The sequence below is a fragment of the Pseudophryne corroboree genome, chromosome 1 (genome assembly GCF_028390025.1).
Source record: "Pseudophryne corroboree isolate aPseCor3 chromosome 1, aPseCor3.hap2, whole genome shotgun sequence".
NCBI classification, from domain to species: Eukaryota; Metazoa; Chordata; class Amphibia; order Anura; family Myobatrachidae; genus Pseudophryne; species Pseudophryne corroboree.
In genome coordinates this window covers 460,864,784-461,153,141 of record NC_086444.1, presented here as the reverse complement: position 1 = coordinate 461,153,141, position 288,358 = coordinate 460,864,784, and the positions used below count along the sequence as shown (strand labels likewise).

Sequence of the window (288,358 nt, the reverse complement as noted above, 5' to 3'; positions counted from 1 at the left end):
AGTGTATCTAGAGGTATAGCTTTATGGTTTAAGATAATATCGACATTATCAGATGTTTCAGAGAAAGGCATTAAAAACTAAAAAAGTTAAATACAGTATATCTAAAGGGACTTGAGGTCAGTGCAAAAGTGTAATGCTGGGTTTGCTTGGAATGGTATATGTTATTAAGGAAGACTTTGATCATATGACCCAAATTCTGCATTAGAGAATTCTACTGTAGGTTGAGGACAAACAAATGCATGTTTTAAAACAGAAGTTTGTAAAAACAAATCAGTGAAAGAACAAATTGTTGAATCTTATAGAGTGAATAGACTTTTTTGAAAAAGTGACATGGAGAGGAGGAAAAAAATATGAGAGTTACAGAGTTAGATTTTATAAAGTATCTTGAAGAAAAGAGTGTACGATTGAGGCTTTTAAAATGCTAGAGACATCTGTCACTTCTTGGGAGGAGACAGACATATAACTATCAGTTATGGCTAAACACCTTGAGGAAAATTAACCACTGAAAGATACTGCACTGTAAGAGGATATTCTATGAAACTAACCTTTGAGGTAGTTCTGCAAGAAATTGCTTCTGTACATTAAGAGAAGTTATAGATGTGTCCTCATTCACGTAGCGTTTTTGCACCACATGGCATCAGACGATTGATGTGACTCACTTGACATTGATACTTTTTCCTATTTTTGCATTTTACTTTCATCTTAGCAACTGGCAGCGACGAATTTGCACAGATGCTACATGATAAAGCCTCTTCAGGAAGAGGCTAAACCAATCAAAAGAATTACCTGGGCACTTTTGATAACTGATTTTATGATCACGTATTGTTGCATTTGTTTGGGAGCCATTTACTGGATTAAGAATTGCTGTTGGAGAATTTGCACACTGTTCCCACAGCTGGGGTGTGCCGCTGTTTGTGATGTCTACTGGAGCTCTCTTCATCAGAGTGCCGCTGTTGGGGCTTGTTGTGGTGCAGGAACACCTAGTATGTGTGTGCTGTAGTCTTAGCAGCTTCTACATCTACTCAGTAGGGCTGTGTCACATGGCCACCACTATGTATGATGTATGTATCAGAATGGGGAGTGTCTCATTCAGCCGGAGGACATTCTGGTAACTAAACATCCACTCTAATTGTGTCCAGGAACAGACCGTTTTATTACTAATGACTGCAGTTGCTATTAGGAATGATTAGTTTCTTCTGCATACTTTTCCGTCTGTATACACAAATAATATATTATAGCTCAATTATTTGATTATAGTTTATCTGAGTTTGTTAAGGGCCGTACAGACTGGGAAATGTGGACGGAGATGTGTGCTGAGCGATCTAGCACAGACCGCTCAGCACACATCTCTCCCCCCGCTCAGCACAGCGCGATGCATGCAGGCCAATCTAGCACCAGCAATAGCGGCGTGCGGGACCGCGCATCGCTGTCGCCGGCATCCCTACACACGGAGCAATGTGTTTTTAATTTCTAAGAAATCTAGTCAGATTGCTTAGAAATGAGGTGAACATCACTCCGTGTGTACCCCCCTTTATAGTTACAAGTCTAATCATAAGATATTTTTTTATCTACAGCAGGTGTGTTTTACATATCATATAGATATATTGTTGAAGTTTGCATGCATTTGTATGATACATGTGCATTTCATAGTGAGGTTATTATTTGTATGTGAATTTCATTCATTTTTAAATACATATTTTTAAGCATTTGTTTTTATGTATTAAGCGTTTCCTGATATGATTATTATATCTACCATATCAGATGTGTTATTTTGATTTTTAAAGGTGCAGTTCCTCAACAGGTATGAAATGCTAGTGTCAGTATTTAGGGTACCCCTGCATTATACATGTGTCACATTATTGATGTGAATAAGATTCAGTGGCGCACCCAGGGGGGGTTTCCGAGTACCCAGAAACCCCCCTCCACTTAAAAAAAATATATATATTTTTTTATTTTTTTTTAGCTGCATGAGTATTATTAATGACTGTCTAGCGTCCTCTGCAGCCTGCTGTCTTCCTGGTGGCACTTGCAAGTGCAATAAAAGTTTACTTTATTTTAATTATAGTACATATATATCCATGTGCCTACATATATACACATGTATATACATACATACATATAAACACACACACACACACACACATATGATATATATATATATACATGTGTATATATATGTGTACTGTATGTGTGTGTGTGTATATATATATATATATATATATATATATGTATGCATGTTTAATATGCTATGTATATGTGTATATGGATTCACTACGATCTCCCGGCGGCCGGCCTCCCGGCGACCAGCATACCGGCGCCGGGAGGCCAGCCGCCGGCTTGCCAACAGTGTGGCGAGCGCAAATGAGCCCCTTGCGGGCTCGCTGCGCTCGCCACGCTACGCGCGCCACACTATTCTATTCTCCCTCCAGGGGGGTCGTGGACCCCCACGAGGTAGAATAAGTGTCGGTATGCCGGCGGTCAGGCTCCCGGTGCCGGTATGCTGGTCGCCGGGAGCCCGACCGCCGGCATACTGAAGACCACCCGTGTATATGTATGTGTGTGTATATATATATATATATATATATATATATGTGTGTGTGTGTAGATATATGTGTATATATATATATAGAAATAGTCTCCACGTGCGGCACTCCTGGGCACAAAGTATTCGACTCTTATGTAGGCATATAGGGTAACGTTTCAGTGCCCCCTTCTTTTATTATATCGGCACTTTCATCAGACAAACACATACATAATGAAAATCTTACCTAAATAAGTGCTCCCATCACCAGAACGCCAATCGCCGGACGCCAGGCTGTCCGGCGCACCCAGTCTCATCAACAATGACGTAATTTCCCAGACACGCCTCACACGGACGGGCCGGTCCAAAGGTCACCACCCAGTGCACTGATAAAAATAATATACAATACATAATACAGGTCTTGAGCTGCACACATGTTGCAGGTCTCCCGGTTTTGCAAGTTATAAAACGCTCTATTAGATTTAATAATAATGAAAAGTATACTTTTAAACTTTTAGACTGAAGACATAATGGCAGATTAACCATACATAAGGCTATAGGAGAAGCCAAAGATTGTAATACCATTAGACAAGCCCTTATCGGGTCACAAATATCTAATAAATGTAAAGCTTATAGAAACCAATTCAAGCCCAGATGTTCATTTAACAGGATGCGATGGATTGTCATGAGCATAACGGGGCATACTGTACAGTATTTATCACTAACTACATTTTTTATGTGGTTTGGACTCATTATGTGAGAGCTCATGGGCCATTAGCTGCCAGGATCAAGCTCCAGTAACTGCCTGAGAAGCTGGAGCAGTGAAAGCAAGTGAAAGTGAACTTAGGGGTCATTCCGACCTTATCGCACGCTAGCTATTTTTTGCAGCGCTGCGATCAGGTCAAAACTCAACAAAACTGCGCATGCGTATGCACCGCAATGCGCATGCGCGTCGTATGGGTACAAAGCGGATCGATGCTGGGTGATGGATTTAACGAAGAATCCATTTGCACAGCCGATCGCAAGAAGATTGACAGGAAGAAGGCGTTTATGGGTGTCAACTGATCGTTTTCAGGGAGTGGTTGGAAAAATGCAGGCGTGTCCAAGCGTTTGAAGGGTGAGTGTCTGGCGTCAATTCCGGGACCGGACAGGCTGAAGTGATCGCAGTGGCTGAGTAAGTTCTGAGCTACTCAGAAACTGCACAAAACTTTTTTGTAGTGCTCGGCTGCACATGTGATCGCACACTTGCAAAGCAAACATACAGTCCCCTATAGGCGGCTACTATCTGTTCGCAGCGCTGCAAAAAATAGCTAGCGAGCGATCAACTCGGAATGACCCCCTTAGTCACCAAGGCTCTTGAGAGGGAGTCAAACGCTTATTGGTTAACCCGTTAAAAACAAGATAGTGGCTCAAGGGTACCGATGCAGGTTTATTGTTCCCAATAAACTGCCAAAGAAATTTGTTTGTTTGACATATAAAATCTGGTGATTCATTTGTTAAAAGTAACAAAAAAGCTGTGTAGTAGGATATATGTATATGATGACGTACAGGGGGACAGTAATAAGACTGATACTATTATTGATGAATAGAATTTATTGATTAGAAACCATCACATACACAACTGCTCCATACCCTCCAACTGTACCTTTTTAGCAGGTACAGTACCTTTTTTTAATGGTCTATATAACGATTTTTGGCTCTCCAAACTTCCATTGAAAGTATAGGAAAAGGGGCGTGGCCATGCCCCCTTTACCCGTGACCACGCTCCCTTTTCTAATTTGTACCAATTTTTAGGTGTAAAATGTTGGACAGTATGCTGTTCCACTGATATACAGTGCACTGGAACTTTTTCATATGATGGATATCTACAGTTAATGAGGAAGCAAGAATGAAATCAAATGGGATTATTTTGGATCACCAAGGCCTGAGTATGAGAGATAATATGGATGAGGAAATTAAAACTACTACAAAAAGAATGATTTCAGATATAACAGTTACAGAAGGTCCACACAAAGCTACTGACAGTGGGGATATAGGCAAGCCATGTATGGCTGTGTTATACTAGCACAGCAAGCACCCTTAAGACATCATGTCATACAGTGAGTAGTGAATAGGAAAGTGACTCAGTGGCAACATATATTAGTGACAAACAATCTATCAATACCAACAGTAACCATAATGAGCAAAGGTGTGCCAAGTCAATGTAGATGAAGCAGGGTAGTGTGACGTAGAATTATTGACAGATGCCCACAAGTTGGTGCATAGTGTATGTGAGCAAGGAGGTTATTCCACAGATTGATTCCAAACCAGAGTAGGTTTTATTAAAGCTAAAAGGATATAGGTGATAGAAGGTAAACAGCAGTTTATCCTGTGCTATGTTTTATACAGTCGTGCAGCACTTTAACTCTCCAATAACACAGTGACAGGCTTTTGCATATATAGTCACATTTATAGAGCTAAGTAAACAACATGCACCTACAGTCTAATCAGTCTGACCTTTAAGTAAGGTGACTGAGACATGTGATGTTATTGTGGCTGATGAGTCATGCACAATAACACAGACATGTTATTGTGTTGAGTTATGCCCAATAATGTTCAGTTAAGAGACAGCATGTAGATTTTAACCATTTAGTTACTTGTCAACAGGAATCTGTTTAGTCACATGATTGCACAGAAACAAATGCTTTGAGCTGCACCAATACACGTGACGTGATTCTATATAAAGTGATCTAAATGGGACAACCTGTCAAAACAAAATTTTAAACAAGTTTGCTGAAAGTTTAATACTGATTTTGGTAATGCCAAGATCATGAAAGCAATGCACTGTTCTTATGGTAAGTCATGTCTGCAATTATTACATCAAAAACATAACTTTCAAAAAAGAAAGGTAAAGAGGCCAGGAAAATGCCATAATTTAAAGTTACTGTACATGATATTAGCCAAGATGGGAAGAGACACCCACCAATTGGATTGAATAAATTGCGTTCTAGTGCCAACTACTAAGCTGAATGGATAAGTTACAGACATATAAAGTTCCCAAGGTCTAAAGAAAACAGACACACAGGAACATGGAAGATGAGACCACCAGATGGGAGAAGAATTTGGAAGTTTTAAAGGTGTTAAAAGACCCTGATAATATTATAGAGTAGGAACTTTGAGTTGAATGGTTTTGTCTCAGAGTTGGTAAGTTGGGGAGAAGCATTGGTAATAATAGCAGGATAAGTGGCACTTGTTGCCATATGTTCACTCATGGGAAGGCAGGATCATCCACCACAAGATTAAAAAGGAGCCTGGGGCACCCGGATTGTGCCACACTCGTACCTGCTGGCCATGGCCTACGTTGCAATCCGGTACCCCTGCCGTGATTTCGGGGAGGAAAGTGATTCACCTCGTCGCTGACGCACTGCCGTTGGGTGCGCTCCATGATACATGCTGCTGCGTGGGTGGCTTGGGAGGCCTCCGGTGCCCTGAAAGTGTCACACCTGCCCCGGACGGCTGAGGCCTACACTCGACTTGGAGCTGCAGCTTGGAGTGTGGAGGCGGCCAGAGCCGCACATCACCGCTGCTGTGCTGTCACGGAGCGCACTTCCTGATCCCCACTGCTGTGTCCCCACATAAATAGCTTGCTAAGGAGGCTGCTGTTGATAGTGGGCAGCTGCAGTTACCTCACATAGGCAATGTATTCCAACGCCTGCTGCCAAGGCATCACCCCCAGAAGGGACATCTGGATCACAGACCCCATACAACACCATATCTGGGTGAGTGCCTGCAACTCCATCTTTTGCCTGCCACTTGCTTTTACTTTTAACAAATCGGGGTGCTATATGCAGGGGTGTATCAAGGGTTCCGAGTGCCCCTGGCAAAGTAAGGGTCTGGCGCCCCGCCATACAGACACACATTTGGAATAAGGTGTGAGTATTGGAAATGGGGCATGATCTTGTGGGGGAAGGGTGGGGACACAATAGTACTTCCAATTCAAATTATGCCACACAGTAGTGTCCCTCATTCACATTATACTGCACAGTAGTGTCTCATATTCACGTTACACCATCCCTCCCCCTAACCCACCTTTCCCACAGCCTGACCTTAACCCGCCCCCCCCAAAAAAAGGCTCTTCAGTGGTGCCTAACCCTAACCCACCCTTCCTATTCTCCCTCCCTGCAGCCTAACCCTAGCCCTCCCGCCCTCGCAGCCTAACCCTAACCCTCCCACGTGGCTTGCCAGTGGAGACTTTGGCACCAACTCGCTCCGGATTTTGGCATTCTGCATCGCTACCTATGTTGGGATGCCAGCATCAGCATTCCGAGCAGTTTCGGGATGCTGGCGTCAGCTTTCCGACCGCCGGGATGCCAAACGCCGGTATCTTGACTGCATCCTGAATGAAATGCTAATGAGCTGCTGTGAGATGAGCCTCAAATGGACTCAGCCATTAACCAAACACCATTAGTTGGATGGTAGAAGTGCTTCCTGATAGAAAAAACATCAGAGTGCCATCACTTCCTAGATAAAATGATCAATTAATCACAGTGCTTATAGTGGTCCTTGAGAGGTGGTGGAACTCACCCCCCCCCTCACCCCAGCGCCCATGCAATAAAAGTATTGCGCGCCCCCCAAAAAGGGGGCGTGGTCTCAAAATGAAAGGGGCATGGTCATACAATAGTAATAATGCCCACAGTAGCAGCCCCCCTAATACACATAATGCCCACCACAGTAGCGCCCCTTTTACAATGACCACAGTAGTAGTGCTTCTTATGCAATGTCCACTGTACTGGTAGTGCCCCTTATATAGAGCCCATAGTAGTGGTGCCCCTGATGCAATGCCCCAAGTAGTAGTGCCTCTTATGTCCCCAGGAGTGATGCCCCTTATGAAGTGCCCCCTTTACAATGCCCTCAGTAGTGCCCCCATTAGTAATGCCCTTAATGGTAATGCCCCTGTGTAGTATTGCCCCCAGTAATAATGTTGCCTGTAGTAATGCCACTAGTCATTTAGCCCCCTGTAGTTTAGCCCCAGTAGTAATGCCACTGTAGTTATGACCCCAGTAGTTTACCCCCACTTTAGTTATGCCTATCAGTAATAATGCCCCCAGTAGTTTAGCCCCTGTAGTTTAGTCCTCATGTAGTTTAGTCCCCAGTGGTAATGCCCCCTGTAGTTTAGCCCCTGCAGTTATGCCCCCAGTAGTTTAGCCCCCCAGTAGTAATGCCCCCAGTAGTTTAGCCCCATGTATTTTGCCCCAAGTCAGAATGCCCCCAGTAGTTTAGCCCCTGTAATTATGCCCCCCTGTAGTTTGCCCCCTTGTAGTTTAGCTCTATGTAGTTATGTCCCCAGTAGTAATGTGCCCCTGTAGTTATGCCTCCTGTAGTATTGCGCCCCTGTAATTTGCCCCCAGTAGTTTGCCCCCAGTAGTTAGCGCCATGTAGCTTGCCCGAAGTAGTTAGCCCCCTGTAGCTTGCCCCAAGTAGTAATGCCCCCAGTAGTAATGCCCCCTTGTAGTTTAGCCCCGCTGTAGTAATGCCCCTGTAGTTTGCCCCCAGTAGTAATGCCCCTGTAGGAATGCCCCCAGTAGTAATGCGCCCCTGTAGTTATGCCCCCAGTAGTAATGTGCCCCTGTAGTTATGCCCCCAGTAGTAATGCAACCCTGTAGTTTGCCCCCAGTAGTTAGCCCCATGTAGCTTGCCCCAAGTAGTAATGCCCCAGTAGTAATGCCCTCTGTAGTTTGTCCCCTTGTAGTTTAGCCCCCCTGTAGTAATGCCCCTTGTAGTTTAGCCCCCCTGTAGTTTAGCCTCCCTGTAGTTTAGCCCCCAAATAGTAATGCCCCCTGTAGTTTAGCCCCCCTGTAGTTTAGCCCCCCTGTAGTTTAGCCCCCCCTGTAGTTTAGTCCCCCAGTAGTTTAGCCCCTATAGTTATGCCCCCAGTAGTGTGCCCCAAGTAGTAATTCTCCCAGTAGTAATGCGCCCCTGTAGTTTGCCCCCAGTAGTTTACCCCTTGTAGCGTGCCCCCTGTAGCTTGCCCCCAGTAGCTTGCCCCCAGTAGACATGCCTTAAAAAAAAAAAAAAACACCATACTTACCAAGCCCCTCTCCTGCGTCCGACCGCTGTGTTCTTCTGGCGTCCGGCTCCCTGCTCTATGATAGAGACGCCATGACGCGTCTCTCTCATAGCGCACACTAGAGCCGGGAGCCGGAAGCAGGAGCTCAGTAGTGAGCTCCTGCCGCCGGGCTTCCACTGTGCGGGGAGAGCTGGGCGCCGCTGGTAGCAGCGGGCGCCCCGCATCTCCCTGCGGTGCCGACACACATCGAGTTAGGTGAGCCGGAGGAGGTGAAACTGCGTTCCGTCTCTAAGTGGAACTGACAGAACCCAGTTCCGCCCCATTCCGGCTCACTTTAACCCCTGATCTTACAATTAACTGATATACATTTCCTTGAACATGGCCTTGAAATAGGTAAGATATGTATTTTCTTTATTACACTCCACAAGATAAAGTTTTCGCTTATTTACTACTTACTTACATCTAACTTGCATGAGAATCGTGTAGTTTTCCAGGTACTACAGTCCCTTCTCCCAAACACTGCTACTTTTTTATTATCTTCAACAACAAATAGATCTATAGCACTGTGCTATATAACAATTGCTGTGTACCTAGTGAGAGTCTGTTACTGCCGGCGCGGTGCCGGTGTCCGTCAGCACCGAACGGCACTAGTGATCAGACTAGTGTCCGGCAGCACCGCACTTGTAATCAGACTCACAATAAACTACAGCTCCCAGCAACAAGGGCTGCTGGGAGCTGTAGTTTATTTTGAGTCTGATTACAAGTGCGGTGCTGCCGGACACCAGCGATGCTCCAGCAGTAACAGACTCTCACCAGGTACAGTCTGACAGTACTGCTTTTCTATCCTTTAGCTGCGGGTGGCACAGCCAGGCGGCGCCCCCTCCTTGCCTGGCGCCCCTGGCAAGTGCCATCCTGGCCAATAGGTAGATACACCCCTGGCTATATGGGAGAAGCCTTTGCAGAAGGACATTTACTATACAGGTTAAATTGAAGGTTAGTGTGTGCTGCTTACTGCTGCAGGACAGAGTGGCTGTGCACTTCTACTCTGTGTAATTACCACCTGTCATAACTCTTCTTGAAAATATATAAGTGGGACTTTCTATTTGTGATTCATTTTACAATTCTACTATATTCTTTAACATCATGGCTACAACTCAGAAAAACCAGAAAGAAGGCCAGCAAAGTAAGGGGCATGGGAAAAGCAATACGTCTAACTCCTCTCCCTCCTCTCCGGTCATGAGACCAGGAGAAGCCTCAGGTGACAAAGATATTGATCCGATCCCCTCTCCAGTTGCCAGCTCCATAGCCACACAAGAAAGACTGAATTGATTCACGCATCATGATCAGCGACCATCGGAGGCAGAACAAAAAATCTCAGATCTGGAAGATGAGGCTACAATTCTTGCGCAGGAAAAGATGGTTGCCCCCATCCATGACAAGTTAGAAGATTTGGAGAATCGTAACATACGGAACGTTCTCATCATCTACCTACCGGAATCGGTTGAAAATGCCGACCTTATATCATTAGTCTCGGAATGGCTGCCACGTGAATGCCTGCAACTGGCCCATTTTTGGTAGAGGTAGTTCACCGAGTTGGCCCGGATAGACAAACGTCACAAGACAGACCCAGACCAGTTATTCTAAGAATCCTCAATTACGCAGACAAAGTACGTCTTTTGGACGTGTACAGGAAAAGCTCTGCTCTTTATTAAGAGGGTAACAAGCTGTTGCTGTTTCAAGACTTTTCATTCTTAGTCGCCGCGAAAAGGAAAGAATTCGCCCCTGCTTGTAAGAAACTGTTTGAATTAGGCTGTAAATTTGCATTGCTTTATCCAGACAAATTGTGGGTCTATCATGAGGGGAGACCATATTTTCTGGACACTCCACAAGCTGCGAAGAACTTCATAGACTCTATTTCTGCTCCCACTGCTTCTCATATGTCAGATACTGACTAATAACATTTAGTTTCCATGGTTGCCAAATCCCTCAGTTCATTTATGTTCCAGCTATATGTATCTATAATGTTTCTGGTTATCGTACCATGGGGGTCATTCCGAGTTGTTCGCTCGGTAAATTTCTTCGCATCGCAGCGATTTTCCGCTTAATGCGCATGCGCAATGTTCGCACTGCGACTGCGCCAAGTAAAATTGCTATGCAGTCAGGAATTTTACTCACGTTTTTTTCTTCGTTCTGGTGATCGTAATGTGATTGACAGGAAGTGGGTGTTTCTGGGCGGAAACTGGCCGTTTTATGGGTGTGTGTGAAAAAACGCTACCGTTTCTAGGAAAAACGCGGGAGTGGCTGGAGAAACGGAGGAGTGTCTGGGCGAACGCTGGGTGTGTTTGTGACGTCAAACCAGGAACGACAAGCACTGAACTGATCGCAGATGCCGAGTAAGTCTGGAGCTACTCAGAAAATGCTAAGAGAGGTCTAATCGCAATATTGCGAATACGTCGTTCGCAATTTTAAGAAGCTAAGATTCACTCCCAGTAGGCGGCGACTTAGCGTGAGCAAATCTGCTAAAAGCAGCTTGCGAGCGAACAACTCGGAATGACCCCCCATATTGCTGTCTAAGAATCCCTTGGGTCATCATTATGGCCCGCAGTTGTGGAGGGTTGGTTTATGATTCAAGTTGTATGTTTTTTGATAATCTTTCTAATTTTAGGACTTCAACGCCAAGACTTTTGGCTCAATATACTGTCAGTAAGTCTTTCATAGTGACACATTCCATAGTTTTTTCACTCCCATTATAGATTTTCAAACTTCCCCCATGTGGCACAGAATATTTTTTTTGTTCAGAGGCAGTTTGTGGAATGTTTAAACTATTTTTTTATGTTATTCCTTCTATTGTTTTTAGGAAAACTGTTTTGCATACAGGCATTATACACTTTCTTAGGCTTCTACTATTGTTTCATAACCTACTCACTGGGACGGGTTGGAAATGGAAACCTTCAATATTAACTTTCTTAATTGTGTCCTGGCCTAGGAGAGGTATTGGTTAGATATGACTTTTACTGTTAATACTTCAACTAGGGTGCAATCCTCATTGAAATTCATCTCATGGAATGTTGAGGGACTGAACTCCCCGGTTAAGAGATGTAAGATCTTAAATCACCTTAAATCAGATATCTATTTTTACAGGAAACACATTGGGATATCAAAGATCCTAATATACTGAGAGACTCATGGATAGGAGAATTTAAGGCAGCTTCTTTTACTGCAAAACGTAGAGGTGTTCTGATTCTGTTCCGCAAGAATCTCCCATATATTATAAAAGATGTGTGGCGGGATCCTGAGGGCCATTTTATTTTTATAAAAATCTTAAGGTCCGGTTCTATATATGCTTTAGCCACGGTGTACGCCTCCACAGGTCAACACAAAAAGTTTTTTTACAACTATATATTTGAAACTATTATCTTGGGTGGAGGGTGAACTAATACTAGGTGGAGATTTTAACTGTGTTCAATCTAAAGGGTTAGATAGGCCTTCGCGGGGTGTTCAAAATAGTGAGGAAAGATTTACTTCCCCTGAGTCAATCCTAAATGACTGTCTGCAACTATGTGACCCCTGGAGGTGCCAACATCCGTTATCTTGCGAATATACTTTTTATTCACACCCCCTCACACTTCTTCAAGAATAGATTACTGGCTAATATCAAGGTCCATATATCATATGTTAGATTCAGTGTTATATTCAGGTATTAATATTATAGCCTTATCTGACCATGCACCGATATGGTTCACCTTTTCCTTAAAGGACCCAATACTGACATCTTATAATTGGAGATTCCCCTCTTATTTGGCTAAATCCACTGACTTTCATATGCATTTAGAGAGAGCAGTTCTTACATACAGTATATTGAGGATAATAAAGAACATGTTGAAGATATCAACTTGTTTAGGGAGGCAGCTAAGCCTGTGGTAAGAGGCCAAATAATGGAGTATGTGGCCAGGAAATGAAAGAAATTGAATGCTAGTATCTCAGACTATAGCACATGGTTGGCGGATGGTTATGATAATCTACTTTCTCTATCGTCCTAGTGGATGCTGGGGTTCCTGAAAGGACCATGGGGAATAGCGGCTCCGCAGGAGACAGGGCACAAAAAGTAAAGCTTTTCCAGATCAGGTGGTGTGCACTGGCTCCTCCCCCTATGACCCTCCTCCAGACTCCAGTTAGATTTTTGTGCCCGGCCGAGAAGGGTGCAATCTAGGTGGCTCTCCTAAAGAGCTGCTTAGAGAAAGTTTAGCTTAGGTTTTTTATTTTACAGTGAGTCCTGCTGGCAACAGGATCACTGCAACGAGGGACTGAGGGGAGAAGAAGTGAACTCACCTGCGTGCAGGATGGATTGGCTTCTTGGCTACTGGACATTAGCTCCAGAGGGACGATCACAGGTACAGCCTGGATGGTCACCGGAGCCGCGCCGCCGGCCCCCTTGCAGATGCTGAAGTTAGAAGAGGTCCAGAATCGGCGGCTGAAGACTCTGACAGTCTTCTAAAGGTAGCGCACAGCACTGCAGCTGTGCGCCATTTTCCTCTCAGCACACTTCACACGCTGTCACTGAGGGTGCAGGGCGCTGGGGGGGGGCGCCCTGGGAGGCAAATGTAAACCTATATACTGGCTAAAAATACCTCACATATAGCCCCCAGAGGCTATATGGAGATATTTAACCCCTGCCAAACTTCACTAAAGAGCGGGAGACGAGCCCGCCGTAAAAGGGGCGGGGCCTATCTCCTCAGCACACAGCGCCATTTTTTCTCTCACAGAAAGGCTGGAGAGAAGGCTCCCAGGCTCTCCCCTGCACTGCACTACAGAAACAGGGTTTAAACAGAGAGGGGGGGCACAAATTGGCGATATAAATATATATATAAAGATGCTATTAGGGAGAAACACTTATATAAGGTTGTCCCTATGTAATTATAGCGTTTTTTGGTGTGTGCTGGCAAACTCTCCCTCTGTCTCTCCAAAGGGCTAGTGGGGTCCTGTCCTCTGTCAGAGCATTCCAGGTGTGTGTGCTGTGTGTCGGTACGTGTGTGTCGACATGTATGAGGACGATGCTGGAGGAGGCGGAGAAATTGCCTGTAATGGTGATGTCACTCTCTAGGGAGTCGACACCGGAATGGATGGCTTATTTAGGGAATTACGTGAGAATGTCAACACGCTGCAAGGTCGGTTGACGACATGAGACGGCCGACAAACAATTAGTAACGGTCCAGGCGTCTCAGAAACACCGTCAGGGTTTTTTTTATAAAAAACGCCCATTTACCTCAGTCGGTCGACACAGACACAGACACGGACACTGAATCCAGTGTCGACGGTGAATAAACAAACGTATTCCTCATTAGGGCCACACGTTAAGGGCAATGAAGGAGCTGTTACATATTTCTGATACTACAAGTACCACAAAAAAGGGTATTATGTGGAAGTGAAAAAACTACCTGTAGTTTTTCCTGAATCAGATAAAATAAAATGAAGTGTGTGATGATGCGTGGGTTTACCCCGATAGCAAATATTGGCGTTATACCTTTTCCCGCCAGAAGTTAGGGCGCGTTGGGAAACACCCATTAGGGTGGATAAGGCGCTCACACGCTTATCAAGTGGCGTTACCGTCTCCAAATACGGCCGCCCTCAAGGAGCCAGCTGATAGGCAGCTGGAAAAATATCCTAAAAAGTATATACACACAGACGGTGGTTATACTGCGACCAGCGATCGCCATCAGCCTGGAGATGCAGTGCTGGGTTGGCTTGGTCGAATTCCCTGACTAAAAATATTTTATTGATATAGGGCATTTAATAGGATGCATTCTATATATATGTATGCGAGATGCACAGAGGGATATTTGCACTCTGGCATCAAGATAAGTGCGTTGTCCATATCTCCCAGAAGATGTCATGGACACGACAGTGGTCAGGTGATACAGATCCCATACGGCACATGGAAGTATTGCCGTATAAAGGGAAGGAGTTATTTGGGGTCGGTCCGTCGGACCTGGGGGCCACGGCCACAGCTGGGAAATCCAACCTTTTTACCCCAAGTTACATCTCAGCAGAAAAAGACACTGTCTTTTCAGCCTCAATCCTTCCGTTCCCATGTGGGCAAGCGGGCAAAAGGCCAGTCATATCTGCCCAGACATAGAGGAAAGGGAAGTAGACTGCAGCAGGCAGCCCCTTCCCAGGAAAAGAAGCCCTCCACCAGTGGGGGGGTAGTCTCAAGAGTCTCAGCGCGCAGTGGGATCACTCGCAAGTTGACCCCTAGATCATACAAGTATTATCCCAGGGGTACAGATTGGAGAGTCGAGACATTTTTTCCTCGCAGGTTCCTGAAGCCTGCTTTACCAACGGCTCCCTCCGACAAGGAGGCAGTATTGGGAAAAAATTCACAAGCTGTATTTCCAGCAGGTGATAATCAAAGTACCCCTCCTACAACAAGGAAAAGGGTATTAGTCCTCCACACTATATTGTGGTACTGAAGCCAGACGGCTTGGTGAGACATAGTCTAAATCTGAAATCTTTGAACACTTACATAAAAAGGTTCAAATCAAGATGGAGTCACTCAGAGCAGTGATAGAGAACCGGAAAAAAGGGGACTATATGGTGTCCCTGGACATCAAGGATTACCTCCATGTCCAAATTTGCCCTTCTCAACAAGGGTACCTCTGGTTCGTGATACAGAACTGTCAATATCAGTTTCAGACGCTGCCGTTGAATTATCCACGGCACCCCGGGCCTTTACCAAGGTAATGGCCGAAAAGATGATTCTTAAAAGAAGAAAGGCACCTAAATTATCCCTTACTTGGACGATATCCTGAAAGGGACAAGTTTCCAGAGAACAGTTGGAGGTCGGAAAAGAACTATCTAAAGTAGTTCTACGACAGCACGAGTGGATTCTAAATATTCCAAAAATCGCAGCTGTTTTCCGATGATACGTCTGCTGTTCCTAGGAATGATTCTGGGCATAGTCCAGAAAGAGGTATTTCTCCTGGAGGGGAAAGCCAGGGAGTTATCCGACCTAGTCAGAAACCTCCTAAATCCAGGCCAAGTATCAGTGCATCAATGCACAGGAGTCCTGGGAAAAATGGTGGCTTCTTACGAAGCGATTCCATTCGGCAGATCTCACGCAAAAACTTTTCAGGGGGATTTGCTGGACGAATGGTCCGGATCGCATCTTCAGATGCATCAGCGGATAACCCTGTCTCCAAGGACAAGGGTGTCTCTTCTGTGGGGGCTGCAGAGTGCTCATCTTCTAGAGGGCAGCACATTCAGCATTCAGGACTGTGTTCTGGTGACCACGGATGCCAGCCTGAGAGGCTGGGGAACAGTCACACAAGGAAGAAATTTCCAAGGAAGTGTGGTCAAGTCTGGAGATTTCTCTCCACATGAATATACTGGAGCTAAGGGCAATTTACGATGCTCTGAGCCTAGGAAGACCTCTGCTTCAAAGTCAACCGGTGCTGATCCAGTAGGACATCATCATGGCAGTCGCCCACGTAAACAGACGGGGCGGCACAAGAAGCAGGAGGGCAATGACAGCAAGGATTCTTCGCTGGGCGAAAGATCATGTGATAACACTGTCAGCAGTGTTCATTCCGGGAGTGGACAACTAGGAAGATTTCCTCAGCATAAATGAATTCCACCCGGAAAAGTGGGAACTTCATCTGGAAGTTTCCACATGTTTGTAAACCGTTGGGAAAGACCAAAGGTGGTTATGATGGCGTCCCACATGAAGCGCCAGGTCTAGAGACCCTCAGGCAATAGCTGGGACGCTCTGGTAACACCGTGGGTGTACCAGTCGGTGTATGTGTTCCCTCCTCTGCCTTTCATACCCAGTGTATGGAGAATGATAGGAAGGAGAGGAGTAAGAACTATACTCGTGGTTCCGGTTTGGGCCAAGAAGAACTTGGTACCCGGAACTTCGAGAGATACTAGAAAGGATCTTGATTCAGCAAGAATCATGTCTGTTCCATGACTTACCGCAGCTGCGTTGACGCCAGGGCGGGTGAACGCCGGATCCTAAGGGAAAAAGGCATTCCGGAAGAGGTCATCCCTACCCTGGTCAGAGCCAGGAAGGAGGTGACCGCACAACATTATCACCGCTTAGGTGAAAATATGTTCCATGGTGTGAGGCCAGGAAGGCTCCACGGAAGAATTTCAACTAGGTTAATTCCTACATTTCCTGCAAGCAGGAGTGTATATGGGTCTCAAATTGGGGTCCATTAAGGTTCAAATTTCGACCGGTCGATTTTCTTCCAGAAAGAAATTGGCTTCAGTTCCTGAAGTCCAGAAGTTGTTAAGGGAGTACTGCATATACAACCCCTTTTTGATGTCTCCAGTGGCACTGGGCGATCTCAACGTAGTTTGGGATTCCTAAAATCACATTGTTTTAAACAACTCAAATCTGTGGATTTGATATATCTCACATGGAAAGTGACCATGCTGTTGGTCCTGGCCTCGGCCAGGCGAGTGTCAGAATTGGCGGCTTTATCTCACAAAGCCATATCTGATTGTCCATTCGGACAGAGCAAAGCTGTGGACTCGTCCCCAGTTTCTCCCTAAGGTGGTGTCAGCGTTTCACCTGAACCAGCTTATTGTGGTGCCTGCGGCTACTAGGGACTTGGAGGACTCCAAGTTGCTGGATGTTGTCAGGGCCCTGAAAATATAGTTTCCAGGTCGGCTGGAGTCAGGAAATCTGACTTGCTGTTTATCCTGTATGCACCCAACAAGCTGGGTGCTCCTGCTTCTAAGCAGACTATTGCTCGTTGGATTTGTAGTACAATTCAGCTTGCACATTCTGTGGCAGGCTTGCCACAGCAAAAAATATGTAAATGCCCATTCCACAAGGAAGGTGGGCTCATCTTGGGCGGCTGCCCGAGGGGTCTCGGCATTACAACTCTGCCGAGCAGCTACGTGGTCGGGGGAGAACACGTTTGTAAAATTTTACAAATTTGATACCCTGGCAAAAGAGGACCTGGAGTTCTCTCATTCGGTGCTGCAGAGTCATCCGCACTCTCCCGCCCGTTTGGGAGCTTTGGTATAATCCCCATGGTCCTTTCAGGAACCCCAGCATCCACTAGGACGATAGAGAAAATAAGAATTTACTTACCGATAATTCTATTTCTCGGAGTCCGTAGTGGATGCTGGGCGCCCATCCCAAGTGCGGATTATTCTGCAATACTTGTACATAGTTATTGTTACAAAAATCGGGTTATTGTTGTAGGAAGCCGTCTTTCAGAGGCTCCTTTTGTTATCATACTGTTAACTGGGTTTAGATCACAAGTTGTACGGTGTGATTGGTGTGGCTGGTATGAGTCTTACCCGGGATTCAAAATCCTCCCTTATTGTGTACGCTCGTCCGGGCACAGTACCTAACTGGAGTCTGGAGGAGGGTCATAGGGGGAGGAGCCAGTGCACACCACCTGATCTGGAAAAGCTTTACTTTTTGTGCCCTGTCTCCTGCGGAGCCGCTATTCCCCATGGTCCTTTCAGGAACCCCAGCATCCACTACGGACTCCGAGAAATAGAATTATCGGTAAGTAAATTCTTATTTTTACATCAGTCTGCTGAAAATAGACAAACGTATTTGGCTGCTAAGTGACTATGGGGGTCATTCCGAGTTGATCGCTAGCTGCTGTTGTTTGCAGCGCAGCGGTCAGGCTAAAAAACGGCATTTCTGCGCATGCGTATGCCCCGCAATGCGCACGCGCGACGTATGGGTACAAAGCCCGTTGTGGTTGTGCACAGGTTCTAGCGAAGTTTTCAGTCACACTGCCGGCCGCAAGAAGATTGACAGAAAGGGGGCGTTTCTGGGTGTCAACTGACTGTTTTCAGGGAGGGTTTGCAAAAACGCAGGCGTAGCTGGGCGTTCGATGGGCGGGTGTATGACATCAAATCCGGACACGAATAGGCTGAAGTGACCTGAGTAGGTTCAGAGCTACACAGAAACTGCACAAACTGTTTTTGCAGAGCTCGGCAGCACATGCGTTCGCACTTCTGCTAAGCTAAAATACGCTCCCCAGTGGGCGGCGGCATAGCATTTGCATGGCTGCTAAAACTAGCCAGCGAGTGTTCAACTCGGAATGACCCCCTATATGACACCTTGTGCACGGAGAAAGCCCAATTCACCCATAATGTCCAATGCAATAAATATTTTTGTGGCTGCAATAAGTCTGGGAGGTTAATGGCAAACTTAATTCGATCTCACACAACCCCGTCTCGTATTCTACAACTTAATACTCCCTCGGGGTCCCCTGTCACTGATCCTGAGGAGACCTCGCAGATGTTCCAGAATTACTATGAACACCTTTATGCTGCTCCACCTGATTTTCCTTCTGAGGGCTTGCATTTCCTTCAGCAGGCAGACATGCCAATACTCACACCTGAGGAAGGGAATTCTTAACTGCTCCTGTCACTGAATTGGAATTGTCCCCTGTTATCAAATCTCTGGTTAAAGGTAAATCCCTGGGCCCAGATGGCTTTGGGGCCGAATATTATCAAATGGTTCATGACCAATTACTACCTTACCTTATATCTTTATTTAACTCCTTACTTTCTGGGAAGTCGCCACCCCCACGATTTACTGAAGCTAGGATTGTTTTTCCAAAACCTGGAAAAGATCCCACGAGAGTGCAATCATATAGACCGATATCTTTACTGAATCAGTATCTAAAGCTGTTCACTAAACTGATGGCCCAACGTCTGCAATCCATTCTTCCCAGAATATTAAACCCGGCACAAAATGGCTTTGTGAAGGGACGTAACTCCTTGCACAATATACAGGTTGAGTATCTCTTATCCAAAATGCTTGGGACCAGAAGTATTTTGGATATCAGATTTTTCCATATTTTGGAATAATCGCATACCATCAGGCCCGGCGCTACCCGCTCAGCAAAGGGATGCAGTGCAGGTAGGCGCCGGACCGGACAGGCGCTCTGCCTGCCCTGCATCCCTTTGCTGCACCGCCCTGTCTTTCCCTGCTGCTGCCGGCTGCTGTGCCTGACACACTGTACAGGCAGTGGCGCCGGCAGCTAGAAGCCTCCCCCTACTCCCCCTGCAGTGTCCGTAGCCTGGCTGAAAAGGGGGCGGAGCTAGATGGAACTGGGGACGGGGCTACACGTGACCAGGCTGCAGCCTGTTACACAGGATGATGAGCGGCTCCAGCAGCTCCACCAGCCAGACTTCTTTAGGTGAGTGAATGGAAAGAGAGTGAGCAAGAGAATGTGTGTGTGTGTGTGTGTGTGTGTGTGTCTGTGTATATATAAGTGTACTATATGTGGTGTTTGCATCTGTGTGTGTGTGACTGGGCAGTGTTTAAGCATCACTACTACAGGGGGCGTTGTATGCATAAGCATCAGTACTACAGGGGCGTTGTAGGCGTAATCATCACTACTACTAGGGGGCGTTGTATGTAAGCATCACTACTACAGGGGGCGTTGTGTGTAAGCGTCACTTCTACAGAGTCGTTGTGTGTTTAAGTGTCACTACTACAGGGGGCAATGTATGCATAAGCGTCACTACTACTAGGGGGTGTTGTGTGTTTAAGCATCACTACTACAGGGGCATTGTGTGTTTAAGCGTCACTACTACTAGGTGGTGTCCTGTGTAAGCGTCACTACTGCAGGGGGCGTGGTGTGTAAGCGTCACTACTAGAGGGGGTGTTGTGTGTAAGTGTAACTACTACAGGGGGCGTTGTGTGTTTAAGCATCACTACTACAGAGGGCATTGTGTGCGTAAGCGTAACTACTACAGGGAGCATTGTATGTAAGCATCACTGCTACAGGGGGCACTGTCCCTTTGTAAAGTATGGGAGGTGCAAATTTATAGTTTGCAGGGGGGCGCCAAACACCCTAGCACCGGCCCTGCATACCATAATGAGATTTCATGGCTATGCGACCTAAGTCTAAGCACAGACTGCATTTATGTTTCATATACGCCTTATAAACACAGCCTGACGGTCATTTAATACAATATTTTTTAATAACTTTGTGTATTAAACAAAGTTTGTGTACATTGAGCCATCAAAAAACAAAGGTTTCACTATCTCAGTCTCACTCAAAAAATTCCATATTTCGGAATATTCCGTATTTTGGAATATTTGGATATGGGATACTCAACCTGTATACGTATGTTGATAGCAGCCATACATCGTATTAACCAACTTAATAATAAAGACGCTATTATAGTTAGTTGTGATGCCGATAAGGCTTTTGATAGGGTTTCCTGGTCCCATATTCTTAGAGTACTTCAAATACAGCAATTTGGTAAAGGCTTTATAGATCTTTCTTCAAATGCTATATACCTGCCCTACTGCTCACTTGACGATCAATGGCTTAATCTCACCCTGTTTCCCGTTGTTTAGGGGTACACGCCAGGGATTCCCCCTCTTAACCCTTCTTTTCAATTTGGACTTAGACCCGTTAATTCGGACCTTCATTGCTGATGATAGATGGAAAAGGATACAGTTAGCAGATATGGAAATCAAGGTCTCAGCTTTTGCAGATGATTTACTATTATACATTAGTAATCAAAAATCAGCTATGTCTAGTCTGCAAAAGATCTTGACTGACTTTCAAATGATTTCCGTATTTTTTATACATATTGAGAAAACAGAAGCTTTAGCAATACATGCAAATGCTAAATTAGGATGGACCTCACCATTCCCCTTTCGTTGGACCCAAGAATATCTAATATATATAGGATTAAGATTTCCTGGTGTAGCCCCGAGGATATAATATTAGGGTACTAGAATAGATAATTAGTAACTGTTACATAGGTGTTATAAAATATGCTAGAATTTTAATGGTAATGTTACCCTGTTAAATGTATGTGTTAATAATTTAACATAAGTGTGGTCAGTGGAGCGTGCCTGGGTGACAGCTGGGGCACGTGATAGCGGCTAGGAAAGTTCCGGAGGCGGCACGAGGAAGGACCGTTGCGGGGAGAGCGAGGAACGAGCAACAGGAGAGGATAGAGAGAGGACGTGGAGAGAAGAAAAAAGGACAGGGGAGCACCAGGCGGGATTACCTGAAGGAGAGAGAGCCGGTCTGGGTGTCCACAGTCGGTGGTGGGCAGCCGGGAGCGTATCCGGACTGGAGAAGCTTGGCGCCCCCCCCAATAGGTGCTGGGTCTCCGGCTGTCTGAAGCGCCGCGCTGCCCCAGAGATGAGAGTGACCAGAGCCTGCTGCGGGAGGTAAGCCAGAGATAGCGCTCGCTGTTCCGTAGGCAGATAGGAGTGAGGACTGACGCCGCTGAGGGAGGGGCGGTGTTACGGAGGAAGCGCATAAGATTGGCAACCAAAGGGGGAGCGCCATAGCAACAGAAGATGCTGCCACAGAGCCCCCTGTGTCCATAAAAGCGGAGCTGCGCTGTGAGCCTCAGGGAGGCCCCATTGATTCCGGCCAGTCAGCCATCAAGTAAGGAACTGAGGGGACACTCCCATTGGGGGGGCTATACAGATGGGGGAGTAAGTCAAACCCAGATAAGAGGAGCTTGTGGTCTCAGAAGCACTTATCCCCCATAGACTCTCCAGTCTCTTAAGGCAAATACTTCCTTCGTTCTTTGTCAGACTTTGTATACTGCATGGGGTTGGGGATAGATAACTGTTTGAGTCACCACCCATAGTAAGTTAATGTACAAGGGCAACCTGTGCTCCCTACAGGAGAATAATCCATGTTTGTGGTGATGATGCTGCATATTTCCTCAGGAAGGAGGTCTGGCCAGGACACTTCAGCCTAGATCAGCAATCAGGCAGGACAGTCTAGACTGCAACACATACGGTAGCTATTGGAGTAGGAGATACTGTTGTAGGTGAAGGTGTTACCTCGGCCTAAAGACTAAATTATCCCAGTTCAGCAGAATAGCTCCGACTTCCACAGGTCGACTAAGTAGGTAAACATTGGACCGAGCAACCCGTACAGCAATTCTTCAGAAATCTGGACTTGAGTCTAGTCAGCTGCACTCATAGCCCAGTTAAATAAAGGCATAGATCCAGGACAATGGCCAGTGGCCATACTGGAATGGACCAGGCGACATTCCGTTTACCTTCAGTTTGCCAGGTTACACGAAGCAGCTATCCCTGCATGACTCAGGAACCGATAGAGCCCGCTTACCTTTATGTTCTGACTATCACATCATTCTAAGAGGCAAACACAAGCCGTAACAGGGCCCACTAAGGGGATTTTCATTAAATAGTCAGTAATACTGAAAATGAGGGTATTGGAATACCACTCTCACCACCACAGCACTATAGGGTCACAGACTCTCACAACATTACAGTACACATGGGGCCCATTATAAGTGCACTATAAGCTATTTCTGCACATGTTATATTTTTTAAAAGGAAATACCCGGGTCTATAGTCAATTAGACTATAGGAAAGGTACCTATGTTTTTTTGTAAATTGCATGCATTATCTTATTGTATCAAAATGTATAGTGATGATTTTCTAATACAGTTATCATAGTTAGGAGCCAGTATTTGATAGACCTACAGTGTAATAAAGATGATATTTTTTGTTTACTTACCTGATGTATTTATACTGGTGGATGTGAGTCGACCTGGAAAAGAGAGCAGAGAACAGGTACTGTTAGATATCTACAGGATCCCTCAGTATTAAGGGTATAAAGAGACAGTAGTTCTGTTAGCCAAATCCCAGGACACCACATCTCGGGGGTCACAATAAGGCATAGGACTTACCTAATTTGCACCCCAGGCTTACCCAGGTGAGCCACAGAACCATTTATAGCTTGGGTGGAGGTACAAATCTAGCCCCAGATTAGGGGATCGAAGGGAATCTCCTGATAACACACTTGGGGCTATTCGTAGCTAACCCTCAATTGGGTACTGGGTTACACTGGAAAATTATCTGATTTATATTCAGTAAATTACACTTATTTTATTACTCAAATGAAGAAGGACTTCGACAGATGGAAACACCTAATGCTGTCTTACATTGGTAGATGCCATTTATTTAAAATGGTCTCCTTCCCACGACTTCTCTACCCAGTCCAGATGCTGCCCTATCTTTTGACTAAACATGATATTACATCTATCAATAGAGCCATTACTAAGTTTATATGGATAGGGAAACGACCTAGGATTTCATTATTTAAACTACAACAGCCTTTGTTGTTGCGGTGCATTAATCTGCCAAATATTCAAGATTATGCTCTTGCTTCTAACCTAAAATATGCTCTGGACTGGGTGGGAGGTGTAGACAAATATGTACACCGGACCTTAGACCAGGCATTCCTCACAGAAACTTCACTATTAACATTTTTACATACTCCACTGTTCTCCCTTTCACAAGAGATACAGGGAAATCCCCTGCTACATGCCCCCTATATGGCTTGGCGCACTTCTTGAAAACAATTTAACCTAACGAATGCTCGCTCCCTTTTTTTTACTATTGACTAATAATCGAGATTTCCAAGGCGGCAACGCGGATGTTGTTTTTAAAACTTGGCACCTCCAGGGTTTACGTCTAGTACATCAGTTTTTGGATGAGAATTTTGCATCTGTGCTTGCTTTATCCCGACTCAAAGAACTGTTTACTAACCTACACTTTCCTATGTTTACTTATTTTCAAGCTCGTAGTTATATTATGAAGCTGTTGACTGAACTCACGCCAACTGAAAAGAATAACGTTAACTCTGTTAATAATTACTAGTAAGGGTAGGCCTCTTTCCACCTCTACGCTATATGATCATATTCGGAAAAAAATAGATTTATCGAAGGGTATTACAGGTTTGACAAGGTGGAAGGACTCTTTCCCTGACCTCACATCCCTAGATATAGTTAAATTGTCAGTCCAACTAAATAAACAATTGGTTTCGGCCTCATTTGCAGAAATGCAGTATAAAATATTGCATAGGGCCTATTATAGCCCGAAATTACGATATATAACTGGGGTGTCTAATAACTCTGTTTTAAATGTTCCTTACCTGAGGCCAATTTCACCCATTGTTTATGGGCGTGTACAATAATATAAAAGTTTTGGAATGACGTCCAAACCTACATTACAAATACTCCTCATTCCATTTACAGCCACTTTGCCATGGGCCATGTGGAAATATTACTCTCCATCCCTTACTTTTACACCAAAGGTGGGTGTCCGCCTCCTTTTGGCTAAGATAGCAGCCGCGGCTAAAAAAACCTTAACAGTATAAACAAACACCAATGGGAAGGAATCGCTGCTTACAGTACTTTTACACATGAGCTTGTGTATCTTCCATGAAGCGGTGTGTGCAAGCGGTGAAGTCTTCAGCCTCCCATGCTGAGAGTCCCAGGTTCAATTCCCAAAGTGCGAGTGTATTTTTTTTCTGACACTCGCTTTATTATTATTATTAATATTTATTTATTTTTTTAATCTATTGTAATATACCTTCACAATAGAAGTGTGCACACTTCTAGCCATTACAGCAGAGTACGTTACAAGCTGTTCGTGCTATTTAGTACTCAAATACAAAATACTGTACAGAGAAGCTAAGCACGGTAATTTGGCATCCAGTAACTTAGGGAAGATCTTTTATCTCTCCCCATTATACTTAGAAAGATAACACTTGCCGCTGTAGCCTTTAGAGAGCAGAGTACGTTACAAGCTGTTCGTGCTATTTAGTACTCAAATACATATACTGTACAGAGATGCTAAGCACAGTGATTTGGCATCCAGGAACTTAGGGAGGAGCTTTTATCTCCCCCCATTGTACTTAGAAAGATAACATTTGCCACTGTACGTTACAAACTCTTTGTTATTTAGTACTCAAATACAAAATACTGTACAGAGATGCTAAGCACGGTGATTTGGCATCCAGGAACTTTAGAGAGAAGCTTTTATCCCTCACCATTATACTTAGAAAGATAACACTTGCTGCTGTACGTTACAAGCTGTTCATGCTATTCAGTACTCAAATGCAAAATACTGTACAGAGACACTAAGCACAGTGATTTGGTATCCAGGAACTTATGGAGGAGCTTTTATCTCTCCCCAGTATACTTAGAAAGATAACACTTGCCACTGTACATTACAAGCTGTACGTGCTATTTAGTACTCAAATACAAAATACTGTACAGAGATGCTAAGCACTGTGATTTGGCATCCAGGAACTTAGGGAGGAGCTTTTATCTCTCCCCATTATACTTAGAAGGATAACACTTGCCGCTGTAGCCTTTACAGCAGAGTACTGTACATTACAAGCTGTTCATGCTAGTTAGTACTAACATACAAAATACTTTACAGAGATGCTAAGCATGGTGATTTGGCATCCAGGAACCTATGGAGGAGCTTTTATCTCTCCCCATTATACTTAATTACTACAGGATTTGGACGCTCACATATCCCTAACATCAATAGACCATGCTGTACCTGTAACACGCTCGTTTGCATCTGTATATGCTGTACTATTTGCATCTGTACTGTATATACTGTTATATACTGTATGACATACTGTAGCATAATTACATGCACCAGTAAAGTAGTTCTTACGCTGTAGTTCAGTATTGTATTTTAATGGAGGCCACACGCATGCGCAATGGTGATTTTAAAAAGCAACATCTGGTGGATGATCGCAGGTATTACACTCAAAGGTAACGCCAAATGCTCTGTGAGCCTCCCTACGAGTAGGTGTGCCTCCTTGAGCCCAGGCACGCTGCGTATGCCCGATCGCGACTAACGCCTCAGCCAGCCAAGATAACGGAGGCTCCATCTGTACCTCCCATAGCCATATCACTAGTTCAAGTATTAAACAAAATAGCAGCCTGTGGGGAAAAAACTATTCATACTGTATGTCTAGAAGTTTTAACATACTGCGATCTATAACGTCTGCCAGAGGGTAATAGTTTAAATAAATCATGTCCCAGGTGCGATCGATCTGCAATAATATTACCCACACACTTCTTAACTCTAGCCAAATACAATTCATAAATAGAGGGAAGGTCAGTATTGTAATTTTTACCTCAATCCTAAGAACCTATTGAAGTTTGTTCTTATCTTGTTTAGTTGCTGATCTAAACCACACAATGACCGACATACAAATAACAGACTGAATTATTTTAAAAAAGAATCAACAATAAGGAAAAGAGCAAAGGGGAGAGGACATATCCTTGGGGAGCCCTCGTATTAATTTTCCCGGACACTAGGCGTAAACCTTCCCAACCTAACCTGCTGCTTCCTATCCACCAGAAAATTTACAATCCAATAGCAAGCAGGTACTGGTATCCCAAGATTAATGAGTTTAGAATAAAGTATTTCTGGGACAATGGTGTTAAACATCGAACTGAAGTCCACAAACAGGACCCTTGCCCGGCAAGTCAAAATCTTGTAGGATATAATGCAGTCCTATATTGACTGCATCATCCACCGACCTAATTGCCCAATAAGAAAACTGCAAAGGGTCCAGCAAGGGACCTGCCGTGTCCTTCAGATGGGTCAACACCAATTGCTCAAAGGATTTCATGACAATAGAAGTCGAAGCAAGCGGTCTGTAGTCATTTCAACCCATTTCTTTGGTACCAGAAAGGAAGGAACCTTGCACAACTCCAAAGATCTATTAAAGATCTTAGTGAAAACTGTTAAAATAACCCAAAACAATAAACAGGAAGTCTGGCTGTTTTTGCTCCATAGTAGTTATATAAACAGCCAGATACTGTATTGCTCCATTATGCGGTTCGCTCTAAAAAGACAAAAACCTGGCAGGTACAATGAGTCATCAGAGACTTGCTGTCCAAGCCAGCTCTCCGTAAAGCAGAAAACGCGATCCAGAGATACCCACACTTGCCCTGCCAAGGAGCAGCAACAGCAGCTCATCCATCTTGTTGGCCAGGGAGCGGACATTTGCCAAATTCACAACTGGGAGCTCAGATTGGTCCCCCTCCGTCTCAGCCTGACCTGCGCTCCGGCTCATTTCTCCTGCTGGTGCCTCCTTCCAAGCCTGCAAAGTGCCGCTGCACCTCTAGGCCCTTCAGTCCCATAGAGAGCATAGATAGCAGCCACACCTCTGACCCAAGGCTCCAGAGGTTCCATCGGCTCCGACCACCTTTCCTGCCGCCATCTCCCGCCAGACCATGGAGAACCGCCACACTTCCAGCTCAACAGAGAGCCACCGCACCCCCATCCAACAGCTCCACAAACTCCACTCATATGAAGAACGGCAACAATGTAAATCCATTAATTCCTAGAAGCTCTTCCTTCCCTGCTGTACGTAATCAGTAACAGAAAGACTTGACAAACTAACAGGGAGGGTAGCGCTGAGGCAGCCATCCGCTGCGCCATTTCAGTTCATATTGTAGATGCTTGTTAATGACAGCAGCTCAGAGAAGAGCCAAGTGTAGTCATTGTTAGTTAGATAGGATGCCTGAGAAGAAACCTGAGAAAAACTAAGAGACATCACAGTGCTGCGTGAGGCAGTGGATTAGATGCACATGTGATAGAAAGGAGTGAGTGGTAATTGTTGGTGGCAATTATGGGGGTAATTCCAAGTTGATCGCAGCAGGATTTTTGATAGCAATTGGGCAAAACCATGTGCACTGCAGGGGAGGCAGATATAACATGTGCAGAGAGAGTTAGATTTGGGTGTGGTGTGTTCAATCTGCAATCTAATTTGCAGTGTAAAAATAAAGCAGCCAGTATTTACCCTGCACATAAATAAAATAACCCACCCAAATCTAACTCTTTCTGCACATGTTATATCTGCCCCCTAACCCCCCCCCCCCCCCCCCGCCCCCCCTGCAGTGCACATGGTTTTGTCCAATTGCTATCAAAAATCCTGCTGCGGTCAACTTGGAATTACCCCCTATAAACAGAAAACACTGCATGTAGTAATGACTCCATAACCATTTTGTTTTTTGGAAGGTTGTTGGGTTTTTAAGGCTGTTTGATGCTGATCTGACAAAGGGGTTGTATAATACTAAATCACTGAACCAAATATTTTACAAAGTTAACATACAGATTATGTTTTGGTTTTAAACATATATTTTTGTTTTTTAAATCCAAATTGTTAAGCTATTGCATATTATTATGTTCATATTGCAAGTTCTTATGTTTTTATGCTGGATTTATTATCTATTATCATCATCTTTAATAGATTTGTTCAATAAACACACCAGAAAAGGTGATACATACTTTAGATTATGCTCAATTTGTGCATTTTCAAATTACATCTATCAAAAATAATTCAAGGTTGCTAAATGAAGGACAGTACAAAGGCATAATCCTACATATGAAAAAAAAATCAGTTTTCTTATATGTGACCATCTGTCCAACCAGATGTGATAGTAAAGCTAAAGGTCCTCACTTGCTAGCATATTGCATACTATATAAACTGATATATTTATATTAGGGAGTTTACTTTAAAAGCATCTAGAGTGACATGCCATATCAATATAAAACATAACATATTTGTGCCATGAGCAGCCCTCCCGAGTCCCAACCCATGTGATCGCCAACTATGTATTCTGCTCTGATCTTACTCGGGGATGTAAATCTGAATTGAGTGCAATTTCAACCAAGTATGGCTGCCTACAGACTCCTAGAGCATTCACACATACTGTATGTGTTTTTTAAGCCTGTATTTTCAATCCTGGGTTTTACATGTGTGTTAGGAACCAGGTCTAACCCAAATTGCAGTACACATGAAACTAGGGATGTGCGCTGGGCCATTTTTGTTGTATTTGTATTTGGTTCTAATTCATCGTCCGGATTTGGATTTGCTAAACCGCCGTGACTGGCTTTGGATTTGGATTTTTTTCAAAAATGTACAAAAAAAAAGTAAAAATCACTTAATTAGGGCCTTTTATGTCACTAGGGTATAATTAACCTTAATAACATTACATTTCCAGTCACTTGTAGACAATTTTGACCACCTCACAGCTCACAATGGGGTCGATTCAATTCGGCAACAGATGAATAGTGCCGGGAATTAGCTCCCGACGCTATTCAATTCAGCGACTAGTTACCCGCAATTGTCGGGAATTCTTCTCTCACCCCCAGGGGGTGAGAGAAGAAAACCGACAAGAGAGCTGCCGCGCGGCCAGCGCGAGGCAGATTCTATCGGGAATCAGCATCGCTGCGGGTAGTTAAGTTGGAGACTTAACTTTAGCTGAATTGCATAGCGTCGGGAGCTAATTCCCGGGGCTATTCATCTGTTGCCGAATTGAATCGACCCCATTGTTTTCATCCACTTTTAATTAAATTCAGCGTCAGATAGTGATAGTGATAGTGAAGGGGTACTACAGTGAGTAGGGCTTGGTGTTAGGGAGTACTGTAAGTACTGGACAGTCCCATTTCAAGGCATTGTCTCAATTGGGTGGACAATTGAGCCCTCCATGATCTGTTGTCAAGTCTGCTTATCACACAGTACATACCATGTTGCCCTGGATGGTGCTACCAGAAGAGAGAGTACCACCTTGATGGTTGAAAAATAGGTACTCTCAATGTATTTACTTTAAGGATGGGCTGCTACTTGTGTGCCAGCACTTTGTACATGTCCCCTAGGCTAGAATTTGCAAGCCAACCCCTGGTGAAAGATATGGAGTAGCACATAAAGGTGACAGTGACTGGCAAGTGATGGAAAAAATTCTATGAATGATGGGAAGATCTTTGCTAAATGCAGGCAAGGAGCAGGAATGAGTCTCCAATTGTACCCATATGAAAAAAAAAGAGTCCCCCTCCCCCTTATAACAGCTACCTGTAAATAGATTTGTTTTTCATGGAATTAGGGGGGGGGGGATTCAGTTAGTCCCCAAAGGCAGCCTAAGTGCTACACTTAACAGGGATTTCTTTTTGAGTCTGAGAAGAACAGAAAATAAACTATATACACAATAATTAGCCTGTTTTTGAATGCAATCAGTGGGTTAACACATGGGTTTGGGAACTTTTCCCGGATTCTGTGTGTCAACACCCGATAATAGATAATTTATCAGGCAAGAAAAAGGGAATATAATTGAATTGCCCCGATAAATTATCATGACTAATTGAATTCCCCCCTAACAGGGCTGTTTCTAGCCAATTTGGCTACCAGTGCGAGATTTAAAAAATGCGCCTCTCCATTGGCATAAAAAAATGCACCCCCCCATCATAGACATAAAAAAGTCCCCAACACGGAGGCGTGGCCTTGCAAAAATGGGGGTGGTCTCTCCAAAATGGGTGTAGTCTCGCCTTAAAAGACTACCTTACACTCCAGTTTTTGACCCTGCACCAACAGATCACGGCCACCACAGGAAAGAAAGAAATAAAAAAATCCACCATATTAAGCCCCACACAGTAATGCCCCCTGCACTATATTATGCCACACACTGCAATGCCCTTGATACATTATGCCCTAAAGTAAAGCTTCAATTACTTTTAAATTTCCTGCTCGTTGCCAAGGGTTTGATGTGCTGGGTGTCATGCTGGTTGCCAGGAGTGTCATGCTCTGGGATCCATGCTGGTTGCCAGGGGTTTCTTGCTCAGGGATCCATGCTGGTTGCCAGGGGTTTCATGCTCTGGGACAGATCTCATGGTCATTGCCAGGGATGTGTAATGCTAGTTGCCAGGGCTGTGTAATGCCACTTGCCAGGGCTGTGTAGTGCTCTTTGTACAGTAAGGGGTGTTTTACAGTGCCTGCTCGGCTGCCTGCCAGCATCTCCCTCCTTCTCTACCTGCCTGCCCGCCCGTTACTTAGTCTGTCCTGAGTCCTGGTGCTCCCCCTTTTCCCCGTCATTAGTACTCCGCTCGGGGGCGGAGTTTCATGCAATGACGCGTTTGCATCGTGACGTCACAATGCAAACGCGTCATTACGTGAAACTCCACCCCCCCGAGTGGAGTAGTAATTACGAAGAGGAGTGGGAGCACCAGAAGCCACCAAAAGAGCAGCGGCGGGCACCCTGTGTGACGGTATGCCTCGCCCACTGCAAGAAATGGCTCTGCCCCTAAAAGATTGTAGATTTTCAATGGCCTAAAAGAACATGTTGGAAAAGAAATATGGTCCAACCTGAAATGGGCATGGTTTGGTCCCAAAATAATAGCAATCAGGACTTTATTTTTCTGTCATGCAAATTCCCATCTTACTCCATAAGTCTGCGGATGATTGTCCAGATCAGTTACACAGAGGTGTACACTTCTGTGGGCACACACTAATGTATGTGTAAGATAAACTAACAAGAAATAACAACAAATTAAATGTGCAGTACTTCTGCATATTTTATGCTTAGTAAATAACCTTTTATATAGAGATGTGCACCGGACATTTTTCGGGTTTTGTGTTTTGGTTTTGGATTAGGTTCCGCGGCCGCGTTTTGCAAAACCTCCCTGAAAATTTTTTGTCGGATTCGGGTGTGTTTTGGATTCGGGTGTTTTTTTACAAAACCCCCTCAAAAACAGCTTAAATCATAGAATTTGGGGATCATTTTGATCCCATAGTATTATTAACCTCAATAACCATAATTTCCACACATTTCCAGTTCTTTCTGAACACCTCACACCCACACATGATGCAAAGAAAAAAAGAGGCGCAATGAGGTAGCTGTGTGACTAAGCTAAGCGACCCAAGTGGCCGACACAAACACCTGGCCCATCTAGGAGTGGCACTGCAGTGTCAGACAGGATGGCACTTCAAAAAAATAGTCCCCAAACAGCACATGATGCAAAGAAAAAAAGAGGCGCAATGAGGTAGCTGTGTGACTAAGCTAAGCGACCCAAGTGGCCGACACAAACACCTGGCCCATCTAGGAGTGGCACTGCAGTGTCAGGCAGGATGGCACTTCAAAAAAATAGTCCCCAAACAGCACATGATGCAAAGAAAAAAAGAGGCGCAATGAGGTAGCTGTGTGACTAAGCTAAGCGACCCAAGTGGCCGACACAAACACCTGGCCCATCTAGGCGTGGCACTGCAGTGTCAGACAGGATGACACTTCAAAAAAATAGTCCCCAAACAGCACATGAAGCAAAGAAAAAAAGAGGCGCAATGAGGTAGCTGTATGACTAAGCTAAGCGACCCAAGTGGCAGACACAAACACCTGGCCCATCTAGGAGTGGCACTGCAGTTTTCTAGCGAGAGGATGAGTGCTTCCATCCTCATGTGAAGCTGAACCACTAGCCATGAACATAGGCCAGGGCTTCAGCCGTTCCTTGCCACTCCGTGTCGTAAATGGCATATTGGCAAGTTTACGCTTCTCCTCAGACGCAGGGCCGGTGCTAGGGTGTTCGGCGCCCCCCTGCAAACAATAAATTTGCGCCCTCCCTCCGATACATAATAAAGGGGACAGCGCATACCGGAGGCGCAGAAAAGGAGTGTGATTTCACAGGGAAGGGACATGGCCACGCATCAGTACCCCCAATTAATATTATACCACACAGTAACACAATCTTATTCACATTATACCACACATAGTGCCCCTAATTCATATTACACCACATAGTAAAGTCCCCTATTCATGTTACAACATACAGTTACGTTACGCTGCACAGCAATACCCCTTATACACTTGACGATACACAGTAGTGCCCCATATACACAATGACCACAGTAGAATCCTTATACACTTAATGTCCACAGTAGTAGTGCCTCTTACACATAATGCCCACAGTAATACTGCTATAAATAATACCCACAGTAGTAGTGCCCCTTACACAACTCCCACAGTAGTAGTGCCACACATACTGCCTACAGTAGTAGTGCCACACATAATGTCCATAGCAGTAGCGCCCCTTATGTGGGAGGGGAGAGAGGGGGGAATGCAGTACTTATGTTGGGCATACACGGGCAGATAAAATGTCTGTCAAACCGACAGGCATTTTATCTGACCCTGACGATATCCGGAACATACACTGTGAGATCTCACACAGTGTATGTCACATGATATCTGCACTCCGTCCCCGGGGAGGAGACTATCTCGATCCTTCCCATGTGAAGGAACAGGGAAAATGTAATTTGATCGGCCGATGTCAGAGGGACATGCTGGATAATCCAGCATGCTCAACCGATCAATATTTTTAGGTTGATCGGCCACATGTTGCAATGATCTAATAATTGTAGCATGTATGCCCTGCATTACACGGAAGAGCAGTGTCAGGTGGACTAGTGACCAAAGAGCCACTTCATGCTACTGGCGCCGCTGCCATCATACAGATGCAGAAGTTGGGAGGAAGGGGAGGAAAGAGAAGGAGATAGCTGATGCTGCAAGCTGCCAGCACGGCACCTATCATACAGATGCAGGTAGCGGGTAGAAGGGGGAGGAGAGAGGAGGGAGGGAGGAAGCTGATGCTGCAAGCTGCCAGCACAGCAACTATCATACAGGTGCAGGTAGAAGGGGGAGGAGAGGGGAGGGAGGGAGGACGGAAGCTGATGCTACACGTTGCCGGCACTGCTGCCATCATACCGATGCAGATGTGGGGAGGAGGCGGAGGAGAGGGGAGGGAGGTCGCTGATGCTACACGTTGCTGCGCCGCTGCCATCCTACAGGTGCAGAAGTTGGGAGGAGGGAGGTAGCTGATGCTACACGTTGCCGCGCCGCTGCCATCATTCATGTGCAGAAGTGGAGAAGAGGGGGCGGAGAGAGGAGGGAAGGAGGTAGCTGATACTACACGCTGCCGGCACCGCTGCCACCATACAGGTGCAGATGTGGGAATGAGGTGGAGGAGGGAGGGAGATAGCTGATGCTACAAGCTGCCAGCATGGCAGCTATCATACAGGTGCAGGTAGAAGGTGGGGGGGGGGAGAGGAGGGAGGTAGCTGACACTACACGTTGCCGCGCCGCTGCAATCATTCATGTGCAGAAGTGGAGAAGAGGGGGCGGAGAGAGGAGGGAAGGAGGTAGCTGATACTACACGCTGCCGGCACCGCTGCCACCATACAGGTGCAGATGTGGGAATGAGGTGGAGGAGGGAGGGAGATAGCTGATGCTACAAGCTGCCAGCATGGCAGCTATCATACAGGTGCAGGTAGAAGGGGGGGGGGGAGAGGAGGGAGGTAGCTGACACTACACGTTGCCGCGCCGCTGCAATCATTCATGTGCAGAAGTGGAGAAGAGGGGGCGGAGAGAGGAGGGAAGGAGGTAGCTGATACTACACGCTGCCGGCACCGCTGCCACCATACAGGTGCAGATGTGGGAATGAGGTGGAGGAGGGAGGGAGATAGCTGATGCTACAAGCTGCCAGCATGGCAGCTATCATACAGGTGCAGGTAGAAGGTGGGGGGGGGGGAGAGGAGGGAGGTAGCTGACACTACACGTTGCCGCGCCGCTGCAATCATTCATGTGCAGAAGTGGAGAAGAGGGGGCGGAGAGAGGAGGGAAGGAGGTAGCTGATACTACACGCTGCCGGCACCGCTGCCACCATACAGGTGCAGATGTGGGAATGAGGTGGAGGAGGGAGGGAGATAGCTGATGCTACAAGCTGCCAGCATGGCAGCTATCATACAGGTGCAGGTAGAAGGGGGGGGGGGAGAGGAGGGAGGTAGCTGACACTACACGTTGCCGCGCCGCTGCAATCATTCATGTGCAGAAGTGGAGAAGAGGGGGCGGAGAGAGGAGGGAAGGAGGTAGCTGATACTACACGCTGCCGGCACCGCTGCCACCATACAGGTGCAGATGTGGGAATGAGGTGGAGGAGGGAGGGAGATAGCTGATGCTACAAGCTGCCAGCATGGCAGCTATCATACAGGTGCAGGTAGAAGGGGGGGGGGGAGAGGAGGGAGGTAGCTGACACTACACGTTGCCGGCGCCGCTGCCATCATATAGGTACAGGCAGTGGGGAGGAGGGAGGAAATAGCTGACGCTACACGCTGGCAGTGCTGCTGCTCTCATACAGGTGCAGGCAGCAGGGAGGAGGGGGAGGAGAGAGGATGGAGGGTGTTAGCTGACGTTAGAAGAGCCGCTTCTCTCTGCCATCATGCAGTGCAGGTAGCAGGGTGGAGAGATGAGGGAGGGAGGGAGCTGACACTCGCTCATGCTGCCGGCGACGTTGCTGTCACATAGTTTGACAGGTGCAATGGCAGCCGGCAGCAACGACAGAAAACTGCAGCAGAGCAGGGAGATCGCATCTCCGGCTCAGCGCCTCCCCACTTTGTATACTCTGCTGAGTGGGTAGCACAGTTCTAACTACACCCTAAAACCTATAAATAGAAACGTTAATGTATACATTCGTGATAAATAATACTAAAATACCATCATAATACCCATACACCCCACAATCCAACTACAAGTTGCACTAATTGACACCCCCCGACCCCATATACTTACCTCAGCTGGGAGAAAGCTCTTTTGTTTGTGAGTGAGCTGAGAAGGATGGAAACAGCCTCTGGGCAGAGGTGAGGAGGAGGAAGGAACTTGGGGAAGACAGGGTCCGTGATCAGTGTGATATGGTAAAGGTGGGGAAGGGGGCGGGTCCTCTGGGTGAAGAGGCTAAAGCTAAACATAGGTTAGGTTAACATTTGAAAGGGGCGGAGCCTCGGGAAGGAATGGGCGGAGCCTCGTGGGGAGGGCGTGGCCATAGTAAGAACGGACTGGACAGTGTGACTGACATGGGGGGGTGGGGGGAATGGTACATCACACACAGAACACAACCTGTCAGCCCTATCATAACCTGCCTACAGCACGTTAATGATAGGGGTCTGTGAGAGCGGCGTCACTCTGGGCAGTGTGTCCCCTATGCTCAGTGCACAGTGTCTGTGGTCCTATAGCCGCTGTCCCCTGCTGTTGACTGCCGGAAACATCAGTGGGCGGGCCACCTCTGTCTATGCTGATGACCTCATGACCTGCGTTTTATGCTGATGGTGTCGCTGCGGCTCTGCCTCTAATGAAGAATGACAGGCGCAGCGGCAGCCAGAAAAAGCAATCATGTACAGCAGCAGGGTGGCACAGCAGGGAGAGCGCCTGTCCAAGATGGCGCCTCCCTGCGTTGCAGGAATTTGCTGAGCGGGTAGCGCCGGGCCTGCTCAGACGCTTTTAATTTTGATTTTTGGGTCATTTTACTGAACTTTTGTTTTTTGGATTTTACATGCTCTCTACTATGACATTGGGCATCGGCCTTGGCAGACGACGTTGATGGCATTTCATCATCTCGGCCATGACTAGTGGCAGCAGCTTCAGCACGAGGTGGAAGTGGATCTTGATCTTTCCCTATTTTACCCTCCACATTTTTGTTCTCCATTTTTTAATGTGTGGAATTATATGCCAGTATCAATAGCAATGGCCTACTACTATATATACTGCGCACAACTGAAATGCACCACAGGTATGGATGGATAGTATAGTTGACGACACAGAGGTAGGTAGAGCAGTGGCCTACTGTACCGTACTGCTATATAGTATATACTGGTGGTAAGCAAACTGTGCAAAACTGAAATGCACCACAGGTATGGATGGATAGTATACTTGACGACACAGAGTTAGGTAGAGCAGTGGCCTTCTGTACCGTACTGCTATATATTATATACTGGTGGTCAGCAAACTGTGCAAAACTGAAATGCACCACAGGTATGGATGGATAGTATACTTGACGACACAGAGGTATGTAGAGCAGTGGCCTACTGTACTGTACTGCTATATATTATATACTGGTGGTCAGCAAAATTATGCACTGTACTCCTACTATATACTACAATGCAGCACAGATATGGATCGTTTTTCTGGCAGAGAACGTATAATACTGGTGGTCACTGGTCAGCAAAACTCTGCACTGTACTCCCCCTATATAATACTGGTGGTCCCCTGTCCCCACAATAAAGCAGTGTGAGCACAGATATATGCAGCACACTGAGCACAGATATGGAGCGTTTTTCAGGCAGAGAACGTATAATACTGGTGGTCACTGGTCATCAAAACTCTGCACTGTACTCCTCCTATATAATACTGGTGGTCCCCAGTCCCCACAATAAAGCAGTGTGAGCACAGATATATGCAGCACACTGTCAAAGTCGAAAAATATCATGCTTCACATTGCCATATACTAACCCCATGCACATGCCCGCTGCGCGTGCACTCAGTCCGCCGTACGTGCACACATCCGCAAGATGCGTAATATCGCTCCAGCGATATTGCGCATAATGTGGGTATTTACGGCGGAGTTTGTGAGCCTGTAGCTGGCGACTCGTTTATAGCATAGTTAACCCATATAGCGTGTTTTGTAGATAGTATTCCCCTTAATAATATCTGCAAGTATGTTTAGTGTAAATGGTTCGGGGACTTGGGAATTCCTCTTTGCATGATATGAAGGGTCAGGCAAAGGCTGAACGGTGGTGTCTAGTATCTAACGGAAGAGTATTTTATTAGAAACATTCCGGTGTTGGTTAGGAAGAGATTAATCGCTCCTGCGTATAGTTATGTCTGTAAGAAGTTTATGGACATTTACTGTATTTGCAGTTCATTATCCATGCGGCGGGAATCCTGTGGATACCTCCCACCTGAGCAGTTTGAAATAGTCACAGCCCACCTGTTCAAATCCACCTATGACCTTTTGTTATAATGCAGAGAGACATTCCTGTGTCCAATGAAAAATGAGATTGTAGGGCCCATTGTAGTGTACTGTATGTTGTGTATATAAAGGCCACTGTCCCCTGACCGGCCAGTACGCTCTCTCATCAACATTTATCTGTCGGATAATTGGAGGACTGGATCCGGTTGCGCTAGCGAGTGTTCCCCCGTATGGTATGTTTCTCTGTGGCCACTTTGTTACCCGTTTAATGTAGAGATGAGCGGGTTCGGTTTCTCTGAATCCGAACCCGCCAGAACTTCATGTTTTTTTTCACGGGTCCGAGCGACTCGGATCTTCCCGCCTTGCTCGGTTAACCCGAGCGCGCCCGAACGTCATCATGACGCTGTCGGATTCTCGCGAGGCTCGGATTCTATCGCGAGACTCGGATTCTATATAAGGAGCCCGCGTCGCCGCCATTTTCACACGTGCATTGAGATTGATAGGGAGAGGACGTGGCTGGCGTCCTCTCCGTTTAGAATTAGAATAGATTAGAGAGACACTTGATTTACTAATTTTGGGGAGCATTAGGAGTACTCAGTAGTGTACAGTGCAGAGTTTTGCTGATAGTGACCAGTGACCACCACTTTTATTTATAATCCGTTCTCTGCCTGAAAAAAGCGATACACAGCACACAGTGACTCAGTCACATACCATATCTGTGTGCACTGCTCAGGCTCAGGCCAGTGTGCTGCATCATCTATTATCTATATATAATATTATATATATCTGTCTGACTGCTCAGCTCACACAGCTTATAATTGTGGGGGAGACTGGGGAGCACTACTGCAGTGCCAGTTATAGGTTATAGCAGGAGCCAGGAGTACATAATATATTATATAGTGAGTGACCACCAGACACACAGTGCAGTTTATTTAATATATCCGTTCTCTGCCTGAAAAAAGCGATACACACAGTGACTCAGTCAGTCACATACCATATCTGTGTGCACTGCTCAGGCTCAGGCCAGTGTGCTGCATCATCTATATATATATTATATATCTGTCTGACTGCTCAGCTCACACAGCTTATAATTGTGGGGGAGACTGGGGAGCACTACTGCAGTGCCAGTTATAGGTTATAGCAGGAGCCAGGAGTACATAATATTATATTAAAATTAAACAGTGCACACTTTTGCTGCAGGAGTGCCACTGCCAGTGTGACTAGTGACCAGTGACCTGACCACCAGTATATAATATTAGTAGTATACTATCTCTTTATCAACCAGTCTATATATTAGCAGCAGACACAGTACAGTGCGGTAGCTCACGGCTGTGGCTACCTCTGTGTCGGCACTCGGCAGCCCGTCCATAATTGTATATACCACCTAACCGTGGTTTTTTTTTCTTTCTTTATAGTCATACTAGTTACGAGTATACTATCTCTTTATCAACCAGTCTATATTAGCAGCAGACACAGTACAGTGCGGTAGTTCACGGCTGTGGCTACCTCTGTGTCGGCACTCGGCAGCCCGTCCATAATTGTATATACCACCTAACCGTGGTTTTTTTTTCTTTCTTTATACATACATACTAGTTACGAGTATACTATCTCTTTATCAACCAGTCTATATTAGCAGCAGACACAGTACAGTGCGGTAGTTCACGGCTGTGGCTACCTCTGTGTCGGCACTCGGCAGCCCGTCCATAATTGTATATACCACCTAACCGTGGTTTTTTTTTCTTTCTTTATACATACATACTAGTTACGAGTATACTATCTCTTTATCAACCAGTCTATATATTAGCAGCAGACACAGTACAGTGCGGTAGTTCACGGCTGTGGCTACCTCTGTGTCGGCACTCGGCAGCCCGTCCATAATTGTATATACCACCTAACCGTGGTTTTTTTTTCTTTCTTTATACATACATACTAGTTACGAGTATACTATCTCTTTATCAACCAGTCTATATTAGCAGCAGACACAGTACAGTGCGGTAGTTCACGGCTGTGGCTACCTCTGTGTCGGCACTCGGCAGCCCGTCCATAATTGTATATACCACCTAACCGTGGTTTTTTTTTCTTTCTTTATACATACATACTAGTTACGAGTATACTATCTCTTTATCAACCAGTCTATATATTAGCAGCAGACACAGTACAGTGCGGTAGTTCACGGCTGTGGCTACCTCTGTGTCGGCACTCGGCAGCCCGTCCATAATTGTATATACCACCTAACCGTGGTTTTTTTTTCTTTCTTTATACATACATACTAGTTACGAGTATACTATCTCTTTATCAACCAGTCTATATATTAGCAGCAGACACAGTACAGTGCGGTAGTTCACGGCTGTGGCTACCTCTGTGTCTGCACTCGGCAGGCAGTCCATAATTGTATACTAGTATCCATCTCCATTGTTTACCTGAGGTGCCTTTTAGTTGTGCCTATTAAAATATGGAGAACAAAAATGTTGAGGTTCCAAAATTAGGGAAAGATCAAGATCCACTTCCACCTCGTGCTGAAGCTGCTGCCACTAGTCATGGCCGAGACGATGAAATGCCAGCAACGTCGTCTGCCAAGGCCGATGCCCAATGTCATAGTACAGAGCATGTCAAATCCAAAACACCAAATATCAGAAAAAAAAGGACTCCAAAACCTAAAATAAAATTGTCGGAGGAGAAGCGTAAACTTGCCAATATGCCATTTACGACACGGAGTGGCAAGGAACGGCTGAGGCCCTGGCCTATGTTCATGGCTAGTGGTTCAGCTTCACATGAGGATGGAAGCACTCAGCCTCTCGCTAGAAAAATGAAAAGACTCAAGCTGGCAAAAGCAGCACAGCAAAGAACTGTGCATTCTTCGAAATCCCAAATCCACAAGGAGAGTCCAATTGTGTCGGTTGCGATGCCTGACCTTCCCAACACTGGACGTGAAGAGCATGCGCCTTCCACCATTTGCACGCCCCCTGCAAGTGCTGGAAGGAGCACCCGCAGTCCAGTTCCTGATAGTCAGATTGAAGATGTCAGTGTTGAAGTACACCAGGATGAGGAGGATATGGGTGTTGCTGGCGCTGGGGAGGAAATTGACCAGGAGGATTCTGATGGTGAGGTGGTTTGTTTAAGTCAGGCACCCGGGGAGACACCTGTTGTCCGTGGGAGGAATATGGCCGTTGACATGCCAGGTGAAAATACCAAAAAAATCAGCTCTTCGGTGTGGAGGTATTTCACCAGAAATGCGGACAACAGGTGTCAAGCCGTGTGTTCCCTTTGTCAAGCTGTAATAAGTAGGGGTAAGGACGTTAACCACCTCGGAACATCCTCCCTTATACGTCACCTGCAGCGCATTCATAATAAGTCAGTGACAAGTTCAAAAACTTTGGGTGACAGCGGAAGCAGTCCACTGACCAGTAAATCCCTTCCTCTTGTAACCAAGCTCACGCAAACCACCCCACCAACTCCCTCAGTGTCAATTTCCTCCTTCCCCAGGAATGCCAATAGTCCTGCAGGCCATGTCACTGGCAATTCTGACGATTCCTCTCCTGCCTGGGATTCCTCCGATGCATCCTTGCGTGTAACGCCTACTGCTGCTGGCGCTGCTGTTGTTGCTGCTGGGAGTCGATGGTCATCCCAGAGGGGAAGTCGTAAGCCCACTTGTACTACTTCCAGTAAGCAATTGACTGTTCAACAGTCCTTTGCGAGGAAGATGAAATATCACAGCAGTCATCCTGCTGCAAAGCGGATAACTGAGGCCTTGACAACTATGTTGGTGTTAGACGTGCGTCCGGTATCCGCCGTTAGTTCACAGGGAACTAGACAATTTATTGAGGCAGTGTGCCCCCGTTACCAAATACCATCTAGGTTCCACTTCTCTAGGCAGGCGATACCGAGAATGTACACGGACGTCAGAAAAAGACTCACCAGTGTCCTAAAAAATGCAGTTGTACCCAATGTCCACTTAACCACGGACATGTGGACAAGTGGAGCAGGGCAGGGTCAGGACTATATGACTGTGACAGCCCACTGGGTAGATGTATGGACTCCCGCCGCAAGAACAGCAGCGGCGGCACCAGTAGCAGCATCTCGCAAACGCCAACTCTTTCCTAGGCAGGCTACGCTTTGTATCACCGCTTTCCAGAATACGCACACAGCTGAAAACCTCTTACGGCAACTGAGGAAGATCATCGCGGAATGGCTTACCCCAATTGGACTCTCCTGTGGATTTGTGGCATCGGACAACGCCAGCAATATTGTGTGTGCATTAAATATGGGCAAATTCCAGCACGTCCCATGTTTTGCACATACCTTGAATTTGGTGGTGCAGAATTTTTTAAAAAACGACAGGGGCGTGCAAGAGATGCTGTCGGTGGCCAGAAGAATTGCGGGACACTTTCGGCGTACAGGCACCACGTACAGAAGACTGGAGCACCACCAAAAACTACTGAACCTGCCCTGCCATCATCTGAAGCAAGAAGTGGTAACGAGGTGGAATTCAACCCTCTATATGCTTCAGAGGTTGGAGGAGCAGCAAAAGGCCATTCAAGCCTATACAATTGAGCACGATATAGTAGGTGGAATGCACCTGTCTCAGGCGCAGTGGAGAATGATTTCAACGTTGTGCAAGGTTCTGATGCCCTTTGAACTTGCCACACGTGAAGTCAGTTCAGACACTGCCAGCCTGAGTCAGGTCATTCCCCTCATCAGGCTTTTGCAGAAGAAGCTGGAGACATTGAAGGAGGAGCTAACACGGAGCGATTCCGCTAGGCATGTGGGACTTGTGGATGGAGCCCTTAATTCGCTTAACAAGGATTCACGGGTGGTCAATCTGTTGAAATCAGAGCACTACATTTTGGCCACCGTGCTCGATCCTAGATTTAAAGCCTACCTTGGATCTCTCTTTCCGGCAGACACAAGTCTGCTGGGGTTGAAAGACCTGCTGGTGACAAAATTGTCAAGTCAAGCGGAACGCGACCTGTCAACATCTCCTCCTTCACATTCTCCCGCAACTGGGGGTGCGAGGAAAAGGCTCAGAATTCCGAGCCCACCCGCTGGCGGTGATGCAGGGCAGTCTGGAGCGACTGCTGATGCTGACATCTGGTCCGGACTGAAGGACCTGACAACGATTACGGACATGTCGTCTACTGTCACTGCATATGATTCTCTCAACATTGATAGAATGGTGGAGGATTATATGAGTGACCGCATCCAAGTAGGCACGTCACACAGTCCGTACTTATACTGGCAGGAAAAAGAGGCAATTTGGAGGCCCTTGCACAAACTGGCTTTATTCTACCTAAGTTGCCCTCCCACAAGTGTGTACTCCGAAAGAGTGTTTAGTGCCGCCGCTCACCTTGTCAGCAATCGGCGTACGAGGTTACATCCAGAAAATGTGGAGAAGATGATGTTCATTAAAATGAATTATAATCAATTCCTCCGCGGAGACATTGACCAGCAGCAATTGCCTCCACAAAGTACACAGGGAGCTGAGATGGTGGATTCCAGTGGGGACGAATTGATAATCTGTGAGGAGGGGGATGTACACGGTGATATATCGGAGGGTGATGATGAGGTGGACATCTTGCCTCTGTAGAGCCAGTTTGTGCAAGGAGAGATTAATTGCTTCTTTTTTGGGGGGGGTCCAAACCAACCCGTCATATCAGTCACAGTCGTGTGGCAGACCCTGTCACTGAAATGATGGGTTGGTTAAAGTGTGCATGTCCTGTTTTGTTTATACAACATAAGGGTGGGTGGGAGGGCCCAAGGACAATTCCATCTTGTACCTCTTTTTTCTTTTCTTTTTCTTTGCATCATGTGCTGATTGGGGAGGGTTTTTTGGAAGGGACATCCTGCGTGACACTGCAGTGCCACTCCTAAATGGGCCCGGTGTTTGTGTTGGCCACTAGGGTCGCTAATCTTACTCACACAGTCAGCTACCTCATTGCGCCTCTTTTTTTCTTTGCGTCATGTGCTGTTTGGGGAGGGTTTTTTGGAAGGGACATCCTGCGTGACACTGCAGTGCCACTCCTAGATGGGCCCGGTGTTTGTGTCGGCCACTAGGGTCGCTAATCTTACTCACACAGCTACCTCATTGCGCCTCTTTTTTTCTTTGCGTCATGTGCTGTTTGGGGAGGGTTTTTTGGAAGGGACATCCTGCGTGACACTGCAGTGCCACTCCTAGATGGGCCCGGTGTTTGTGTCGGCCACTAGGGTCGCTAATCTTACTCACACAGCTACCTCATTGCGCCTCTTTTTTTCTTTGCGTCATGTGCTGTTTGGGGAGGGTTTTTTGGAAGGGCCATCCTGCGTGACACTGCAGTGCCACTCCTAGATGGGCCCGGTGTTTGTGTCGGCCACTAGGGTCGCTAATCTTACTCACACAGCTACCTCATTGCGCCTCTTTTTTTCTTTGCGTCATGTGCTGTTTGGGGAGGGTTTTTTGGAAGGGACATCCTGCGTGACACTGCAGTGCCACTCCTAGATGGGCCCGGTGTTTGTGTCGGCCACTAGGGTCGCTTATCTTACTCACACAGCGACCTCGGTGCAAATTTTAGGACTAAAAATAATATTGTGAGGTGTGAGGTATTCAGAATAGACTGAAAATGAGTGTAAATTATGGTTTTTGAGGTTAATAATACTTTGGGATCAAAATGACCCCCAAATTCTATGATTTAAGCTGTTTTTTAGTGTTTTTTGAAAAAAACACCCGAATCCAAAACACACCCGAATCCGACAAAAAAAATTCGGTGAGGTTTTGCCAAAACGCGTTCGAACCCAAAACACGGCCGCGGAACCGAACCCAAAACCAAAACACAAAACCCGAAAAATTTCAGGCGCTCATCTCTACTTTATAATACTGCTGGTTCCCAGTCCCCACAATAAAGCAGTGTAAGCACAGATATATGCAGCACACTGAGCACAGATATGGAGTGTTTTTCAGGCAGAGAACGTATAATACTGGTGGTCACTGGTCATCAAAACTCTGCACTGTACTCCTCCTATATAATACTGCTGGTCCCCAGTCCCCACAATAAAGCAGTGTGAGCACAGATATATTCAGCACACTGAGCACAGATATGGAGTGTTTTTCAGGCAGAGAACGTATAATACTGGTGGTCACTGGTCAGCAAAACTCTGCACTGTACTCCTTCTATATAATACTGCTGGTCCCCAGTTCCCACAATAAAGCAGTGAGCACAGATATTTGCAGCCACCTGAATAAAACTGAGAGGACGCCAGCCACGTCCTCTCCCTATCATTTCCAATGCACGAGTGAAAAATGGCGGCTACGCGCGGCTCCTTATATAGAATCCGAATCTAGCGAGAATCCGACAGCGGAATGATGACGTTCGGGCATGCTCGGGTTAACCGAGCAAGGCGAGAAGATTCGAATCTGCCTCGGAACCGTGTAAAATGGGTGAAGTTCGGGGGGGTTCGGATTCCGATGAACCGAACCCGCTCATCACTACTTTTATATAATATTTTATTATGTGATACCTTTTCTATACTTATAATAAAACTATAAGGGTTGAGTCTGTGCATAGCATTTTTTTTTTTTTTAGACTAGATGGAGAATGAGGATGCTAAAGAGGGAGGAAGTAAAAACATAAAAGCTGGTGTTGAGGGAGGAGAGAGCAATATAGTCACATAGGGGTCTATTCACTAAGAAAACTAAAACAGAATTGCTACTTATCGCTTCGATGCGATGTATAGCTGTAATAAGCAGCAATTCATGTATACTCACCCTTTCGACGATGCGCTGTGGTGTCTGGGGCTCCTGTGGTGAGGTCATCTCCAGTGGTCCCTCCCTGCAATGCGTGGAGTCCGGCGGTGGGTCCCTTTGCGCATGCGCAGCCTGATGACCTCCCGGCAGGCCGCAGTGGCTGTTGGGAGGTTGGGGGCGGAGCCAGCATCGGGTGCCGAGCAGAGAGCAGGGAAGCATTGAGATTCCCTGCCATCTCCCCACCGCAGTTCAGGTTACGCCGTCCTGAGATGGCGAACCTGAAGCCCAGGGAGAAGCGGAAAGCAGAGTTTTCAGCACCTTCATGAATCGCACTCACCATATAAAGGTATGGTGATGCGATTCAGGCACAGAGTGGGGGTACCGCTGGAGAAGTCAGATACTTCTCCACGGTAACCCGCTCTGTGAATTGCACTAGGCAGAGAAAAGCCCTGTTTAACGCAAAACAGGGCTTTTCACTGCTACATGAATAGACGGGTGGTCTTCAGTATGCCGGCTGTCGGGATCCCGGCGCACAGTATACCGGCGCCGGAATCCCGACAGCCGGCATACTGACACTTATTCTCCCTTGTGGGGGTCCACGACCCCCCTGGAGGGAGAATAAAATAGTGTGGCGCGCGTAGCGTGCCACCATGCCCGCAGCGAGCCCGCAAGGGGCTCATTTGCGCTCGCCACACTGTCGGTATGCCGGCAGTCGGGCTCCCGGCGCCGGTATGCTGGTCGCCGGGAGCCCGACTGCCGGCATACCATACTACACCCGAATAGACCCCATAATGAGAGTAGTGAAGGAAATGAGATGGGTAGAGTAAAAAAGGTGGAGTAAAGTAAATCTGGAAAGTAAAGAACATACAGTAAAACACAGAGGACCCCCACATCATCTCCCTCTACTGGTGAGTGAGACAGGACAGACATCCAATATGAGAGGACAGGCGCACTGGCTACAATAGTTATGCGGGGAGAGATGGAGTAGGCTGCAGTTACTCTGCATGGGTTGGGTATGGGTGACCGGTGCTGACGTTTTTTTCATAAATTGAAACGTTGATCTCTATGGAGTAGTTTCTTTGTCTCTTCTATTGCTCTGAAGTTATCAGTCCTGCGAGTGCCGCCTATTGCCACAAATTGACTGCTGAGACCCGCAGAGGGTTTACTGGATGGCACCCAGGCAATTTTCTTGAATCAGCAGAGTGCCAGTGCGGACGGAAGGTGATTATACGTTGAGTTTGTTGCAGTGGGACAGTACCCATCCACTCTTGTCAACGTTACACAAGGCACCGCTTTTTGTTTCCAAACATTACTGCTGTCTGGATTCTCCCTGGCTACAAGAAGGTTATAGTGCATGGTCACTTAATCTTGGCTGTTTTGTTTTTATTTAACCTATGATGATAGCTAACACTGGCTACAGGAATGTTGTCTTACCCACGGGTGAAACGTGGAGTTATTCCGACGCCGATGCCAACACCATAAGGGTTAAAGACAAGTTGGAGTCAACAGGAGGCTTGGAAGCACCTGAACAGCTGTTTACGCAACTACTTAGACTTTTCAAGAAAGAGATTGATTTCTTCCTGCACGGGTGACCCTGTCGGACTATCACCGAAGGGGTCAGATACCCAGGGGGTTCCGTCCCCGCAACACTCCCACCATTGGTAAATATAATGCTGAGTTCTGCAGGAAATGGGCAGCCTAGATCTTATCCTACTTGTAATTGAGGAGTTGACCAGGGAACTGTCAAATATCCGCAGCAAAAAAGCAGCTTTTGAGGCGTTACACCTTGAAACCCTCAAATCAGATGACAAGGAAAACTGGCTTGAGAAATTGTCGACACAGGTTGAGAAGTACCGACGCGAGCTGGTTAAGTTCAAGAGGGACAAATTACAGCTAGTGCAAAAGGATTATGCTGAATGCAAGGTCTATTCCTGGGACATCATCCTGAAGGACAAAGACAATTCAGACCTCGGCAATACAGATTCAGACGCTTCCCTGGTGACACTGAGTCCTCCAGTGGGGGCAATTCCTCCCTAAGCGAGTCAGAGATACAGAAGAGGGGTGTAGCAAACAAACCCCCTTTAGGAGTGAGTACACGCGCTCAGCGCGATACAAAAGGAGACCGGTTACCCGACGAGGGCAGCAGTGGCAAAGGACGCTCAAAAGTAGCTGCCAAGAAGAAAAACAAATAATCTTTAATCTGTCAAGTCGGACTTTATCTGAAGCTGAACTATGGGTTCTGAATAAAGGACTTACGTTTGTGCCATCTAGTGGCTTTGATGATTTCCAGTGGAAACTGGATCATTACAAATTTGATCGATAGCTCCGACTGAAGGAACATTTTTCTAACATGACTATGTCTATTCCGACAGAGACCGGCACAGTAATTCGCAGTAAATCGAAGTTTGATCCACTCAGCATGAATGTGTCACTTAAGTGTTACAACAGGACTCTGGATCACCAGGTTAATAAGATCAGTAAACGGGATGAACATTCCAGGCCCAATCTGTCCAAAAGTGAGATGGAAGCGCTGAGGGTTCTCAGCAAGGATCAGTCCATCATCATCCGCACTGCCGACAAGGGGGGCGGAATTGTGATACAAGATCGGGATCAATATAGAAATGAAATCTATCGGCAGCTGGGGGATACAGCTGTCTATTACAAACTTAGTGCAGATCCAACGACGCCTTATAATCATGAATTGAGTAATATTCTGGAAGCAGCAGTCAGGGATGGAGTGATGACCAAAGGAATACAGATGGCTCTTTTTGAGGAACATCCAGTTGCACCAGTATTATATACTCTGCCCAAAATGCACAAGCACCCGACAGCGCCGCCTGGTCGACCCATCATCGCCGCCAGAGATTCCATCTACTACAAGGTCTCCAAGTTCTTGGATAACTTCTTCCAGCCCATGATCCAAGCTCAGCCCACTTACCTGAAGGACACAACATCATTGATTTTGAAGCTGCAGGCTATTAAAAAGGTACCAACGGGGAGCTTCCTGTGCACGATGGACATAGTAAGTCTGTACACAAACATACCCCATCAGAAGGGGTTGGAAGCCGCTAGGAGACTATCCACGAGCCCTCTATATAATGGTCCTGATCTATCATTCTTCCTACTATTACTAGAATTCACTTTGAAACGCGATTACTTTTTATTTGACAAGTGTTGGTACGTACAGCAGCAGGGCTGCGCAATGGGGTAATGTGTGGCCCCCGCGTTCGCCAACTGCTATATGTTTGATCTCGAACGAGAAGCCTTTCTTGTTGATCCAGCTGTTGCAGATAAGATTCTGTTCTTCGTGCGGTATATAGACAATTTGCTGCTGATCTTGGCTGGCTCGAAGCAGGACTTTATTGACTTAATGGTTCAGGTTAATTTACAAGATACCACAATTAAGTACACATATGAGATCAGTGATGTCAGTGTTCATTACTTAGATGTCCGCATCTCTCTATTTGAGGGTAAGATCCACACAGGATTGTACAAGAAAAGTACCAACAGAAATACTATGTTACATTTCTCTAGCCAGCACCACATTGCTACTAAGAAAGGGTTGCCATATTCCCATTTTCTGAGGGTTCATCGGATTTCGGATGATCCCATAGAAACTGAGAAAGAACTTGACATCATGATACGACAATTTTTGTTGAGGGGGTACAAGCATGATGATTTGATTAAAGCCAAAGAGAAAGTTCTCAACATCCCTAGGGCCAATACTTTAAAGAAAAGTCCGGTGGGGAAGGGGGCAGAGAGGTTGTCCCTTTCATACAGAGATTTCATTCCTCCAGTATGGAGATCGCCAAATGTGCCAAAAAACTGTGGCCTATTGTGACCATGGACAAAGATTTGCCGTGCCTCCGTGATGCTGCAGTGATGCCCAGCTTTGCCAGGGATCGCAATCTCAAGGATTGGCTGGTTAAGAATGATATCTCTTCCTTTCAGGAACCGATTCCGACCAATTTTCTTACTAAAAAACCCGGTTGCTATAGGTGCACGGGGTGCACCACATGCAGCTTCATGGAGACTGGATGCAAAAGAAAGGTAAAAAATACCCTGGGTATTCGGGCGCTGTGAGATGAGGAGCTCAGCTAAGCGGCAGCCAATGTTTAAGAGGGAAGTCACTCCCAATATATACAATTACAAAAAAGAGAAGAAGGCTGCGCTTTGAGAGGAAATGAACAATATCCACTATAATGTGTAAAATGAATAACAATTTATTAAAAACACTACCTACTTAAAAAAACAGTATTATTATGTGCAATTATATTATACCATATGCATGCTTTGGAAATGTAAATTTTTACCCAAAATGTTAATTCCGGACATGTGTCATATGAGCTCTGGAGGATCCGTTCCAAATATTGCCCATGGATGGTATATATCCAGTGGTTTTCCACTATATAAGTCCCATTTAGATGGTACCAGGAGAGTCCTTTGTAATTTCCATAGACCGCTAGAGGGTTTTGGATGGAATAAATGTCCCAAAAGTTGTGGGTACCTCATGCAATGCGGTGGTTGGATGGTGCCTCTCTGGGATTCCTCTGGGTAGCTGGAAAATATTGTGGGCTGGTTCAGATCCAATTGGAGAGAGTCGTGCTCAGAGCATGCAGAAACCTGACGCGTTTCGCTGCGTATGCCTTGCAGCTTTTTCAAAGGTATACAATAATGCCTGGGTTTGGGCTTTATATACCCTCTATGTCACAGAGGGGAGGCGCTGCCTGATGACGTCATCAGGCAGCGCCTCCCCTCTGTGACATAGAGGGTATATAAAGCCCAAACCCAGGCATTATTGTATACCTTTGAAAAAGCTGCAAGGCATACACAGCGAAACGCGTCAGGTTTCTGCATGCTCTGAGCACGACTCTCTCCAATTGGATCTGAACCAGCCCACAATATTTTCCAGCTACCCAGAAGAATCCCAGAGAGGCACCATCCAACCACCGCATTGCATGAGGTACCCACAACTTTTGGGACATTTATTCCATCCAAAACCCTCTAGCGGTCTATGGAAATTACAAAGGACTCTCCTGGTACCATCTAAATGGGACTTATATAGTGGAAAACCACTGGATATATACCATCCATGGGCAATATTTGGAACGGATCCTCCAGAGCTCATATGACACATGTCCGGAATTAACATTTTGGGTAAAAATTTACATTTCCAAAGCATGCATATGGTATAATATAATTGCACATAATAATACTGTTTTTTTAAGTAGGTAGTGTTTTTAATAAATTGTTATTAATTTTACACATTATAGTGGATATTGTTCATTTCCTCTCAAAGCGCAGCCTCCTTCTCTTTTTTGTCATGGAGACAGGAAACTCTTTCCCTCACCCGCACACGGGTGAAAAGTGTGCCATCCGACAGGTTTTGACGTGCTCCAGCACATTTGTTGTTTACATTATTCATTGCCGCTGTGGTCTTCTCTACGTGGGGAAGACCTCTAGGCAATTCAAAGAACGGATGGCCCTACATAGGTCTGCCATTAGACAGGCCATAGAAAGTAGTGGCATACATAATCAGCCAGTTGCACGTCATGTCAAGGCTTTTAATCACGGCTTGAGTACCCTGCGTTATAAAATCATTGATCAAGCCTCCAAGAGATTGCGGGCTGGAGACCGCAATAAGGTTCTGCTACAAAAAGAATCACGGTGGATTCACCGTTTGGATATGGTCTCCCCGCGTGGTTTAAATGAGATGCTGCCCTTGAGCTGCTTTTTATAACTACTGTAGGTCTTACAGCAGATTACACCATTGGGGATTCTGTGTAGTTAGTGATCCGGTATCAGTACACTATGTTTACAGTAGTTAAGTTGTTTACCACCCGCTGTCTGCCTATTAGTAGTGTTGGTATTGACATTATGATCTTTGGTTTTGGTATCATGGTTGCCTGTAACAGTATTTAGCTTGTGATCATTTGCATGTTTTATATGTTCACAGGGGTTTGTTTTTGTTTTGCCGGGTTGTCATGATGCCGGGCTGTCATCTGGGCGCGCCGAGGGGTGCGCGTCGCACGCTGGTGATGTCATCGACCCAGGAGATGGCGCGGCGGCGGCGGCTTCCTGACAGGGGGAAACGAGGTTATGTAAGTACGCACTTTATGTTATGTTTGTGATATGATCCTGATGACGTTTTTTTCATAAATCGAAACGTTGATCTCTACGGAGTAGTTTCTTTGTCTCTTCTATTGCTCTGAAGTTATCAGTCCTGCGAGTGCCGCCTATTGCCACAAATTGACTGTTGAGACCCGCAGAGGGTTTATTGTATGGCACCCAGGCAATTTTCTTGAATCAGCAGAGTGCCGGTGCGGACGGAAGGTGTGTATATATGTATATATATATATATATATATATATGTGTGTGTGTGTGTGTATATATATATATTTATATAGATCAAAAAATGAGGCGGCACTCAGAGATTTGTTGAAAAGCAAACAGGTGTGTATTCAAATCATCACATCACATCAACATTTCGGGGAACAAATCCCCTTCATCAGGATGAACAAACAGTGCAGAAAGTGAAATATATAGACAGACTCACCCAAGGAGACTTCCCACTGCACAACACCGCAGTCCCAGCATACCTGGCTCCGCCTCCCTCACTTCCGGGTATGTCACTTCCTGCAGAAGTGACAAAACAGGTCCCTGGCTGGTAACCACGGTGATGCTGTAAACAAAACAGAGGATCATCAATGGGACCAATAATCAGCACTCCATGACAGAAATTTCCAAGACATTATGTCTTATTCTATATTATATTTCATCAAAAAAGCTTATTTAGAGTAAGACCCACTCTGGGGATAGAAAGTGCATCTAGTGCTTTTGGAAGCCACCTGGCTTAACATTAAAGGTGCATAAAGTAAACATCAGGTAAAATTTATAAAGTGGCTCTGTGTAAAGTGTATTAAAAGCGCTGATTCATATCCACATGAAAATTCCTCCTTAGTGCATTACCAAATTACATAAAAAGCACTTAGTGACATAAAGTTAAAAAAGAGAGAACATATAAACATTACACAGATGTACTGACAAGGCATAAAAACAATAAAACTGCACCTCTTTTTGTAAACAACAGCAGTACATTTAGTAACAGCACCACTTAGTGTGAAAACTTGTTCAATATAACTTAGCAGTCAGTACTTTCAGATTGATAAACATACATTTTCGCAGTTTAAAGGAAGTGGCTAAGGCCCAGTGTCTCATTCAGCCCTTTGGTCGTAGAGTATCCAATCTGTGGATCCACCTAGATTCTAATTGAAGTAATTTTTTGGCTCTGTTACACCCCCCCCCCCCCCCCCGTATGGATTCAGGCACGTGATCTATAATGCGATATTTTAAAGTGGCCATATTATGTTTCCATAACGCAAAATGCAGTGCCACTGGTTGTTCACTGTTACCCATTTCTATGGCAGCACGAATGGCCTGCCGGTGCTGTGCCATACGGGCTTTAAACTGGCACTCCGTCTTGCCCACATAATATAGCCCACATGGGCAGATGATCACATAGACCACAAACTTGGAGTGACAGGATAAAGGCCAATTAATTGTGTATTTTTTAGCCGAGTGAGGGTGCAGAATAACATCACTAGCTGACATATATGTGCATGTAGTTCACCCTATACACTTGAAACAGCATTTGCCACGACTTAAAAAGTGTTTGGGGGCTTGATTTTTAAATATACTCAGGTCTGTTTTTACGACCTGGTCTTTAATGTTTCTTCCCCGTCTGTAGCTGGGCATAATGGCTGTATCCTTCAGCATTTTTAACTCAGGGTCAGAGGTAATTACGGGCCACAGGGATTTTGCCTTTTTGCTGGTGTACCTACTTTCAGTGTCGTAAGTATTCACCCATGGTATTTTCTCCCGTGTCTTTCTACTAGACTCTTTGAGTATCAAATCTGTTCTCTCTTGTGTCATGGCCTTAATTCTGGCTGTTTTTAGTAGGGCCGCTGGATATCCTCTGGCCAGGAATTTATTCTCCATAATATCCAATTGTTTTTTCAGATTGGATGCCTCACTTGTGATTCTACATACTCTCAGAAACTGGGAGTATGGTAGACCTTTAATCGAGGGAGTGGGGTGGAAACTGTCATGCCGCAGGATCATATTCTGATCCGTGGGCTTGACATACAGATCCATCATGATTTTGCCATCTTTTAATTAAATCGTCATATCTAGGAAATTCACATGTGTATAACTACAATTCATCGTTAATTTAATTGGGCTATTAGATGCATTTTGTGCGGCAATGACATCATGCAACGCTTTTTCACTCCCCTGCCAAAATATTAAAACATCATCTATATAACGATGGTATAAAAAGATATCACTAGATATACTCTGATTTTCATAAAACAATCCACGCTCCACCTCCCACATATACGAATTAGTAAAGGCCTGCGCCACCGCCGATCCCATGGCGCAACCAGTCATTTGGCGCCAGAACTTATCATTGAACAAGAAATAGTTATGTACCAAAGTAAATTCCCAAAAAATCTATATCAGGACCTGTATACCATGCATTACCCGTGATGAGATGTCTAACAGCTTGTAACCCTTCACCATGCGGGATGCAGGTATACAGACTGGTTACGTCAACAGCGGCCATTAATACTTCATTGGGTACCAACTCAATGTTAAGAAATTTTCTCAAGAGAGTATTGTAATCTTTTAGATGAGAAAACGTATGTTGTACACAGGGTTGCAAATAAGCATCCAGAAAAATCGCTAAAGGCTCACACAGAGACCCACGGGCAGAAATAATGGGTCTCCCCGGTGGTCTCTGTGCGTCCTTGTGTACACCCTCCCAGACAGGGTCAAAAAATTGGGACCAAGTTCCAAATTTGATCCATTGTCAAACAATGCCTCCCTAAAAACGTTTAATAGATTGTTGGAAGATTCAACTAAGGAGAAAACACCGGTGGTATATAATAATCTCACACCAAATGAACATACGGCCCTTAAAGCATTGAGTTCACGTCAAGATATCATTATACGTGGGGCTGATAAGGGGGGTGCCATAGTTGTGCAGAATACCACGGACTATATAAGTGAATGTAATCGCCTTTTGAATGATACCACCACATACTGCCAACTGGATGGTGATCCCACAGAGAGCTATAAGAAAGAGCTTAAAGCGCTATTACAGTGTGCACTTGAGCAGGAACATATTACATCAGACATTTTCCTGAAACTTTTTAATGAGTTCCCTATTGTCCCAGTATTTTATACCCTGCCAAAAGTACACAAGGATGCACAGAGACCACCGGGGAGACCCATTATTTCTGCCCTTGGGTCTCTGTGTGAGCCTTTAGCGATTTTTTGGATGCTTATTTGCAACCCTGTGTACAACATACGTTTTCTCATCTAAAAGATTCCAACACTCTCTTGAGAAAATTTCTTAACATTGAGTTGGTACCCAATGAAGTATTAATGGCCACTATTGACGTAACCAGTCTGTATACCTGCATCCCGCATGGTGAAGGGTTACAAGCTGTTAGACATCTCATCACGGGTAATGCATGGTATACAGGTCCTGATATAGATTTTTTTTATACAACTGCTGGAATTTACTTTGGTACATAACTATTTCTTGTTCAATGATAAGTTCTGGCACCAAATGACTGTTTGCTCCATGGGATCGGCGGTAGCGCCGGCCTTTGCTAATTCGTATATGTGGGAGGTGGAGCGTGGATTGTTTTATGAAAATCAGAGTATATCTAGTGATATCTTTTTATATCATCGTTATATAGATGATCTTTTAATATTTTGGCAGGGGAGTGAAAAAGCGTTGCATGATGTCATTGCCGCACAAAATGCATCTAATAGCCCAATTAAATTAACGATGAATTGTAGTTATACACATGTGAATTTCCTAGATATGACAATTTCATTAAAAGATGGCAAAATCATGATGGATCTGTATGTCAAGCCCACGGATCAGAATATGATCCTGCGGCATGACAGTTTCCACCCCACTCCCTCGATTAAAGGTCTACCATACTCCCAGTTTCTGAGAGTATGTAGAATCACAAGTGAGGCATCCAATCTGAAAAAACAATTGGATATTATGGAGAATAAATTCCTGGCCAGAGGGTATCCAGCGGCCCTACTAAAAACAGCCAGAATTAAATCCATGACACAAGAGCAGTGGCGTAACGACTGCCCCCACAGTCCTCACGGTGGCTGGGGGGCGAGGGGCTGCGAATGCGCCACTGATTTAGAGCAGATTGACATGCGAACGAGCGTCTGCATGTCAATCTGTTGTCACTAACCCTCCCTGCTGTAAGGAGGGACACGGAGGGCACAGCGCGCGCCTCTCCCGTGTCCCTCCTGCATCTCCGTCGGGTCTAATAAAGGAAGTGCCGTTCATGAGCTCTGATTGGCTCACGAACCGGCACTTCCTTTATAAGACCCGACGGAGATGCAGGAGGGACACGGGAGAGGCGCGCGCTGTGCCCTCCATGTACCTCCAACACAGCAGCGGGGGAGCGCAGGGGACATATATGGCACTGGGGGGCACTGAGGGGGCATATATGGCACTGGGGGGCACTGAGGGGGTATATATGGCACTGGGGGGGCACTGAGAGGGCATTTATGGCACTGGGGGGCACTAAGGGGGCATATATGGCACTGTATGTGTACCTGGCACATGGGGGGGGCTATATTTGGCACTGGGGGCATGTGAGCACCTGGCACTGTGGGGGAATATCTGGCACTGGGGGCATATGTGGCACTAGAGGGGGGCACTGAGGGGGCATATATGGCACTGGGTAGGGCACTGAGGGGGCATATATGGCACTGTATGTGTACCTAGCACATGGGGGGGGCTATATTTGGCACTGGGGGCACGTGAGCACCTGGCACTGTGGGGGAATATCTGGCACTGGGGCATATGTGGCACTGGGGGGGGGGTATATTTGGCACTGGGGGCATGTGAGTACCTGGCACCGTGGGGGAATATCTGGCACTGGGGACATATGTGGCACTGGGAGCACAGCCCTAGCAACAAGCACTACCCCCTAGCAATGAGCATGACACCCAGTGCATGAAACCCCTGGCAACGAGCATGACACCCTGAGCATGAAAACCCCTGGCACCGTGCATGGAACCAAGAGCATGAAACCCCTGGCAACGAGCAGGTAATTTAAAAGTAATTAGAAGCCTTACTGTAGGACTTAATGTGTAATGGGCATTACGGTGTGTGGCATAATGTATCACGGACATTGCGGTGTGTGTCATAATGTGTCACAGGCATTACGGTGTGTGGCATACTATATCACGGGCATTGTGGTATGTGGTATAATGTCTCAGGGGCATTGCAGTGTGGCATAGGGTATAACAAGCATTGCGGTATGTGTCACATGCATTACGGTGTATGGTATACTATATCACGGGCATTGTGATATGTGGTATAATGTCTCAGGGTCATTGCAGTGTGTGGCATAATGTATCACGGACATTGCGGTGTGTGTCATAATGTGTCAGGCATTACGGTGTGTTGTGTACTATATCACGGGCATTGTGGTATGTGGTATAATGTCTCAGGGTCATTGCAGTGTGGCATAATGTATAACGGGCATTGCGGTATATGTCAGGCATTACTGTGTGTTGTATACTATATCACGGGCATTGTGGTATGTGGTATAATGTCTCAGGGTCATTGCAGTGTGTGTCATAATGTGTCACAGGCATTGTATGTGCTATAATCTATCAGGGGCATTGCAGTGTGTAGCATAATGTATAACGGGCATTGCGATTCCTGTCGTCATGTGTCACAGGCATTACGGTGTGTGGCATAATGTGTCACAGGCATTACGGTGTGGCATAATGTGTCACAGACATTGTATGTGCTATAATGTATCAGGGGCATTGCAGTGTGTAGCATAATGTATAACGGGCATTGCGATTCCTGTCGTCATATGTCACAGGCATTACGGTGTGTGGCATAATGTGTCACAGGCATTACAGTGTGGCATAATGTGTCACAGACATTGTATGTGCTATAATGTATCAGGGGCATTGCAGTGTGTAGCATAATGTATAACGGGCATTGCGATTCCTGTCGTCATGTGTCACAGGCATTACGGTGTGTGGCATAATGTGTCACAGGCATTACGGTGTGTGGCATAATGTGTCACAGACATTGTATGTGCTATAATGTATCAGGGGCATTGCAGTGTGTAGCATAATGTATAACGGGCATTGCGATTCCTGTCGTCATGTGTCACAGGCATTACTGTGTGTGGCATAATGTGTCACAGGCATTACGGTGTGTGGCATAATGTGTCGGGGGCATTATGGTGTGTGCATATTGTGTCATGTGCATTATTGTGTGTGGAATAATGTCTGAGGGCCATTGCAGTATGTGGCATAATGTATACTGGACATTACTATAAAGAGGAAAAATGACAAATAATGTAAGGGGCATGAATCAGGATTATTTTTCTTTCCTGTGGTGGCTAACGTCTGGGCGTGCAGGTTGCAAAACTGGGGTATAAGGAAGTCTTTTCCTGCAATGCCACGCCCCTTTATGCAAAGCCATGCCCATTCCAACAAAGCCACACACCCTTTTTGCGGCGCACGCGCATGTTTGTCCCTTTAATAGTGCCAATTATGGGGGATGGGGGGGGGGGGGGGCGCCGAAGAATTTTTTGGCTTGGGGGAGAAAAACTTCTAGCTACGCCACTGCACAAGAGAGAACAGATTTGACACTCAAAGAGTCTAGTAGAAAGACACGGGAGAAAATACCATAGGTGAATACTTACGACACTAAAAATAGGTACACCAGCAAAAAGGCAAAATCCCTGTGGCCCGTAATTACCTCTGACCCTGAGTTAAAAATGCTGAAGGATACAGCCATTATGCCCAGCTACAGACGGGGAAGAAACATTAAAGACCAGGGGGTATATTTACTAAGGTCCCGATTTTGACCGAGATGCCGTTTTTTCATCAAAGTGTCATCTCGGTAATTTACTAAGCAAAAATCACGGCAGTGATGAGGGCATTCGTAATATTTTGGAAGTCCTAGGAAAAAATCACGAATCAATACACCATCGGTCAAATACGCCTGCAATTTGCTAGAAATCGTGAATTTACTAAAAAGTGCAAAACACAAACACTGCCGACAATAGCCAAACACTGCCGTGATAAAATACAAATCGTGAAAAAGTGCTAAAAAAAAACAGACCTGCTTTTTTATCCCGTGTTTGTATAGGCATGCACGGATCCATGAGATCCGTGCATGTTTTTCAGTGGGAAGGGGGGGGAAATGTTCTAAATTTTCAGGAAAAAAATTGCGTGGGGTCCCCCCTCCTAAGGCAAACCAGCCTCGGGCTCTTTGAGCCGATCCTGGTTGCAGAAATATGGGGAAAAAATGGACAGGGGTTCCCCCATATTTAAGCAACCAGCATCGGGCTCTGCGCCTGGTCCTGGTTCCAAAAATACGGGGGACAAAAAGAGTAGGGGGTCCTCCGTATTTTTGAAACCAGCACCGGGCTCTACTAGCTGGACAGATAATGCCACAGCCGGGGGTCACTTTTATACAGTGCCTTGCGGCCGTGGCATCAAATATCCAACTAGTCACCCCTGGCCGGGGTACCCTGGGGGAGTGGGGACCCCTTCAATCAAGGGGTCCCCCCCCCAGCCACCCAAGGGCCAGGGGTGAAGCCCGAGGCTGTCCCCCCCATCCGCAGCCCATTGGTCAGCGGTTGACCGAAAGTGACCTCACCGCTGAACTGAAAGTTCCCACCATTGGTTACAATGGAGCGCATAGGCGCTACATTGTAACACTGCCGTGTGCCGTCTGTCATACAGTACAGGAGCACACAGCCGATCAGGAGGGTGCTACAACGTGGCGCTCCCTGATTGGCTGAAGAAACCCACTTAGACATCAGTCAGAGTGGGTTTCTGGCATTCGGGGAAAGGGGTCCCATGTGAAAACATGGGTCCCCTTTCAGTTCGTGGTCGGGTATCCGTTTTTTTATTTTTTCAAGTACGTGGATTACAAAAGGATTTACAGAGGAGCCGAAAACACTGGATTATGTGAGTATAATTTTTTCAACAGGTACACCATGGATTCTACTGGAGAAAAGGACCGACCTGCGTTGGAACATAAGGTAAGTATGTGTATATGGAGGTGTGGATGGATGTATTAAAGTTATACTTTCAAGGTGTGTGTGTGTTGTCTTTATTGGGGTATTTTTTTAGTAGTAGTACTACAGGTACCAGCGGGCCCGTTTTTCCGCCGCATGCTGGTACTTGTGGTTCTCCAAGTACCAGCTTGCGGGGGAGGCTTGCTGGGCCTTGTAGTACTGCTACTAAAAACAATATCAATCACTTTTCACAAAGGCTATCAGCCCCCCATCCGCAGCCTATTGGATGGGGGGGACAGCCTCGGGCTTCACCCCTGGCCCTTGGGTGGCTGGGGGGGGGACCCCTTGATTGAAGGGGTCCCCACTCCCCCAGGGTACCCCGGCCAGGGGTGACTAGTTGGATATTTGATGCCACGGCCGCAAGGCACTGAATAAAAGTGACCCCCGGCTGTGGCATTATCTGTCCAGCTAGTGGAGCCCGGTGCTGGTTTCAAAAATACGGGGGACCCCTACTCTTTTTGTCCCCCGTATTTTTGGAACCAGGACCAGGCGCAGAGCCCGATGCTGGTTGCTTAAATATGGGGGAACCCCTGTCCATTTTTTTCCCATATTTCTGCAACCAGGATCGTCTCAAAGAGCCCGAGGCTGGTTTGCCTTAGGAGGGGGGACCCCACGCAATTTTTTTTTAAAGTTTAAACATTTTTTTTTTTTTTAACAAGGTGCACAATGAAGCCCAGCACGGATCTCTCTGATCCGGCCGAGATTCATTGTATTAAAGTCGGCAGTGTTTTACAAGTCACTCACGTAAAACACTGCCTAAAAAAACGAATGACATCGACATCGGAAAACCCGAAAATGCAGAATACGGCAGCTTAGTAAATTAGTCGTAATCAATTCAAAAAGTTGCATATTTACACTTTCGATGTCATTCGTGATTGAACTTTGACCTCAAACGGGAAAACACGAATCTTAGTAAATTTACCCCCAGGTTTTAAAAACAGACCTGAGTAAATTTAAAAATCAAGCCCCCAAACACTTTTTAAGTCGTGGTAATGGCTGTTTCAAGTGTATAGGGTGCACTACATGCACATATATGTCAGCTAGTGATGTTATTCTGCACCCTCACACGGCTAAAAAATACACAATTAATTGGCCTTTATCCTGTCACCCCAAGTTTGTGGTCTATGTGATCATCTGCCCATGTGGGCTATATTATGTGGGCAAGACGGAGTGCCAGTTTAAAGTCCGTATGGCACAGCACCGGCAGGCCATTCGTGCTGCCATAGAAACGGGTAACAGTGAACAACCAGTGGCACGGCATTTTGCGTTATGGAAACATAATATGGCCACTTTAAAATATCGCATTATAGATCACGTGCCTGAATCCATACGGGGGGGGGGGGGGGCGGGGGTAACAGAGCCAAAAAATTACTCCAATTAGAATCTAGGTGGATCCATAGATTGGATACTGTACGACCAAAAGGGCTGAATGAGACACTGGGCCTTAGCCACTTCCTTTAAACGGCGAAAATGTATGTTTATCAATCTGAAAGTAATGACTGCTAAGTTATATTGAACAAGTTTTCACACTAAGTGGTGCTGTTACTAAATGTACTGCTGTTGTTTACAAAAAGAGGTGCAGTTTTATTGTTTTTATGCCTTGTCAGTACATCTGTGTAATGTTTATATGTTCTCTCTTTTTTAACTTTATGTCACTAAGTGCTTTTTATGTAATTTGGTAATGCACTAAGGAGGAATTTTCATGTGGATATGAATCAGCGCTTTTAATACACTTTACACAGAGCCACTTTATAAATTTTACCTGATGTTTACTTTATGCACCTTTAATGTTAAGCCAGGTGGCTTCCAAAAGCACTAGATGCACTTTCTAACCCCAGAGTGGGTCTTACTCTAAATAAGCTTTTTTGATGAATTATAATATAGAATAAGACATAATGTCTTAGAAATTTCTGTCACGGAGTGCTGATTATTGGTCCCATTGAGGATCCTCTGTTTTGTTTACAGCATCACCGTGGTTACCAGCCAGGGACCCGTTTTGTCACTTCCGCAGGAAGTGACATACCCGGAAGTGAGGGAGGCGGAGCCAGGTATGCTGGGACTGCGGTGATGTGCAGTGGGAAGTCTCCTTGGGTGAGTCTGTCTATATATTTCACTTTCTGCACTGTTTGTTCATCCTGATGAAGGGGATTTGCTCCCTGAAATGTTGATGTGATGTGATGATTTGAATACACACCTGTTTGCTTTTCAACAAATCTCTGAGTGCCGCCTCATTTTTTGATCTACATATGGGGGTTGCCAAACCCAGATGGAGGGCACCAGAGTAAGCAAGCCCTAGGGAGCATCCAGAGTGCCGGCGTTACGCTGTATGGATATATATATATATATATATATATTTATAGGGCCCCAAATGACTATCTTGCCAAGAGCCCCATGGGGCCTATATCCAGCTCAGAGTGCAAGAGGTGCAAATACATTTATTTTGTTTCCTTATTTATTATTTTCTTACTTAGTACTTATTTGAATGCAGGGTAAATACTGTATGCTTTTGCATGTAGGCAGGGCCGGCGCTATCACTAGGCAGCTTTAGGCAGCTGCCTATGAGCGCCGGCCACTGGAGGGCGGCAGAACACACTGATGAGAAAATGCTGTCTCTACAAATCTGTCGCCCCCCACCTCCGTGATAGCGCCTCACATATTCACTTGAGGGCTCAGGCATGTTGCCTGCACTGCACCCTTACCACCCCCCCACCCCCAGGGCCAGGGCACTTTTATTTTCCCTTTGCAGCCACATGCTGCAGTGTGCTCATACAGAAGCCGGACGCTCTGCTGAGTTTGCTTCCTGCATGGACAGGAACAGGAAGTCACTTGGTGCACATGTGACTGTGAGAGAGGAGAGGAGCCTTCAGACGTGAGGAGCAGCAGCCCAGCAGGTCTATCAGAAAGCCATACCATACGGGGGAGCACAGACTCAGGTACATTCTGCTGCTAATGAGGGAAACTGGTAATTTTAGTGTGTGCAGGGGAGGGGGGGGGGGGTTGTATATTAGTGTGTGCAGGGGAGGAGGGGTGGTATATTAGTGTGTGTGTGTGCAGGGGAGGGGGTGGTATATTAGTGTGTGCAGGGTAGGGGGGGTGGTATATTAATGTGTGCAGGTGAGGGGGGGTGGTGGTATATTAATGTGTTCAGGGGAGGGGGGGGTGGTATATTAGTGTGTGCAGGTGAGGGGGGGGGGTGGTATATTAGTGTGTTCAGGGGAGGGGGGGTGGTATATTAGTGTGTGCAGGGGGGTATATTAATGTGTTCAGGGGAGGGGGGGTGGTATATTAGTGTGTGCAGGGGGGTATATTAGTGTGTGCAGGGGAGGGGGGGTGGTATATTAGTGTGTGCAGGGGGGTATATTAGTGTGTGCAGGGGAGGGGGGGTGGTATATTAATGTGTGCAGGGGAGGGGGGTATATTAGTGTGTGCAGGGGGGTATATTAGTGTGTGCAGCGGAGGGGGGTATATTAATGTGTGCAGCGGAGGGGGGTATATTAATGTGTGCAGCGGAGGGGGGTATATTAATGTGTGCAGCGGAGGGGGGTATATTAATGTGTGCAGCGGAGGGGGGTATATTAATGTGTGCAGCGGAGTGGGGTGGTATATTAATGTGTGCAGCGGAGGGGGGTGGTATATTAGTGTGTGCAGCGGAGGGGGGTATATTAATGTGTGCAGCGGAGGGGGGTGGTATATTAATGTGTGCAGCGGAGGGGGGTGGTATATTAATGTGTGCAGCGGAGGGGGGTGGTATATTAGTGTGTGCAGCGGAGGGGGGGTGGTATATTAGTGTGTGCAGCGGAGGGGGGGTGGTATATTAGTGTGTGCAGCGGAGGGGGGTATATTAATGTGTGCAGCGGAGGGGGGTATATTAGTGTGTGCAGCGGAGGGGGGGTGGTATATTAGTGTGTGCAGCGGAGGGGGGGGGTGGTATATTAGTGTGTGCAGCGGAGGGGGTGGTGGTATATTAGTGTGTGCAGCGGAGGGGGGGGTGGTATATTAGTGTGTGCAGCGGAGGGGGGGGGGGTATATTAGTGTGTGCAGCGGAGGGGGGGTGGTATATTAGTGTGTGCAGCGGAGGGGGTGGTGGTATATTAGTGTGTGCAGCGGAGGGGGGGTGGTATATTGGTGTGTGCAGCGGAGGGGGCGTATATTAATGTGTGCAGGGGAGGGGGGGTATATTAGTGTGTGCAGGGGAGGTGGGGTGGTATATTAGTGTGTGCAGGGGGGTATATTAATGTGTGCAGGGGAGGTGGGGTGGTATATTAGTGTGTGCAGGGGGGTATATTAATGTGTGCAGGGGAGGGGGGTATATTAATGTGTGCAGGGGAGGGGGGTGGTATGGTGGTGTATTAATGTATGCAGGGGAGGGGGTGGTGGTATATTAATGTGTGCAGGGGAGGGGGGGACGGTATATTAAAAATTTGTATGGGGGAGTGGCATATTAATGTGTTTTTGTTTTTTAATTAATGCAGTTTCCCACTGCCTATCACCCACTGCCTCTCCCCGCCCGTCACCTCTCTCCTGAGACCCTCTCCCTATCACTCACTGACTCTTATACCGCTTTTAGACCAACAGCGCGGGTCGCAGCCGGGAGCCTGACACGGGTGCTACCCGGCTGCGCCCTGCGTCAGCTCCCTTTCCCACTGCACTCGCCAACCCGGCATATTGCCAGTGACGCGGCGGGGGTGGCACTTGGAGATCACATGATCTCCAAGCGCCGCCCGCACATTCACTGTACACTGCAAAGTTTGCCGAGTTGAACACGTGTTCAACCCTGCAAACCACCCGAGTTGGAATACCGGGTCACTCGACCCGGATTATTCCAACTCGAACCTTTTACACCAGCCAGCAACACGGGTTATGCACCTTCAAGTGCAATAATCCGTGTTATATGCTGGCGGTGTAAAAGGGGTATTGCCCTCACTCCGTCACCTCTCTTCTATTACACTCTTCCTGTTGTTCACCATTTCCCCATCACCACTCTCGCTTGTTACCCAGTGACTCTCACCCTCTCAATGTCACCCTCTGTTTTCACCCTCTGCTTGTCACCTTCCTCCACTCACTGGTCACTGCCTGTCCCTAGCTTCACTCTCTACCCTTCTCCCACTGCCTCTCCCTGCTGTTACCCTTTTCCCGTCCGCTCTCTCTCCTGTCACCCTCTCCCTGTCACCTACTGACTTTTCTGTCACCCACCGTCTCTAACACTCACCCGATCACCCTCTCTCTTTTCACATTTCTGTGGGGTCTATTCATGAAGCAGTGAAAAGTGTGGAGAAGTAAGTCAGTGAAGAAGTTGCCCATGGCAACCAATCAGCTTATATAATTGTATAGAATACACTTTATAAATGTTACCTCAACACTGATTGGTTGCCATAGGCAACTTCTCCACTGTTTACACTGCATCATGAATAGACCCACATCCTCCTCCTCCCCCCCCCCCACACACACACACACACACACACACACACCTTGCGATTTCAGTCTCAGGCGTGTTTTTGACCACCACCCCTTCAGCGATTGCAGACTCCCGCATGTTGCCCGCTAGCCCCCACCCCCACAATTGCAGACTCCTGCATGTACGGCATCCACCACGCACCACTATGTAAGCATGCAGGGGGGGGGGGGGGTGGAGCAGGCTAAAGTTTTGCCTAGGGTGTCAAGAAACCTTGCACCGGCCCTGCATGTAGGCCACATATGCAGAGCCGCTTTTTTTTTACACTGGAATTTAGATCTAAGTTTGGACACACCCCTCTCAAATCAAAATCTCTCTGCACATTTTAACTCTGCCCCACCAACAGGGCAATATAGTTTTTCCAAAGATGCACAGTTACTTCTTTCTTTTTTTTTATTCCCACCTCAGAATTAGGCCCAGTACATGGATTGCAGTTAAGGAAGTTAATGTATGCCAAACCATCACAGAAACTAAATTAAGTATATCTTTATTTATATCATCTATCTCTCCAGCACAGTTCACTTAGTTACCTAGGGCCTTATTGGAGTTAAGGTGGGTACACAGTAGGTGACGTGCTCTATGAGCGACGTCGCCTAGTGTTTCCCCCTCCCGGGCCGGGCGGTCGGCGGCAGGGTGTACACACTGAGTAATATGACGATCATATTGCTCTGGGACGTCACGCAATGGCTGAGCCGTGCAGCTCTTGGACGAAAGTCTAAATTGAGCTGCCTGTACGGATGATAGCGAGGGTCATTAACGCATCGCATCGATCGGCGGCGACATACACACTTGCCGAGGAAGTGAGCAACGTCGCTCAGGAAGAGTGAAAATTATCGATGTCAGTGATTTTCTCGGCAAGTGTGTATGCACCTTCAGAGTACATAACTTATGCTTGCAGCCTGCTGTACCTGGAGAGGCAGATTGGGATGTGCAAAGAGGGAGTGCATAAGTAGGTGCTCTATCTATGCCTCAGGGCAACATCTGCTTCTGAGGCATTGACAACAATTTAATGATTTCAGTTACTTGAAAGGAAAAAAAACAGTTGAACAATTATCCAGTTTCAGAACTACTGGTTAAAAATGACATGGCAATATGGAAAACATCTACTATACAAGTCATTGATAACATCAGACACAGAAGAACATTAAAAGCTTGAGCTGTTCTGCATTTGCAAACACTCAAAGCCTACCATTGAGTAATAGCCAAATACTAGATTCACTGCTTTCAATTTACACAATATGGTGACTTGTGTCCTTTGTTATTACTGCAGTGTTTGAGTTAACACAAATAGTACATCCATTATGTTTTGAAACAAAGTTGAATGTAATAAGATGACTGCAATTAACTCATTTATCCTGGCTGCCAGTGAAATAGTGAGATAGCAGAAAGACCTAAAAGGTAATCCTAGGCCAGACACACATTATTTCTTCTTTGCTGAGGATGAATCCAAGCATGGAAAACAGAATGAGTCACAGACCTTTCTGCCCACAGTATTATCTCTATGGAAACCATGGTTGCCAGGTGGGGATTTTTGTCATAGTTCATCACAATCACAATCACTACAGTATATCTAACCGAAGAGATCAAAGAAAAAAAAGAATCAAATGAAAAATGTTATGTATCACAGTGACATGTGAATCGTATATTTTGTTAGACTATTTACTGTGTCAACTTGGCAATAGCATTATCATAACCAAATGTCAGACTGAAACGAGCAATTTCAAAATCCATCTATAAATCAGGGTGATGCAGAATTGCTAGCGGTACATTCTGAACTGGCAGAATGATTATTTTGAACTGTTTCTGGCCCATACCTGGAATTATGTTAGGTACTGATAGAAAATGTAAAAAATAAACAAACATGTAAATAAATTATAATCGATAATGAAACTGTACTTGCTAAATATCAATTAATGGTGCAGGGATACAATAATTTGTGTAGTATATTGTGTAACAAATCATCTGTAGGAGAGAATAATCATTTCTTTTCTGTTTTTGCCTGTTTCTTCATATACAGTATGTTGCTTCTAAATGAAAAAGTTATTTGCTAATCTATGGAACCAAAGGAAAGCCCAAACTGACCTCAGCCATAAATACAGAAACATGGCCTTAATTTCATATCCTCTCAGACTTCTGGTGCTAAAACAGTTAAAATATAAACAACAATTTATTATTGTAATGGTTCTTACACTGGGATCGGTATGAATTAGTACCTTTCGGGATGCCGGCGAATACATGTCCGACAGTGGCATCCTGACAATGAAGATCCTGACATCGGAGGGGGTAAGTATTTTCAAGGGCCTCCTCCCCTTCCCCCACCCTAACCCTCCAGGGGTTGGCGACTAGGGCTAGAGCCTAATCCTAACCCTACCTAGTGCCTAACCTAACACCACAACCTCCTCGGGGCCCTAATCCTAACAGGCAGTGATGTGACGTGAGGTCAGTGGCTGGGGAGGCACTTGCTGCTACCCAAACCCCCCCCCCCCCCAAAAAAAAAAGCGTAGAGTCCCCCTTGCATCACTTAGACCAACAACAGGCTAAACCAGCCAGGGGGGATAATGCCATAGCAGGGGAGACACTCTGTATGGGGTCCCCCTGCCATAACATTAACACCCCCCAAATCAGTCAGCCCAGGGTTGGCACTCCTCAGAATGTGGGGACCCCAAAAATTTCAGAGGGGTCCCCCCCTCCTGAGCAACAACCAGCCCAGTGCTATGCCCCACACCCCTGGTGGCGGTGGGTACAGGGTTCATGCTATAATATTGTTCTTTACAGGCGGCCTACAGGTCCCAGCAAGCCCGCCCCAGCATGCCGGCACTTGGGGAACCACAAGTGCTAGCATGCCCGGACATAAAGGGGCCCGCTGGCACATGTAGTCCACCTGTAAAGAAGAGTAATATTGTTCTTTACAGGCAGCCAACAGGTCCCAGCGAGCCTACCCCAGCATGCTGGCACTTGGAGTCCACCTGTAAAGAAAATATTAAAATAAATACAAGACGGTTATAAAATAAAATTTATTATTCAGGGTCTTCACCTGGGAGGCGGCGGCTTTTAAGCTCTTTTGCATAACCACCGCCTTCCCAGGGCTTCCGACGTCTTCCTCCGACATCTTCACCTGGGAAGCGGTGGCCTATAAGCTCTTTTGCATAGCCGTCGCCTGCCCAGGGCTTCCGGCGTCTTCACCTGGTGGGAGGCAGACTTTAAGCTCTTTTGCATGGCCGCCGTCTATCCAGGACTTCCACAGCATCTTCTATCTTCAGGAGCTCTTCACTGCTCCTCCTCTGCCGTCGGACTGACAGCCGCTGCCTCGCGCTAACTTATATAAGTCAGCCTGAGGGGACGGGGCGATGACGCGGCGAGCCGTGATTGGCTCACGGCGGCCATCTTTAATTTAAAAATGACGCTGCGGCGCCTTTTTTGAAATGGGTACCGCGTCTGCTGCCAATCTCTGCAGAATGGCAGGCAGGGATCTCGGATCCATGCCTGCCCTACTGACGCCAGCACCGCCACCACATCACACCGCGTCCCACCGCCCGCATCTCCGCCACATTCGCCCGCACCCAGTGGGTGATGGCAGCGGATCCAGTGACAGATCCACTGGCCAATCACATCTGGCATCACTGATAGGGCGTGCTTTCATGGGTTGAAAGCACATCCCTGTATGAAAGCGGCACTTTAGTAGGTGCCGCTTTCTATTATATTTTCAATGTGCTTTTACAGCCGAAGGCCATGTTAGAGCCTCTTACACACATTACACCACAGTAGAGCAGAGCTCCTTACACAAATTACGCAAGGCAGAGTCCCTTATACAAGATGAAAAAACAAAAACACAGGGGAAAAAAACCTGATTCATTACATTATTTGTATTATTTGTATTTTTTCCTCTTATTTGACCCTTACACATTATGTCACACACCGTAAGGCACATTAAAAATGATTCCATACACCATAATGCCCATTATATATTATGCCACGCAACGTAATGCCCATTACACATTATGCCACACAATGTAATGCCCAATACACATTACGCCACACACAGTAATGCTCATTACACATTCTGCCACAAACCGTAATGCCCATTACACATTATACCAGACATCGTTTTATGCTCCACACATCATAATTTGTCTTACAAATTGTGCCCCACCGTAAGGCTTCTAATCACTTTTAAATTACCTGCTCATTGCCAAGGGTTTCATGCCTGTTGTCAGGGGTTTCATGCTCTGGGTTCCATGCTCGTTGACAGAGGTTTCCTGCTCATTTCCAGGGGTCTCATGCTCACTGACAGGTGTTTCCTGCTCATTGTCAGGGGTCTTATGCTTGTTGCCAGGGGTCTCATGCTCATTGCCAAGGGTTTCATACTCTTGGTTCTATGCTTGTTGCCAGGGGGTTCCTACTCATTGCCAGGGGTCTCTTGCTTATTTCTAGGGGTTTCCTGCCCATTGCCAGGGATCTCATGCTCATTGTCAAGAGTTTCAAGGTCGTTGTCAAGGGTTCTATGCCCTGGGTTCCATGCTCATTGCCAGGGGTTTCCTGATTGTTGCCAGAGGTCTCATGTTCATTGCCAGGGGTTTCCTGCTCATTGCTATGGGGTTCATGCTCAATGTCAGTGGTTCACATGGCAGAAGATGCATTTCTGCATCTTCTCCCAGCTGGGCCAGCTTTCCCGTGCTTCCTTGGTAACGCTATGGCCACCGTACACTAACCTACTTGACCTCTAGTGTCTATCTACCCGCTCTCCTCCTTAGTGCACTGTCTGTTGCAGGCAGGCGCACATGCAGCCCCCGGTGCCTGCTGCAGTCATTCTTATTGTGTGGGGTATGTGCGGGCAGCAGGCACCTGCAGGGTGGCTGTGACTGCACCCTAAGGCCACAGCACCCTGAACAGACAACCCTGCTAGACCGCACCTAAAACTGCCATTGCATCTTATTAATATGTACATGATTTATGTCATTATGCTGTATAAACCATGTACTGTTGTGTAGGACAAAATGTTGTACAGGGTGTTTTACTCGCTATAGGCCACCAACGTTTTTCTTATAACTTTTAAGGTAATTGATGTAATTTAGTGAAATCTGACATGGACATATATTGGTCTATGAGAAAGTCTTAGCAAGTGTTGTAAGTGTACATGTGCAAAGTGAGGGCCAGCTGTTCGTGCTTTTGACAGTGGTGTTGTGTACTGTGGTGTCCCGTGGCGGCTCCAGAGGTGGTGCTGCCGCGCAGTCCAAATTTCAAATAGGGGAGCTACACATACTGCCGCCAACTGTCATCCCAAACTGACTCACTGGCAGTTGGTGTGGCTCCCCTATTTGAACTTTGGACTGTGCTGCAGCCCCACCTCTTTGTTGGTTAAATCCTTCCATAACATGGAGCAATGCATTCAAGCTGGCCTGGATGCTAATGGTGAACACTTTCAACACTTGATATGACTTCCTTTTGTTTCTTATAGACCAAGGTATTTTCATGTCAAATTTCACTAAATGATATCACTGACTTTAAAAGTTATAAGAAAAACTTTGGGACATATAGCGAGTGAAACATCCTGAAGTTCAAATGGGTGGTATTCAGTTTGCCGGCTGTTGGGATCCCGGCTCACAGTATACCGGCGCCAGAATCCCAACACCCAGCATACCGGCAACTTTTCTCCCTCTTAGGGGTCCACAACCCCCCTGGAGGGAGAATAAATAGCGTGGCATGCATAGCATGCCACCATGCCTGCAGCGTGGCAAGTGCAGCAAGCCCACAAGGGACTCATTTGCACTCACCCAGCTGTCGGTATGCTGGCGGTCGGGATCCCGGCGCCGGTATGCTGGCGGTCGGGATCCCGGCGCCGGTATGCTGGCCACCGGGTCCCGGCCACCGGCATACCATACTACACTTGTTCAAACTGCAGTAAATAAACATGTGTCAGTATCAAAGAGAGCTTCCTGTGTTCAAATACACCACAGAGTACCGGAATCCGGACTATAGATCAACACTAAAAAGGTCTACAGTCAATAGGTCTACCACTAATGGTAGACATGTATTAGGTCGACAGGGTCAAAAGATCAACATGTAAACGGTAGACAGTTCAAAGGGTCGACAGGGGTAAAATGGTCGACAGGGTCAAAAGGTCGACATGATAATGGTAGACACACATATGGTAAACAGAGGTGTTTTATTATTTTTTTATTTATTTTTTCCAACTTTTTCATACATTATTATCCACGTGGACTACGATTGACAATAGTAACCTGTGCCGAGAGCAGCTGTAGCAGAGCGAGGCACCTTGCCCGAAGTAAGTCAAGTGAAGCAAGCCATGCAAAGGGAGACAATACACTAACAGGGCTTGATTGTTGCAGAAAAGTCACAAAACACCCAAGAAAACAAAAAAATTGTGTCTACCTTTTTTCTATCTACCAATTCCATGTCAACCTTTTGAACCTGTTGACCTTTTGACCCTGTCGAGCTTTCATACTGTCTACCTATTCTATGTCGATCTTTTCACCCTGTCGACATTTTGACCCTGTTGACCTAATGCATGTCTACCATTAGTGGTAGACCTATTGACTGTAGACCTTTTCAGTGTAGATATAATAATCCACACCCAGAGTACCAGGGTTGTTTGTCCAGAGTAAAATGGATCATGCTGGTGGCTCAGTAAACATGGACAGAATTTTAGGAAAAATATAAAGTTTTTCCTCTTTTCACAATTTGCCCTATTTTGTAATACAGGTTGAGTATCCCATATCCAAATATTCCGAAATACGGAATATTCCGAAATACAGACTTTTTTGAGTGAGACTGAGATAGTGAAATCTTTGTTTTTTGATGACTCAATGTACACAAACTTTGTTTAATACACAAAGTTATTAAAAATATTGTATTAAATGACCTTCAGGCTGTGTGTATAAGGTGTATAAGAAACATAAATGAATTGTGTGAATGTACACACACTTTGTTTAATGTACAAAGTTATAAAAAATATTGGCTAAAATGACCTTCAGGCTGTGTGTATAAGGTGTATATGAAACAAAAATGCATTCTGTGCTTAGATTTAGGTCCCATCACCATGATATCTCATTATGGTATGCAATTATTCCAAAATACGGAAAAATCCAATATCCAAAATACCTCTGGTCCCAAGCATTTTGGATAAGGGATACTCAACCTGTATTATTGAAATAAAAAAAATCAGTTGTAGGAACAAAATATGTGTTTATTTGTGAGGAAGCCAATCACAAAACACCTGTGAAGGTGTAATATAAACATCCAGGAAAAATAGTGGCGCTATTAGTCAGGCACTGTTTGGGAATTACTATGATCTGATCCACATGCACATACAGTAAAAGTATGGCGTCCTGTAAGTGCATTAATGTACCTCACATCTGTGATCAGGCCTGGCGATAGGGTGGGACTGGCCCCCATGGGTCAGAGGGGCCCAGAGGATCAGAGACACAAAAAAAGTGTCAGCAGCACCTATTTCTCTATCGTCCTAGTGGATGCTGGGGTTCCTGAAAGGACCATGGGGAATAGCGGCTCCGCAGGAGACAGGGCACAAAAAGTAAAGCTTTTCCGATCAGGTGGTGTGCACTGGCTCCTCCCCCTATGACCCTCCTCCAGACTCCAGTTAGATTTTTGTGCCCGGCCGAGAAGGGTGCAATCTAGGTGGCTCTCCTAAAGAGCTGCTTAGAGAAAGTTTAGCTAGGTTTTTTATGTTACAGTGATTCCTGCTGGCAACAGGATCACTGCAGCGAGGGACTGAGGGGAGAAGGAGTCAACTCACCTGCGTGCAGGATGGATTGGCTTCTTGGCTACTGGACATCAAGCTCCAGAGGGACGATCACAGGTACAGCCTGGATGGTCACCGGAGCCGCGCCGCCGGCCCCCTTGCAGATGCTGAAGACAGAAGAGGTCCAGAATCGGCGGCTGAAGACTCCTGCAGTCTTCTAAAGGTAGCGCACAGCACTGCAGCTGTGCGCCATTTTCCTCTCAGCACACTTCACACGGCAGTCACTGAGGGTGCAGGGCGCTGGGAGGGGGGCGCCCTGGGAGGCAAAATGAGTACCTATAAAGGCTAAAAATACCTCACATATAGCCCTAGAGGCTATATGGAGATATTTAACCCCTGCCTGATTTCTCAAAATAGCGGGAGACGAGCCCGCCGGAAAAGGGGCGGGGCCTATCTCCTCAGCACACGGCGCCATTTCCTCTCACAGCTCCGCTGGTCAGGACGGCTCCCAGGTCTCTCCCCTGCACTGCACTACAGAAACAGGGTAAAACAGAGAGGGGGGGCAAAATTTATGGCGATATTTTTATATAACAAAGCAGCTATAGGGGAGCACTTATTATAAGGCTATCCCTGATATATATATAGCGCTTTTGGTGTGTGCTGGCAAACTCTCCCTCTGTCTCCCCAAAGGGCTAGTGGGTCCTGTCTTCATTAGGAGCATTCCCTGTGTGTCTGCTGTGTGTCGGTACGTGTGTGTCGACATGTATGAGGACGATATTGGTGTGGAGGCGGAGCAATTGCCAAATATGGGGATGTCACCTCCTAGGGGGTCGACACCAGAATGGATGCCTTTATTTATGGAACTACGGGATAGTGTCAACACGCTAAAGCAGTCGTTTGACGACATGAGACGGCCGGACAATCAATTAGTGCCTGTCCAGGCGACTCAAACACCGTCAGGGGCTGTGAAACGCCCTTTGCCTCAGTCGGTCGACACAGACCCAGACACAGGCGATGACTCCAGTGGTGACGGTGACGAATCAACCGTATTTTCCAGTAGGGCCACACGTTATATGATTTTGGCAATGAAGGAGGCGTTACATTTAGCTGATACTACAGGTACCACTAAACAGGGTATTATGTGGGGTATGAAAAAACTACCTATAGTTTTTCCTGAATCAGAAGAACTAAATGACGTGTGTAATGAAGCGTGGGTTGCCCCTGATAAAAAGCTGATAATTTCAAAGAAATTATTGGCATTATACCCTTTCCCGCCAGAGGTTAGGGAGCGCTGGGAAACACCTCCTAGGGTGGACAAGGCGCTAACACGCTTATCTAAACAAGTGGCGTTACCCTCTCCTGAGACGGCCGCACTTAAAGATCCATCAGATAGGAGGATGGAAAATATCCAAAAAAGTATATACACACATGCAGGTGTTATACTACGACCAGCTGTAGCAACTGCCTGGATGGGCAGTGCGGGGGTAGTTTGGTCAGAATCCCTGATTGAAAATATTGATACCCTGGACAGGGACAATATTTTACTGTCGTTAGAACAAATAAAGGATGCATTTCTTTATATGCGTGATGCACAGAGGGATATATGCACACTGGCATCACGGGTAAGTGCTATGTCCATTTCGGCCAGAAGAGCTTTATGGACGCGACAGTGGACAGGCGATGCGGATTCAAAACGGCATATGGAAGTTTTGCCGTATAAGGGGGAGGAGTTATTTGGAGTCGGTCTATCAGATTTGGTGGCCACGGCTACAGCCGGGAAATCCACCTTTCTACCTCAAGTCACTCCCCAACAGAAAAAGGCACCGACTTTTCAACCGCAGCCCTTTCGTTCCTTTAAAAATAAGAGAGCAAAGGGCTATTCATATTTGCCACGAGGCAAAGGTCGAGGGAAGAGACAGCAACACGCAGCTCCTTCCCAGGATCAGAAGCCCTCCCCGGCTTCTACAAAAGCCTCAGCATGACGCTGGGGCTTCTCAAGCGGACTCGGGGACGGTGGGCGGTCGTCTCAAAAATTACAGCGCGCAGTGGGCTCACTCGCAAGTAGATCCCTGGATCCTGCAGATAATATCTCAGGGATACAGGTTGGAATTAGAGACAGATCCACCTCGCCGTTTCCTGAGGTCTGCTTTACCAACGTCCCCCTCCGAAAGGGAAACGGTGTTGGAAGCCATTCACAAGCTGTACTCTCAGCAGGTGATAGTCAAGGTACCTCTTCTGCAACAAGGGAAGGGGTATTATTCCACTCTTTTTGTGGTACCGAAGCCGGATGGCTCGGTAAGGCCTATTCTAAATCTGAAGTCCTTGAACCTGTACATAAAGAAGTTCAAGTTCAAAATGGAGTCACTCAGAGCAGTGATAGCGAACCTGGAAGAGGGGGACTTTATGGTATCCTTGGACATCAAGGATGCGTATCTCCACGTTCCAATTTACCCCTCACACCAGGGGTACCTCAGGTTCGTTGTACAAAACTGTCACTATCAGTTTCAGACGCTGCCGTTCGGATTGTCCACGGCACCTCGGATCTTTACAAAGGTAATGGCCGAGATGATGATTCTTCTTCGAAGAAAAGGCGTATTAATTATCCCATACTTGGACGATCTCCTAATAAGGGCGAGGTCCAGAGAACAGCTAGAGATGGGATTAGCACTGTCTCAAGAAGTGCTAAAACAGCACGGGTGGATTCTGAATATTCCAAAATCCCAGTTAATGCCGACAACTCGTCTGCTGTTCCTAGGGATGATTCTGGACACGGTTCAGAAAAAGGTTTTTCTCCCGGAGGAAAAAGCCAAGGAGTTATCCGAGCTTGTCAGGAACCTCCTAAAACCAGGAAAGGTGTCTGTACATCAATGCACAAGAGTCCTGGGAAAAATGGTGGCTTCTTACGAAGCGATTCCATTCGGCAGATTCCACGCAAGAATTTTCCAAAGGGATCTGTTGGACAAATGGTCAGGGTCGCATCTTCAGATGCACCTACGGATAACCCTGTCTCCAAGGACAAGGGTGTCTCTTCTGTGGTGGTTGCAGAGTGCTCATCTATTGGAGGGCCGCAGATTCGGCATACAGGATTGGATCCTGGTGACCACGGACGCCAGCCTGAGAGGCTGGGGAGCAGTCACACAAGGAAGAAACTTCCAGGGAGTATGGACGAGCCTGGAAACGTCTCTTCACATAAACATTCTGGAACTAAGAGCAATATACAATGCTCTAAACCAGGCAGAACCTCTGCTTCAGGGAAAACCGGTATTGATCCAGTCGGACAACATCACGGCAGTCGCCCATGTGAACAGACAGGGCGGCACAAGAAGCAGGAGGGCAATGGCAGAAGCTGCAAGGATTCTTCGCTGGGCAGAGAATCATGTGATAGCACTGTCAGCAGTGTTCATCCCGGGAGTGGACAACTGGGAAGCAGACTTCCTCAGCAGACACGATCTTCACCCGGGAGAGTGGGGACTTCATCCAGAAGTCTTCCACATGCTGGTAACCCGTTGGGAAAGACCAATGGTGGACATGATGGCGTCTCGCCTCAACAAAAAACTGGACAGGTATTGCGCCAGGTCAAGAGATCCGCAGGCAATAGCTGTGGACGCGCTGGTAACGCCTTGGGTGTACCAGTCGGTGTATGTGTTTCCTCCTCTGCCTCTCATACCAAAAGTATTGAGAATTATACGGCAAAGAGGCGTAAGAACGATACTAGTGGTTCCGGATTGGCCAAGGAGGACTTGGTACCCGGAACTTCAAGAGATGATCACGGAGGATCCGTGGCCTCTACCTCTAAGGAGGGACTTGCTTCAGCAGGGTCCCTGTCTGTTTCAAGACTTACCGCGGCTGCGTTTGACGGCATGGCGGTTGAACGCCGGATCCTAAAGGAAAGAGGCATGCCGGAAGAAGTCATTCCTACTTTGATTAAAGCAAGGAAGGAAGTAACCGTGCAACATTATCACCGAATTTGGCGAAAATATGTTGCGTGGTGCGAAGATCGGAGTGCTCCGACGGAGGAATTTCAACTGGGTCGATTCCTACATTTCCTGCAATCAGGATTGTCAATGGGTCTCAAATTGGGATCTATTAAGGTTCAAATTTCGGCCCTGTCGATTTTCTTTCAAAAAGAATTGGCTTCAGTCCCTGAAGTCCAGACCTTTGTTAAGGGAGTGCTGCATATACAGCCTCCTGTGGTGCCTCCAGTGGCACCGTGGGATCTAAATGTGGTTTTGGACTTCCTAAAATCTCATTGGTTTGAACCACTAAAAAAGGTGGATTTGAAATATCTCACATGGAAAGTGACCATGCTTCTAGCCCTGGCTTCTGCCAGGAGAGTGTCAGAATTGGCAGCTTTATCTTACAAAAGCCCATATCTGATTTTCCATTCGGACAGGGCAGAACTGCGGACTCGTCCGCATTTTCTCCCTAAGGTGGTGTCAGCATTTCATCTGAACCAGCCTATTGTAGTGCCTGCGGCTACAAGTGACTTGGAGGACTCCAAGTTACTGGACGTTGTCAGAGCATTAAAAATATATATTGCAAGGACAGCTGGAGTCAGAAAATCTGACTCGTTGTTTATATTGTATGCACCCAACAAGATGGGTGCTCCTGCGTCTAAGCAGACGATTGCTCGTTGGATCTGTAGCACAATCCAACTTGCACATTCTGTGGCAGGCTTGCCACAGCCTAAATCTGTAAAGGCCCACTCCACAAGGAAGGTGGGCTCATCTTGGGCGGCTGCCCGAGGGGTCTCGGCATTACAACTTTGCCGAGCAGCTACGTGGTCAGGGGAGAACACGTTTGTAAAATTTTACAAATTTGATACTCTGGCTAAGGAGGACCTGGAGTTCTCTCATTCGGTGCTGCAGAGTCATCCGCACTCTCCCGCCCGTTTGGGAGCTTTGGTATAATCCCCATGGTCCTTTCAGGAACCCCAGCATCCACTAGGACGATAGAGAAAATAAGATTTTACTTACCGATAAATCTATTTCTCGGAGTCCGTAGTGGATGCTGGGCGCCCATCCCAAGTGCGGATTATCTGCATAAGTTGTACATAGTTATTGTTAACTAATTCGGGTTATTGTTGAAGGAAGCCATCTTTCAGAGGCTCCGCTGTTATCATACTGTTAACTGGGTTTAGATCACAAGTTGTACGGTGTGATTGGTGTGGCTGGTATGAGTCTTACCCGGGATTCAAAATCCTCCCTTATTGTGTACGCTCGTCCGGGCACAGTACCTAACTGGAGTCTGGAGGAGGGTCATAGGGGGAGGAGCCAGTGCACACCACCTGATCGGAAAAGCTTTACTTTTTGTGCCCTGTCTCCTGCGGAGCCGCTATTCCCCATGGTCCTTTCAGGAACCCCAGCATCCACTACGGACTCCGAGAAATAGATTTATCGGTAAGTAAAATCTTATTTTATACTTCTTCACTGACCGCTCTGCCCGCACACCAAGTGATTGAAAAATGAAGGAACCAGCTGACCAAATCAACCCACCCAGGGCTGCCAAGAGAAATCATGGGCCCCGATACAACAACTTCCTTGGCCCCACCCACTGCCCCACAAGGGTGTGTGACCACAGCATGATGGGGGCATGGCCACACCTATTTGGAGGCATATCTATCACCCACCTCAGGAGCATGCCCCTGGCTGGGCCCAGGTACTTTTCAGGGGGCATGGCCTAATCAGAGAAGGCATGGCCATGCACCTTAGAAAACAATACTGAAAATTTTTATTTTAAGAGCCTCCCTGGCCTCACTGTACAACTCAGCACACAGCAGCGTGTGCTGGGCTGAGAAGAAAAGCTGCAGCTGCTGCTTCCAAGTAAGGGGAAGGGGACCTGGGCCCCTCCATAAGACCTGGGCCCAGGTAATTTGTACCCCCTTCCCCCCTCTCTTGGTGCAACTGAACCCACTAGCCGCTCCCCCCAATTACCTGTCACTGGTCTGGTCCCGGTGATGCTGGCATGGTGACATCATGTCGCTGATGCCACATTAACCAGCTGCTGCCGCTGCTGCCGTGGAGCAACTCTGAGCCCAGCAGGAGTACTCGGCCTCCCTCAGGTCACAGACTAAGTTGGCCAGATGGGGCATTTACTGTACAGACAGCAGCAGCCGTCTGCAGCTCCACTGCTGATCCTACAGACAGGAAAGACACCCTAGATGAAGTAGGTCCCTCCTGGGTCCTGGCACCACCACACTTTGAAAGTCTGCTCGGTAATGATTTTGTTTGGAATCATAAATAAGTTGAACTATGTATGTGTGAGTGTGTGTGTGTGTGTGTGTGTGTGTATATATATATATATATATATATATATATATATATATATATATATGAACCACTCTCGACCAAAAATAGGTATGAACCATTATATTCCCCACCGTCTTCAACAAGAAGGCATTTTTTAAGATCAGACAAGGGTGACACAGTTCTAACATGCTCAAAGTAAAGAAGAGCTTCACCACAGAATAGACTCCCCTCAAGGTATAAAGATTTTACAACGGAGCATAGTTAAAAGTGCAGACTTATAAAGGTTTTACAACGGAGAAGAGGAAAGAGGTGCAGTGGGAGGATCGCCAACAAAAAGGAAAAAGCAGTTCAACCCATCAGAAGGGAACCGACAGGAACAATCAACATCTCAAACAGGCAATTATCCGAATCACAAAGTAAGATACTAGAAAAAGGTTTAAAATTTGCTCCAGAATCCCATATCAATAGCTTTGACTTATTTGTGGATCTAAACAAATTTGTTCGTAATCTTACCTTACAAAGACATTTCCTAAAAAATCCCATACAAAAATTAGCTTATGAACCCGTTAAGAAACCGCTAGTGTCGCTCCCCCCTAAATTTTACCCTGAAGAGTCAAAAGGGAGCCATATAGACATATTTTATGACTGTGTAAAGAAAGTATTTGGGAAAATAAAGATTAGTCAACAGGGTCAGAAAAGTAACCTTAGTACAATAGAAAAGCAAGCAATAAAACAATTAAAGAGAGAGACTTCAATTGTTATAAATGACACTGTTAAAGGGAGGGGGGGCGGTTGTAATACAAAACCGGGAACAATATCTTTCAGAAGCTGATAATGTCTTGGGGGATTCTCTCATTTATGTAAAATTAAGTGAGGATCCAACAATAGAATATCAAAAAGAACTGTATAAATTACTTAACAAAGCAAAGAATGAGAATTAGATATGTGATAAAGAATTTGACTATCTATATAATAAACATCCAAGGTTAGCTACTTTTTATCACATACCGAAAGTTCATAAAGATAAAAATTGCCCCCCTTCCCCCGGGAGACCTATTATATCAGGGATTGACTCCCTAACAGCTAACCTCACATTTTATTGACTTGAAACTGCAAAAATATGTGAAAAATGTAAAATCCTATTTAAAAGATTTCACCACAGTTTTAAATATCATTAAGGAGACTAAATGGGACCCAAGTTCAAGATGGATAACAATAGATGTCCAGTCCTTATATTCCTCAATACCACAAAATATAGGAGTAGAAGCAGTTAAGAAAAAGCTAATTGAAGATAAAGAATTGTCAGAGAAAGAACGAGTATTTATATTGGATAGTATTAAATTCATTTTAAAACATAATTATTTTAAGTTTGAGGGTGACATACTTATGGGTGAATGGGAACAAAAATTTGTTTATGATACCAATTGGGAAAAAAATCATATAAAAATGTATAAAAGATATATAGATGATTTAATCATTTTTTTGGATGGGTGATTCTGAAAGTATTGAAACGTTTATGGAATATATCAATCAGAATTTGTTTAATTTAAAATTTACCTACAAAACAGACGTGAAGAGTATTAACTATCTGGATCTCAAGTTGGAGGGTTTACCATCAGGCATAATAGAAACTTCCACATTTATTAAAGAAACGGATGCGAATAGTTACATCCCTGCAGATAGTTGTCATCATTACAATTTGAAGCACAATGTACCCTATGGACAGTTCCTTCAAATAAGAAGGAACTGTAGTGATGACGTCCAATTTTGGCAACAGACTGATCGATTGGTCGATAGGTTTCTTGAAAGAGGTTATCTTAAAGATCGTATTGAGGAAGCAAGACTTAAGGCTTTCAAAAGAAATAGATTAGATCTTCTGAATCCTAATATGGGGAAAAGAATAGACACTACCAACAATAGACCCTTTATAACCCAGTATAACAAAGAAAATAAACAAATCAAGAAAATTATAGAGAATAATTGGGGTATCTTGCAAATAGATCCTATTCTGGGTCCCCACCTTCCCTCAAAACCTAGGATTACTTTTCGGAAAGCTCAGAACCTTAAAAATGTTCTCGCACCAAGTAACTTAAGACCTATAGAAACAGTTAGTACAAAAACTGAGAATTTAAAAAAAAATCAGGATGTTATCCATATACAAAAGGTATATGCTGTAAATTCATAGAAAAATCACCAGTTACAGATGTGTCCACTTACATCTTTTCTAATTTGCTAAATTTGGCACAACATGCAAAACATGGCTAAGCTGTTTTTCACGAGTAATGAGTGGATGGATTTAAAAAAAATGTGTTTGCCATAATAGAATATGTATAAAGTAACATATTAAAGAAGCAAGTTAAGAAAAATCACAAGGCATGGCCATATCTCTGTGTCTATAGTATGTTAAACCAAGCCATACATGGCGGGATATAGCAAAGATGTATGTGGACACATCTGTACATACTATAAAATTAATAATAAAACCTGCAGTTTGAGAGGAGTATATACATGTAACTCTACGTTTGTTATATATAGAATCACTTGTGAATGTGGAAAAGCATACGTGGGTAAAACCAAGCATATGATTAAACTTCGCATCCAGGAACATTTGAGAAATCTAAAAAAAATAAGTACTCATAGTTTACCGAGACATTTCTTAGAATTTCATAATTGTGATGTAAAAGGCCTAAGGTGTACGATTTTGGAACATATTAAAAGGGAGGTAATAGAGAATTAGAATTACCCAAAAGGGAGTCCTATTGGATATTTACCCTCGATACATTAGCCCCTCATGGGATTAATGAAGGGATTGACATAGTTTCATTTCTATGAATTGTATGGATATGTAATTTTATGAATATTCTTTTGAAATAGACACTTCTGGTGAGATTGTTTTTCTTTTTATGTTATTATGCAGATCATCTGTCACAGTAAATCTGTTTGTGAAGTGTACATCGTCATTTGAAAGACAATTTATATAGGTTGTATAAAACATGCACTTAAAAAATATAAGGATATATTCATGATTATCAATTAACTGTGTCATTTTGGTATTGACCATGATTTTAGTAATAATAACACTATATAAAAAGATTAATTATATCACAATTAATTGTGTCACTATGAACCTCTAGAAGGTATTAGTAGTATGTGAGTATAGTAGAGTAATAATAGTATGTGAGGGGTGAAGTGTGTCACTTTGATATCAAAATATATAAAAAATATCAAATAACACTATGTAATTATATTAAGAGCTATCCATAAAGAATACTGGTTCAATTCGATTATTAATAATGAATTTGGATATAAGTAGGGTTAACATTAAAAAACTATTATTCTATGAATGGTCCTTTAGAGATCTAAAATTATTCCTTTATGATTGGAGCCATGTGCGGTTTTGTTAATGTAAAAATATTATGATTATTATTATTTTTGATAAACCTAAAATCCATTTATATAATTGGACTTAAGTGCGGTCATATAATACACTAAGAATAGTATTTGAACCGTTTAGTGTAGAAAACAGTTATGTGACGTGCGCGTGACACGTGATGTCGTACGCCCATAGGGAGGCTTGGAGCTCTGTCAGAAAAACCCCATGTGATCGGACATGTGGCGCGTGACGTCACGTGTTCACAGGGAGGCTTGGAGTGCTACCAGAAAGTTGAGATCCCGCTCCTGGAGCGCAAACAGACTATTAAATCCATTTTTGTCAGTTTAACAATCCTCAATATTTAATCCTTAACACTAAAGGTCCCTATGATAGTTATCTAATAATGGAGATATATACAAGATGAAATAAAATCTTTTTAACAAATATTAACTAATTATACTAATTACTAAACAGGAAGTGATGTATTGGCCCAAGAGGTTTAAATAGAGAGCCTTTAGAGACTAGCAATCACTCTGCTTTTGGACTTCAGACTGCACAGATGTGATTGACTGTTGCTGGTAAGCACAAAAAACTTTGTTTTCTCTAAAAAAAAAAAAGCATTATAAAGCTTAATATATAATTAGACTAATTTAATATAACTATTTTTTAATAGGCCGCACTAGAATCTGGATAATTGGTTAAAAATACTGCTAAAAATAATTAGTAATAATAATAATAATAGTAAGTATTTGTTACTTTTCCTTAATGAATAAAATCTATGATGTGGCTAATATAGTAAATAATAGAATATAAAATAATCTATTTATATGAATCATAGGAATTCAAGTCAATTGTTACCCATTAATGAAATACACAAGAAATTATTTTATCAGTAAGTACTCTACCCATTTTATTACAGTAATTGAAAAAAGTTTATATCATAGACAAAATAATAATAATAATAATAATAATAATAAAAAATAATAATAATAATAATAAGAGAAAATATATAATTGATGTTCCCATCTATATAGGTTAAATTGTTTGCTCTCATATATGAAGATCTATATTCATCATGAGGATTTTTCCCGCTCCCACAAAATGGGAGTCCTATGATAGGACAATTAGTAAGTATATCGCTCATTCTTACATCTAAGATTTCACTAATAAGATACTATTAAATCAACTGTACAAATAATGTATTATTTATTATTTAGATAACTAAGAAGTCTTTTAATTGATGAGAACTCTATATCATTGTAATGAGTATATGGTATAATTAAGAAATTATCTATATATCTATATATATATATATATATATATATATATATATATATATATAAAATGATGTGGAAGAAACTGTATACTGAATATGGTAAAAATAACGTAACCTATTCTGACTATTGAGAGTACGAATGTTATACATCTTTGTGCTGTATGAGAAAATATTTATTTTTCTCCTACACCCAAAGACACCCCTGGGGAAGTCACTAGAGACAAAACTCATTGGGTGAAACAACAACAATTTTTATTAATATTGAATCACTGTATTGACAAGAAAACTCTATGGGCAGACAAATCAATGAACAGTTGAAAGTTGTTTTATGTATAAGATAATGTATTCTTGAAGTTCTTTATTTACATTTTAACAATAAAATTGTAATAATACATTTTGGGTGTCAGTATATGAGGTATATAGAACATTCATAGTTCACATCTATTAGGTAAGATCTGTTGAACAGCAGAGCGCACCCCAAAAAAACAACTATCTGCATATATATATACAAATGACAAGGGCACGCTCCGTTTTGCCCTGGATAAAACGGAGCAAGCCCATGTCATTTGGATATTTAGGAGGCCTCTTCAAGATACTGTATGTTGTGGCTGTTAAGGAAGCCTCCCAGATGTTGGTTATTTATATAGGGTGTGTGATTATACTGTATATATATATACAGCTACAGACCGCCATTCCACATCCAAAATCATATTACCTGAGTGCCCTCCCGGTGAACAATGCAGGTCTTTGTCCCAAATATACAGTATGATGATAAAGGCGGCACTCAGCAGGAATTTCCAATGGTTTTCAACGTTTCAATTGCTTTACTGCAGTTTTCATCAGGAATACAAAACAGACAAATTTCTTACCTCTTAACGGTACTCCCGGCGCTCCATGCCATCCAGCTTCTGGGTTCGGGGCATGGTGACATCAGATGTCAGTGTCCCCGATGCCGTGGTGTCACACCTTATTGCAAGAAGGCTGGCTCTAGAAGGTAAGGAATGTGATTAGCCAGTAACGAATCATTTTAAGACTGCACACCACTCCCTTGCTATGTTGCACTATAAACTGGTGGATAATTTTCCTCTATCGGTGAGGGGTGGCGATCGCAATAAGCTTCTGCTTTAGCTTGAAGCTAGATGGATCTTTAACTGTACCACTTTTGTCCCATATGGTCTTAACAAATATTTAAGGTTTAATTATTTTTTGTGATCATGTTGATATTACCTGTCGGATTATGTTAATGCTGGTTATCTACTATGTTATAGTGGTCTTGCACGTCTTTTTAATATGGATTAGTGTTTTAGTGACAAATGCTGGCCTTATTAAGACTGGCATTATATGTTGCGTTTACAAACAAATTATGAGACCTTAAGCACTGTGATCTTGATTATTATGCTTTTTGCATAGTATACTTCCTGTTATTATGGGTTTTCTTTTTTTGCAATATGGTTATATTTGTAGCCATGGTGATGAAGGTGTCTCACACCATCCTACGGTGGACATGTGGTGCCACCACGTCAGGGACGCCGGCGTCTGGTGTCGCCGCACTCTGAACATGGAAGCTGGATGGGATGGAGTGCCGGGGGTGGCTACACTTGTGTGTGCTATTTAAGAGGTAAGAAATTTGTCTGTTTTGTATACCTGATAAAAATTGCAGTAAAGCGATTGAAATGTTTAAAACCATTTAATAGTGTTTGTGGAAATTCCTGATGAGTGCTGCCTTTCTCTTTATATATATATATATATATATATATATATATATATATATATATATATATATATATATATATAAAAGGAATGGGGGATGAGGGATGTATAGCGACTAATGTGTAAATACAATATACAGTTGCCACTTAAATATATAAAAAAAAAATATTAATATAGACATATAAGAAACATATAGGCATATATAAAAAATGGGACAACAATACATACACAGCTGGACTAAAAACACTTAAATGAAAACCTTAAAATTATAATATAACCAAGTAAAATGGATTTTCCTTATCTTAGGTGAGGTAGGTACAGGATTTCCCCAACGCTTTTCGTCTCAAAAGACTTCTTCAAGGGGTAGGGACATAGTGAGCCTGCAAAGCTATTTATAGCCAATATTGCTGGGTGGGAGGGTTGTGACATCACAGGGAGTCATGTGATACAATTATATGATTGATGATATTTGGCTGTTTACTAGTGCAGTGCCAAAGGAGCAGGGTCAGTAGGGACTATTGGTGTACAAAAACGAGTGTATTAGGCATTGCAAAGCAACTTGGAAAGTCTCAGAAAGCGTTTAAAACACAAAATTGCGGTACTTCCGCCACACTTCCGGTGACGGACGGGTTCGATGCGTCACTTCCGCCCCACTTCCGGTCGCGTCTGCGCATGCGCCCGCGGCGGTTCGTGACTCTAGTTCAATGTGCTGTATGGAAGCTCCTCAATTTCTGTGATCCAGGGGAAAGTCTCTCCTTTCATAAGTCCGTGTAGTGGCCATATTTGATGGGACTTTCTCCATATATATATATATATATATATATATATATATATATATATATATATATATATATATATATATATATATATATATATATATAGGATCATGTAGCCCGGCACTCCCTTGGTGACGTCCGTGCCCCGGTGCCTTCAGAAAAACAATCAACAATAGCAAAAAATACTGCGGCACTCAGGGTCTTGTAAAGATGCTGTAAATTGGTCAACAATCACATCAGGAAAGCACCAACGTTTCGGAGAGTTCAACCCCTTTGTCACACCTTGACAAAGGGGTTGAACTCCCTGAAACGTTGGTGCTTTCCTGATGTGACCAATATACAGCATCTTTACAAGACCCTGAGTGCCGCAGTATTTTTTGCTATTATATATATATATATATATATATATATATAGAAGATAACCTCCGGCACTCCAGTCCTCCCCCTCAGGGTGTACCTCGCTCCGGTGCCCTCCCCAGGGAACCTGTCCCTGACATGTACCAACAGAAGAAATCAGAGGCGGCACTCAGATGCTTTAAAGTCAGTGAAAAACTATATTCGTGAGGTCAACGTTTCGGGGACCACCTCCCCGTCTTCAGGACAAACACACAGTGAAAACAGTGAACAATAAATACACACTTACCCCCCTCCTCTTTCCAATCTCCCCGCCAGCGTCCGCCGCAGCCACGCCAGCCGCACTTCCTGTCCGGTATTCTGTGTGTAACACCTAAGGCGGAAGTGACGTAGCGTTGATCTGTGGGCCGCGTGACCTTGGCAACGCTGGGGGGGGAATGAGAAGTGAACACTTAAAGTTCCGCTTTACATAATAACAATGAAATCGTGCTTATACATAGATAAAACTATGGCAGTTATCAACTAACTACCATAAGTATATTAAATTAGACTATAATAAATATATCTTTAAAACTTACAATAATATAAATACGATTCATCTGGAAATTAATCAATGTGTTCACATTTCCCCCATACTACCACCTATGAATAAATTCCTAGTGTTTAAGACCCATACATCAAAAATACTTAATTGATGACAGGATTGGTATTAACACATATATTATTTTTATTTGTGCAAAAACCCACATCTATATTAACGTGTCTCTAACCATGATGCATTTGACATTTTACTAAATATTGGGTGTTCTTTTTGGCTACTAAACTGCCTTACTCTCTCTCCTTTTATCACTCCACTCTCTCCATTTGTGTCACCTATTTTTATGTACCCCACATTCTATGTATTTGGGACCCCTTCACTGAAAAATGACGGTCCCCTCGATTTTAGTGACTACCTGCCTTCACAAAAAATTGATTAGACCCAAGCTGTCATTTAAGCCTCCCGGTTTCAAGGTATTTAACCTATGAATCCACCTGGACTCCAATCTCAGTAATTGCTGTCCTCGATTCCCACCTCTAGGCAATTCCGGCACATGATCGATGATCCTGTGCTTGAATGTTGCCATATCATGCCTGTTTTCCAAAAAATGCCTGGCCACTGGCTGATCCCCACTGCCCGTGGCCAGCGCATTGCCGATTGCCTGCCTATGTTGTGCCATCCTTGTCTTGAACTGGTACTGTTTTGCCAATATAATAACGCCCACATGGGCATATAATGGCATATACCACGAATTTGGTGCTGCATGTTAACGGCCACCTGATCGGGAATTTCTTCCCTGTATATGGGTGGACAATATTGTCTCCAGGTGACATGTGTGCAACCTGTGCACCGTAGTGCAACCTGTGCACTTGTAGCATCCATTCTTACGTGATAAGAAATTCTTTGCCGGGGTTGCTTTTAGTTTGGACATGTCCGTTTTGACAACAATGTCCCTGATATTTCTGCCTCTCCTATGACTTGGCATCAATCTTTTGTCCTGAAAAATCTTTAGGTATGGGTCAGAGGTAACCATGGGCCATAATTTTTGCACCTTCTTTTTGATGCCCTCACTCCTAGTTGAGAACTCATTAACCCATGGAATGACTTTAGTCATGTCCCTTACTGTGGCTGGTTGCAATAACTCTTTATTTTTATCTGCGGCTTTTGCTCTGGCTGCTCTCAATAATTTCCGGGGGTATCCTCTCTGGAGAAATCTTTGCTCCATCTCATCCAGTTGAATTAACATCTCTTTCTTATCGCTGTTAACTCTACATACACGTAGAAACTGCGAATAGGGGAGACCTTTAACCGTCGCTGGGGGGTGAAAACTGTCATGCCTCAACATAGTGTTACGATCTGTCGGTTTTTTATACAGACCAGTAACAATCTGTTTGTCTTGGATTTTAATATGAATATCCAAAAAACAGATCTCTGTTTTACTGCTTGTTATGGTAAACTTAAGTTTAAGTGTTCACTTCTCTTTCCCCCCCCAGCGTTGCCATGGTCACGCGGCCCACAGATCAACGCTACGTCACTTCCGCCTTAGGTGTTACACACAGAATACCGGACAGGAAGTGCGGCTGGCGTGGCTGCGGCGGACGCTGGCGGGGAGATTGGAAAGAGGAGGGGGGTAAGTGTGTATTTATTGTTCACTGTTTTCACTGTGTGTTTGTCCTGTAGACGGGGAGGTGGTCCCCGAAACGTTGACCTCACGAATATAGTTTTTCACTGACTTTAAAGCCTCTGAGTGCCGCCTCTGATTTCTTCTATTTATATATATATATATATATATATATATATATATATATATATATATATATATTATCACAGTATATGCATACCTCCCAACTTTGGATGATGATGATGATGATGAATCGGGACCTGGCATCCGAGAAAGGGGCGTGGCTTTGCGTAGAGGGGCATAGCCACTGGTGGAGGGGGCATGGCCTTGCCGCGCAACCACCATGATTGTCATTTTGCTGACTAGATTGCTTAAGTTTTAAGCATGGATCTCTCCGTGTGTTTGCCCAACAGCGTACATCGCTATTTCCGGTACTAGATTAGCCTGCATGCAGGCAAAATCTAGCAGGCCGCTCATTTCACCGCTGGGTAAAATGAGTGGCCCCCTCCCGTCACCACCCCATCCTCGCTCAGCACACCTATCACTGAGCAGGGGAGAGGCGTGCTGAGCGGTCTGTGTTAGATTGCTCAACACACATCTCTCCCCGTGTGTATGGGTCTTAAATGTTGTCCAATAATCAAGTGCATTGATTGATCCTATTAACAGCAATCTCTTTAGGGGGATACACACTAAAGAGATGTGTGCTGAGCGATCTATCAGTGACCGCTCAGCACACATCTCTTCCCCTACTCAGCACAGCATGATGTGTGCTGAGCGAGGGGGACGGGGACGAGGGGCCGCTTACTTCACACAGAGTCCCCTTTTACACTTTACGGAAGGTAGAGTCCCCCTTTTTACACATTACAGCAAACAGAGTACCCTTTTTATACATTACGGCAGCAGAGTCCCCCTTTTTACACATTAGGCAGAGTCCCTTTTTACACATTACTGCAGGCAGAGTCCCCTTTATACACATTACGGCAGCAGAGTCCCCTTTTTACACATTAAGCAGGCAGAGTCCCCTTTTTACACATTAGGCAGCAAAGTCCCCCTTTCTACACATTAGGCAGCAGAATCCGCCTTTTTACACATTAGGCAAAGTCCCCCTTTTTACACATTAGGCAGGCAGAGTCCCTCTTTTTTACACATTACAGCAGCAAAGTGGCACACTGAGGGAGATCTAGGGAGAAAGCAGGTGAGAAGAACACTGGGATAGAGCTAGGGAAAAAGCAGGAGAGCCGCACACAAGGGGGAGAGCTAGGGTTAGAGCAGGTGAGGTGTACGTGGGGGGAGGGCTAGGGAGAGAGCAGGTGAGAGGAATGTGGGGTGAAGGCTAGGGAGAGAGCAGGTGAGAGGAACGCAGGGGGAGGGCTTGGGATAGAGGTGAGAGAAATGCGGGGGGAGAGCTAGGGTTAGAGCAGGTGAGAGTAACACAGGTGGAGGGCTTGGGATTGAGTGAGAGGAATGGAGGGGGAGGGCTAGGGAGAGAGCACGGGAGAGGAACACAGGGGGAGGGCTAGGGAGATAGCAGGTGAGAGGAATGCAGGGGGAGGGCTTGGGATAGAGGTGAGAGAAATGCGGGGGGAGAGCTAGGGTTAGAGCAGGTGAGAGTAACAGGTGGAGGGCTTGGGATTGAGTGAGAGGAATGGAGGGGGAGGGCTAGGGAGAGAGCACAGGAGAGGAACACAGGGGGAGGGCTAGGGAGATAGCAGGTGAGAGGAATGCAGGGGAAGGGCTTGGGATAGAGGTGAGAGAAACGTATAAAAAAAAATATTAATGTTGTTCCAAATCCTCAGAGAAAAATGAATCTCTGTACTGACTTTAGGAAAAATGTGTGTATACATTCTTAAGAACAAAACATCCAAGTCTAATGGAGCAGCTTCCTTTCAATATTAAATGAGCTATAGTATTACTGTACAAATGAGGAATATACAGTACTGTGCAAAAGTTCTAGGCAGGTTTGGAAAGAATTGCTGCAAAGTAAGAATGCTTTAAAAAAATGTAAGTGTTAATAGTTTATTTTGATTAATTAACAAAATGCAAAGTGAATGAACAGAAGAGAAATTTAAATCAAATCAATATTTTGCTTCAAAGCAGCATCAGTTCTTCACATAGGTACACTTGCACAGAGTTCTTGAAGGAACTTGGCAGGGAGGTTGTTCCAAACTAACCACAGATCTTCTGTGGATGTAGGCTTGCTCAAATCCTTCTGTCTCTTCATGTAATCCCAGGCAGACTCGATGATGCTGAGATCAGGACTCTGTGGGAGCCATAGCACCACTTCCAGGACACTTTTTTCTTCTTTACGCTGAAGGTAGTTCTTAATGACATTGGCTGTATGTTTGGGGTCGTTGTCCTGCTACAGGATAAATTTGGAGCCAATCAGATGCCACCCTGATGGTACTGCATGATGGATAAGTACTTGCCTGTAACTGCATCTCTTAGCAGCCCTTGAGCGTCCCGGCAGCCCCCAAGACTCCCAGCAGCTTCATTACAGGGAAGACCACTAGACAGGTAAGTGTTATTAATATTATTATTATCATATTATTATTATCATATCTTTTTTTTTTTACTTGTATCGCAGAGTTTCAATTTTCTTCTATTGGTATCGGTAGCGCACATAACCGTGGTAATCAAAAATTGGGTGCAAGGTACACAAGGTTTTACCTCGCTAAACCTCGTGCCCAGATTTATTCCCCCCTAAATCTTGTATTGATTTGTAACTTTAGGTGAGAACCAATGCCTTTATTCATAAAAAAATCTATCTCTCTATCTCTCTATCTATCTATCCATCTATCTCTCTATCTATCTATCTATCTATCTATCTATCTATCTATCTATCTATCTATCTATCTATCTATCTATCGCTACAGTATATGCAGCTTGTCCTAGTGCAAAATCTGTGTCACTCCTGTACTCAGAAAAATTAGAAATGTACAGTATTGGAAAGGGATCTGTTTAATTTGCCGTCTGTTGGGATCCCGGCGGTCAGGATACCTATGCCAGAATCCCGCCAGCCGGCAATGCTGCCAGCCAGAATACCGGTGCTACAGAACTTTTCCCACTCGTGGGTGTCCAGGACACCCATAGAGTGGGAATAGATCCTGTGGTAAGTGTAGCGAGCCACCAAGCCTGTAATGGGACTCTTTGTGCTTGCCCCGCTGCCGGCATACTGTCAGCTGGGATGCCGCTGTCGGTATATATTGACAGCCGGCATCCCAGCCGCCGGTAAATCATACTGAATCCATTGGAACACTTGAATGTTTCAAATGCCTAGCTGTACTCTTAAGATAAGAGTCTGGGCTCCAAAATGTTGGTTTGTTTCAATACATTTCTTATTTTTATTAATCCTGGGGGTAAATTTACTAAGGTGGGAGATTTTTAGAACTGGTGATGTTGCCCATAGCAACCAATCAGATTATATCTATTATCTGCTAGAAGCAGCTAGATAAATGGTAAGTAAAATCTCCCATCTTAGTAAATTTACCCCTTGGAGTGCTAGGACAAGCTGTGTATGTATTATTCTCTTAGTTGATAGGCACCCATGTCTACAACTTCCTGGAGGGGGACTATCACTGACTAGTATGGGCACTATCCAGGATACAGGAGCATATCCAGCACCACCCCAGGAGACATATGTAGGTAGAAATATTTTATATCATTAATCCCCTTCTCATCATTTCCCCTTCTCATCATTTCCCCTTAGTCTTCCCATACATTGGTATCAAGGTTTAGAATGTCGACAATTGAATGTCCACATGTTCTGTATGTTAACATTCAGAATGCCAACATGGATGGGGGGTCGGCATGTTGGCCGTGCGGATGTCCGTAGCAGCAGAAAAAGGATAGAGGCACAATGAGGACAGTTAATATCCAAATCAATATATTATTAATTGAATGGATCAAAAATGATATAAAACAATTACATCAAAGTGATTATTATATTAGTACTTGAGGGTGTCTGAGAAAGTCATCTGATGGTGCAATGCCATACAACTAATACATGAATGCTGCAGGAGGTGTCTATTGGAAAAGGACACTTCCTGCCAGAATTTGCGTCCCAAGTGCTGCGTCCCAAGATGCAGTATGGGATCACTGTCGCAACCATCAGAATAGGCCCTGCACATGTGCAGAGTGAGCCCTGTGTGTTCACTCGCAGTCACCCCTTAGCCTCGGTATTATTGACATTTGTCTGGGGATGAAGTAAGGGGGCAACACGGACCAACTTGCAAAATGGGGGCGTGTCAGGTTCCAGGGTCTCACCTATGGTGTGGGGACCCGGGAGTTGCCAGTCCAAGTGCTGGTAACACTGCAGCGACGGGCAGCCTGGTCTGCGCTCTCAGGGAAGGCATAGGAAGGCTATCAGGGGCAATTGGTATGGCAGCTCTGGAATCGAGGATGGTGAGTGCAAGTGGTTGCTCCCTTGTGTGTCTGCAGACGCCACCATGTTGGAGACCAAAAGCCATGCACTTCTGGCCAATGGCAGGTCACCTTGAGTTCTCAGCCTATCCTTGCTGTTTATCCCCTATAAAAGGGGTTGGGCTGGGATAAACACTGCCAGTGCTGTAAGTTGCTTTTGCAGGCAAGTGTCTCAGTTCTGTGCTCCTGCAGGTGGTCCTGTATTACTCCTGCCACTCTCTGCAGCCGCCCACCCTTGAGTAGGCTCCCTGGTGACTCATATTGCTGGTGGTGCCACCAGTTCCCAATATCCAAGTCACAGCATTCCAGGATTTCCAGTCTCACTTGCTCAAGCTGCAGCATTCCAGGATTTCTGATCTCATATGTTCAAGCTGCAGCATTCCAGAACTTGTAATTTCACTTGTTCAAGCCAAAGCTTTCCAGGATATCTGATCTTCCTCTGAGAAAGCTGACAAAAGACAGTGAAACGCGTTAGTATGCCAGCCTCTGAAACTGGGGCACAGCCAGGAATGCTTTTGGGATTTAGTTTGTACATCCACAGCCACTGGGATTTCCAGCAGCAGCCACTGTGGACAAATGGAACACTCATCTACAATTGCGGTTGAGTTCATAACCTCACTTGGACCATCGCTAGAGTGGATAAACCCAAAGAAATCCATGGGACTGGTAATTTTACCAAAAAGACTGGATTATTTAACCCAAAAGGCTCTTTTAGCATATATAAACTGTCCTATTCCCCACACTGGCTTGTTTTTGTTCCTTGAGTAAATCAGGTATTACATTTGATCACAGACTGTCAAAAAGGTCCCACTATAAGTGTTTTTATATATTCCATGGAGATATTTTAATGAACTTGTGCAATAATAAATTGTATGGTAAATTTTAGAGCACCTGTCTGTGTTTATATTAGCGCTGTTTTATATATATATTTTATATATCTTTTTTAAAATCACGTGTTCAAGCCGCAGCATTCCAGAATTTCTAGTTTAAATTCTTCAAGCCGCAGCATTCCAGGATTTCTGATCTCACTTGTTCAAGCCTGAGCATTCCAGGCTTTCCAGTCTCATTTATTCAAGCCGCAGCATTCCAGGATTTCTAATCTCATTTGATCCAGCTGCAGCATTCCAGGTTTTCTAGTCTCATCATCCAGTCTTCAACAGCCCAGCATTTCCAGCACCGTTTATTCATTCTTTTGCAGTTCCAGTTTTTAAGTCCCACTCATTTCAGCATCAAATCTTTTGCAGTTCTAGTTTACAGGACTTATTAATTTCAGCATTCCATCTATTGCAGTATCTGTTTATTCTTTTCAACATATTGTCTCTCACAGTCAAATAAATACAAGTCTATGTTTTTTGGAATTCCACGTGCCTCTGAGTGTTCTGTAGTTTCATGAGTATAATAAGTTAAGAACTGCATTCAACCTCCTCATTTTCATCCTCCTGTGGTCACATCCTCTCCAGCTAAAATACGCTCATCGGAGCCCTATCACAAGCCTGACCTGACATATCACTAGAGATGAGCGGGTTCGGTTCCTCGGAATCCGAACCCGCCCGAACTTCAGGTTTTTTTACACGGGGCCGAGCGACTCGGATCTTCCCGCCTTGCTCGGTTAACCCGAGCGCGCCCGAACGTCATCATCCCGCTGTCGGATTCTCGCGAGGCTCGGATTCTATCGCGAGACTCGGATTCTATATAAGGAGCCGCGCGTCGCCGCCATTTTCACACGTGCATTGAGATTGATAGGGAGAGGACGTGGCTGGCGTCCTCTCCGTTTAAACTAGAGTACTAGAGAGAGACACAAATTTTGGGGAGCATATAGGAGGAGTACTACTTGCTGCTGATAGTGTGACCAGTGACCAGTGCCACCAGTTTAATTAATCCGTTCTCTGCCTGAAAAAAAACGATACACAGTGTGACACAGTCACACATACCATATCTGTGCTCAGCCCAGTGTGCTGCATCATATACTGTATATCATTATCTGACTGCTGAGTGCTCACTGCTCACACAGCTTAATTGTGGGGGAGACTGGGGAGCAGTTATAGCAGGAGTACATATTTTAAGTACAGTGCACACTTTTGCTGCCAGAGTGCCACTGCCAGTGTGACTGACCAGTGACCACTGACCACCAGTATTGTGATTGTCTGCTGACCACCAGTATATTGTGATTGTCTGCCTGAAAAAGTTAAACACTCGTCGTGTGGTGTTTTTATAAACGCATTCTGCAGACAGTGTCCAGCAGGTCCGTCATTACATAATATATACCTGTCCGGCTGCAGTACTAGTGTGATATATATATATATTTTAATTTTATCTCATTATCATCCAGTCTATATTAGCAGCAGACACAGTACGGTAGTCCACGGCTGTAGCTACCTCTGTGTCGGCAGTCGCTCGTCCATCCATAATTGTATACCACCTACCCGTGGTTTTTTTTTTTTCTATCTTCTTGATACTAGTAGCTTACTTTAGGAGTCTGCAGTGCTGAGTCTGACAGACAGTGTCCAGCAGGTCCGTCATTACATAATATATACATGTCCGGCTGCAGTACTAGTGTGATATATATATATATATATATATATATATATTTTAATTTTATCTCATTATCATCCAGTCTATATTAGCAGCAGACACAGTACGGTAGTCCACGGCTGTAGCTACCTCTGTGTCGGCAGTCGCTCGTCCATCCATAATTGTATACCACCTACCCGTGGTTTTTTTTCTCTATCTTCTTGATACTAGTAGCTTACTTTAGGAGTCTGCAGTGCTGAGTCTGACAGACAGTGTCCAGCAGGTCCGTCATTACATAATATATACCTGTCCGGCTGCAGTACTAGTGTGATATATATATATATATATATATTAATTTTATCTCATTATCATCAAGTCTATATTAGCAGCAGACACAGTACGGTAGTCCACGGCTGTAGCTACCTCTGTGTCGGCAGTCGCTCGTCCATCCATAATTGTATACCACCTACCCGTGGTTTTTTTTTTTTCTATCTTCTTGATACTAGTAGCTTACTTTTGGAGTCTGCAGTGCTGAGTCTGACAGACAGTGTCCAGCAGGTCCGTCATTACATAATATATACCTGTCCGGCTGCAGTACTAGTGTGATATATATATATATTTTAATTTTATCTCATTATCATCCAGTCTATATTAGCAGCAGACACAGTACGGTAGTCCACGGCTGTAGCTACCTCTGTGTCGGCAGTCGCTCGTCCATCCATAATTGTATACCACCTACCCGTGGTTTTTTTTTTTTCTATCTTCTTGATACTAGTAGCTTACTTTAGGAGTCTGCAGTGCTGAGTCTGACAGACAGTGTCCAGCAGGTCCGTCATTACATAATATATACATGTCCGGCTGCAGTACTAGTGTGATATATATATATATATTTTAATTTTATCTCATTATCATCCAGTCTATATTAGCAGCAGACACAGTACGGTAGTCCACGGCTGTAGCTACCTCTGTGTCGGCAGTCGCTCGTCCATCCATAATTGTATACCACCTACCCGTGTTTTTTTTTTTTCTATCTTCTTGATACTAGTAGCTTACTTTAGGAGTCTGCAGTGCTGAGTCTGACAGACAGTGTCCAGCAGGTCCGTCATTACATAATATATACCTGTCCGGCTGCAGTACTAGTGTGATATATATATATATTTTAATTTTATCTCATTATCATCCAGTCTATATTAGCAGCAGACACAGTACGGTAGTCCACGGCTGTAGCTACCTCTGTGTCGGCAGTCGCTCGTCCATCCATAAGTATACTAGTATCCATCCATCTCCATTGTTTACCTGAGGTGCCTTTTAGTTGTGCCTATTAAAATATGGAGAACAAAAATGTTGAGGTCCCAAAAATAGGGAAAGATCAAGATCGACTTCCACCTCGTGCTGAAGCTGCTGCCACTAGTCATGGCCGAGACGATGAAATGCCAGCAACGTCGTCTGCCAAGGCCGATGCCCAATGTCATAGTACAGAGCATGTAAAATCCAAAACACCAAATATCAGTAAAAAAAGGACTCAAAAATCTAAAATAAAATTGTCGGAGGAGAAGCGTAAACTTGCCAATATGCCATTTACCACACGGAGTGGCAAGGAACGGCTGAGGCCCTGGCCTATGTTCATGGCTAGTGGTTCAGCTTCACATGAGGATGGAAGCACTCAGCCTCTCGCTAGAAAAATGAAAAGTGTTTTTTGGAAGGGTCATCCTGCGTGACACTGCAGTGCCACTCCTAGATGGGCCAGGTGTTTGTGTCGGCCACTAGGGTCGCTTATCTTACTCACACAGCTACCTCATTGCGCCTCTTTTTTTCTTTGCGTCATGTGCTGTTTGGGGAGTGTTTTTTGGAAGGGCCATCCTGCGTGACACTGCAGTGCCACTCCTAGATGGGCCAGGTGTTTGTGTCGGCCACTAGGGTCGCTTAGCTTACTCACACAGCTACCTCATTGCGCCTCTTTTTTTCTTTGCGTCATGTGCTGTTTGGGGAGTGTTTTTTGGAAGGGCCATCCTGCGTGACACTGCAGTGCCACTCCTAGATGGGCCAGGTGTTTGTGTCGGCCACTAGGGTCGCTTAGCTTAGTCATCCAGCGACCTCGGTGCAAATTTTAGGACTAAAAATAATATTGTGAGGTGTGAGGTGTTCAGAATAGACTGAAAATGAGTGGAAATTATGTTTTTTGAGGTTAATAATACTTTGGGATCAAAATGACCCCCAAATTCTATGATTTAAGCTGTTTTTTAGTGTTTTTTGAAAAAAACACCCGAATCCAAAACACACCCGAATCCGACAAAAAAAATTCGGTGAGGTTTTGCCAAAACGCGGTCGAACCCAAAACACGGCCGCGGAACCGAACCCAAAACCAAAACACAAAACCCGAAAAATTTTAAGTGCACATCTCTACATAGTACCCCCATTTTGTAGGAGTACCGAGGCCACGCTCTGCATGTTTGGATGCAGAATTCCTGGCCATGGCAGAGGAGTTCTGATGGACAATTTGAGGAAGCTGAGGCCTATGTAGATGGCCACGGGCTGCAACCTTCAGACAGAGCACTAGGATCACAGATGCTGGCAGGAGGCTTCTTCTGCACCATTAGCATATAAATTGTACGGTGTAGCACAGCTGATTCCCTGCGGCTGTGCAATATCGTATATATCTGAATCAGGCCCAATATCACTTAACATTAAAATTAAAAATGTAATATATGAACCATGAGGATTAATTATATTGCTACTTCTTAGCCTGCTATTTTGCTACAGCTCTTTTACAAAGCTTTTTCTCTCCATTACACTACTGATAGCTGAAGCACCACATACATCTTTATGCTGCAGTGCCGTAACTTAACATTTTAGCGCTGTGTGCAAGAAACAGCATCAGCGGTCCCCCACCCTCCAGATACAAAACAGGGCCAAGGCGTGCACCAAAAATATAGGGATGTGGCTCCATGGGGAAGGGGTATGGCCACAAAATACCAATTCATAATACGCTGTACAGAAGTCTTCATTATTCAAATTACACCGCACAGTAGCGCCACTTACGCACATTACACCAGATAGAGCCCCTTTTACACATTATGCCAGGTAGAGCCCCTATCACACATTATGCCAGGTAAAGTCCCCTTTTACACATTACGGCAGGCAGAGTCCCCTTTTACACATTACGACGGCAGAATCCCCCTTTTACACATTACGGCGGCAGAGTCCCTCTTTTTACACATTACGGCAGGCAGAGCCCCCTTTTAACACATTAGGCAGGCAGAGTCCCCCTTTTTACACATTAGGCAGCAGCGTCCCCCTTTTTACACATTATGGCAGCAGAATCAATCTTTTTTTACACATTAGGCAGGTGGGAGAGAGGGAGGGAGGGACAGAGGGAAGGAGGGAGAGAGAGAGAGAGACTTTCCTGCCATCGGGGGAGCCACCACTCTTCCAGTGAGCCCACAGCATGGGGATGAGTCACCACTCCTAGAGCCCGGCACCGTGAGACAACTGCTACTCCTGATGCAGCGGGGGAGACCAGCATGGAGACCACAAACTACAACCAATGTATATCACATGCAGCTTGTTGGCTGCATGCTGGTCTCCCTTGAGCGGCGCGATCCTATCATGTGTGTACCAGTGGATGTCCCCACAGTGCAGATGAGAGGGGGAGAGAGAGGGGTAGCAGGGAGGGGGTGGGGGCGTGGGAAGGAGACAGAGAGAGGAGAGGAGTGGGAGATAGAGAGAGAGAGAGAAGGGTGGTTGGGGGAAGAGAGAAAGGGGTGGGGGGGAGAGGAGTAGCAGGAAGAAAGAAAGGGTGTGGGAAGGAGAAAGCGAGAGGTGGAGTAGAGCGGGAGAGAGGGCTGAAATGAGAGTGGAAAGGGATGGAGAGGGAAGATAGAGATGCTGTGGCTTAATTTGAGCAGCAGTAGGAAACAACAGCCAGCTCCAGTACCTGGATGTCTCTTTGCAGGATGGGGGTAGAGCACACAGGGGAGAGAAATACACGTACCTGTGTGATCAGCCGTACTGGCATTCTCTTCATGTGAGTGCGGTGGCCATAGCGGCAGTGGGGGATGATGGTGGTACATGCACTCGGAGATGCTGCAGTGCTGGAGCTGCCGCCAGTCTATTAAAAAAACTCCGTCCTCCGAGCTCCCGACATCCCCTGCGCTGTATGGTGTGGAGAGGAGTTACTTGTGCTGCTGCAGGAGTCGATGGGGGGGAAAGCGGGGCGAAGCACAGGGAGAGACAGACATACCTTCAGTGCCCTGCGCTGCCAGCTATAATGTAAATCAGCAGAAATGTGTCCTGCATAGAAGGAACCGGGCACAACGCTACTATTATATATTATAGTGGGGAGCTCTGCAGCTGGCGGCGGCCAATTGGGCTGGATGTGGATGGCGCGCCCACAGCACAAATGCGCTGTGTGCTAAGCACCATCCGCTCACACTTTATGACAGGGTTCTCATACAGGCCAAAATGCTGACTCTGCGGGCATTTTAATTACTGTGACATCACTGGCCTTGTGTGTAAATTAACCAATCCACACAGTGCATTTCTGCATGGTGTCTCTGACAAGCAGTTAATCAAGCATTGCTGTTTAGTTAAAAGAGAGTGCTTAAAGTATAGTTTGCTTACTGTGGCACCTGTAAAATAAAAAGGGTTAGTTTAAAATGTTTACACTCTTTTAAGAGCATGTGTAGAATATAGATAGGGCCTGTTATGACTGCTGTGTCCGCTCTGGTTGCACCTGCTAAACTAAGCTATCCCTAGCTCTGTCCTACCGCAGTCCAGGTTGGATAGGATGGTTTTCGTCTCCTGTATATGCGGTGACTTTATACTCCTCCAGCCGCATACGGGCAATGTTAGCGCCGGGTATCCGGATATTAAGTCCCGCTCTGACTGATGTTATTGTAGTGCCGCAACCTGGATACAGACAGGTGGTTCTTCACTCCTGTTTACACGGGGCTCTTGTCTTTCCTCTACCGCTGATGGAATTAACGGCAGTGGGCGCCCGGAACTTGCATTGCGCTATAGATGTTAGTAAGAGGTCTATTCATGAAGCAGAGAAAATCCCCATTCTGCGGTAAACAGGGCTTTTCTCCGCTTCCTGCAATTCACAGAGTAGATTACTATAGAGAAGCTTATTACTTCTCCTGCGGTAGCCCTGCTCTGTGCTGAAATCGTAGTACCATACATTTGTATGGTAACTGTAATCAGGAGCGGATTGGGAACTAAAAGCGGCCCTGGAAAAATTTGTACTAGTGGCCCCACATGGGCAGCACCAGAGGTGTAAGGTCTAGCCATGGGCCATGGCAGCAGCACCCTCCCCCCAAACGTATCAGATAGTGGGCATGTCCAGCATCAAGGGGGAAGTTAAATAGAAATAAAATTAAATATTATGAGCACATTATATGATACACCTTCAGAATTTAGGAAACTATATCATTCTTTAGAAAGATATATTTTCTTGCTTATTACACCAACCGCATCCCAGTCACTATTCACTCAATCTTATATGTCAGCCAAGCAGGCAGACAGAGCATATACTAGATCATCTGCAATCACAGGCTAAGTGGCAAAGTTTTTTTCATATATGCAAATTATTTTGCATCATATTCACTATGTCTATAAAAAGGACCACATGTCCTCAAACAAAACAGGCCCCTTAGGTGCATCGGCCCACCGGGAATCTTCCCTGCAGACCCTATGGCCAATCTGCCTCAGACTGTAAGTCATGTAGCAGCGGAAAGCACTGCTTTCTGCTTCTCTCTCATGTGCAGATTCGCCATCTAAGGATGGCGTAGTCTGCAGCAACCTGATGAAAAATGCCCTGAAGATTGAACTCACCCCTGCTCCTGCTAACTCCGTTCTGCAGGCTCAGCCCCTTTTCCCCAGCCTGCTGTGCTGCCAGCATGTCTTCTCAGCAATACCTTCAGACGCCGAAACAGGCACATATGAAAATGCGCATGTGCAGAAGACACTCCAGCAAATCAGCCGCGGTACCAGCAGTGAAGAAGGCTTCGTGGGAGGACAGGTTACCACATTGCTTCAGGAATCCAGCAGAGGTTGATGAATTGCGGTAAGTATATGAAAAAAACCCCCACATAAGAATGCGATGTTTGGTGATGAGTAAAACCAAACCATCACATTCTTACATGAATAGACCCCTTACTCCTCTGCAGCAAGGTTGCCATGTGAAGAAAGAGGTGCAGACTACGCCATCCTTAGATGGCGAATCTGCACACGAGAGAGTAGCAGAATGCAGTGCTTTCCGCTGCTACAAGAATTACAGCACAGAGCAGGCCTACCGCAGGAGAAGTAATAAGCTTCTCCATAGTAATCTGCTCTGTGAATTACAGGAAGAGGAGAAAAGCCCCGTTTACTGCAGAATGGCGCTTTTCTCTGCTTCATGAATAGACCCCCAAGAGAGAGTAATGTGGACATATTTAGTATAAGCACTCAAATTATTATATGTATATTACTAAACTCAGTAACACAAAGATTTTGTCATAAAATCATGGCAAATAGAGGCTGTGATCATTATACAGTAAATAATAGATGTCATTTTTAGATGAAAGGTAAAAGAGTGGAGGAAGCACTTTACACAGCCTTTGGGAGTATGCTTTTTCTTTTGTCTAGGGATTGATTTTGGATTGTTTTGTCTTTTCCTTCTCTGTCTCTGTGTACAAGATGGTATCGGGATCCCGGCGCATGAAATGCCAGTGGTCAGAATACCGAATACTGACATCTGAAAGGTAAGTAGTCCAACCCTCCCTGTCTACCCCCTAACCCAAACCCCTCTCACAGCCTATCCCTAACCATCCCCCTGTAGCCTAACCCAAACCTAACCCTATTCTCCCCCACCAACACCATAAACCTGACCTTCCTTGGCATACTTCCGATCGGGGATGCCGGCAGATTCCGGCGTTGGCATTGTGATCCATGTCGGGATTCCGGCAGAGATCTTCGAAACAGTGTCAGGATTCCGGCGTCTGTATTCTGACTGTCGACATCCCAAACACCGGTATGCTGACTGGATCCCCTGTGTACTATATCACTACCTGGCAGGTACAACTACCATTCCTTTTTACTTTCCAGGAACAATTTTGCTATATTCTGAAACAAAGTTAAAAAAAAGTTAACAGTTAAAGCTCATCCACATGACAATGTTTTCTTATTTGTTTCTAAAAGCAACACAAAAAGTCCACCAAGGAAATAACCAATTGTGGAACATCTATTGATTTCTTTGCTGTTCTGCACATGGTGTCCACATATACAGGCTTGGACTGGCCCAAAGGGGTACAGGGGAAACCACCGGTGGGCCCCACTACCTGGTGACCTTCTGCTCTAAGGATCAGGTTCCAGGCTGTGCACTTGAATTATACATTATACATATGCTACCTTATACTGGACTATGGTGTGTTTTCTACAGTGCATTGCTGTTATTAATCTATTAATCTGGTACATTATCATGCATGCAGCAGCTGAATTTACTGTATGTATTTATGAAGTATGAATGCCATTTTTAGATTTCTCACAAATATTTAAGATGCCCGCTCTAATATATATATATTGTAAATGCCTGCACATCTTATTACCAAATCCCATAAATGTGTGCTTACATCGCACAACACCTCATAAGCATACCACAGCATCCCATAAGAGAAAAACGATACACCCACACATTATCTGAGTTCCAAAGCTCAATGAAGTATATATTTCTTGTTAAAAGGATATGGATACAATATATATTACAAAGTACAGTATACCTATAGTTACATGATTACACTCACACAGAAAACAGTTAGAACATAGTTAAAACACAGTTACATATAGTTATAGTTAAATGCCAGCGATACAATTACCAGATCTTTCTCATTATTAGTTTGTCCCTCCATATGACTCTGTCTTTCTCTCTTTTCTCTGTAAAATCATGCAAGACCTCCATCTCCCTCTGAGACCACAAGCAACTGAACTCTGAGCCCCCCCTCCCCAGGAACTACTTTCCTGTGTGACTAGTTCCTGGGGGAGGGGTCTCTCTCTCCTTCTATGATTGAGTCACTATTTTCTTTGAATATGCTGATCAGGTTGTCTATGAAAACTGCCAAAAGGGTTGGCTTGAGTTCCCTGTTCACTGTATCATTCATTGTTCTAACAAAGTGAATTTAGCTTTTATACATATAATCATAACTATCTGCTGCAATGTCCCACAACTTCACAACAAGTATCAAATTAATCTACACACCAATCTGCTTGTTTTAATAGTAAACATGACAGGTGTGTCTGGTTCCGTTCAAATAATACACATTCATGACATTAATTCATTAGGTAATCTTAAATCACCATGATGTCTGGTGCTTGATATTATTATAATTATGTACTGTATGAAATAAGTGTCGAATCCATCTCTGTGGCATGTCCGTGTAAATGCGTGAGTTACCATATATTGCTGTGCTCGCTGCGCATATTTGCAAGTATAGCGACCTATATGTGTGTAGTTTGTATGTTCTCTTTATGTAATATTTTTGACTTTGACAGTCCACCCTTTGGCAGTCAACAATAACTGCCACTATCTAAATAATCCAAACAGAAAAATATATGTTATCATGAAATACCTCATTATGATTGGGAGTAGGGAGGAGAGGAGAAGGTGGGAAAGATATGACCTAGTGAGATAGTAAAAGCATGTGTGTATGGAATCCATGTCTGAGGGGTCATGTATCATCGTGCCGTACGTGTTTTAAATCAAGCTTCGAGGTATTGCGAAGTATACATTTGAATTCCTTCTTATCCCGTATTACCGGTCTGTAGATGGACTGTCAAACTTTACCGAGCTCTTTTCGGCTTTTGGTTGCAACAAATGGGGGAGCACATTTAGTTGATGATACATGAATGGGGGGATATGTGAGTGCTGATATCTGTATCTATATTCCCTATTGACTATGTGTGTCATTACCTGAAGGTTGTAGAGGTGAAGATAAGAAGCCATTATTATAAATGCAGTCGTAAACTATGTGAGTTTAATATGCATTCGCCGATTGAGGTCTTGTCTGAAGTCTTGTCTTGATGTACATGTTGTCTGGTGTCTCTCTGTGCTTTTGCTATAAATAACGAGCAAAAGTTGTTCCATTGTCCATAAAGTTACAGTCTCTAAAGTATTGGACTATCGTAAAAGTTAAAGTCACTAGGGAAATTGGGGGCTTGTAGCATAGTTCATCAATGGTCTGTATAAAAGAGGTTGTCAAATTCTTCTTCCAAGCGGATGTCTTTGTACCTTGGAGGAAAACAAAGGAGAAACGGGTGAAAGAAACGGACCGTGGAATCACATTTTCATCACAACATTGTCTCTATCGTTGGGTCATAAATCAAATTAGTTGTTGTTATTACAGTGTCCTCGCTCCTCAAACTCATCACTCTGGTATTACCTTTACACTTCGTTAAAACCTGAACGCATCTAAATATCAGGCCAACCAATATGACGGCACCCAGAATACACAAGAGAAATTTCCCTACATCCATAATAATACCTTGGGCCCATTCTCCTAAACCAGAGAACCAATTTCGTGGGTTCAACCATGACACCCAACTGGTCAGCTCATTACCCACAGCAGTGAGAGTGAGATTGTTTCCTTCGGAACTCTCACTTCAATTGCAAAATGTCATCCATCTTTTGGTCTATGACCTCGACCGGGTCCTCAGTGCTGTTTGGAATGTACGTGCAGCACTTTATTCCATACTGAGTTGCTAGGGTGACACAATATCCGCCTGTCACAGCTGTGAGATAATTGAGAATCATCCTATGCTGAACCAGTTCTGTTTTGTAGGCTTGTAACTCTCTCCCAGTATACCTGAACGTGTCGTCATACATTTCGGTGATATTGTCTAATAAATTTGCAAGCGCAGATATATATTTATAATTTATCACTCCTCTGGCGGTACGAGTGATATCTAACGTGAGTAGGAATTGAATCCCGGTGGATTCATGGATCAGATCAGAGGCTGAATGCTCTGTCCTCTCTATCAGGTGCCGTTTAACGACGTGCTCATAATGAGTATGAGTATAAGGAGCTTGGGCACTGCGGTGAATATCTTTCATTTTGTTATGGGTTACAGTCATTACTTCAGGCAGTACTTTTCCAATATAGCACAATCCCTCTGAGTTTGGGGCAAGCCACTTATACGCCTTCCTCCCGCATATGAAATATGCATCATCGGGGAGAACATATGGGACGGAGTATGACATTATCATGTTACAAATTTTCCATGTGAAATCTCCTAACCCTAATTCTCCCATCTGTTTAGTACACGTATCAGGTTGTACGATATGTGCACAGTATCCTGGTGATACTTCTCCAACTCGCATGGTCCTACTTCCTAGAGTGTACCTATACCGGAAATATTTTCCATGGTCGGCTATCTGGCGTATAAGTTCTGTGTCTATGGGCATTCGGTCGGCTCTATGTGAAAATGTCATGGTTTGATTACTCCATGACACTTCCCAATTTCCCGGCTTTCGGGGATTGGAAATGTTAAAGCATACTAAGGACCTATCCACATGATATTGGTGGAGCTTCAAACTAGGAGGACTAGAGATATTAAACCTCTTGTCCACCGGCCTCCCACCACTTAGCTCAAGTACCTCTCCTACAGTTAAAGGGAATGGTACTAGTCCTGATTTGCTATGACCTTGAGGTACTTGAGAGCATACCCAACAGTCTGTCTGATTTAACACTTTACCCACTAAGGAGTGATAGTCACTCAATGGATGCCGGTCCATGTGGATATTAAAACTGGACTGACATTTCTTGATGCACCCATCCTCAACTATATTGTCACAATGCCTACAGATGCAGTTCTCTTTAGCTAACAATCCTTCACAATGTCTACAAATAACATGGCTGCTAGATCGTTTTCTGGTACTTGCCTTTGCTCTGTGATTGTGTTTCTATTGGAAATTTACGCCTCCGTCTCAGTCATCAGAAACCCATTCCGGATCCTTTCTCGACCTCACTGGTACTCTCACCGAAACAAACTGCTCTGGTCAACATCATGGTCAAGAGGAAAACACGGACTGCAGTCTCTTGGGGCGAGTCCATCTTACAGGAGGAGAAAGAGAAATTTGTAATGGGGGCACGAAAAAATACTTTGAGGGGAAAGAAAAATGTTACGATGTCTTATGTCCTCTAGTCTTGTTGTTCCTCTTGCTCTGCTGTCATCTCAAAGGTGCTGTCTCTCAGTCTTCCAAACGAACATTCCGGTGATACAATATTCCTTCCAAATCTGCGATCTTTCTGTAAGGAGCAAAAATCTTGCATTACCATTTGTCTAACTGATGTGTGACATACCATCTTTAAAACATAAGAACATGAGAGAGAAGAGAGAAAAAAAAAAAAAACGAGAGAGAACAATTCATCACATTTTACATTAAACAACAAACAAAAAAAAAACATTGTCAGATCTTCCGTTCACCATCAGGCTGTCACACCAACACATCCACCGATATCCTTGCGCAGTCCTCTCCCCACCAGTATTCCCACACTCCACCCTTTTGTGCCTGGCCAGGACACACCGATGTCGGTAGGTCACACTGGGGTTAGGTAGACTTTTGCAAAGACCAAGTAGCTATGTGATGTTTGAGTTCTGCCGATGAACGTCAGAGATGGGGAAAAAGAAACATTTACAAATAAATTTGACAACGTTTACCCGGCCGTTCCTGTGTCTACAAGGAACTGACCTCCCAATATCATTAACTGTAACCTCAGGTTTACTATCAGTCCTAATGATCACCTTTCCTGACTACATATTACAGGTGCGGCCCAAACTTCTTCCCTGATTACAATTTCGTGTTTCATAACTTTGCTCATGTCTTTGTCTAGGGGGTTTATATACCTTCTGTGGTTCTTTAAACCTACAATCTCGTGCATAATGACCTTCCTTCTGGCAATTATAACACCTTATCACCTTTGACTTACCCACAGGGATCTGAGGCCTCTTACCTCTCTGTGCTTCCCTGTGCTTGCTGATGTTTTGCTCATGCCCAACAGCGGACTTTCTTAATGCAGTCACCGAGATATTCCTCCAGTTTGGGTTGGTGGTCTGTACCCTTGTTTTCAATACTTCCTTTAAACCATGCATTAATACCTTAACCGCTATCTCTCTATGCGGTGCATTTGTTTTGATGTCCGTGATCCCAGTGTCTCTAGCCATTACTTGCAGTGCTCGATTGAAGTAATCAGAAGTACTTTCCCCTTCTCCTGGTCTTATGGAGAGGATTTTGTTCCACTTGACAATGGCTGGGAAATATACTCCTAACTGCCGGTTGATCTGCTTAATACATTCCTGATTGTATTCCTCCGTACGAGGTACCTCTGTGTCTAATTTACAATCAGCAATAAATTTTGCAGGGTCAACGCTGGAGGGCAAACATGCCCTCAGCACTGTACGCCAATCTTTGTTGGTGGGTTCTGTGGAGTTTCCTAGTTCTTTAATAAACCTTTGACATGCAACTAGATTTTTCCTAGGATCAGGAAATTCAGACATAATTGTCCTTAATTCTGTCCGGGACCAGGGGCAGGGCATTACACAGCTCCTGGCGGGAATGATTCCCTGAGCATCAATCTTCCCATCTGGGACTGCGATCACCCTGACAGGATTAAATTCAACTACATCATCTTGTGTTGGCTCTACAATATGAGATACATTTGTTTGTGCGTGATATATACCACTGTACGTACCTGTGGACACGACCTCACCTGACCCTCCGTAAGGGGGTTTGATTACTGCCTTTACCGATTTGGTCGCATCCACCTGGATGTCTTGTATGATGGCTGCTGGAAAAGGTGCCGACATCGTGCTGGGCTCACTTTCTTGCTGGTAATCCTGAGGGAAGTTTAACATGGAGTGCAACTTGCACGGGTTAACAATTGTACATTTAACATTTTTACTTTTATCTTTGTCACATTTGTTACAATTACTCTTATCACCTATAATACAGTTGCTAAGTGCATTTTTATCATACACCAGTGTGCCACTCTCTGTAACCATCTTTTCTCTCGTTGCCATATTTTTCTTACCACAGTGAGAGTCAGCTGTGCAAGCCAATCCTTCTTGTCTCTCACCTTCCTGTTGCCATAACTGTAAACAATCATAATGTTGGATCCGTCTCTTTACAGATTTAATGAGACATATCCTTCTCCTTAGATTTGGTAACACCTCTGGGCTAAAACTGCCTACCCGTGGGAACTTTTCCCCATCATGTACAGTCATTCTTTCCCATTCATTGACCTTTGCGTGTGATCCATTTCGGACTTCCCTGTCTGTATCACACGTTATCCTTGCCGACTCTATTGGCCGGTTTACTAAGTCAACCCGAACCGAGGTTGATCGCCCCCTACCTGAACAACTGGCCCCCATCTTTGCAGGTGTTGCTTTCACTACCTCTGACCTTCAAATCAGGGTCTTCAGCGAACCCTTACAAAAACCAAGATGTCCGGGGTAGGCCGGCGGCGGAAGTTTACCGAGTACCTCCACTCACTCGCCCACGTCGACCAATACGCCCACACACTGCCCTAGCGCTGGCGTACTCGACCTAGGGCCCCTGCGACCTGAACCTCTATTTACTGGAACATGTGGGTGTGATCCGAAGAGCACTTAACCCTTCCCAGTAACTATTGGTTGTTAGAGAATTCCCGAGTGACCAGCGAACCTCCCGTAAAATAAAAAAAATACACAAATCACGTTAGAATGTACAAATAGACTAATGCACACAATTACGTGCGGTACAATCGTTCTGCACATAAGCAACTAATCTTATGTGCGGAGCGACCAGTGGAATCGAAAATTGTGGCTGCGAATTCCTTCAGCCAGAGCTTAATGGCCTATATGGGTACCGCACCAACCCTTCCTGGTGTTGTGCTCCTTTACTCTTTATCTATAGCGGACTTCTTAGTCTGCTGTACTTGGACCTCCTGGTCTGTCTGGACCTCCTGGTCTGTGCTACAGTAGACCTCCTGGTCTGCTATACTCTAATGCTCTTATTAATATGTTTAACAAGGGATGCCTCCCAAGCCACCGTGCAGTCACTTACACGTATGTACCTCACGAGAACTCGATGATTTCCTGTGGTTCAACCCCAAAAATTAGAACCTTATATATATATATATACACACTCTTTCACCTCATGTACTCTTTACTTTCGTTTCTGCGCAGAAATCCCTTTCATTCAGTATCGCAGTCTAGTCCAGAGGAGTTGCAACTAGAGAAGGATCTATTAGCTTAAAATTTTGGACACTGAGACTGATTTGCGCTATTATCGCGTTTCCTCCTTATTGCCTACTAAAACAATACTATTGTGTGATTTGTATTACGTGGGCGTATCCGTACGCTTCCGTTGCGTAATATACGCTCCGTGCGTCGACCCTTGCGTCGCGTACGTTCGCCCTGTCCCTTGTTAGAGACACGTGTACGCAGGCCAGATATGTCCACAGAAATACAATTAACACGTTTATATCAATGTAAATGATCTTTAACTGTAATCATCTACTGAACACCACACAGAACTTCCTTGTATCTTAGGCAAGCCGTGTGCGTGTTTTACAAATTACTCCTTAACGTATTAATTTTTATACTTTTAACTACAAATAGCAACAAATATTTCTCAGCACGTTATCAATGCAAATGGTAAACAGGAAGGTAGATAGTTGAAAATACACAGATGAAAATGCAATTCTAAATTAATCTAATAACATACATTGATGTCACACACATATAATATTACATCTATGAGACCTTATTCAGTGCTTCTAATTTGCATATGAATGTGCTTTTAACTATCTGTTAAGGCGATTTCCTTCACTGCTGGGAGAAAAAGAAACCAGTTACACAGGTTAATTTGCATTTCAATGGCCATCCTACAACCAGTAGAGAATCCTAGAAACCAAAAAAAAACCCAAAACTTTGTTTTATCTGTGTATTTCCTAAATCAAATATTCATTTTACTATTAACTTACATTAAACCCCATCTAAACTATTTATAATTGATTATGATATGGATTAAATAAATGCATTGGTAACTCAAATGGTGATTTCTTTTTGACGAGGGATGGCTGATTATTCCTGAGTCAACTGAAAATCAGCCATTCAGAAAAAAACAAAAATTTTGACCTTCCCAAAATGGCCGCTGCTCCTCCCCCTTCCACATCCATGAGGGTTACACAAAATGGAGGACAGACCATGCGGCTTCTTTTGTAAAGAAAATCACCATGTAAGCCCCTGAAGTTATTTTAGGCCTGGGTTAAAAATAAAACTATCAAGCTATGCAAACTTTTAAAAATACTTTTAAACCTACTTAAACAGATAAACAATCCAATCTGAATCAAACACAATATGACCCATTTGAACCTTGTTTTGCAACAATAAAAATAAATTTTATCATCTTAAATATTATGAGAAACGAATTGTCCCTTAAATTTCATACCAGCATCTTACTAACACAACACAACACACACGGATATGATATTTTCATCAGCTTCTCAATGCGTCCATTGGAGCCGGTCAATTTCAGCCGCGTTTGTAATGTACAGTGCATTATTAAGAACGTGATATCCCGGGCCAGAGCTCCCATCTATGAATGCCATTTTTAGATTTCTCACAAATATTTAAGATGCCCGCTCTAATATATATTTATATTGTAAATGCCTGCACATCTTAGTACCAAATCCCATAAATGTGTGCTTACATCGCACAACACCTCATAAGCATACCACAGCATCCCATAAGAGAAAAACGATACACCCACACATTATCTGAGTTCCAAAGCTCAATGAAGTATATATTTCTTGTTAAAAGGATATGGATACAATATATATTACAAAGTACAGTATACCTATAGTTACATGATTACACTCACACAGAAAACAGTTAGAACATAGTTAAAACACAGTTACATATAGTTATAGTTAAATGCCAGCGATACAATTACCAGATCTTTCTCATTATTAGTTTGTCCCTCCATATGACTCTGTCTTTCTCTCTTTTCTCTGTAAAATCATGCAAGACCTCCATCTCCCTTTGAGACCACAAGCAACTGAACTCTGAGCCCCCCCTCCCCAGGAACTACTTTCCTGTGTGACTAGTTCCTGGGGGAGGGGTCTCTCTCTCCTTCTATGATTGAGTCACTATTTTCTTTGTATATGCTGATCAGGTTGTCTATGAAAACTGCCAAAAGGGTTGGCTTGAGTTCCCTGTTCACTGTATCATTCATTGTTCTAACAAAGTGAATTTAGCTTTTATACATATAATCATAACTATCTGCTGCAATGTCCCACAACTTCACAACAAGTATCAAATTAATCTACACACCAATCTGCTTGTTTTAAAAGTAAACATGACAGGTGTGTCTGGTTCCGTTCAAATAATACACATTCATGACATTAATTCATTAGGTAATCTTAAATCACCATGATGTCTGGTGCTTGATACTATTATAATTATGTACTGTATGAAATAAGTGTCGAATCCATCTCTGTGGCATGTCCGTGTAAATGCGTGAGTTACCATATATTGCTGTGCTCGCTGCGCATATTTGCAAGTATAGCGACCTATATGTGTGTAGTTTGTATGTTCTCTTTATGTAATATTTTTTACTTTGACAGAAGGGGTGCAGACGTTGCACTTTCTAATGGTTAGTCAAACCAATGAGGTGGCAGGCCACACCCCCTCTGCAGACTGACCACACCCCTAAACATTGGCCCCTACCACTGCATTCCCCCGGTGGGCACTACATGCCCCAGTCCGACACTGCACATATATGCTGAGATAATTTTAATGCCATAACCTTCAATCTCTCCTGCCTCCAATACAACTGCTGTCCATCTGGATAACATAAGTAGTACAGCCTAGAGATCAGTAGAACAGCTTTCTCACACTGTATTCCATTTGGACTGCAACTTGGAAACAATCTCGTTTGGAAAAGCCATTAGTGCTGTACAGAAGCTGATAATGATACAGTACATGTTACAATGATTTGTTCATCATTTTATTATCCATTCCAAATGTCATGTTTTATAGTGTGAGTGTACATTTTTTAGAAATAATAAACTGCTAAAACAACTATTATGATTATTATTTTTTCTACATTTTATTATTATTATTATTATTATAATACATTTATTTATTTATTTTACATTTTATTTATAAGGCACCACAAGTGGTCCATAGTGCCGTATATACGGCAAAAGTAGTACAGGGCACTGAGGGCAGGGTACATAGAACATGTCATAACATTACAGTAAACAAGACATACTGTAAATAGAGCACAGGTAACAATTAGCACCACAATTCTCAGTACATAATATAGCTGAGTATCAAGGTGATTGAGGGAGTAATCAGTAAAGAGTGGAACCTGTCTCCAATAGTGATGGCACAAATAGCAGGAGTAGAGTCGCTGAAAGAGATGAACGGCTGTGAGCCAGAGGAATACAGGTGCAAATGGCCATTGAGTAGGTGAAGGCTGTCATTGACAATCACATCAGGACCCAACAACGGTAAGCTACAATACGCAGCAACAATGTAGCGGGACACATCTGTAGGAAGTTTTTGTTATACAGGAAGTGTATCTACAGTCATTTTTCAGCATGATTGCAGTGAGTAAAGAAACACTTCTGCAGCTCTCCAGAGGCCTGTGGTGATTTGTACACAGACCACTTTACACCAGCAGTGCATGTCTTGATGAGCTAACACTGTGACAGGAGCTTACTGAGGAATGCAAGTTTTTATCTCCCTATCTCTGCTTGGTTCTGTTCATCTTGTACCATCTGCAGACAGTATCTAGTTTTTATAGATGACACCAGTATTATTGTTGCGGGTTCCAGTCCAGCTAAAGTAGCATTGTTAGTTCCTGCCTGACGTCAGTACCAATCATGTTGGTTCTAGTTCAGCTAAAAGGGCATTGTCAGTTCCTTCTTGACCTCGGTACTATTCGGTAGTATTCGGTACTATTCCTACTGGTTCCAGTCCAGCTAAAGAATTCTTACTATTCCTACTGATTCAAATCCAGCTAAAGAGACTCTGACAGTCCTATCCTGACTTCAGTATTCATCCATCCAGTTCCTGTTCAGTGTTACTCTGCCAGTGTCATCTCGCCAGTACTGCTACAGTTAGGCCTGTTTTAACTGTTTTATGGTGCAGTATACTCTGGTATTGTGCATGCGCAGGTCTCTGTAAAATATGGGGCCCACCATGTTCTGGAGACTAAATCCCTACTGCACGTGTGCTGCGGCCATTTTGCTGGTGATTTTTTACCGTTGCTGCAGCTCCAACACGGGACTCTAGAAAGGTAACTAAAAAATACACAGGTGCAGTGTGTGAGGTGTGCATCCATTATAGAAACGCGAATGGCTACATTCCTTATCGTCCAGCACTACCTCATGACCTAGAATTACATCAAGCCATCTAGATAAGACAACACATTAGGGGCCCCCACACACTGCTTCAGCGGAGACTTCCTCCGGCGGCTCAGATGTTCACTAACAGCAGGCACCGAGGAGCTCCTCCGTGCATGCTTCACGATCCCGCGAAACAGTGACAGTGTGTTCCCGCGGCTCTGTCCCCTGCTGCTTTGTGAGTGACAGGGTGGTATAGCCGGTGACCGGGGGGAAGCACTAGGGTCCAGCAGCCTCACACTACAGTGGAGGAGCTGTAAATAAAACGACAGCTCCCAGCAGCATTTGCATAATTAACTTGAGATAAAAACAGCGAGGAGATTGTGAGCAAGCAAGCCCCCAGCCGCCGACGGGCGAACGGAGGACCGCACACAGAGAAGACCAGTCGCCAAATGTCAGCGCTACAACACACCGCTGCGCGGAAAGGAAGTCGCTGACAGGAGACGCATATGGTCAGCGATGAAATTTTCATCAGGAGTAAAGAAATTGAAACGTTGAGAGAAGGAAGGATATATATATATATATATATATATATATATAGTTTTTTTATATATATATCCTCCTCGCAGTGGTCCGGCACTCCCCGCTCCCACTGGGTGCTGGCTCCGGTGCCTTCCTCAGGGAATAGCTGCCCTTCTATATGCTCCGAAATCAGGCGGCACTCAGAGACTGAGTCAAATGGTGAAAACAACGACCAGTGCTTTATTCATAAATAATAAATACAGCACTGGTCGTTGTTTTCACCGTTTGACTCAGTCTCTGATTTCGGAGCATATATATATATATATATATATATATATATATATTCCATGGATGCAGCCCGGCACTCTGCTGTCCCCGTAGGGGTATTCGCTCTGGTGCCCTCCTAGGGGTGAACTGGCCCCAATACAAGCTGGAGGGTATAGGCGGCACTCAGAGTCTTACACACAATCATTTGAAGAAAAGCCATATGTGTTTAATTATCGTCGTTTCGGGGGACGGACCCCCTTCCTCAGGACACAGCAAACAAGTGACAAAACCAAACAAAACAACTTAAATACCTTAATATATATTAGAGGTATGACTCGGCACTCAAGCATGGGTATGCAAAAACTACTGGCTGTGGTGCCCTCTGTGGATCTATTGCAGGATCCTATGTAGCCAAGGTCAAAACAGCGGCACTCAGTAGACTGAAGAAATAGGTAAAACGTGTACTGTTTGTCCCTGAAGACAGGGGGTGTCCCCAAAACGGCATAGGATCGCATTAAATACGTTTTACCTATTTCTTCAGTCTGCTGAGTGCCGCTGTTTTGACCTTGGCTATATATATATATATATATATATATATATATATATACATTAGTGATGTGCACCGGACATTTTTCGGTTTTTGTGTTTTGGTTTTGATTCGGTTCCGCGGCCGTGTTTTGGATTCGGACGCGTTTTGGCAAAACCTCCCTGAAGATTTGTTGTCGGATTCGGGTGTGTTTTGGATTCGGGTGTTTTTTTACAAAAAACCCTCAAAAACAGCTTAAATCATAGAATTTGGGGGTCATTTTGATCCCATAGTATTATTAACCTCAATTACCATAATTTCCACTCATTTCCAGTCTATTCTGAACACCTCACACCTCACAATATTATTTTTAGTCCTAAAATTTGCACCGAGGTCGCTGAATGACTAAGCTAAGCGACCCAAGTGGCCGACACAAACACCTGGCCCATCTAGGAGTGGCACTGCAGTGTCAGACAGGATGGCACTTCAAAAAATAGTCCCCAAACAGCACATGATGCAAAGAAAAAAAGAGGTGCACCAAGGTCGCTGTGTGACTAAGCTAAGCGACCCAAGTGGCTGACACAAACACCTGGCCCATCTAGGAGTGTCACTGCAGTGTCAGACAGGTGTTATGCACACCAGTGCCTGCAGGAATGTACTGGTGTCTGAACGGAGAGGGATGCAAAACAAATGAACTCACAGACAGACTGGGGAATATGACATTACGTACACAGAAGGTGATAGGGTAACAAAATCAACACAAAGTGAACAGAGAAGCCCAGAGGCTAAGAAACTGGGTGTCTCCCTAGTATTAGGAATGCTCAGATGGAAAGAAGCGAGATGTTGTGTTTCAATACGTAGAGAACCCGAAATGTCGTTGCTAAGGGCAACAGCAAAACCCTAAAGGGTTACCAACGGGTGTGGCAGTAAACTCCTTGGTCAGAGATGGAATAATAGACACAAGGAGAGTCTCCACAATCCTAGTCCTCACTTGCAGTGCACTGGTTCAGCTTACTGCCACTAAACTGACACCTGAACACCTTGCACAGTGAGAAAGGAATTTGGCAGGCAAGTCTGAGAATACAGCCGCAAACTTGCTAAGTTCACAGAGTAGCAAAAGAACCCCAGCAAGTTAAACGACTGACTCCAGTCTTACTGCTAGGTCTGGATTGGCAGAGTGTAGTACCAAATCCCAAGGCCTATTTGCAGTAAGCAACAAACAAATACAAAGCTACACAGTACTGGCTAACTTTCAGGAACTGACTAACCAACAAAGATTCAGCAGCATCTGCTTAACCTGAGAAGAGGGTTTATATAGCAGGTGCTGTCCACGCCCCACTCAGAACTCACAGACTGTGAGCACAAAAACCAGCACCGGATCCCCTGCCGTGCACAAAGCCTGTAACCACTGCACAGCAAAAGACCCGAACCGGAGTATCAGCTGCGCTCAGGTTACTCCGCTAGCACTTGTCTCCCGGTTGCCATGACGACGTGGCAGCACAGGGCAGGAGACCCTAACAACAGGATGGCAGATTTAAAAAAATCGGAATTCTTAGACTTTTCCTCGCAGCCCCAGTTGCGGGAGAATGTGAAGGAGGAGCTGTTGACGGGTCACGTTCCGCTTGACTTGACAATTTTCTCACCAGCAGGTCTTTGAACATCTGCAGACTTGTGTCTGCCGGAAAGAGAGATCCAACGTAGGTTTTAAATCTAGGATCGAGCACGGTGGCAAAAATGTAGTGCTCTGATTTCAACAGATTGACCACCCATGAATCCTGGTTAAGCAAATTAAGGGCTCCATCCACAAGTCCCACATGCCTAGCGGAATCGCTTTGTTTTAGCTCCTCCTTCAATCTCTCCAGCTTCTTCTGCAAAAGCCTGATGAGGGGAATGACCTGCCTAGAGAAATGGAACCTAGATGGTATTTGGTACCGGGGACACAGTACCTCAAGCAAATCTCTAGTTTCCTGTGAATTAATGGTGGATACCGGAAACACGTATAACACCGCCCAGGCTGCCAAGGCCTGAGTTATCCGCTTTGCAGCAGGATGACTGCTGTGATATTTCATCTTCCTCGCAAAGGGCTGTTGGACAGTCAATTGCTTACTGGAAGTAGTACAAGTAGTCTTCCGACTTCCCCTCTGGGATGACGATCGACTCCCAGCAGCAACAACAGCAGCGCCAGCAGCAGTAGGCGTTACACTCAAGGATGCATTGAAGGAATCCCAGGCAGGAGAGGACTCGTCAGACTTGACAGTGACATGGCCTGCAGGACTATTGGCGTTCCTGTCTAAGGAGGAAATTGACACTGAGGGAGTTGGTGGTGTGGTTTGCAGGAGCTTGGTTACAAGAGGAAGGGATTTAGTTGTCAGTGGACTGCTTCCGCTGTCACCCAAAGTTTTTGAACTTGTCAATGACTTCTGATGAATGCGCTCCAGGTGACGTATAAGGGAGGATGTTCCTAGGTGGTTAACGTCCTTAACCCTACTTATTACAGCTTGACAAAGGCAACACACGGCTTGACAAATGTTGTCTGCATTTCTGTTAAAATAATTCCACACCGACGAGGTGATTTTTTTGTAATTTGACCAGGCATGTCAATGGCCATATTCGTCCCACGGACAACTGGTGTCTCCCTGGGTGCCTGACTTAAACAAACCACTTCACCATCAGAATCCTCATTGTCAATTTCCTCCTCAGCGCTAGCAACACCCATATCCTCATCCTGGTGTACTTCAACAGTGACATCTTCAATTTGACTATCAGGAACTGGACTGTGGGTGCTCCTTCCAGCACTTGCAGGGGCGCGCAAATGGTGGGAGGCGCCACCTCTTCCCGTCCAGTGTTGGGAAGGTCAGGCATCGCAACCGACACAATTGGACTCTCCTTGAGGATTTGTGATTTAGAAGAACGCACAGTTCTTTGCTGTGCTTTTGCCAGCTTAAGTCTTTTCATTTTTCTAGCGAGAGGATGAGTGCTTCTATCCTCATGTGAAGCTGACCCACTAGTCATGAGGAACATAGGAGAGGGCCTCAGCCGTTCCTTGCCACTCCGTGTCGTAAATGGCATATTGGCAAGTTTACGCTTCTCCTCAGACGCTTTTAATTTAGATTTTTGGGTCATTTTACTGAACTTTTGTTTTTTTGGATTTTACATGCTCTCTACTATGACATTGGGCATCGGCCTTGGCAGACGACGTTGATGGCATTTCATCGTCTCGGCCATGACTAGTGGCAGCAGCTTCAGCACGAGGTGGAAGTGGCTCTTGATCTTTCCCTATTTTACCCTCCACATTTTTGTTCTCCATTTTTTAATGTGTGGAATTATATGCCAGTAATATATCAATAGCAATGGCCTACTGTACCGTACTGCTATATATTATATACTGGTGGTCAGCAAAATTATGCACTGTCCTCCTACTACTGCTCACAACAACTAAAATGCACCACAGGTATGGATGGATAGTATACTTGACGACACAGAGGTAGGTAGAGCAGTGGACTACTGTGCCGTACTGCTATATATTATATACTGGTGGTCAGCAAAATTATGCACTGTCCTCCTACTACTGCGCACAACAACTAAAATGCACCACAGGTATGGATGGATAGTATACTTGACGACACAGAGGTAGGTAGAGCAGTGGACTACTGTACCGTACTGCTATATATTATATACTGGTGGTCAGCAAAATTATGCACTGTCCTCCTACTACTGCGCACAACAACTAAAATGCACCACAGGTATGGATGGATAGTATACTTGACGACACAGAGGTAGGTAGAGCAGTGGACTACTGTACTGTACTGCTATATATTATATACTGGTGGTCAGCAAAATTATGCACTTTCCTTCTACTACTGGGCACAACAACTAAAATGCACCACAGGTGTGGATTGATAGTATACTTGATGATACAGAGGTAGGTAGAGCAGTGGACTACTGTACCGTACTGCTATATATTATATAGTGGTGGTCAGCAAAATTATGCACTGTCCTCCTACTACTGCGCACAACAACTAAAATGCACCACAGGTATGGATGGATAGTATACTTGACGACACAGAGGTAGGTAGAGCAGTGGACTACTGTACCGTACTGCTATATATTATATACTGGTGGTCAGCAAAATTATGCACTGTCCTCCTACTACTGTGCACAACAACTAAAATGCACCACAGGTATGGATGGATAGTATACTTGACGACACAGAGGTAGGTAGAGCAGTGGACTACTGTACCGTACTGCTATATATTATATACTGGTGGTCAGCAAAATTATGCATTGTCCTCCTACTACTGCGCACCACAACTAAAATGCACCACAGGTATGGATGGATAGTATACTTGACGACACAGAGGTAGGTAGAGCAGTGGACTACTGTACCGTACTGATATAATACTGGTGGTCACTGGTCAGCAAAATTCTGCACTGTCCTCCTACTATATACTACAATGCAGAACAGATATGGAGCGTTTTTCAGGCAGAGAACATATAATACTGGTGGTCACTGGTCAGCAAAACTCTGCACTGTCCTCCTACTATATAATACATGTGGTCCCCAGTCCCCACAATAAATCACACTGAGCACAGATATTTGCAGCACACTGAGCACAGATATGGAGTGTTTTTCAGGCAGAGAACGTAGATATTTGCAAGCACACTGAGCACAGATATTTGCAGCACACTGAGCACAGATATTTGCAGCACACTGAACACAACTGAGAGAACGCTGCACACGTCCTCTCCCTATCATCATCAATGCACGAGTGAAAATGGCGGCGACGCGCGGCTCCTTATATAGAATACGAATCTCGCGAGAATACGACAGCGGGATGATGACGTTCAGGCGCACTCGGGTTAACCGATCAGCTTTAAAACAGCTTTAATTTTTTTTTTTTAATTAAAGCTGGTTGCATGGTTAAAGCTACAGAAAAATCATCACTATTATTGGAAAATTATTATTTAGACACTTCCCCAATAAGAATTTGGTTTAACTAGGCATTGCCCTTTTAAAAGCCATTCAGAGCTTACTGCCGATATGGATGAGAAATGTTGATACGCTAAATATAAAAAAGAAATCTGTTGCGCAGGTGGCAAGCAGTGTAGTCACAAAGGAACAGTATGTGTCTGTGAACCGATTCACCACACAATATCTGTAGAACACAATCAGGATGCCAGCATGAGCCTTGCTGTACAGACACCCTGTAATTCTTTCAGGAACAAGGATGTGTGAGGGTTTGCTAAAAATAAAAAGTTGGTATTTGATCCCTTTGGTCATCCACAAAGAAAGGTAAAACTGGCAAAAGACTTTATAATTAAATGTATTATATCAAGTCAGCATATTATAATCTATCCAAATGTGAATTGAATTCTTTACCTATCATAATTTGCTTAAAATATATATAATTTTGAGGTATTGGGGGTGATTCAGATGGACGCAAGAGGGATCAGTGTAGCATTGTTGGTACGGTTGGTAGCATATCTGAGAAGTTATGCAAGTGCTGCAAGTGCCACCTGGCTTCTCAGATTCGCAGCATTCTTCCAAAGATGCAGTACTGCAGGGGTGGCCAACCCGCGGCTCTCGAGCCGCATGCGGCTCTTTCATCCTCCGCATGCGGCTCGATCCGCTCCCGGCCACCGCTGCGCTACTTTTAAGGACTCTCGGCGGCGTGTGAGGAGAGGGGAGGAGAGCGCAGCGCGCACCTCTCCTGTCCCTCTGACTCCTGCGGCGATGTCTAGCTTCAATTCGGTGCCGGACCATGAGCAAATCAGAGCTCGCGGTCCGGCAGCTAAGGCTCCTGATTGGCTACCAGACCGCGAGCTTTGATTGGCACACGGGCCGGCGCTGAATTGAAGATATACACTGCCGCCGGAGTCAGAGGAACAGGAGAGGCGCGCGCTCTCCTCCCCTCACAGCAGCAGCACTTTGGGGGGGGAGGGGGGGCGCACTATGGGGGGGGCATAGCTGGCACTGAGGGGGCATGTGTCTCTGCACTGGGGGCATAGCTGGCACTGTGGGGCAAGTGTATTTGCGCTGGGGGCATAGCTGGCACTGTGGGGGCATGTATCTCTGCGCTGGGGGCATAGCTGGCACTGGGGGCATGTGTGTCTGCACTGGGGGCATAGCTGGCACTGTGGGGGCATGTGTATCTGCGCTGGGGGCATAGCTGGCACTGTGGGGACATGTGTATCTGCGCTGGGGGCATAGCTGGCACTGTGGGGGCATGTATATCTGTGCTGGGGGCATAGCTGGCACTGTGGGGGCATGAGTCTCTGTGCTGGGGCATAGCTGGCACTGTGTGGGGCATGTGTGTCTGCGCTGCGGCATAGCTGGCACTGTGGGGGCATGTGTATCTGTGCTGTGGGCATAGCTGGCACTGTGGGGCAAGTGTATTTGCGCTGGGGGCATAGCTGGCACTGAGGGGGCATGTATCTCTGCGCTGGGGGCATAGCTGGCACTGTGGGGGCATGTGTGTCTGCACTGGGGGCATAGCTGGCACTGTGGGGGCATGTGTATCTGCGCTGGGGGCATAGCTGGCACTGTGGGGACATGTGTATCTGCGCTGGGGGCATAGCTGGCACTGTGGGGGCATGTGTATCTGCGCTGGGGGCATAGCTGGCACTATGGGGGCATGAGCCTCTGTGCTGGGGCATAGCTGGCACTGTGTGGGGCATGTGTGTCTGCGCTGCGGCATAGCTGGCACTGTGGGGGCATGTGTATCTGTGCTGGGGGCATAGCTGGCACTGTGGGGGCATGTGTATCTGCGCTGGGGGCTTAGCTGGCACTGTGGGGGCATGTGTGTCTGCGCTGGTGGCATAGCTGGCACTGTGGTCCACAATTCAAATAGGGGAGACACCTCTGGAGTTGGCACTGCTTGTCATTATGGTTTAACCACTTGCATCTGATGCGACCAGTCAGAAATGCCCACTGGGCAGCTGTGGGAAGATAATCTTCCCATTGCCGCCAATCTCAGGGAGACCTTCTGGTCCTCCTGCACCCATGGTTCCTCCCACAATGTGTTCTGATCACTGCTGGTCATGGCAGCCGTAGAGAGGAGCAGTCGCAGAGGTCATCCAGTGCTGCCTGCCCCACTGTGAGCTCACACCCAGCAACTGCAGAGAGCAGCAGCTGCCAGTGGCATCCAGCTCTGTCTACCCCCACTGTGAGCGCATATGCAGTGGCTGCAGAGAGCATCAGCCACCGGGGTCATTCAGCACTGCATGCCCCCTTTACGAGCACATGTTCAATTGCTGCAGAGAGCAGCAGCCGCCAGGGTCATCCAGTGCTACTTGCCCCCACTGCGAGTGCACACTCAGCGGCGAGAAGCCACGCATCTCAAGGTAGCCGCATCTCCAGCATGTTCCAATCACTGTGACCAGCAGTCATCGGGCCCCTGGCATCCCCAATCCTCTCTTTAACCCTGCCAGCTCCCTTTCCATCTGATACATTACCACCCCGACACTGTACATGTTTTTTTTTTAAATGTTTTTCATTTGTTTCTATATACTATAAAAAAATATTTTTTAGCTACTTGCGTGGCACTAACTTATGTGATGCGACCCCAGCCAGGTGTCCATCACATGGATTGGTCGCATCACATACGTCCATTATGCCCGCTGTATCAGCCGTTGTGCGTCATCTGTGACTTTATACATTTTTAAAACTAATCCCTGTGTGGTTAAAGTCGCAGCCCAGCATCTCTGGTACACAATGAGTGGTGCTTTGCTGCTTCTGTGATGCGAATAACACAAAAATAAAAATAAAAAAAGTCACCATGCTACATCATTCATTGTGACTCACTCGCACCTGGGGGTATATTTACAAAGATTTGTGTTTGGCCGTTTTGAAGGGTGTTTGAAATCGAATGGTATCGGGTGCATTTTACTGCAACTTTTTGAATTCTGATACGATCATTTACTAAGCTGCCGAGTTTTGCACAATCGTTTTTTCCAATGTCGATGTGATTCGTAATATCAGGCAGTGTTTTACGGGAGTGATTAGTAAAACACTGCCTGACAAAACACAAGGAATCCCGTCCGGATCTGTGAGATCCGTGCAGGGCTTCATTGTGTACCTTAAAAAGTTGCTTAAAGTATTAAAAAAATCTGAAAAAAATTGCGTGGGGTCCCTCCTCCTAAGCACAACCAGCCTCGGGCTCTTTGAGCCGGTCCTGGTTGAATAAATATGGGGGGAAAAATGACAGGGGTTCCCCCATATTTAATCAACCAGCACCGGGCTCTGCGCCTGGTCCTAGTTCCAAAAATACGGGGGACAAAAAGCGTAGGGGTCCCCCGTATTTTTGAAACCAGCACCGGGCTCCACTAGCCAGGTACATAATGCCACAGCCGGGGGACACTTTTATACTGGTCCCTGCGGCCCTGGCATTACATACCCAGCTAGTCTACCCTGGAGGAGTGGGAACCCCTTAAATCAAGGGGTCCCCCCCTCCAGCCACCCAAGGGCCAGGGGTGAAGCCCGAGGCTGTCCCCCCCATCCAAGGGCGGCGAATGGGGGGCAGATAGCCTTTTGAAAAAATGTGAATATTGTTTTTAGTAGCAGTACTACAAGTCCCAGCAAGCCTCCCCCGCAAGCTGGTACTTGGAGAACCACAAGTACCAGCATGCGGTGGAAAACCGGTCCCGCTGGTACCTGTAGTACTACTACTAAAAAAATACCCCCAAAAAAACAGGACACACACACCGTGAAAGTATAAGTTTATTACATACATGCACACCTCCATACATACATACTTACCTATGTTCCCACGAGGCTCGGTCCTCTTCTCCATGTAGAATCCTTGGGGTACCTGTGAAAAAAATTATACTCACAGAATCCAGTGTAGAATCAGACCTTTGTATAATCCACGTGCTTGGCAAAATAATAAAACGGAAACCCGACCACGCACTGAAAGGGGTCCCATGTTTACACATGGGACCCCTTTCCCCGACTGCCAGGACCCCCCCTGACTCCTGTCAAAGAGGGTCCCTTCAGCCAATCCGGGAGCGCCACGTCGTGGCACTCTCCTGATTGGCTGTGTGCTCCTGTAGTGTCTGTGAGGCAGCACACGGCAGAGATACAATGTTGCGCCTATGCGCTCCATTGTAGCCAATGGTGGGAACTTTGCGGTCAGCGGTGAGGTTACTTTCGGTCAACCGCTGACCGCAAAGTTCCCACCATTGGCTACAATGGAGCGCATAGGCGCAACATTGTATCTCTGCCGTGTGCTGCCTCATAGACACTACAGGAGCACACAGCCAATCAGGAGAGTGCCATGACGTGGCGCTCCCTGATTGGCTGAAGGGACCCTCTTTGACAGGGGTGCTTAGTGAATTCCCGTATTGGGACTTAGAAAAAAAAAACACAAAACGGACAAACTCGAATTCTTAGTAAATATTGGCCCTGGTGTCTTGTGTGGCATGGAGCATTGAGGCTAGGTTTATGTGGACACATCTGTAGTTTTCCAAACTACACCTGGAAAAGGGATAAGGAAGTGATAAACCAGTGATAAGTGCAAGTTGATAACGCACACGCCAATCATTACGGATATGAAATATGACAGGAGCTGACTGGCTGGTTCATTATCACCTTGCACTTATCACTGCTTTATTCCTTCTTTATCCCTTCTCCAGGTTAATACATCTGCCCCACTGGGCCTTATTCAGGTTTGTTAGCACACTAATGGGCAAAACCATGTTGCACTGCAGATGGGACAGATGTAACATGTGCAGAGAGAGTTAGGTTTGGGTGGGGTGTGTTCAAACTCAATTGCAGTGTAAAAATAAAGCAGTTAGTATTTACCATGCACAGAAACAATTGAACCCACCCAAATCTAAGTCTCTCCATATATTATATCTGCCACACCTGCAGTGTAACATGGTTTTGCACATTAGCTTGCTTTTTTGGTTTGCTAACAAACCTGAATAATCCCCTCTGTTTAGTGGCAAACACAGGATTTCTAGTGGGGGGTTTTCAAATGTAATCCACAATCTCCCACTCTGCAGAACATTGGAGCAAGTGTGGGAGTCTGGAGGAGCTGTAGAAGAAATTAGTAATGACCCTAAACATTAATGTAAACATTGGTCTTTCTATACACTGGATACTTTATGGAATACAGTATTAATATGTCATACTATAGATGGTCTATAGTATAGTCTGTAGCAAACATATTTAAGTAATACAAGTGGTCAGGAAAAGGTTAAACATACCATAGTAAATAAATACACAAACATACTAGAATCAGTACTGCACTTTCTAAGCACACATTCTCCCACCTCATGGCAAGGCACCTGACTCTTCTTCCTGGCAGCTACTCTCTGGTCTAGTGCACAGATTGATCCACACACACACACGCACACACACACGCAAACACACGCACACACAAAACTTGGTATAAAAATCTGATACCACTTGGCATGTGCAACAGCTCTGCTCTGTCCCTTAAACTGTATAATGTGGCTGCAGCTCTAGTAATTGTATTATATACCATTGCTATTGTTGTCATTATTTGACCCACTTGCCTACGTTTGTCTATGCTGTTTATTAAGCTGCAGCGGCTGGTAACAATGTCAATTTCTAGGACATCACATGATGATAATATTGCTAAATGAAATTAGCCACTTTCACGGTAGCAATTTTATTAATCACAAATCAGAGAGCTATGAAATTATAACTCTCATGCAATATTGTATAACCTGTATTTCTAAAGAGAGAAAGGTTGTGGGATGCTATGCAAATACAGAAATATTTAACAAGTTGTACAACCTGTTGTATATAGGGGACTATACAACTTGACAGTGAATCCCGCACTATAAGGGGTAAATTTAGTAAGATTGGAGTTCTATATAAGATGGGATGTTGCCCATAGCAACCAATCAGATTCCAGGTATTATCTTCTAGAAGGTGTTAGATAAATGAGAAGTAGACTCTGATTGGTTGCTATGGGCAATATCCCATCTTAAATAGAACTCCCATTTTAGTGAATTTACCCCTAAGAGTATTGATTAGGGGGATTATTCAGTACGGATTGCAGATTCTGCTAAAAAGCAGAATCTGCAATCCTTTCTCTCGCATGCTGGGGGCCGCCCATCGCAGTGCAAGGCCGCCCAGCATGCAGTATGCCTTCCCAGCAACAACTGCGGATGATCCCCTGCAGCCGCAGTTAGACTGTGTATGCAGGCGGTCTGCCGCCATTTTCTTGATCGTAGCGGCTGCGTGTGATATCGCGCAGCTACCCTGAAAATGTTACCGACCCACCCCCATTTTGCCCGCGCCGCCCCTGCAACACTTCGTCGCCACCCCCTGTCCACCCTGCGATCAGATCGCATTGGCTGCTAGCATACGCGCAGGACAGGACCTGCGTATCCACACTAGCACCACCAACGGGGTTATTGAGGTCGCAACGGGGTTATTGCGGTCGCATCGATTATTGATGTGACCTGAATAACCCCCTATATCTTTAAATGTCAGGGAATTGTGATTTGTATTATTGCCTAGTCACATGGATGAAATTTCCATATCAAGAACATATATTTGGTGCTACCCTCTGATTCAATACATATTTCAGAACAAACACAGAAAAAAGGAAATCATTTTAAATATGGGTGCACTGATTCCCTTCCACAAGGTGATAGTATACTTTATTGTTTGAAATACAATTTTATTAAAGTCAATAGGAAAGTATCAATACCCATATATGATACATATATTTTATTCATTATCCCATATGATGAATCATATATTCCCTCTATGAGAGTAATATCAAGCAAAGTATAAAAAATTTATAGAAATAGAATAACGTGTAGAAAAAAGAAAACAAAATAATTTTGTGTAAATAAAGAATATTTTAAAAAACACAATGCCGTTTATCGTCTCTTATTATTATTAGTGTAGCTTTTTAGTGCTGTGAGATCTAAAGTTTCCCAGCTCTCAACTCTGTTAGTATTTTGGGGTCATTCCGACCCGTTTGCACGCTGCTGTTTGTCGCAGTGGTGCGAGCAGGTCGGTTCTGCGCTTGCACGGCGGACGCATTGCGCAGGCGCATTGTTGCCCAGCAACATACTTACCTACTTTTCTTCTCTCCTCTCCGGGAGATACTCGGAGAGGAGAAGCAGGTGGGCGGCGACGGAGGCGGGGCTGTGTCAATGACGTCATCAGGCCCGCCCACTACACAAGCAAATACCGCGAATGGGCGGTATTTGCATATGGGCGGAGCTTCAATGACGCGATTAGCATATAATCGCGTCATTAAGCCCCGCCCCCTCCGTCGGGTCCTTGATTCAGCACAGTTTAGCTCCCCATTCTGCCCACTTTCCTAGTAAGTGGGCAGAATGCGGGAGGGGTGCCCACTCTTCCGGGGCTGCGGGGGACTACCCGAGAAACCGGGTGTCTCCCGCAGAATCCGGGAGAGTAGGCAAGTCTGCCCAGCAATGGCCGTCGCCGTTCAGCGATGCTGGTAACGACAAAAGCGCTCGCAGCGGCGACCACAAGAAGATTGACAGGAGGAAGGCATCCAGGGGCGTCAACTGACCTTTTCGCTGACGTCCTAGTGGATGCTGGGTACTCCGTAAGGACCATGGGGAATAGACGGGCTCCGCAGGAGACTGGGCACGCTAAAAGAAAGATTAGGTACTATCTGGTGTGCACTGGCTCCTCCCTCTATGCCCCTCCTCCAGACCTCAGTTAGAATCTGTGCCCGGCTCGAGCTGGTTGCACACTAGGGGCTCTCCTGAGCTTCTAGTAAAGAAAGTATTTGTTAGGTTTTTATTTTCAGTGAGATCTGCTGGCAACAGACTCACTGCTACGAGGGACTTAGGGGAGAGAAGCGAACCTACCTGCTTGCAGCTAGCTTGGGCTTCTAGGCTACTGGACACCATTAGCTCCAGAGGGATCGAACACAGGCCCAGCCTCGGTCGTCCGGTCCCGGAGCCGCGCCGCCGTCCCCCTTGCAGAAGCAAGAAGAACATCCTGGAAATCGGCGGCTGAAGACTCCGGTCTTCATTAAGGTAGCGCACAGCACTGCAGCTGTGCGCCATTGCTCCCTATGCACACCACATACTCCGGTCACTGATGGGTGCAGGGCGCTGGGGGGGGGGGGCGCCCTGGGCTGCAATTAGAGTACCTTACATTGGCAAACAGCACATAATATAGTCTAAAAAACTATATATGTGCAAAAATCCCCCGCCATAATATAAATATAAGAGCGGTAGAAGTCCGCCGGGAAGGGGGCGGGGCTATCTCCCTCAGCACACTGGCGCCATTTCCTCTTCACAGCTCCGCTGGAAAACAGCTCCCCAGGCTCTCCCCTGCAGTTTCCAGGCTCAAAGGGTAAAAGAGAGAGGGGGGGCACTAAATTTAGGCGCAAACTGTATATGTAAAGCAGCTATAGGGAAAAATCACTTTGTGTTAGTGTAAATCCCTGATTATATAGCGCTGTGGTGTGTGCTGGCATACTCTCTCTCTGTCTCCCCAAAGGACTTTGTGGGGTCCTGTCCTCAGTCAGAGCATTCCCTGTGTGTGTGCGGTGTGTCGGTACGGCTGTGTCGACATGTTTGATGAGGAGGCTTATGTGGAGGCGGAGCAGGTGCCGATAAGTGTGATGTCACCCCCTGCGGGGTCGACACTCGACACCTGAGTGGATGGATATGTGGAAGGTATTAACCGACAGTGTCAACTCCTTACATAAAAGGTTCGATGACGCAGCTTTGGGACAGCCGGCATCTCAGCCCGCGCCTGCCCAGGCATCTCAGAGGCCGTCATGGGCTCAAAAACGCCCGCTACCTCAGATGGCTGACACAGATGTCGACACGGAGTCTGACTCCAGTGTCGACGAGGATGAGTCAAATATACAATCCACTAGGGCCATCCGATGTATGATTACGGCAATGAAAAATGTGTTGTATATTTCTGACATTAACCCGGTTACCACAAAAAAGGGTATTATGTTTGGGGACAAAAAGCAGCCAGTGACTTTTCCCCCATCTGATGAGTTAAACGAATTGTGTGAAGAAGCGTGGGGTTCCCCAGATAAGAAACTAGTAATTTCTAAGCGGTTACTAATGGCGTACCCTTTCCCGCCAACGGATAGGTTACGCTGGGAGACATCCCCTAAGGTGGACAAAGCGCTCACACGCTTATCAAAAAAGGTGGCACTGCCGTCTCAGGATACGGACGCCTTAAAGGAGCCTGCAGATAGAAAGCAGGAGGCTATCCTGAAGTCTGTGTATACACACTCAGGTACTATACTGAGACCTGCTATTGCTTCAGCATGGATGTGTAGTGTTGCAGCAGCATGGTCTGATTCCCTGTCAGATAACATTGATTCCCTTGACAGGGACACTATTTTGCTAACTATAGAGCATATTAAAGACGTAGTCTTATATATGAGAGATGCACAGAGGGACATTAATGCAATGTCCATTTCTGCCAGGAGAGTATTATGGACTCGACAGTGGACAGGTAATGCTGATTCTAAAAGGCACATGGAAGTTTTGCCTTATAAGGGTGAGGAATTGTTTGGGGACGGTCTCTCGGACCTCGTGTCCACAGCAACAGCTGGGAAGTCGACCTTTTTACCTCAGGTCCCCTCACAGCCTAAGAAAGCACCGTATTATCAAGTACAGTCCTTTCGGCCTCAGAAAGGCAAGCGGGTCAGAGGCGCGTCCTTTCTGCCCAGAGGCAGGGGTAGAGGGAAAAAGCTGCACCAGACAGCCAGTTCCCAGGAACAAATATCCTCCCCTGCTTCCACTAAGTCCACCGCATGACGCTGGGGCTCCACAGGTGGAGCCAGGTGCGGTGGGGGCCCGTCTCCGGAACTTCAGCGACCAGTGGGTTCGCTCACAGGTGGATCTCTGGGTTCTACAGGTATCTCAGGGATACAGGCTGGAGTTCGAGACGTCTCCCCCTCGCCGTTACCTCAAATCAGCCTTGCCTGCTACTCCCAAGGAAAGGGAGGTAGTACTGGCGGCAATTCACAAGCTGTACCTCCAGCAGGTGATAATCAAAGTTCCACTCCTTCAACAGGGACGAGGTTACTATTCCACAATGTTTGTGATACCGAAACCAGACGGTTCGGTGAGACCCATTCTAAATTTTAAAATTCCTTGAACACTTATATAAGGAAGTTCAAGTTCAAAATAGAATCGCTCAGGGCGGTTATTGCAAGCCTGGAAGAGGGGGATATTATGGTGTCACTGGACATCATGGATGCTTACCTACATGTCCCCATTTACCCACCTCACCAGGAGTACCTCAAGGTTGTGGTACAGAACTGCCATTACCAATTCCAGACGTTGCCGTTTGGTCTGTCCACGGCACCGAGGGTGTGTTCCAAGGTAATGGCCAAAATGATGATACTCCTTCGAAAGAAGGGAGTTATAATTATCCCGTACTTGGACAATCTCCTTATAAAGGCGAGGTCCAAGGAGCAGTCGTTGATCGGAGTAGCACTATCTCAGGAAGTGCTACAACAGCACGGCTGGATTCTGAATATCCCAAAGTCGCAGCTGGTTCCTACGACGCGTCTGCTGATATTGGGCATGTTTCTGGACACAGAACAGTAGAAGGTGTTTCTCCCGGAGGAGAAGGCCAAGGAGTTGTCATCTCTGGTCAGAGACCTCCTGCAACCAAAACAGGTGTCAGTGCATCATTGCACGCGAATCCTGGAAAAGATGGTAGCTTCTTTCGAAGCAATTTCCTTCGGCAGGTTCCTTGCAAGGAACTTTCAGTGGGACCTGTTAGACAAGTGAGGATCGCATCTTCAGATGCATCGGCTGATCACCCTGTCCCCGAGGGTCAGGGTGTCTCTGCTGTGGTGGCTGCAGAGTGCTCATCTTCTCGAGGGCCGCAGATTCGGCATTCAGGACTGGGTCCTGGTGACCACGGATGCAAGCCTCCGAGGTTGGGGAGCAGTCACTCAGGGAAGAAACTTCCAAGGACAATGGTCGAGTCAGGGGACTTCCCTACACATAAACATTCTGGACCTAAGGGCCATTTACAATGCCCTAAGGCAAGCAGAACCCCTGCTTCAAAACCAGCCGGTGCTGATTCAGTCAGACAACATCACGGCTGTCGCCCATGTAAACCGACAAGGTGGCACAAGAAGCAGGATGGCGTTGGCAGAAGCCACAAGGATTCTCCGATGGGCGGAGTATCACGTGCTAACACTGTCAGCAGTGTTCATTCCGGGTGTGGAAAACTAGGAAGCAGACTTCCTCAGCAGGCACGACCTCCACCCGGGAGAGTGGGGACTTCATCCAGAAGTCTTCACGCAGATTGTGAACCGTTGGGAATGGCCACAGGTGGACATGATGGCGTCCCGCCTCAACAAAAGCTAAAATAGTATTGCGCCAGGTCAAGAGACCCTCAGGCGATAGCTGTGGACGCACTAGTGACACAGTGGGTGTACCAGTCGGTTTATGTGTTCCCTCCTCTTCCTCTCATACCCAAGGTACTGAGGATAGTAAGTAAGAGAGGAGTAAGAACTATACTCGTAGTTCCGGATTGGCCAAGAAGAACTTGGTACCCGGAACTACAAGAAATGATCTCGGAGGACCCATGGCCTCTGTCTCTCAGACAGGACCTGTTACTGCAGGGGCCCTGTCTTTTCCAAGACTTACCGCGGCTGCGTTTGAAGGCTTGGCGGTTGAACGCCGGATCCTAACGGAAAAGGGCGTTCCAGATTAAGTGATTCCTACGCTGTTAAAGGCTAGGAAAAACGCTGCCTGAAGTTCAGACGTTGTTAAGGGAGTGCTGCATATTCAGCCCCCTTTTTGTGCCTCCAGTGGCACCTTGGGATCTCAACGTAGTGTTGGATTTCCTAAAATCACATTGTTTTGAGCCACTTCAGAACGTGGAGTTGAAGTATCTCACGTGGAAAGTGGTCATATATATATTTGGCCTTGGCTTCGGCTAGGCGTGTGTCAGAATTGGCGGCTTTGTCGTGTGAAAGCCCTTATCTGATCTTCCATAGGAACAGGGCAGAATTGAGGACTCGTCCCCAATTTCTCCCTAAGGTGGTATCAGCGTTTCATTTGAACTAACCTATTGTGGTGCCTGCGGCTACTCGGGACTTGGAGGCTTCCAAGTTGCTGGATGTAGTCCAGGCCCTGAAAATCTATGTTTCCAGGACGGCTAGAGTCAGAAAATACTGACTCGCTGTTTCTCCTGCATGCACCCAACAAGCTGGGTGCTCCTGCTTCTAAGCAGACTATTGCTCGCTGGATCTGTAGCACGATTCACCTTGCACATTCTGCGGCTGGACTGCCGCATCCTAAATCAGTAAAAGCCCATTCCACGAGGAAGGGGGCTCTTCCTGGGCGGCTGCCCAAGGGGTCTCGGCATTACAACTTTGCCGAGCTGCTACCTGGTCGGGGTCAACGTTTGCAAAATTCTACAAGTTTGATACCCTGGCTGAGGAGGACCTTGAGTTTGCTCATTCGGTGCTGCAGAGTCATCCGCACTCTCCCGCCCGTTTGGGAGCTTTGGTATCATCCCCATGGTCCTTACGGAGTGCCCAGCATCCACTAGGACGTCAGAGAAAATAAGAATTTATTCACCGGTAATTCTATTTCTCGTAGTCCGTAGTGGATGCTGAGAGCCCGTCCCAAGTGCGGATTGTCTGCAATACTTGTATATAGTTATTGCTTAACTAAAGGGTTATTGTTATGAGCCATCTGTTCAGTGAGGCTCAGTTGTTATTCATACTGTTAACTGGGTATAGTTATCACGAGTTGTACGGTGTGATTGGTGTGGCTGGTATGAGTCTTACCCTGGATTCCAAATCCTTTCCTTGCAGTGTCAGCTCTTCCGGGCACAGTTTCCCTAACTGAGGTCTGGAGGAGGGGCATAGAGGGAGGAGCCAGTGGACACCAGATAGTACCTAATCTTTCTTTTAGAGTGCCCAGTCTCCTGCGGAGCCCGTCTATTCCCCATGGTCCTTACGGAGTACCCAGCATCCACTACGGACTACGAGAAATAGAATTACCGGTGAGTAAATTCTTATTTTTTCGGGAATGGTTCGGCGAACGCAGGCGTGTCTAGGGGTTTTGAGGGCGAATGTCCGGGACCTGCATCACTGGAACGATCGCACAGGGTAAGTAACTCTTACCCTGGTCTTCTTTTACAGGAAACTTTTTTTGCATAGCAGGGCTGCACAAGCGTTCGCAGCCTTGCTATGCAGATATACACTCCCCCATAGGCGGCGTCTAGTTGATTGCACGGGCAGCAAAAAGTTGCTACGTGCGATCAACTCGGAATGACCCCCTTTGTCTCTAGCATAAATTGCAACTTATACCCCTTTTACACTCACACAGCCGTGTCACTCCTACGTCCCGGGATGCATTCCCGGGACTGACCCCTTTCACACTGCACTAAGACCTGGGATCGACCCGGGACAGCCCCATTTACACTGATCCTGGGATATCCCTGCAACATGCACTATAACCATACGGCATGCAGCAACACTGTATATATGCTCAGTGTCACATACAGCCCACATGCCTGTAGCCACCCCTCACAGCGGCCAGAGCTCCCTGGGGATGGGGCGTATGGAACTGCCAGGGATGAGGCTCCGGGGATGCGGCATATGAGGCATCGAAGACATGCCCAGCAGCACCGCAATGAAGGGGTGGCTGCAGCGTGCACAGGGCAGGTCCCCCCTCCCGCTAGCAGCGGGCATCCAGCACTCCCCTCGGCTGCCCCCCACCACCGTTCCCAGCTGACCCCACGGCTGGCAGATACCGGGCACCCGGAGGCACACGTCCTGGATACTCGGCACGTACAGCCCAGGGTAATGCAGCACATCGCACCCCGCCCTGGGAACCCCCAACTGCCGCACGCGGTTTACACCGGAACGGGGACTAGGAGCTAAATCGCCAGGCCTTGCCGCACCGTATCCCCGGAGCCTGCGCGGGGAGAGCTTGGCGTGGGCAGCCAGGCTGCTGACAATGGGTGACAAGCCCAAGAAAGCTCCAATCCGAGGCCTTTTAACAGTCCCGGGTAGTTAACCCCAGGACGGGCCCTTTCACACTACACAGCTTCCTGGGACGGTCCCGGATTCAACCCAGGTCGGGAAATTGTCCCTGTACCCTTTCACACTGAGAATTGGCAACATCTCCACTTCTAAAAAAAAAAAAAAAAAACACATTTTGCCCTGGTGTTTACAGAATTGTCTTTTGATGCTGCACACAGTGTTTCCTTAAGGAGTTTACTATTTTACTATTTTGTTTTGTTACCTGAAAAATAATCCTCCTTTGTCAAATTAAAATGTGAATGGATTTCATTAAAACTTGTTACTTGTCATTGTTACATAGTCCTATAATTTGTCCAATAATTTATCTTTATTAATATAAGTATGTAAAAAAAAAAAATTATATGTCGACTCCTGGAGGGAAATTTACTAAGAATATTTTTTGGGAGAGTATACCAATCGCCCATAATTGCCCTTATTCACAGCTAATCACTGGGGAAAAAAAGCAATTTTACTAAAAAGCATTTTGGCTTGCGTCTTGTCTTTCGATGGTGTGCAGTATGTAGTCCAATTTTTTGCATTTGTGTCGAATTGATGGTTTAAAAGTCACGCATGAATGCAGTAGAATGCTTCAGAAGTCACATGCCAGCACAAACTAACTCAAGCCTCAATTTGCACCACAAGTCGCACCTCAAATACTACCACAAGTAACACCTCAATTTGCACGACAAGTTGCTATAAAGCAGCATAATCCCCAAACACATTGTGAACGAACATGCTATAGTGACATCACTACATTGTTATAAAAACGTTCACAAACTGCTGGGAACACGTGCATTGGTGTTGTTTGTGGTGGAGTGTGGTTGAGTTGGTTGCACAGTTGTTGGAGAGTTCTATATCTATTTCGCGATTATTGCCTGGGACTATAAGTTGTGTTGTGTTTTAGTGTTGTCTTGGTCAATTTTAAAGTGTGCCTTATTTTTGTCCTATGTAATTTTAAGCTTTGTCTTGTCATTATTTTTGAGTGTCTGTGGTATGTGTGTTGTGTGTGTGAGAGAGGTGGTGGTGTAGGGGTTTATTATTTTCTTTATCAGTGTTCATTTAGCGTGAAGGCAACATACACATAAAGGAACACTTTCTTGGTAAATTGTGCAGGATGCTGAGTAATTTTAAATTTTAGGATACACATTTTTTTTTTTAAATAGCAATGTCGTGTACAATACTTACTGTTTACTATGAAGTAGTTGGCACCAAAGCCCTAACCTGTCTCCCGTTGAAACCAGTAGCCCTGCCTGCCATATGCACTTTGCTGAATCCAGCGGAGGTGGTTGATTAAGGCACAGATTATGTAACACGCAGCAGCGTACAATGTTACAGATCTATTCAATACTATACATAGTCCCTCCAGGTCTCTCAAGACAGTGGAACCTAGATTTGTATAGCCCAAATATATGTTCTATCACAGATCAAGTGGACTTATATCATTGTACTTTCACTCTGCAGGACTTTCAGGAAGTGACAATGGAGCCAGAAGCTAAGAGAAACATCCATACCCCGAGTCTCCTGTAAGGCAAAATAATTAATTTGAAGACTAACATGACAACATTTCTAGGTGTTTAGTGAGGAAGTAACCAGAGGAAATCCCTCTGGCATTTGTCCCGCCTCAAACTTAGCACATAGGGAAGACTGACTGAGGATAAAGGAATCACAGCATGAGTCAGGATAGCCAATCACAATGCTCATGATTCTTTGGTTTGTATCACAAACCAACTTCACATTAGAATAGGTGTGTTGTCGATTAGAGAACACGTGTGCTCTTGTCCTAGATGGTTTCAGATCAATGTGTGTGCAGTCTATAGCACCCAGGACATTTGGCATGCCTGCCATCCTATAAAAGATAACCTGACATAATGCCACTGTAACTCCTGGCTAGGGAAGCAGATAAGGGTGCTGGAGAGGGTCTTGAGTGTGGCAAGGTAGCATGAGTAGGTGGCTTAGGACATCCCTACCACCCTCCCTGTCACTTACTGAAAGTTGCCAGTAGCAGAGAAATGCAGAATGTCACAATCCTGTCTAACTTCATATCATTTGGTGACTTACCTCTGCTATCTGTCCTGGATCCTGTATATTTTCTGCTCACTGAGATAAACAGCTCAAGAGTTCCATGAGTTCCCTGAGTGTTGAGTTCTCTGTCTGGAAGGTAAGACTTGCTAACGATTTGCACCTGTGCTCATTAACCTTCTGTGTGAATAATGAATTCAGCAAGTCTCTCCATGCTGTGCCTAGGCAGCATTGTCCATGTTGCCATTATCCTACATGCCTCCCTGACTCCAGTAGTCATCAGATACAGTCTCCGTTGACTCTGTGGCCATTACTACCTCCATGTGGTCCCACAATGCTGGAGTTCCCTCCAAAACCAGCTATAGACGTCGCCATGACAGTTCCTGGTCAGCTGACCTTCCTGGGCCCAATCCAGGATCACTTCCTCATCATGTGAATCCCTCATCCAGTCAGCAGTGAGCAAGGGGTATAAGTTCCAAGTCCCAGCACTGGCAAGCTGTCAGTCCTTTGTGTTCTCTCAGCCTGGAGTGAGCTCCAGTATCTCCTGCTGGTAAAGACTTAGTGCAATATCCATCTCTAGCACTAACTGACTCCCAGGATGATCTTAAAGGGCCACTACTGCAATAACACCGCAGCATTTCCAGATTCACTGATGTGCCATCCCAGTGATCCAGAGGGACTGTTCTGCATATCATTGTGGCATTAGTGACTGTGCTGGTCTGCACAGCATTCTGCAAACATGTCCTGCTGGTTCCGCCCAGCATCCTGAAAACCTGCTGTGTTGGTTCCACCCAGCCTTCTGCAAACCTACTTTGCTGGTTCCTTCCAGCATCTTGAAAACCTGCTGTGCTGGTTCTGCCCAGCCTTCTGCAATCTACTCTGCTGGTTCTGTCCAGCATCTGGAAAACCTGCTGTGCTGGTTCTGCCCAGCCTTCTGCAAACCTACTCTGCTGGTTCTGTCCAGCATCTGGAAAACCTGCTGTGCTGGTTGCACTCAGCCTTCTGCAATCTACTCTGCTGGCTCCGTCCAGCTTCTGGAAAACCTGCTGTGCTGGTTCCGCGCAGCCTTCTGCAAACCTTCTCCACTAGTTCCATCCAGCATCTTGAAAACCTGCTGTGCTGGTTCCACCCAGCCTTCTGCAAACCTACTCCGCTGGTTCCATCCAGCATCTGGAAAACCTGCTGTGCTGGTTCCACACAGCCTTCTGCAAACCTACTCCGCTGGTTCCATCCAGTTTCTGTAAAACCTGCTGTGCTGGTTCTGCCCAGCCTTCTGCAAATCTACTTGCTGGTTCCGTCCAGCATTCTGAACTCCTGCCTAGTCGGAAAGCCACTCCCAACATCCTGAACTCCTGCCCTGCTGGTTCCGTCCAGCATTCTGAACTCCTGCCTTACTGGTTCTGCCCAGCATTTACAAAACTTGCTTTGCTGGTTCCATCCAGCATCCTGAACTCCTACCTAGTCGGAAAGCCAATCTCGACATCCTGAACTCCTGCCTAGTCGGAAAGCCAATCCAGACATCCTGAGCTCCTGCCTAGTCGGAAAGCCAATCCCGACATCCTAAAAACCTGCCTGGTCAGAAAGCCAATCCCGACATTCTGAAACCCTGCCTGGTCGGAAAGCCAATCTCGACATTCTGAAACCCTGCCTGGTCGGAAAGCCAATCCCGACATTCTGAAAACCTGCCTGGTCGGAAAGTAAATCCTGACATTCTGAAACCTGCCTGGTTGGAAAGTCAATCTCGACATCCTGAAAATCTGCCTGGTCGGAGAGCCAATCCCGACATCCTGAAAACCTGCCTGGTCAGAAAGCCAATCCCGACATCCTGAAAACCTGCTTCGCTGGTCAAGTAAATCTCAGCGTTCTGATTAACTGGCCATGTCTGCATGAGTAGGAGATATCTCAAGCCTGCCCAATTCTGCCCTCAGCTCTCAAGTCAAAAACCAACATTTACTCCTAGTCCGGATTCACAAATAACTAAAGCCGTGACACAGAACAGCCAACAATTTGTGTAGGTCTGATAAAGTTCGTGACCATGCATTATCCAGCTCAAGCTCAGTTTTGACTAGGTCATACAGGTACATCGAGGTGGTGCAATTCAGACAGAACATCTGCAATGAAATATGCTTCGCTATATAAGAAACTGTAAATTAATAAATAAAATAAATGAATGACCTCAGAGAGTGCATTGAAGTTCAACCACCCATGGAAGAACCAAGGCCTATGCAGGCTCTGCAGCACCCCCTATCTGCTGGTTCCTCTGTTCTGTTTCTTGCTCCTGGGCCCTTTCAGTCAGCTGGTGCAGGCCACAAGAAATTACTGGCTGGATCCAGGCTACACCAAAACCTGCATCAGCCATGGCTGAGAATAGAAAGTGAGTGCTGCAGGTAACTTGGTTGGCTTTTATCAGCATTCTGATTGGTTTAGTCTTACTTATATAGTTTTCCCATGTTGCTGTTTGGAAATTGTGCAGTAAGGTGTGATTTTTGTGCAATTTTGGTTGAGACATATGCTAAAAAAAATGGGTTTCACATGTCAACACACTGAAAAAAACAGCATTGATTTCATGCATTGAGGTGCGATTTTGATGTGATTTTGGTGTGAATTTGAGGACTAGTCTTAGTAATTTGTGATTTCCATTGATACCCATGATATTTTGGTGAGTTTTGTACCAATGGTAATTTGCCGCAATTTGGAGTGTGAAGTCACATTTGATAGATCTTCTACTATCATGTAGATGGTAAATCTCATTTACTAGGTCATTATAGAATGCTGGGGAATTTTGCATTTTTTCTTGTGTAGATTAGCTCCTCCCTTGCAAGCATCTGTAATTGATTAGAGCGCCTTGCCAGTTTTGTATATGAGGGCTCCGGATATCTTCATGCTCTTACAAACAAGAGCCCACCTTTTAAGCCTGTAACATGAAACACATACTTTATTGGTACTGCCAGATTGTTAGTTTATATTGGAGCACATGAGTAGACCGTGGCCAATACTTCAGCAGGGTTATAACTTCCATCTGCAAGATGGATTATCTAATTATGATGCAGGTAAATAAATATGTGATCTGATAATCCCAAATCTGTGCACCAAAAATGAGACAAATGGCCATATGTTGCTTTAAAAATGGCACCCTTCTGAATTCTGCATGCATTGGAACATTTTTCTGATTTCTTTCTGTTTATCATCTCTGCACAATGAGCAATCTTTCTTCAGGTGTCCCTGTTTTATACGAACATGCTCATTTGCCTATAATATTACTTTATAGTGCAGATACACAGGACTGGATTAAGGGAGGGGTTACGAGGTGGTCATCCCACACGTTAAGGGCCCCCACAGACAGCTGTTTGCAGTGAAGTAGTCCCCCTCTGGCACCTCAGCTGTTCATTATCTTCCGTGTACAGCTGTCCGTTTCGTGGTATACTGCACTGAAATCCTGTGAGACACTGACTGTGAGCTGGCGGCTTGCGATGCTTCACTGCACTGTCCTACATGTGTTGGGGGTGCGCACTTCGCAGGGGGGTTTATCAGTTATTTTAGTATTGGGACACCCGCAACTGCATTGCCCCTTTGAGGTCTTGCTGGAGCCTTGCACAATGTGCTGCAGGGAGCACTTCCAGGACCTAGAACTAAAATATCACCTACAGTATGTTTGCTCACATCTCTATGGTGTACAAAAAAAACCCATACTTTACCTTTCCTACATCCCACGGACTGTCATTATGTGTGTTTCCTATTAGACATACTGTATGCTGAATTGAATCATACCCTATTTTTGCAGCTTGGACCCAGCTGTACAGACCTGTCTTGCTGTGGACAGGGGCTGCTACACAAGTGGGAACAAATAAATGAGGATGACACAAACAGCGGTGAGGGATACAACTGTGCTGCATATGTCCCACATTGAAGTCAGTGGATTAGGATCAAGGTTGGATGAAGTTTGAATTAACGAAAATAGCTAAGAAAGTTACCTGGGGCTAAATAATCTCCCCACTAGGACAGGGGGGGGGAAATCCTTTATTCCCCTCTTCATTTTCCAGTAACCTGAGGTACTGGTGTGGCTTCTAGCTTAGAAAACTTACCTGCTTCTTTCTTGTGACGCACTAAGAAACATACAGGGAGAGTAGTGTAAGTGGGCTATAGTCCCTGAAACTCAAAGGAATATAGAATACTTATATTAATTCATGCCTAGTCAGGCATTCTGTCACCTTTACATGTGTTATTTATACAAATTATCTGCAATTGTACAGTCAATAGGGGACAATTCTATTGGTTGGTATTGTAGATTGCCTTATCTTTTAATCTTGGTTATTTTATATTTTACATCTGCTGTACACATTAATAAAAGTTATGTTTTATTAAGTTACTCTCTATTTGATGTCCTTCCTCCGGAGTGCCGCACCTTTGAGTAGTAATGCCCCCTCTCTACTGTAGAACAACTATTTAGGGTGCAATGCAACAATTATTCAACAGATGGTACATGCCAGATAATTACGGTGAATATTTATTATATTTTTCACAGTGTTGGGATCTCCCACCAAAATTCATTATGAAAATCAGGTGCAGTCACTTGTTTAACTAATAAAATATAGCGAATCAAGGAAATAGAAGTTCAAATAGCCCATCTGAACACCTATGACACTGTGTGGGAATATTATCCATGTTTCCAACCCCCTGTAAGTACAGTGTTGTACTTACAAGATGCAAAATGATTCAGGCATACTGTAGCTCATATATCTTTGACTCCACTCAAAAGATCCACACAGGGAATATAATTAAATTCCTTGCCTAATATGCTCATTGCAGATTCACTAAATAGTCTTTGTGACAAGTTGAAAATGTCCCTAACATCAATGAACCGTTGGAATTTAATGTATAGTTCTTTCCCCCTCTTTTTCCTCTAGTTTGTGAGTATTTTGGTGTCATTAAATAGAAGATTTCCCAGAGATTGAAATAGACAATATCTTCTGTAAACAGGCCTAATTATTGTTGGGGCTATTTTTTTGTTTTTGTTTTATTGTTCCCCAGATCCCAGCCATAACTTTGGAAAGCATCATCATCCTCTTTCAAAAGGAAACCGTTCTCCAATATTGTGTAACCTATTTTTTCCTAAATGCCCACAATTCTGATTATAGGTTTCTTTATGAGATATTGTGCCTGGCAGGGGAAAGGTGGATAGTCGAAGGCTCTTGTTCAGTGTTTCCAAGTCTTCAAACCCCCCGACAGCTCATGCTTTTAGTGTTTCTTTGAGTGATTTAGTCTACTTGGCTGGGTCAGTAATTATCTAACCTGTGTCATAGACAGAAATCATGAAAACAAGAGCAGAACAATGGCATAGTGGTTAGCAGCGCTGTTTCACAGCACTGGAAGCATGAGTTCAGTTCCCGATCAGGGTCCTTTCTGGGTGTAATTTGTATATTCTCTTCACGCTTGTGTTGCTTTACTCCAGTTACTCCGATTTTCTTCCACCACTACAAAAATATACTGCTGCTGTTGACTTGTACACCAGTGTGTGTGTTTAACCCATTTTGGCCCAGGCGGGTAGCTTTCTACACATTTTTCGAGATATTTTGTGGGATGGCTAATATTGACCCATTTAATTAAGACACTACAAGAAAACAAACAACACACAAAAACTACAATAAATACACTAAACATACACAGTTACCATACCCTGTAGCATCTTGTCACTACTCAGTGTGGATCAATATACATATGTACCCCATATCACATTAGAGATCAATTGGAATGCGGTGTAAACAGGTCGACAGTAGGTGCAGGGTTTGATCATTGGCTTTTTTATGCTCCTGCCTTACAACACAGCGGGGATGTATCTCTAATGTTGGGGGATGGCGGGTTTTGCGAGCAGTGCCGCTTTCTACATTTTGGTAACTGCACCTAAGCATGAGCTCTAAATTGATATGGGGTACATATGTATATTGATCCACACTGAGTAGTGACAAGATGCTACAGGGTATGGTAACTGTGTATGTTTAGTGTATTTATTGTAGTTTTTGTGTGTTGTTTGTTTTCTTGTAGTGTCTTAATTATGTGCTATTTTTTGTTATAGGTCCCTGTCAGGCTTGTGCTGCAAGCCCCGGGGGAACCAGTTCCTGAGCTGCAATACCGGCGATGTCCTGCTCTGCAGACAGTGGGGCTGGTGACGCGCAAGCTGTGCGTTGCCTGGCAACATGACGTCGGGAGCGGAAACGGAAGTGATGGCAGCGGCTGTGAACGGGAGCCAGGGGGACGGCGGTGGTGTTTGGCGGGACCTATACAGGCATTTATATGTGTGTTTATTTGGGTTATGTTTATCTTGTATGGTACTGAGGACGGAGCGGAAGCTCTGAAACGTGCGTCTACCTGCAATACAAGTCTTTTTTTGCATTGAACCTGTCTCCAGTGCCGTGATTTGTGAAGAGGTATATATATATATATATATATATGTATTTGTCTGTGCATACATATATAACTGTTTGTATTTGTGGTGTGCATTATACTGTATGTATATATTCATATACATATAGTCATTTTGGACTTGAGGAGCCTGCCTTTTCTTTATTGCTCCTCTCCCTGATGTCACATCGAGTTGATACATACCTCAATTTCTTTCTTGGTGACTAAGCTATCAAAGCTATCAAATAGTGGAAACGCAATCTAAGTTCATCCCATAGTTTTTGCATGATGCCGGAATGAATAGACAGACAAACAGAATTTCCCCCCAAAATAATTTTTATCTCAGTAGTTCATGCACAGTCCCAAGGAATACATTTCTCCAAAAATATTTATATGTACAGACACAACCATTACAACTTTATTATAGCATAAAAGATAAATGGGTCTACTTACTAAGCTTTGGATGGAGATAAAGTACCTAGTCAATCAGCTCCTAACTGCCATGTCACAGGCTCGGTTTGAAAAATGACAGGAGCTGATTGGCTGGTACTTTATCTCCGTCCACTTTCTCTCTATCCAAGTCTTAGTAAATAGACCCCATGGGTCAATGGAATCCAGTCTCCTCACAACCAGAGCGACTGTTTCTCTGTAACTCACTGCTACACATTTATTATACACTGACTTTTTCACACATACAGAGCATAAGCTGTAAAACACCTCCCCATCACCTCTATATTAACAGACAGAAGAATGGTGGAAAACAGCAATCCGGAAATCTGGTGCTGAAAAGGCATTTCATACATACAGCTATGAAAGAAGATCCATGACATCCTCTCAAATGGCTAAAGAATAGATATAGAGGGAGAGAGCGCATAAAGTTTTATATAGTTTTATTACAATTTTAAAAATCCTAAAAAGTTTTTTTCCTTTTATATTATTAATACATGCATATATTACTAAAATGCTAGTTAAACCACTCAATCTATATTCATTATACTGCTAACACATGTAGATCGTTAATCATCCGTCAATATTGAATCCACTTAGTCCATAGATTTAATTTTGGTGACAGCTGCCACTCAGTATCAAACTCAGTTTCCAAAGTCCCTTTTGTGTTTATTCAACTTGATACTTTGTAGTTATGTCCCACACATGAAAGAATCACTCGTAAATTAGAACCGTGGTATTTAGAATGAATACATGCTGCAGCATTAATTAAATTTTACTCTGAAAGGCCATTCATCTGTAGGTTTCACGTATGCTGATTAATTTTGATGAGCATAAATTCGCTTTACTAAGTGTTACATCAAAATTGCAGAAATAGATTTTGTAGTTTATCTCAAGCAATGTTTCTCACCTCACTGCGGACCGGGTGTGAACTTTCCCCGTTACTTATGAGCCACTCGGAGCCGTAGCCTGCCACCGCTATTAGCTCTGTTTTTCCTGTGCAGTTCCGTCCGCTGGAGTCAGATGAAGCAGACCGCGATGAGAGCTCCCAGCCACGGCCACGTATCGCTCACACTCCCCTTTTTTTATCCCCCAGTGTGCGTCCAACTTCTCTCTGACGGAGATCGTATGATGTAGTTGGTATGGGGGGGTTGGATAGACGTGCCGCCGGACTTTAAACCCGCTGGGGCCGCAATGCTTCTCACCTCCGGATTGCAGGTACACAGATGGATGGCTGCCGGACCTCACAGATCACCAGCTCCTGCGACGGTGTGGTCCGTATCAGAGTCCCAAGTGGATTTTTAAAAAGCACAAGAGTATGGCACTCTTAACGCGTTTCTCCGTTGTGATATTCTAACGGTTTCCTCAGAAGATAGCCACCTGTATAGGACACCCTTATTTAAACAGAATCTCCTCCAATCGCATGTTCCTATTCATTATAAGGAACAGGTGTGCTTCAGGTGTATATGCATGAACATTTCTTTATGACTAGTTAAATATATTACATTCAACAAATAAAAAACATTCTATCTTATATTCATATCCAACAATTAATATACTTTGTATAATCAATCACATATAGCTTTCATTAGAAGAACATTTAATAGTTTAAAAATGACAACACGTGAGAATTTATATAGTTGATCTTATTCTATCAATATAGAGGATAAGTGGATCCACAGTTCTCCTCTCATTATTCACCCAGGGTTTAGCCTGGTGGAGAGAGTCTCCGACTCACACCCAGCAGACCTGGGCCCAAGTCCCGCTCCGTCCCCAACACAACTTTTATTTTCATAAATTCATATTTTATTCTAAAGTATACACTTGCTTTATCTATCTTACATTGAGATTTTAGTTCTTATATCCCCCATAGGACTAGCACCCATTTAGTTATGATAGATATTTCTACTCCAATGGTTTCATAAATCAACAGGATAAAACTATATCCAGAGCAGGTTGGAGGACATGTAAAAAGAGAAGAGAAGGGAGAATAGATACTAAAAAGAAAAAGAGAGTGAAAATTTTTTTTTTTTTTTTTTTTTTTTATATTCTTATTATAAAGGAGAAATAGGAAAGAGGAGACTTAGTTTGTAAAATTAACCAGTTACTACCCACCTAATTCATATGTTATTCATTTCTATGTTATCATTGAGCCCCAGAGGAGATAATGAACCCAATGAAAATGTCCAGAATGCCTCTCTCCTACAGAGGCGATTAAATCTATCTCCACCTCTGACTGTAATAGGTATATGTTCAATGCCCTGTAGCTTCAAATCATCTATTTTGCCCATATGTTTTTGTTGAAAATGCCTAGACAAACTATGTGTTTTAACTCCTTTCACTATATTTCGCCTATGTTCTAAAAATCTTATGTTGAGCTTTCGAGTTGTTCTTCCTACATATTGCACACCACATATGCAGGTTATCAAATAAACTACATATGTGGTATTACAGTCAATACGACTTTTAATCTCGAAATCAGTATTATAGGTAGTCGAGTGAAAATAAGTACTCCTGTGCTCCAGATGTTTACAGGTCATACAACCCGCCCGTCCACATCTAAAGCAACCTTTTTTGACGGGGGCCGAATTAAGCCACATTTGCCCTGATTTTTCTGCTGGAGCGGAACCCACATAGTGACTTGGTGTCAAGAAGCTCTGCAGATTCCGTGCCCTTTTGAACACTATCTGAGGTTCCGCTTCCAACATTGGTGCTAATATTTTGTCCGCTTTCAATAAGGACATATTCTTCCTTAACAACTGTTTGATTTCTCTGGAGCTTGAATTAAATTTTGTAATGAACCTAAGTTCAGTATTTTCTTTAGAGTTACTACTTTTTTTCGGAGAAAGAAGAACATTTCTATCGGCATTTCTAGCCTGTTCTCTTGCTTTATCTAGAATGTCCACAGGGTACTTCTGTTCAAGGAGTGCAGTAGTGAGGTCATAAGCTTGTTGATCATAATCCACAATATCTGAGCAGTTTCGTCTATGCCTCATGTATTGGCTTTTTGGTATATTTCTTAGCCATGGTTGATGATGACAACTAGAATAGTTTAGGAACTTATTACTATCGACCTCTTTCTTAAAGGTCGAAGTTGTTATGTTACCATCTTTAATTTCTATGGCGATATCCAGAAAGGAAATCTTTGTATCGTGTATCGTGCTAGTGAGTCTTATTTGGTTTTATTCCTTGCAGTAACACAGTTTGAAGTTTTTATGATTGATCAGTATCCTGCTAATCCAACTCATCATCAGACCTGTGGTACATTGCTTCTCTGTTCCGTGACAGCTAGCACTACCTTATATATTATTACAACGGGTTGGGTATGAGTTATTGGTGGCCCAAGAACTGAAATGCTGACAGGGGTGAGCTACCTATGTTCTTCCCTCTCCCCTAACCCTCCCTTCCCACAGCCTAACCCTAACCTCCCCCATTGTTGCTTAAACCTACCCCCCTCTTTCCCGCAGCCTAAACCTAACCCTTCCCCCTTATTGCATAACCCTAACCTCCCCCTGATAAATGCCTAACCCTAGACCCTCCTCCCTGCAGCCTAACCCTAACCTCTCTCCTCCCGCTTCCTAACCCTATCCTCACAGGGTGACACCTAAACCTAACCCCCCACCCCTGGCCCTAAACCTAACCCTCCAGTTATACTCATTGTCGGGATGCTGGCTGCTGGGATTCCAGCATCTGTGCCCTGACCCTTTCAGGATTCTGGCGTCGGGATTCTGATGGGTGCAGGGATTCCACCGTTGGTATTCGGGCTGCCGGGATTCCGACAGCCAGCATCTTGACCGGATCCAAATTACAAAAAGGTTACTCTCCTGCTAATCCAATCAGAGCACATATACATAGAAAAATTTGACATACAGTATGCACTGGTTAGACTGCAACAGAGTATTATGGGCCATATCATGAGTCAGGTCTGTATGCGGCTGCATTTGAGATATGGAGGGATTTAAAATGGAAGACTAATACAACCATAGACACATACTAATGCATATACTGCCCAGGTATTTCTGTGCACAGCTTTACCACTTCTACTTGCTTGGTCCAAGACATCCATCTGATATGGGCATTTCCTCGGCATATGCATGACTCAGAATAGGACACAACTCTGGCTACATGCCACCGACTCTTCAATGACAATTCCACAACATGACTCATGTATAAGGTCAGTTGACACCCACAAAAGCCAATTTCATGGATGGAGAGAATCACCCAAGATGCATTCAATTCATAATCATCTGGAGATATGTAAAGATGTATTTACTAAAACTCCCTAGATGTGGCCACTACATACAACTCAGACCCTGTATATGCAAGATGCATATTACTATTACAGTAAGGGAAGTCCAATGAAATGGCAAAAGTATATTACTGTAGTTCTAGCAGAAGATTTAAAAACGATGTCAATAACATGCAGTATTATTCACATTATGTGCACTGGTGTATCTATAAAGGGTGCGGTAGACACAGGCTCCCGGGGTCCAGGGGCCCACACCGCACATACTGCAACCATTTTATCATTACTTACCCTGTTGAGTCCCAGGTCGGAAGCAGCAGCAGTGCTGCAGAAACCACTGGGAATATGACATGCCAGCCATTTTCCTGGCATTTGCACATGGTCAATAGGAAAGTCATTGGGAAAATGGCGCCACACATGGACACTAGACTCTGGGATAGCAGTAGGGTCTCCTAGTGACTCTAGTGTCCAGAGTCTATTGCTGTGCTGGCTAGAGAGGAGTGGGCCTGGACGGGGGATCCACTCAGGATCCCGCAGGTCGGGATCCCTGCAGCCAGAATACTGATGCCGGAATCCTGACACTATTTGAAATGCTGTCATCCCGAATAGGGTCTCCAGCCTGATACCAGAATCCCGACAGCCAGGATCCTGAATGAGCAGACATCACTGCTCCGGACAGATAAGCCATGCAGGGGTGGGGGGGATGTTAGGTTTAGGCATCCATCAGGGAGGGTTAGGGTTAGGCTGCGGGGAGGGAGGGTCAGGCTTAGGCTGTGGGAAGGGGGGTTGGGTTGTTTAGGTTTAGGCTACACAAAGGGAGAGTTGGGGGGACAGGGGGAAAGGTTGGTATACATACCTTCCCATGTTGGGATTCTAATCAGGATGCTCTGACCGCTGGCTTCCCGACTGCTGGCATATATATGTGTGTGTGTGTGTGTGTGTATATGTATATATATATATATATATATATATATATATATAATGTACAGTATATGTAGATGCAGTGCTGGCAGGAGGAAAAAAGGTGAGAAGTCCAGAACACAATGTCAAAGTATATTGTGATAACAATGTGCAAAAACTAGGAAATAAAATCATATAAAATGTAAAATGCTCTCTTTACAAATGAGTGACTAGAATATTTTCTTTTGCTGTAGCTTTTATAGTAGTTCTGTGTTTAGTTAAAGACCTCGCATAGCTAAAATTAAAATAACGTTCTCTAAACGGGAAATTGTACTTTAAAGCTTTATTTTTCTATGAGTCTTTAAATTTATAACAACACTGGAAACATAGAAACATGTAGGCACAGATGACTTTTAATCTGTATATTGAGTAAAATAGATGACATTTCAACAATAAATACAATCTGAATGCTACCATGTAGTATAATAAATATCATGCTCTTGTGTTAAAATTATCCATTCATCTTACATGTTCAATATATCCAATGGTTTATATACACATTAAAGACCCTTTGTCCATTTGCATACATTCCATAAAGGGAAAAAACATAAAATATATTAAAGCTGTATATTATTTTATATTTTCTACAATTTATTGTCATTACTACCAAAATAAGCATTTTGTACCAATGATAGCATAACAATCATTTTGACCAGCATACTCTATGCATAAAAGTACTCAAAAACTACAATAACCATACAAGGGTATAAAATATGATAGGATTTACCGGTTCATATATAATATTGCTTAGTGGCCTTGCGTGTATCCATGCAAGACAAATATATAGATGGCTTTAATAATTGATTTGATTGAGAATGATGTAATTGTGAATGGTTGTCCAGAATCCGATTATTAGTTTATGTTGTTAATCTTCTAAAAGCATGAATAAAAAAATATACAAAAAATATGTAAGTTATGAGTCCTGTCAAAACTACTTTCATCATAAAACGTTTTGATGCATTTTTGCTTTTTGTTAAATATCTGTTCTTCTTTTACATATTTATTTACATAAGTGCTCCAAAGTATTACAAATCCTTTGTATTTACTGCCGATAGTACATACATTATGTAAATGTTGCCTCTGCTTTAGGGAAGCACAATAGGGGGAAACTTTCCCACATAAAAAAATGTGCCATAAAGTACAAACTGATTTGGAAAATAATGGGGATAAAATGACCGTATATACAAATCAGACTAATGTTGTTACTAATGGAATAAGTTCTTTGCCCTATTGCATATTGGATGGGGGTGGAGCAGGTGTATAATGGTATGATGGCGACTATAAAATCTCATTACAATTATGCTATGGGGCCCAGATATTTTTGGTTATACACATGGACATAAGATATTCACAAATGTAGGTCCCAAAATATTGTTTTAGGACTTAGACAAATGGCATGTGAAACAAATCAATAATCCTTATTTAAGATGTTACCAGGGCATAGTAAGACTGATGCAGATAGAGAACTACACCAATTTGTGCCTATGCAGGTTTATGTGGTTCTGGACCTTACGCCCTCTTGCATCTGGAGAGGCAAGATGATGTAGCGGAGGGGCATTTTAACCTAGACTGAAATCTGTGAGGGCATATTTGCACAATTGCGAACACATGCAGACTAGCACAAAGAAATTATACATTTGTGAAAGGCATATTATTTATTGGTGATCAAGAGCATTTGCAAATATACTAATGATGGCAGTCACCAGCGTTTGCGAACTGCTTGTGATTGGCCGATGTCAGTACGCCACTAACACAGGTGCTTTCTTTGTTGCTCGTGGATATAAAGAGTTTTTATGTCCATGATTTAGCAAAAAAATAAAACTCTCCATCTACTGGTCCAACAATTTAAGTATTATAGTAGACTAATAGTGAATGTGTATTTTAAACAAAACAGTTTAAAGCTTGGAAGTTGGTGTGTGTGACGTTTACCTAACATAAACCTGGTGCAATTGCTAATGAGACCTACACATATTTTGCAAGAGTAGCAATGGTCCACATGCATGCAATTGTGTTTTTTTTGGTGAATGCATGTTTTCGGTACAGATGCGGCCAACTTACCATCAGCAATTCTTCCAGACAACAAAAAGACCTTGAAAATAAGTACCTTTGCATTTGGTCAAGAAATGATTGGTGAATGGCAAACATCAAATGTCATTTCAGCTCTTATTATACCATATAAGGAATATATAGTGGCAAGCTAGAAGCTCTGAAAATTTCTTCTTACTTGTGAAATAGTTTTGGAAATAGCCAATGCATGGCATCTAAACACAGCTGTGTTCTGTGGAATTTAAGAACAGTTCTTGAACTTCCACTGGCCATTTTGCTAGTTTTACTGCAGAAGAATAATGTAGCCTTAATTGGTAGAATTTAAATAGTACCACAAAGCTATCATCTGTCAACTCAGACCTGTCAGCCATCCTGTTATAATATAACATATAACATGCTTTAAAATAGTTTCATTCTAGGAATAGTTGTTGGAATAGATGCACACTACAGGTATAGGCCTTCCAACTTTTTCCTCATTGTGCTTTATCATAGAGATCATATTACTATACAGAGCTGATCATATATACTGAATGCCATGCTATAAAAGTTGTGAAATTGTAGTAATTAGTATTTATTAACTAATCATCAGTTTGTAGCTGAAACAGTGTTTTTAACTTACTACCTGATTTATGTTAGTGTATTGTACCTCCAGAACACCACTAAAACAATGGTGTCTTTAATGTTTTCAAAATGTATTAATTGCCTCCAGGGTACAGATTTGATGTATCAACACCAAAAACAATTACAATAAAGTACTAAAATTTAACGTTGTACTGTGATCTTATCAGTTCCAAAAATGTGTTATATTAGAAATCAGATAATCATTTTACCACATGGAAATGTAGCGCTTCTTCTCTATACAATATGAGAGAGCTGTCCAATTGGTGGAAGCCATAGTGCCATCTTTTACTCCCCGCAGTACTGCAAGACAACTTCTCACTGGTTTCGCTATGTATGGAAACAGCAAACTGCACTTTCAATAGATGAAACAGTGGCTACAGCCTTAACTGCAGTACATCAAAGTGGTATCACTGGCTGAAACCCTCAGTGGTTTCACTGGCTGAAGATCTGATATTTATGTGTATTTCAGTATTTCATAGTGGCATCTCTCTTTATTGACTCCAAACTGTGTAGAGAGAAGTCTAGCCAACAGAGGGGCTAGGCATAGGGCTGATATGTTATCATAAGACTCTGTAGTTGGTATGTGATTGGGCAAAGAAAAGTGCTAGGCAGACTTGAAGTTATTAGAAAAGAGTCTGTAAGGGGAGAGGCAGGGATATTGTATCAATGGGACTGAGGTAGTTATGCTAACACGGGCCATTATCATATAGGTATAGGTCATTGGTGGGCACGAGACTTTTATACTCTTGGAGTGTTGGATGGTGGCCATTGGTTTGCATCAGGTTGTCATGCTCGATATCAGATTGTGCATAATGCTCATGATGATGCTGGGCAAGAACCTGTTTTGCTGGGCACTTGGCATTGTATTGTCTGCATTTTTTGTGCTCCGTGAGATGGCCACAGCAGAGTTATTGCAATGTACCCATTATATTGAGTCTGGGGCTGTATAGGGTGGATGGGAGATCCAGTGTAATGTAGGATCTTTTGTGCTGCTCATATTGCTTTGTATAGTTGGAATGTGTATGCTAAGCTTCACAGGGCTGTCTGTGGTGGAGGTGGGACAATCTTTACCTTTTTGCTATACCGTACATTCCAAATATTTCCTATTTTACTGTGCTGTGTACTAGGTGACTTGCTATACAGACAATGCAATGTGTGTTCTTACTCTTCATGCCACCAATGCTATTTATTATCAATGTTGGGCAGTACAGATGGTGTAATGGTTATTAGCATTACTGCCTCACAGCACTCATGGGTTCAATTCCCACCATGGCCCTGACTCTGTGGAGTTTGTATATTCTCCCTGTACTTGCATGAGTTTCCTCCAGGGTACTCCGGATTCCTCCCAAAATCCAAAAATATACAGATAGGTTAATTGGATCCCAACAAATATTAACCCTAGTATGAATGTCTGTGTGTACATGTGAAAGGGAATATAGAGTGTAAGCTCCACTGGGGCATGGACTGATGTGAATGGCCAAATATTTTCTCCAAAGTGCTGTGGAATATGTGTGCGCTATATAAATAACTGGTAATAAATAATTTACCTTATGCTGTGTTATACACAATACACTGAGTATATCTATTTTATTCATTTTTTCTGTTCCTCAAGCTATAAATCTTCAGACAATGCAGCCTGCCAAGAAGTTGGACAGCACTGTCATATGAAAAAATCTATATATTATTATTCACTTCATTAACTTAAATTCAATTCATGATGACTTGGCAATATAGAATAGCACAGAAATGTTGCCAGCCAAGGTAAACTTAGACTGATATATAGTATCTATCCCTTAATGGCCAGTCTATCAGCTCTTGGTAAGACAAGGATTGATGTGATGATGCTAGCATTATACATTTAAGAACAAATAACCCTTTTCAAACACATAGCATTGTATAGGAGGCAAATTGTCATTTCATATTCTAGGTAATAACCTATTAGGGTACTTCTTTTACTCATACATTTATGCAGTGCTAATCAGTGGACTACAAAGTTCTACTGCCGGCAACGCTTAACAATAAAAGATATGTGTAGCACAATGTATGACGTCTTCAATGTATAAAAGGCATGTGCTTTTTCCCATATATTTTTGCTGCTGTTGTATTTTGGGTGTTAAGTAATAATAATAATAATAATAACAACAATAATATTAATTAGTATTAGTAACAAACATTAGGCCAGATCATCATGTAGAGCTGAAAGGCTGTACAGTTCTGTCAACAGCTTTCTGTATTATACAGTACATCTGAATTGCATGTAAATAAAGTAAACAGCTGTAAGGTTTCTTTTTCCTTAAATGTGAAAAGAACTTAGACTGCTCTCTGGAGTAAAGCCAGTCATATGATCGGGTTCAGTATGATATCCCGGCGGTCAGGAGACCGACGCTGGGATCCCGACAGCCAGAATAGCGGGGGCAAGCGAAGCATGTCCCCTCACGGCTCAGTGCGCTCACCACGCTTCGGGTCTGGTGGCAACCAAAGGGTTATCTTCCCCCTTGGGTGGTGGCATGGACCACCACCTGAGTGGGGATTCCGACTGCCGGTATTTCACGGGGTGTCGGGATTCCAGCATCGGCATCCTGACAACCAGGATCCCGGCAGTCGGAAAATTGAATACCTCCCATCTGATCAAATAGATAACAGTATAATACATGGGGGGAGATTTAGCAAATCTTGGGAGAGAGATATGACTGGGAAGTTGCTCATAACAACAAATCAGATTCTGTCATTATTCTAGCACAGCCTGTAAAATGATATTTCTAAGGTGATTTTTTTTTCTGGGCAACTCCTCTGATTTATCTCTTTCCAAGACTTGATAAATCTCCCTATAGTATTGGTTAATTTCCACAATGTGAGTACATATGTTCTTACAACATTGCAGTGATACGTGATAATGATTTTTTCAAAATAGATAGGCATACTAGATGACTATAAATTGCAGATGGAAAACAACTGCTATCCGCCTGTGTGTGGCCATATTCTGACTTCACTAATAGGCCCCAATGACACTTGAAGTGACCTGCTGGTGTGCCTGAACCTGCTCTGTAGCTGATGACTGGGGAATAACGCGACTACCTGACTACACTTAATACCAGCTTACACCGGGAGGTTTCCATCAGCTTTAAAAAGTCCGAAATTTGGAAGAGAAGAATCTAATTTGGTAAAGACATTCAATGTAATAAAATAACATAAAAAACCAAAAATGTGACAAAATCATGTTCCGGGTGTCATATATTTATAAAATATGTTCTAAAAATGGATAAAGTTGCTGCTCATATGTGCTGTCATGCATGAAAGTTACAGATCAGATATTTATAATTTGCGCTTAGAATTTCCTCAGTAAAGGCGAATGTATGACTAGTTGCAAAAGCTAAAACCCTGTGCTTAAACATCACACGGGTATCTTATTTAATCTTATCCTATTGTTATTCTGAAATGCATGTTTATTGCATGCAATTTAATATATTCAGTCTGTATATATTAAAAAAATCTACATTTCCTTTGTAATCATTTGTAGCAAATTACATGCTGGAAATGATAATTTAGTCCCTTTGGATGATACCAACCATCGTGAAATTGAAATGAAGTTTGCACTAAAGTATTTATGTCTAGGGATCGGTACCTCAAACTCTTTGAGGTGACCTTGGGAAATGATGTGCCATTTATTTTTAGATGATATATTAGTGCATTTGCAAGTGTTGTACATGCTGTTTGTCTATCTTCTGCAGTGCTACGAGTACAGCACTACTTCATTGCATTGACATAATTACACCTTTACATGACCACGCATTTCCCTTTCAGCTTTTCTTTCCGTTTCTGCTGCTTGCTCTTCTTGCCATCTATCTGGAGACTCACAGTCCTGCGTTTCTCAAGGTTTAGAAGCTCTTGAAACAGCTCTTTCACATTGTGGTTCATCTTGGCGGATGTCTCCATGAAGGCACATTTCCATTTTTTTGCTATTGCTTCGCCTTCCGTGCTGTCAAGTTCCCTGTTTTGGCTTTCATCACTTTTATTTCCTACTAGCATTATGGGGATGCTCTCTATGTCCCCTTTAATCTGGCAAATCTGTTCATAGATTGGCTTCAGTTCTTCCAGGGACTGCCTACTGGTGACTGAAAAAACCAAAATGAAGGCATGTCCTTTTGATATAGACAGACGCTGCATGGCAGGAAACTGGTGGCTTCCTGTGGTGTCAGTGATTTGCAAAGTACATATACTTTTATCACAGCTGATCACTTGTCTGTAGGTGTCTTCAATCGTTGGTATGTAACTTTCTCGAAATGTGCCTTTTACAAACCGTAGTACCAGGGAACTTTTACCCACTCCTCCAGCTCCAAATACCACCACTCTGTAATCATTACTTTGTTCTGGCATTTTTGCAGATGGGTCAAAGGCTTTTCTTGGGAAAAATACCTAAGATAAAAATATACAGATGTATTATTATTTTGCTCTTGTAAGTTTTCTCTTATTGACTCAGTTCTTATATATAACAAAAAAGTAAACTTCCAAAAGTAATAAGAAACAAGAACAGAAAACAAAAATCAATGCACACATTTCACCTGTAGATTACAATGTAATTAAATAATGCCAGACCAATACACATAGAGATCACATCATTTTTTGTGAAGCTGAGACACAATAAATGTATGCTACATAGCTCCTGGCTGCCCCTAGCATGCGAGTTCCCATCTAAACTTTAATTGTTTTCTTTTTCAGCACATAGTACATGAAAATTACATATTATCTAAGTTTCTACAATTAAACACTGTAAATATCAGTTCAATATAGTTAACAGAGAAAGTATTTTGTCCAATATCAGTTTACCATACTATTTATGACTTTCCCCTGGCAACCAAGCCACTGAAATCTTTAGAGAAATATATTTTATGGTTTCTATCTCTGAATCATGGGCATAGCTACTATATAGTGGGTACAGAGAGTGCCATTGCTATGGGTGCCCAGAGACTTAGAGGCCCCCAGACCCAGGCCATATACTGTAGTTGTCTACCAAGGTCCCAGAATTAGCTGCTAAGCAACTGAGTGCAGCCTATTATCTTGCCTGAAGCAGGGACTTGTCAGTGCTCATATAAGTGGTGCCCCTGTCTCTCCATCTCAGTAATGCCACACACTGATATGATCCAGCTCCCATGATTGCACTTAATCTCCAAAGGAACAGCTGTGCTATTCAGTGAGCCCGCCATAGAGTAGGTTTTTCCTTGATTACAGCCTTTGTTAAGTGAGTTGGTGAAGTGTGTGTGGGGGCGGGGGGGTTGGTAGGGCGTGTGTGGATTGAGCTCCCAGACTGGTAATGTCCCAGACACACACACACTCCTCCTCTGTCTTTTATAATCACTGGGAACTGCAATTTCCTCAGCCCTGAAGGCCCTGCAGATATGAGGCTGTCATGTAAGGCGTAACATCAACTAGAGCACTACTATGGGGCATTACATCAACTAGGCCACTACATAGGGTCATAACATCTACTAGGGCACTACTATGGTGCATAATATCAGCTTGGGCACTACTGTGAAGCACAATGTAAACTAGGGCGCTACTATAGTGCATAATGTAAATGAGGGTTGCTACTAAGAGGCATAACATCAGCTAGGGCACTACTATGAGGCATAACATCAGCTAGGGCACTACTATGAGGCATAACATCAACTAAGGTGCTACTATAGGGCATAACATCCGCTAGGGCACTACTATGAAGCATAATGCAAACTACGGTGCTACTATGGGGCATAACGTCAACTAGGGCTCTACTTAGGGGCATAACATAAACTAGGGTGCTATTATGGGGCATAACATCAACTAGAGCACTACTATGGGGTATAACATCAACTAGGGTGCTACTATGGGGCATAACATCAGCTAGGGTGCTACAATGAGGCGTAATGTAAACTACGGCACTACTGTGGGGCATAACATCAGCTAGGGCACTACTTAGGGGCATAACATAAACTAGGGTGCTATTATGTGGCATAACATCAACTAGAGCACTACTATGGGTTATAACATCAACTAGGGTGCTACTATGGGGCATAACATCAGCTAGGGTGCTACAATGAGGCATAATGTAAACTATGGCACTATTATGGGGTATAACATCAATTAGGGTGCTACTATGGGGCATAACATCAACGAGGGCACTACTATGGGGGAATAACAACAACTTGGGCACTATTATGGGGCATAACATCAGCTAGGGCACTACAATGAAGCATAATGTAAACTACGGCACTATTATGGGGCATAACATCAACTAGGGCACTACTATGGGGCATAACATCAACTAGGGCACTACTATGGGGCATAATATCAACTAGGGCACTACTATGGGGCATAACATCAACTAGAGCACTACTATTGGGTATAATGTCAACTAGGGTTCTACTATGGAGCATAAAATAAAACAATTGCTGTAGAGAGAGGTGTCTCCTTTAAGAATCGGTCTGGGACCCATTTAAAATGCGGCTATGTGGCCCATAAAGTTCTGCCCATGTGGCTGCTCTGAATGTTGAAACACTTCTAAATTCTGCTGATCTTAGTTTTCCTATATCTTTTTAGATCAGGGATCTGTTTGATTGCTCAACTACTGACTTAAAATGGGGAGAGTACTGTGGCAGTGTGAGAAGCTGTATGGCTATGGCGTTGTGAAGGTGTTGCTTCAGAGGTAAGGAAATGGGATGGCCACATCCTTGGTGGCACATCATGCTTTGTAGCATTACACACATTTCTGTCTCCATAGGAGCCTTTTAACAATTCTTCAAGGCCTTTTCCACTAGTAAATTTTATGTATTTTATAGGTCTAAACAAGTATAGTTTTATTTTGTCCGCCTTCAATGAGTGTGATCTCCCAACGTGGATACAGGACTAGAAAAGATTGTGCATCCCTGATCTAAAGGTTTTAAATAACAGCCATGTAATTGTCTTTTCTATAGATTTACTGTATATGAAATTCCCTGTACCTCCTGGGCAATAATACAGTATGACATGTTACAGTGGCAGAAATTAACCTTTCATAATATATTAAAACTGTACAATATTTGCTATGACATTCGTTGATGGGAAAAATAGCATATACTATTTTACTTTACCTAGTCCATAGTTTGTAAAGTGATATGTTATAATGTTCATGTGCATTTCCCATAGGTATCAATTACCCCTTCCTACTCTGCCCTTCTTTCAGCAAACCCTAGTTCGCTGTATACAAGAGACAACAGATGTTAGGTGCCAGGACTACCCTAGTATGCACAAACCCATGTCAATTTGCATTAATGCACAGACATGTCGATGTTTAGTGTCTACTGCATAAATTGGAGAATAGAAAGCAGTGTATACAATTACAGATGGATTAAAGTTTAACAATGAAGTTTAACAATGAATCATGACTATGAAAGGATTACGTAGTTATTCTGTGCTTTCCTATGACAGATTTCTGTGAATCATTCAGGATATTCAAATCACTATATAAAATAAACTGTAATAAACAAACATTTACTGCAATGCTCACTACACAATGTTTGCAGTACAGGATATGTTCAGTGTATAGACTGAAATCTACTATATGTTGTAGCAAATTATTATTACTGTATATCTTTGGACCCGATTCAGACTGGATAGCAGAATTTGCAATCCTTGAGAACGCATGCTGGGGGCCGCCCATCGCAGGGCAAGGCCGCCCAGCATGCTGACTGCCACTCCCCCCCCCCTCCCCTTGATCAAGCAGAAATTGCGAAAGCACCGCAATTTCTGCTTGATCGCAGAAATTAGGGTTGCCTCCTACAGGTGCAGCTTGCCTGTGCCCGCAGGAGGCCCGCCGGCATCTTTCTGATGGCGGCGGCTGTATGTGACATCACGCAGCTGTCGTGATCACGGCCAGCCATGCCCCCATTCGCGCCGTACAGCCCCCCATTTAGAAGCCGCTCCCCTGCAACGCTCCCCCTCCACCTAGGAAACAGAGTGTTGCCGCACCCCGCACATGAACGCCTCTGTTTGATTGACAGTGCTGGCACATGCGCAGGATGGGCGCACCGCATGTGCCCGTATCCTTTTAGCAATTTTTGCGGTTGGATCGCATTTTAGTGTTTAGCGATCCAACCTGAATCAGGACCTTTGTACACAAAAGCCAACATTTTTAGAAAAATGTTAACAGGTGAAAAAAGACACTGGCATAATATATGGTTATTATATAAACAATTATTTTGCTTCCATAAGAAAGATAGGCACCAATGTGAGATAATATTATCACAACAATGGGATTGATATTCAAGTAAATTAACCCTCAAAGGGCCTGATTCGTTAAGGATTGCAATTGCAAAGCTGCTCACAGCAGCTTTGCATTTGCAATCCTTAGCAATGTAAATGCAGGAGGAGGTACATACCATCTCCTCTCTGTATTTGCGATGCGATCGCATATTAGATAAACATCGGTCGCAATCTGCGACGGCAGGCTGAGTAAGCTTCATACATAAATCCATCCTATTCTAGTTATATAAAATTTGTCTGGATCTGTCTTTCTATGATATCATGTGGTTCTGGGTGGCATTTGGGCAAAAGCAGTGCAAGTGCAGGGAACCACCCTGACTTATGGTAGTGTCATGGGAGTGTCATTGATCCTGAGCCATGTGTACAGGGAACAGCTTGTTTCTTACAGCTCTTTTGTACCTACTGTAGCATGGGGCTGGTGAGAGTGCCAATACCAATGATGACAGCAGCTGGTGTAATATCTATGAGAGGCATGAGCATGGACCCTCGCATTAGCTAAACGCAATCCTGCATTACCATAAGGTAACAAAATCAGGCTTCTGCAGCTGTCCGCAAATACAGCCACTTTGCGTGTAAATCAGAATTAACACCTATGCCTGTACATAGCAGGCAACGTAATGTAATTTTAATCCTGCCCCATTGCTATCTTAATGTTTAGGTATGCTAGGCAGCTACCCAGGGCCCCTTAATTCTAAGGGTCTCCAAGCACGGATGGGTGGTGGTCACACAATCAGAGAGGCCAGGAGCATTCTCTACCTGTCTCCCAGCCTGCAGCCAGACAGTGAATGGCTGTCAGCATGCCAATTGGTGGATGGCTGGAGCTATCCACCAATAGAGTGCCAACATCCATTTACTGTATGGAAGCATATGGAGATATGGCGGAGGACTGCAGAAGTGGCATGTTATGATTGTTTGTTTAATTGGTTGCCGTGAATGGTTGGGGGTGGGCCCAAATGCATTGCTTTGCCCTACAATGCTGTTAAGACGACCCTGTCTTGTCCCACTATCACTGATATTCTAGGGCTGGTTAGAAAGTTTCAGGGGGACATGTACTAAATCTTGGAGAGAGATAAAGTGGACAGAGATAAAGTACCAACCAATCAGCTTTGAAAAATTATTGGAGCTGATTGGTTGGTATGTTATCTCTCTCTCTCTCTCTCTCTCTCTCTCTCTCTCTCTCTCTCTCTCTCTCCACTTTATCACTCTCCAATGCTTAGTACATCTGCTCATTGTTTAACTACTACAAGTGCAGTAAAGTAGCTCTGCATATCATAAAGGCAGCACATACAGTACAGTTACCTTTCTACATTCACTTGTGGCTCACTGCTGTACAGTAACAAACAGCACTGAGCCAGATCTATTTATCTGTGGAAACCTTAGGAGAAAAGTATGGTAAGTTAGTGTAGGTTGAGTCTCCCATATCTAGAATACTCAGGACCAGGAAGGGCTGGCAGTGAGGGAATGGCTGCACACTGGTCCCTGGCAAAAGTGACGTCATGACATTTGGGTCACATCATGACGTCACTACAGGGCTGGAATATTGTGGTTTTTGGGATATTCCAGTTTTTGGTTCACCGTATATGTAGTGTGTTGACCTTTTCATATGTGGATAAAACACTTATCCAGAGGGTGGATGCTACTGTAAATTTTGTATAAACTTGTAACTTTGGGCGAGGACTGGCATCTTTTTTCATAGAAAAAACACTGGATAGGATAGATAGATAGATAGATAGATAGATAGATAGATAGATAGATAGATAGATATTACTGTGCTAATTAGAGTCCTTCAACAACATTTTGATGTAACATGTTGATTCTCAGGCAACGCTTGCAGCAGATGCCAATACTTTGTTGCCAACTCCCTGCCTCGGTGCTAGTGAAGTCACTGGTGGCTTTTTATAGCTACAAGGGTGCACGTATGTGGGGAAGTAAGCTGTAAATAATATGCTGTCGTCACAAAACAAGTGTAACATATGTTCAACATTTTATAGCCAAGAGCTTATTAGCACTGTAACTAAGTTGTAAATGACCACGACTGTCTTACCATTATGCCACACTGGGGCAGATATTTTAAGCTTGGAGAAGGCACAAAGAAGTGATAAAGCAGTGATAAGTGCAAGGTGATAATGCACCTGCTCCAGTATGTAAATTAACAGACAGAAGCTGATTGGCTGGTGCGTTATCACCTTGCACTTATCACTGCTTTATCACTTCTTTGTGCCTTCTCCAAGCTTAGTACATCTGTCCCACAGTGTGTTGGTATATGGCATTGTTGAAATGTAGATTTCACTAATTAAACAAAACTCTTTTTCCATGGAGTAGGTATTGACAGGAAGTGACCGTTTAGAGGTGGTAACATGGAGTGATTCGTAAAACGTAGGCGTGTCGTTTTTGGAGCATGTATCTGCTGACGTTGGCGAACTTGCATGTGCAAAAACATGATGCCTGTGTCGCTACTGCTGTGTCAGGTCTGCTTGGCCATAGACCAAACCTTAGCCCAGATGTTCCTCATTTTTGCATATAGGCTGTGAATGTGTATACAATTATAAATAAGTTTGCAATGGCTTCGGTGGGCGCCTTTTTTCATTCCAAGGCAGCAGCTTCACTTGCTAACATTAGCAATCCCGTAGCCTAGAGAATCACAATTGCATACAAACATGAATTAGGCCCATAGGACCCGATTCAGACCTGATCGCCTACCTTGAAGGGGTCGCCCTCATCTCATCCATTGCTTCTTGTTCTACTTCTGCACTCCACATTCAGGCATCAGGGAGGCACAGACAAGAATGCACACCCAGCCCCTACCTCCTCTATCAGCCCTGCTTCCTCTGCTCCAGCTGTGGCAGGTGCAACACGGAGGAGCACACCATCTTCTCTGTGGGAATCTTGATCAGTAAAAGTGGTGCTGACGTTGGAGGGAGGGGGAATATACTTCTATTATGTTTTTCTGTGTGCTCTTCTGAGAACCTTCAGGGTGTAGGTGATGTTGAAGTTTTGGAGGTGAATGGTTGCAGGGTACTTTTGGAATGTTGAAGATAATGAGGGGGAGGTGAGTGGTTGCTAATAGGATATTGGTAATGAATTAAGGGTGTTGGTGCTACTGGGCTGTTGGTAGTGAATAAGGGGGGGTGTCATTGTACTGCTAGGGTGCTAGAGGTGAATGAAGGGGAGATGGTGTGATGGTGTTCTGCTGGACTGCTGAGGAGAATGAAGGAAGTGTCTGGGCAGTAAATGAGTGTGTGTGTACTTCTGGGGTATTGAGACGGGTATTTGAGGACTGCTGAGATGTAGGTGACTGAAGGGAGTGTATCTTGGTGCTGCTGGGCCATTAGTAGTAAATGATAGGGGGTGTGAGAGGCCTATTGACCACAATCACTCAAAAACAGCTTTTCTGTTGCATCTATCAGGTCTTTTTAACAAAAAACAGAGACTTAACACTTTGCAGCCATTCCAGGTACCCTATGCGCATGTGTGAACTGGCATAGGTGGGTCACGCACGCACACTGCACTGACAGCAGGGACATGGGCTTGTAGGTACAGATGCATAGGTGCACACATATTCCACAGCACTTTACAGAGAATATTTGGCTATTCACATCAGTCTCTGCCCCCGTGGAGCTTACAATCTATATTCCCTATATTGTGGGGGGAAACCGGAGTACCCACGCAAGCATGGGGAGAATCAAACCTACAACCTCAGTGCTGTGAGGCAGTAATGCTAACCACTGCACCATCCATGCTGCCCTACATATAAAACATAGGTTACAAAAAGGAGAAAGTTTCATAAAATATGTAATTTACTTTCAAAAAGAACAATTTTACTAATAAATTATTTATTCCTTTTCGACTCCCCACCAACGCCATCCTGAGATATCTTGAAGACAGACAATAGCAAGCTTCCCCATGCATAGCATGAACACGCGGTATTCGGTCTGTAGGTCGACAGTACTTAAGTCGACAGTCATTAAGGTCGACCACTACTGGTCGACATGCATTAGGTTGACATTGTTTCTAGTTCGACATGGTCACTAGGTCGACATGACAAAAGGTCAACATGAGTTTTACACAATTTTTTTTTTTTTTTTTTACTTTTTCATACTTTTCGATCCACGTGGACTACAATTGGGAACAGTAACCTGTGCCGAGCACAGCGGTAGTGGAGTGAGGCACCTTGCCCGAAGCATGGCAAGCAAAGCGAGCCACACGAGGGGACACGGTGCACTAATTGGGGTTCCCGGTCACTTTACGAAGAAAACGAGACCCCCCCCCCAAAAAAAAACAACTCATGTTGACCATTTGTCATGTCGACCTTGCTCACGTCGACCCAATGCTTGTATCGACCTATTTTAGGTGTAGACTTAGTCACTGTCGACCAATAGTGGTTGACCTAGTGACTACTGACCTAAGTGTGGTCGACCCTATGAACCACACCCTGAACACGCTACCGCTGGTGGACCTGGTCATTAGCCATCACTATCAAAAGACTTTTATAAATAGCAAGAATCCCTATCTCTGGGGAAAACTGATGTTTTCACCGGAAAATTGGCTTTTGCGAACTTTATATATGAACCCCTAAAGGATAATGTAGTGCATAAGCAGACACAATCAATTAAGGTATTAGAAACCAAAAAAATTGATGGAAAGCGCTGGCATCTATACAGTATGTAAAAATAATTTTTATTTTCCATAATAAGGTATGAGAATATTTTGATTCTACTTCCATACAGTGTTGAAAATTGATTCTAGTAGTTGTCAAAAACACTACATAGTAATTGTTATCCATGTAATGCACTTAAAACGTGTATTGTCGCAGGTTTCTATAACTGTCTCCCTTCATGTATCCTGGACATAATCTGTTTTAGATTTTAAGTACAAGTCCACAAAGTCTAATAGTGTTAGAGGCACCAGATGCTGTTTTGTCTTGTCTGCAAATCAGATTCATCATCACCCCTCTCCTGGATACCTGACAACATATTGTAACTTGTGACAAACAAGAAAGAGGATTAACACACAGATGGGACAGACTTCTTTTTTATCACACCAAGTACATTAAAATCTAACACTCCAGTGTGTGCAATATTACTCCCTATATCTATAAATACCTTGAATTTATCTGCAGTGCCTTCAACTACAGCAAACAGACTTGATTGACACAAAAGATAATAGAATACTGCATCACATGCTCTTTACAATAGTAAAGGTCAGTCCACTAGCAGAGAGGGCTCATGAGGACTGCACATGAGTGTAGAACTACTGGAGTTTATAGTTGTGGTCAACCTAGATTACAATTGTCATAAATAAGTAGAATGTAGAAAACAGATTATACCCCTTTCAGAGAGAAAATGAAATTACCGCGTGAAGCAGTTCATGAAACACGCGGGTCCTTTTTCTATATGAAAAGGTCAACCCGTGTTGTAATTCCCGGGACTTCAACCCAGGAATTTACCAGGGTCGGAGAGACGGGAATTATGACACGGGTTGACCCTTTCACACAGACAAAACACCCGTGTTGATCTGCAAATTATCTGGTCGAAATTCTTGACCCGGTAATTTGCATGTCTGTGTGAAAGGGGGGGTCAGGCAGGTCCCGGTAAACTACCCGGCACTGAAATGCATTTCTGTCTGAAAGAAGTATTACTAGTACAAGACTCTCTAAGCCATGGCACCAAGTACAACATTATTATTTCAACCTTTAATTATATAGCACCAACATATTACAGAGGGGTTCACAAAAAAATTATAAATCATTCACATCGGCCCCTGTCCCAATGGAATGTAATCTACATTTTCTACCATACAAACAATGCAATTTTAATCCAAAACCAATTAATTTACCAGTAAACTTTGAACTATGACAGTGATACATATGGTCACAGGCCTACATATAAACACCATACAGATAGTGCCTTGACTGAAACTGAACAAATCACTCTAGAGATATTACACAGCAATGCTAACCACTGTACCACGCTACATACACAAAATCGGCTCCAGATATAACTCTGTATATTATAAATTAATTATTTCATCTGTATTTTTGCAGTACATGAGCTAACTCAAGCACACACAAGCTAAATGACGTACAGTAATTGTGAGATTTACTATGTTTGAAAAAGTGACCATAAGTTTTATTATACTAATCTTCAATGTTTTACCTTTCCTCACCTCATGCCATCAACAGAACAAGTATACCACTAACCTTACTGGAATACATTTCACCTATTATCAATTTCATTTGGATTGCAATAATGCAATCTGCATCACCTTGCAGAGGGGGCAGGGACATAGTGACACAATTTACATAATCAGGCCCACCCAAAACTGCATTCTCATGTAAATAATATCCTTGTGCAGCACAGGCAGTGACCTGATAATGCGATTCCCCACCATCTTCACCAGAAAAGATGGCACGCAACACTCTCTAAGAGCTTTTTCACATACAATGGTTTTGTCCGTATGGAACAAAATCTGCGGGGTTTTTTTGCCGTGGATCGATCACTTTCACAAGCAATGGTTTTGTGCTGTGTGTAATGTTACAGCCATATAGATTTCAATAAGTAGACAGATACACTTGAGCATGGATCCCAGACGTATCATTGTGATGTGGTTGTTCCATCATCGTCGGTAAGGCCAGAATTGTAACCGTGTTTATTGGGTCCACCAAATCAACCAAAGGAGAGATGAATTGGGTACATTCAACTCATTATATGAAGACCTACGAGCAGATGAAAAGAAATTTGTAAATTTCTTGCGTTTTGTCCCATAACACAGGTATAGGCTCGAACCCATAATACAGGTCTAGATTAAAGAAATGAGTACTTCAATGTCACTATCCATTTTGTCATTATTGTACAACACCTGTCAGACTGAAGACTGTGGACGGGTAGAAGGTCAACAGACAACTAAATTCTGTGGTGTGTGAAAGCGTGCATAATGTCACGTATGTCACTATGTTGCGGTAAAGGCACGGCAGCCATCGATAGCAGTGGTTATTCGAGGCCTTTTCACACACAACGGTTTTCTCTATATTGAACAAAATCATTTGTTTTTTGGGGGGTTTCAGTAGACTCTAGTTAAACGGAGAAATACATGCTAGTCTTCATATGAGATGGCTATGGCACAGTCGCCATGTTACAGCCATGAATAACCACTGCCAAGGATGGCTGCTGTGCCATGCTGGAGGAGTCAAAGGATTGGTAGTGATAGTGTATCTGTACAATACGTTTAATACCCTCAAACTAAGTATAAAGACCAAATTCAATGTAATGTATCAATTACATTGTATCAAGTCAGTCTTTCAATGTAAAACAGGCACTAAGGTCAGACATTGAGAATAGGGCAGGCAAAAGGTACAGAATTAATAGACTGGATCAAAACAAAGGTTTGGGCTGGCAGAGTTCAATCAGTGTTAAAGGAGTCAATTCAATTCCAAATGATGTGCTATCGCCAAGTCAGTGAGAATTATTGTAAAGCAACATACAGTAGCTCATTATCCTGCACACCCCTATGGGGGTGTGATACAAAGTCGCAATGTTAGAGTCACGAAGTGCCACTGCTACAAGCATTCTGACGCTGTTCTAAAGGCACAGTATTGACCTTGCTAGCACTTAAATCAGGCCTAAAGAATAAGGCTAATTTGGTACATATAGAGAGCAACACTAACATCCAGTATATAACAATGAGCAGTGCCTGCAACATCAATCCAATAATACATAGGCACCATTCACTTTCTGTAGACTCAAAATGTCATGTCATCAGAAATTAGGCCTGACATACACGTGTGTGCCCCCAGAGATAATGGTACTTTCATCTGGATGTGATGAAGGAGTTACTCAGAAATCAACAAACCTTGTTTATACACTATCTTGCAGCGGTGGTTCTGGCTTTAGCTGCTTCTGATGGATGGAAGATGACATATTATTCCACCACAATTTTTAAAGAGCTTCAGTGGAAAATCAGTGTATGCTACTGTAATGTTTTTAGAATTATTTTACTCTAAATACATCTTCATTATTTAACCTCTCCCTACAAATACTGTCACTATAAGCGTGCACTAGCACAGCTCCCTCCCCAGTTATCCAAGTAGTTTGCTCAATTCCCCAGGTAGCTGTTACTTACAATATAGGGACCCTCTTTGTCTCACCTAAGCAACTCCATCGTAGAACCCTGTCAGTACTTAAAGTGTGATTGTAGTTTGTATTTTGTATAACTTGTAACTCTATCTGGTGCTGTGGAGTTTTGTGGTGTCTAACAGATAAATTATTATGGTGTTTATTATTATGTAATCATCACATTTTGGCATGTAGTAATGTATCCCCCTCAGTGGTAAACAACAACATTTGTGGATCTCATGGCACATAAACACTTGCACTTAGAAATGACCTAAACATTTTCAGCACAGTACAGAGTCTCTTTAAGAATTTAAGAGTTCTATCTCCGAAATGGAATGGGTTACAGGAAATGTACACAGACCATTTAAAAATGTTGGCTTCTGCTTACCACTTCTTATTTCTCTGTTCAAGTCCATTATTGATTTGAAAAGAGGGTGCCAAGGATTAAAGTGATATACAATACTACTGAACACTGCAGAATGTGCACTCATAGGAAGAGCACAATCAGCAGTCATCTACAATGTATTCAAGATAAAATGCAATGCAAAAAATTAAAATGAACACTTAATGGTTTGTTTAGTATGTTATACTCTTCAGGAATTCAGGCTATGTTCAGTGTTTGAGGCCGTATAATTCTAACTATAGCTTCATTCTTAGTTTAAAACAAAAATGTAATTTAAAGGTATACAGTACATTGTGTTGATGGCACATGCCTCAGAATAGTTTTCTTGTTATGTTGTGTAGGTTGAGTATCCCATATCCGTTATTTCAAAAACCATAGGTTTTCTGGAGTCATGTCATTTACGTCATCTAATTTTCATAAGAAGTGATAGGGACTTCATGTTCCTCTGAAGTGCTCTGGTCCTGCTCCAGCCTGCCTATCTAGATCGGTGCTGCTGCTGTCTCGCCAGGACTCTCCTCCACCCTGACGCAGACCGCCGCGGTACTGTAGTTGACAGGTCCTGAGCCTTTCATCTGCATCTCTGGAGTGGCACCTCCACTGTGATTTGCCTTGGTGAGTCTGTGTTCCAAAATACTAGCCAAGAAAGTTACCATAAATATTAAATTATAAATGTTTTTTCTATTTTACCACTGGAAGCTGAGGCCGTGTTCCCCAAGCAGTGAGCATATGTGATCTAGCAAAAGGAGGGTCATGCACGTGAAGAGGTTGCCAGGACTGGCCAGCAAAGCAGTGTCTTCTTAACGTTCCCAGGCAATATCACCGGGAAGCTGAGCAGCTCTCCGCTGGCAGAAACCAATATCCTTGGCAGATGATACTCAAACATGAGAAGTTGGCAGCAAAAAACTTACAGGCAGCACAAAAAGGCAGAATTGCTTGTCTTGTTACCTGAGCCAATACTGGTGGGGTGGAGGGGAGAAAATGACTCAAAATCACTAATATCAAGATGGGGGAGACCAGTGCTCCCTTTCTCAGAGGGTGCTCAAATATCTATTTATGACTCTGCAAACCATGTAGTAGCCATATCATTACATCTTGATGTGCAGAGCACTGCAGAAGTGAGATTTCCTTTAGCAAAATGTAATTACTGAGGGGGTGGAGAAAACCCTGTCCTTCGGCTATGTCTTCGGTTGTCTTACTACACTTCCAGGCACAGTCAAATCTGCCCCTCAGACAGATGTACAAAAAAGCTTTAAATACACAAAATTGTTAGATGTAAAGAACACAACCTATATTTTCCCCAATTCTCATGATTAATTTGTGCAATAAATGAGCTATTTTAGGGAGAAGAGGATCAGGAAAATAAATTTCTAAAAGGGGTGGGCTGGTACTAAAGTGGTTGGGCATTAGGCTTTCTTGTGCAATGACTTTTCCCGCTTCCTGCACTCACAGGCACACTTCTACTTTCCAGAGTAGAGGGTGGTTTTGTATGGGCCGTTGAGACACACCAGTGCAAAGTAAGATGTGTTGTGGTACTCACTGAACTCACTTCATAAATGCTTTGCACTCCAAGAGGACGGGAGCAGACATCTGTGTCAGCAAACTGCCATGCTCTACAAACTCAGTGTAAGTTGCTTTGTATAAAGAGCTGCTGAGTAAATGGCATTTCTCAGAGGTCTGTTCTGCTTAAAGCTATAAATAATATTATATTTACAGTATTACAGTACAGCATTTACAGTTATTTTTATATTACACACATATTATACAGTGCTATTTAGAGACTATTTCAGTCAGTCCCTATGCTAGTGACGCTTACAATTTATAGTCCCTATCACACACACACACACCTGACCTCCCAACTGTGCCGATCCTAGATGACAGTCCCGTTTGGGTGGGACTGCCCCACTGTCCCACCTGCGGGCCACAGTGTCCCGTGGGCGGGGAGGGGAAGATTGAGGAGGATACTGCTTTGCATTGCAGAGCAGCAGAGAATGGATGACGAACACATGTGCCCGTCATACACATAAACACACACACACACACACACACACACACACACACACACACACACACTGTGTCAGCTCTGGGAGAGGCTGGGAGCTAGCCATGTTTTTGTTGTGTGGGAGGAAACTGGGGTGCCTGGAGTAACGTGTAAAACATACAAACTCTGCACAGATAGTGTCTTGGTCAGGAGTTGAACTCATAACTTCATAGTATGCTAACCACTACGGCAACCAAATAACCCCACTCTGGCTAGATAGTAATACAACACATCTACTATAGCCATGAGCGTAGCTATAATGGGTGCAGGGGGTGTTGTTTCTATGGGCCCAGAGGCTTAGGGGGCACTGGACCCACATTTTATAGTTGTCTACAAAGTTTGTAGAATTATCAAGTAATTGAGTCTGGCCTTTTGCCTGGTCTGAATACAGGGATTCATCAGCACTCATAGGTGGAGGTCTCTGTCTCTGCCTCTCAGTAACGCCCCACACTGATATGGTCCATCTCCTGCACTCCCGTTTCACCCCCAAGGGCACAGATAAGCTAATCAGTAAGCCCGACACTATCAGACAGTAGGCTTCTACTTGATTACAGTCTTTGTGAAGTGAGCTTGGGGTGGAGACTGAGTTTTGAGATTTGGACTTGGTGCTAAAATTAAGAAGACCACAGCACAAAGTGGAATTTCCTGCATTAGTAAGGTAGGAGTTGACTGGTCCCCCTACCCTCCTGTCCAATCTTTACACTCACTATGAACTGCAAGGCCCTGCAGACGTGAGTCTGTCATGTAAGTAGGGCAATACTATGGGGCATAACTAGAACACTGCTATAGGGCATAACACTAACTAGGGCACTACTATAGGGCATAAAATGAACAACCGCTGCAGTGAGAGGTGTCTCACAGAAGCATTGGGGCTAGGGCCCCTTCAAAATGTTGCTATGGGCCCATAACGTTCTGGCTATGCCCCTGACTATAGCTATCTGGTATTATATAATTGTGTCAGGTTTTTGTTGTTGTTGTTGTTTTTTTTTTGTCAGATCTAATGCCTTAGAACAGTGCTGGCCAAAATGTTGATCGTGATCTACCAGTAGCTCACGGTGCTCACGCCTGTAGATCGCGACCAACTTCTTCATTAAACTGTACTTGCTGCCGCTCTGATCGCTCCAGTGTCCAGAGCGTTCACAATGATGCACTTGCGGGTGACGTCATGACATCAACCGCGCACCCGCGCAATGCATCATAGGGAACACGATGTGAGTAGCGCAGCGGTGGCAGGACAGCAGCGGTGGGAAGCAGTTTGAGCCAGCAGGGAGCCAGCCAGCAGAGAGCCAGCCAGCGGGGAGCCACTCAAGCCAGCCAGCGTGAGTTGTGCACAGGGGTCTATTATGCACTGGGAGGGGGGATCTGCACATGAAGGGAGACAGTATGTTGCACAGCAAGCTGTCCTGCACAGGGAGGAGGGTTATTGCACAGGGGGCTGTTCTGTACACAATCATGACAAGATTGTGTTTATTAATATTAATGTATTTTTTGTAATGTGGACACTAATATTGGTATTGTTATTTAATGTTGTCATTACTAATGCTATTTTTAAATGCATACGTCAGTATTGGTGTTGTTATTTGATGGAGTCATTATTAATGTTATTTTTAAATGTGTGCGTTATTATTGGTGTTATTATTTGATGGCGTCATTATTAATGCTATTTTTAAATGTGTGCGTTATTGGTGTTGTTATTTGATGACGTCATTATTGCTGTTTTTAAATGTGTGCGTTATTATTGGTGTTTTTATTTGATGGTGTCATTATTAATGCTATTTTTAAATGTGTGCGTTATTGGTGTTATTTGATGACGTCATTATTGCTGTTTTTAAATGTGTGCGTTATTGGTGTTTTTATTTGATGGTGTCATTATTAATGCTATTTTTAAATGTGTGCGTTATTGGTGTTGTTATTTGATGACGTCATTATTGCTGTTTTTAAATGTGTGCGTTATTATTGGTGTTTTTATTTGATGGTGTCATTATTAATGCTATTTTTAAATGTGTGCGTTATTGGTGTTGTTATTTGATGGCATCATTATTAATGCTATTTTTCAATGTGTGCATCAGTATTGGTGTTGTTATTTGATGTCGGTAGATCACCGGTAAGTAAGTGAACAAAAAGTAGATCCCAGATCCCAAAAGTCCGGCCACCCCTGCCTTAGAATAACATATAAGACTATGGAAGCCACCTCAAACACAGGTCTCAGAACTCAAATTTTTTGAATAAGGGGGTCCATTATTCCTGTATGTCTAATACACAAGTTGCAAATTGGTACAAAGAAAGATGACTAAAGGGCCCTACAGACTGCGCGATCCGCCGTCGAGCTGCCCGACGGTGGATACGGCCGACCTGGCGGCGGGGGGGGGCAGTGACGGGGGAGTGAAGTTTCTTCACTCCCCCCGTCACCCGGCTCCATAGCAGTGCCGGCAAATATGGACGAGATCGTCCATATTGGCCTACATGCACAAGCGACGGGGAACCAGCGATGAAGGAGCGCGGGGCCGTGCATTGTTCATCGCTGGTGCCTCCACACTCAAAGATATGAATGATATCTCGTTCATTAATGAACGAGATCGTTCATATCTTTCAGTATTATCGCCCAGTGTGTAGGGCCCTTAAGTGAGGCGATCTTCTATCAATGGGCCTAATTCAGAGTTGATCGCAGCAGCAAATTTGTTAGCAGTTGGGCAAAACCATGTGCACTGCACGGGGGCAGATATAACATGTGCAGAGAGAGTTAGATTTGGGCGTGGTATGTTCAAACTGAAATCTAAATTGCAGTGTAAAAATAAAACAGCCAGTATTTACCCTGCACAGAAACAAAATAACCCACCCAAATCTAACTCTCTCTGCAAATGTTATATCTGTCCCCCCTGCAGTGCACATGGTTTTGCCCAACTGCTAACAAATTTTCTGCTGAAATCAACTCTGAATTACCCCCTATGTGTCTTTCCTACCACAACAGTTATATATTTCAGTGTGGAATCACTTCATGAGTCATGTTAAATAAGTGATAAAATAAGTTGTACTGTATATAATATAGTGGTGATATAAATATCTATAGTATTTACAAGGGGTTACCAAATATAACTATATCATTTACAGACATGTATTAATTATAGGGAGTCATATAATAAAAGGGGTTCAGTATGATTTACCGACAGACACAATACCGACGTTCATAATCCTGACAGCCATTGACCTACAGTCAAAATACTGACATGGTCAAAATATCGACATTCATTATGCCTACATGGTCAAAATGGCGACATAGTCAAAATGGTCAAAATGGTAACATCCGAAATGTCAACATGTCTAAATACCAACATGAGTTGTTCTGTTTTTGTGTGTCAATGTCGACATGGACACAGTCTAAGTGTACTGTGTCCCCTCACATGGATTGCTGCGCTCGCCATGCTTCGGGCACTATGCTATTCCCTCTCCAGGTCCACTGGGATGGTAAAGTATGAAAAGTTTGTTTTTGGGCAAAAATTCCTTAAAAACGCATGTCAGAATTTGACATGTCAGAATTTTTAACATGTCGGCATAAATAGTGTCGGTATTTTGACCATGTCGGTATTTTGACTGTCGGGATTAAGACCATCTGTACTGTGTCCGTCGGTAAATCAACTGCTACCCTAATAAAAGTACCACTACACACTAATTCGTCTGTGCTTTTTCCACTAATTTATTTCATCTTGACACTTAAACATCAGATATCAGCCACAATCAAATCCTCATTCTTTCACCTGAGGAACATAGCCAGAATCAAGCACTTAATTCCCTCAGATGATATGCCAAAAGTCATACATGCATTTGTATCATCTCGTTTAGACTACTGTAATGCCCTCTACCTTGGTCTACCAGCAAAAGAATTGCAGCGCTTACAGCTGGTGCAAAACACAGCGGCCAGGCTATTAACCAACCAGCCCCGTTCGAGCCACATAGCACCCATCCTCTACTCCCTTCACTGGCTGCCTGTACGATGGCGAATCATCTTCAAGATTGGCTTACTGAGTTTCAAAGCATTACATGACCAAGGCCCAAGGTACCTGAAACAGCTTCTGACCCCATACTGCCCCACTCGATTACTGCGATCTGTAGATGAAGGACTTTTAGCAGTACCTAGAATCTACCGTAATTCATCTGGGGGTCGAGCTTTTAGTCATGCGGCTCCGACTCTATGGAACTCACTTCCCCGCACAGTGCGAGAGGCCCCAACTATAGAATCCTTCAAAAGTAGACTCAAGACTTTTCTGTTTACTCAAGCATTTCCATAATGTCCCTTTTAGTATCTTCATGCTTCTGTATTTTATGAAAATGTACTTCATTATTTTCTGTACTATATTATGCTATGTATCTGTTAAGCGCCTTGAGTCCTACTGGAGAAAGAGCGCTATATAAATAAAATTATTATTAATTATTATTATCTTATATTAATCCTATTATTGTTCTATGATAATTCCTTTTTTTAACGCTTGTTTGGATTTTGTTAGTTTTATGTAAAAAAATGGTGTCATCTCAGTTGCTGAATTTATACTGAAAGAAATTAAAGATTATTACATTCATTACTAACTAATCACTACAATTTCCTAAAGATTTCACGTTTGTGTGCTTTTGAAAAGGACACTGAATAAAAACGTGTTTTTATTTAATTCAAACCATCCCCTTTCTAACACAACCTATTTCACCTGCTCACTAGAGATGAGCGGGTTCGGTTTCTCTGAATCCGAACCCGCACGAACTTCATGTTTTTTTTCACGGGTCCGAGCGACTCGGATCTTCCCGCCTTGCTCGGTTAACCCGAGCGCGCCCGAACGTCATCATGACGCTGTCGGATTCTCGCGAGACTCGGATTCTATATAAGGAGCCGCGCGTCGCCGCCATTTTCACACGTGCATTGAGATTGATAGGGAGAGGACGTGGCTGGCGTCCTCTCCATTTAGATTAGAAGAGAGAGAGAGAGAGATTGACCTGATTTACTGGAGCTTAGGAGTACTGTAGAACTGTAGAGAGTGCAGAGTTTACTAGTGACTGACCACAGTGACCACCAGACAGTGCAGTTTTATTTAATATATCCGTTCTCTGCCTGAAAAAAACGATACACAGTGACTCAGTCACATACCATATCTGTGTGCACTGCTCAGCCCAGTGTGCTGCATCATCTATGTATATATCTGACTGTGCTCAGCTCACACATCTTATAATTGTGGGGGAGACTGGGGAGCACTGCAGTGCCAGTTATAGGTTATAGCAGGAGCCAGGAGTACATATTATTATTAAAATTAAACAGTGCACACTTTTGCTGCAGGAGTGCCACTGCCAGTGTGACTGACCAGTGACCTGACCACACTGACCACCAGTATAGTTAGTAGTATAGTATACTATATTGTGATTGCCTGAAAAAGTTAAACACTCGTATCTGACTGTGCTCAGCTCACACATCTTATAATTGTGGGGGAGACTGGGGAGCACTGCAGTGCCAGTTATAGGTTATAGCAGGAGCCAGGAGTACATATTATTATTAAAATTAAACAGTGCACTTTTGCTGCAGGAGTGCCACTGCCAGTGTGACTGACCAGTGACCTGACCACACTGACCACCAGTATAGTTAGTAGTATAGTATACTATATTGTGATTGCCTGAAAAAGTTAAACACTCGTCGTGTGACTTCACTTGTGTGGTGTTTTTTTTTTATTCTATAAAAAACTCATTCTGCTGACAGACAGTGTCCAGCAGGTCCGTCATTATATAATATATACCTGTCCGGCTGCAGTAGTGATATATATATATTTTTTATATCATTATTTATCATCCAGTCGCAGCAGACACAGTACGGTAGTTCACGGCTGTAGCTACCTCTGTGTCGGCACTCGGCAGTCCGTCCATAATTGTATACCACCTACCCGTGGTTTTTTTTTCTTTCTTCTTTATACATACATACTACTACTACATCTCTTTATCAACCAGTCTATATTAGCAGCAGACACAGTACAGTACGGTAGTCCACGGCTGTAGCTACCTCTGTGTCGGCACTCGGCAGTCCGTCCATAATTGTATACCACCTACCCGTTGTTTTTTTTTCTTTCTTCTTTATACATACATACTACTACTACTACATCTCTTTATCAACCAGTCTATATTAGCAGCAGACACAGTACAGTACGGTAGTCCACGGCTGTAGCTACCTCTGTGTCGGCACTGGGCAGTCCGTCCATAATTGTATACCACCTACCCGTGGTTTTTTTTTCTTTCTTCTTTATACATACATACTACTACTACATCTCTTTATCAACCAGTCTATATTAGCAGCAGACACAGTACAGTACGGTAGTCCACGGCTGTAGCTACCTCTGTGTCGGCACTGGGCAGTCCGTCCATAATTGTATACCACCTACCCGTGGTTTTTTTTTCTTTCTTCTTTATACATACATACTACTACTACTACATCTCTTTATCAACCAGTCTATATTAGCAGCAGACACAGTACAGTACGGTAGTCCATGGCTGTAGCTACCTCTGTGTCGGCACTGGGCAGTCCGTCCATAATTGTATACCACCTACCCGTGGTTTTTTTTTCTTTCTTCTTTATACATACATACTACTACTACATCTCTTTATCAACCAGTCTATATTAGCAGCAGACACAGTACAGTACGGTAGTCCACGGCTGTAGCTACCTCTGTGTCGGCACTGGGCAGTCCGTCCATAATTGTATACCACCTACCCGTGGTTTTTTTTTCTTTCTTCTTTATACATTCATACTACTACTACATCTCTTTATCAACCAGTCTATATTAGCAGCAGACACAGTACAGTACGGTAGTCCATGGCTGTAGCTACCTCTGTGTCGGCACTCGGCAGTCCGTCCATAATTGTATACCACCTACCCGTGGTTTTTTTTTCTTTCTTCTTTATACATACATACTACTACTACATCTCTTTATCAACCAGTCTATATTAGCAGCAGACACAGTACAGTACGGTAGTCCACGGCTGTAGCTACCTCTGTGTCGGCACTCGGCAGTCCATCCATAATTGTATACTAGTATCCATCCATCTCCATTGTTTACCTGAGGTGCCTTTTAGTTGTGCCTATTAAAATATGGAGAACAAAAATGTTGAGGTTCCAAAATTAGGGAAAGATCAAGATCCACTTCTACCTCGTGCTGAAGCTGCTGCCACTAGTCATGGCCGAGACGATGAAATGCCAGCAACGTCGTCTGCCAAGGCCGATGCCCAATGTCATAGTACAGAGCATGTCAAATCCAAAACACCAAATATCAGTAAAAAAAGGACTCCAAAACCTAAAATAAAATTGTCGGAGGAGAAGCGTAAACTTGCCAATATGCCATTTACCACACGGAGTGGCAAGGAACGGCTGAGGCCCTGGCCTATGTTCATGGCTAGTGGTTCAGCTTCACATGAGGATGGAGGCACTCAGCCTCTCGCTAGAAAAATGAAAAGACTCAAGCTGGCAAAAGCAGTAGCACCGCAAAGAACTGTGCGTTCTTCGAAATCCCAAATCCACAAGGAGAGTCCAATTGTGTCGGTTGCGATGCCTGACCTTCCCAACACTGGACGTGAAGAGCATGCGCCTTCCACCATTTGCACGCCCCCTGCAAGTGCTGGAAGGAGCACCCGCAGTCCAGTTCCTGATAGTCAGATTGAAGATGTCAGTGTTGAAGTACACCAGGATGAGGAGGATATGGGTGTTGCTGGCGCTGGGGAGGAAATTGACCAGGAGGATTCTGATGGTGAGGTGGTTTGTTTAAGTCAGGCACCCGGGGAGACACCTGTTGTCCGTGGGAGGAATAGGGCCGTTGACATGCCTGGTGAAAATACCAAAAAAATCAGCTCTTCGGTGTGGAAGTATTTCACAAGAAATGCGGACAACAGGTGTCAAGCCGTGTGTTCCCTTTGTCAAGCTGTAATAAGTAGGGGTAAGGACGTTAACCACCTCGGAACATCCTCCCTTATACGTCACCTGCAGCGCATTCATAATAAGTCAGTGACAAGTTCAAAAACTTGGGCCGACAGCGGAAGCAGTCCACTGACCAGTAAATCCCTTCCTCTTGTAACCAAGCTCACGCAAACCACCCCACCAACTCCCTCAGTGTCAATTTCCTCCTTCCCCAGGAATGCCAATAGTCCTGCAGGCCATGTCACTGGCAATTCTGACGAGTCCTCTCCTGCCTGGGATTCCTCCGATGCATCCTTGCGTGTAACGCCTACTGCTGCTGGCGCTGCTGTTGTTGCTGCTGGGAGTCGATGGTCATCCCAGAGGGGAAGTCGTAAGCCCACTTGTACTACTTCCAGTAAGCAATTGACTGTCCAACAGTCCTTTGCGAGGAAGATGAAATATCACAGCAGTCATCCTGTTGCAAAGCGGATAACTGAGTCCTTGACAACTATGTTGGTGTTAGACGTGCGTCCGGTATCCGCCGTTAGTTCACAGGGAACTAGACAATTTATTGAGGCAGTGTGCCCCCGTTACCAAATACCATCTAGGTTCCACTTCTGTAGGCAGGCGATACCGAGAATGTACACGGACGTCAGAAAAAGACTCACCAGTGTCCTAAAAAATGCAGTTGTACCCAATGTCCACTTAACCACGGACATGTGGACAAGTGGAGCAGGGCAGGGTCAGGACTATATGACTGTGACAGCCCACTGGGTAGATGTATGGACTCCCGCCGCAAGAACAGCAGCGGCGGCACCAGTAGCAGCATCTCGCAAACGCCAACTCTTTCCTAGGCAGGCTACGCTTTGTATCACCGCTTTCCAGAATACGCACACAGCTGAAAACCTCTTACGGCAACTGAGGAAGATCATCGCAGAATGGCTTACCCCAATTGGACTCTCCTGTGGATTTGTGGCATCGGACAACGCCAGCAATATTGTGTGTGCATTAAATATGGGCAAATTCCAGCACGTCCCATGTTTTGCACATACCTTGAATTTGGTGGTGCAGAATTTTTAAAAAAACGACAGGGGCGTGCAAGAGATGCTGTCGGTGGCCAGAAGAATTGCGGGACACTTTCGGCGTACAGGCACCACGTACAGAAGACTGGAGCACCACCAAAAACTACTGAACCTGCCCTGCCATCATCTGAAGCAAGAAGTGGTAACGAGGTGGAATTCAACCCTCTATATGCTTCAGAGGTTGGAGGAGCAGCAAAAGGCCATTCAAGCCTATACAATTCAGCACGATATAGGAGGTGGAATGCACCTGTCTCAAGTGCAGTGGAGAATGATTTCAACGTTGTGCAAGGTTCTGATGCCCTTTGAACTTGCCACACGTGAAGTCAGTTCAGACACTGCCAGCCTGAGTCAGGTCATTCCCCTCATCAGGCTTTTGCAGAAGAAGCTGGAGGCATTGAAGAAGGAGCTAAAAGGGAGCGATTCCGCTAGGCATGTGGGACTTGTGGATGCAGCCCTTAATTCGCTTAACAAGGATTCACGGGTGGTCAATCTGTTGAAATCAGAGCACTACATTTTGGCCACCGTGCTCGATCCTAGATTTAAAACCTACCTTGGATCTCTCTTTCCGGCAGACACAAGTCTGCTGGGGTGCAAAGACCTGCTGGTGACAAAATTGTCAAGTCAAGCGGAACGCGACCTGTCAACATCTCCTCCTTCACATTCTCCCGCAACTGGGGGTGCGAGGAAAAGGCTCAGAATTCCGAGCCCACCCGCTGGCGGTGATGCAGGGCAGTCTGGAGCGACTGCTGATGCTGACATCTGGTCCGGACTGAAGGACCTGACAACGATTACGGACATGTCGTCTACTGTCACTGCATATGATTCTCTCAACATTGAAAGAATGGTGGAGGATTATATGAGTGACCGCATCCAAGTAGGCACGTCAGACAGTCCGTACTTATACTGGCAGGAAAAAGAGGCAATTTGGAGGCCCTTGCACAAACTGGCTTTATTCTACCTAAGTTGCCCTCCCACAAGTGTGTACTCCGAAAGAGTGTTTAGTGCCGCCGCTCACCTTGTCAGCAATCGGCGTACGAGGTTACATCCAGAAAATGTGGAGAAGATGATGTTCATTAAAATGAATTATAATCAATTCCTCCGCGGAGACATTGACCAGCAGCAATTGCCTCCACAAAGTACACAGGGAGCTGAGATGGTGGATTCCAGTGGGGACGAATTGATAATCTGTGAGGAGGGGGATGTACACGGTGATATATCGGAGGATGATGATGAGGTGGACATCTTGCCTCTGTAGAGCCAGTTTGTGCAAGGAGAGATTAATTGCTTCTTTTTTGGTGGGGGTCCAAACCAACCCGTCATATCAGTCACAGTCGTGTGGCAGACCCTGTCACTGAAATGATGGGTTGGTTAAAGTGTGCATGTCCTGTTTATACAACATAAGGGTGGGTGGGAGGGCCCAAGGACAATTCCATCTTGCACCTCTTTTTTCTTTTCTTTTTCTTTGCGTCATGTGCTGTTTGGGGAGGGTTTTGTGGAAGGGACATCCTGCGTGACACTGCAGTGCCACTCCTAGATGGGCCCGGTGTTTGTGTCGGCCACTAGGGTCGCTAATCTTACTCACACAGCTACCTCATTGCGCCTCTTTTTTTCTTTGCGTCATGTGCTGTTTGGGGAGGGTTTTTTGGAAGGGACATCCTGCGTGACACTGCAGTGCCACTCCTAGATGGGCCAGGTGTTTGTGTCGGGCACTTGGGTCGCTGAGCTTAGTCACACAGCTACCTCATTGCACCTCTTTTTTTCTTTGCGTCATGTGCTGTTTGGGGAGTGTTTTTTGGAAGGGCCATCCTGCGTGACACTGCAGTGCCACTCCTAGATGGGCCAGGTGTTTGTGTCGGCCACTAGGGTCGCTTAGCTTAGTCATCCAGCGACCTCGGTGCAAATTTTAGGACTAAAAATAATATTGTGAGGTGTGAGGTATTCAGAATAGACTGAAAATGAGTGGAAATTATGGTTTTTGAGGTTAATAATAATATGGGATCAAAATGACCCCCAAATTCTATGATTTAAGCTGTTTTTTAGGGTTTTTTGAAAAAAACACCCGAATCCGACAAAAAAAATTCGGTGAGGTTTTGCCAAAACGCGGTCGAACCCAAAACACGGCCGCGGAACCGAACCCAAAACCAAAACACAAAACCCGAAAAATTTCAGGCGCTCATCTCTACTGCTCACTGAAAACCCTTGCAGGGGAACCCAATTTTCTAATAGTTTGGCTGTCCCCAAATGCAGCTGCAGTGGACAGGGTTAATGAACCATAATTCAGACCAATTCTGAATTCAGGAAAACATGACATTTCCAATTTTTATATACATTATGATTACCCTAAAACTAAATACACAGGACTTAGGCCACATATATGAAGATGAGCAGGAGAAAATTGTCTTATAGGAGGCGCTGAGAAGAAAGTGGTATTACTTGCTGAATACAAGCTAGATACTTTATGGTAGCTAGCTGTGCACCCGCATGCACAAACAAGGTATTACAGATTGGAAAAGTGGCAGAACTTGTGAAAGGTGGTCCCAAGTGCAAAAATATGCTTTGGGCCCTCCTCCTGCGGCCCACCCCAAATTTATTATATGCCACATCATAGTGGGTGATAGGGTAAGGTAGTGGATGACTGGAAGAGGCAGAAGGTGGCAGGGATAGGATGACGAGGAGAGGGTGATGGGGAGTCGGGTTAGTTTTGCTAGCCCAGGTGTCCCATGTTCTGAACTTGAGCCTAAAGTTTGTTTACATGGGCCCAGAACTGCAGAATGTGGAGGATGGCTTGTCCTCTTAATGCCGGGGACGGTCACGAGATTGTGGCATCAGATCCCTGACTCCAATGGCAAAGACCGCCACAAAATATAGAGATCCGGGCTGGTCAGGAAGAAATAAAGGGAGGACAGGGGATGAGGGTCCCTCTTCCTTCTCCGACTGGACTGTATCCACACAGCTGCAGCTCATTTTATGATACACAGAGTTTGGGGGTGGGACAGACTGGTGGCGTACAGCAATGCAGCGGCTGCATCACCTGTAGTTCCATCAGTGCTGTTGGGACTATTTAATAGAGATGAGCGGGTTCGGTTCCTCGGAATCCGAACCCGCCCGAACTTCAACTTTTTTCTCACGGGTCCGAGCGACTCGGATCCTCCCGCCTTGCTCGGTTAACCCGAGCGCGCCCGAACGTCATCATCCCGCTGTCGGATTCTCGCGAGACTCGGATTCTATATAAGGAGCCGCGCGTCGCCGCCATTTTCACACGTGCATTGAGATTGATAGGGAGAGGACGTGGCTGGCGTCCTCTCCGTTTATAGAGAAGAGACTAGAGTAGAGAGAGACACAGTATATAGTAATTTTGGGGAGCATTAGGAGTACTACTACTTGCTGAAGTGATAGTGTGACTGTGTATATCTGACTTGTGGGGGAGACAGTGGGGAGCAGTTAGAGTCTGAGAGCAGGAGTACATATTTTAACGTACAGTGCACACTTTTGCTGCCAGAGTGCCACACTGCCATTGTGACCACACTGACCACCAGTATATTGTGATTGTTTGCTTAGGAGTACTACTTGCAAGTTGCTGATAGTGTGACCAGTGACCTGACCACCAGTTTAATTAATCACCACCAGTTTAATATATATATATAATTGTATATATATATAATTGCAATATACCACCTACCCGTGTTTTTTTTTTTTTTCTTTCTTCTTGATACATACTATAGTAGCTTACTGTAGCAGTCTGCGGTGCTGAGCTGACAGTGTCCAGCAGGTCCGTCATCAGTCATTACATAATAAATATATATACCTGTCCGGCTGCAGTACTAGTGATATTATATATATATATATTAATTTCATCTCATTATCATCCAGTCTATATTAGCAGCAGACACAGTACGGTAGTCCACGGCTGTAGCTACCTCTGTGTCGGCAGTCGCTCGTCCATCCATAATTGTATACCACCTACCCGTGTTTTTTTTTTTTCTTTCATCTTGATACATACTACTATAGTAGCTTACTGTAGCAATCTGCGGTGCTGAGCTGACAGTGTCCAGCAGGTCCGTCATCAGTCATTACATAATAAATATATATACCTGTCCGGCTGCAGTACTAGTGATATTATATATATATATATATATATATATATATTAATTTCATCTCATTATCATCCAGTCTATATTAGCAGCAGACACAGTACGGTAGTCCACGGCTGTAGCTACCTCTGTGTCTGCAGTCGCTCGTCCATCCATAATTGTATACCACCTACCCGTGGTTTTTTTTTTTCTTTCTTCTTGATACATACTACTATAGTAGCTTACTGTAGCAGTCTGCGGTGCTGAGCTGACAGTGTCTAGCAGGTCCGTCATCAGTCATTACATAATAAATATATATACCTGTCCGGCTGCAGTACTAGTGATATTATATATATATATATATATATATTAATTTCATCTCATTATCATCCAGTCTATATTAGCAGCAGACACAGTACGGTAGTCCACGGCTGTAGCTACCTCTGTGTCGGCAGTCGCTCGTCCATCCATAATTGTATACCACCTACCCGTGGTTTTTTTTTTTCTTTCTTCTTGATACATACTACTATAGTAGCTTACTGTAGCAGTCTGCGGTGCTGAGCTGACAGTGTCTAGCAGGTCCGTCATCAGTCATTACATAATAAATATATATACCTGTCCGGCTGCAGTACTAGTGATATTATATATATATATATATTAATTTCATCTCATTATCATCCAGTCTATATTAGCAGCAGACACAGTACGGTAGTCCACGGCTGTAGCTACCTCTGTGTTGGCAGTCGCTCGTCCATCCATAATTGTATACCACCTACCCTGGTTTTTTTTTTTCTTTCTTCTTGATACATACTACTATAGTAGCTTACTGTAGCAGTCTGCGGTGCTGAGCTGACAGTGTCCAGCAGGTCCGTCATCAGTCATTACATAATAAATATATATACCTGTCCGGCTGCAGTACTAGTGATATTATATATATGTATATTAATTTCATCTCATTATCATCCAGTCTATATTAGCAGCAGACACAGTACGGTAGTCCACGGCTGTAGCTACCTCTGTGTCGGCAGTCGCTCGTCCATCCATAAGTATACTAGTATCCATCCATCTCCATTGTTTACCTGAGGTGCCTTTTAGTTGTGCCTATTAAAATATGGAGAACAAAAATGTTGAGGTTCCAAAAATAGGGAAAGATCAAGATCCACTTCCACCTCGTGCTGAAGCTGCTGCCACTAGTCATGGCCGAGACGATGAAATGCCATCAACGTCGTCTGCCAAGGCCGATGCCCAATGTCTTAGTACAGAGCATGTAAAATCCAAAACACCAAATATCAGTAAAAAAAGGACTCCAAAATCTAAAATAAAATTGTCGGAGGAGAAGCGTAAACTTGCCAATATGCCATTTACCACACGGAGTGGCAAGGAACGGCTGAGGCCCTGGCCTATGTTCATGGCTAGTGGTTCAGCTTCACATGAGGATGGAAGCACTCAGCCTCTCGCTAGAAAAATGAAACGACTCAAGCTGGCAAAAGCACAGCAAAGAACTGTGCGTTCTTCGAAATCCCAAATCCACAAGGAGAGTCCAATTGTGTCGTTTGCGATGCCTGACCTTCCCAACACTGGACGTGAAGAGCATGCGCCTTCCACCATTTGCACGCCCCCTGCAAGTGCTGGAAGGAGCACCCGCAGTCCAGTTCCTGATAGTCAGATTGAAGATGTCAGTGTTGAAGTACACCAGGATGAGGAGGATATGGGTGTTGCTGGCGCTGGGGAGGAAATTGACCAGGAGGATTCTGATGGTGAGGTGGTTTGTTTAAGTCAGGCACCCGGGGAGACACCTGTTGTCCGTGGGAGGAATATGGCCATTGACATGCCTGGTGAAAATACCAAAAAAATCAGCTCTTCGGTGTGGAAGTATTTCAACAGAAATGCGGACAACAGGTGTCAAGCCGTGTGTTGCCTTTGTCAAGCTGTAATAAGTAGGGGTAAGGACGTTAACCACCTCGGAACATCCTCCCTTATACGTCACCTGCAGCGCATTCATCATAAGTCAGTGACAAGTTCAAAAACTTTGGGCGACAGCGGAAGCAGTCCACTGACCAGTAAATCCCTTCCTCTTGTAACCAAGCTCACGCAAACCACCCCACCAACTCCCTCAGTGTCAATTTCCTCCTTCCCCAGGAATGCCAATAGTCCTGCAGGCCATGTCACTGGCAATTCTGACGAGTCCTCTCATGCCTGGGATTCCTCCGATGCATCCTTGCGTGTAACGCCTACTGCTGCTGGCGCTGCTGTTGTTGCTGCTGGGAGTCGATGGTCATCCCAGAGGGGAAGTCGTAAGCCCACTTTTACTACTTCCACCAAGCAATTGACTGTCCAACAGTCCTTTGCGAGGAAGATGAAATATCACAGCAGTCATCCTGTTGCAAAGCGGATAACTGAGGCCTTGACAACTATGTTGGTGTTAGACGTGCGTCCGGTATCCGCCGTTAGTTCACAGGGAACTAGACAATTTCTTGAGGTAGTGTGCCCCCGTTACCAAATACCATCTAGGTTCCACTTCTCTAGGCAGGCGATACCGAGAATGTACACGGACGTCAGAAAAAGACTCACCAGTGTCCTAAAAAATGCAGTTGTACCCAATGTCCACTTAACCACAGACATGTGGACAAGTGGAGCAGGGCAGGGTCAGGACTATATGACTGTGACAGCCCACTGGGTAGATGTATGGGCTCCCGCCGCAAGAACAGCAGCGGCGGCACCAGTAGCAGCATCTCGCAAACGCCAACTCTTTCCTAGGCAGGCTACGCTTTGTATCACCGGTTTCCAGAATACGCACACAGCTGAAAACCTCTTACGGCAACTGAGGAAGATCATCGCGGAATGGCTTACCCCAATTGGACTCTCCTGTGGATTTGTGGCATCGGACAACGCCAGCAATATTGTGTGTGCATTAAATATGGGCAAATTCCAGCACGTCCCATGTTTTGCACATACCTTGAATTTGGTGGTGCAGAATTTTTTTAAAAACGACAGGGGCGTGCAAGAGATGCTGTCGGTGGCCAGAAGAATTGCGGGACACTTTCGGCGTACAGGCACCACGTACAGAAGACTGGAGCAACACCAAAAACGCCTGAACCTGCCCTGCCATCATCTGAAGCAAGAAGTGGTAACGAGGTGGAATTCAACCCTATATATGCTTCAGAGGTTGGAGGAGCAGCAAAAGGCCATTCAAGCCTATACAATTCAGCACGATATAGGAGGTGGAATGCACCTGTCTCAAGCGCAGTGGAGAATGATTTCAACGTTGTGCAAGGTTCTGCTGCCCTTTGAACTTGCCACACGTGAAGTCAGTTCAGACACTGCCAGCCTGAGTCAGGTCATTCCCCTCATCAGGCTTTTGCAGAAGAAGCTGGAGACATTGAAGGAGGAGCTAACACGGAGCGATTCCGCTAGGCATGTGGGACTTGTGGATGGAGCCCTTAATTCGCTTAACAAGGATTCACGGGTGGTCAATCTGTTGAAATCAGAGCACTACATTTTGGCCACCGTGCTCGATCCTAGATTTAAAACCTACCTTGGATCTCTCTTTCCGGCACACACAAGTCTGCTGGGGTTCAAAGACCTGCTGGTGAGAAAATTGTCAAGTCAAGCGGAACGCGACCTGTCAACATCTCCTCCTTCACATTCTCCCGCAACTGGGGGTGCGAGGAAAAGGCTCAGAATTCCGAGCCCACCCGCTGGCGGTGATGCAGGGCAGTCTGGAGCGACTGCTGATGCTGACATCTGGTCCGGACTGAAGGACCTGACAACGATTACGGATACGGACATGTCGTCTACTGGCACTGCATATGATTCTCTCCCCATTGAAAGAATGGTGGAGGATTATATGAGTGACCGCATCCAAGTAGGCACGTCAGACAGTCCGTACTTATACTGGCAGGAAAAAGAGGCAATTTGGAGGCCCTTGCACAAACTGGCTTTATTCTACCTAAGTTGCCCTCCCACAAGTGTGTACTCCGAAAGAGTGTTTAGTGCCGCCGCTCACCTTGTCAGCAATCGGCGTACGAGGTTACTTCCAGAAAATGTGGAGAAGATGATGTTCATTAAAATGAATTATAATCAATTCCTCCGTGGAGACATTGACCAGCAGCAATTGCCTCCACAAAGTACACAGGGAGCTGAGATGGTGGATTCCAGTGGGGACGAATTGATAATCTGTGAGGAGGGGGATGTACACGGTGATATATCGGAGGATGATGATGAGGTGGACATCTTGCCTCTGTAGAGCCAGTTTGTGCAAGGAGAGATTAATTGCTTCTTTTTTGGTGGGGGTCCAAACCAACCCGTCATTTCAGTCACAGTCGTGTGGCAGACCCTGTCACTGAAATGATGGGTTGGTTAAAGTGTGCATGTCCTGTTTATACAACATAAGGGTGGGTGGGAGGGCCCAAGGACAATTCCATCTTGCACCTCTTTTTTCTTTAATTTTTCTTTGCGTCATGTGCTGTTTGGGGAGTATTTTTTGGAAGGGCCATCCTGCGTGACACTGCAGTGCCACTCCTAGATGGGCCAGGTGTTTGTGTCGGCCACTAGGGTCGCTTATCTTACTCACACAGCTACCTCATTGCGCCTCTTTTTTTCTTTGCGTCATGTGCTGTTTGGGGAGTGTTTTTTGGAAGGGCCATCCTGCGTGACACTGCAGTGCCACTCCTAGATGGGCCAGGTGTTTGTGTCGGCCACTAGGGTCGCTTATCTTACTCACACAGCTACCTCATTGCGCCTCTTTTTTTCTTTGCGTCATGTGCTGTTTGGGGAGTGTTTTTTGGAAGGGCCATCCTGCGTGACACTGCAGTGCCACTCCTAGATGGGCCAGGTGTTTATGTCGGCCACTAGGGTCGCTTATCTTACTCACACAGCTACCTCATTGCGCCTCTTTTTTTCTTTGCGTCATGTGCTGTTTGGGGAGTGTTTTTTGGAAGGGCCATCCTGCGTGACACTGCAGTGCCACTCCTAGATGGGCCAGGTGTTTGTGTCGGCCACTAGGGTCGCTTAGCTTACTCACACAGCTACCTCATTGCGCCTCTTTTTTTCTTTGCGTCATGTGCTGTTTGGGGAGTGTTTTTTGGAAGGGCCATCCTGCGTGACACTGCAGTGCCACTCCTAGATGGGCCAGGTGTTTGTGTCGGCCACTAGGGTCGCTTAGCTTACTCACACAGCTACCTCATTGCGCCTCTTTTTTTCTTTGCGTCATGTGTTGTTTGGGGAGTGTTTTTTGGAAGGGCCATCCTGCGTGACACTGCAGTGCCACTCCTAGATGGGCCAGGTGTTTGTGTCGGCCACTAGGGTCGCTTATCTTACTCACACAGCTACCTCATTGCGCCTCTTTTTTTCTTTGCGTCATGTGCTGTTTGGGGAGTGTTTTTTGGAAGGGCCATCCTGCGTGACACTGCAGTGCCACTCCTAGATGGGCCAGGTGTTTGTGTCGGCCACTAGGGTCGCTTAGCTTACTCACACAGCTACCTCATTGCGCCTCTTTTTTTCTTTGCGTCATGTGCTGTTTGGGGAGTGTTTTTTGGAAGGGCCATCCTGCGTGACACTGCAGTGCCACTCCAAGATGGGCCAGGTGTTTGTGTCGGCCACTAGGGTCGCTTAGCTTACTCACACAGCTACCTCATTGCGCCTCTTTTTTTCTTTGCGTCATGTGCTGTTTGGGGAGTGTTTTTTGGAAGGGCCATCCTGCGTGACACTGCAGTGCCACTCCTAGATGGGCCAGGTGTTTGTGTCGGCCACTAGGGTCGCTTAGCTTAGTCATCCAGCGACCTCGGTGCAAATTTTAGGACTAAAAATAATATTGTGAGGTGTGAGGTATTCAGAATAGACTGAAAATGAGTGGAAATTATGGTTTTTGAGGTTAATAATACTTTGGGATCAAAATGACCCCCAAATTCTATGATTTAAGCTGTTTTTTAGGGTTTTTTGAAAAAAACACCCGAATCCAAAACACACCCGAATCCGACAAAAAAAATTCGGTGAGGTTTTGCCAAAACGCGGTCGAACTCAAAACACGGCCGCGGAACCGAACCCAAAACCAAAACACAAAACCCGAAAAATTTCAAGTGCACATCTCTACTATTTAAGTGACCTTTAAGGCCCATTTAGAGAGTTTTAAATGGATTCTTCACATTTCCAGACATAATGGAAACCAGGTGTTCACCTATATTGTCAATGGGATGTTACTGAACTATCCTGGTGCTCTTTATATAGCAAAGAACATTTTCGGTACACCTTAAAATATCTTTAAACACCCAAAAGTAATATAATAACAACAAATAATAATAATAATAATAATAATAATAATAATAATAATAATAATAATAATAATAATAATACTAAAAAGAAAGTCTTGATATCACCTCACTCTCATAATTGAAGACACAAATGACTGCAAACCACAAAGGTGGTCCTGAAGTGTTGGTAGGTTAGGCTTTTGGTCTGCACATTTACAGAAGGGCCCACATGCCTGCAAATGTAAATGAAGACTTTCCCATGGCAAGTCCCAAAAATGAAATGTACCCTACTGTATGTATTCATGTGCAAATAGGTGTATTTGTGCATAATGAAAATCTCTGCGCCTCTGTACGTTTTTCATTTTAATAAATTACCTTTATTATGTAATCTGTAGTAAGATGAAGCTAGTTGCTGGTATTTATGAGCTGCATATACTGTAGTACTCTCTCTGAATTATTTGATAACAGCAGCAGTATCTAGTAAGTAATGAGTTTGTATTTAATATAACAATCAGTGTTGTTTCTCACTATAGAGTTATGTGAATGAAGACTATAATCCAATACAAGTAATTAATTCAATAAGTAGCATGGCACCTGTATCGCTCATACTGTATATATTGCATTAAATAAAGCTTTATTCATTTTTCTTGGAGCTTTAGCTTAAGTAATTTTCCCTTGCTCTCTGTTTTCTTACTTTCACCATGGTGTACTCCACATTTACCCCATGTTTGGGAACAAGGAACCTGGTCTGTCACTATTCAGCCCAACCCTAGCTGACCAGACAGCCTCAGCTGAGATTCTGTGTGATTATTTATGTTACTTTATTTTAATTCGGACAGGTACTGTACAGAGCACAGTGTTTCCAAAGAGACTTCATCTTGCAAGTTCGGGTCTTTTGAGTGTTTTGCATTGTTAGCGGACAGCGAAGGTTTATCAGAATTAGCGGCACTTTGATATAGTGTACAGAACAATTCCCCAAAGAAACATAGTAACATAGAATTTGACGGCACATAAGAACCAGTTGGCCCATCTAGTCTGCACCTTTTTTTTTTTTTTTTTTTTTTACATATTTTTACCTCAAACCTTATTTGCTATTTATTTCTTTGTAAGGATATACTTATGTCTATCCCATGCATGTTTAAATTGCTCTACTGTCTTAGCCTCAACCACCTCTGATGGGAGGCTATTCCACTTGTCCACTACCCTTTCTGTGAAGTAATTTTTCCTCATATTTCCCCTGAACCAACCTCCCTCCAGTCTCAGTGTATGTCCTTGTGTCCTATTATTTCTCTTCCTGCTAAGAATGTCTCCCTCCTGTACCTTGTTAAAACCCTTGATATATTTGAAAGTCTCTATCATGTCTCCCCTTTCCCTTCTCTGCCCCAAACTATACATATTGAGATTTTTTTTAGGCTTTCTGGGTATGTTTTGTGATGTAGGCCATGCACCATTTTAGTTGCCCTTAGAGTTTGCACAGTGCTAACTACTAGTATTGAGAAGGTCAGGTGTTAATTCAGTACGGTATCCGTTCACATGGTCGACCATGTTATGGTCGACAGTCATTAGGTCGACCACTATTGGTCGACATTGACATGGTCGACATGGACACATGGTCGACACATGAAAATGGTCGACACATGAAAAGGTCGACATGAGTTTTTTAACTTTTTTTTCTTTTGGGGAACTTTTCCATACTTTACGATCCACATGGACTACGATTGGAACGGTAAAGTGTGCCGAGCGAATCGGTAGCGGAGCGAAGGCACCATGCCCGAAGCATGGCGAGCGAAGCGAGCCATGCGAGGGGACGCGGTAAAAAAACGCATGTCGACCTTTTCATATGTCGACCTTTCATGTGTCGACCATTTTCATGTGTCGACCATGTGTCCATGTCGACCATGTCAATGTTGACCAATAATGGTCGACCTAATGACTGTCGACCATAACATGGTCGACCATTCATACCGGAACCATTCAGTACAGCATGGAAACACTGAATAACTAACCCATGACCCCCTCCTCAGGACCAAAAATGAGACATCAGTGCAGAACTAAAAGCTACCATGTTTTTATTTATTTTAAAAGAAAAAACATTGTAAAATAAGTGAAACATTTTTAGTTTGATTGCAACATACTAGTCTACATTTAAAATATACTTCTTCAGTTACAGTACATCAACTGATATAAAGCCTGTAATGTAAATGAAGATTATAAGAATAACATCTAAGAGACCGAAAGAAAGAGGAATTTTACTGTGCATTGGTGTAATATGAAAAGGGACATTTACAGGTACACAAGTCTAAAACCTACTACTGTAACTATATATGGGGTAACTGCATAGCTGCATCTTATTAAATAGCATTTGCAATCCCTTAGTAATTAATCTGTTGCTGTTATTAGCCTTTTAGATTCACCCATCATGATACTGAATAGGGCTAGTTTGTACAATGTACTGTATATAATCATAAATTTGCATGTTTCAATAATACTGTTATAATACTGGCCTCACATTAACATACATGCATAGTAATTTAGCAATTATGGAGTCATAATTTCCATTACTGAAAGTATTATTATTGGCTGGATGATCTTTATCACAGTTGTTCAGTACGATCTCACTCGTTTTTGGAACCTTGAACCCTTATGTACAATTATTACTATCCAGTTTACCCTAAACACTTGAAACAAACAGAACCTGTGAATAAACGTCCTATGTTTTATCCTTAAAGAGCCATTTGAACATGCTGATACAATGTATTCTTATTGAGCACTCTTACTGTATGAGTGCATTTTAATTTAATATTCTATTCCTTATTTAACTTATGAAAGGCAGCACTTTCAAAACATACTGTGTAACAGTGTAACCTTTTGCTTATATAATTTAAAGCCTGCTGATTGATGGTTCTTTATAGTATATAAGCATCCGAGATTATCTGATTATCTAACTTTAGATGGCAGCCAATGCTATATCACATGGGAGGTTAAATATCAGAGTACTATATGCTGACCGCAAATCAGCTGCAACAATATATGTCAGAGTGCTGTTGCTTTTTCTGTACACATTACTCATAGACCCATAGTTATCACAAATGTCTGTTAAAATATCACTTCAGAAAAACATTCCTATATTGTTATTTCTTCTTATATTATCTCACGTATAACTACCTTCTTGTGTTAATATCTTTCTTTCATGCAATATAGGTTTTAGAGTGCTTGGCAGATTGTGGAAAGAAAGCATCAACCATATCAACCATATTAGACTTTGAATTTGAAACCATTTTCTATGTTGTGAAGAACAATATATTGTAACAATGACTGACACTATACGCTACTTATTTTATATACAATATGTATTACCGCAACAAATTGCAAATAAAACATTCTTATTTCTGTCATAATGTTATGGAAATCTACAAAATTCTGCCAATCACCAAATTATATCTGTTGTGGTTATTTTTTGTGTTTGTTTGTCTGTAACCATTCATTGCCTATGGCTGAAATTGAGGGAGCAAAACTGATTTAAAGGATGTGGTGTTTCAGCATCTCTTCTCTGAATCACCACAGATAAGAAAATCAATGGTAATGCTTAACAGAAGTCCCACATTAAAGGCCAGATTTCCTTCCTATAACATCCCATAGCAGCTATGATGTTATTCTTTAAAGTTTAGAAAACAGAGCAGATATGTGTAATTGCTTCCCTAGTGCTGAGTATTGATTCTAAATCAGGATTATAGTACATTAACTGAAAATATCCTCCACAAAACCAAGATGGATTTGTCTTTTAATGTTGCTACCCTGCTGAGCATACATTGCACCAGCAGAGAGAGAGAGAGAGAGAGAGAGAGAGAGAGAGAGAGGCCAGAAACATCTTTATTATCTCACCCTATGTAAAATTCCCTAAGGATCAGGTGAAACAAGACTGTAGGAACAGCCTAGAAACACTCTATACCGTATGCAGCCTGTACATACCACAATGTTTAGGTATACTGTACAATATACACAGAACTCTACTTATTGCATATATATGTCTCCCATACTGCACACACCTACTCAACGATTTATGCCTATTTCCGACCCAGAAACCATCACTTTACTAGTTTTATGTATTCAGCACCCAAAGGTGTGGATGTCGATGCCACTGATCTTAATTCTAAAATGCAAGTGGATCATATATTTTTTTTAAATTAATAGCATTGTGTAGTAAACACAAAAGCAGCATTGCACTAGAAATGTACATTGTACTGTATATGGTGAAATACAGGAAAATTACCTGGTAAAGAACAGATCAGCAACGGAGAGCTTCAGATTTTTGCTGTCATAATACAAGCAGAGCTGCCTTTTTAATCTGGATCTGGGTGGTGAGGAGCTGTCCCTTCTGTGACAGATATTTGCAGCTCAATCTGCTGCACTGTGTGAGCCCAGCTCACTACTGCTGCCCTGTGCTGCTGCTGCTTGGATTTGCTGTGTGCTTCTTGCTGTACTCTCTGGCTTCTCTCTATCTCAATCTCCCTCACTCCCCTCCCCTTTTGTCCATTACTGCCTGGGCCTTGGCTGATGCTTTTACCACAGTACCTTGGCTACAGCCTCCTTCCAGCCTCTGTACGCGATCAGGGATGCACTGGCTCCAGCCCCTGCTTCTGCTTCTCTAATGGCGACTGCACAATCAAGGAAGCATTTTAAGTGCCACCTACTGAATGCTCATGTGAACAGTCCTTTTTTCAGAAATACTTGATATTTCTGGTTATCAGGTTTGGAACAAATATAGTTCTACTGTGATGGAAAATGTGAGAATCTTAATGTACACAACGTGCAGTGTGATGCAGATTGCTGAGACAGTACAGAAATAGTGCAATGGCTATTAGAACATGTAGATTTTGCCCTGCATAGTGTGCTTTTTTACTCTTCAATTTTTAACTTATTAAAGTGTGCATCAGCAATATAACCCACTCTTATCTTGTAGCCACTGAGTATATATATATATATATATATATATATATATATATATATATAGTATAGTATAGCTGGGTCCGGCACTCGACCTATATACCTGGGATACTTTGCCTGGGTGCCTTCTATGAGAGGACAGCACCTCTCCAGTATACACACCAACAGTAGCCACTGAGTATATATACTATATATATATATTATATATATATATATATATATATATATATATAGTATAGCTGGGTCCGGCACTCGATCTATATACCTGGGATACTTTGCCTGGGTGCCTTCTATGAGAGGACAGCACCTCTCCAGCATACACACCAACAGTAGCGGTGTTACCCCCGTCTTCAGGATGATCCTGAAGACGGGGGTAACACCCCGAAACGTTGATATGCAATAAAACAACACAGATATTTTGAAATCTATTGGCTGTCCTGGAGTGCCGCTACTGTGGGTGTGTGTATATATATATATATATATATATAGAGAGAGAAATGGGGATGGGGGCACCAGCGACCAACGGTGTCAAAAATAAATCTAAAAATATTTAAAAAGAAGTGGCTGGATACGTTTTCAGATTAAAAAATAAAATTACATTTATTTATAATAAGAGTTAAGATATCAATAAAATTATAGAGTAAAATGACTTAAAAAGAGAGCTGAAGGAAGTAAAATAAAGTAAAGAAAATGCATAAAATAAAATAATGAAAATACAAAACATAAAAAGTACCGAGTGTCAAAATCTAATAGAATAAAAGAATGGTGCTTATCTTTTAAAAATGGAGGGTCAGTTAGAGGTACACCCAACGCGTTTCGTCCGTTCAGACTTCTTGAAGAAGTCTGAACGGACGAAACGCGTTGGGTGTACCTCTAACTGACCCTCCATTTTTAAAAGATAAGCACCATTCTTTTATTCTATTAGATTTTGACACTCGGTACTTTTTATGTTTTGTATTTTCATTATTTTATTTTATGCATTTTCTTTACTTTATTTTACTTCCTTCAGCTCTCTTTTTATGTCATTTTACTCTATAATTTTATTGATATCTTAACTCTTATTATAAATAAATGTAATTTTAATTTTTAATCTGAAAACGTATCCTGCCACTTCTTTTTAAATATTTTTAGATTTATTTTTGACACCGTTGGTCGCTGGTGCCCCCATCCCCATTTCTCTATTCATAAATCTAAGGCAGCTTATCACTGCCTGAATTTACTTGGGGGCTAGCTGACACCTTAAATATTTTAAGGAGTGTCCATAATTGTTTACATTTTTTACTCACTTTATTCGCATACACCTGTGGCGCCATACTACCACTACTCCATATATATATATATATATATATATATATATGAAATACAATGCAATACATAAAGAGCCTTCTGTTTGCAATTAAGATACTGTCTGTAACTGTATAAGTGTTCCTTGTAATACAGGCAAAGGTATAATTTTTTCAGCACTGGACAGCTCTATGCCCTGAGATTAAAGATTATTAGCAATAGTACAAGTAGTAATGTTATTATTATTATTATTATTATTAATAGTAATAATAATAATAATAATATTTGTAAATGGCTACACTGGTTAAGTATGTTCTGTCTATTAAGATAAATTCTATTATGTAGGTATTACATTTACTTTATTAAATTAATCAGAATCAGAAGTGACTTAAGTGTTTATGACCCGGTAGTCCTAATGGACCTAATCCAACAAGTCCTAATCCAACAAAGTTCTGTCCCCTGTATCCAACAAAGTTCTGTCCCCTGTATCCAACAAAGTTCTTTGTTGGATACAGGGGACACTGGAACGGATCTGTAGAGTGAGCTTTAAGGTGCTGGGGACACCTGATCATTACACAATCATGCCTTCTTTGTCTACTTCTTAAGGTGGACAATCCTTTATGACATTGGAAAATGTGAGAGATGCATACCAGAGAGGAATAGACGATGGAGTGGATTTCCATTAAGGATTAACCTTCTCCCATTCATGCTATAAGTGTCTACAATTGCAGTAGACCAGTGTTTCTCAAACTCGGTCCTCAGCACCCCACACTGTTCACGTTTTCCATGTCACCCAGCAGCTGCACTGTGTATCACCAACTGTCACATTTTAAAAATCTACAGGTGACCTGGAAAACATGAACCGTGTGGGGCCCTGAGGACCGAGTTTGAGAACCTGTGCAGTAGACAATTCCTCACGGTACGGATCCCAGTGGTACTAAAAGTATCCATATCAGATTAACAATATTATAAAATTGTTTTTCTTTTTGTTTTATTTTATGTGTTGGAGGATTTAAAAGGTCTAAGATTGAAGGTCCTCCAACTCCTGTTTAGGAGCGCTATTCCAAACATAGATCCATCAGCGCCTGTGGACAGTTCGGTGAAATTTCTGTTTTTTTTCAAAGTTGTTAATTTGGTGTGTGGTGACACGCAATCATCATCGAATAGTTCATGTTGGGCAGCTAATTTTTTGCACACCATTCATCTTCATTTTATTTCTTTCTATAGGCAACAACAGATTACATTATCGGGCACAAGCTTTGGAAAGTTATACTATCTTGAGCTTGCTGCATATGGGCACATCACAGCCCCATAGAATTCTATGGGGACTTCTGTTCCATGGGTCTGCAGCAGGTATGTCTAATATCTCCTGCAGACTTTTTTTTTAACACAGTAGATATGGGGCTTGATGTATTCTGATAAAACTAAAAAAACTGCAATTTTAACAAGTTTTACTGCATTTTACAGTATGATACATTCCATCAATAACATCTTAGGTACATTACATACAGTAAGTTCCAATGTGCGAGATAAGCAGTAGATGGAAATAAAACATACTGTACATAGGTAAAATGAAAAGCGGCTAACAGGATACCCACTGATTGTATAATTTTTATACAGCCTGCCCATGAAAGTACCAGGCAAGGCAGCCATCTTGGGTGTACAATACAGGTTACAGTGAGCAGGATGAGCAATTTACAGAAGTGTAATACAGTAGGGAAGTACAAAACAGATAGAGAGGGAGAGGAAAAAAAACTACAGATGTTCGGGTTCAGATTTACCTGGATCTCAAAACGGCATCTTATTGGCTTTCGGCTGTCACGTGTTTTGGATAACCAATAAGAAAAATCCAGATAAATCCGAACTTGCATTAATTTTGACACATCAGAACACAGCAAAGAGCACAGAAAGTGACAAGCGAGGGGTGGAAGAAGGGTCAGGATGGGGTAGTATAGATATATGTGGAAATCAGTCAGCGTTTTGCTGGTAGATGTTCCTGGCAACATCAGATTAAGAAAAAGATGACACTGCAAAATGAATAAAGACAAACTGCAATAATGGGTAGAATTACCAAGTGAAGTGGTAGGAGGGTGGAGTAGTGGCATGCCACTCTAGTCAATGTCTACATACGCAAGCGTGGTAACTGATTGAGGGGAAAGAGTATCAGGAAAAGAAGCATATTCTCTTTGCCCCTTTATGCATACTCTGCTCCTACTGACAGTTACCTGCAAAATGATTCAGAATGTATGTAAGCTTCCAGGAGTCTAGGTAAGAACCTCTGTTCTTTAATTCCATGGATGGTGCCGTCCCATGCAAGTTTTTCACCTAGATTTATGTAAGGATCGACCCTGCTATACTGTAGTTTGAGTACTCTAGACGCCATCACCAAATATAAAACTACACATTATATCTATTATACAGTACAGTACACTGGAGCTCCAAACCTGATTTATTTAATGAGTACGCTATAATGAGAAGAGCCTTAAATAGAAATAACTGTATGATTGCAATTTAACTGGAGATAGTTTGGAGTAATTATATTGAACTACCTTGGGTAGAAATAGTCTTTACAAATGATATGTTCAGCAGGAACCCTTTCTCATATGCCATAATGTGGCACCCAGGAAAATAGTGTGTGTGCCTCTTCAAGAGTTTCACTTGCAGGTCCGCAGCAGAAAGGGAAAGCGCTGATATAGCAGGAGCCTATTGTGGACCCGGGTCCAATCACATGGTCTGGATACTGGTGGCTGTTTGGTCAGTGCAGCCAGGGAGCAGAGGAGCCTTGTGGGAAGCAGTAGGAGGAGTCTACAGAAGTGACTGGAGGTGCCGGATGCATGCTGAAGGAGCAGCAGAGTGGGAGCTGAGAACGGATACCAACCGCAGGGTCCACACTGGGTGGTGAGAGCAGCACTGCACAGTAGAAGGAGCAGGGTGCTACCAGAGAACCAAGAGCTGGGTAAGCGGGCGTGAGACGTAGCAGTCGGAGGCCGCACACTGCTCTTAATCTTGTAACATAGAAGAGCTGTTGAAACTGGCCCAGCATGTGAAAACCTCTGTCCTGGAGTTCTGAGTGAGTACATTAATATTGATTGTGACCCAAGCCACGGGCAGACTAGATACCCAGCCCAAGTACCTAAGTTGTCACATCCTGTGCATTGTAAAGTGCGCTGACAGCATAGCACCATATCCACAGGTTAATCTCTGTTTAGGAGACAGTAAAGGCACCCACCCCCTGCTTTAACATTGTTGCGATACTAGTGACTGAGCTACATGTGCAAGTGAGATACTGAATTTGGAAAATACTGAGTTGTTTGTGCAAGTGAAAGTAAGATCCTTTAACTGAAAGAGACTGAGTTTATTTAACTAAAAGACTTCCATTGCCAACTTTATATTTGTCAGGAGACACTACAATCCCTTTGCTAGCTACATCCTCTTGCGAATAGAACTGAGATATATTGTCATTACTACAGCCCTGATATCTTTAATTGTGTACCAAGCACCCCCCCCCCCCCTCCTCCCCTCCCCTTGCAATGCTGTGGCACCAGACTTTTTACAAGAGTTCCAACATTATTGCTGGTGAAGATCATTACACCTTGGCTAGGGAAAGCTAGAAATTTAGTCATTGTTATTGTTGTGTGTTTTTCATTACTCTTCTCATTGCCACATTATAGATTGTGATTGTGATTCTAATATGCTAATACCTGTTATTCAGTTGATTGTCTTTTGCATTTTTGAATGTTCCATTGTGATGTGAACTGTAGCCAATTAACGAATCATCATTCTCAATCCAGAGTTCATTGCGGCTCAATAAAAGACATCCAGTTGAAATTGCTGACTCACTGCTTTTTGTATTAATCTATCCTACCTCTCTGAACATGCAGTGGGGGTGAGGCAGGTGAGGCAGAGGCTTTCCTGTCATACTAATGTTTAAACCAGAGTTTTGACTATAAAAAGTATATGAAAAATACAAAGAATATATTAGAAATATCTTATTTGTATTATTGTAATGATTTTTATAGTCAAAACTCTGGACTAAAAAGTCTATGGCAGGTGAGGCAGTGTCTCCCCTGTCTACATTTCCTGCACATCTTTGATCAAAACTAACCAAATTTCCAGCAGTATATACTGCTGCACCTGTGTATAATGCCCAGATGAACCCTATGGATCATATATTGTGTGTAAAATTGGCTCTGGTACTAGCCAGTGCCTCCGGAGCCATTTACTGTACCTCAGTGCACGTCCCTGTGAACACAGTACTAAAGAACAAGGTACGGGGAGAAACATTTCAGGGGATAGGTTTGTCACATAGCCACCCAACACCTGTGATACCTAACCAAGCAAAAAACAACAATATATTTGTGACTGATCCAGAAGGACAAGTCACCAAGCGCTGGCCGCTAATTAGCAAGAGACACCGTAATCATATCATTTTCACCCTGTAACAGCTGCTGCCATATGAGGAGACCACTTAATCCCCAAAACCAGAGAGCAACAAAAAGAAACAAATATATGGTGCTGCTGTATCAAGGTGAAAGTATTTATCACAGCACTAAGAATGTCCTTTCTTAAAAAACATTTATTAGACATACATATTACACACGCAAAGCCGGCCATAGGCATAGGCAAACTAGGCAATTGCCTAGGGCATTTGATATGCCTAGGGGCATCAGCAGCTTCTGCTGATTAAAATGATATGCAGCATGCCTATATTCTGTGTGTAGCAGTTCATATGCAGATACAGCCACAGTCTCACACAGTATATAGGCATGCTGCATATCATTTTAATCAGCAGAAGCTGCTTGTGCATCCTAGCCACATAGCAATGCAAATAAGATGCATTTTCATAAAAAAGGTGCCCGACGTTAGCATTGAGGCAAGATTTATGAGGACACATCTGTATCCAAGCAGAGGCAGAGGTCACAGTGTTAGTGGCAGTGTGAGTGCTGTGTGCATGTGAGTGGGTTGGTTGTGCAGTAGTGTTCGGAATATGTATAAGGAGCATTATGTGTGTCATGTAAAAATGCATTAATAATGTGCAACATATGTGTAAAGGGGCACTGTGTGTGTCATTATGTGTATAAGGGCATTAATAATGTGCGGCATATGTGTAACAGGGTACTACTGTATGTGTGTCATTATGTGTATAGGGGCACTAATAATGTGCAGCAAATGTGTAGGGGGCACTATGTGTGTCACTATGTATATAAGGGCATTAATAATGTGCGGCATATGTGTAAGGGACATGTGTAAAAGAGCATTAATAAAGGTTGTCATAATGTGCAAGGCGCATTATGTTTATAAGGACATTAATAATTTGTCTCATATGTGTAAGGGGCATTACTGTGTGGAATTATGTGTATAAATGCATTACTAATGTGTGGCATTATGTGTATAAGGTGCTCTACTATGTGGCGTTGCGTATAGAAAGGGCACTACTGTGTTGTCTAATGTGAATAAAGAGCAATAGGGTGTGGTGTTATGTGAATAAGGAGGAATTCAGTGTGATGTAATGTGAATAAGGGGCTCTACTGTGAGGAGTAACGTTTATAAGGTAAAGTGATACTACTGTGGGATGTAATATGATTTATGGACACTATTGCATGATCAAATGTGAATAAAGTTGTAGTACTGTGTGGCGTAATTGGAATTGGGGTTACTATTGTGGGGCCATGCCCCTTGCCATCAAAAACACACCCCTTTTTGGGCTGTGCGCAAAATGTGCAAACTGTTCCTATTTAAAATATAGTGGGTACAAACCCCAAAATAAGGACTGCTATGGGTGAGGGGTGATGGTGCTGGGAAAGAGGTGCAAGCTCAGAGGCGGAACCAGCGGTGGTGCTAGGGGGCACCAGCCAAAATCTTGCCTAGGGCATCATATTGGTTAGGGCCGGCTCTGTACACACGGCCGGTGTTTTAATTAATTAAAAAATATACAATATACGTAGACACTCCTATATATCTGCAACAATACGCAGTAATGGCTAATGTGCAAAATTACGTATTTAGCAACTCTGAAAATCTTCTATTAAATAGAGCTGTTCCTTCTGTTAAATAGTATCAGTTCAGAATAGTCCCATTCAGAACTCCTAATTAATTGTGTGATCCATGATCCAGAATGTTGGATGTTAAATCTTTCAATAAGTCCACTCTCAGGTACAAAACTTTTAAAAACCACTGCTTATGCTGTGAGCTGGCATCCGCTCTATCCCTCAATCAGCATAGGTTTTTATTTAGATGCGGTACATATGAAATCTTTAAACAGACCGCTCTCAGGTGCAAGATTTTAGATGCTACTTATGCTTGTGAACTGACCTCCACTTTAGTCAGCATGGATTTTTTATTGCAGGTACAGTGCATATGAATGTCCCACACGAGTGCTCCACAACGTATGGAGATTTGAACAGGGCAGACTCCGATATTCTCTCACCCAATATAGATCGTCCACGGTGACGGGTCCCCACGCTCCACTGGTAGCCACTCGTTCCTGGGATCACAGTATGCTGCAGATACCACACCTCCAGAAGAACCTCTTAACGCGTTTCTCCACTTAGCAAGTACTCAGCGGCTTCATTAGAATTCTTCTTCTGATGAAGTCGCTGAGTACTTGCTAAGCGGAGAAACACATTAAGAGGTTCATCTGGAGGTTTGGTATCTGCCGAAGGTTTGCTAGCTATCTTCTGGAGGACAGCATGTCCCAGCTTACAGGTGAACTGCAAGTACTGTATGCATCCATCATCCTCCCCACGTTCTCAAGTATATATCTTCCCTTTTATCCATAGTACTATATAACAGTTGTCATTCTGTGTCCCTACTTTTATATCTACTCTCACTGAGCTGTCATATCTACCTTCTTCTGCCACCCCAAGCTGTCATGTTTTTCTACTGCTGATACTTCCCCCATGTGTCATGTCCCTATTACCACTGTATCCACTGATCTGTCATGTGTCCCTACTGCTACCCCACCCAGCTATCATGTCCCTACTGTGACCTCCACCCAGCTGCCTTCTGTGTCCTCCTGTGTCCCTACTGCTACCTCAAGCTACTGTAAATTGTTAAAAATATATTATGGGGGACATATTTAGAAGAAAAACAGGTTCTACAGCTTTTCATGGAAAAATAGTGCCAAATCAATTAAAATATAGTTAAGGTTTAGAAGAGGCAAAAGGACAAAAAAAATTATAAAATATATATATGTTTGGAGCCTGCCTACTCACCCAGAATGTCCAAGGGCCTCCTTAATTTGTGTAGAGTCCCTTAGTCACCTTGATGAGCCAGGTGCCACACCTGCATCCCACCAACTTCCTAATGTTAGCAATCATAGGTCCATGGGAACAGTGGCATCAATATTATAGAATAATTTTACAATTTTATAATTTTGGCCTCACACTGCTTTCATAAGCTCTTGATTTGCCACGTTATGCAGCGAGGGGGCATGGCCTAATGGCAAAAAGCTGTCGGACCCACCATATCATCAGTCAGTGGCATCTCTTCTCCGGACATCTTTCAGGGGAGAGAAGTCAAAAGTATGTCAGTGTGGTGTGAATGTGGTGATGGCACTCTGGACATTTTCTGGCTTGCAATGGTGAATGACTGGCTCCCAAAGAGAAAAATGTTACCTACCCCTCCATGGGAGTGGTTTAACAGGTAGACAGTCAATAGGTCTACATTCAGTAGGTCGACACCATATGATCACCAGTCACAAAAGGTCGACATGAAAAAGGTAGACAGAACAGAATGCTGACATGTTCAAAAGGTTGACAGGGTAAAAAGATTGACATGAAAATTGTCGACACAAAAAGGTCGACAAGTTTTTGGGGTTATTCTGTATGTACGCTTCAGACGCAGTGGCTAGCCACAAGGTTACTACAGGTAATAGTTTGTGACATGGATAGTACAATACATTCAATAAAAGTTGTAACAACATGAAAACCCGGCCAAAAATGTGTCGACCATTGTCATTTTGGCCTAATGTATCTGTTGACCTTTTGTGCTGTCTACCTTCTAAATGTTGACTTTTTGACCCTATCGACCTAATGCATCTCGACCATATGGTGTCAACCTATTGACTGTAGACTTTTAGACTGTCTCTCTATCATCCACCGCCCTCTCTGCATCAGGTGTACGCAAGTTCTCTATAAATGGGGGTGCTATCATCTTCGAAGACACCCCTCAAATTATGAAAAAGTATATAAAAACACAATCTTTTTCTTCAGTGATGGAATTTACCTAGGTTGCTGCATGGAGAGGCTAGCAGTGGATATGACTTCCCATTGGAAGTGCTGCCTGCTAATCACATGCTGGACAGGCAATCCCAGGGACAGGTGTTTTCTCCCCCTGGGACTGCCAGTATGAACTGGGATAGCAGAGAGTACGTCTCTTTGGATAGCCAATCCCCTCTCTCATGGTAGCCCTACCCGGCTTCTAAGGGCTACAGCTGATGCAGTCCCTAGAAGCTGGCTGACTTGTTAATTTGTCCGCATGCGAGGAATAGCAACCCTGTGCATGTGCACAATTACTGATCCCTGGCCCGCGAAGGGGGTGTAGTATGGTAGGCCGGCGGTCGGGCTCCCGGCGACCAGCATAAAGGCGCCGGGAGCCCGACCGCCGGCTTACCGACAGTGTGGTGAGCGCAAATGAGCCCCTTGCGGGCACGGTGACGCGCTACGCGCGCCAAGCTATTTTCTCTGACGTCCTAGTGGATGCTGGGGACTCCGTAAGGAACATGGGGAATAGACGGCTCCGCAGGAGACTGGGCACAATTAAAGAAAGATTCAGGACTATCTGGTGTGCACTGGCTCCTCCCCCTATGACCCTCCTCCAGACCTCAGTTAGATTTCTGTGCCCGGCCGAGCTGGATGCACACTAGGAGGCTCTCCTGAGCTCCTAGAAAGAAAGTATATTTTAGGTTTTTTATTTTACAGTGAGACCTGCTGGCAACAGGCTCACTGCAACGAGGGACTAAGGGGAGAAGAAGCGAACCTACCTAACTGGTGGTAGCTTGGGCTTCTTAGGCTACTGGACACCATTAGCTCCAGAGGGATCGCACACAGGACCCGACCTCGTCGTCCGGTCCCGGAGCCGCGCCGCCGTCCCCCTTACAGAGCCAGAAGCAAGAAGTGTCCGGAAAATCGGCGGCTGAAGACTTCTGTCTTCTCCAAGGTAGCGCACAGCACTGCAGCTGTGCGCCATTGCTCCTCATGCACACCACACACTCCGGTCACTGATGGGTGCAGGGCGCTGGGGGGGGGGCGCCCTGAGCAGCAATATTAACACCTTGGCTGGCAAAACTGACACCATATATAGCCCTAGAGGTTATATAGGTGTAAATTACCCCTGCCAGATTTACACAAACAGCGGGAGAAAGCCCGCCGAAAAAGGAACGGAGCCATCTTCCTCAGCACACTGGCGCCATTTTCCCTCACAGCTCCGCTGGAAGGATCGCTCCCTGGCTCTCCCCTGCAGTCCTGCACTACAGAAAGGGTAAAAAAGAGAGGGGGGGCAATAAATTTAGGCGCAGTATATAAAATACAAGCAGCTATAGGGGAAAACACTCTGTATAGTGATATCCCTGTGTTATATAGCGCTCTGGTGTGTGCTGGCATACTCTCCCTCTGTCTCCCCAAAGGGCTTTGTGGGGTCCTGTCCTCTGTCAGAGCATTCCCTGTGTGTGTGCTGTGTGTCGGTACTGCTGTGTCGACATGTATGATGAGGATAATGATGTGGAGGCAGAGCAAATGCCTGTGAATGTGATGTCACCCCCTGCGGGGTCGACACCTGTATGGATGGACTTATGGAAGGAATTACGTGACAGTGTCAGCTCCTTACATAAAAGGTTTGACGACATAGGACAGCCGGCTACTCAGCTTGTGCCTGTCCAAGCGTCTCAAATGTCATCAGGGGCTTTAAAACGCCCGCTACCTCAGATGACAGACACAGATGTTGACACGGATACCGACTCCAGTGTCGACGACGATGAGACTAGTGTACCTTCCAATAGGGCCACCCGTTACATGATTGAGGCAATGAAAAATGTATTACACATTTCTGATAGTACCCCAGGTACCACAAAAAAGGGTATTATGTTTGGTGAGAAAAAACTACCAGTAGTTTTTCCTGCATCTGAGGTATTAAATGAGGTGTGTGAGGAAGCGTGGACTTCCCCCTATAAGAAATTGATAATTTCTAAACGGTTATTGGCAGCGTACCCTTTCCCGCCAGAGGATAGGTCACGTTGGGAAACACCCCCTAGGGTAGATAAAGCGCTTACACGTTTATCAAAAAAGGTGGCACTACCGTCTCCGGATACGGCCGCCCTAAAGGAACCTGCTGAGAGAAAGCAGGAGGCTACCCTAAAAGCTATATATACACACACGGGCATTATGCGACCAGCGATTGCATCGGCATGGATGTGCAGTGCTGCTGCTGCGTGGTCAGATTCCCTGTCGGATAATATTGATACTCTGGATAGGGACAATATTTTGCTGACAATAGAGCATATAAAAGACGCTGTCTTATACATGCGTGATGCACAGAGGGATATTTGCCGGCTGGCATCAAAAATAAGCGCAATGTCCATTGCCGCCAGAAGGGGGTTATGGACTCGGCAGTGGTCAGGTGATGCCGATTCAAAAAGGCACATGGAAGTTTTGCCTTATAAGGGGGTGGAACTGTTTGGGGATGGTCTTTCAGATCTCGTTTCCACAGCTACGGCTGGGAAATCGACATTTTTGCCACAGGCTACCCCACAGCAAAAGAAAGCACCGTATTATCAAGTACAGTCCTTTCGGCCCCATAAAAACAAGAGGGCTAGAGGCGCATCCTTTCTGCTGAGAGGCAAAGGTAGAGGGAAAAAACTGCAGCATACAGCCAGTTCCCAAGAGCAGAAGTCCTCCCCCGCGTCCGGTAAGTCCACAGCATGACGCTGGGGCTTCACAGGCGGACCCGGGTACGGTGGGGGCCCGTCTCAGAAATTTCAGCGCACAGTGGGCTCTCTCACAGGTGGATCCCTGGATCCTTCAAGTAGTATCTCAGGGGTACAGGCTGGAATTCAAAGGCTTCTCCCCCCCGCCGTTTCCTAAAATCTGCCTTACCAGCAACTCCCTCTGCCAGGGAGGCAGTGTTGGTGGCTATCCAAAAACTGTATTCACAGCAAGTGATTGTCAAGGTACCCCTCCTTCAACAAGGAAAGGGTTACTATTCCACAATGTTTGTGGTACCGAAACCGGACGGTTCGGTGAGACCCATCTTAAATTTAAAATCCTTGAACACATATATCAAAAGATTCAAGTTCAAGATGGAATCGCTCAGGGCGGTTATTGCGAGCCTGGACGAGCATGTCCCCATTTACCCTCCTCACCAGGAGTACCTCAGGTTTGTGGTACAGGACTGCCACTATCAGTTCCAGACGCTGCCGTTTGGGTTATCCACGGCACCGAGGGTCTTTACCAAGGTAATGGCCGAAATGATGATACTCCTTCGGAAGAAGGGGGTTTTAATTATCCCGTACTTGGATGATCTACTGATAAAGGCGAGGTCCAAGGAACAGTTGTTAGTGGGGGTAGCACTTTCTCGGGAAGTGCTGCAGCAGCACGGCTGGATTCTCAATATCCCAAAGTCACAGCTGGTCCCGACGACACGTCTTCTGTTCCTGAGAATGATACTGGACACAGACCAGAAAAAAAAGTGTTTCTTCCAGTGGAAAAAGCCGAGGAGTTGTCATCTCTAGTCAGAAACCTCCTAAAACCAGGACAGGTGTCGGTACATCAATGCATGCGAGTCCTGGGAAAAATGGTAGCTTCGTACGAAGCAATTCCATTCGGAAGGTTCCACGCAAGGATTTTCCAGTGGGACCTGTTGGACCAATGGTCCGGGTCGCATCTCCAGATGCAGCAGCGGATAACCCTGTCGGCAAGGACCAGGGTGTCACTACTGTGGTGGCTGCAGAGGGCTCATCTACTAGAGGGCCGCAGATTCGGAATACAGGACTGGGTCCTGGTGACCACGGATGCCAGCCTTCGGGGCTGGGGAGCAGTCACACAGGGAAGAAATTTCCAAGGGCTGTGGTCAAATCAGGAGATTACACTACACATAAATATCCTGGAGCTAAGAGCCATTTACAATGCCCTATGCCAAGCAAGTCCCCTGCTTCAAAACAAACCGGTTCTGATCCAATCAGACAACATCACGGCGGTCGCCCATGTAAACAGACAGGGCGGCACAAGAAGCAGGAGGGCAATGGCAGAAGCCACAAGGATTCTCCGATGGGCGGAAAATCACATGCTAGCACTGTCAGCAGTGTTCATTCCGGGTGTGGACAACTGGGAAGCAGACTTCCTCAGCAGACACGACCTTCACCCGGGAGAGTGGGGGCTTCATCCAGAAGTCTTCCGATTGATTGTAAACCGTTGGGAAAGACCACAGGTGGATATGATGGCGTCCCGCCTCAACAAAAAGCTAAAAAGATATTGCGCCAGGTCAAGGGACCCTCAGGCGATAGCTGTGGACGCTCTAGTGACACCGTGGGTGTACCAGTCGGTTTACGTGTTTCCCCCTCTGCCTCTTATTCCCAAGGTGCTGAGAATAATACGAAGGGGAAGAGTGAGAACTATACTCGTGGTTCCGGATTGGCCAAGAAGAACTTGGTACCCGGAACTTCAAGAGATGCTCTCAGAGGACCCATGGCCTCTACCGCTAAGGCGGGACCTGCTGCAGCAGGGGCCCTGCCTGTTCCAAGACTTACCGCGGCTGCGTTTGACGGCATGGCGGTTGAACGCCGGATCCTGAAGGAAAAAGGTATTCCGGAGGAAGTCATTCCTACCCTGATCAAGGCCAGGAAGGATGTGACTGCAAGCCACTATCACCGCATTTGGCGGAAATATGTGGCTTGGTGTGAGGCCAGGAAGGCCCCAACGGAGGAATTTCAACTGGGTCGTTTCCTGCATTTCCTGCAAGCAGGGGTGACGATGGGCCTCAAATTGGGGTCCATTAAGGTCCAGATTTCGGCTCTGTCGATTTTCTTTCACTAGGAACTGGCTTCGTTGCCTGAAGTTCAGACTTTTGTCAAGGGAGTTCTGCATATTCAGCCTCCTTACGTGCCTCCTGTGGCACCTTGGGATCTCAATGTGGTTTTGGGATTCCTGAGGTCACATTGGTTCGAGCCACTTAAAACCGTGGATTTGAAATATCTCACGTGGAAAGTGGTCATGTTGTTGGCCCTGGCTTCGGCCAGGCGTGTATCAGAATTGGCGGCTTTGTCGTGTAAAAGCCCTTATCTGATTTTCCATATGGATAGGGCAGAGTTAAGGACTCGTCCTCAGTTTCTCCCGAAGGTGGTATCAGCGTTTCACTTGAACCAACCTATTGTGGTGCCTGCGGCTACTAGGGACTTGGAGGATTCCAAGTTGCTGGACGTAGTCAGGGCCCTGAAAATTTATGTTTCCAGGACGGCTGGAGTCAGGAAAACTGATTCGCTGTTTATCCTGTATGCACCCAATAAGCTGGGTGCTCCTGCTTCTAAGCAGACCATTGCTCGCTGGATTTGTAACAGTATTCAGCTTGCGCATTCTGCGGTAGGACTACCGCAGCCAAAATCAGTAAAAGCCCACTCCACAAGGAAGGTGGGCTCATCTTGGGCGGCTACCCGAGGGGTCTCGGCACTGCAACTTTGCCGAGCGACTACTTGGTCAGGGTCTAACACTTTTGCTAAATTTTACAAATTTGATACCCTGGCTGAGGAGGACCTTGAGTTTGCTCATTCGGTGCTGCAGAGTCATCCGCACTCTCCCGCCCGTTTGGGAGCTTTGGTATAATCCCCATGGTCCTTACAGAGTCCCCAGCATCCACTAGGACGTCAGAGAAAATAAGAATTTACTCACCGGTAATTCTATTTCTCGTAGTCCGTAGTGGATGCTGGGCGCCCATCCCAAGTGCGGATTGTCTGCAATACTTGTAAATAGTTATTGTTCTACAAATCGGGTTGTTATTGCGAGCCATCTGTTCAGAGGCTCCGTTGTTATTATACTGTTAACCGGGGTTCATATCACGAGTTGTACGGTGTGATTGGTGTGGCTGGTATGAGTCTTACCCGGGATTCAAAATCCTTCCTTATTGTGTCAGCTTTTCCGGGCACAGAAATCTTACTGAGGTCTGGAGGAGGGTCATAGGGGGAGGAGCCAGTGCACACCAGATAGTCCTGAATCTTTCTTTAATTGTGCCCAGTCTCCTGCGGAGCCGTCTATTCCCCATGGTCCTTACGGAGTCCCCAGCATCCACTACGGACTACGAGAAATAGAATTACCGGTGAGTAAATTCTTATTTTATTCTCCCTCCAGGGGGGTCGTGGACCCCCACGAGGGAGAATAAGTGTCGGTATGCTGGCTGTTGGGATTCCGGCACCGGTATACTGTGCGCCGGGATCCCGACAGCCGGCATACTGAAGACCACCCCCGCGAAGGCAGTAGCCACTGCTTGTAATGATCAATTCTTAAAATGCTCAAACTGGCTAAAAACTTACAAGTTGTACAGTATGCAAACTCAATGGTTTGCGTACATCTTCAATTGTGTGAGATCTGCATATGTGTACTCACAGTGCCCCCTAAGCCATTGGGGACAGGGATGGGACCGTTTTCCGAAACAGAGGAGTGTCATAATTTTTTTTCTGCTTTTTCAAAACAGCAGGATATTTAACACACATAATTTATAATGGCTGCCATTTTCTGATGCATTTTAATGTACAGTACTATACTAACATTAATAGTGCTTGTATAGTGCATACAATTGAGCCAGTGGACATAGTGGGTCATTCCGAGTTAATAGCTCACTGCCGATTTTTGCAGCGCATCGATCAGGTGAAAAAACTACATTTCTGCGCATGCGTATACCTCACAATGCGCACGCGTGACGTACGGGTACAAAGCCCTTTGTGGTTGTGCTCAGGTTTTAGCGAAATTTCTCTTCGCACTGATTGACAGGAAGGGGGCGTTTCTGGGTGTCAACTGACCGTTTTCAAGGAGTGTTTGCAAAAACGCAGGCGTGTCTGAAAAAATGCAGGCGTGGCTGGGCGTTCGCTGGGCGGGTGTATGACGTCAAATCCGGGCACGAATAGGCTGAAGTGATCGCAAGCGCTGAGTAGGTTCAGAGCTACTCTGAAACTGCAGAAACTGTTTTTGCAGAGCTCGGCTGCACATGCGTTCGCACTTCTGCTAAGCTAAAATACACTCCGCAGTGGGCGGCGGCATAGAGTTTGCACAGCTGCTAAAACTAGCTAGCGAGCGATCAACTCGGAATGACCCCCATAAGGTGTTAGAGTAAGATATTGTTTCAATGTAAATCTTCATATCTATGTGGTGGAAGAACTAGCAAAAGGAGCCCGAGTTTTGCAGAATTGATCCCTCTGTAAATGGACATGTGGAGTGTCTCTACTTTCAGTAAATGGCAAACTGATAATATTATATAAAGTACACTGAGATACAGAGGCTGATTAGGAGGTGGACACTACTCACGGTAGCCGCTGCATCTCAACAACAAAGGATGCCCATTGTTGGCTTTTGTGATCCTCTGCTGCATCCAAAGATGCAGCATCAGATAACTTGCATGAAAATCTGACATCTGATTAACCCTCAAGATTACTTAGGACATCAGGTGAAATTGTGCTACTGGGGCTAGTGTAGCTGCATCCAAGGCAACCACTGGCTTCGGCATGCCCAGATAACTCCCCCATTTTCTGAAAGGCTGCCTGTCACCACCCCCAAACTCAGCAGCATGTCAATCTTGCTTCGGCGTTTGGGGTACTGCGAGTAACAATGCAGACCCAGATCTGCACATGCACAGTACGTCTCAGGAGATGTGCATTAACATCAAACTTGTGTACATGTCTAAAACAGGCCAACAGAATTCTCATCGGTGGCTCTAGGTGGCATAAATCAAATTGAAGCCTCATGAATCTTAGGAGCACCAAAGCCATTATATATATATATATATATATATATATATATATACGTACAGAATCTGAGGGCGCTAGTGACTTATTACAGACAATCAATATAATTTAAAATTTATTCTTAAAATACAATGTATATCTCTACTTCATCTTTTCAAATAACATTGTTATCATACAGGATGGATACAACATCAAAAGATTTCGATATACACCAATCAAGTTTTTGCTTAATTACAGTACCCAATTCAAATATATACCAATCAGGTTTTAATCAGATGTAGAACCCAACGCGTTTCGTCCCTTAGGACTTCTTCAGGGGTATTAGATCTGAATAAACAGAAAAAGTACAATGACTTAAAATCACAATACATAAATGAATGGAACCATCCAGACCCATTGGTTAGATACAAAAAATTAAACATAATTTTGACTAAAGAAGAGAAGAGAGAAGAGGACAAGCGCCTAATAGTGCAGTAACTTTGTGCCAACTTTGGATATTTATAATGAAGTATCTCTAGGTAATCTGCGTACCGGAAAGTTGATTTTTAGCAGGCACATCAAAATTACAGCGACTGGTTCCTCCAGTAGGTTATCTGCCCCACAGCTGGTCACCGTTTTCGCGTGAGCAGATATCTCACAGGAAATATATTTCGGTCCGAGTTATTCGCAATAAAGCACGGTCTGTAATCAACCAAAACGAGAGATGCCTCTCATAGTGCAGTATTTAATTGTCAAAAATACTGGAGTTCACACAAATCAATAGGTATTCAGCGTACCATAATATAGCTACCAAACAGCATTTCAAAACGGTCTTTTGCACGGGTGATCATCCACCTTGGATGTATATATAATATCGTGGTTCGAGGTTCGTCGTGTATAAATGAAAATCACAGGCTAAAAGACATGGATTTTAATTCATATACTAAGAGTAATCACAAAAAATAAATAGATTTTTTTAAAAAAGTAAAAAGTTCATAAAGCTTATCTGGATAATCCGATATTAGTCTTAGGCAGTCCGGGGTATATCCACGGTGAATGCCTGGGTCAGGGGTGTTCAGAACAGGTCCTCAACGCGTTTCACCTAAAAAGGCTTCTTCAGGAGTGTCTCCTTAGTATATGAATTAAAATCCATGTCTTTTAGCCTGTGATTTTCATTTATACACGACGAACCTCGAACCACGATATTATATATACATCCAAGGTGGATGATCACCCGTGCAAAAGACCGTTTTGAAATGCTGTTTGGTAGCTATATTATGGTACGCTGAATACCTATTGATTTGTGTGAACTCCAGTATTTTTGACAATTAAATACTGCACTATGAGAGGCATCTCTCGTTTTGGTTGATTACAGACCGTGCTTTATTGCGAATAACTCGGACCGAAAGATATTTCCTGTGAGATATCTGCTCACGCGAAAACGGTGACCAGCTGTGGGGCAGATAACCTACTGGAGGAACCATTCGCTGTAATTTTGATGTGCCTGCTAAAAATCAACTTTCCGGTACGCAGATTACCTAGAGATACTTCATTATAAATATCCAAAGTTGGCACAAAGTTACTGCACTATTAGGCGCTTGTCCTCTTCTCTCTTCTCCAGTTTTTTTGCCACTGAACCTAGTGACACCCCGAAGGACTGAGCTGCCGTGTGCAGGGACTCCTGTGGAACCAAAGTGCAAGTCCATCTCTAAAGACATTTCCTGAATACATTATACTGGTCAAAAAGGGAAGTAGCGCTCCAACCACACTTTTGATTCATAATTTTGACTAAAATTAATATAATTTCCTTTTCATTAGTACCCATATATAGTGAAAAATAATAGCATAATTTGGACTATAATACAATAGCCATTTCATTAGTGCCAGTATATAGTGGAGATAGAGCAGGTGTCGTGAACTAGGTAATAAATAGATATACATACCAACATAAGTCTGAAACTAATAACTCCAGACGGTATCCATAATAGTGAGATCAAGAAAAGCCTACACCAATATTGGACCTATGGTAAAAATGATTTTTCATTGTATGTGGGTATTTCTCAGAATTAATCACCCATGTGACAAAGTTTTTTTAAACCATATACATACCTAATGGACTCATAGACTGAAACCAGAGAGACAATTCCTTTGACTATTATTTATAAAAACAGTCAAATATTGGTGAAGTAGGTCTATAAAATTAAAACAGACCTACAATAGAGAAAATTATATTCAAAAAGAGAACCCACTTAGTATTTGGACCACCACTGTGAAAATAGATATTTTAATACATACCCATATACTAGGTGTTTTGCACACCACTGGATAGTTAAAAGATTTTAGTTGGCCTCAAATCATGTAGTTTGAGTGCCTAAAAACATTATAAATTCATAATCAAAATTCTGAATTCATAATATATAACAAATAGCAAATTACTGTGTATCAAAAAACCAATAGGTTGGATTCACAATATATACACAAATAAAATCCATTCTAACCACTTTAATTCCCCTAATTATATAGAAATATTGAACCCCTAGAGTGGTAAGACTTACTTCAATACTGCCACCTCTCACAAAGTCCAGTGCATAACTGGAAGTGGTGGTTCTATACTTATTTATACCCCCTACACAGTGACCTCATTTCCTCTTAATTCTGATTGGTTGGCATTATACTGCCTATACACCTATATTAAAGTGTCCGAATCAGGGACCTCATTCCCCAACATGTACTTGAAGTAAGGCATATGTTAGCTGATGTAGTCTCAAGTATAGAGTAAGCGTGGAAACGCATGTATTTAACATGCGTTCCACAGCCGAGTATCTACTTCCGGTGTCTGCGTTTCACCGCTGTCACTTCCTGACTGGCGGGGAAACACATCTACGAGGCAAGCGTCCACAGCAACGGGATGTGAACATATTTTAGCGCGTCGCGGAGGTTATCATTGTGCCGCGACAGCCGGACATTTACTTCCGGTGTTTGCGTTCCAACACCGTCTCATCCTGACTAGCAGGAACTAACCAGAATGGGGCGGGCGTCCACTAATGAGGAATGTGGACATAAACTGTTGCGTACCATATGCTGCCATGGTGCCGCCAAGGGGAGGGGAAAAACACGTGTCCTATCATTATATGAAGGTAGCCATAGTACCTATTGGTGTAATTATAACGGTTGCCATGACAACCTTTAAAAGAGTAGCTAGTATTCCTTATATTGACGATCTAACATTAACTACGATCACCATGGCAATGACAGCAATTGCCATGACAACCATAAACTAAGGTGGCTATTAATACTAAAACTGACGATCGGGTAATTTTAGCGATCATCATAGCGATCAGGCAGTATATTTAATAACGGCCTGATCACATCAATGCAGTGCTATTAGAAAGGCCCTTTACCTAACATCAGTTGTCAATAACCACTGGCTGAACAACCAGTAGTCTGTTTAGAGGAATTTAATACATACTAATGTTACGTCTTATATTTAAATTATCCAAACCTTACCTTACTAACCACTCAAACCCCTTAACATAGATGATATATATTATCTCCTCTAAAGGGTCAATACTTCCACATTTACATAGAAAAAACTAGTAGTGCCCTATTGAGCTCATGGGTCCAATGCCTGTAATTGTGGACCTACATTAGTATAGACTTAAATTTAAAAAAGCAGCTGATCATACACGTAACCTTCGGCCTATGATAACATGTCAACTACTTCACACAGAACATAAATCAAATAAAAGAAGCAATATCGATCCCTTCATTCAAGCCAAAGGGTGTTAAAGAATTCATAGTATATATCCAAAAACTTTCACGTTTTGAGAGTACTAGTTCCCTACTACCCCCTCTTTCAGGTTCTTTGACAAATTCCAAAACGCTAAAACTAAAATTTGAGATTAAAACTTCAGAATTGTGCTTGTCCGCATAATGCCTCGGTAAGCTGTGTGTTCTTACATTATTTTTAATATTACGCATATGTTCTTGTACTCTTAGTTTCAATTGCCTCTTAGTTTTCCCTATATAAACTAAACCACAACTGCAGGATATTTTATATATGACAAAACAACTGGTGCAAGTGATTACCTCATCTAGCGTAAAGCGTCTCCCTGTGTCAAGTTTAAATTCAAACTTGGTACGATCCATGAATTTACAACAAATACATTTCTGACAGGGAAAACAACCCGATTTCTTGTCTGCCAGGAAATTCTTTTTCCCTAAGTTAGATGTTTTCTTTTGTTGTTGAAATCTACTTGGAGCAATTATACTTTTAAGATTGGTAGATCTCCGAAACACCACCTGTGGTTTCGCTGGTAAATGGGAACCAAGTACAGGATCTTTCTTAAGTAGTCCCCAATGACGGTCGAGCACTTTTCTAATTAAATGATTCTCTTTATTGTATTGTGTAAGAAATGGTCTAATACGTATTTTCTTCTCCATCTGGGGTTTAGGAACAAGTAGATCCAATCTCTCTCTAATAGAGGCTTTTTCTCTAGCTTCCTCAATCAAGCGAGGATCATATCCTCTCTGTAGGAAACGTTCAGCCAATACCTGGGATTGAGACCAATAATCCTGTAGCTGACTACAGTTCCGTCTTACTCTTAAAAATTGTGAATACGGGACACTTTTTTTCCACGTCGGGTGGTGGCAGCTTGAAAATGGAATGTAACTATTAGCGTCTACAGTTTTAAAGAAGGTTTTAGACAGTATATGTTCTCCTGGTATGCCTTTCAACACTAGGTCCAGATACTCAATCTGTTGTGGATCTTCTGAATACGTGAAGCGGAGATTATTATCATTAGTATTAATATATTGGATGAACTCAGGAATTAACCCAGGTTTCCCTTGCCATATAATCAAGATGTCGTCTATATAGCGTTTATACAGTACTATGTTTTCCTCGAACTTCGAGCCATAGACGTAACTCATTTCCCAGGCTGCCATTAAGATATTTGCGTATGAGGGGGCAAATTTTGTCCCCATAGCCGTCCCCTGGGTTTGCAGGAAAAACATCCCATTATATTCAAAGTAGTTATGTTCTAATATGAATCTTATGCATTTCAAAAGAAACATAACTTCTTTTTCCTCCATTGCTGAGTTAGTGATTAAGGCTTTTTGTACCGCTTCCATTCCCTTAGAATGGGGGATACTAGAATACAATGCTTGAACGTCTATGGTAATCCACACCATATCTGAGGACCACACCAGATCTTTGACAATGTTTAGTACAGACGCAGAATCTTTCAAGTGCGATTTATTCAATAGGACCAAAGGCTGTAATTTTAGATGTACATAATGTGATAAATTCGCGGTCAATGAGTCCACCCCTGCAACTATAGGTCTCCCGGGGGGGTTACTTTTATTCTTGTGGACCTTAGGTATATGGTAAAAGACCGGAATTATGGGGAATCTAACCAAAAGGTAATTGTATTCCTCCATACAAATGCACCCCTCTTTTAAACCTTTATTCAAAAGTAAGGACAGTTGCTCAAAGAACTCCTCAGTAGGGTTCCCATCAAGACTAACATATGTAGTATCATCCAGAAGTATCTTGTTAGACTCATCCATATAAGTTTGAACATCCTATATGACTACAGCGCCCCCTTTGTCAGCCTGTTTAATTATAGTTTTATCATCCTGTTTCAATGATTTAATTGCTTGTTTTTCTTGGGGATTCAAGTTCCCCTAATATTTGGAATTGATTAATTTAATATTACGGAAATCTTCTTTAACGGAGTCATAAAAGATGTCAATATGACTTCCTCGAGATTCTACAGGATAAAACCGCGACGGTAAGGCCACCACTGGTTTAGGCTTTATCGAAGACGTAATTTCTACACAAGGATTTTTCAAAAAATGACGCTGAACCGTAAGACTACGTATGTACTTATTCAAGTCAATAAAGAGATTAAACTTATCGAGGTGCGCATCAGGGGCAAACTTCAAACCCTTATCTATGTTAGGGTCTCCTGCCCTGTGCTGCCACGTCGTCATGGCAACCGGGAGACAAGTGCTAGCGGAGTAACCTGAGCGCAGCTGATACTCCGGTTCGGGTCTTTTGCTGTGCAGTGGTTACAGGCATGGGATCCGGTGCTGGTTTTTGTGCTCACAGTCTGTGAGGTCTGAGGGGGGCGTGGACAGCACCTGCTTTATAAGGCCTCTTCTCAGGTTAAGCAGATGCTGCTGAATCTTTGTTGGTTAGTCAGTTCCTGAAAGTTAGCCAGTACTGTGTAGCTTTGTATTTTGTTGTTGCTTACTGCAAATTGGCCTGGGCATTTGGTACTACACTCTGCCAATCCAGACCTAGCAGTAAGACTGGAGTCAGTCGTTTAGCCTGCTGAGGTTCTTTTGCTATTCTGTGAACCCAGCAGGTTTGTGGCTGTACTTTCAGACCTGCCTGCATAATCCTCTCTCACTGTGCAGGGCGTCCATGTGTCAGTTTAGTGGCAGTAAGCTGAACCTGGGCCCTGCAAGTGAGAATTAGGATTGTGGAGACTCTCCTTGTGTCTATTATTCCATCTCTGACCAAGGAGTTTACTGCCACACCCGTTGGTAACCCTTTAGGGTTTTGCTGTTGCCCTTAGCAACAGCATTTCGGGTTCTCTACGTATTAAAACACAACATCTTGCTTTTTCCATCTGAGCATTTCTAATACTAGGGAGACACCCAGTTTCTTAGCCTCTGGGCTTCTCTGTTCACTCTGTGTTGGTTTTGTTACCCTATCACCTTCTGTGTACGTTATGTCATATTTCCCAGTCTGTCTGTGAGTTCATTTGTTTTGCATCCCTCTCTGTTCAGACACCAGTAAATTCCTGCATGCACTGGTGTGTATAACAGTTCAAACACCAGTACATTCCTGCAGGCACTGGTGTGCATAACATATTCAGCAGCCCAATACTCCTGTTGAAATTTTGTGGGAATATGGAGCATACCCCTCAAAATACGTTGCAACAGGTGGTCGATCAGGTGCAGGTCCTGACTCGTCAATTTAATGATTTGTCCATTAAAATGCACACCTCCCAGGCCGCTGGCGGAGCTCCCGCAGCAGCAGCACCTTCAGGGGTTAAGGAGCCGAAAGTAAATCTTCCGGATCGTTTTTCTGGAGATCGCTCGCAGTTCTTTTGTTTCAAGGAGAGCTGCAAGTTATATTTCCAGCTTAGGCCTCAGTCTTCTGGGTCAGAGATTCAGCGGGTGGGCATAGTGATTTCCTTGCTACAAGGAGACCCACAGGTCTGGGCATATGGGTTGCAGCCTGACTGTCCGTCGCTTAAAAGTGTTGATGCTTTTTTTACGGCACTGGGCATGTTGTATGATGACCCTGACAAGACGGCCTCAGCCGAAGCTCAGATTTCGATCCTTAAGCAAGGGCGAAGGCCAGTTGAGGTTTACTGTACGGAGTTTCGGAGGTTGGCCCATGATACCCAGTGGAATGACCCAGCCCTGAGACACCAGTACCGAAGAGGTCTTTCTAACCAGATAAAAGACCAACTGGTACAATATCCCTTGCCTGATAGCTTGGATCAGCTCATGCAGTTATCCATCCGGGTGGATAGACGGCTGAGAGAGCGTAGGCTTGAAAGGGAGACCGAGGTTTCCTTCTTTCCCAAGGGAACCTCAGACTCTGAGGAATTTTCCGAGGAGCCTATGCAGATTGGGGCTACCCGCCTCTCCTCGCGTGAGAAGACGCGGAGGAGACAGCAGGGGTTGTGTTTGTACTGTGGGAATAAGTGTCATGTGGTAGTATCATGCCCAGAAAAGCCGGAAAACTTCAGGGCCTGAGGGTGATGGGAAATATCCTGTCAGGCCAGAAGTCAGAATTTCCCAAGATGACTTTTATCATTCCGGTGACCTTGAAGATCCTCGGTCAAACTGTCAAGACTGAGGCCTTTGTGGACAGTGGGGCCGACGGGGTTTTTATGGACCGCCAATTCGCCCTGAAACACTCTGTTTCCTTAGTACCCTTGGCGTCGGAAATTGAGATTTGTGGGTTAAACGGGGAACCATTATCCCAGGGTAAAATTACCTCTTGCACTAGCCAGATTTCTTTGTTTATTGGAGCCACACACTCTGAAAAATTGTCCTTTTATGTGACTGTCTGTACTTTTGCCCCATTGGTGTTGGGGTTACCCTGGTTAAGGGCCCACAATCCTCAATTTGACTGGGTCTCTGGGGAGATTCTTAGTTGGGGTACTGATTGTTTCAGGAGTTGCTTGAGCCTTCCAGTCAGGCTCTCGCAGCTAAGTTTGCCAGGATTGCCAGGGTGTTATGCAGATTTTGCGGACGTGTTCTCCAAAAAAGTTGCAGAGGTACTACCTCCCCATCGCCCCTATGACTGTGCCATTGATTTGTTGCCGAATGCTAAGCTTCCCAAGAGCAGGTTGTACTCCCTGTCACGTCCTGAGACTCAGGCTATGGCAGAGTACATTCAGGAGAACTTGGCTAAAGGATTTATCAGACCTTCACAGTCTCCAGTTGGGTCGGGGTTCTTCTTCGTGGGTAAAAAGGACGGTTCATTGCGACCCTGCATCGACTTCAGGGAATTGAACCGTATCACGATTAAAAACTCATACCCACTGCCTCTCATTTCGGTCTTGTTTGACCAGCTTCGTACTGCCACCATTTTTTCTAAGATTGACCTACGCGGTGCGTACAATCTAATCCGAATAAGAGAGGGGGATGAATGGAAGACTGCCTTTAATACCCACTCAGGGCATTATGAATATTTGGTGATGCCTTTTGGGCTCTGTAATGCCCCGGCAGTCTTCCAGGATTTCATGAACGATGTGCTCAGGGAATATTTGGATAGATTCTTAGTTGTATACTTAGATGACATCCTAATCTTCTCCCATTCCCTGGAGGAACATCGGAAGCATGTACGCTTAGTCCTCCAGAAACTCAGAGACCACCGGCTTGGGGCGAAGCTGGAGAAGTGCGAATTTGAAGTTCAGCAAATCGCATTTCTAGGATATATTATCTCCCCAGAAGGTTTCCAAATGGAGGGTTCCAAGGTACAGGCAGTCCTGGATTGGGTGCAGCCCACTAGTTTGAAGGCGCTTCAGCGTTTCCTGGGCTTTGCAAATTTTTATAGACGATTTATCGCTGGATTTTCGTCTATAGTGGCGCCCTTGGTGGCACTCACTAAGAAAGGGGCGGATGTTGCTCACTGGTCTCGTGAGGCCAAAGCGGCTTTTGCCCGTCTCAAAAGGGCATTTGTCTCGGCCAAGGTGCTGCGACACCCAGATCCAGAGCGTCCTTTTGTGGTGGAGGTGGATGCCTCTGAGATGGGTATTGGGGCAGTGCTCTCTCAGATGGGAGTGTCTAATAATCGCCTTCATCCCTGTGCTTACTTTTCCCGTAAATTTTCGCCTGCCGAGATGAATTATGACGTGGGTAACCGGGAATTGTTGGCTATTAAGGATGCACTCGAGGAGTGGAGACACTGGCTTGAGGGGGCTAAGTTTGTGGTCTCAATTCTCACCGACCATAAGAATTTGGCATATTTAGAGTCAGCGAAGCGTCTCAATGCCAGGCAGGCACGATGGGCTTTGTTTTTTGCTCGCTTTAATTTTTTGATAACATATCGCCCTGGGTCAAAAAACATCAAGGCTGATGCGCTCTCGCGGAGTTTTGCTCCAATCCAGGAGACCACCGAGGAGCCGTTGCCCATTGTGTCCCCATCATGTATTAAAGTGGGCATTACCCAGGACCTCTTGTCATTAGTCCTTAGAGCACAGGAGCAGGCTCCTCCAGACCTTCCGGTAGGTCTTTTGTTTGTGCCTCCTAGGTTAAGACAGCGAGTGTTCCTGGAATTCCATGCCAAGAAGTCGGCAGGTCACCCGGGTATTGCCAGAACTCGGGAGTTGCTATCTAGGGCGGTGTGGTGGCCCTCGGTGGCTAAGGATGTGGATCAGTGGGTTCGGGCATGTGACATCTGTGCCCGAAATAAGACTCCTAGAGGGGTTCCTGTTGGCCCATTACATCCACTCTCTATTCCATCTAAGCCATGGACCCACATTTCAATGGATTTTGTTGTGGACTTGCCCAAATCCTCTGGGATGACAGCCATCTGGGTTGTCGTTGACAGGTTTTCGAAGATGGCGCACTTCGTTCCACTGGTTGGGCTGCCATCGGCCAGACGCCTGTCTGAATTATTTATGCTGCATGTTGTGCGCCTCCACGGGTTGCCACTTGATGTGGTCTCTGACCGCGGATCCCAGTTTGTGGCCAAATTCTGGAGGGCATTTTGTTCCGATCTCCAGATTTCTGTCAGCTTGTCGTCAGGCTACCATCCGCAGTCTAATGGGCAGACTGAAAGGGTGAACCAGACCTTGGAGCAGTTCCTCAGGTGTTATGTCTCCAAGTTTCAGACTGACTGGGTTGCTCATCTGTCAATGGCGGAGTTTGCCTATAACAACGCGGCTCACTCTGCTACAGGGATCTCTCCCTTCCTTTGTGTGTATGGGCATCATCCTAAGGCCAATTCTTTTGACCCCCTGGACTCCACGCCTGGTGGTTCCTCTGTCGTTTAGGTCCTTAGAGGTATTTGGAGGAAAGTGAAGAAAGCCCTTGTGTCTGTGTCATTAGTGACCAAAAGGGTTTTTGATAAGCGGAAAAGACCCTGCAGCTTCAAATTAGGAGACTTCGTCTGGTTGTCTACCAAGAATTTGAAGTTGAAACAGCCATCTCATAAGTTAGGCCCCCGGTTCATCGGCCCTTATAAGATCACCAGGGTTATCAATCCGGTAGCATTTCAGTTAGATCTGCCCCGTTCTTTGGATATCAATAAAACATTTAATTGTTCCCTTTTAAAACGGGCGATTAGTAATCCTTCTTCCAGAGGAAGACCTTCCCCTCTTCTGATACGTGGCCAGAGGGAGTTTGTTGTTGAAAGGATTCTTGACTCCAAGATGGTTCGGGGTCGGCTGTCATTTTTGGTGCACTGGAAGGGGTATGGCCCGGAGGAGCGGTCGTGGGTGCGCAGTTGTGATCTTCATGCCCCCAGACTGATACGCTCTTTCTTCTCGCAGTTCCCCGATAAACCCGGTGGTAGGGGTTCTTTGACCCCTCGTCAGAGGGGGGGTACTGTTAGGGTCTCCTGCCCTGTGCTGCCACGTCGTCATGGCAACCGGGAGACAAGTGCTAGCGGAGTAACCTGAGCGCAGCTGATACTCCGGTTCGGGTCTTTTGCTGTGCAGTGGTTACAGGCATGGGATCCGGTGCTGGTTTTTGTGCTCACAGTCTGTGAGGTCTGAGGGGGGCGTGGACAGCACCTGCTTTATAAGGCCTCTTCTCAGGTTAAGCAGATGCTGCTGAATCTTTGTTGGTTAGTCAGTTCCTGAAAGTTAGCCAGTACTGTGTAGCTTTGTATTTTGTTGTTGCTTACTGCAAATAGGCCTGGGCATTTGGTACTACACTCTGCCAATCCAGACCTAGCAGTAAGACTGGAGTCAGTCGTTTAGCCTGCTGAGGTTCTTTTGCTATTCTGTGAACCCAGCAGGTTTGTGGCTGTACTTTCAGACCTGCCTGCATAATCCTCTCTCACTGTGCAGGGCGTCCATGTGTCAGTTTAGTGGCAGTAAGCTGAACCTGGGCCCTGCAAGTGAGAATTAGGATTGTGGAGACTCTCCTTGTGTCTATTATTCCATCTCTGACCAAGGAGTTTACTGCCACACCCGTTGGTAACCCTTTAGGGTTTTGCTGTTGCCCTTAGCAACAGCATTTCGGGTTCTCTACGTATTAAAACACAACATCTTGCTTTTTCCATCTGAGCATTTCTAATACTAGGGAGACACCCAGTTTCTTAGCCTCTGGGCTTCTCTGTTCACTCTGTGTTGGTTTTGTTACCCTATCACCTTCTGTGTACGTTATGTCATATTTCCCAGTCTGTCTGTGAGTTCATTTGTTTTGCATCCCTCTCTGTTCAGACACCAGTACATTCCTGCAGGCACTGGTGTGTATAACAGTTCAAACACCAGTACATTCCTGCAGGCACTGGTGTGCATAACAATCTAGAACCGAGAGTTCTGCTGTAGATAGTTCTTTTTGGGAATTGTTGATGACCCCTGTGCCTGAAGGTTCTTCCTTTTTTTGGGGGACCTTTCGTCCACCTCTTGTTCCTCGTCTACGCCAAATCCTCTTTTTTTGGACTGAGGGGAATCTAGTCTCGTGTGGAGCTCTTCCTTCCACTGGCGGTGAGGAATGATGGGGCGTCTTCCCACTCTGTCCTCTAAAAAATGACGTCTGTCATTTTCCTCAGGAGTGGGGGACCTAAACACATCAGACTTTTCAGTGTATCTTTCCGGTCTCCAATTCAGACGGGCTCTATTCCGTGGATTGTTATACCTCCCATTATTTTCCTCTCTTTGATGTACAGAGTCCCAATATTGGGAAGATTGTTTCCTAGGTCTAGGATACCATCTCCTTTGATAATCATCTCTATGAGATTCATACCGGGGTCTCCTTTCTATATCCCCCCCTCTATGTATATTCGGTCTATACCACCTCCCAATGGGTTGATACTCAGTCTTTGGAGGATACCTCCTATTGACCTTCTGTGTATCTACCAAATATGCATCATTGGCACGATTATAGATCTGCCCACTTGCATAATCCTTCTTGTCCCTTTGAATTTTTTTTTGTTTCCTTACAATGATATCTTTTTCAAGATTGTCGATCTTATATTGCAAATCTTTCATATCCCTTTTATACTCTTCACTTTCTTCAAACTTAGTTATAAAAGTCTCAACCTTTACAATTTCCTCCTGTAGTTTAACCATTTCTGATTTGCGCTCGCTAATAATTAAGTTGATCAGATTTACTGAACATTCATCCAATACAGCATTCCATTTTTTTTAAAAAGGGCATATTATCTCCCCCAAAAGTGGGCAATTTGGAAATTCGTAACCCTCTTGGGATCCGTCCCACCTCCAAGTATTTCTCTAGTGTAACAAGGTCATACCAACCTCTCATCTCTTTGGAAGCCAATCTTTCCAAAGAGTTGAGATAATTGTAGTAATCATCTTCCTCCTCCAATTCCACTACCTGCTCATCCTCCACAAATATATTCCTGGCTTTTTGGGACCTTTTGGTCCTATCTAAACCAATCGGCATTTCCCAGCAGCAATCTGGATGCTGACGAACAATAATATAAACACAAGAATGGTATCAAGTTGCGCTCGGGATATGAAAAAGCAGCACCTCTAGAAGAATCCCTCGTCAGCAAGGATTCACAAATAATAAATACGTACAGAATCTGAGGGCGCTAGTGACTTATTACAGACAATCAATCTAATTTAAAATTTATTCTTAAAATACAATGTATATCTCTACTTCATCTTTTCAAATAACATTGTTATCATACAGGATGGATACAACATCAAAAGATTTCGATATACACCAATCAAGTTTTTGCTCAATTACAGTACCCAATTCAAATATATACCAATCAGGTTTTAATCAGATGTAGAACCCAACGCATTTCGTCCCTTAGGACTTCTTCAGGGGTATTAGATCTGAATAAACAGAAAAAGTACAATGACTTAAAATCACAATACATAAATGAATGGAACCATCCAGACCCATTGGTTAGATACAAAAAATTAAACAAAATTTTGACTAAAATTAATATAATTTCCTTTTCATTAGTACCCATATATAGTGAAAAATAATAGCATAATTTGGACTATAATACAATAGCCATTTCATTAGTGCCAGTATATAGTGGAGATAGAGCAGGTGTCGTGAACTAGGTAATGAATAGATATACATACCAACATAAGTCTGAAACTAATAACTCCAGACGGTATCCATAATAGTGAGATCAAGAAAAGCCTACACCAATATTGGACCTATGGTAAAAATGATTTTTCATTGTATGTGGGTATTTCTCAGAATTAATCACCCATGTGACAAATTTTTTTTAAACCATATACATACCTAATGGACTCATAGACTGAAACCAGAGAGACAATTCCTTTGACTATTATTTATAAAAACAGTCAAATATTGGTGAAGTAGGTCTATAAAATTAAAACAGACCTACAATAGAGAAAATTATATTCAAAAAGAGAACCCACTTAGTATTTGGACCACCACTGTGAAAACAGATATTTTAATACATACCCATATACTAGGTGTTTTGCATACCACTGGATAGATAAAAGATTTTAGTTGGCCTCAAATCATGTAGTTTGAGTGCCTAGAAACATTATAAATTCATAATCAAAATTCTGAATTCATAATATATAACAAATAGCAAATTACTGTGTATCAAAAAACCAATAGGTTGGATTCACAATATATACACAAATAAAATCCATTCTAACCACTTTAATTCCCCTAATTATATAGAAATATGGAACCCCTAGAGTGGTAAGACTTACTTCAATACTGCCACCTCTCACAAAGTCCAGTGCATAACTGGAAGTGGTGGTTCTATACTTATTTATACCCCCTACACAGTGACCTCATTTCCTCTTAATTCTGATTGGTTGGCATTATACTGCCTATACACCTATATTAAAGTGTCCGAATCAGGGACCTCATTCCCCAACATGTACTTGAAGTAAGGCATATGTTAGCTGATGTAGTCTCAAGTATAGAGTAAGCGTGGAAACGCATGTATTTAACATGCGTTCCACAGCCGGGTATCTACTTCCGGTGTCTGCGTTTCACCGCCGTCACTTCCTGACTGGCGGGGAAACACATCTACGAGGCAAGCGTCCACAGCAACGGGATGTGAACATATTTTTAGCGCGTCGCGGAGGTTATCATTGTGCCGCGACAGCCGGACATTTACTTCCGGTGTTTGCGTTCCAACACCGTCTCATCCTGACTAGCAGGAACTAACCAGAATGGGGCGGGCGTCCACTAATGAGGAATGTGGACATAAACTGTTGCGTACCATATGCTGCCATGGTGCCGCCAAGGGGAGGGGAAAAACATGTGTCCTATCATTATATGAAGGTAGCCATAGTACCTATTGGTGTAATTATAACGGTTGCCATGACAACCTTTAAAAGAGTAGCTAGTATTCCTTATATTGACGATCTAACATTAACTACGATCACCATGGCAATGACAGCAATTGCCATGACAACCATAAACTAAGGTGGCTATTAATACTAAAACTGACGATCGGGTAATTTTAGCGATCATCATAGCGATCAGGCAGTATATTTAATAACGGCCTGATCACATCAATGCAGTGCTATTAGAAAGGCCCTTTACCTAACATCAGTTGTCAATAACCACTGGCTGAACAACCAGTAGTCTGTTTAGAGGAATTTAATACATACTAATGTTACGTCTTATATTTAAATTATCCAAACCTTACCTTACTAACCACTCAAACCCCTTAACATAGATGATATATATTATCTCCTCTAAAGGTTCAATACTTCCACATTTACATAGAAAAAACTAGTAGTGCCCTATTGAGCTCATGGGTCCAATGCCTGTAATTGTGGACCTACATTAGTATAGACTTAAATTTAAAAAAGCAGCTGATCATACACGTAACCTTCGGCCTATGATAACATGTCAACTACTTCACACAGAACATAAATCAAATAAAAGAAGCAATATCGATCCCTTCATTCAAGCCAAAGGGTGTTAAAGAATTCATAGTATATATCCAAAAACTTTCACGTTTTGAGAGTACTAGTTCCCTACTACCCCCTCTTTCAGGTTCTTTGACAAATTCCAAAACGCTAAAACTAAAATTTGAGATTAAAACTTCGGAATTGTGTTTGTTCGCATAATGCCTCGGTAAGCTGTGTGTTCTTACATTATTTTTAATATATATATATATACACACACACAATAGAAACAGAGTGCGCTATAATATTAATTGCTGATTGAAAACGGTTCAATTCAGGAATCGCAGTCGAAAACTTCTCTTGAATTCTTTTTCCTTTTGGGAACTTCACAGTTAGGGCCTACAGAAATACCCTCTCACCAAGAAAATGATCACCCGACAAAAAATGCAACATTTTAGTAAAATAATTTTTAATCCATAATCATATTTACATATAAGATAGTTTTAAAAATTGATACTACATTCAATTAGGTATACACCACAAATGCTTTTGAATGGTACAACAAAATATCCTTCTCATCTTAGCGGTGTGAGCTCTGTGAAGGATATTTAGAGCAAAAGAGTGGTGTACAATAATTGATAGACCCTACGCATTTCGTCCAAGGGGACTTCTTCAGTGGTAAAATAATGTCTAGAAATATATCGTACTGGGTTCATAAAAAATGTCAGTTCAGACTTAATTCATCTGAATTCGATGTGCAACGAATAGAGATAACTAAATTGTAGGTATAAAAAGTAAATTTATTTTTTAGGTCATCGTGAACTGTGTTCACTTTGAAGCCCTTAAAGATATACGGGCTGTGTATCTCCGTTTTTAAAAAGACGAATAAACCACGCCAGATAACGACAGTACGGATCAAAACTAAAACCAAATAAAAATGGTCTAAAAACCTCCTCTTCACTGTGGCATAACTTGGTGAACTGATTTATGCAAAGAGGCAATGGAATGTGATAAAAAGTCCAAATACTTATACTTAGAATCCAATAGCAGTCAAGCAGACCAGCAGACCGTTTGTATGCAGCACTCAAGTTATGCCACAATTATATTACCACTAAAGGTAGAGCTTAGGTTTTAGGCCAGGGGTGGGGAACCTTTTTTCTGTCAAGGGCTATTTGGATTTTCTCTAACGTCCTAGTGGATACTGGGATGACATTAGCACCATGGGGTATAGATCAGGTTCATTGGAGCCTGGAACTTTAAGAAATCATTAGTGTGTGCTGGCTCCTCTCCTCTATGCCCCTCCACCAGACTCAGTTTAGAAAAATGTGCCCAAGGAGCCGAGTGCATTCCTCTGGAGCTCCAGAGAGTTTTCTTCAAAATTGTATTTAGTTTTTTTTTTTTCAGGCAGTACTGGTTGGCAACCTGCATCGTGAGACTTAGGGTGTGTACACACGGCGAGATCCTTGCTATGCCCGATTTTCACTTGCAATTTCCCTTGAACTCCCCGGAGCCCAGCACCACCGATTTTGACTAACTTTTCTTGAGATATGGACTATGTATGCTTACGATTTTGGCTTATGTGACATTTTGGCTTATGTGAGATGTCATTGAAATGTGAGATGAATGTGAGATGAACTAGATAGGATTGACTTGCCTGAACAGTCTATCTTTTCTTGCGATGCCGACCTGGCGGGACCGCGCATCGGGATCGAATCGGGGATCGCAAGCGGCATAACACCTTGCGATTTGCACTAACTTTTCTTGTGATTTTGACTATATAGTCAAAATCGAAAGAAAATATCTCACCGTGTGTACACACCCTTAGGTGGGGGGGACTGAACCAACTTCCTATAGCGCTAACACAAAGGGGTTATTAAGCTCCTTTTTTTGCACAGATTCTATATTTTACAGCCAGTATAATATGTAAGGGATCTTGCGCCATTGAAGGGGTGGGGCTTCCCGGAGAGCGGGACCAGAAGCTGAAAGGTGCCATTTCCTGCTGCTGCTTACTGCCATGCTGCATGCTGGAGCTGCTCCCCCACAGAACCCTCTTAAAAACCAATTGTACTGGTACCAGGGGATTTCATAGAGAGGGGGAAGCATGTAAACGTCCCCAGCATGGACTCTATTCATGAGAATATCTAATATGCTTTATATGCTGTCTCTTTTATGCTGATTTTGCAGTTTGATACTTATGTCATGGATGACATTAAAAATTAAAATGGTTTATATGGAGTGCTGATCTCATCTTCAACATAGCCCCGCTGGAGCCTTATAGTGTGGATGTAATTATATAGAATTTTTTGACCTGGCACCCGTCGATGGAGGACTTTTGGTGTTTTGCGGTTTACATGTATATGCTATAATATATATATATATAAGTATACCCAGCGGAGCACTGTTCTGACTGAGGTATTGTGTGTTGGTCCCAATCCTCTTTGTGTCACTCCATTCGGGCTGTCTGGGATTGTTGTGCTGTTTCACTATCTGTGTTGTCACTGCACTGTGTGTATTCACCTAACTCTTTCTTCAGTGATGGAATTTACCTAGGTTGCTGCATGGAGAGGCTAGCAGTGGATATGACTTCCCATTGGAAGTGCTGCCTGCTAATCACATGCTGGACAAGCAATCCCAGGGACAGGTGTTTTCTCCCCCTGGGACTGCCAGTATGAACTGGGATAGCAGAGAGTGCGTCTCTTTGGATAGCCAATCCCCTCTCTCATGGTAGCCCTACCCGGCTTCTAAGGGCTACAGCTGATGCAGTCCCTAGTAGCTGGCTGACTTGTTAATTTGTCCGCATGCGAGGAATAGCAACCCTGTGCATGTGCACAATTACTGATCCCTGGCCCGCGAAGGGGCTGTAGTATGGTAGGCCGGCGGTCGGGCTCCCGGCGACCAGCATAAAGGCGCCGGGAGCCCGACCGCCGGCTTACCGACAGTGTGGTGAGCGCAAATGAGCCCCTTGCGGGCACGGTGACGCGCTACGCGCGCCAAGCTATTTTCTCTGACGTCCTAGTGGATGCTGGGGACTCCGTAAGGACCATGGGGAATAGACGGCTCCGCAGGAGACTGGGCACAATTAAAGAAAGATTCAGGACTATCTGGTGTGCACTGGCTCCTCCCCCTATGACCCTCCTCCAGACCTCAGTAAGATTTCTGTGCCCGGCCGAGCTGGATGCACACTAGGAGGCTCTCCTGAGCTCCTAGAAAGAAAGTATATTTTAGGTTTTTTATTTTACAGTGAGATCTGCTGGCAACAGGCTCACTGCAACGAGGGACTAAGGGGAGAAGAAGCGAACCTACCTAACTGGTGGTAGCTTGGGCTTCTTAGGCTACTGGACACCATTAGCTCCAGAGGGATCGCACACAGGACCCGACCTCGTCGTCCGGTTCCGGAGCCGCGCCGCCGTCCCCCTAACAGAGCCAGAAGCAAGAAGTGTCCAGAAAATCGGCGGCTGAAGACTTCTGTCTTCTCCAAGGTAGCGCACAGCACTGCATCTGTGCGCCATTGCTCCTCATGCACACCACACACTCAGGTCACTGATGGGTGCAGGGCGCTGGGGGGGGGCGCCCTGAGCAGCAATATTAACACCTTGGCTGGCAAAACTGACACCATATATAGCCCTAGAGGTTATATAGGTGTAAATTACCCCTGCCAGATTTACACAAACAGCGGGAGAAAGCCCGCCAAAAAAGGGGCGGAGCCATCTTCCTCAGCACACTGGCGCCATTTTCCCTCACATCTCCGCTGGAAGGATCGCTCCCTGGCTCTCCCCTGCAGTCCTGCACTACAGAAAGGGTAAAAAAGAGAGGGGGGGCAATAAATTTAGGCGCAGTATATATAATACAAGCAGCTATAGGGGAAAACACTCTGTATAGTGATATCCCTGTGTTATATAGCGCTCTGGTGTGTGCTGGCATACTCTCCCTCTGTCTCCCCAAAGGGCTTTGTGGGGTCCTGTCCTCTGTCAGAGCATTCCCTGTGTGTGTGCTGTGTGTCGGTACTGCTGTGTCGACATGTATGATGAGGATAATGATGTGGAGGCAGAGCAAATGCCTGTGAATGTGATGTCACCCCCTGCGGGGTCGACACCTGTGTGGATGGACTTATGGAAGGAATTACGTGACAGTGTCAGCTCCTTACATAAAAGGTTTGACGACATAGGACAGCCGGCTACTCAGCTTGTGCCTGTCCAAGCGTCTCAAATGTCATCAGGGGCTTTAAAACGCCCGCTACCTCAGATGGCAGACACAGATGTTGACACGGATACCGACTCCAGTGTCGACGACGATGAGACTAGTGTACCTTCCAATAGGGCCACCCGTTACATGATTGAGGCAATGAAAAATGTATTACACATTTCTGATAGTACCCCAGGTACCACAAAAAAGGGTATTATGTTTGGTGAGAAAAAACTACCAGTAGTTTTTCCTGCATCTGAGGAATTAAATGAGGTGTGTGAGGAAGCGTGGACTTCCCCCTATAAGAAATTGATAATTTCTAAACGGTTATTGGCAGCGTACCCTTTCCCGCCAGAGGATAGGTCACGTTGGGAAACACCCCCTAGGGTAGATAAAGCGCTTACACGTTTATCAAAAAAGGTGGCACTACCGTCTCCGGATACGGCCGCCCTAAAGGAACCTGCTGAGAGAAAGCAGGAGGCTACCCTAAAAGCTATATATACACACACGGGCATTATATTGTGACCAGCGATTGCATCGGCATGGATGTGCAGTGCTGCTGCTGCGTGGTCAGATTCCCTGTCGGATAATATTGATACTCTGGATAGGGACAATATTTTGCTGACAATAGAGCATATAAAAGACGCTGTCTTATACATGCGTGATGCACAGAGGGATATTTGCCGGCTGGCATCAAAAATAAGCGCAATGTCCATTGCCGCCAGAAGGGGGTTATGGACTCGGCAGTGGTCAGGTGATGCCGATTCAAAAAGGCACATGGAAGTTTTGCCTTATAAGGGGGTGGAACTGTTTGGGGATGGTCTTTCAGATCTCATTTCCACAGCTACGGCTGGGAAATCGAAATTTTTGCCACAGGCTACCCCACAGCAAAAGAAAGCACCGTATTATCAAGTACAGTCCTTTCGGCCCCATAAAAACAAGAGGGCTAGAGGCGCATCCTTTCTGCCGAGAGGCAAAGGTAGAGGGAAAAAACTGCAGCATACAGCCAGTTCCCAAGAGCAGAAGTCCTCCCCCGCGTCCGGTAAGTCCACAGCATGACGCTGGGGCTTCACAGGCGGACCCGGGTACGGTGGGGGCCCGTCTCAGAAATTTCAGCGCACAGTGGGCTCTCTCACAGGTGGATCCCTGGATCCTTCAAGTAGTATCTCAGGGGTACAGGCTGGAATTCGAGGCGTCTCCCCCCGCCGTTTCCTAAAATCTGCCTTACCAGCAACTCCCTCTGCCAGGGAGGCAGTGTTGGTGGCTATCCAAAAACTGTATTCACAGCAAGTGATTGTCAAGGTACCCCTCCTTCAACAAGGAAAGGGTTACTATTCCACAATGTTTGTGGTACCGAAACCGGACGGTTCGGTGAGACCCATCTTAAATTTAAAATCCTTGAACACATATATCAAAAGATTCAAGTTCAAGATGGAATCGCTCAGGGCGGTTATTGCGAGCCTGGACGAGGGGGATTACATGGTCTCCCTGGACATCAAGGATGCCTACCTGCATGTCCCCATTTACCCTCCTCACCAGGAGTACCTCAGGTTTGTGGTACAGGACTGTCACTATCAGTTCCAGACGCTGCCGTTTGGGTTATCCACGGCACCGAGGGTCTTTACCAAGGTAATGGCCGAAATGATGATACTCCTTCGGAAGAAGGGGGTTTTAATTATCCCGTACTTGGACGATCTCCTGATAAAGGCGAGGTCCAAGGAACAGTTGTTAGTGGGGGTAGCACTTTCTCGGGAAGTGCTGCAGCAGCACGGCTGGATTCTCAATATCCCAAAGTCACAGCTGGTCCCGACGACACGTCTTCTGTTCCTGGGAATGATTCTGTACATCAATGCACGCGAGTCCTGGGAAAAATGGTAGCTTCGTACGAAGCAATTCCATTCGGAAGGTTCCACGCAAGGATTTTCCAGTGGGACCTGTTGGACCAATGGTCCGGGTCGCATCTCCAGATGCAGCAGCGGATAACCCTGTCGGCAAGGACCAGGGTGTCACTACTGTGGTGGCTGCAGAGGGCTCATCTACTAGAGGGCCGCAGATTCGGAATACAGGACTGGGTCCTGGTGACCACGGATGCCAGCCTTCGGGGCTGGGGAGCAGTCACACAGGGAAGAAATTTCCAAGGGCTGTGGTCAAATCAGGAGATTTCACTACACATAAATATCCTGGAGCTAAGAGCCATTTACAATGCCCTATGCCAAGCAAGTCCCCTGCTTCAAAACAAACCGGTTCTGATCCAATCAGACAACATCACGGCGGTCGCCCATGTAAACAGACAGGGCGGCACAAGAAGCAGGAGGGCAATGGCAGAAGCCACAAGGATTCTCCGATGGGCGGAAAATCACGTGCTAGCACTGTCAGCAGTGTTCATTCCGGGTGTGGACAACTTGGAAGCAGACTTCCTCAGCAGACACGACCTTCACCCGGGAGAGTGGGGGCTTCATCCAGAAGTCTTCCGATTGATTGTAAACCGTTGGGGAAGACCACAGGTGGATATGATGGCGTCCCGCCTCAACAAAAAGCTAAAAAGATATTGCGCCAGGTCAAGGGACCCTCAGGCGATAGCTGTGGACGCTCTAGTGACACCGTGGGTGTACCAGTCGGTTTACGTGTTTCCCCCTCTGCCTCTTATTCCCAAGGTGCTGAGAATAATATGAAGGGGAAGAGTGAGAACTATACTCGTGGTTCCGGATTGGCCAAGAAGAACTTGGTACCTGGAACTTCAAGAGATGCTCTCAGAGGACCCATGGCCTCTACCGCTAAGGCGGGACCTGCTGCAGCAGGGGCCCTGCCTGTTCCAAGACTTACCGCGGCTGCGTTTGACGGCATGGCGGTTGAACGCCGGATCCTGAAGGAAAAAGGTATTCCGGAGGAAGTCATTCCTACCCTGATCAAGGCCAGGAAGGATGTGACTGCAACCCACTATCACCGCATTTGGCGGAAATATGTGGCTTGGTGTGAGGCCAGGAAGGCCCCAACGGAGGAATTTCAACTGGGTCGTTTCCTGCATTTCCTGCAAGCAGGGGTGACGATGGGCCTCAAATTGGGGTCCATTAAGGTCCAGATTTCGGCTCTGTCGATTTTCTTTCACAAGGAACTGGCTTCGTTGCCTGAAGTTCAGACTTTTGTCAAGGGAGTTCTGCATATTCAGCCTCCTTACTTGCCTCCTGTGGCACCTTGGGATCTCAATGTGGTTTTGGGATTCCTGAGGTCACATTGGTTCGAGCCACTTAAAACCGTGGATTTGAAATATCTCACGTGGAAAGTGGTCATGTTGTTGGCCCTGGCTTCGGCCAGGCGTGTATCAGAATTGGCGGCTTTGTCGTGTAAAAGCCCTTATCTGATTTTCCATATGGATAGGGCAGAGTTGAGGACCCGTCCTCAGTTTCTCCCGAAGGTGGTATCAGCGTTTCACTTGAACCAACCTATTGTGGTGCCTGCGGCTACTAGGGACTTGGAGGATTCCAAGTTGCTGGACGTAGTCAGGGCCCTGAAAATTTATGTTTCCAGGACGGCTGGAGTCAGGAAAACTGATTCGCTGTTTATCCTGTATGCACCCAATAAGCTGGGTGCTCCTGCTTCTAAGCAGACCATTGCTCGCTGGATTTGTAACACTATTCAGCTTGCGCATTCTGCGGTAGGACTACCGCAGCCAAAATCAGTAAAAGCCCACTCCACAAGGAAGGTGGGCTCATCTTGGGCGGCTGCCCGAGGGGTCTCGGCACTGCAACTTTGCCGAGCGGCTACTTGGTCAGGGTCTAACACTTTTGCTAAATTTTACAAATTTGATACCCTGGCTGAGGAGGACCTTGAGTTTGCTCATTCGGTGCTGCAGAGTCATCCGCACTCTCCCGCCCGTTTGGGAGCTTTGGTATAATCCCCATGGTCCTTACGGAGTCCCCAGCATCCACTAGGACGTCAGAGAAAATAAGAATTTACTCACCGGTAATTCTGTTTCTCGTAGTCCGTAGTGGATGCTGGGCGCCCATCCCAAGTGCGGATTGTCTGCAATACTTGTAAATAGTTATTGTTCTACAAATCGGGTTGTTATTGCGAGCCATCTGTTCAGAGGCTCCGTTGTTATCATACTGTTAACCGGGGTTCTCATTTCACGAGTTGTACGGTGTGATTGGTGTGGCTGGTATGAGTCTTACCCGGGATTCAAAATCCTTCATTATTGTGTCAGCTCTTCCGGGCACAGTATCTTAACTGAGGTCTGGAGGAGGGTCATAGGGGGAGGAGCCAGTGCACACCAGATAGTCCTGAATCTTTCTTTAATTGTGCCCAGTCTCCTGCGGAGCCGTCTATTCCCCATGGTCCTTACGGAGTCCCCAGCATCCACTACGGACTACGAGAAATAGAATTACCGGTGAGTAAATTCTTATTTTATTCTCCCTCCAGGGGGGTCGTGGACCACCACGAGGGAGAATAAGTGTCGGTATGCTGGCTGTTGGGATTCCGGCGCCGGTATACTGTGCGCCGGGATCCCGACAGCCGGCATACTGAAGACCACCCCCGCGAAGGCAGTAGCCACTGCTTGTAATGATCAATTCTTAAAATGCTCAAACTGGCTAAAAACTTACAAGTTGTACAGTATGCAAACTCAATGGTTTGCGTACATCTTCAATTGTGTGAGATCTGCATATGTGTACTCACAGTGCCCACTAAGCCATTGGGGACAGGGATGGGACCGTTTTCCGAAACAGAGGAGTGTCATAATTTTTTTTCTGCTTTTTCAAAACAGCAGGATATTTAACACACATAATTTATAATGGCTGCCATTTTCTGATGCATTTTAATGTACAGTACTATACTAACATTAATAGTGCTTGTATAGTGCATACAATTGAGCCAGTGGACATAGGGGGTCATTCCGAGTTGATCGCTCACTGACAATTTTTGCAGCGCATCGATCAGGTGAAAAAACTGCATTTCTGCGCATGCGTATACCTCACAATGCGCACGCGTGACGTACGGGTACAAAGCCCTTTGTGGTTGTGCTCAGGTTTTAGCGAAATTTCTCTTCGCACTGATTGACAGGAAGGGGGCGTTTCTGGGTGTCAACTGACCGTTTTCAGGGAGTGTTTGCAAAAACGCAGGCGTGTCTGAAAAAATGCAGGCGTGGCTGGGCGTTCGCTGGGCGGGTGTATGACGTCAAATCCGGGCACGAATAGGCTGAAGTGATCGCAAGCGCTGAGTAGGTTCAGAGCTACTCTGAAACTGCAGAAACTGTTTTTGCAGAGCTCGGCTGCACATGCGTTCGCACTTCTGCTAAGCTAAAATACACTCCGCAGTGGGCGGCGGCATAGAGTTTGCACAGCTGCTAAAACTAGCTAGCGAGCGATCAACTCGGAATGACCCCCATAAGGTGTTAGAGTAAGATATTGTTTCAATGTAAATCTTCATATCTATGTGGTGGAAGAACTAGCAAAAGGAGCCAGAGTTTTGCAGAATGGTGTAAGCTGGTAAGTAGTCACTAATTGATCCCTCTGTAAATGGACATGTGGAGTGTCTCTACTTTCAGTAAATGGCAAACTGATAATATTATATAAAGTACACTGAGATACAGAGGCTGATTAGGAGGTGGACACTACTCACGGTAGCCGCTGCATCTTGCCCATTGTTGGCTTTTGTGATCCTCTGCTGCATCCAAAGATGCAGCATCAGATAACTTGCATGAACATCTGACATCTGATTAACCCTCAAGATTACTTAGGACATCAGGTGAAATTGTGCTACTGGGGCTAGTGTAGCTGCATCCAAGGCAACCACTGGCTTCGGCATGCCCAGATAACTCCCCCATTTTCTGAAAGGCTGCCTGTCACCACCCCCAAACTCAGCAGCATGTCAATCTTGCTTCGGCGTTTGGGGTACTGCGAGTAACAATGCAGACCCAGATCTGCACATGCACAGTACGTCTCAGGAGATGTGCATTAACATCAAACTTGTGTACATGTCTAAAACAGGCCAACAGAATTCTCATCGGTGGCTCTAGGTGGCATAAATCAAATTGAAGCCTCATGAATCTTAGGAGCACCAAAGCCATTATATATATATATATATATATATATATACACACACACAATAGAAACAGAGTGCGCTATAATATTAATTGCTGATTGAAAACGGTTCAATTCAGGAATCGCAGTCTAAAACTTCTCTTGAATTCTTTTTCCTTTTGGGAACTTCACAGTTAGGGCCTACAGAAATACCCTCTCACCAAGAAAATGATCACCCGACAAAAAATGCAACATTTTAGTAAAATAATTTTTAATCCATAATCATATTTACATATAAGATAGTTTTAAAAATTGATACTACATTCAATTAGGTATACACCACAAATGCTTTTGGATGGTACAACAAAATATCCTTCTCATCTTAGCGGTGTGAGCTCTGTGAAGGATATTTAGAGCAAAAGAGTGGTGTACAATAATTGATAGACCCTACGCATTTCATCCAAGGGGACTTCTTCAGTGGTAAAATAATGTCTAGAAATATATCGTACAGGGTTCATAAAAAATGTCAGTTCAGACTTAATTCATCTGAATTCGATGTGCAACGAATAGAGATAACTAAATTGTAGGTATAAAAAGTAAATTTATTTTTTAGGTCATCGTGAACTGTGTTCACTTTGAAGCCCTTAAAGATATACGGGCTGTGTATCTCCGTTTTTAAAAAGACGAATAAACCACGCCAGATAACGACAGTACGGATCAAAACTAAAACCAAATAAAAATGGTCTAAAAACCTCCTCTTCACTGTGGCATAACTTGGTGAACTGATTTATGCAAAGAGGCAATGGAATGTGATAAAAAGTCCAAATACTTATACTTAGAATCCAATAGCAGTCAAGCAGACCAGCAGACCGTTTGTATGCAGCACTCAAGTTATGCCACAATTATATTACCACTAAAGGTAGAGCTTAGGTTTTAGGCCAGGGGTGGGGAACCTTTTTTCTGTCAAGGGCTATTTGGATTTTCTCTAACGTCCTAGTGGATACTGGGATGACATTAGCACCATGGGGTATAGATCGGGTTCATTGGAGCCTGGAACTTTAAGAAATCATTAGTGTGTGCTGGCTCCTCTCCTCTATGCCCCTCCACCAGACTCAGTTTAGAAAAATGTGCCCAAGGAGCCGAGTGCATTCCTCTGGAGCTCCAGAGAGTTTTCTTCAAAATTGTATTTAGTCTGTTTTTTTCAGGCAGTACTGGTTGGCAACCTGCATCGTGAGACTTAGGGTGTGTACACACGGCGAGATCCTTGCTATGCCCGATTTTCACTTGCAATTTCCCTTGAACTCCCCGGAGCCCAGCACCACCGATTTTGACTAACTTTTCTTGAGATATGGACTATGTATGCTTACGATTTTGGCTTATGTGACATTTTGGCTTATGTGAGATGTCATTGAAATGTGAGATGAATGTGAGATGAACTAGATAGGATTGACTTGCCTGAACAGTCTATCTTTTCTTGCGATGCCGACCTGGCGGGACCGCGCATCGGGATCGAATCGGGGATCGCAAGCGGCATAACACCTTGTGATTTGCACTAACTTTTCTTGTGATTTTGACTATATAGTCAAAATCGAAAGAAAATATCTCACCGTGTGTACACACCCTTAGGTGGGGGGGACTGAACCAACTTCCTATAGCGCTAACACAAAGGGGTTATTAAGCTCCTTTTTTTGCACAGATTCTATATTTTACAGCCAGTATAATATGTAAGGGATCTTGCGCCATTGAAGGGGTGGGGCTTCCCGGAGAGCGGGACCAGAAGCTGAAAGGTGCCATTTCCTGCTGCTGCTTACTGCCATGCTGCACGCTGGAGCTGCTCCTCCACAGAACCCTCTTAAAAACCAATTGTACTGGTACCAGGGGATTTCATAGAGAGGGGGAAGCATGTAAACGTCCCCAGCATGGACTCTATTCATGAGAATATCTAATATGCTTTATATGCTGTCTCTTTTATGCTGATTTTGCAGTTTGATACTTATGTCATGGATGACATTAAAAATTAAAATGGTTTATATGGAGTGCTGATCTCATCTTCAACATAGCCCCGCTGGAGCCTTATAGTGTGGATGTAATTATATAGAATTTTTTGACCTGGCACCCGTCGATGGAGGACTTTTGGTGTTTTGCGGTTTACATGTATATGCTATAATATATATATATAAGTATACCCAGCGGAGCACTGTTCTGACTGAGGTATTGTGTGTTGGTCCCAATCCTCTTTGTGTCACTCCATTCGGGCTGTCTGGGATTGTTGTGCTGTTTCACTATCTGTGTTGTCACTGCACTGTGTGTATTCACCTAACTCTTTCTTCAGTGATGGAATTTACCTAGGTTGCTGCATGGAGAGGCTAGCAGTGGATATGACTTCCCATTGGAAGTGCTGCCTGCTAATCACATGCTGGACAGGCAATCCCAGGGACAGGTGTTTTCTCCCCCTGGGACTGCCAGTATGAACTGGGATAGCAGAGAGTGCGTCTCTTTGGATAGCCAATCCCCTCTCTCATGGTAGCCCTACCCGGCTTCTAAGGGCTACAGCTGATGCAGTCCCTAGAAGCTGGCTGACTTGTTAATTTGTCCGCATGCGAGGAATAGCAACCCTGTGCATGTGCACAATTACTGATCCCTGGCCCGCGAAGGGGGTGTAGTATGGTAGGCCGGCGGTCGGGCTCCCGGCGACCAGCATAAAGGCGCCGGGAGCCCGACCGCCGGCTTACCGACAGTGTGGTGAGCGCAAATGAGCCCCTTGCGGGCACGGTGACGCGCTACGCGCGCCAAGCTATTTTCTCTGACGTCCTAGTGGATGCTGGGGACTCCGTAAGGACCATGGGGAATAGACGGCTCCGCAGGAGACTGGGCACAATTAAAGAAAGATTCAGGACTATCTGGTGTGCACTGGCTCCTCCCCCTATGACCCTCCTCCAGACCTCAGTTAGATTTCTGTGCCCGGCCGAGCTGGATGCACAATAGGAGGCTCTCCTGAGCTCCTAGAAAGAAAGTATATTTTAGGTTTTTTATTTTACAGTGAGATCTGCTGGCAACAGGCTCACTGCAACGAGGGACTAAGGGGAGAAGAAGCGAACCTACCTAACAGGTGGTAGCTTGGGCTTCTTAGGCTACTGGACACCATTAGCTCCAGAGGGATCGCACACAGGACCCGACCTCGTCGTCCGGTTCCGGAGCCGCGCCGCCGTCCCCCTAACAGAGCCAGAAGCAAGAAGTATCCAGAAAATCGGCGGCTGAAGACTTCTGTCTTCTCCAAGGTAGCGCACAGCACTGCAGCTGTGCGCCATTGCTCCTCATGCACACCACACACTCCGGTCACTGATGGGTGCAGGGCGCTGGGGGGGGGGGGCACCCTGAGCAGCAATATTAACACCTTGGCTGGCAAAACTGACACCATATATAGCCCTAGAGGTTATATAGGTGTAAATTACCCCTGCCAGATTTACACAAACAGCGGGAGAAAGCCCGCCAAAAAAGGGGCGGAGCCATCTTCCTCAGCACACTGGCGCCATTTTCCCTCACATCTCCGCTGGAAGGATCGCTCCCTGGCTCTCCCCTGCAGTCCTGCACTACAGAAAGGGTAAAAAAGAGAGGGGGGGCAATAAATTTAGGCGCAGTATATATAATACAAGCAGCTATAGGGGAAAACACTCTGTATAGTGATATCCCTGTGTTATATAGCGCTCTGGTGTGTGCTGGCATACTCTCCCTCTGTCTCCCCAAAGGGCTTTGTGGGGTCCTGTCCTCTGTCAGAGCATTCCCTGTGTGTGTGCTGTGTGTCGGTACTGCTGTGTCGACATGTATGATGAGGATAATGATGTGGAGGCAGAGCAAATGCCTGTGAATGTGATGTCACCCCCTGCGGGGTCGACACCTGTGTGGATGGACTTATGGAAGGAATTACGTGACAGTGTCAGCTCCTTACATAAAAGGTTTGACGACATAGGACAGCCGGCTACTCAGCTTGTGCCTGTCCAAGCGTCTCAAATGTCATCAGGGGCTTTAAAACGCCCGCTACCTCAGATGGCAGACACAGATGTTGACACGGATACCGACTCCAGTGTCGACGACGATGAGACTAGTGTACCTTCCAATAGGGCCACCCGTTACATGATTGAGGCAATGAAAAATGTATTACACATTTCTGATAGTACCCCAGGTACCACAAAAAAGGGTATTATGTTTGGTGAGAAAAAACTACCAGTAGTTTTTCCTGCATCTGAGGAATTAAATGAGGTGTGTGAGGAAGCGTGGACTTCCCCCTATAAGAAATTGATAATTTCTAAACGGTTATTGGCAGCGTACCCTTTCCCGCCAGAGGATAGGTCACGTTGGGAAACACCCCCTAGGGTAGATAAAGCGCTTACACGTTTATCAAAAAAGGTGGCACTACCGTCTCCGGATACGGCCGCCCTAAAGGAACCTGCTGAGAGAAAGCAGGAGGCTACCCTAAAAGCTATATATACACACACGGGCATTATATTGCGACCAGCGATTGCATCGGCATGGATGTGCAGTGCTGCTGCTGCGTGGTCAGATTCCCTGTCGGATAATATTGATACTCTGGATAGGGACAATATTTTGCTGACAATAGAGCATATAAAAGACGCTGTCTTATACATGCGTGATGCACAGAGGGATATTTGCCGGCTGGCATCAAAAATAAGCGCAATGTCCATTGCCGCCAGAAGGGGGTTATGGACTCGGCAGTGGTCAGGTGATGCCGATTCAAAAAGGCACATGGAAGTTTTGCCTTATAAGGGGGTGGAACTGTTTGGGGATGGTCTTTCAGATCTCATTTCCACAGCTACGGCTGGGAAATCAAAATTTTTGCCACAGGCTACCCCACAGCAAAAGAAAGCACCGTATTATCAAGTACAGTCCTTTCGGCCCCATAAAAACAAGAGGGCTAGAGGCGCATCCTTTCTGCCGAGAGGCAAAGGTAGAGGGAAAAAACTGCAGCATACAGCCAGTTCCCAAGAGCAGAAGTCCTCCCCCGCGTCCGGTAAGTCCACAGCATGACGCTGGGGCTTCACAGGCGGACCCGGGAACGGTGGGGGCCCGTCTCAGAAATTTCAGCGCACAGTGGGCTCTCTCACAGGTGGATCCCTGGATCCTTCAAGTAGTATCTCAGGGGTACAGGCTGGAATTCGAGGCGTCTCCCCCCGCCGTTTCCTAAAATCTGCCTTACCAGCAACTCCCTCTGCCAGGGAGGCAGTGTTGGTGGCTATCCAAAAACTGTATTCACAGCAAGTGATTGTCAAGGTACCCCTCCTTCAACAAGGAAAGGGTTACTATTCCACAATGTTTGTGGTACCGAAACCGGACGGTTCGGTGAGACCCATCTTAAATTTAAAATCCTTGAACACATATATCAAAAGATTCAAGTTCAAGATGGAATCGCTCAGGGCGGTTATTGCGAGCCTGGACGAGGGGGATTACATGGTCTCCCTGGACATCAAGGATGCCTACCTGCATGTCCCCATTTACCCTCCTCACCAGGAGTACCTCAGGTTTGTGGTACAGGACTGTCACTATCAGTTCCAGACGCTGCCGTTTGGGTTATCCACGGCACCGAGGGTCTTTACCAAGGTAATGGCCGAAATGATGATACTCCTTCGGAAGAAGGGGGTTTTAATTATCCCGTACTTGGACGATCTCCTGATAAAGGCGAGGTCCAAGGAACAGTTGTTAGTGGGGGTAGCACTTTCTCGGGAAGTGCTGCAGCAGCACGGCTGGATTCTCAATATCCCAAAGTCACAGCTGGTCCCGACGACACATCTTCTGTTCCTGGGAATGATTCTGGACACAGACCAGTAAAAAAAGTGTTTCTTCCAGTGGAAAAAGCCGAGGAGTTGTCATCTCTAGTCAGAAACCTCCTAAAACCAGAACAGGTGTCGGTACATCAATGCACGCGAGTCCTGGGAAAAATGGTAGCTTCGTACGAAGCAATTCCATTCGGAAGGTTCCACGCAAGGATTTTCCAGTGGGACCTGTTGGACCAATGGTCCGGGTCGCATCTCCAGATGCAGCAGCGGATAACCCTGTCGGCAAGGACCAGGGTGTCACTACTGTGGTGGCTGCAGAGGGCTCATCTACTAGAGGGCCGCAGATTCGGAATACAGGACTGGGTCCTGGTGACCACGGATGCCAGCCTTCGGGGCTGGGGAGCAGTCACACAGGGAAGAAATTTCCAAGGGCTGTGGTCAAATCAGGAGATTTCACTACACATAAATATCCTGGAGCTAAGAGCCATTTACAATGCCCTATGCCAAGCAAGTCCCCTGCTTCAAAACAAACCGGTTCTGATCCAATCAGACAACATCACGGCGGTCGGCCATGTAAACAGACAGGGCGGCACAAGAAGCAGGAGGGCAATGGCAGAAGCCACAAGGATTCTCCGATGGGCGGAAAATCACGTGCTAGCACTGTCAGCAGTGTTCATTCCGGGTGTGGACAACTGGGAAGCAGACTTCCTCAGCAGACACGACCTTCACCCGGGAGAGTGGGGGCTTCATCCAGAAGTCTTCCGATTGATTGTAAACCGTTGGGAAAGACCACAGGTGGATATGATGGCGTCCCGCCTCAACAAAAAGCTAAAAAGATATTGCGCCAGGTCAAGGGACCCTCAGGCGATAGCTGTGGACGCTCTAGTGACACCGTGGGTGTACCAGTCGGTTTACGTGTTTCCCCCTCTGCCTCTTATTCCCAAGGTGCTGAGAATAATACGAAGGGGAAGAGTGAGAACTATACTCGTGGTTCCGGATTGGCCAAGAAGAACTTGGTACCTGGAACTTCAAGAGATGCTCTCAGAGGACCCATGGCCTCTACCGCTAAGGCGGGACCTGCTGCAGCAGGGGCCCTGCCTGTTCCAAGACTTACCGCGGCTGCGTTTGACGGCATGGCGGTTGAACGCCGGATCCTGAAGGAAAAAGGTATTCCGGAGGAAGTCATTCCTACCCTGATCAAGGCCAGGAAGGATGTGACTGCAACCCACTATCACCGCATTTGGCGGAAATATGTGGCTTGGTGTGAGGCCAGGAAGGCCCCAACGGAGGAATTTCAACTGGGTCGTTTCCTGCAAGCAGGGGTGACGATGGGCCTCAAATTGGGGTCCATTAAGGTCCAGATTTCGGCTCTGTCGATTTTCTTTCACAAGGAACTGGCTTCGTTGCCTGAAGTTCAGACTTTTGTCAAGGGAGTTCTGCATATTCAGCCTCCTTACTTGCCTCCTGTGGCACCTTGGGATCTCAATGTGGTTTTGGGATTCCTGAGGTCACATTGGTTCGAGCCACTTAAAACCGTGGATTTGAAATATCTCACGTGGAAAGTGGTCATGTTGTTGGCCCTGGCTTCGGCCAGGCGTGTATCAGAATTGGCGGCTTTGTCGTGTAAAAGCCCTTATCTGATTTTCCATATGGATAGGGCAGAGTTGAGGACTCGTCCTCAGTTTCTCCCGAAGGTGGTATCAGCGTTTCACTTGAACCAACCTATTGTGGTGCCTGCGGCTACTAGGGACTTGGAGGATTCCAAGTTGCTGGACGTAGTCAGGGCCCTGAAAATTTATGTTTCCAGGACGGCTGGAGTCAGGAAAACTGATTCGCTGTTTATCCTGTATGCACCCAATAAGCTGGGTGCTCCTGCTTCTAAGCAGACCATTGCTCGCTGGATTTGTAACACTATTCAGCTTGCGCATTCTGCGGTAGGACTACCGCAGCCAAAATCAGTAAAAGCCCACTCCACAAGGAAGGTGGGCTCATCTTGGGCGGCTGCCCGAGTGGTCTCGGCACTGCAACTTTGCCGAGCGGCTACTTGGTCAGGGTCTAACACTTTTGCTAAATTTTACAAATTTGATACCCTGGCTGAGGAGGACCTTGAGTTTGCTCATTCGGTGCTGCAGAGTCATCCGCACTCTCCCGCCCGTTTGGGAGCTTTGGTATAATCCCCATGGTCCTTACGGAGTCCCCAGCATCCACTAGGACGTCAGAGAAAATAAGAATTTACTCACCGGTAATTCTATTTCTCGTAGTCCGTAGTGGATGCTGGGCGCCCATCCCAAGTGCGGATTGTCTGCAATACTTGTAAATAGTTATTGTTCTACAAATCGGGTTGTTATTGCGAGCCATCTGTTCAGAGGCTCCGTTGTTATCATACTGTTAACCGGGGTTCTCATATCACGAGTTGTACGGTGTGATTGGTGTGGCTGGTATGAGTCTTACCCGGGATTCAAAATCCTTCCTTATTGTGTCAGCTCTTCCGGGCACAGTATCTTAACTGAGGTCTGGAGGAGGGTCATAGGGGGAGGAGCCAGTGCACACCAGATAGTCCTGAATCTTTCTTTAATTGTGCCCAGTCTCCTGCGGAGCCGTCTATTCCCCATGGTCCTTACGGAGTCCCCAGCATCCACTACGGACTACAAGAAATAGAATTACCGGTGAGTAAATTCTTATTTTATTCTCCCTCCAGGGGGGTCGTGGACCACCACGAGGGAGAATAAGTGTCGGTATGCTGGCTGTTGGGATTCCGGCGCCGGTATACTGTGCGCCGGGATCCCGACAGCCGGCATACTGAAGACCACCCCCGCGAAGGCAGTAGCCACTGCTTGTAATGATCAATTCTTTAAATGCTCAAACTGGCTAAAAACTTACAAGTTGTACAGTATGCAAACTCAATGGTTTGCGTACATCTTCAATTGTGTGAGATCTGCATATGTGTACTCACAGTGCCCCCTAAGCCATTGGGGACAGGGATGGGACCGTTTTCCGAAACAGAGTAGTGTCATAATTTTTTTTCTGCTTTTTCAAAACAGCAGGATATTTAACACACATAATTTATAATAGCTGCCATTTTCTGATGCATTTTAATGTACAGTACTATACTAACATTAAAAGTGCTTGTATAGTGCATACAATTGAGCAAGTGGACATAGGGGGTCATTCCGAGTTGATCGCTCACTGACGATTTTTGCAGCGCATCGATCAGGTGAAAAAACTGCATTTCTGCGCATGCGTATACCTCACAATGCGCACGCGTGACGTACGGGTACAAAGCCCTTTGTGGTTGTGCTCAGGTTTTAGCGAAATTTCTCTTCGCACTGATTGACAGGAAGGGGGCGTTTCTGGGTGTCAACTGACCGTTTTCAGGGAGTGTTTGCAAAAACGCAGGCGTGTCTGAAAAAATGCAGGCGTGGCTGGGCGTTCGCTGGGCGGGTGTATGACGTCAAATCCGGGCACGAATAGGCTGAAGTGATCGCAAGCGCTGAGTAGGTTCAGAGCTACTCTGAAACTGCAGAAACTGTTTTTGCAGAGCTCGGCTGCACATGCGTTCGCACTTCTGCTAAGCTAAAATACACTCCGCAGTGGGCGGCGGCATAGAGTTTGCACAGCTGCTAAAACTAGCTAGCGAGCGATCAACTCGGAATGACCCCCATAAGGTGTTAGAGTAAGATATTGTTTCAATGTAAATCTTCATATCTATGTGGTGGAAGAACTAGCAAAAGGAGCCCGAGTTTTGCAGAATGGTGTAAGCTGGTAAGTAGTCACTAATTGATCCCTCTGTAAATGGACATGTGGAGTGTCTCTACTTTCAGTAAATGGCAAACTGATAATATTATATAAAGTACACTGAGATACAGAGGCTGATCAGGAGGTGGACACTACTCACGGTAGCCGCTGCATCTTAACAACAAAGGATGCCCATTGTTGGCTTTTGTGATCTTCTGCTGCATCCAAAGATGCAGCATCAGATAACTTGCATGAACATCTGACATCTGATTAACCCTCAAGCTTACTTAGGACATCAGGTGAAATTGTGCTACTGGGGCTAGTGTAGCTGCATCCAAGGCAACCACTGGCTTCGGCATGCCCAGATAACTCCCCCATTTTCTGAAAGGCTGCCTGTCACCACCCCCAAACTCAGCAGCATGTCAATCTTGCTTCGGCGTTTGGGGTACTGCGAGTAACAATGCAGACCCAGATCTGCACATGCACAGTACGTCTCAGGAGATGTGCATTAACATCAAACTTGTGTACATGTCTAAAACAGGCCAACAGAATTCTCATCGGTGGCTCTAGGTGGCATAAATCAAATTGAAGCCTCATGAATCTTAGGAGCACCAAAGCCATTATATATATATATATATATATATATATATATATACACACACACACACAATAGAAACAGAGTGCGCTATAATATTAATTGCTGATTGAAAACGGTTCAATTCAGGAATCGCAGTCGAAAACTTCTCTTGAATTCTTTTTCCTTTTGGGAACTTCACAGTTAGGGCCTACAGAAATACCCTCTCACCAAGAAAATGATCACCCGACAAAAAATGCAACATTTTAGTAAAATAATTTTTAATCCATAATCATATTTACATATAAGATAGTTTTAAAAATTGATACTACATTCAATTAGGTATACACCACAAATGCTTTTGGATGGTACAACAAAATATCCTTCTCATCTTAGCGGTGTGAGCTCTGTGAAGGATATTTAGAGCAAAAGAGTGGTGTACAATAATTGATAGACCCTACGCATTTCGTCCAAGGGGACTTCTTCAGGGGTAAAATAATGTCTAGAAATATATCGTACTGGGTTCATAAAAAATGTCAGTTCAGACTTAATTCATCTGAATTCGATGTGCAACGAATAGAGATAACTAAATTGTAGGTATAAAAAGTAAATTTATTTTTTAGGTCATCGTGAACTGTGTTCACTTTGAAGCCCTTAAAGATATACGGGCTGTGTATCTCCGTTTTTAAAAAGACGAATAAACCACGCCAGATAACGACAGTACGGATCAAAACTAAAACCAAATAAAAATGGTCTAAAAACCTCCTCTTCACTGTGGCATAACTTGGTGAACTGATTTATGCAAAGAGGCAATGGAATGTGATAAAAAGTCCAAATACTTATACTTAGAATCCAATAGCAGTCAAGCAGACCAGCAGACCGTTTGTATGCAGCACTCAAGTTATGCCACAATTATATTACCACTAAAGGTAGAGCTTAGGTTTTAGGCCAGGGGTGGGGAACCTTTTTTGTCATCCTAGTGGATACTGGGATGACATTAGCACCATGGGGTATAGATCGGGTTCATTGGAGCCTGGAACTTTAAGAAATCATTAGTGTGTGCTGGCTCCTCTCCTCTATGCCCCTCCACCAGACTCAGTTTAGAAAAATGTGCCCAAGGAGCCGAGTGCATTCCTCTGGAGCTCCAGAGAGTTTTCTTCAAAATTGTATTTAGTTTGTTTTTTTCAGGCAGTACTGGTTGGCAACCTGCATCGTGAGACTTAGGGTGTGTACACACGGCGAGATCCTTGCTATGCCCGATTTTCACTTGCAATTTCCCTTGAACTCCCCGGAGCCCAGCACCACCGATTTTGACTAACTTTTCTTGAGATATGGACTATGTATGCTTACGATTTTGGCTTATGTGACATTTTGGCTTATGTGAGATGTCATTGAAATTAGAGATGAGCGCCTGAAATTTTTCGGGTTTTGTGTTTTGGTTTTGGCTTCGGTTCCGCGGCCGTGTTTTGGGTTCGAACGCGTTTTGGCAAAACCTCACCGAATTTTTTTTGTCGGATTCGGGTGTGTTTTGGATTCGGGTGTTTTTTTCAAAAAACACTAAAAAACAGCTTAAATCATAGAATTTGGGGGTCATTTTGATCCCAAAGTATTATTAACCTCAAAAACCATAATTTACACTCATTTTCAGTCTATTCTGAATACCTCACACCTCACAATATTATTTTTAGTCCTAAAATTTGCACCGAGGTCGCTGTGTGAGTAAGATAAGCGACCCTAGTGGCCGACACAAACACCGGGCCCATCTAGGAGTGGCACTGCAGTGTCACGCAGGATGTCCCTTCCAAAAAACCCTCCCCAAACAGCACATGACGCAAAGAAAAAAAGAGGCGCAATGAGGTAGCTGTGTGAGTAAGATTAGCGACCCTAGTGGCCGACACAAACACCGGGCCCATCTAGGAGTGGCACTGCAGTGTCACGCAGGATGTCCCTTCCAAAAAACCCTCCCCAAACAGCACATGACGCAAAGAAAAAAAGAGGCGCAATGAGGTAGCTGACTGTGTGAGTAAGATTAGCGACCCTAGTGGCCGACACAAACACCGGGCCCATTTAGGAGTGGCACTGCAGTGTCACGCAGGATGTCCCTTCCAAAAAACCCTCCCCAATCAGCACATGATGCAAAGAAAAAGAAAAGAAAAAAGAGGTGCAAGATGGAATTGTCCTTGGGCCCTCCCACCCACCCTTATGTTGTATAAACAAAACAGGACATGCACACTTTAACCAACCCATCATTTCAGTGACAGGGTCTGCCACACGACTGTGACTGATATGACGGGTTGGTTTGGACCCCCCCCAAAAAAGAAGCAATTAATCTCTCCTTGCACAAACTGGCTCTACAGAGGCAAGATGTCCACCTCATCATCACCCTCCGATATATCACCGTGTACATCCCCCTCCTCACAGATTATCAATTCGTCCCCACTGGAATCCACCATCTCAGCTCCCTGTGTACTTTGTGGAGGCAATTGCTGCTGGTCAATGTCTCCGCGGAGGAATTGATTATAATTCATTTTAATGAACATCATCTTCTCCACATTTTCTGGATGTAACCTCGTACGCCGATTGCTGACAAGGTGAGCGGCGGCACTAAACACTCTTTCGGAGTACACACTTGTGGGAGGGCAACTTAGGTAGAATAAAGCCAGTTTGTGCAAGGGCCTCCAAATTGCCTCTTTTTCCTGCCAGTATAAGTACGGACTGTGTGACGTGCCTACTTGGATGCGGTCACTCATATAATCCTCCACCATTCTATCAATGTTGAGAGAATCATATGCAGTGACAGTAGACGACATGTCCGTAATCGTTGTCAGGTCCTTCAGTCCGGACCAGATGTCAGCATCAGCAGTCGCTCCAGACTGCCCTGCATCACCGCCAGCGGGTGGGCTCGGAATTCTGAGCCTTTTCCTCGCACCCCCAGTTGCGGGAGAATGTGAAGGAGGAGATGTTGACAGGTCGCGTTCCGCTTGACTTGACAATTTTGTCACCAGCAGGTCTTTCAACCCCAGCAGACTTGTGTCTGCCGGAAAGAGAGATCCAAGGTAGGCTTTAAATCTAGGATCGAGCACGGTGGCCAAAATGTAGTGCTCTGATTTCAACAGATTGACCACCCGTGAATCCTTGTTAAGCGAATTAAGGGCTCCATCCACAAGTCCCACATGCCTAGCGGAATCGCTCCGTGTTAGCTCCTCCTTCAATGTCTCCAGCTTCTTCTGCAAAAGCCTGATGAGGGGAATGACCTGACTCAGGCTGGCAGTGTCTGAACTGACTTCACGTGTGGCAAGTTCAAAGGGCATCAGAACCTTGCACAACGTTGAAATCATTCTCCACTGCGCTTGAGACAGGTGCATTCCACCTACTATATCGTGCTCAATTGTATAGGCTTGAATGGCCTTTTGCTGCTCCTCCAACCTCTGAAGCATATAGAGGGTTGAATTCCACCTCGTTACCACTTCTTGCTTCAGATGATGGCAGGGCAGGTTCACTAGTTTTTGGTGGTGCTCCAGTCTTCTGTACGTGGTGCCTGTACGCCGAAAGTGTCCCGCAATTCTTCTGGCCACCGACAGCATCTCTTGCACGCCCCTGTCGTTTTTTAAAAAATTCTGCACCACCAAATTCAAGGTATGTGCAAAACATGGGACGTGCTGGAATTTGCCCATATTTAATGCACACACAATATTGCTGGCGTTGTCCGATGCCACAAATCCACAGGAGAGTCCAATTGGGGTAAGCCATTCCGCGATGATCTTCCTCAGTTGCCGTAAGAGGTTTTCAGCTGTGTGCGTATTCTGGAAAGCGGTGATACAAAGCGTAGCCTGCCTAGGAAAGAGTTGGCGTTTGCGAGATGCTGCTACTGGTGCCGCCGCTGCTGTTCTTGCGGCGGGAGTCCATACATCTACCCAGTGGGCTGTCACAGTCATATAGTCCTCAGTCTGCCCTGCTCCACTTGTCCACATGTCCGTGGTTAAGTGGACATTGGGTACAACTGCATTTTTTAGGACACTGGTGAGTCTTTTTCTGACGTCCGTGTACATTCTCGGTATCGCCTGCCTAGAGAAGTGGAACCTAGATGGTATTTGGTAACGGGGGCACACTGCCTCAATAAATTGTCTAGTTCCCTGTGAACTAACGGCGGATACCGGACGCACGTCTAACACCAACATAGTTGTCAAGGCCTCAGTTATCCGCTTTGCAGCAGGATGACTGCTGTGATATTTCATCTTCCTCGCAAAGGACTGTTGAACAGTCAATTGCTTACTGGAAGTAGTACAAGTGGGCTTACGACTTCCCCTCTGGGATGACCATCGACTCCCAGCAGCAACAACAGCAGCGCCAGCAGCAGTAGGCGTTACACGCAAGGATGCATCGGAGAAATCCCAGGCAGGAGAGGACTCGTCAGAATTGCCAGTGACATTGCCTGCAGGACTATTGGCATTCCTGGGGAAGGAGGAAATTGACACTGAGGGAGTTGGTGGGGTGGTTTGCGTGAGCTTGGTTACAAGAGGAAGGGATTTACTGGTCAGTGGACTGCTTCCGCTGTCACCCAAAGTTTTTGAACTTGTCACTGACTTATTATGAATGCGCTGCAGGTGACGTATAAGGGAGGATGTTCCGAGGTGGTTAACGTCCTTACCCCTACTTATTACAGCTTGACAAAGGGAACACACGGCTTGACACCTGTTGTCCGCATTTCTGGTGAAATACTTCCACACCGAAGAGCTGATTTTTTTGGTATTTTCACCAGGCATGTCAACGGCCATATTCCTACCACGGACAACAGGTGTCTCCCCGGGTGCCTGACTTAAACAAACCACCTCACCATCAGAATCCTCCTGGTCAATTTCCTCCCCAGCGCCAGCAACACCCATATCCTCCTCATCCTGGTGTACTTCAACACTGACATCTTCAATCTGACTATCAGGAACTGGACTGCGGGTGCTCCTTCCATCACTTGCAGGGGGCGTGCAAATGGTGGAAGGCGCATGCTCTTCACGTCCAGTGTTGGGAAGGTCAGGCATCGCAACCGACACAATTGGAGTCGGACTCTCCTTGTGGATTTGGGATTTCGAAGAACGCACAGTTCTTTGCGGTGCTACTGCTTTTGCCAGCTTTAGTCTTTTCATTTTTCTAGCGAGAGGCTGAGTGCTTCCATCCTCATGTGAAGCTGAACCACTAGCCATGAACATAGGCCAGGGCCTCAGCCGTTCCTTGCCACTCCGTGTGGTAAATGGCATATTGGCAAGTTTACGCTTCTCCTCCGACAATTTTATTTTAGGTTTTGGAGTCCTTTTTTTACTGATATTTGGTGTTTTGGATTTGACATGCTCTGTACTATGACATTGGGCATCGGCCTTGGCAGACGACGTTGCTGGCATTTCATCGTCTCGGCCATGACTAGTGGCAGCAGCTTCAGCACGAGGTGGAAGTGGATCTTGATCTTTCCCTAATTTTGGAACCTCAACATTTTTGTTCTCCATATTTTAATAGGCACAACTAAAAGGCACCTCAGGTAAACAATGGAGATGGATGGATTGGATACTAGTATACAATTATGGACGGGCTGCCGAGTGCCGACACAGAGGTAGCCACAGCCGTGAACTACCGCACTGTACTGTGTCTGCTGCTAATATATAGACTGGTTGATAAAGAGATAGTATACTCGTAACTAGTATGTATGTATAAAGAAAGAAAAAAAAACCACGGTTAGGTGGTATATACAATTATGGACGGGCTGCCGAGTGCCGACACAGAGGTAGCCACAGCCGTGAACTACCGCACTGTACTGTGTCTGCTGCTAATATAGACTGGTTGATAAAGAGATAGTATACTCGTAACTAGTATGTATGTATAAAGAAAGAAAAAAAAACCACGGTTAGGTGGTATATACAATTATGGACGGGCTGCCGAGTGCCGACACAGAGGTAGCCACAGCCGTGAACTACCGCACTGTACTGTGTCTGCTGCTAATATAGACTGGTTGATAAAGAGATAGTATACTCGTAACTAGTATGACTATAAAGAAAGAAAAAAAAACCACGGTTAGGTGGTATATACAATTATGGACGGGCTGCCGAGTGCCGACACAGAGGTAGCCACAGCCGTGAACTACCGCACTGTACTGTGTCTGCTGCTAATATAGACTGGTTGATAAAGAGATAGTATACTACTAATATTATATATACTGGTGGTCAGGTCACTGGTCACTAGTCACACTGGCAGTGGCACTCCTGCAGCAAAAGTGTGCACTGTTTAATTTTAATATAATATTATGTACTCCTGGCTCCTGCTATAACCTATAACTGGCACTGCAGTGCTCCCCAGTCTCCCCCACAATTATAAGCTGTGTGAGCTGAGCACAGTCAGATATATATATACATTGATGCAGCACACTGGGCTGAGCAGTGCACACAGATATGGTATGTGACTGAGTCACTGTGTCTATCGTTTTTTTCAGGCCGAGAACGGATATATTAAATAAAACAAACAACTGCACTGTCTGGTGGTCACTGTGGTCGTCAGTCACTAAACTCTGCACTCTCTTCTACAGTATCACAGCCTCAGGTCAATCTCTCTCTCTCAACCCTAATCTAAATGGAGAGGACGCCAGCCACGTCCTCTCCCTATCAATCTCAATGCACGTGTGAAAATGGCGGCGACGCGCGGCTCCTTATATAGAATCCGAGTCTCGCGATAGAATCCGAGCCTCGCGAGAATCCGACAGCGTCATGATGACGTTCGGGCGCGCTCGGGTTAACCGAGCAAGGCGGGAAGATCCGAGTCGCTCGGACCCGTGAAAAAAAACATGAAGTTCGGGCGGGTTCGGATTCAGAGAAACCGAACCCGCTCATCTCTAATTGAAATGTGAGATGAATGTGAGATGAACTAGATAGGATTGACTTGCCTGAACAGTCTATCTTTTCTTGCGATGCCAACCTGGCGGGACCGCGCATCGGGATCGAATCGGGGATCGCAAGCGGCATAACACCTTGCGATTTGCACTAACTTTTCTTGTGATTTTGACTATATAGTCAAAATCGAAAGAAAATATCTCACCGTGTGTACACACCCTTAGGTGGGGGGGACTGAACCAACTTCCTATAGCGCTAACACAAAGGGGTTATTAAGCTCCTTTTTTTGCACAGATTCTATATTTTACAGCCAGTATAATATGTAAGGGATCTTGCGCCATTGAAGGGGTGGGGCTTCCCGGAGAGCGGGACCAGAAGCTGAAAGGTGCCATTTCCTGCTGCTGCTTACTGCCATGCTGCATGCTGGAGCTGCTCCTCCACAGAACCCTCTTAAAAACCAATTGTACTGGTACCAGGGGATTTCATAGAGAGGGGGAAGCATGTAAACGTCCCCAGCATGGACTCTATTCATGAGAATATCTAATATGCTTTATATGCTGTCTCTTTTATGCTGATTTTGCAGTTTGATACTTATGTCATGGATGACATTAAAAATTAAAATGGTTTATATGGAGTGCTGATCTCATCTTCAACATAGCCCCGCTGGAGCCTTATAGTGTGGATGTAATTATATAGAATTTTTTGACCTGGCACCCGTCGATGGAGGACTTTTGGTGTTTTGCGGTTTACATGTATTTGCTATAATATATATATATAAGTATACCCAGCGGAGCACTGTTCTGACTGAGGTATTGTGTGTTGGTCCCAATCCTCTTTGTGTCACTCCATTCGGGCTGTCTGGGATTGTTGTGCTGTTTCACTATCTGTGTTGTCACTGCACTGTGTGTATTCACCTAACTCTGGGGCAGATGTATTAACCTGGAGAAGGCATAAGGAAGTGATAAGCCAGTGATATGTGCAAGGTGATAAAGGCACCAGCCAATCAGATCCTAACTGTTAATTTACATATTGGAGCTGATTGGCTGGTGCCTTTATCACCTTGCACATGTCACTGGTTTATCACTTCCTTATGCCTTCTCCAAATTAATACATCTGCCCCTCTGTGTGTTTTCTGCAATAAGAATGTCTTGCAAAGACCCGCAAAGAGTCAGAACCAGAAGAGGAATTGTTTTTAACGTAAAACCAAAATCCTCTGCCACCTTCCTCATATCAAAGGAATTAAACTCCCTTTCTAACTAAGCATGGGTCAGTCCTGACCAGAAATTCCAAACTCCTAAACAGTTACTAAATTCCTTTCCTTTTCCTCCTGAGGATAGGAAAGTATGGGAAAATCCATCTGTGGATACTTCAGTGTCCAGGCTGTCACGTAAAATTGTACTACCTGTACCTGGGACTATCTCTCTCAAGAACCCAGCTGACCGCAAAATTGAGACTACTCTCAAAATCTATTTATACTGCGGCGGGCAGGGCTCAAAGGCCTACTATAGATTGCGGCTGGATTTCCAGGGCCATGGTAAAATGGTCTGATAATATAATAAGGGGGTTTGACTTTACACTACTGCATCATATCCAGGATGCTGCATATTTTATGAGTGAGGCTGTTAAAGAATTATGTCTCATAAATGGCTGTACCACAGCTATGGCGGTCTCGGCTTGCAGGGCTCTGTGGCTGTGAAACTGGTCAGCGGTTGCTGATTCTAAGAAAGGTGAGGAGAATCTTCCTTTCACAGGGGATGCCTTGTTTAAGGAAGAACTGAACAAGTGGATCTCTCAGCGACGGCGGGTAAGTCTACATATCTGCCGTAGGCTGCACCACCTGCTAGACGTCCCTACCCTGGGCCCTCTCTGCAGTCCTTTCTTGTAGCCAGATTCAGAGGCAGAGCCATAGGCGCCTAAAATGCTGCTAGAGGAATTTGTGGTAAGTCCCGTAAACCAGCGGCTACTGGATCTCTGGACCAGGCCTCCGGATCCTCATACACTAAGCCCTCTGCGTGACAGTTGGCCCCAGCAGCAGGGCAAATTTCAGGTAGGTGCTTGCCTTCAACACTTCGCCCATGTGTGGGCACAGTCCTGCCGGGATCCTTGGGAGAGGGAACCTCATATCCCAGGGATACCGGTTGGAATTTCAAGCACTACCTCCTCCCAGATTCTTCAAGTCTGGCTTACTAGCTTCACCCGTAGCAAGGGTTACCTTGAAAGTCGCCACTCAAAAACTACTACAAACGGGGATTGTTGTCCCAGTTCCTTCTCCATTGCACAACAGGGGTTTTTACTCCTGCCATTTTGTTGTACTGTTCGGTACAGTCCATCTTGAACCTAAAATCCTTGAACCCGTTTCTACAGCACATATGTTCAAATTCAAGATGAAGTCCCTGAGAGCGGTGGTCACCGGTCTGGAGGAGGGGGAATTCCTAGTGTCCCTGGGTGTCAAGGATGCTTACCTGCATATCCCCATATGGCCTCCTCATCAGGCTTACCTCCGGTTCACTATACTGGACCACCACTTCCAGTTTCAGGCCTTACCCTTTGGTCTCTCCACTGCTCCAAGGGTATTGAAAAAGTCATGGCAGAGATGATGCTGCAATTGCGCAGGATGGGAGTCAACATATTGCCCTATTTGGATGATCTCCTGATAAAGACGGTGTCCAGGGAACGTCTGCTACACAGCATCGACTTGACTACTCGCCTGCTTACGGACCATGGGAGGATCTTAAATCTCCAGAAGTCTCACCTGGAACCGTCAAAAATTATTCAGTTCCTGGGAATGATACTGGACATGGTGTTTCAGAAGGTATTCCTTCCAATGGACAAGGCCTTGACTATCCAGGCTATGATCTGCTTTGTGCTCAGACCCCGCAAGATCTCAGTTCATCTTTGCATTTGCTTACTGGGCAAGATGGTTGCCTCCTACGAGGCAATCCAATATGGCAGATTTCATGCACGTCTGTTCCAGCTGGATCTGCTGGACAAGTGGTCAGGGACTCACCTGCACATGCACCAGAGTATAGCTCTGTCGCCAAAAGCACGGATCTCCCTGTTATGGTGGCTACAAGTCTCTCACCTTGTGGAGGGTCGGAGATTCAGTACCCAGTCTTGGACTCTACTGACAATGGATGCCAGCCTCCTGGGTTGGGGTGCTGTGACCCAGGGTGCCCAGTTCCAGGGGAAGTGGTCGAGTTAGGAATCTGCACTGCCAATAAATGTCCTGGAACTCAGGGCAATTTACAATGCTCTTCTGTAAGCCTCCTATCTCCTTCGGAATCAAGCCAGCCAGGTGCAGTCGGACAACGCCACGGCAGTGACGTACATAAACCGACTGGGAGGAACAAGAAGAAGGGCTGCAATGCGAGAGGTGTCAAGGATACTCCACTGGGCGGAGTCAAATGCATGGGCCATCTCAGCCATATTCAGTCCAGGTGTGGACAATTGGGATGCGGACTTGCTCAGCAGGCACGACCTCCATCCGGGGGAATGGGGACTTCACCTTCAGGTGTTTCAACAGCTGGTTCACCGATGGGGCTGTCTGCAGATAGACCTGATGGCTTCTCCACTCAACAAGAAGCTCTGTCGATACTGTTCCAGAATGAGGGATTCACAGGCTGCAGCAGTGGACGCTCTGACGGTGCTGTGGACTTACCAGTTTGTATACCTGTTTCCTCCAATCCTCCTGATTCCCAGAGTTCTAAAAAGACTCAAAAGGGAAAGCGTTCTGGCAATTCTATGCAGACCTCCTGACCATGGGGGTAATTCAGACCTGATTGCTAGGCTGCGTTTTCACACAGCGGGCGCTCAGGTCTAAACTGCGCATGCGTATGCACCACAATGCACAGGCGCGTTGCATAGGTACAAAGTGGATCACCACTCAGCGATGGGTTTGTACGACAGATCCATTTGCACAGGCGATCGCAAGGTGATTGACAGGAAGAGGGCGTTTTTGGGTGGCACCTGAACGTTTTCTGGGAGTGTTTGGAAAAACGCAGGCGTGTCTAAGCGTTTACAGGGCGGGTGTCTGACGTCAATTCCGGTCCCAAACAGGCTGAGGTGATCACAGCGGCTGAGTAAGTCCTGGGCTGCGCAGAGACTGCACAAAATCTGTTTGTACAGCTCTGCTACACATGCGTTCGCACACTTACACAGCTAAAACACACTCCCCCTGTGGGTGGCGACTATCTGATCGCAACAGTGCAAAAATCGCCTGCCTGTGATCAGGTCTGAATTACCCCTCATGTCTCTGGAGGAACCCTGGCCTCTGCTGCTTCTCAAGGACCTTCTTCAACAAGGATCGTTCATCTATCCAGACTTACTGGGGCTACGTTTGATGGCTTGGAAGTTGAGCGGGAGATTTTAGACAGAAAAGGTTACAGTATTCCCACTATGGTCCGGGCACGTAAGGTGGTCACGTCAAATATTACCACTGTATCTGGAAGAAATATGTTTCGTGATGTGAGGGTAGAAAATATTCTTCAGTGGCCTTTCGATTGGGCCATTTTCTGCTCTTCCTGCAAGCAGGCGTGGATAAGGCCCTATGGTTGGACCCAATCAAAGTTCAGATTTCGGCTCTCTCTATCTTCTTCCAGAAACAACTAGCGGTACTGCCTATAGTACAGACATTCCTGAAAGGTGTTCTTCACATTCAGCCACCTTTGTCCCTCCCACGGCTCCATGGCATCTCAATGTGGTCTTGACCTTTCTCTAGTCGGACTGGTTTGAACCCTTGCAAAGGGTGAACTTGAAATATCTAACTTGGAAGACAGTTATGTTGCTGGCTTTGGCCTCAGCAACATGTGTGTCAGAATTGGGGGCCTTATCCTGTAAGAGCCCGTATTTGATATTTCACCGGGCTAGGGCGGAACTCAGGAGTCGCCTGCAGTTTTTGCCGTAAGTGGTGTCAGCCTTTCACGTAAATCAGCCAATAGTGGTTCCAGTGTTGGCTGATACATCTGTTGCTCCAAAGTCCCTGGATGTTGTGAGGGCTTTTAAAATTTACTTCAAGAGGACGGCTCGTCACTGGAAATCTGAGTCGCTTTTTGTCCTTTATGACGCTACCAAAATTGGTCGTCCTGCTTCTAAGCAGTCAATTGCTCGTTGGCTCGGGTTGACCATTCAACAAGCCTGTTCTTCAGCATTGCCGCTGCTGAGTTCTATCCAGGCCCACTCCACAAGGTCGGTGGGTTCTTCCTGGGCGGCTGCCAGGAGCGTCTTGGCCTTACAGTTTGTGCCGTGCAGCTACTTGGTCTGGTTCGAACACGTTCGTAAAGTTCTGTAGGTTCGAAACCTTGGCCAGAGATGACCTTTAGTTTGGTCCAGCGGTTTTGCAGGGGTCTCAGCACTCTTTCACCCATTCTGGGAGCTTTGGAACTTCCCCATGGTACTAATATCAACCAAGTATCCACTAGGATGTTAGAGAAAATAGAAATGTAATACCTACCGGTAATTCCTTTTCTCGTAATCCATAGTGGATACTGGGCGCCCGCCTCAGTGCTTCATGTTCCTGCTTTCTGGGTTGTAATTGTTCTTGGTTGGATCTGCTGTTGCTGTCCCTGTTCCATGTTTGGATAGCATTGCTATCCTTGTTATAGTTAGCGTGGCTATCCTGTTTCGGTTAGCGCTGCTATCTTTTATTACTGTTGTGTGCTGGTTCGTTACCTCACCGCTTCCCTTGTGTTTCCTTCTCTCATGGTATGTCCGTCTCCTCGGGCACAGTTTTCCTAGACTGAGTCTGGTGGAGGGGTATAGAGGGGAGGAGCCAGCACACACTAATGATTTCTTAAAGTGCCAGGCTCCAATGGACCCTATCTATACCGCATGGTACTAATGTCATCCAGTATCCACTATAGACTATGAGAAAAGGAATTACCGGTAGGTATTAAATTCCTATTTTTTTCATCATAATTTGCGGGCCATTTTTGAAAGTAGGCGTGGCCTTACACATAATGTCCACATTAGTGCTCCTTACACAAAATGGCCCCAGTAAAGCCCACAGTAGTACCAGTTACGCATAATGCCCCAGTATAGTGCTAGATACACATAATGCCCCAGTATACCGTCAGTTACACGTAAAGCCCCAGTATAGTGCCAGTTACACATAAAGTCTCCAGTAGTGCCAGTTACACATAATATACATAGACCTGCAATGAATACAGCCCAGTGTAAGTGTAATGATAAGCTCATTGGTGCCATTCATACAATCAACATTAAGAGCTTGGTATTATTTAAAAATTCTGTTATTGTCAAGTCCCAGAGAGTAACCATTCTCCACAGAGGCAGGGGAGAGTGACATCATAGAACAGCCATTCCTCCCACCCGCTCACAGTCAGCAGTGCAGACTAGAGATGAGCGGGTTCGGTTTCTCTGAATCCGAACCCGCCCGAACTTCATGTTTTTTTTCACGGGTCCGAGCGACTCGGATCTTCCCGCCTTGCTCGGTTAACCCGAGCGCGCCCGAACGTCATCATGACGCTGTCGGATTCTCGCGAGGCTCGGATTCTATCGCGAGACTCGGATTCTATATAAGGAGCCGCGCGTCGCCGCCATTTTCACACGTGCATTGAGATTGATAGGGAGAGGACGTGGCTGGCGTCCTCTCCATTTAGATTAGGGTTGAGAGAGAGAGAGAGAGAGATTGACCTGAGGCTGTGATACTGTAGAAGAGAGTGCAGAGTTTAGTGACTGACGACCACAGTGACCACCAGACAGTGCAGTTGTTTGTTTTATTTAATATATCCGTTCTCTGCCTGAAAAAAACGATAGACACAGTGACTCAGTCACATACCATATCTGTGTGCACTGCTCAGCCCAGTGTGCTGCATCAATGTATATATATATCTGACTGTGCTCAGCTCACACAGCTTATAATTGTGGGGGAGACTGGGGAGCACTGCAGTGCCAGTTATAGGTTATAGCAGGAGCCAGGAGTACATAATATTATATTAAAATTAAACAGTGCACACTTTTGCTGCAGGAGTGCCACTGCCAGTGTGACTAGTGACCAGTGACCTGACCACCAGTATATATAATATTAGTAGTATACTATCTCTTTATCAACCAGTCTATATTAGCAGCAGACACAGTACAGTGCGGTAGTTCACGGCTGTGGCTACCTCTGTGTCGGCACTCGGCAGCCCGTCCATAATTGTATATACCACCTAACCGTGGTTTTTTTTTCTTTCTTTATAGTCATACTAGTTACGAGTATACTATCTCTTTATCAACCAGTCTATATTAGCAGCAGACACAGTACAGTGCGGTAGTTCACGGCTGTGGCTACCTCTGTGTCGGCACTCGGCAGCCCGTCCATAATTGTATATACCACCTAACCGTGGTTTTTTTTTCTTTCTTTCTTTATACATACATACTAGTTACGAGTATACTATCTCTTTATCAACCAGTCTATATTAGCAGCAGACACAGTACAGTGCGGTAGTTCACGGCTGTGGCTACCTCTGTGTCGGCACTCGGCAGCCCGTCCATAATTGTATATACCACCTAACCGTGGTTTTTTTTTCTTTCTTTATACATACATACTAGTTACGAGTATACTATCTCTTTATCAACCAGTCTATATATTAGCAGCAGACACAGTACAGTGCGGTAGTTCACGGCTGTGGCTACCTCTGTGTCGGCACTCGGCAGCCCGTCCATAATTGTATATACCACCTAACCGTGGTTTTTTTTTCTTTCTTTATAGTCATACTAGTTACGAGTATACTATCTCTTTATCAACCAGTCTATATTAGCAGCAGACACAGTACAGTGCGGTAGTTCACGGCTGTGGCTACCTCTGTGTCGGCACTCGGCAGCCCGTCCATAATTGTATATACCACCTAACCGTGGTTTTTTTTTCTTTCTTTATACATACATACTAGTTACGAGTATACTATCTCTTTATCAACCAGTCTATATATTAGCAGCAGACACAGTACAGTGCGGTAGTTCACGGCTGTGGCTACCTCTGTGTCGGCACTCGGCAGCCCGTCCATAATTGTATATACCACCTAACCGTGGTTTTTTTTTCTTTCTTTATAGTCATACTAGTTACGAGTATACTATCTCTTTATCAACCAGTCTATATTAGCAGCAGACACAGTACAGTGCGGTAGTTCACGGCTGTGGCTACCTCTGTGTCGGCACTCGGCAGCCCGTCCATAATTGTATATACCACCTAACCGTGGTTTTTTTTTCTTTCTTTATACATACATACTAGTTACGAGTATACTATCTCTTTATCAACCAGTCTATATATTAGCAGCAGACACAGTACAGTGCGGTAGTTCACGGCTGTGGCTACCTCTGTGTCGGCACTCGGCAGCCCGTCCATAATTGTATATACCACCTAACCGTGGTTTTTTTTTCTTTCTTTATAGTCATACTAGTTACGAGTATACTATCTCTTTATCAACCAGTCTATATTAGCAGCAGACACAGTACAGTGCGGTAGTTCACGGCTGTGGCTACCTCTGTGTCGGCACTCGGCAGCCCGTCCATAATTGTATATACCACCTAACCGTGGTTTTTTTTTCTTTCTTTATACATACATACTAGTTACGAGTATACTATCTCTTTATCAACCAGTCTATATTAGCAGCAGACACAGTACAGTGCGGTAGTTCACGGCTGTGGCTACCTCTGTGTCGGCACTCGGCAGCCCGTCCATAATTGTATATACCACCTAACCGTGGTTTTTTTTTCTTTCTTTATACATACATACTAGTTACGAGTATACTATCTCTTTATCAACCAGTCTATATATTAGCAGCAGACACAGTACAGTGCGGTAGTTCACGGCTGTGGCTACCTCTGTGTCGGCACTCGGCAGCCCGTCCATAATTGTATATACCACCTAACCGTGGTTTTTTTTTCTTTCTTTATACATACATACTAGTTACGAGTATACTATCTCTTTATCAACCAGTCTATATATTAGCAGCAGACACAGTACAGTGCGGTAGTTCACGGCTGTGGCTACCTCTGTGTCGGCACTCGGCAGCCCGTCCATAATTGTATACTAGTATCCAATCCATCCATCTCCATTGTTTACCTGAGGTGCCTTTTAGTTGTGCCTATTAAAATATGGAGAACAAAAATGTTGAGGTTCCAAAATTAGGGAAAGATCAAGATCCACTTCCACCTCGTGCTGAAGCTGCTGCCACTAGTCATGGCCGAGACGATGAAATGCCAGCAACGTCGTCTGCCAAGGCCGATGCCCAATGTCATAGTACAGAGCATGTCAAATCCAAAACACCAAATATCAGTAAAAAAAGGACTCCAAAACCTAAAATAAAATTGTCGGAGGAGAAGCGTAAACTTGCCAATATGCCATTTACCACACGGAGTGGCAAGGAACGGCTGAGGCCCTGGCCTATGTTCATGGCTAGTGGTTCAGCTTCACATGAGGATGGAAGCACTCAGCCTCTCGCTAGAAAAATGAAAAGACTAAAGCTGGCAAAAGCAGTAGCACCGCAAAGAACTGTGCGTTCTTCGAAATCCCAAATCCACAAGGAGAGTCCGACTCCAATTGTGTCGGTTGCGATGCCTGACCTTCCCAACACTGGACGTGAAGAGCATGCGCCTTCCACCATTTGCACGCCCCCTGCAAGTGATGGAAGGAGCACCCGCAGTCCAGTTCCTGATAGTCAGATTGAAGATGTCAGTGTTGAAGTACACCAGGATGAGGAGGATATGGGTGTTGCTGGCGCTGGGGAGGAAATTGACCAGGAGGATTCTGATGGTGAGGTGGTTTGTTTAAGTCAGGCACCCGGGGAGACACCTGTTGTCCGTGGTAGGAATATGGCCGTTGACATGCCTGGTGAAAATACCAAAAAAATCAGCTCTTCGGTGTGGAAGTATTTCACCAGAAATGCGGACAACAGGTGTCAAGCCGTGTGTTCCCTTTGTCAAGCTGTAATAAGTAGGGGTAAGGACGTTAACCACCTCGGAACATCCTCCCTTATACGTCACCTGCAGCGCATTCATAATAAGTCAGTGACAAGTTCAAAAACTTTGGGTGACAGCGGAAGCAGTCCACTGACCAGTAAATCCCTTCCTCTTGTAACCAAGCTCACGCAAACCACCCCACCAACTCCCTCAGTGTCAATTTCCTCCTTCCCCAGGAATGCCAATAGTCCTGCAGGCAATGTCACTGGCAATTCTGACGAGTCCTCTCCTGCCTGGGATTCCTCCGATGCATCCTTGCGTGTAACGCCTACTGCTGCTGGCGCTGCTGTTGTTGCTGCTGGGAGTCGATGGTCATCCCAGAGGGGAAGTCGTAAGCCCACTTGTACTACTTCCAGTAAGCAATTGACTGTTCAACAGTCCTTTGCGAGGAAGATGAAATATCACAGCAGTCATCCTGCTGCAAAGCGGATAACTGAGGCCTTGACAACTATGTTGGTGTTAGACGTGCGTCCGGTATCCGCCGTTAGTTCACAGGGAACTAGACAATTTATTGAGGCAGTGTGCCCCCGTTACCAAATACCATCTAGGTTCCACTTCTCTAGGCAGGCGATACCGAGAATGTACACGGACGTCAGAAAAAGACTCACCAGTGTCCTAAAAAATGCAGTTGTACCCAATGTCCACTTAACCACGGACATGTGGACAAGTGGAGCAGGGCAGACTGAGGACTATATGACTGTGACAGCCCACTGGGTAGATGTATGGACTCCCGCCGCAAGAACAGCAGCGGCGGCACCAGTAGCAGCATCTCGCAAACGCCAACTCTTTCCTAGGCAGGCTACGCTTTGCATCACCGCTTTCCAGAATACGCACACAGCTGAAAACCTCTTACGGCAACTGAGGAAGATCATCGCGGAATGGCTTACCCCAATTGGACTCTCCTGTGGATTTGTGGCATCGGACAACGCCAGCAATATTGTGTGTGCATTAAATATGGGCAAATTCCAGCACGTCCCATGTTTTGCACATACCTTGAATTTGGTGGTGCAGAATTTTTTAAAAAACGACAGGGGCGTGCAAGAGATGCTGTCGGTGGCCAGAAGAATTGCGGGACACTTTCGGCGTACAGGCACCACGTACAGAAGACTGGAGCACCACCAAAAACTACTGAACCTGCCCTGCCATCATCTGAAGCAAGAAGTGGTAACGAGGTGGAATTCAACCCTCTATATGCTTCAGAGGTTGGAGGAGCAGCAAAAGGCCATTCAAGCCTATACAATTGAGCACGATATAGTAGGTGGAATGCACCTGTCTCAAGCGCAGTGGAGAATGATTTCAACGTTGTGCAAGGTTCTGATGCCCTTTGAACTTGCCACACGTGAAGTCAGTTCAGACACTGCCAGCCTGAGTCAGGTCATTCCCCTCATCAGGCTTTTGCAGAAGAAGCTGGAGACATTGAAGGAGGAGCTAACACGGAGCGATTCCGCTAGGCATGTGGGACTTGTGGATGGAGCCCTTAATTCGCTTAACAAGGATTCACGGGTGGTCAATCTGTTGAAATCAGAGCACTACATTTTGGCCACCGTGCTCGATCCTAGATTTAAAGCCTACCTTGGATCTCTCTTTCCGGCAGACACAAGTCTGCTGGGGTTGAAAGACCTGCTGGTGACAAAATTGTCAAGTCAAGCGGAACGCGACCTGTCAACATCTCCTCCTTCACATTCTCCCGCAACTGGGGGTGCGAGGAAAAGGCTCAGAATTCCGAGCCCACCCGCTGGCGGTGATGCAGGGCAGTCTGGAGCGACTGCTGATGCTGACATCTGGTCCGGACTGAAGGACCTGACAACGATTACGGACATGTCGTCTACTGTCACTGCATATGATTCTCTCAACATTGATAGAATGGTGGAGGATTATATGAGTGACCGCATCCAAGTAGGCACGTCACACAGTCCGTACTTATACTGGCAGGAAAAAGAGGCAATTTGGAGGCCCTTGCACAAACTGGCTTTATTCTACCTAAGTTGCCCTCCCACAAGTGTGTACTCCGAAAGAGTGTTTAGTGCCGCCGCTCACCTTGTCAGCAATCGGCGTACGAGGTTACATCCAGAAAATGTGGAGAAGATGATGTTCATTAAAATGAATTATAATCAATTCCTCCGCGGAGACATTGACCAGCAGCAATTGCCTCCACAAAGTACACAGGGAGCTGAGATGGTGGATTCCAGTGGGGACGAATTGATAATCTGTGAGGAGGGGGATGTACACGGTGATATATCGGAGGGTGATGATGAGGTGGACATCTTGCCTCTGTAGAGCCAGTTTGTGCAAGGAGAGATTAATTGCTTCTTTTTTTGGGGGGGTCCAAACCAACCCGTCATATCAGTCACAGTCGTGTGGCAGACCCTGTCACTGAAATGATGGGTTGGTTAAAGTGTGCATGTCCTGTTTTGTTTATACAACATAAGGGTGGGTGGGAGGGCCCAAGGACAATTCCATCTTGCACCTCTTTTTTCTTTTCTTTTTCTTTGCGTCATGTGCTGTTTGGGGAGGGTTTTTTGGAAGGGACATCCTGCGTGACACTGCAGTGCCACTCCTAGATGGGCCCGGTGTTTGTGTCGGCCACTAGGGTCGCTTATCTTACTCACACAGCTACCTCATTGCGCCTCTTTTTTTCTTTGCGTCATGTGCTGTTTGGGGAGGGTTTTTTGGAAGGGACATCCTGCGTGACACTGCAGTGACACTCCTAGATGGGCCCGGTGTTTGTGTCGGCCACTAGGGTCGCTTATCTTACTCACACAGCTACCTCATTGCGCCTCTTTTTTTCTTTGCGTCATGTGCTGTTTTGGGGAGGGTTTTTTGGAAGGGACATCCTGCGTGACACTGCAGTGCCACTCCTAGATGGGCCCGGTGTTTGTGTCGGCCACTAGGGTCGCTAATCTTACTCACACAGCGACCTCATTGCGCCTCTTTTTTTCTTTGCGTCATGTGCTGTTTGGGGAGGGTTTTTTGGAAGGGACATCCTGCGTGACACTGCAGTGCCACTCCTAGATGGGCCCGGTGTTTGTGTCGGCCACTAGGGTCGCTTATCTTACTCACACAGCGACCTCGGTGCAAATTTTAGGACTAAAAATAATATTGTGAGGTGTGAGGTATTCAGAATAGACTGAAAATGAGTGGAAATTATGGTTTTTGAGGTTAATAATACTTTGGGATCAAAATGACCGCCAAATTCTATGATTTAAGCTGTTTTTTAGGTTTTTTGGAAAAAAACACCCGAATCCAAAACACACCCGAATCCGACAAAAAAAATTCGGTGAGGTTTTGCCAAAACGCGGTCGAACCCAAAACACGGCCGCGGAACCGAACCCAAAACCAAAACACAAAACCCGAAAAATTTCCGGCGCTCATCTCTAGTGCAGACCTCCGCTGAGATTTCTCTCCAAAGCTGCCTCACACTACCATTAAAATGGAGATGTAGTTTTCTCACACTGTATACAGTACACAGTGTAAGATGATGCCGTACGCGGCAAACAGCTTTACACTCCGCAGCTGTCTTGGCAGAGCCCCAGGCCAGCCCACATGCTTTTCTGGGCTGCATAAGGCTCGCGGGCCGGAGTTTCCCCACCCCTGCTTTAGGCCATCGAGTGTGTATTCCATGATAACCTGATTAGACAGTTCCAAGACTATTCACTTTCAGTATTTACTTTTTTAAGGAACAACTTTGCTAGGTCTTTCCTTATCTTCATACAACTGTACAAAAAGACTACAAATTACACCTTGCAGGTGGCATAAGATATTATATATATGCTATTTTCAATCAGACACCATTTGCTCAGCCTTAACACCTTTCAGAAAGCATGCACATTGAACATAATTCATGTTTGTACACAATGGGGGGAATTCAAATGTTTGAAAAGTTAGTTGGGTGTCTTTTTTTTCCTATCTAATAGACAGGAAAAAACAGACACCCAACCGACTTTTCAAACATTTGAATTCCCCCCCAATGACTGATGTTCACTCAATGGAGCGATTAACAGACTTCTCATATGCTGTGATCGCAATGTGCATGTGCCAAGATGCCGCTATGCTCTCGCTCGCAATGGGATTTCATGGAGAAGTGATTGACAGGAAGTGATCGTTTGGAGGTGTTGACAGAGAGTGGTTGAAAAAATGCAGACATGTCATGGACATTTTTGGGGTGTATATCTGCCATCAGCTGCGAGCTTGCATGTGCAAATTCATGGCATCTGCGTTGCTACTGCTGTGTCCAGCAGACAGAGGAAGGGGGGGGGGTGCTTTTTCCCCTCTGGTGTCCCCCCAGCACACCAACAATTACCTGCGACAATACCTAAACCTGAAAAAAGTTGATGGAAATGGCGCTCCACTTTGTAGTGTCTCAATAAAAAAAGAAAGAATGACAAAACATAGTGTAGTATGCTCTTTTATAATAAAATATACAACAGTTTTAAGTGGATTAAGACTGGGGTGGGGAACCAAACACCGCTTCTCAGAGCCCCTCCACAATGATTCAATTACCTCAGGTGTTACCTCAAGAAAAAAATGAGGTAAATGCGCACATTATAAGTGAAGTAAGTCTACACCAGGTCAGTGGACACTCCCCTTGTGGAGATATGGTTACCTTAAAATTACCCCCAAAAATGAGGTTTTGAAGCATAAACGATAATCCAAGGCAAGTCAGCATACGAGTGGATTTCTTTCAAGAACTTGTTCCACTTCAAGAACTTTCCCAATGAATATATGGAAAAAGACACATGTGTCGCATAGTGTGATATAGTTTTAAAAAAAGAGTTATTAAAACACACACTTAAGACATAACATAATTTAAAACATATAAAAGGGAAAAATATTCCAATGTGTTTTATTATAAAAAAGCATACTACACTATGTTTTGTTATTCTTTCTTTTTTTATATAGGGACACTACAAACAAAGTGGAGCGCCATTTCCATCGACTTTTTTCTGGTTGAGACTTTGAAGATTGGTGATATCTTTTTCTTTGGAGGCTGCACCAATTTCTTTGTTAAGGAGCGCTGTATTAAGTATTGTTATAATACCTAAACCTATCTGGTAATAGAATTTCAGAGAAATTGGTCACATGCGTTTACAAAGACATGTTTAGCTGCTGTTTGTTTGTGACCCCTCCCCCTTTCTAGCACCTGATATATAATTATCTCCAGGAATGATTGAGCAACTACCACTGTTTGTCTACTGCTGTGTCCAGTCTACGTAGCTATAACATACCTCCCAACATTTGTGATACGTGAGGAGGAACTTTTGCGCAGATCCGTCTCTGCAAATTTTCAAAGGGGTGTGGCCTATAAAAAGGGGGTGTGGCTTCATGGGAGTGCCACAATCGCAGTGGGACAGTCCCAAAAAAAAAACAAGACTGTCCTGCGAAAATCAAGACATTTGGGAGGTATGGCCATAGGCTACCCTTAACCTCGATGTTCCTCATTTTTGCATATAGGCTGTGGATGTATACACAATTTTGAATGAGCTTGTGATGGCTCCGGTGGGCATCTCGTTTCATTTCTGGGCGTCAGCATTAATTGCCACTGCATGTGCATACAAACATGAATTAGGCCCATTGTGCAATTAAACTAAGGTATTTAAAATCTGAAAATGATTGCACTTAAAATAAATTCAGATACTTTTCCCCTATAGGTCAAATGAGTAGTATTTGTAGAGAAAAAGGACATTTATTAATAAAGGTAGTGATTTGTGGTGACGCATTTTCTTTCACTGACCATTTAAATTTCGGTCACTCACCTTAAATAGCATTTATGAAGGCAATGGTACAGAAATTGCTGAGTGCTGATGTACACCTATGTACAAATGTGTCCTCATACAAAAATATCTATCCTATTTGTGCCATATGCTTTGTACAACTTAGACATTCGGCCACAGGTAGATATTCCTGTACTTTAAGTACTCCCTTCTGACTTTTGCATCTTATTTGCTTATAGTGTACTAGGTGTTTAGGATTAATATATTGTAATTGGTATAAAATCAAAGATTAAAGGGGGGTACACACGTGGAGATGTGTGCCGAGCAATCTAGCACAGACCGCTCAGCACACATCTCTCCTCCCGCTCAGCACTCAGCGCAATGTGAGCGATTCACATCGGGATGTTGGAGAAAAGTAACACCTACTCTGTAGGCCAGGGAGATACGCAAGTCAGTGTCCCAGTGGGCACATCGCTATATATATATATATATATATATATATATATATATATATTATGGCAAGCAGTGCTGCAGGTGACAGGTGAGGGTGTCGCGTAGATGTGAGTGCAACCGACTTGTTTTCCACCCACAGGGCATATATGCTGCATATGCACTGTGTGCCAGGCACCATCGGCACCACCTTAGTTATGGCCATGTGGCATTGTACACATTTTCATATGCTAATGACAAAATTTGCCGGGGAGATGCGCAAGTGAATGTTCCTGTAGGCACACTCTTATATACTGTACATTATGGCAAGCAGTGCTGCCGCTGGCGGTCACAGGTGCTGGGTGTATGTGGGCGCAGCTGGCCAGTTTTCCACCCACAGGACATATGCACTGCATATGTGCTACGTTCCAAGCACCATCGGCACCATCCTAGTTGTGGCTCTGTGGAGTTGTACACATTTTCATATGCTAATGCGATAATAGGCAGAAATAACTCGCTACCAAGTTGCCACCCATAAACACCTATTACACCCTGATCTCCATTCACACAAACTGCAGAGGGCACCTACTTTGAACTTTGGACACATTGGGCCTGACTCAGAGATGTACGCTTATGCAGCTGCAAGTGCAATTTCATCCGCAACGCAACTGCAGATATCAGCAAGTGAAGCTGCCACACAGAACTGAAAAGAGATGCCCACCAGAGCAACTGCAACTCTTTTGCAGTTGTGTACACATACACAGCCTATACGCAAGAACAAGGCGTATCGGGCTGAAAGATCTATGGCTACACAGACTGGACCCAGCAGTAGTTTTTGTATGTTAAGGCACGCAGCTGACGTCAGATACACAATGCATCAGGCGCGTTCCAGCCGTGCGTCTCACGGCTCGCTTCCGGTTACGGAGCCCGTGAGGGGTGGCAACGCCCGGCGGACCGCGACACAGGTGCGCCCGCCTCTAACCAGGTGGGCGTCCTGATGGATGGTGGGACACACTGGATCCACTAACGAACCTCCAACACACCTAAACTAAATTTTGACTAAAGACACGGTGAGTGCTAGGTCACATGACCGGCATAAATTTTCTATATATATATAATAAAAATGAGGCTATTCTATTGTGCATAACTTTAAACAATTAAGATTTTATAAATAGAGTGGGACTGACCTTCTGGATGTGTATAATAAATCTATATATTTTAACATGGATCAGTTTTATTGGAGATACTACAGCTGCAGTGTTTTTACCAATTAGTGAGGTATAAAATGGCTCTTAGGGACTCTGAGATTTACTTCTGAGGAAGCTGAGCGACCTAGCTCAGGGAAACGCGTTAAGACAACACTGTGGAACCTAAATCTACACCATTTTGAGATTGATCCAGATAAGGACTTTTCCATATTTCCAAATTGGATGCAAGAAATAGGAAACAACCCTCTCCTGTGCTTCTATACCCAGCAATTTATGGAAACACCTTGAACTCTCTACACAGATGAACAACTACCATCCTTTTGTGGAACTGTGTATGAGGTAACATCAGGTTATTACCAGCTGACTGTGCAACTGCTATACAAGGAGGAGGGAATCCTTATGCATACAAAGTCCGGGATCACAAATTAATGGTTTGGTTCCTACCAGCAAAATAATTACTAAAATCTCAGAGCCAATGTTTTATGAATTATTTAGATTTGATGTATATATGTATTAACTGAATGTTTAGTCTCATGCAGCTTTTTTACATTAAAAATTAATTTTTAATCAACTGATCCAAGTAATTTATTGAATTGGCAATACAACTCTTAGCGCTGGTAATCTCTTTTTTTATGACGTCAGATACACGCCACAAAAAAACGGCCATGACACACCTGCAGTTTTACAACCACTCCCCGCTAAAACCATGTTTACACCCCCAAATGATAGCTTCCTGTCAATCACTTTGCGAAAGAGTCCCTATTGCATGCGGGTTTGCAGCAGTACCTTGACACATGCGCAATGCAAATGCAGCACATGCGCATCAGCTTTGCGTACATCTCTGAATCAGCCCCATTGTCTGGTGCTTGCAGACACCATGTTATGCGGTTCAGGCGCATGCAGAGTCAGCACAAACATGGAAGATGTGTCCATTTTCACAGATGCACCTGCCCAATGTGATTGCAATAACAGCTGATAACATGCAACTCTGCATCAGCTCCCAACTGTATGTACAGGAAACATCCAAAAATTTCTTGTCTGTCCTAAAAATGGCCAGATAAATGTTGTCTCTTGTAAAAAGTTGTGCATCTTTGTGCTTTGTGGTTTCACTCACACACCTTTTTGTATGTCACACCTCAACAAAACTTTTCTTTTTAGTTATCACCATAAGAAAAACAGAAACTGCAGAGGAGGTCTTTGGACAAATATCTGGAAAATTAATTAGGATAATTGGATGTGGGATTGGATCAGTGATAACATCTCTGTAACAGTCCTGCCAACTATTTGGTAATTTGTTTGTTCTTAGATATCTATTCCTTTTAGATTTTCAGCTTAAAGAATAATAACTTGATTCATAAACAGCAGACTTTAAAATGAGTGCTTTAATATGAGTTAACTAAGTTTTGGGAAATGAAAAAAATATCATATTTAAAAGTCAGTCCCTTAATATCACAGTGCAAAGTACAGATAGAGCCGCGCTGCCCAGGTGCGCTTATCGCTGAGAGCGTCCCCATCCAGCCGGGCGCGCACACCCGCGATGGAGGTGCGCCCCATTCACTTGACAGAATTGACTGGTCACGTCAGGAGTGAACGTTTGCGATGGAGCCGCCTCAGATGAGCGTGGCTCCAGCTGTAGGGACCTTATTCAGTACGCATGGCTGATGCGATGCTATCACATTTCCCCGACTATCAGGCCAGTGTGCACGTGTAGGCTGGTCCGGGCCGTTTTTCGGGTCGTCCGCGTGATGTCACACGTGGCTGCGCAGGCAGGGGTCGACCCTAGTTGCTGCAATCACGATCTAATTGTCATGTGACCACTATTAGATTGTGATTGCAGCGCTGGGCACACTTAGCTTTCTGAGCAGCCTTGCTCTGTGCTGGGTGGCCCCCAGTATGCAATCGTATGCAGATGCAGTTTTGCTAAAATAGTAAAACTGCAACTGAAGCTGACTGATGTCCTAAATTGCATCATTGGCATTACTAGTTTTAATACTATAAAGCAATATTTGGCTAGATACAGTATTCTACTGAAACATGATGCAATATCTAGTGGTTTCCACAAGTGATACATTACTTACCATATGCATTGCAAATGCATATATTTGATTTAATTGTATTTAGTTGCTCTTTTAGGGGGTCATTCCGAGTTGATCACTAGCTGAAAATGTTCGCTGCGGTGCGATTAAGGAAAAAAAACAGCAATTCTGCGCATTCGTATGTGGCGCAGTGCGCACGTGCAACGTACTTTCACAATGGCCGATGTATTTTTATACAAGGTCTAGCGAAGCTTTTCAGTCGCACTGCTGACCGCAGAGTGATTGACATGAAGTGGGCGGTTCTGGGTGGCAACTGACCGTTTTCAGGGAGTGTTTGAAAAAACGCAGGCGTGCCAGGAAAAAAGCAGGCGTGCCAGGAAAAACGCAGGCGTGGCTGGCCGAATGCAGGGCGTGTTTGTGATGTCAATCTGGAACTGAATGGGCTGAAGTGATCACAAGCGCTGAGTAGGTCTGCAGCTACAAACTGCACCATTTTTTTTTGGAGCCGTCCTGTGATGCAATCGTTCGCATTACTGCTAAGCTAAGATACACTCCCAGAGACGGCAGCTTAGTATTTGCACGGCTGCTAAAAACTGCAAGCGACCAATCAACTCGGAATGACCCCCTTAGTATGCAGCATAAAATGCTGATGATAAAGGTTTGTCTTGTTAAGAAATATTCAGATTGTATTAAATATCTGTGTTGTGAGACAGTAAGTTCATAATGGTGAAAAACAAAATCAAACAAGGAAACAACTGCCTTACAATTGATCCACTCCAGGCACTCATTAAAAGGGATACGGCCGTTAGGTCGCCACAACTTAGGTCGACAGTCATTAGGTCGACCACTGAAAGTCGACATGGGCATTAGGTCAACATGCACTAGGTTGACACGGACATTAAGTTGACATTTACTAGGTCGACAGGTCAAAAGTTCGACATGAGTTTTTCAAAAAATGTTTCATTTTTTGGACATAGAAACATAGAAACATAGAATTTGTCGGCAGATAAGAACCACTTGGCCCATCTAGTCTGCCCCTTTTTTTTTATATTATTTTTATCTCTAACCTTATTTGATCCTTATTTCTTTGTAAGGATATCCTTATGTCTATCCCATGCATGTTTAAATTGCTCTACTGTCTTAGCCTCTACCACCTCTGATGGGAGGCTATTCCACTTGTCCACTACCCTTTCTGTGAAATAATTTTTCCGCAAATTTCCCCTGAACCTCCCCCCCTCCAGTCTCAGTGCATGTCCTCGTGTCCTATTGCTTCTCTTCATTTGGAGAATGTTTCCCTCCTGGACTTTGTTAAAACCCTTGATATATTTGAAAGTTTCTATCATGTCCCCCCTTTCCCTTCTCTGCTCCAAACTATACATATTGAGATTTCTCAGTCTTTCTGGGTATGTTTTGTGATGTAGGCCATGCACCATTTTAGTTGCCCTCCTTTGTACAGTTTCTAATGTATTAATATCCTTTTGAAGATATGGCCTCCAGAACTGAATACAGTATTCTAGATGAGGCCGTACCAATGACCTATACAGTGGCATTATTACTTCTTTCTTTCTGCTGCTGATTCCTCTCCCAATGCAGCCAAGCATCTGACTAGCCTTCCTCATTGCCTTGTTACATTGCTTACCTGCCTTTAAGTCATCTGAAATAGTGACTCCTAGATCCCTTTCCTCCTCAGTAGTTTCCAGTATAATGCCATTAATACTGTATTTAGCTTTAGGATTTTTGAGACCCAAGTGCATGATTTTGCATTTTTTTGGCATTAAACTGTAATTGCCAGACTCTTGACCATTCCTCTAGTCTACCTAGATCCTCAATCATTTGTTTTACCCCACCTGGTGTGTCTACCCTGTTGCATACCTTTGTGTCATCTGCAAAAAGGCATACTTTCCCTTTAATGCCATTTGCCATGTCACCAATAAAGATATTAAAAAGCACTGGTCCAAGTACAGATCCCTGGGGTACTCCACTGGCAACATTTCCCTCCTGTGAATGCACTCCATTTACCACAACTCTCTGTTTTCTATCCTTCAACCAAGATCTTATCCATTCAATAATCCTAATATCCAATCCCAAACTTTCAAGTTTATTTAGCAGTCTGCGATGTGGAACTGTGTCAAAAGCCTTACTAAAGTCTAGATAAGCTATATCCATGGCTCCACCTTTATCCATCACTTTAGTCACACAATCAAAAAAGTCAATAAGATTTGTTTGACATGATCTCCCCCCAGTGAATCCATGCTGTTTGGGATCCAGTAAATTGCCGGATTTGAGATAATCCACAACTCTTTCTTTTAAGAGTGTTTCCATCAATTTCCCTACTACTGATGTAAGACTCACTGGTCTGTAGTTGTTTGCCTCTTCCTTGCTTCCACTTTTGTGCAGTGGGACTACGTTTGCTCTTTTCCAGTCCCCTCGAATTACTCCTGTAGCTAATGACTGATTGAATAATTCTGTCAATGGTGCTACCAGCACCTCTTTAAGTTCTTTTAGTATCCTTGGATGTATCCCATCTGGCCCCATAGATTTGTCCACTTTTAGCTTTGAGAGTTCTTTTAGGACCTTCTCCTCTGTAAATGTACTTGTTTCATTTTCCTGAATATCCCTGCAACTTAACTGTGGCCCCTTCCCCTCTCTTTCAGTAGTAAATACTGAACAAAAATAATCATTAAGATGATCTGCTATTAAATTGTCTCCTTCAACAAGACTCCCAGTGTCCGTCTTTAGTTTTATAATTCCGCCTTTTGTTTTTCTCCTTTCGCTTATATACCTAAAAAAAGTTTTGCCTCCTTTACCCACTGACTGGGCCATTTTCTCCTCAGCTTGTGCCTTTGCACATCTGATTACCTTCTTTGTCTCCTTCTGTCTAACAAGATATATCTTTTTGTCTTCATTATTTTGTGTCTGCTTATATTTCCTAAAAGCCATCTTTTTTGCTCTCACAATATTTGCTACTTCTTTTGCAAACCACACTGGCTTCCTTTTCCTTGTGTTTTTCCTAACAGTTTTGATACAAAGGTCTGTTGCCTTCAATATTGCACATTTTAATGTTTCCCACCTCTCCTGCACTGTTTCCAAGTTCCTCCACTCTGCCAAAGAATCGCTTACACATTTTCCCATCCCTACAAAATCAGCCTTCCTAAAATCCAACACCTTTGTTTTTGTATGGGACGAGTCAGTCTCTGTCTTAATGCTGAACCATACTGCTTGATGATCACTGGATCCCAGGTTTTCACCCACTTTTACGTCCGATAATCTGTCTCCATTTGTAAGTATTAAGTCTAATATTGCGTCTTTCCGAGTGGGCTCCCTCACCAATTGGTGGAGGGATGCTCCCTGAAGTCCAGAAGGTAATTTTCATACTTTACGATCCACATAGACTACAACTGGGAACGGTAACCTGTGCCGGGTGCAGCTATAGCAGATCGAGGCACTTTGCCCAAAGCATGGAGAGCGAAGCGAGCCATGCAAGCGGATACGGTGCACTAATAAGGGTTCTCCGTCACTTTACGAAGAAAACGACACCAAAAGAAGTCCAAAAACTCATGTCAACCTTTTCACCTGCTGTTTTTCGCAACGCAGCGATTAGGTGGAAAATGCGCATGGTACGCAGCGCGCATGCGCAAAGTTATTTAACACAAAACTTAGTAGATTTGCTGGTGTTCGTGCGGCGATTTTCAGTCGCACTGCTGATCGGTGAGTGATTGACAGGAAAGGGGCGTTTCTGGGAGGTAACTGAGCGTTTTCCGGGAGTGTGCTAAAAAAACGCAGGCGTGCCAGGGAAAAACGCAGGAGTGGCTGGCCGAACTCAGGCCGTGTTTGTTACGTCAAACCAGGAACTAAACGGACTGAGGTGATCGCAATCTAGAAATAGGTCTGGAGCTACTCAGAAACAGCATGAAAATTTTTAGTAGCAATTCTGCTACTCTTTCGTTCGCAATTCTACTAAGCTAAGATACACTCCCAGAGGGCGGCGGCTTAGCGTGTGCACTGCTGCTAAAAGCAGCTAGCGAGCGAACAACTCGGAATGAGGGCCATTGTTCGGTGTGCCACGAGTAAAAAAAGGTTGAAAATCACTTGTGTATATATCTATATGTTTGTATTTATATACTAGTTTAAGGGGGTAATTCCAAGTTGATCGCAGCAGGACATTTTTTAGCAGTTGGGCAAAACCATGTGCACTGCAGGGGAGGCAGATATAACATGTGCAGAGAGAGATAGATTTGGGTGTAGTGAGTTCACTCTGCAATCTAAATTGCAGTGTAAAAATAAAGCAGCCAGTATTTACCCTGCACAGAAACAAAATAACCCACACAAATCTAACTCTCTCTGCACATGTTATATCTGCCTCCCCTGCAATGCACATGGTTTTGCCCAACTGCTAAAAAATGTCCTGCTGCGATCAATTTGGAATTACCCCCTAAGACAGGTCACCTCAGTCTCTGCCTGCCACTCCTTGACTCCACCCCCCTCTCTGCTATTTACCCCAGCCCTTTCCTTTTCGTGGCTCAAATCCCAATCCTTCCTCCCATCGTGTCTCAGTCCCAATCCATCCAGGTCAATCCCACATATCAATCGCAACATCTTCCCTCCCCCAGGGGTTAAAGTGAGCCGGAACGGGTAGGAACTGTGTTCCGTCAGTTCCACTTGGAGACGGAATGCAGTTCCGCCTCCTCCAGCTCACCTAACCCGATGTGTGCCCAGCGCCGCATGGAGAAGACGGGCGCCTGCAGAGATTGTTACCAGCGGGTGCCCGGCTCCCTCTCCACAGCGGAAGCCGGCGGCAGTAGCTCACTACTGAGCTCCGGCTTCTGGCTCTGTCAGTGTGCGCTATGGGAGAGACGTCATGACGTCTCTCTCATAGTGCTGAGGAGCGGACACCAGGAGGACTGCTCCAGTCAGATGCGGGAGCGGGGATTGGTAAGTCTGGTGTTTTGTTTTTTTAACATGTATGAGTGTATTAACAGCGCGTATACTGGGGGCAAGCTACAGGGGGGTATACTACTGGGGGCAAGCTACAGAGGGCAAACTACTGGAGGCAAACTACAAGGGGGAAAGCTACTGGGGCAAACTACAAGGGGGAAAGATACTGGGGCAAACTACAAGGGGGCTAACTACTGGGGGCAAACTACAAAGGGGCAAGCTACTGGGTGCAAACTACAAGGGGGCAAGATACTGGGGGCAAACTACAAAGGGGCAAGCTACTGAGGCCAAACTACAGGGGTGCCTTACTACTTGGGGCATAACTACAGGGGGCATTCGTACTTGGAGGCAAACTACTGGAGGCATAACTACAGGGGCTAAACTACTGGGGGCATTACTACTTGGGGGCTAAACTACATGGGAGCTAAACTATAAGGGGGCAAACTACAGGGGGGCTTTACTACTGGGGGCATTACTACTGCGGGCTAAACTACAAGGTGGCAAACTACAAGGGGGCTAAATTACTGGGGGCATTACTACTTCGGGCTAAACTACTGAGGGCATTACTACTTGGGGCAAACTACTGGGAGCAAACTGCATGGGGCTAAACTACAGGGGCTAACTACTGGGGGCTAACTACAAGGGGGCATGCTACTGGGGGCAAACTACAAAAGGACAAAATACTGGGGGCACACTACAGGGGTGCATAACTACTGGGGGCATAACTACAGGGGCGCATTACTACTGGGGGCATAACTAACTACAGGGGCATTACTACTAGGGGCATAACTACAGGGGCTAACCTACTAGGTGCATTACTACTGGGGGTTAAACTGACAGGGGGCTAAACTACAGGGGGGCTAAACTGCAAGGGGGAAAACTACAGGGGGGCATTACTACTGGGGGCTAAACTACAAGGGGGAAAACTACAAGGGGGCTAAACTACTGGGGGCATTACTACTTGGGGGCATTACTATTGGGGGTAAACTACATAGGGATAAAATACAGGGGATAAACGACTGGGGCATTACTACTGGGGGGCATTACTACTGGAGGCATAACTGCAGGGGCTAAACTACTGGGGCATTACCACTGGGAGGCTAAACTAAAGTGGGGGTAAACTACTGGGGTCATAACTGCAGGGTCATTACCACTCGGGGCAAAACTACTGGGGGCATAACTACTGGGGCTAAACGACTGGAAGCATTACTACAGGTGACATAACTACTGGGGGCAATACTACACAGGGGCATTACCATTAAGGGCATTAATAATGGAGGCACTAGTAATGAGGGCATTGTAAAGGGGGCACTTAATAAGGGGCATCACTCCTGGGGACATAAGGGGCACTACTACTGGGGGCATTGCATAAGGGGCACCACTACTATGGGCTCTATATAAGTAGCACTACCACTGTGTGCACTACCAGTACAGTGGACATTGTATAAGGAGCACTACTACTGTGGGCATTGTATAAGGGGCACTACTGCTGTGGGCATTGTGTATTACGGGATGCTACTACTGTGGTCATTATTACTATTGTGTGACCACACCCCTTTCTTTTTGAGGCCACGCCCCTTTTTGGGGAGCGCTCCGTACCTTTTTTACATGGGGGGTGAGTTCCACCACCTCTCTAGGACAACTTTAAGCACTGCCCTCCCCCATGACAGTTCAGTCGCAAACCTGTCTCCCGTCCCCCCTCCACACACCCATACTAACCCAGGCAGTCAGTCAACCTTTCCTCAGCTGTCCCGTCTCCCACGTAGATAATATATATATGGGATGGCATCGGGATCCTGACACTTAGGATACTGGCACTCTGAAGACTGACAGCGGCATCCCAATGCGCAGAATACCAACACCTGCTAGTAAGTACTCTAACCCGACCCTCCTAATCCTCCTACCCGCAGCCTAACCGCAGCCTAACCCTCCCCCTTTGTGCCTAAACCTCCCTCCCCACATCCTAACCCTGGCCTCCCCCCGCCTAACCCTTCCTGTAGTGCCTAAACCTAACTCCCCACCCCACAGTCTAACTCTCCCCAGCATACTTACGATCGAGATGCCATCAGTCGGAATTCCTGCGCCGGTATTGTGGTCGATGTTGGGATCCTGGTGTCGGTATTCCAACTGCCGGCATCCGATATACTGTATATATATATGTAGATATGTAGAACAGCATTGTCCGGCATATATATAACCTAATGTTTTATATATAACTAAATATATATAAATATATAAATATAGTATATATTTTATATATACTAAAAAAGCAATCTAAAAAAGGAGAGGTTTAAACCATTTTTAGTCTTGTAAAAGTCATATATATATTTTTTATATATTTCTTATCATTTATTTATTTATTTTATGCCTCAGTCTGATAGTCCATTTTCCATATGTTTTTTTACATGTTCTTGTGGTGTGTAAAAAAAATGTATATTTTTTTTAACTATTTCTGTTTAAAAATAGAATATTGTCAATATTTTTTTTACCTAAAAAAACCCCACTGGGTCTGCTTATCTATATAAAGAATTGTCCCACGTTCGGTGGCAAATGCAGGATCTCTAGAGGGGGGGGGTTTCCAAATGAAGTCTGCAATCTCCTCTCCCACTCTGCGGAATATTAGAGCAATTGTGGGAGTCTGGGGGAGTGGCAGAAGAACCTAGTAAAGACCCTGGACATTAATGTAAACATTGGTCTTTTCATACACTGGATACTGTATAGAATAAAGTATTAATATCTAACACTATAGATGGTCTCTAACTATAGATGGTCTCTAGTATAGGCTGTATCAAACATTTAAATAATATAAATAAGTGGTCAGGAAAAGGTTAAACATACCATAATAAATTAATATAAAAACATAATAGAAGCAATACTGCACTTTCTAAGCACACATTCTCCCACCTCATGATAAGGCTCCTGTCTCTACTTCCTAGTAGCGACTCTCTGGTCCAGTACACTGATTGAGGATCCACTCACAGCAATCTTGCTAGGAGAAGCTGCTACTATTCAGCATGTGCAGTAGCTCTGTCCCTTAAACTGCACAATGTGGCTGCAGCTCTTGTAACTGTATTATATACCATTGCTATTGTCATAATATGAAGCACTTGCCAAGAGAAGGGGGGTTTCTGTGCAACTGGAAACCCCCCCTGCATTTGCCTATGACGTTATATATATTTTGCTCTCTGGAACTCTGTCAGCCTTCTATTAATATATATATATATATATATATATATATATATATATATATATATATATATATTCTCTGACGTCCTAGTGGATGCTGGGAACTCTGTAAGGACCATGGGGGAATAGACGGGCTCCGCAGGAGACTGGGCACTCTAAAAGAAAGATTAGGTACTATCTGGTGTGCACTGGCTCCTCCCTCTATGCCCCTCCTCCAGACCTCAGTTAGATTTCTGTGCCCGGCCGAGCTGGATGCACACTAGGGGCTCTCCTGAGCTCCTAGAAAGAAAGTATATGTTAGGTTTTTTATTTTACAGTGAGACCTGCTGGCAACAGGCTCACTGCAACGAGGGACTAAGGGGAGAAGAAGCGAACCTACCTGCTTGCAGCTAGCTTGGGCTTCTTAGGCTACTGGACACCATTAGCTCCAGAGGGATCGACCGCAGGACCCATCCTTGGTGTTCGTTCCCGGAGCCGCGCCGCCGTCCCCCTTACAGAGCCAGAAGCATGAAGATGGTCCGGAAAATCGGCGGCAGAAGACTTCAGTCTTCACCAAGGTAGCGCACAGCACTGCAGCTGTGCGCCATTGCTCCTCATACACACTTCACACTCCGGTCACTGAGGGTGCAGGGCGCTGGGGGGGGGGCGCACTGAGCAGCAATAAAAACACCTTGGCTGGCAAAATAATCACAATATATAGCCCCAGAGGCTATATATGTGATAATTACCCCTGCCAGAATCCATAAAAAGCGGGAGAAAAGTCCGCGAAAAAGGGGCGGAGCTATCTCCCTCGGCACACTGGCGCCATTTTCTCTTCACAGTGTAGCTGGAAGACAGCTCCCCAGGCTCTCCCCTGTAGTTTTCAGGCTCAAAGGGTTAAAAAGAGAGGGGGGGCACTAAATTTAGGCGCAATATTGTTTATACAAGCAGCTATTGGGGAAAATTCACTCAGTGATAGTGTTTATCCCTACATTATATAGCGCTCTGGTGTGTGCTGGCATACTCTCTCTCTGTCTCCCCAAAGGGCTGTGTGGGGTTCTGTCCTCAGTCAGAGCATTCCCTGTGTGTGTGCGGTGTGTCGGTACGGCTGTGTCGACATGTTTGATGAGGAGGCTTATGTGGAGGCGGAGCAGATGCCGATAAATGGGATGTCGCCCCCTGTGGGCCGACACCAGAGTGGATGGATAGGTGGAAGGTATTAACCGACAGTAAAAGGCTGGATGACGTAACAGCTATGGGACAGCCGGCTTCTCAGCCCGCGCCTGCCCAGGCGTCTCAAAGGCCATCAGGGGCTCAAAAACGCCCGCTCCCTCAGATGGCAGACACAGAGGTCGACACGGAGTCTAACTCCAGTGTCGACGAGGTTGAGACATATACACAATCCACTAGGAACATCCGTTACATGATCCCGGCAATAAAAAATGTGTTACACATTTCTGACATTAACCCAAGTACCACTAAAAAAGGGTTTTATGTTTGGGGAGAAAAAGCAGGCAGTGTTTTGTTCCCCCATCAAATGAGTGAATGAAGTGTGAAAAAGCGTGGGTTCCCCCGATAAGAAACTGGTAATTTCTAAAAAGTTACTGATGGCGTACCTTTTCCCGCCAGAGGATAAGTTACGCTGGGATATATCCCCTAGGGTGGATAAGGCGCTCACACCTTTGTCAAAAAAGGTGGCACTGCCGTCTTAGGATACGGCCACTTTGAAGGTACCTGCTGATAAAAAGCAGGAGGCTATCCTGAAGTCTGTATTTACACACTCAGGTACTACACTGAGACCTGCAGATAGTGCTGCTGCTGCAGCGTGGTCTGTAACCCTGTCAAACAGGGATACTATTTTGCGAACAGAAGTCGTCGTCTTATATATGAGGGATGCACAGAGGATATTTTGCCGGCTGGCATCCAGAATTAATGCAATGTCCATTCTGTCAGGAGGGTATTAGAGACCCGACACTGGACAGGTGATGCTGACTTTAAAAGGCACATAGAGCCTTATAAGGGTGAGGAATTGTTTGGGGATGGTCTCTGGGACCTCGTATCCACAGCAACAGCTGGGAAGAAAATTTTTTACCTCAGGTTTCCTCACAGCCTAAGAAAGCACTGTATTATCAGGTACAGTCCTTTCGGCTTCAGAAAAGCAAGCGGGTCAAAGGCGCTTCCTTTCTGCACAGAGACGAGGGAAGAGGGAAAAAGCTGCACCAGTCAGCCAGTTCCCAGAATCAAAATTCTTCCCCCGCTTCCTCTGAGTCCACCGCATGACGCGGGGGCTCCACAGGCGTAGCCAGGTACGGTGGGGGGCCGCCTCAAAAATTTCAGCGATCAGTGGGCTCGCTCACAGGTGGATCCCTGGATCCTTCAAGTAGTATCTCAGGGGTACAGGCTGGAATTCGAGGCGTCTCCCCCCCGCCGTTTTCCTCAAATCTGCCTTGCCGACAACTCCCTCAGGCAGGGAGGCTGTGCTAGAGGCAATTCACAAGCTGTATTCCCAGCAGGTGATAGTCAAGGTGCCCCTACTTCAACAAGGACGGGGTTACTATTCCACACTGTTTGTGGTACCGAAACCGGACGGTTCGGTGAGACCCATTTTAAATTTGAAGTCCTTGAACACATACATAAAAAAAATTCAAGTTCAAGATGGAATCGCTCAGGGCGGTTATTGCAAGCCTGGAGGAGGGGGATTACATGGTATCCCTGGACATCAAGGATGCTTACCTACATGTCCCCATTTACCATCCTCACCAGGAGTACCTCAGATTTGTGGTACAGGATTGCCATTACCAATTCCAAACACTGCCGTTTGGACTGTCCACGGCACCGAGGGTCTTTTCCAAGGTAATGGCAGAAATGATGATACTCCTTCGAAAAAAGGGAGTTTTTAATTATCCCGTACTTGGACGATCTCCTTATAAAGGCGAGGTCCATGGAGCAGTTGCTGGTCGGAGTAGCACTATCTCGGGAAGTGCTACAACAGCATGGATGTATTCTATACATTCCAAAGTCACAGCTGGTTCCTACCACACGCCTGCTGTTCCTGGGGATGGTTCTGGACACAGAACAGAAAAAAGTGTTTCTCCCGCAGGAGAAAGCCAAGGAGCTGTCATCTCTAGTCAGAGACCTCCTGAAACCAAAACAGGTATCGGTGCATCACTGCACACGAGTCCTGGGAAAAATGGTAGCTTCTTACGAAGCAAAATTCCATTCGGCAGGTTCCATGCAAGAACCTTTCAGTGGGACCTCTTGGACAAGTGGTCGGAATCGCATCTTCGGATGCATCGGCTGATAACCCTGTCTCCAAGGACCAGGGTATCTCTACTGTGGTGGCTGCAGAGTGCTCATCTTCAAGAGGGCCGCAGATTCGGCATACAGGACTGGGTCCTGGTAACCACGGATGCCAGCCTTCGAGGCTGGGGGGCAGTCACACAGGGAAGAAATTTCCAAGGACTTTGGTCAAGTCAGGAGTCGTCCCTACACATAAATGTTCTGGAACTGAGGGCCATTTACAATGCCCTAAGTCTGGCAAGGCCTCTGCTTCAAAACCAGCCGGTACTGATCCAATCAGACAACATCACGGCAGTCGCCCATGTAAACCGACAGGGCGGCACAAGAAGCAGGATGGTGATGGCAGAAGCCACAAGGATTCTCCGATGGGCGGAAAATCATGTCTTAGCACTGTCAGCAGTGTTCATTCCGGGAGTGGACAACTGGGAAGCAGACTTCCTCAGCAGACACGACCGACACCCGGGAGAGTGGGGACTTCATCCAGAAGTCTTTCAACTGTGGGTAAACCGTTGGGAAAGGCCACAGGTGGACATGATGGCATCCCGCCTAAACAAAAAACTAGATATTGCGCCAGGTCAAGGGACCCTCAGGCAATAGCTGTGGACGCTCTAGTGACACCGTGGGTGTACCAGTCGGTTTATGTATTCCCTCCTCTGCCTCTCATACCAAAGGTACTGAGAATAATAAGAAAACGAGGAGTAAGAACGATACTCGTGGTTCCGGATGGGCCAAGAAGAGCTTGGTACCCAGAACTTCAAGAAATAATATCAGAGGACCCATGGCCTCTACCGCTCAGACAGGATCTGCTACAGCAGGGGCCCTATCTGTTCCAAGACTTACCGCGGCTGCGTTGGACGGCATGGCGGTTGAATTCCGGATCCTAAAGCAAAAGGGCATTCCGGAGGAAGTCATTCCTACGCTGATAAAAGCCAGGAAAGAAGTAACCGCAAACCATTATCACCGTATTTGGCGAAAATATGTTGCGTGGTGTGAGGCCAGGAAGGCCCCAACAGAGGAATTTCAGCTGGGTCGTTTTCTGTACTTCCTACAGTCAGGAGTGACTATGGGCCTAAATTTGGGTTCCATTAAGGTCCAGATTTCGGCTCTGTCGATTTTCTTCCAGAAAGAACTGGCTTCACTGCCTGGAGTTCAGACTAGAGATGTGCACTTGAAATTTTTCGGGTTTTGGGTTTTGGTTTTGGGTTCGGTTCCGCGGCCGTGTTTTGGGTTCGACCGCGTTTTGGCAAAACCTCACCGAATTTTTTTTGTCGGATTCGGGTGTGTTTTGGATTCGGGTGTTTTTTTAAAAAAACACTAAAAAACAGCTTAAATCATAGAATTTGGGGGTCATTTTGATCCCAAAGTATTATTAACCTCAAAAACCATAATTTCCACTCATTTTCAGTCTATTCTGAATACCTCACACCTCACAATATTATTTTTAGTCCTAAAATTTGCACCGAGGTCGCTGGATGACTAAGCTAAGCGACCCTAGTGGCCGACACAAACACCGGGCCCATCTAGGAGTGGCACTGCAGTGTCATGCAGGATGGCCCTTCCAAAAAACACTCCCCAAACAGCACATGACGCAAAGAAAAAAAGAGGCGCAATGAGGTAGCTGTGTGAGTAAGATAAGCGACCCTAGTGGCCGACACAAACACCGGGCCCATCTAGGAGTGGCACTGCAGTGTCACGCAGGATGGCCCTTCCAAAAAACACTCCCCAAACAGCACATGACGCAAAGAAAAAAAGAGGCGCAATGAGGTAGCTGTGTGAGTAAGCTAAGCGACCCTAGTGGCCGACACAAACACCTGGCCCATCTTGGAGTGGCACTGCAGTGTCACGCAGGATGGCCCTTCCAAAAAACACTCCCCAAACAGCACATGACGCAAAGAAAAAAAGAGGCGCAATGAGGTAGCTGTGTGAGTAAGATAAGCGACCCTAGTGGCCGACACAAACACCGGGCCCATCTAGGAGTGGCACTGCAGTGTCACGCAGGATGGCCCTTCCAAAAAACACTCCCCAAACAGCACATGACGCAAAGAAAAAAAGAGGCGCAATGAGGTAGCTGTGTGAGTAAGATAAGCGACCCTAGTGGCCGACACAAACACCGGGCCCATCTAGGAGTGGCACTGAAGTGTCACGCAGGATGGCCCTTCCAAAAAACACTCCCCAAACAGCACATGACGCAAAGAAAAAAGAGGCGCAATGAGGTAGCTGTGTGAGTAAGATAAGCGACCCTAGTGGCCGACACAAACACCGGGCCCATCTAGGAGTGGCACTGCAGTGTCACGCAGGATGGCCCTTCCAAAAAACACTCCCCAAACAGCACATGACGCAAAGAAAAAAAGAGGCGCAATGAGGTAGCTGTGTGAGTAAAATAAGCGACCCTAGTGGCCGACACAAACACCGGGCCCATCTAGGAGTGGCACTGCAGTGTCACGCAGGATGGCCCTTCCAAAAAACACTCCCCAAACAGCACATGACGCAAAGAAAAAAAGAGGCGCAATGAGGTAGCTGTGTGAGTAAGATAAGCGACCCTAGTGGCCGACACAAACACCGGGCCCATCTAGGAGTGCAAATGGTGGAAGGCGCATGCTCTTCACGTCCAGTGTTGGGAAGGTCAGGCATCGCAACCGACACAATTGGACTCTCCTTGTGGATTTGGGATTTCGAAGAACGCACAGTTCTTTGCGGTGCTTTTGCCAGCTTGAGTCTTTTCATTTTTCTAGCGAGAGGCTGAGTGCTTCCATCCTCATGTGAAGCTGAACCACTAGCCATGAACATAGGCCAGGGCCTCAGCCGTTCCTTGCCACTCCGTGTGGTAAATGGCATATTGGCAAGTTTACGCTTCTCCTCCGACAATTTTATTTTAGATTTTGGAGTCCTTTTTTTTACTGATATTTGGTGTTTTGGATTTTACATGCTCTGTACTATGACATTGGGCATCGGCCTTGGCAGACGACGTTGCTGGCATTTCATCGTCTCGGCCATGACTAGTGGCAGCAGCTACAGCACGAGGTGGAAGTGGATCTTGATCTTTCCCTAATTTTGGAACCTCAACATTTTTGTTCTCCATATTTTAATAGGCACAACTAAAAGGCACCTCAGGTAAACAATGGAGATGGATGGATACTAGTATACTTATGGATGGACGAGCGACTGCCGACACAGAGGTAGCTACAGCCGTGGACTACCGTACTGCGTCTGCTGCTAATATAGACTGGATGATAATGATATAAAAAATATATATATATCACTACTGCAGCCGGACAGGTATATATTATATAATGACGGACCTGCTGGACACTGTCAGCACTGCAGACTCCTAAAGTAAGCTACTAGTATCAAGAAGATAGAGAAAAAAAAAACACCACAGGTAGGTGGTATCCAATTATGGATGGA

The 288,358-nt window shown here is 44.8% G+C and overlaps 1 protein-coding gene and 1 long non-coding RNA gene across 5 annotated transcripts; one reads left to right on the top strand and one right to left on the bottom strand.

The window, feature by feature from the left end:
• Window positions 1-61,809: 61,809 nt before the first annotated feature.
• Window positions 61,810-192,789, top strand: LOC134893460 (uncharacterized). 3 transcript variants are annotated; one of them, XR_010171677.1, is made up of 7 exons: window positions 61,810-61,914; window positions 83,648-83,740; window positions 91,120-91,402; window positions 157,814-157,919; window positions 159,923-160,036; window positions 191,537-191,661; window positions 192,574-192,789. It is a non-coding gene; the product is annotated as an uncharacterized LOC134893460 (long non-coding RNA). The 3 variants fall into 3 exon arrangements; XR_010171680.1 differs by lacking the exon at window positions 159,923-160,036; XR_010171678.1 differs by lacking the exons at window positions 61,810-61,914; window positions 83,648-83,740; window positions 91,120-91,402 and adding an exon at window positions 62,582-62,756 and having other exon boundaries at window positions 192,574-192,787.
• On the bottom strand, window positions 148,914-194,048 carry DIRAS2 (DIRAS family GTPase 2). Of its 2 annotated transcripts, none has more exons than XM_063913688.1 (2): window positions 193,945-194,048; window positions 148,914-155,656 (listed from the first exon to the last, which is right to left on the bottom strand). In XM_063913688.1, the coding sequence occupies exon 2, from the start codon at window positions 155,615-155,617 to the stop codon at window positions 155,018-155,020; it is 600 nt and encodes a 199-aa protein (XP_063769758.1). In that variant the 5' UTR covers window positions 155,618-155,656; window positions 193,945-194,048; the 3' UTR covers window positions 148,914-155,017. The 2 variants fall into 2 exon arrangements, with proteins under 2 accessions (XP_063769758.1, XP_063769757.1); XM_063913687.1 differs by lacking the exon at window positions 193,945-194,048 and adding an exon at window positions 193,643-193,928.
• Window positions 194,049-288,358: the final 94,310 nt, after the last annotated feature.

Excerpts from the sequence above, each read along its gene's own strand:
- DIRAS2 (XM_063913688.1), bottom strand. The coding sequence starts at position 155,617 with ATGCCAGAACAAAGTAATGATTACAGAGTGGTGGTATTTGGAGCTGGA.